We start from the raw sequence: 288,358 nt of genomic DNA, 5'->3' as shown, positions 1-288,358 counted from the left end.
GGTGTTGTGTGCTCTTTACATTACACGTGAACCAAACCTTATAATTGTACCTTTTATTTGAAATTTGAATCAGATTTAATTCCAGGGAATAAAAAAAAAAAAAGAGCAAATTAAACAATCGTTTTAGAAATTTCTAGAGAGAGGGACAGAGAGTATCACAAAGGTGTTGTGACGTCATGTCCAGGTTTGGGGAGGTTGGTTTATCTTGCCTGTGGAAGCAAAATCGAAGAAAAGGCAAGAAAGTTCAAATGATCTCATCTGTGACCAGGCCCTTGAATCTAAGAAGCAGGAAGCAGATTTGCATAGAGACGCTTTTCTTCCCCTTAGGCAGGGCTGGGGATAAGAGACATCTGGGGGAGCCAGGCCCAGGTTGAGGCATCAGAAGACGGAGACCTTGGCTTGTCTCCACCATGGCCTGGACTGTGCTTCTCCTCACCCTCCTCGCTCAGGTCATAGGTGAGACCTCCAGGGAAGGGACACTGAACACATCATGGCTGACCCTTATCTGCTCAGCTCACCTGGGCTCAGACTGAACTCACTTGGGTGTGTTTTTCCTCTTTGCAGGTTCCTGGGCCCAGTCAGCTCTGACTCAGCCTTCCTCAGTGTCTGGGGCTCTGGGACAGTCAGTCACCATCTCCTGTGCTGGGACCAGCAACGACATTGGGGGTTATAACCTTGTGTCCTGGTACCAGCAGCTCCCTGGGAAGACACCCAAGCTCCTGATTTATGGTGTCAGTTCCCGGCCCTCAGGGATCCCTGATCGCTTCTCTGGCTCCAAGTCAGGCAACACGGCCACCTTGACCATCTCTGGTCTCAAGCCTGAGGATGAGGCTGAGTATTACTGTGGCTCATACAGGAGTGGTTATACTTACCACAGTGGTGCAAGTTCATGGGGAAGTGAGACAAGAACCTGCACTGTGCTCACGGCCTCCCTGTTACACAGAAGTTGCTTCACCCACCCCGTGCAGATGGGGCTTCTTGCACATGGTCTTGACAATTCATTTCTGTCTTACCTCCTCTTTTCTCCTTAGAGTAATCCCCAATGACGCTTTCTTATTTTCAAAATGATTTTTTTCTGTACATTAATGACTGATCCTGGAATGTACTACAGTTTTCATTTCTTCAATGATGGGAGAATCATGGCATAGAGCTCAGACTGTTCTCCTCTGTGGAGCCTGTTTTCTGCTGCTGGGGACGCTGGAATATGTCCCTTGTCCCAGCCACGTGTCAGTGTGGTGTTGCGGCCGGTCGGTTCTGCCAACAGGATGTGAGTCTTTGTAGACAAAGAATATCATTTTCTGCAACCCTGTCCAGTAACTACACATGACTGTTCTAGGATGTCTGGGAATCTGTCCAAGTATCTTAATTTTTCAAAGAGCTTGGAGAGTGCAAAACCTCTCATGTGTCTCTGCCTTGAAAAGGGTCCAGTTTTTCTTAAAGGTGACTAGTATGGTTCTTAACAGTGAGCAGTGGGAAGGAAACTGTAGCTGGAGCATGAGTGAGCCGGATCCTCCACAGTCTTTGTTCCTGTTGACTGTGGAGCCTTCAGCTTCGCACAGGGAGGTGCAGGTCCAGTATTGGCAGCGAGATTAACATATGACACTTCAGGGTGGAACATCTGTGGAGTTGAGATGGGACTTCCTTTTTTAAATTTTTAAAGTATTTTTATTAATTTATGCATACAAGAACTGGGGTGTAGGCCAGATGTGCGTGTGGGGAGTAAGAGGGTTGACCAGAGAAAGTATGCAGGGCAGAACAGGTGGATCTACTGAAATACACTGCTGAGAGGAGTAGCAGGTGAGAAAGCAGAGGTCTGCTGTGCCATGTGTGTTAGCTCCCTGGCTGGGGATTGAACTAGTGCTGGAGTGTCTGGCAATAGCTTGATAGCACTGGTACTTTAAACCTGTACCATCAGGGAGGCCCAGGAATGGACTTCTTCAGGCCAAAGGCAGCTGACACTTACCATGTTTCATTCTAACTAAAAATTTGTGTTTTTCTCTATTTTCCATTCATTGCTGTATTTAATATAATACAACACAGGAATACACACAGTATAACTTGTTTGGAGTTAATATGCAAAAAACCTGATTATATTTTCATTCAATTTCACCCACAATGTCCAGAGTGAGTCTACTCCTACTACTGAGATTTGTGATTTGGGGACTGAGGAGTGTAGAGAAATGTGATGAATATTCAGGGAACAATGTTCTTCAGCTGACATTTTGGTAACAAATATTACGGCATAAAAGAGAAAGATGGTCTTGAAAATGTCCACAAACATAACAATTACTTGCAGTCAGCACACAAAATGTCCCATTTGACAGACAGACTTGAAATGAGGGTCCCCAGGACTGGCGCTAGGACAGCACCACCTCACTCCAGCCCCTCCCTCCACGTCCTCCAAACCTGGAGTTCACCTCTTGCTCCCCATTGGGTCATTTAAATCCAAGCTCCCTCTTATCTTGCAGTATATATTATTTTAACAATTAAGGAAATAGTCCTTTTTGGTCTCCTCTTCATAACTTTATTTTTTTTTTTTAATGGAACATTGCAACTTCATTTTATTCCCCATCCATTGTCTCTTCATTACTGACTTGAGAAACCCGAGGGTGACACACTAGGAAGAAACACCTCCTGGGACAGGTGGAATGATCATGAAGTGCCATAATGAAACCCCAGTCTGGCAGGATGCATTTCAGTCAGGAAAAGATAAAGGGAAAAGGATTCGAGAGAAACAACATTCTGTATTGAACAGGAAGGAGAAAAGTGATGGAGGAGAAAGGAGAAAACTGATTTCAACTCCACTCAACTTTTTCCCTGCTGATTGTGTTACACAACCTGGGCCACTGGGGCATGTAAAAGCCTGAGTTGGGTGAGATTATTGGTTTGGTCAATGGACCAGATTCAGTTTAGGAGCTGCTTCTCTCAGCAGCTCCCGATTATCATTCAGATATAGGGTCACAATTCTTTTGTACCCCAACAGTTCTTTCTCTATGAAACAATCAATGAACCAGGTCTCAGTCTCAGGTCACAGTGTCAGCCCACTGCACACACATGGGACATAGAGGCTTTTGAGAAGAAAGAGGGAGAGGTGAAGAGAAGTGAGAAGTAATCACCCTTGGGTTTCAGCATCAGAAAATGAGTGATTGGAGCTCCTCGATAGCCTTGAACCCTGTCTTTTCTACACTCTTCAGAGCATGAAATTTTCCCAGATCCTCTGTCAGGAGCTGCCATGAGTCTGTGGTGGAAGCACAGGGACACCCCCATGATGTCTGGCACTGCCACAGGCTCAGTCTGTCCTGACTCAGAAAGTACAGCTCAGAGAGCCAGCACTTCAGTTGAGCTCTACCATCCTTAGATGAAGGACTAGGGTATAGGAACAAGCCTTTCTGTTATGAGCAGAGTGAGTACTCCCCACTGAGATGGGGTAGTTGAAAAGAGGGTTTGGGGAAGTCAGGCCCATGTTCTGAGTTATATGCATCATGATCTGTGCTCCTCTTTACACTCCCTCTTCACTCAGGGGACAAGTGAGGCCCCCAGGTAGTGACCCCAAGGACATGAGTGCTGACAATTTCTCTTCCACCCCAGGCTCAACTGGTCCCAGCACTGAGCATCCCTGAGTTTGTTTCCCTCTTTCCAGTTTCCCAGGTCCAGACTCTCTTTTTGGAGCCTCCCGCAATGTCTAGTCACTGGGACACTCAGTGACCATCTCCCTTGTTCAAGTGACATGGGGTATCACACCGCGGTGTACAGTGCCTGGGTTGAGCCCAGTCTCCTTATATCTGCTGTCAGGACTCTGCCCCCAGGGATCCCTGATCACTTCTCTGGTAACGATTATCCCTGACTCTCAGTGGCTCCACCTGAGGAAGAGGTTGTTCATCACTGTCCCTCATTTACGAGCCCTGGCACCTTCCACAGGATGCAAGCTCATGGGAAGGTAAGAACAGAACGTGCGCTTGCTCTTAGGCTCTCTCCTTGTTGTGAAGTTGCTTCAGCAGCTCTGCAGAGGGGACATCACACAAGGGCCTTGAGAACATTGTTCCCACAGCAGCTGCATTGTCCTCCCCAGCGTTCAAAGCAAACATCCTCTGGTCTATTGTTTCACAATAAAAGCAGCTTTTTCTTCTTTCTCTGGGTCCAAGTCCCAGAATATGCAACTTTTCCCAATAACTAAACAAAAGAGACAGGGAGACACATGTTGGGGCCAGTTTTCCCAGTTTTCAAGCATATCCTCACTTTACATGTTCTGGTCTCTTATGCCTGTGCAGCCCAGCCTGGACTCAGTTGACCAGCACGACATCTCCTTCTTCACTCGGGTCTGCGCTCCTGTCAGTGTGGCCTTCTTGGTGCTTACTCTTCTGCACATTGCTGCTGAGAGAAGAGAATCTGAGGAAGGGGAAAATGTTGCTGAGACCTGAGGATTAACTACATGGACCTTTTCTTTTCATATCCCTCTAGGTGACCCCATATCCAGAGAAAATGAACAGGGGGAGGTTTAGTTGCATCTGCGGTGTGTGGAATCTTCCCTCTCCTTGCTGGATTCCTTCCCTATTAGGAAGGGCTGTTTCCCAAAAGGATCCTTTTTCCTCCAAGGGACGAGATAGCTGGTGGGTATGCCCCCTTCCTCAGGAATCCCCAACATTTTTTTTGCTCATCCTGAGCCAATTCCAGTTCTTGCTGGAGCACCTGTTACAATTCATCATAATGACACGTTCACATGTAGACATGCAGTTTGACCAAGAAGAGTCAAACATCTGAATGAAGGTAGGTTTCAGCCCCAGAGGCACCGTGCCATGATAACTCTGTCCATTCCACCAGAACTTTCCCACTTTTAGTTCTGAACGTGACATGTTCTGGCCAGGACCCAGCCCCGGCGCCTCAGGAGGAAGAGTCACTGTGATGTCAGCGAGAGTGGGCCTGCAGAGCCTGGACTCGCCAGGATTGTTCTGCGTCTGTGCCAATGTCTTGCCCGAGACTCGCGTTTGTACTGGTGGACTCAGTAAAGTCAACTGCGAGGACAACTTCCAGCCTGGGAGCGTTTGATTGGACAAGGTAGGGCAAGGAGATATTTATCGTTTCTCCTAGTGTCACTGCTGGGGCTTGGTTATTTGACCTCCTTCTCTTCCCAATGCTGAAATTCACATCACATGTGTGCTGGTTCTCAGGCACTTGGACTGGAAGTGAATGAAAACACCTCTGTCCAGGCTCCCTAGCTTGCAAATGGATTTCCTACATCAGGAACCAAGGATCTGATGGGAGGCAATTCCCGATGAGAAGTCATTCTCCTCCTAACCTACCATTTGTTATTTTTTGTAATCTTTTGTAGCCAACCTTCTTAATTTCCCCAGTCACACTGACGTCCCCAGCTGTTCGTTGTCACACATCAGTGGCTCATCAGTAGCCAGGTCACAGCCCATGGGGCCAGGCTGTTGCGCCCAGACACAGGATACCTTCTGGGCCCTCCCTCTTGTGTATGTGAGGCTGGCAGAGGCTGCCCCTGTCTGTAGTGGGTGTGTCTCCATGGAGACTAGCAAGGTGGCCAAGGGCTTCTGTCTGGTTGTCCTTGCACATCTTACACAATGCTCCTTGACTGTGTGGCAATCAGTGGGACATTGACAAGTGTCTTCGTGTGTCACATGAGACAGATGTCACATTGTCTGCTCTGGGTGAGACATCAACACAAGATTTATAATCCTACCTCCTGGTACCACAATGTGAGCACAAGGGTGCGGGATGCGATTTTCTGATGCTGCTGTCAGTTCCGTACCCTCAAGAGTCCCAGTTCGAGTCCCAGACTCAGGTATGCAGCAGGGGTCCTCGACCACCTCTGGACTTGCCTGAGGTCAAGCTGATGAGCACTGTTCATCCTGACTAGCCAGAGCTTTTACCTGCAGTGCTCTACGTTCACAGGACATAGATCTGCAACCTAAGATTTGCTCTTAGCACTGGCCTATGCACCTGCAGCGAGTCACTGTGGTTTGTACTGTCCTTTCTGCTCCTGAATAAGATGGAATCTCATATCACGTAATGTCATCCTAGGAACCCATCCTGTCACCTGGGCCATTTAATGTCACCTAATCAACGGGGAAATGTTTGCTCACCTTTGCCATATTGTTGGTTAGAAAAAAATTAAACCTTCTTCTCAAATTCGAGGTGTAAGTATTTTCTAGGGTCAACCTGGGGTGGGTCTTAAAAATTATATCAAAAGCAGATTTTCAATCCATGGTCAAAACCACTTGTGAAAAAGCTCTGCAAATGTTGCTGAGGGAACAGCATGAAACAGAATTGAGTCCTACCTTTCAGTGTCCACCTTCTCGTACCACTTGGTTTGTTGATGCTCATCTGAACCAGCATAACATTATGTGATATTATCTAACTGGTGTGGTTTTGCCAAACTCACCCTCCCCATTTCTCTCTGTCCTGAGATCACATCCCATACCCTCATGGTCTTCTGTGTGTTCGAGAAGCTTCACTCCAATGGCGTGTTTGCTCATCCATCGAAGGTGCTCTGGGAGGGCTGTTTTCTTCAGACATTTTAGCCAAAGCAACATATTGCAACTGACTGAATGATGACACTGATGTGTAGCCTGGTTTGGGAACTGCAATGTCAGCAGCTACCATAGAGATACCTGGCTTGTAGTAGGTTCTAAGAGCTTCTTTCTCCTTAGTCATGCAAATGGGGAAAGCTGTCAAGTCCATTCTCTCCACTCAGTGCCTTCTCTGCAGATATGTAAGCACCCCAGGCTCATCTCAGCCCACTGCAGAGACTGGAACAGATTGTGGGGGCCCACTCTAAGGGGAGATTGAGAGGTCCCATCCCTGTCTTCTGTCCCTGGGAATGGAGGGATTAGCTTTTCTCTGCTAGGTTGGGATCTCCTCTTCGCCTTGTCATTCAGATGCAGGGAGGGTAACTCCTCTGTCTTCTTGGCATCAGGAATCTTTTTCCAGGAAGGGATACTTGGGGGAAGATCAGACTCTGTTCCCCTCCTCTGCTCTAAGGTGGGGTGAGTGGAGTCAGGGGTGTGGTAGAGAAAAAGAAGGATGGAGTGAAGATGGAGAGAGAGAGAGAGAGAGAGAAAGAGAGAGTGAGAAAGAGAGAGTGAGACAGACAGAGATAGAGAGAGACAGAGAGAGAAGGATCACAAATACAACATTAACAGCTGGGGTGGGAGAAGACTCAGGGATAATTATTTGAAAAATTATTTTGATTTTAATGTACTCTCCTCAGAAACTGAGTCAGGGTGGTCCTGCCGTGTCACCCAATCTGTTACAGGACAGGGAGAGGGGCACTGCAGAACACCCAAATTTGCCTGCTCTAAATAGGTCCTGCCACCCACCACATTAAAAAAAACTTATAAAACCTTTGTTGAAAAGGAACTTTAATGCAATTAGTGTGCAATACAGAAAAGATAAAGAATATAGTTTCCAAATCAATCACCCGAAGTTATCCTACCCCTCGTGGGTAAAAGTCTAGCCAAACAGCAGGCGCTTTATTCTTTTTTTTTTTTTAAGATTTAAAATTTTTATTTATACAAGCACTGGGTACAGTCAGAAGCATGAGAGGGTGAGAGAATTCACCAGAGCCAGAGCAGGGAACAGAACAGGCAGACTGACGAAATACACTGCTGAGGCGAGCAGCAGGTGGCAGGAGAGGTCTGCAAGCTCCACGTGGGAACCTGGTCTGGCAGCTGTAGATCGAACTGGCATTGTAGAGGCTGCGGGCAGCTTCACAACCCAGTGCTCAACAGCTGTGCCACCGGGGAGGCCTAGTAGTTTGATTTTTTAAATATGATTGTTACATCATAGCTTTCTTTTGTTTACTGGTTTTCTGGAATACTGTGTCCTTTCTATAGATATCTCCTGTGTGCTTATTTCAAAGTGGGCTAATTTCAGAAGTCATGTAATTGGTTCTCTTTTCCACTTTTTGTTTAGTTGTTTGTTTCAAAAGCTGAAGGAAAAGGGAGAACTACGTGGAGGGCACTAGGAGGCAGATTTCTCTTACAAATGTGTGGAAAGAGCAGGAGCTGAGAGAGGACAGGTCAGGGATGTCCTGCTAAAGCTCTGCTGCATCCACAGGACTTGGGATGCACACTCAGTGTTCACCAGGGCGTAGCAAGGGACTGGGTTTTGGGAACCTTAATTGCTCTGATTTATCCTGAAGTGGATGAAGTCCCATGAATGTTTACCTCTGAGATTTTCCTAGGACGAAGCAGGACTCAGATGTCTTAAAACAGCTGTGTTATTTCAAACTCAGACCATGGAATACAAAAGGAAAAACAGGAAACTGTTTCTGGTTTGCTGTCCCTTTATTTTATTTCATTTATTTTATTTTTTTTAAGATTTATTTGTTTGTTTGTTTATTTATTTATTTATTTATACAAGCACTGGGTATAGTCAGAAGTGCTGGAGGGTGAGAGTTTCACCAGAGACAGAGCGGGGAGCAGAGCAGGCAGAAGGACCGAAGTACACTGCTGAGGGGAGCAGCAGGCGGCAGGAGAGGTCTGTGCACCATGTGGCACCCTCCTCCTGTGGCCATGGAGCAGCTGGGGACTGAACCAGCGCTGCAGAGGCTGCAGGCATCTTCGCAACCCAGCGCTCAACCGCTGCGCCATCGGGGAGGCCCTTTGCTGTCCCTTTAAATGCAGGTTTCTTTTTCCAGTGACTTTTCTGATTCCCTTTATAATAGCCTCTCCCTACATGTTCTAGGCTTATAGCTGCATTCAGAGGAGAAATGACGTTGCATGCTCTCTACATCCCAGATGGAACCTGAACCATAAATTGGTACTTTTCATTTGAAAAATAAATCAGTTTTAAACCCACACAGTAAAAAAAAAGAGCGAATTAAAGAATAGTCTCACAAATTTTAGAGAGAGAAGGAGACAAATATGTGAAAGTTTCTGTGATTTCACGTCCAGGTTTGGGGAGGTCGGTTTATTTTAACTGTGGAAGTGGTGACATGGAAGAAAATGCAAGAATTTGAAATGAACACATCTGTGACCTAGGACTTGAATCTAGCACTAAGGAAGCAGATTTGCATAGAGGCCCCTCCCTCATCTTAGGCAGGAGGAGGGGATAAGAGACATCTGGGGGAGCCAGGCCCAGGTTGGGGCATCAGAAGGCAGAGACCTTGGCTTGTCTCCAGCATGGCTTGGATTGTGCTGCTCCTCACCCTCCTCGCTCAGGCCACAGGTGAGGCCTCCAGGGAAGGGACACTGAACACATCACAGCTGACCCTTTATCTCCTGCTAAGGCTCACCTGGGCCCAGACTGAATTCACCTGAGTGAGTTTTTCCTCTTTTCAGGTTCCTGGGCCCAGTCTGCTCTGACTCAGCCTTCCTCAGTGTCTGGGACTCTGGGACAGTCAGTCACCATCTCCTGTGCTGGGACCAGCAATGACATTGGGGGTTATAATCATGTGTCCTGGCTCCAGCAGCTCCCTGGGAAGACACCCAAGGTCCTGATTTTTGATATCAGGTCCCGGCCCTCAGGGATCCCTGATCGCTTCTCTGGCTCCAAGTCAGGCAACATGGCCACCTTGACCATCTATGGTCTCAAGCCTGAGGATGAGGCTGAGTACTATTGTGGCTCATACAGGAGTAGTTTTTATTACCACAGTGGTGCAAATTCATGGGGAAGTGAGACAAGAAACTGCCCTGTGCTCACAGCCTCCACATTGCACAGATGATGCTTCCCCCACCCTGTGCAGATGGGGCATCACCCATGTGTGTCACCTCATGGGGCATCAATCTTGGGAGCTGCAGGGGACAGAGGAACAATAACTCAAAGTCCAAGTAGTGAGACAGAGAGAGAGAAAGGCCTAGAGAGCTACATATCTGGAGATACAGTGCCAATATCCTGGCTAGTCACTCATTTATTTGGTATCAGATTCAGGGAAGGTGGGCAAGTATGTGGAGTAATGTCCTTGGCGGGGATGTGGATTGGGGCTGCATAATAGTCTGGCACAAGCTTCGGAGTGTGAGTAGGGGCTGTTGCTTGGGCTTTCCATTGCTGTTGCTGATCAAAACATCCTATCTCGGGGCCTCCCCGGTGGCGCAGCGGTTGAGCGCTGGGTTGCGAAGCTGCCCGTGGCCTCTGCGGCACCGGTTCTATCCCCGGCTGCTCCCCGGCCACCGGAGGAGGGTCCCACATGGCGCGCAGACCTCTCCTGCTGCCCGCTGCTCCCCTCAGCAGTGTACTTCGGTCCTTCTGCCTGCTCTGTTCCCCGCTCTGGCTCTGGTGAATTCTCTCACCCTCCCGCGCTTCTGACTGTACCCAGTGCATGTATAAACAAACAAACATATAAATAAATAAAAAAAAAACATGCCTCTATTAAAAAAAAAAAAAAAAGGTAGAAAAAAAAAAAAAAAAACAAAACATCCTATCTCTAGTCCCTGTTCACACTTAACTTCCTGTCAAGGTGGTCTAGCTGCTTATGATAATGTGGCCATAGTGTCTGCCTGAGGTTTTCAGCAGATACTAATTTCCCAGTATGTTCCTCATACCAAGGCTTTTGTCCAGATGAGAGGCCCCAGCCTCACTCTACATTTAGCTTAACCAGAAGCATCTTTGGGTGCCAAACACAATCCCAAGAACAAGGGGGCTTGATGGATCCACACAGACAGCCTTGAGGCAAAAGTTGTATTTGCTTCCTTGCTTTACATAACACAATCCACAAAGATCCTGTCTTATTTTAAGGCTGCAACGATAGCTCTTTTCCATTATGATGATTAATCTTAGAACATACTAAACTTTCCATTTCTGCAGTGACAAGAGACACTTGGCATGGAACTGGAGTTGTTCTCCTGAGTCGAGCTGGGTCTCTACTGCCTGATGCTGGAACATGTCCTGTGTCCCAGCCACGTGTCAGTGTGATGGAGGACAAGAATAGAAAGCTTGGAATGGAGGTTTCCCAAGAAGAGAACCTGACCTACAAGGAGGTGTGGGTAGAGGATAATAACATGACCATTAACCCAGCCATAGATGTCAGCCCCTCAGTCACCAGTGCCTTATCCTAAGGCATAAGAACCAAGCAGGATCAGACTGCTCTAGGGAGTGTAGTGCAGACTTGAGGGTAAAGATATGGAGATTGGGCCCATTTTGGAATATCTGATCCTTTCTAGTTTTGCCCAGTTATCCAAAATCAACAACTAACAGGCCACTCCAAGGAGGAGTGAGCCCCTCCCAAAGAGAAAAGGACTATATCAGTGCAGTTTCTGCACAGGCTCAGGGTAGCTTTCCTACTCCCCACCTGTGACTCTGCAGGTTTCTCTCTTCACCAACTCTCTCCTCTATAGGGCAGCAGCTTTCTGGCTGTCCATGACCTGTATCATGCTGGGACTTCTCTTCACTGACCTCCTTCTGGGGAGGCCATTCTCCTCAACACTGCCCACCTGCAACCATGCAGGACCCTCTCAGCAAAACTGTCCCTTCTGGGGTAGCTGTTCCTGCCGCTTGTGTCTGTGCAAATGTCTTTAGCTGTTTATCCCTTCTCTAATAAACCTTCCCTTTAAATATAACTAACATCTCTGTCTCATGGAGAAACTCGCCTGGGAAACTTGCTGTGTGTTGCAGAAACAGGAGCTCTGGTGAAACTGTTATAGGGCAGCCCCGATATTGAATGGGTTGCCTGGCTCTGGGTGCTCACCCGTGTGTTTAAAAGGGAATTGTTAATACTCTACTACAGGCATACACAAGGTTAATAAAAGGTTTATTTACAAGGGAAAAAGGAAATAAGGAAAATGTACAACTTAGGGAGAAAATTGGGAAATAAAGTTTTTAATGCGTCCTACCCAATTCGAAGACCTGGAAACCCACAAAGCACTCTCAGAGTTGGCCGGATTCTGTGAGCTGGCGGAAAGCCAAAATGGGGGAATGCCTCCAAATCCCATGTGTCTGGCTTTATACCAACCTGGCTGCTTAACCCCACCCTCAGGTCCCAGCCACCTTCCCTTTTGTGATGATGGGATTTTGAGTTCCCAGTGTCATTGGCTTTGGCCTGGGGTGGGGTGGAATCCACAAAGCCAGGTGTGGGTGGAGTCCACAAAGCCTTATGGAATTAGCTTTAGGACATCCTTTTCTCCCTAACAAAACCTTTCCCAGAGTGAACCCAAGGACCCCGCACTCCAAACCCACTGACTCCAAAAACAACAACAAGTGTAACGCTGTTCCCGGTGTGTTCTGCCCACAGGATGTTCTGCCTACGGGATGTGAGTCTCTGTTTGGAAAGTCTAGCATTTTCTGTTCCCTGTTGCAGAAAACCCCATGTGTTCTCATATTTCCAGGAATCTGTCCAAGATTCTTGATGTTTTCAAGAGAGTGGGGAGAGAATAGGGCCTCTCCTGGGTCTCTACCTTGCATGCTGTCCACAAATTCCTTTAAGAGACAATGGGAAATATTTTAAAATATGTATGCTCAAACACAGTAGCTAGAGGATGAGTGAATAGGATCATTCAGTCATTGATCTTGTTTATTGTGGAAACTGGAGCATGGCATGGGGGCCTGCTGGTCCAGTAGTGGTAGTGAGATTAAAAGGTGATAATTCAGGGCCACCCTGGTGGCTCTACAGGTTAAGTCTCAGCGCTATCAAGCTATGGGCAAACACTGCAGCATGAGTCCATCCCCAGGGAGGGAGCTAACCCACATGGAGAGCAGAACTCTACTGCCCCACCCACTGTTCCCGTCAGCAACATATTTCAGTAGATCCACCTGTTTTGCTCCCCACTCTGCCTCTGGTGCATCCTCTCCCTCCCCACATCTCTGGTCTACAGCCCAGTTGTATGCATAAATAAATAAAAATAAATCGTATTTGTTCCTTAAAAAAGTGGTACTTCAGACTGAAAAAAATCTCGGGACTTGGGGTTGGACTTGCTCAGGACAAAGGCAGTTAATACTTGTGATAATTCATTCTTGATTCCAGTTTTGTGGTTTTCTCTATGCCCCATTCCCTGATATATTGCATACAGTTATGATACAACTGCACCTGCAATGTAACTTGTTGGGAGTTAATATGCAGCAGACACGATTATATTTTCATTCAATTTCATCCACATTGACCAGAATGAGTCTACTCCTACTTCTGGGTTTGTGTGGTGGGGACAGGACCAAGGATGAAATGTGAACTAAGCTCTGGGAACAGTGTTCTTCAGGTGACATTTGGTAACAAATCACAAGGCAAAGAAAACAAAGAGGGATCTTTAAAGTGTCCAAACATAACATTTGGTTGCATTAGCACATCAAATGTCGCATGTGACAGTCTTGAAATGAGGGCCCCAGGGCTGGTGTGTTAGAACTACCCCGCCTCTCTCCAGCCCCTCCCTCCATAGCCTCCAAAACAGGATTTTACCTGCTGCTCCCCACTGGGTCATTCAAACCTACTGAGCTCCCTCTCCTCCTGCCAAATATTTTATTTCATCATTTTGAAAAACAGACTTCTTTAGTCTGCATCTCACAATTTTATTAATGAATCTTGTTACATGACATGCTTTCATTTCCATCCAATGTGTCTTTCTGGCTGACTAGAGAATCCCTCCTCTACACACTAAAGTGGAAACACCTTCTGGGGCAGGTTGAAGGGCTGAGTCTTAGCTCAACGTGTGGCAGGACACATTTCATTCAGGAGGAGACCCCGGGAAAAGGGACAGAGGACTATAGGGATGAAAAGGAAATGGGGGAACCTTGTATTGATCTAGAAGAGAGAAATAGGAATGAAAAAGAAGCAACAAAGCTGAGATTTTCAACTACACTCAGCAGCCTTATCTGGCACTTGAGTCATACCATATGCTGCCCAGCAGTGGCCAGCAGGGCCTGGATGGGGGAAACTTCCTGGTGTGGTTCAACCTGGCCTGATACAGTTCTAGGAGCTGCTTCCCTCTGATCTCCCCTAGTGTAATTCACAAACAGAGTCACACATCTGTTGTACCCCAATAGTTCTTTTTATCAGGACCGGGAAATGAACCAGATCACAGTCTCAGGTCACAGTGTCAGCCACTGCACACACGAGGGACATAGAGGCTTTTGAGAAGAAAGAGTGCGAGGTGAAGGGAAGTGAGAAGTAACCACCTTTGGGTTTCATCATCGGAAAATGAGTAATTGGAGCTTCTCGGACAGCCTTGAACCCTGTCTTTTCTACACTCTTCAGAGCATGAAATTGTCCCAGATCCTCTGTCAGGAGCTGCCATGAGTCTGTGGTGGGAGCACAGGGACACCCCCCGTGGGCTCTGGCACTGCCACAGGCTCAGTCTGTCCTGACTCAGAAAGTGCATCTCAGGGGACAGCACTTCAGTGCAGCACTGCCATCTAGGGTGCAGAGGAATCTAGAGTGCAGGAATAAGTCAGAGTAGGGTAAGCACAAACAGATACAGACAGATATTTTTGGAGGATCCTCTTTGTGAGACAAGAGTTGAGGACAAGAGAGTTTTGGGGAAGTCAAACGCAGAGATTTTAGGGTATTCCATCATGATCTTACATTCTCCACTCTCTAGTCACTCGGGGCACAAGCAAGGCCCCCAAGAAACGGACCCCAGGGACATCTGTCTTACCACTCCGTATCTTCCACTCCAGGCTCACCTGGGCCAGCACTGAAATCACCAGGATTTTTTTCCCCTTTCCAGCTTTCTGAGTCTCCCTCAGTTTCCAGGTTCTGGGACACTGGATCACCATTTCCCCTGCTGGAGTGACATCAGGTATCACACCTGCGGTGTATCCTGGTGCCCACAATACTGGGTTGAGCTTGGTCTCCTTATCTCTGTCCTCAGGACTCTGGCCCAGGGGTCTCTGATCACTTCCCTGCTGTTGAGTCTCCTTGACCCTCAGTGGCTTCACCTGAGGAGGAGGCTGCTCATCACTGTTCTTTATTTAGGAGGCCTGGCACTTTCCACAGTGTGCAAGTTCATAGGGAAGGGAGGTCAGAACCTGCCCTGTGCTCACTGGCTCCCTCCCTTTTCTAAAGATGCTTCACCAGCCTGTGCAGAGGGAATTTAACATATATGGCCTTGTCAATGTGGTTCCCACAGCAGCTCCATTGTCATTACCTGATACCAAAATGAAAACAGCCACTCTTTTATTGTTTTGGGAAAAAACAGTATTTTTTTGGGTCTCTTATCCCAATTCTTCAAATGCCCTAATGGAGACAGGGAGGTACATGTTGGGGCCAGTTTTCCCAGTTGTCATGTATATCCACACTTTACATGTTCTCCCACGCCTGTGCAGCCCAGTCTGGACTCAGTTGTTTAGCACCACGTCTCCTTGTTCACTCAGGTCTGCCCTGCAGAGTCAGTGTGGCCTTTTTGGTGCCTCCTCTTCCGCACATTGTTGCTGATAGGAGAGAGGCTGTTGCTGCAAATCTACGATGAGCTTGCAAATTGTGTCTTCTCTTGACCTTTTGGGCAGTGTCCCTCATTTCCACATATAAATGAAATGAATCGATGTTTCTCTTTTTTCTTCTTTTTCACTTATCATAGTCCCTTACAGCTCCATCCATGTTGCCACAAATGACATGAGTTCACTTTTTTTAATCACTGAGTAGTATTCTATTGTGTATATATATCACAACATTTTGTTTTATTTTTTTTTTACTTTTTATTTTATATAATTCTTCCATCATTTTTCATTTTTGCACAATGTATTCATTTTCATTTTGGTTATATTCCCCACACAATTGCACCCCACCTTATGTTGACCCTAGTCCTTCCTCTCCCCACCTCCCTCCCTGCAGTGTATCTCTGGTTTATAGTTGCTTGTTGATTTTGATTTTTACTTTGTATTAATTGGTCTTTTTCTTGGTCCCTTATTTAGGTTTTCTAAATTCCTGCTATGTGTAAGACCATCTGGAATTTACTTTTTCTTTCTGACTTATTTTGCTGAGCATGATCCCTTCCAGCTCCATTCATGTTGCTGCAAACTGCATGTGTTTGTCTTTTTTGATTGCTGAGTAATATTCCATTGTGTATATGTACCACATCTTCTTGATCCAGTTAGCTGGATCAAGATTTTGAGCTTTTGGGTTGTTTCCATATCTTAGCTATTGTAAATAGTGCTGCTATAAACATAGGGATGCAGGTGCCCTTTGGAATTAACGTTTCTGAGTCATTTGGGTAAATACCTAGGAGTGGAACTGCTGGATCATATGGAAGCTCTATGTTTAGTAGGTCAAGAAATCTCCACACAGCTCTTCATAGTGGTTGGACCAGTTTGCACTCCCACCAACAGTGCAGAAGAGTTCCTTTTTCTCCACACCCTCACCAACATTTGTTGTTGCTAGATTTTTTAATATGTGCCATTCTCACTGGTGTAAGATGGTATCTCATGGTAGTTTTGATTTGCATTTCCCCAATGACAAGTGATGTTGAACATTTTTTCATATGCCTGTTGGCCATTTGCATTTCCTCTTTGGAGAAGTTTCTTTTTAGCTCTTCTGCCCATTTTTTGACTGGATTATTTTCTTGTTTTTGTTGAGTCTCATCAGCTCTTTGTAGATTTTTGTGATCTGTCCTTTATCATTAGTGTTGTGTGCAAAAATGTTCTCCCAGTTGGTGGGGTTTCTCTTTGTTTTGGTTATTGTCTCTTTTGTTGTGCAAAAGCACTTTAATTTGATGTAGTCCCAGCTGTTTATCTTTGCCTTCACTATCACTGCTTTGGGTGATGTGTCTGTAAGATGTCTTTGAGGTGCATGTTGTGTAGTGTATCACCTATATTTCCTTTTTATATTTTATGGTTTCAGGTTTTATGTCTTGTTCTTTAATCCATTATGAGTTGGTTTTTGTGCATGGTGTTAGGTAGTAGTCAAGCTTCATTCTTTTGCATGTAGTGACCCAGTTTTCCCAGCAGCATTTATTGAACAAACTTTCTTTGCTCCCATGCATATTCTTTGCTCCTTTGTCAAAGATTAGTTGACCATAAATCTGTGGGTTTATTTTTGGATTTTCCATTCAGTTCCATTGGTCTGTGTGTCTGTTCTTGTTCCAATATATATCACAACATTTTGATCCATCAGTCTGTGTGGGGCATCTGTCAAAATAGGTGGGGGAAGAGTAAAAGGGACTATGGTGATGGCCACAGTCAGTTGTTGTAGGAGAACTTCAGGGAGAACACCTGAGCAGAGAAACCAGTGCTGTGCCAACACAAGCAATGATGCATGAAAATAATAAATACAAATAAATATGCAAATATAGTAAATATGTAATAAATAAAAAAAGAGGAGCAGCTGAGGAAGGAGAAAATGTTGCTAAGGACTGAGGAAAAAGTACATGGACCTTTTCTTTTAATATCTCTCTAGGTGACCCCATTTCAAAGAAACTGAACATGAAAGAATTTTAGTTTCACCTGGGATGTGTGGGATCCTCCAATTCCATCCATGGATTCCTTTCCTGAATTATCCCGCAGCGTGCTCACTCCTTACTCATGAAGGCTGTTTCACATAAGGCTCCTTTTTCCTCCAAGGGAAGATTCCTGGTGGGCATGTCCCCTTCCTCAGGAATCCCCAACATTTCTGGGGAGGCATGAGGCAGGAGGCCTCATTTGCATGAGGCAATTCCAGTTACTGCTGGAGCGCCTGTTACAAATCTTCATAAAGACTCGTTCAGACGTAGACATGATTTGACTTGGAATGTTCAAGTGTTTAAATGAAGGTAGGTTTCGGCCCAGAGGCCCTGCATGAGAGCAATCTTTCCACCTCACCAGAACTTTCTCGGTTTTAGAGAACCAGAACATGACTGTTCTGGCCAGGACCTAGCCCCAGCGCCTCAGGAGGAAGAGTCACTGTGATGTCAGCTAGAGTGGGCCTGCAGTGCCCAGACTCACCATAATTGTTCTGCCTCTGTGCCAGTGTCCTGTCTGACACTAGTGTTTCTAACAGTGGACTCCGTAAAGTCAACATCGTGGACAATGTCCAGCGTGGGAGGGTCTGAGTTAGACAAGGCAGGGGAAGGATAAATTCATCTCTTTCCCTTGTCTCACTGCTGGAGCTGGATCATTTTACCTCATTCTCTGTCCAGTGCTGAAATTCACATCACATGTGCCCTTGTCCTCAGGCATTTGGACTGGAAATGAATGAAAATGCCCACTGTCCAGTCTCCCTAGCTTGCACATGCAGCTGATGGGATTTCCCACCTCATATCCTCAGTGGGATCTGGTGAGAGCCAATTCCTGAAGAGAAGTTAATCTCCTCATATTCCACCAGTAATTATTTTTTCAAACCTTGTGCTGCCCTCTTCTAATTTCCCCAGTCAACAACCAGTACCGTCACTGAACTCCCACAGGCTGGGTTGGTGTCACACATCATGGCCATCAGTGTCCGGGTCACAGCACAGTGAGGATGGGCCTCCGCTCCCGGACACAGAATAGCATGCTGGGTCCTTGTCTTCTGTCCCTGGGAAAGGAGGGATTAGCTATTTCTCTGCTCTGCTGGGATCCCCTCCTCTCCTTGTCACTCAGATGCAGGCAGGGTAAATCCTCTCCTGTCTTGGCATCAGGAATCTTGAGCTTCAGCAAAGGATACTTGAGGGAACATCAAACTCTGATTGCCTTCTCTGCTGTAAAGTGGGGTGAGTGGACTGAGGGGTTTTGGGAGAGAGAGAGGGAAGAATGGAGGGCAGATTGAAAAGGGAGAGAGAGAGAGATGGAGATAACAAAACTCTGTTATTTACAGGTGTTGGAGGAGGAACTCAGGCTGAAACTCCATGAAAGCTTATTTCAATTTAAATGAACTCACCTCAGAAACAAAGGTGACAACTGTCTCTAACATCCCTGAATGTGGTTTGGAGTCTTTGAGACAAATGCAGTGGCTCAGCTCCCCAATCAGAGCTTGCCCCTTGATTCGCTCAACAAGCAAACGTCAGAGAGTGGGATTTTAGGGTCCACTACTGGGTCTTCAACAGACCAGACATACAACGTTGGAGAAAAATGAGAATTTCATCGGGAGCAAAAGCTTGCACAAAGGCACTGTGGTAGAGAAAATATGGATGATATAAGGAACAGAGCGACTGGGGAATTCTCTGCTGGGGCAGTGAGGAAGTAGAGTGGGTAGTTGGGGCTGCAGAGAGACGACGTCATGCCTGAAAAGTCCAGATAAGGAATTTCAATTTTACCGATGAGTGCTCTTATTTTTATTATTTGTAGGATTTTCTTCTTCGTTTGCTTTATGCCTATGTTTTTCCTTTGCTTCCTACGTTTTTTTACGGAATTTTAAGTTATAAATTTCCCTGTCAATACTGAGTTTGCAGAACTCAGTTTTAATATGCTGTGTTTTCACTTTCTTTCCACTCATTAAAATTCTGAAGCCATTTGGCCATCCTGCTTTAACGTGGAATGCATGTTTAAATGCACTTCATTTAATTCCTAAGGTGCATTAGTGTCTTTGATGTCATATCAAATGACGCAAACTGTCAAAAATAATAGAAATTTATTGTCTCAATTCTGCAGGTTAACGAGTGAAATATCAACCTAACTGTAGAGTTATACCCCCTCTGATAAAAAGGGGGAAGAATCCTTGGTCCGTCCTAATCAGGTGATGTGGGCAATCCTTACAAAGTTCTTGATTTAAAACACTGACTGGTTAATTTCTGTCTTGGACTCCGGGTGGCATCATCTCTCCTGCTTGCTTGTGTTTCATCTATTCTCCTTATAGGACACAGGCCATAGTGGATTAGGGTCCACTCTAATGAAGTGTTACATCATCTTAATTTGATTACACTGCAAACACACATTTCCAAACAGGGTCTCTTGTCCTGTTTGGGGGTTTAGAATTATGCCTCTTTTGTTAGTGTTTTTGAGATGCAATTGAACTAAAAACATTTGGAATGCAGAAAAATTCCAGATATTTTTTCCATTGACTTCCAGATTAATTTCTTAATGGCCTGAGAGTATATTTTGTAAGATTATCATGGTTATAAATTATCATTCATTTTATTATACAAGATATTTCTTAATTTGATGACTATTCTTGTGAAACAGTAACAGCATGTACTTTGCTCTGATTTTTAATGGCATATTTTATAAGTGTCAATTTGGTTCACTTTGGGTCATGATGGTGCTGAATACTTTCATGTCATATTAATTTCTGTAGAATTGTACTTTTAAAAACTGAGACTGGAATAATGAAATCTTGTTATGTGTTTGTAGATTTTTCCATCTCTCATTTCAGTGTATCAGTTTTATCTTCATATGACATGAAGTTGTGTCTTAGGTATGATGATTTGAACCTTGATAGCTATATTATGTGTTTCTATTACCTTGGTAATTTTCCAACCAGATTGAGTTATTTTTAAAATATGATTATTTACACTTTGACTTTCTTTCTCTCTTTCTCTCTCTCTTTCTCTCTTTCTCTCTTTCTCTCTTTCTCTCTTTCTCTCTTTCTTTCTTTCTTTCTTATTTATACAAGCACCGGGTACAGTCAGAAGCGTGGGAGGGTGAGAGAATTCACCAGAGCCAGAGCAGGGAACAGAACAGGCAGACTGACGAAACACGCTGCTGAGGGGAGCAGATGGCGGCAGGAGAGGTCTGTGTGCCATGTGGGACCCTCGCCAGGCAGCAGGGAATTGAACCAGTGCAACCCAGGGGTCAACCACTGTGCCACCTGGAATGCGCGCTCTCTCTCTTTCTCTCTCTCCCTCCCTCCCTCCCTCCAGCCCTCTTTCTCTCTCCAGTTTTCTAGTATACTTTATCCTTTCCATAGATATTTACTGTGTGCTTCTTTTTAAGGTGGGCTTATTGCAGAAATCAAACTTTCCTTTCTACTTTTTGTTTAGTTGTTTGTTTCAAAATCAAACAATCTAACGAAAAAGAGAGAATAACTTGGAGCACTCTAGGACATAGAGTCTGTTACAATTGTAGGGAAGGGCCAGGAGCTGAGAGAGGACAGGGCAGGAATTTCCAGCTCCCAGGCTCTGCATCCATGGGTCTTGGGCTGCACCATCTGCGGCCACCAGGGGGCAGCAAGGGCCTGTGTGGAAGAACCTTCATTGCTGTGATTTCTCCAGAACTGCATGAAGTCCCAGGAACTCTTTACCTCTGAGCTTTTCCTAGGAAGAAGCAGACTCAGATGTCCCAAATCTGCAGAGTTATTTTGATCTCAGACCATGGAATGCAACAAGAAAAGGGTGAAACTAATTGCTGGTTGGCTATAATTTCAAATGCAGGTCTCTCTCCCTAGAGCCTTCTATGATTCCCTTTACAAGGGACTCAAATAACTGCTCCCTTCAAGCTCTAATGCTTTTAGCTGCATTCAGAGGAGAAATGGTGTTGCATGTTGTTCACATTCCACATGAACCAAACCTTATAATTGTACTTTTTATTTGAAATTTGTATCAGATTTAATCCCAGGGAATAAAAAAAAGAGCAAATAAAACAATAGTCTTAGAAATTTTGAAGAGAGGGGGAGAGAGAGTGTCACAATGGTGTTGTGAGCTCAGGTCCAGGTTTGGGGAGGTTGGTTTATCTTGCCTGTGAAAGTGAAATGGAAGAAAAGGCAAGAAAGTTCAAATGATCTCATCTGTGACCTGGCACTTGAATGTAAGAAGCAGGAAGCAGATTTGCATAGAGACCATTTCCTCCTCTTATGCAGGGCTGGGGATAAGAGACATCTGGGGGAGCCAGGCCCAGGTTGGGGCATCAGAAGACAGAGACCTTGATTGTCTCCAGCATGGCCTGGACTGTGCTTCTCCTCACCCTCCTCACTCAGGCCACAGGTGAGGCTTCCAGAGAAGGGACACTGAACACATCATGGCTGACCCTTATCTCTGCTCAGCTCCCAGGGGCTCAGACTGAACTCACTTGTTTGTGTTTTTCCTCTTTTCAGGTTCCTGGGCCCAGTCTGCTCTGACTCAGCCTTCCTCAGTGTCTGGGACTCTGGGACAGTCAGTCACCATCTCCTGTGCTGGGACCAGCAACGACATTGGGGGTTATAACCTTGTGTCCTGGTACCAGCAGCTCCCTGGCAAGACACCCAAGCTCCTGATTTATGGTGTCAGTTCCCGGCCCTCAGGGATCCCTGATCGCTTCTCTGGCTCCAAGTCAGGCAACACGGCCACCTTGACCATCTCTGGTCTCAAGCCTGAGGATGAGGCTGAGTATTACTGTGGCTCATACAGGAGTGGTGGTGCTTACCACAGTGGTGCAAGTTCATGGGGAAGTGAGACAAGAACCTGCACTGTGCTCCCGACCTCCCTGTTGCACAGAAGATGCTTCCCCCACCCCGTGCAGATGGGGCTTCATGCACGTGGCCTTGACAATTCTGTTGTATCTTAGCTCCTCTCTTCTCCTAGTTCAATCCACAATGATGCTGTCTTATTTTCAGGGTGCAATGATTTTTTTTTCTATGCATTTATAACTGATCCTAGAATGTACTCCACTTTCCATTTCTTCAGTGACGGGAGAATCATGGCATAGAGCTCAGGCTGTTCTCCTCCGTGGAGCCAGTTCTCTGCTGCTGGGGACGCTGGCACATGTCCCCGTCCCAGCCACATGTCAGTGTGGTGCTGCTCCAGTCTTTTCTGCCGACAGGATGTGAGTCTTTGTGGAGAAAGAATATCATTTTCTGCAACCCTGTTCCAGTAACTACACATGACTGTTCTAGAATGTCTGGGAATCTGTCCAAGTATCTTAATTTTTCACAGAACTTGGAGAATGTAAAGCCTCTCATGTGTCTCTGCCTTGAAAAGATTCCACTTTTTCTTACAGGTGACTAGTATGGTTCTCAAAAGTGAGCAGTGGGAAGGAAACTGTAGCTAGAGCATGAGTGAGCCGGATCCTCCACAGTCTTTGTTCCTGTTGACTGTGGAGCCTTCAGCTTGGCACAGGGAGGTGCAGGTCCAGTATTGGTAGCGAGATTAACATATGACACTTCAGGGTGGAACATCTGTGGAGTTGAGATGGGACTTCAATTTTTTAATTTTTAAAATATTTTTATTAATTTATGCATACAAGAACTGGGGTGTAGGCCAGACGTGTTTGTGGGGAGTAAGAGGATTCACCAGAGAAAGTATGGGAGCAGAACAGGTGGATCTACTGAAATACACTGCTGAGAGGAGCAGCGGGTGAGAAAGCAGAGGTCTGCTGTGCCATGTGTGTTAGCTCCCTGGCTGGGGATTGAACTAGTGCTGGAGTGTCTGGCAATAGCTTGATAGCACTGGGACTTTAACCCCTGTACCACCAGGGAGGCCCAGGATTGGACTTCTTCAGGCCAAAGGCAGCTAACACTTACCGTGTTTCATTCTTGCTAAAAATTTGTGTTTTTCTATATTTCCCATTCATTGGTATATTACATATAATACAACACAGGAATACACACGGTATAACTTGTTTGGAGTTAATATACAACAAAGAATTATATTTTCATTCAATTTCACCCACAATGTCCAGAGTGAGTCTACTCCTACCACTGAGATTTGTGATTTGGGGACTGAGGAGTGTAAAGAAATGTGACGAATATTCAGGGAACAATGTTCTTCAGCTGACATTTTGGTAGCAAATATTATGGCATAAAAGAGAAAGAGGGTCTTGAAAATGTCCACAAACATAATAATTACTTGCAGTCAGCACACCAAATGTCCCCTTTGACAGACAGACTTGAAATGAGCGTCCCCAGGACTGGTGCTAGGACAGCACCGCCTCACTCCAGCCCCTCCCTCCACATCCTCCAAACCTGGAGTTCACCTCTTGCTCCCCATTCGGTCATTTAAATCCAACCTCCCTCTTATCTTGCAGTATATATTCTTTTACCATTTAATGAAATAGTCTTCTTTGGTCTCCTCTTCATATCTATATATTTTTTTAATGAAACATTGCAACTTCATTTTATTTTCCATCCATTGTCTCTTCGTTACTGACTTGAGAAACCTTCAGGGCCACACATCAGGAAGAAACAACTCCTGGGACAGGTAGAATGATCATGAAGTGCCGTATTGAAACCCCAGTATGGCAGGACGCATTTCAGTTAGGAAAAGATAAAGGGGAAAAGGATTCGAGAGAAACAGCATTCTGCATTGAACAGGAAGTAGAAAAGTGACAGATTGACAAAGGACAAAACTGATTTCAAATCCACTCAACTGTCTTCCCTGCTCATTGTGTTACACCTCCTGGGCCACTGGAGCATGCAAAAGCCTGAGTTGGGGGAGATTATTGGTTTGGTCAATGGACCAGATTCAGTTTAGGAGCTCCTTCTCTCAGCAGCCCCCCATTATCATTCAGAAATAGGGTCACAATTCTTTTGTACCCCAACAGTTCTTTCTTTATGAAACAATCAGTGAACCAGGTCTCGGACTCAGGTCACAATGTCAGCCCACTGCACACACATGGGACATAGAGGCTTTTGAGAAGAACGAGGGAGAGGTTAAGAGAAATGAGAAGTAATCACCCTTGGGTTTCAGCATCAGAAAATGAATGATTGGAGCTCCTCGGACAGCTGTGAACCCTGTCTCTTCTACACACTTCAGAACATGAAATTGTCCCAGATCCTCTGTCAGGAGCTGCCATGAGTCTGTGGTGGAAGCACAGGGACACCCCCATGGTGTCTGGCACTGCCACAGACTCAGTCTGTCCTGACTCATAAAGTACAACTCTGAGGGCCAGCACTTCAGTTGAGCTCTACCATCCTTAGATGAAGGACTAGGGTGTAGGAACAAGTCATTTTGTGATGAGCAGAAGTGAGTACTCCCATCTGAGATGGGGTAAGTTGAGAAGAATTTTGGGGAAGTCAGGCCTATGTCCTGGGTTATATCCATCATGATCCGTGCTCCTTTCTCCACTCCCTCTTCACTCAGGGGACAAGTGAGGCCCCCAGGAAGTGACCCCAAGGGCATGAGTGCTGACAATTTCTCTTCCACCTCAGGCTCAACCGGTCCCAGTACTGAGCATCCCTGAGTTTGTTTCCCTCTTTCCTGTTTCCTGGGCCCAGACTCTCCTGTTGGAGCCTCCCACAAAGTCCAGGCTCTGGGACTCTCAGTAACCATCTCCCTTGTTGGAAGTGACATCGGGTATCACACTTGTGGTGTACAGTGTTTGGGTTGAGCCCAGGCTCTTTATCTCTGCTGTCAGGACTCTGCCCCCAGGATCCCTGATCACTTCTCTGGTAATGATCATCCCTGACTCTCAGTGGCTCCACCTGAGGAAGAGGCTGATCATACTGTCCCTCATTTAGGAGGCCTGGCACCTTCCACAGGGTGCAGGCTCATGGGGAGGTGAGACTAGAACGTGCCCCTGCTCATAGGCTCCCTCCTTGTTGTGAAGGTGCTTCCGCAGCCTGTGCAGAGGGGACATCACACAAGGGTCTTGAGAACATGGTTCCCACAGCAGCTCCATTGTCCTCCCCAGCATTCAAAGCAAACATCCTCTGGTCTATTGTTTCACAATAAAAGCAGCTTTTTCTTCTTCTCTGGGCCCAAGTCCCAGAATATGCAACTTTTCCCAATAACTAAACTAGAAGAGACAGGGAGACACATGTTGGAGCCAGTTTTCCCTGTTTTCAAGTATCCTCACTTTACATGCTCTGCTCTCTTATGCCTGTGCAGCCCAGCCTGGACTCAGTTGTCCAGCACGACATCTCCTTCTTCACTCGGGTCTGCGCTGGGGTCAGTGCGGCCTTTCTTGGTGCTTACTCTTCTGCACATGCTGCTGAGAGAAGAGTAGCTGAGGAAGGGGAAAATGTTGCTGAGACCCGAGGATTAACTACCTGGACCTTTTCTTTTAATATCCCTCTAGGTGACCCCATATCCAGAGAAACTGAACAGAGGGAGGTTTATTTGCATCTGTGCTGTGTGGAATCTTCCCTCTCCATGCTGGATTCCTTTCCCACTAGCAAGGGCTGTTTCCCAAAAGGATCCATTTTCCTCCGAGGGACGAGATAGCTGGTGGGCATGTCCCCTTCCGTAGGAATCCGCAATATATTTTTTGCTCATCCTGAGCCAATTCCAGCTCTTGCTGGAGTGCCTGTTACAATTCATCATAATGACACGTGCACATGTAGACATGCAGTTTGACAAGGAATAGTCAAACATCTGAATGAAGGTGGGTTTCAGCCGCAGAGCTCCGGGTCATGACTAACTCTGTCCATTCCACCAGAACTTTCCCACTTTCAGTACTGAACGTGACATGTTCTGGCCAAGACTGAGCCCCAGTGCCTCAGTAGGAAGAGTCACTGTGATGTGAGCGAGAGTGGGCCTTCAGCGCTCGGACTCCCCAGGATTGCTCTACATCTGTGCCAGTGTCCTGCCCGAGACTAGCGTTTGTACCGGTGGACTCAGTAAAGTCAACTGCAAGGACAACAACCAGCCTGGGAGCGTTTGATTGGACAAGGTAAGGGAAGGAGAAATTTATCTTTTCTCCTAGTCTCACTGCTGGGGCTTGGTTATTTCACCTCATTCTCTTGCCAATGCTGAAATTCACATCACATGTGTGCTGGTTCTCAGGCACTTGGACTGGAAGTGAATGAAAGCACCTCTGTCCAGGCTCCCTAGCTTGCAGATGGATTTCCTACATCAGGAAACAAGGATCTGATGGGAGGCAATTCCTCATGAGAAGTCATTCTCCTCCTAATCTACCATTCATTATTTTTTTCTATTCTTTTGTAGCCAACCTTCTTAATTTCCCCAGTCACACTGACGTCCTCAGCTGCTCGGTGTCACACATCAGTGGCTCATCAGTAGTCGGGTCACAGCACATGGGGACAGGCTGTTGCTCCCGGACACAGAATACCTTCTGGGCCCTCCCCCTTCTGTATGTAAGGCTGGCAGAGGCTGCCCCTGTCTGTAGTGGGTGTGTCTCTATGGAGACTTGACAGGTGGACATGGGCTTCTGTCCGGTTGTCCTTGCACATCTTTCACAATGCTCCTTGACTGTATGGCCATCAGTGGGACATTGACAAAGTGTCTACGTGTGTCACATGAGACAGATATCACATTGTCTGCTCTGGGTGAGACATCAACACAAGATTTATAATCCTACCTCCTGGTCCCACAATGTCAGCACAAGTGTGCGGGATGTGATTTTCTGATGGTGCGGTCAGTTCTGTGTGCTCAGGAGTCCCAGCTCGAGTCCTGGAGCTCAGGTGTGCAGTAGGGTTCCTCGATCACCTCTGGACTTTCTGAGGTCAAACTGATGAACACTGTTCCTCCTGGAACAGCCAGAGCATTTACCTGCAACACTCCATGTTCACGGGACTTAGGTCCACAACCTAAGATGTTCTCAGCACTGGGCTATGCACCTGCAGCAAGTCACTGTGGTTTCTACTGTCCTTTCTCTCCTGGCGAAGAGGGTGTCTCATATCACATAATGTCACCCTAGGACACATCCTGTAACCTGGGCCATTTAAGTCACCTAATCAACGGGGAGTGGTTTGCTCACCTTTGCCATATTTGTTGGTTAAAAAAAAATTACCTTTATCTCAAATTCAATGGGTAAGTATTTTCTAGGGTCAACATGGGGTTGAAACCACTTGTGATAAAAGCTCTGCAAATGTTGCTGAGGGAACAGCATGAAACAGAAGTGAGTCCTACCTTTCAGTGTCCACCCTCTTGTACCACTTGGTTTGTTGATGCTCATCTGAACCAGCACAACATTATGTGATATTATGTAACTGATGTGGTTTTGCCAAACTCACCCTCCCCATCTCTCTCTGTCCTGACATCACATCCCACACCCTCATGCTCTCTGTGTGTTCGAGAAGCTTCACTCCAATGGCGTGTTTGCTCATCCATCGAGGGTGCTCTGGGAGGGCTGTTTTCTTCAGACATTTTTGCCAAAGCAACATATTGCAGCTGACTGAATGGTGAAACGGATGTGTAGCCTGGTTTGGGGACTGCAAAGGCCGCAGGCTACCGTCAAGATTCCTGGCTTGTAGTTGGTTCTAAGAGCTTCTTTCTCCTTAGTCATGCCAATGGGGAAATCTGTGAAGCCCACTGCCCACTGTCTCCACTTAGTCTCTTTTCTGCAGATATGTAAGCACCCCAGGCACATCTCAGCCCATTGCAGAGACTGGATCAGATTGTGGGTGCCCACACTAAGGGGAGATTGAGAGGTCCCATCCCTGTCTTCTGTCCCTGGGAATGGAGGGATTAGCTTTTCTCTGCTAGGTTGGGATCTCCTCTTCGCCTTGTCATTCAGATGCAGGAAGGGTAACTCCACTGTCTTCTTGGCATTAGGAATCTTTTTCCAGGAAGGGATACTTGGGGGAAGATCAGACTCTGTTCCCCTCCTCTGCTCTAAAGTGGGGTGAGTCAGTGAGTGGTGTTGGTAGAGAAAACGAAGGTTGGAGTGAAGATCGAGAGAGAGAGAGAGAGACAGAGAAAGAGAGAGACAGAGAGAGAGAAAGAGAGAGAGACAGAGAGTGAAGGAACACAAATACAACATTAACAGCTGGGGTAGGAGAAGATCAGGGAGAAATTATTTGAAAAATTATTTTGATTTTAATGTACTCTCCTCAGAAATCTAATTAGGGTGGTCCTGTTGTGTCACCCAATCTGTTATAGGACAGGGAGAGGGGCAATGCAGAACACCCAAATCTGCCTGCTCTAAATAGGTCCTGCCATCACCACATTAAAAAAAAAAAACATATAAAACCTTTGTTGAACTTCAATGCAATTAGTGTGCAATACATAAAAGACAAAGAATATAGTTCCCAAATAAATCACCCTAAGTTATCCTACCCCTCGTGGGTAAAAGTCTAGACGAACAGCAGGTGTTTTATTCTTTTTATTTTTTTTAAGATTTTTAAATATGTATTTATACAAGCACTGGGTACAGTCAGAAGCGCAAGAGGGTGAGAGAATTCACCAGAGCCAGAGCGGGGAACAGAACAGGCAGACTGAGGAAATACACTGCTGAGGGGAGCAGCGGGCATGGCAGGAGAGGTCTGCAGCGCCATGTGGGACCTGGCCTGGTGGCTGGGGATCGGAGCAGTGTTGCAGAGGCTGCGGGCAGCTTTGAAATCCAGTGCAAAACTGCTGCGCTACCGGGGAGGCCTAATAGTTTGATTTTTAAATATGATTGTATACATCATAGCTTTCTTTTGTTTACTGGTTTTCTGGAATACTGGATCCTTTCTATAGATATCTCCCGTGTGTTTATTTCAAAATGGGCTAATTTCAGAAGTCATGTAATTGGTTCTCTTTTCCACTTTTTGTTTAGTTGTTTGTTTCAAAAGCTGAAGGAAAAGGGAGAACTACGTGGAGGGCACTAGGAGGCAGATTTCTCTTACAAATGTGAGGAAAGAAGCAGGACCTGAGAGAGGACAGTTCAGGGATGTCCTGCTAAAGCTCTGCTGCACCCACAGGACTTGGGATGCACCCTCAGTGGCCACCAGGGGGCAGCAAGGGACTCGGTTTTGAGGACCTTCATTGCTGTGGTTGATCCTGAAGTAGATGAAGTCCCATGAATGTTTACCTCTGAGATTTTCCTAGGAAGAAGCAGGACTCAGGTGTCCTAAAACAGCTGTGTTATTGCAAACTCAGACCATGGAATGCAAAACGAAAAACAGGAAATTGTTTCAGGTTTGCTGTCCCTTTAAATGCAGGTTTCTTTTTCCAGTGACTTTTTTGATTCCCTTTATAATAGCCTCTCCCTGCATTTTTTAGGTTAATAGCAGCACTCAGAGGAGAAATGGCGTTGCATGCTCTCTGCATCCCAGCTGGAACATGAACCATAAATTGGTACTTTCATTTGAAAAATAAATGAGTTTTAAACCCACACAATAAAAAAAAATAGGGAATTAAAGAATAGTCTCACAAATTTTAAAGAGAGAAGGAGACACATTTGTGAAAGATTCTGTGATTTCATGTCCAGGTTTGGGGAGGTTGGTTTATTTTAACTGTGGAAGTGGTGACATGGAAGAAAATGCAAGAAAGTTGAAAAGAACACATCTGTGACCTAGGACTTGAATCTAGGACTAAGGAAGCAGATTTGCATAGAGGCCCCTCCCTCATCTTAGGCAGGGGGAGGGGATAAGAGACATCTGGGGGAGCCAGCCCCAGGTTGGGGCATCAGAAGGCAGAGACCTTGGCTTGTGTCCAGCATGGCCTGGACTGTCCTCCTCCTCACCCTCCTCACTCAGGCCACAGGTGAGGCCTCCAGGGAAGGGACACTGAACACATCACAGCTGACCCTTTATCTCCTGCTCAGGCTCACCTGGGCCCAGACTGAACTCACTTGTGTGTGTTTTTCCTCTTTTCAGGTTCCTGGGCCCAGTCTGCTCTGACTCAGCCTTCCTCAGTGTCTGGGGCTCTGGGACAGTCAGTCACCATCTCCTGTGCTGGGACCAGCAATGACATTGGTGGTTAAAATCGTGTGTTCTGGTACCAGCAGAACCCTGACGAGACAACCAAGCTCCCGATTTATGATGTCAGTTTCCTGATCGCAACTCTGGGTCCAAGTCCGGCAACACGCCCACCTTGACCATCTCTGGTTTCAAGTCTGAGGATGAAGCTGAATATTATTGTGGCTCATACAGTAGTTTTTTTTGTTTTGTTTTGTTTTTTTTTTTACCACAGTGGTGCAAAATCATGGGGAAGTGAGACAAGAACCTGCCCTGTGCCCACAGCCTCCACATTGCACTGAAGATGTTTCCCCCACCCTGTGCAGATGGGGCATCACCCATGTGTGTCGCCTCATGGGGCATCAATCTTGGGAGCTGCAGGGGACAGAGGAACAATAACTCAAAGTCCAAGTAGTGAGACAGTGAGAGAGAAATGACCAGAGGGTTACATGTCTGGAGATACTGTGCCAATATCCTGGCCAGTCACACATTTATTTGGTATCAGATTCAGGGAAGTTGTGCAAGTATGTGGAGTAATGTCCTTGGTGGGGATGTGGATTGGGGCTGCATAATAGTCTGGCACAAGCTTGGGAGAGTGAATAGGGGCTGTTGCTTAGGGGTTCCAATGTTGTTTCTGATCAAAACATCCTATCTGTATCCCTGTTCACATTAACTTCCTGTCAAGGTGGTCTAGCTGCTTATTGTAACTTGGCCATAGTGTCTGCCTGATGTTTTCAGCACATACGGTTTCCCAGTACTTTCCTCATACCAAGACTTTTGTCCAAGTGAGACGCCGCAGCCTGACTCTACATTTAGCTTAACCAGCAGTAACTTTGGGTGCCAAACACAATCCCAAGAACAAGGGGGATTTGTGGATCCACACAGATGGCCTCAAGACAAAAGTTGTATTTGCTTCCTTCTTTTCCATAACACAATCCACAAAGATCCTGTCTTATTTTATAGCTGCAACAATAGCTTTTCTCCATAATGATGATTAATCTTAGAAATATTACACTTTCCATTTCTGCAGTGACAAGAGACACTTGGCATGGAGCTGGGGCTGTTCTCCTGATTCGAGCTGGGTCTCTACTGCCTGAGATGCTGGAACATGTCCTGTGTCCAGCCACGTGTCAGTGTGATGGAGGCCAAGAATAGAAAGCCTGGAATGGAGGTATCCCAAGATCAGAACCTGACCTAAAAGGAGGTAGAGTAGAGGAAAATAACCTGACCATTAACCCAGCTGTAGATGTCAGCCCCTCAGTCACCAGTGCCTTATCATAGGGCATAAGAACCAAGCAGGATCAGACTGCTCTAGGGAATGTAGCACAGACTTGAGGGTAAAGATATGAAGATTGGAACCATCTTGGAATCTCTGATCCCTTTCTAGTTTTGCCCAGTTATCCAAAATCAACAACTAACAGGCCACTCCAAAGAGGAGTGAGCCCCTCCCAAAGAGAAAAGGACTATATCAGTGCAGTTTCTGCACAGGCTCAGGGTAGCTTTCCTACTCCCCACCTGTGACTCTGCAGGTTTCTCTCTTCACCAACTCTCTCCTCTGTAGGGCAGCAGCTTTCTGGCTGTCCATGACCTGAATCATGCCGGGACTTCTCTTCACTGACCTCCATCAGGGCAGGCCGTTCTCCTCAACGCTTCCCACCTGCAACCATGCAGGCCCCTCTCAGCAAACCTGTCCCTTCTGGGGCAGCTTTTCCTGCCTGCTTGTGTCTGTGCAAATGTCTTTAGCTGTTTTATCCCTTCCCTAATAAACTTATCCTTTAAATGTAACTAACATCTCTGTCTCGTGGAGAAACTCGCCTGGGAAACTTCTGTGTGCTGCGGAAAACAGGAGCTCTGGTGAAACCTTTCCTAGAGTGAACCCAAGGACCTCACACTCCAAACTCACTGACTCCAAAAATGACAACAAGTTTAAGGCTGCTCCCAGTGTGTTCTGCCCACAGGATGTTCTGCTCACAGGATGTGAGTCTCTGTTCAGTCTAGCATTTTCTGTAACCCCTGTTGCAGAAAACCCCATGGCTGTTCTCACATTTCCAGGAATCTGTCCAAGATTCTTGATGTTTTCAAGAGAGTGGGGAAAGAATAGGGCCTCTCCTGGGTCTCTGCCTTGCATGCCAGTCTACAAATTCCTTTAAGAGGCAATGGGAAATATTTTAAAATATGTATGCTCAAACACAGTAGTTAGAGGATGAGTGAATAGGATCCTTCAGTCAATGATCTTGTTGACTGTGGAAACTTGAGTGTGGCATGGGGGCCTGCTGGTCCAGTACTGGTAGTGAGATTAAAAGGTGATAATTCAGGGCCACCCTAGTGGCTCTAGAGGTTAAGTCTCAGCACTATCAAGCTATGGGCAACCACTGCAGCATGAGTCCATCCCCAGGGAGGGAGCTCAACCACATGGAGAGCAGAACTCTACTGCCACACCCACTGTTCCTGTCAGCAACATATTTCAGTAGATCCACCTGTTTTGCTCCCCACTCTGCCTCTGGTGCATCCTCTCCCTCCCCACATCTCTGGTCCACAGCCCAGTTGTTTGCATAAATAAATAAACATAAATCTTATTTTTTCCTTAAAAAATTGGTACTTCAGACTGAAAAAATCTCGGGACTTGGGGTTGGACTTGTTCAGGGCAAAGGTAGTTAATACTTGTCATAATTCATTCCTGATTCCAATTTTGTGGTTTTCTCTATCCCCCATTCCCTGATATCTTGCGTAAGTTATGACACAACTGCACCTGCAATGTAACTGTTGGGAGTTAATATGCAGCAGACACGATTATATTTTCATTCAGTTTCATCCACATTGACCAGAGTGAGTCTACTCCTTCTTCTGGGTTTGTGTGGTGGGGACTGAGGACCGAGAATGAAATGTGAACTAAGCTCAGGGAACAGTGTTCTTCAGCTGACATTTGGTAACAAATCACAAGGCAAAGAAAACAAAGAGGGATCTTCAAAGTGTCCACAAATATAGCAATTGGTTGCATGAGCACATCAAATGTCACATGTGACAGACAGTCTTGAAATGAGGGCCCCAGGGCTGCTGTGTTAGAACTACCCCACCTCACTCCAGCCCCTCCCTCCAGCCTCCAAAACAGGATTTTACCTGCTGCTCCCCACTGGGTCATTCAAACCTACTGAGCTCCCTCTCCTTCTGCCAAATATTTTATTTTACCATTTTGAAAAACAGACTTCTTTAGTCTGCATCTCACAATTTTTTTAATGAAACTTGTTATATGACTTTAATTTCCATCCGGTGTGTCTTCCTGGCTGAGTAGAGAATCCCTCATCTACACACTAAAGAGGAAACACCTACTGGGGCAGGTTGAAGGGCAGAGTCTTAGCTCACTGTGTGGCAGGACACATTTCATTCAGGAGGAGACCCAGGGAAAAGCAAATGGGACTATAGGGATGAAAAGGAAATGAGGGAACCTTGTATTGATCTAGAAGAGAAAAAATAGGAAGGAAAAAGAAGCATAAAGCTGAGATTTTCAACTACACTCAGCAGCCTTATCTGGCATTGTGTCATACCATATGCTGCCCGCAGGGGGCAGCAGGGCCTGGATGGGGGAAACTTCCTGGTGTGGTTCAACCTGGCCTGATTCAGTTCTTGGAGCTACTTCCATCTGATCTCCCCTAGTGTAATTCACAAACAGAGTCACACATTTGTTGTACCCCAATAGTTCTTTTTATCAGGACCGAAAATGAACCAGATCTCAGTCTCAGGTCACAGTGTCAGCCCACTGCACACACGTGGGACATAGAGGCTTTTGAGAAGAAAGAGTGCGAGGTGAAGGGAAGTGAGAAGTAACCACCTTTGGGTTTCATCATCGGAAAATGAGTGATTGGAGCTCCTCGGACAGCCTTGAACCCTGTCTTTCCCACACTCCTCAGAGCATGAAATTGCCCCAGATTCTCAGTCAATGAGCAGTCATGAGTCTGTGGTGGAAGGACAGGGACACCCCCGTGGGCTCTGGCACTGCCACAGGCTCAGTCTGTCCTGACTCAGAAAGTGCAGCTCAGGGGGCAGCACTTCAGTGCAGTGCTGCCATGCTAGGGTGCAGAGGAATCTAGAGTGCAGGAACAAGTCAGAGTCGGGTAAGCAGAAACAGATACAGAACAGATATTTTTGGAGGATCCTCTCTTGTGAGACAGGAGTAGAGGACAAGAGAGTTTTGGGGAAGTCAAACCCAGAAATTTTAGGGTATGTCCATCATGATCTTACATTCTCCACTCTCTAGTCACTTGGGGCACAAGCAAGGCACCCAGGAAACGGACCCCAGGTACATCTGTCTTACCACTCCGTATCTTCCACCCCAAGATCACCTGGGCCAGCACTGAACTCACCAGAATTTGTTTTCCTCTTTCCAGCTTTCTGAGTCTCCCTCAGTTTCCAGGTTCTGGGACACTGGATCACCATTTCCCCTGCTGGAGCGTCATCAGGTATCACACCTGCAGTGTATCCTGGTGCCCACAATACTTGGTTGAGCCTGGTCTCCTTATCTCTGTCCTTGGACTCTGGCCCAGGGGTCTCTGATCACTTCTCTGGTGTTGAGTCTCCCTGACCCGCAGTGGCTCCACCTGAGGAGGAGGCTGCTCATCATTGTCCCTCATTTAGGAGGCCTGGCACTTTCCACAGTGTGCAAGTTCATAGGGAAGGGAGGCCAAAACTTACCCTGTGCTCACAGGCTCCCTCCCTGTTCTGAGGACGCTTCACCAGCCTGTGCAGAGGGAACTTAACACACATGGTTTGGCAATGTGGTTTCCATAGCAGCTCCATTGTCATCCCCTGACACCAAAATGAAAACAGCCACTATTTTATTGTTTTGGAAAAAAACAGCATTTTTTTGGGTCTCTTTATCCCCATTCTTCAAATGCCCTAATGGAGACAGGGAGGTACATGTTGGGGCCAGTTTTCCCAGTTGTCATGTATATCCGCACTTTACATGCTCTGGTCTCCCACGCCTGTGCAGCCCAGCCTGGACTCAGTTCTTCAGCACGACATCTCCTTGTTCACTCAGGTCTGCTCTGGAGAGTCAGTGCGGCCTTTTTGGTGCCTCCTCTTCCGCACATTGTTGCTGATAGGAGAGAGGCTGTTGCTGCAAATCTACGATGAGCTTGCAAATTGTGTCTTCTCTTGACCTTTTGGGCAGTGTCTCTCATTTCCACTTATAAATGAAATGAATCGATGTTTCTCTTTTTTCTTCTTTTTCACTTGTCATAGTCCCTTACAGCTCCATCCATGTTGCCACAAATGGCCAGAGTTCACTTTTTTTAATCACAGAGTAGTATTCTATTGTGTATATATATATCACAAAAAAAAATTTACTTTTTTATTTTATATAATTCTTACATCATTTTTCATTTTTGCCCAATGTATGCACTTTCATTTTGGATATACTCCCCATACAATTGCACCCCCCCCCCTTATTTTGACCCTAGTCCTTCCTCTCCTCACCTCCCTCCCTGTAGCATGTCTCTGGTTTATAGTTGCTTGTTGATTTTGATTTTTACTTTGTATTAATTGGTCTTTTTCCTGGTCCCTTATTTAGGTTTTCTAAATTCCTGCTATGAGTGAGATCATCCAGTATTTTACTTTTTCTTTCTGACTTATTTCGCTGAGCATGATCCCTTTGAGCTCCATCCATGTTGCTGCAAACTGCATGTGTTTATCCTTTTTGATTGTTGAGTAATATTCCATTGTGTATAAGTACCACATCTTCTTGATTCAGTCATCTGGATCAAGGTTTTGGCATTTGGGTTGTTTCCATAGCTTAACTATTATAAATAGTGCTGCTATAAACATAGGGTGTAGGTGTCCTTTGGAATTAATGTTTCTGAGTCATTTGGGTAAATACCTATGAGTGGAACTTCTGGATCATATGGAAGCTATATGTTTAGTAGGTCACGAAATCTCCACACAGCTCTCCATAGTGCATGGACCATTTTGCACTTCCACCAGCAGAGCAGGAGAGTTCCTTTTTCTCCACACCCTCACCAACATTTGTTGTTGCTAGTTTTTTTAATATGTGCCATTCCCACTGGTGTGAGATGGTATCTCATTGTAGTTTTGATTTGCATTTCCCTGATTACAAGTGATGCTGAACATTTTTTCATATGCCTGTTGGCCATTTGCATTTCCTCTTTGGAGAAGTTTCTTTTTAACTCTTTTGCCCATTTTTTGACTGGATTATTTTCTTTGTTTTTGTTGAGTCTCATCAGCTCTTTGTAGATTTTTGTGATCAGTCCTTGATCAGTCCTTTAGTGTTGTGTGCAAAAATATTCTCCCAGTCGGTGGGGTTTCTCTTTGTTTTGGTTATTGTCTCTTTTGCTGTGGAAAAGCTCTTTAATTAGATGTAGTCCCAGCTGTTTATCTTTGCCTTCACTATCAGTGCTTTGGGTGATGTGTCTGTAAAGATGTCTTTGAGGTGCATGTTGTGTAGTGTTTCAGCTATATTTCCTTCTATATATTTTATGGTTACAGGTATTATGTCTAGTTCCTTAATCCATTTTGAGTTGATATTTGTGCATGGTGTTTGGTAGTAGTCAAGCTTCATTCTTTTGCATGTAGTGACCCGGTTTTCTCAGCAGCATTTATTGAACAAACTTTCTTTGCTCCCATGCATATTCTTTGCTCCTTTGTCAAAGATTAGTTGGGTTTATTTCTGGATTTTCTGTTCAGTTCCATTGGTCTGTGTGTCTATTCTTGTTCCAATATATATTACAACTTTTTGATCCATCAGTCTGTTTGGGGCATCTGTCAAAATAGGTGGGGAAGAGTAAAAGGGACTATGGTGATGGCCACAGTCAGATGTTGTAGCAGAACTTCAGGGAGAACACCTGAGCAGAGAAACCAATGCTGTGCAAACACGAGCAATGATGCATGAAAATAATAAATAGAAATAAATATGCAAATATAGTAAATATGTAATAAATAAAAAAAGAGGAGCAGCTGAGGAAGGAGAAAATGTTGCTGAGGACTGAGGAAAAAGTACATGGACCTTTTCCTATAATATCTCTCTAGGTGACCCCATTTCCAAATATAATGAACAGGAAAGAATTTTAGTTGCATTGGGGATGTTTGGGATACCCCCTTCCATCCATGGATTCCTTTCCTGAAGTATCCCTCAGCATGCTCACTCCTTACTCATGAAGGCTGTTTCACAACAGGTTCCTTTTTCCTCCAAGGGAAGATTCCTGGTGGGAATCCTCAGGAATCCCTTCCTCAGGAATCCCCAACATTTCTGGGGAGGCATGAGGCAGGAGGCTTCATTAACATGAGGCAATTCCAGTTCTTGCTGGAGCGCCTGTTACAAATCTTCATAAAGACACGCTCAGAAGTAGACATGATTTGACTTGGAATGTTCAAGTATATAAATGAAGGTAGGTTTCGGCCCAGAGGCCCTGCATGAGACCAATCTTTCCACCTCACCGGAACTTTCTCATTTTAGATCTGAACATAGTTCTGGCCAGGACCTAGCCCCAGCGCCTCAGGAGGAAGAGTCACTGTGATGTCAGCGAGAGTGGGCCTGCAGAGCCCAGACTCAACATAATTGTTCTGTGTCTGTGCCAGTGTCCTGTCCGAGACTCGCGTTTCTAACAGTGGACTCCGTAAAGTCAACTGTGTGGACAATGTCCAGCTTGGAATGGTGTGAGTTAGACAAGGCAGGGGAAGGAGAAATTCATCCCTTTCCCTTGTCTCACTGCTGGAGCTGGATCATTTTACCTCATTCCCTGTCCAGTGCTGAAATTCACATCACATGTGCCCTTGTCCTCAGGCATTGGGACTGGAAATGAATGAAAATGCCCACTGTCCAGGCTCCCTAGCTTGCACATGGCAGGTGATGGGATTTTCCACCTCGTATCCTCTGATGGGATCTGGTGAGAGCCAATTCCTGACGAGAAGTTAATATCCACATATTCCACCAGTAATTATTTTTTCAAACCATGTGCTGCCGTTTTCTAATTTCCCCAGTCAACAACCAGTACTGTCACTGAACTCCCACAGACTGGGTTGGTGTCACACATCATGGCCATCAGTATCCGGCTCACAACACAGTGAGGATGGGCCACTGCTCCCGGACACAGAATAGCATGCTGAGTCCTGGCCCTTGTCTTCTGTCCCTGGGAAAGGGGATATTAGCTATTTCTCTGCCCTGCTGGGATCCCCTCCTCTCCTTGTTACTCAGATGCAGGCAGGGTAAATCCTCTCCTGTCTTGGCATCAGGAATCTTGTGCTTCAGCAAAGGATACTTGAGGGAACATCAAACTCTGATTGCCTTCTCTGCTGTAAAGTGGGGTGAGTGGAGTGAAGGGTGTTGGGAGAGAGAGAGGTTAGGATTGAGGGCATATTGAAAAGATAGAGAGAGAGACAAAGAGGGAGAGAGAGAAGTAAAACAAATGTGGCATTTTCAGGGTTGGGAGAGGAAGATTCAGGTGGAAACTGCATGAAAGTTATTTCAATTTAAATGTACTCACCTCAGAAACAAACGTGACAACTATCTCTAACATCCCTGAATGTGGTTTGGAGTCTTTGAGACAAATGCAGTGGCTCAGCTCCCCAACCTGAGCTTGCCCCTTGATTCGCTCAACAAGCAAACGTCAGAGAGTGGGATATTGGGGTCCACTACTGAGTCTTCAACAGACCAGACATACAACGTTGGAGAAAAATGAGAATTTCATCGGGAGCAAAAGCTTGCATAAAGGCACTGTGGTAGAGAAAATATGGACGATATAAGGAACAGAGCGGCTGGGGAATGCTCTACTGAGGCAGTGAGGAAGTAGAGTGGGCAGTTGCGACTGCAGAGAGACCACATCATGCCTGAAAAGTCCAAATACGGAGACCTCGCCAGTGGTGCAGCAGGTTGAACTCTGCACTGTGAAGATGTGAAGCTGCGAAGCTCTGAAGCTGTGATGCTCTGAAGCTGTCCATAGCCTCTTCAGCCTGGGTTCGATTCCCAGCAAGTCAGGGAGAAACCCACATGTAGTATCAGACCTCTCCTGTCTAGCCCACTGCTCCTCTCAGCAGTGTCTTTGGTCCAACTGCCTGCTCTGCTCCCCACTGGTGAATTCTGTTGAATTCTCTCACCTTTCCACGCCTCTGACCTGTACCCCAGCTCTTACAAAAATAAATAAATCCTTAAAAAAAAAAGTCCAGATAAGGAGTTTCAATTTCATTGATGAGTAGTCTTATTTTTATTATTTGTAGGATTTTCTTCCTTCTGTTTGCTTTGTGCTTGTCTTTGTCCTTTCCTTCCTATGTTGTTGATATGTAATTCAGCTGTAAATTTCCATGTCAATACTGAGTTTACAGAACCCAAACATTTTATTTTTTTTCAAGATTTATTTATTTATTTATACAAGCACTGGGTACAGTCAAAAGCGCGGGAGGGTGAGAGAATTCACCAGAGCCAGAGCGGGGAGCAGAGCAGGCAGAAGGACCGAAGTACACTGCTGAGGGGAGCAGAGGGCGGCAGGAGAGGTCTGTGCACCATGTGGGACCCTCCTCCGGAGGCCAGGGAGGGCGGGGGATGGAACCTGCACTGCTAGAGGCTGTGGGCAGCTTCACAACCCAGTGCTCAACACTGAGCCACCAGGGAGGCCCAGAACCCACACATTTTAATATGTTGTGTTTTCACTTTCCTTCCACCAAAACAATTTCCAAAGCCATTTGGCCATCCTGCTTTAACGTGGAATGCGTGTTTAAATGCACTTAATTTATTATTTTTTTTAAAGATTTCTTTATTTATTTATACAAGCACTGGGTACAGTGAGAGGCACGGGAGGGTGGAGAGAATTCACCAGAGCCAGAGCATGGAGCAGAGCAGGCAGACCGAAGTACACTGCTGAGGGGAGCAGCGGGAGTGGCAGGAGAGGTCTGCAGCACCATGTGGGACCCTAGCCCGGTGGCTGGGGATCGAACTGGAGTTGCAGAGGCTGCAGGCAACTTCACAACCCAGTGCTCCATGGCTGCGCCACCGGGGAGGGCTGATAGTTTGATTTTTTAAATATGATTCTATACATCATAGCTTTCTTTTGTTTACTGGTTTTCTGGAATACTGTGTCCTTTCTATAGATATCTCCTGTGTGCTTATTTCAAAATGGGCTAATTTCAGAAATCATGTAATTGGTTCTCTTTTCCACTTTTTGTTTAGTTGTTTGTTTCAAAAGCTGAAAGAAAAAGGAGAACTACGTGGAGGGCACTAGGAGGCAGATTTCTCTTACAAATGTGAGAAAGAAGCAGGAGCTGAGAGAGGACAGGTCAGGGATGTCCTGCTAAAGCTCTGCTGCTTCACAGGACTTGGGCTGCACCCTCAGTGGCCACCAGGGGGCAGCAAGGGACTGGGTTTTGGGGACCTTCATTGCTGTGGTTTATCCTGAAGTGGATGAAGTCCCATGAATGTTTACCACTGAGATTTTCCTAGGACGAAGCAGGACTCAGATGTCCTAAAACAGCTGTGTTGTTTCAAACTCAGACCATGGAATACAAAGGGAAAAACAGGAAACTGTTTCTGGTTTGCTGTCCCTTTAAATGCAAGTTTCTTTTTCCAGTGACTTTTCAGATTCCCTTTATAATTGCCTCTCCTGCATGTTCTAGGTTTACAGCTGCATTCAGAGGAGAAATGGCGTTGCATGCTCTCTACATCCCAGATGGAACCTGAACCATAAATTGGTACTTTTCATTTGAAAAATAAATGAATTTTAAACCCACACAATAAAAAAAATAGAGAATTAAAGAATAGTCTCACAAATTTTAAAGAGAGAAGGAGACACATTTGTGAAAGGTTCTGTGATTTCACGTCCAGATTGGGTGAGGTTGGTTTAATTTAACTGTGGAAGTGGTGAAATGGAAAAAAATGCAAGTTGAAAAGAACATATCTGTGACCTAGGACTTGAATCTAGCACTAAGGAATCAGATTTGCATAGAGGCCCCTCCCTAGCCTTAGGCAGGGGGAGGGGATAAGAGACATCTGGGGGAGCCAGGCCCAGGTTGGGGCATCAGAAGGCAGAGAACTTGGCTTGTCTCCACCATGGCCTGGACTGTGCTTCTCCTCACCCTCCTCACTCAGGCCGCAGGTGAGGTCTCCAGGGCAGGGACACTGAACACATCACAGCTGACCCTTTATCTCCTGCTCAGGCTCACCTGGGCCCAGACTGAATTCACCTGAGTGTGTTTTTCCTCTTTTCAGGTTCCTGGGCCCAGTCTGTTCTGACTCAGCCTTCCTCAGTGTCTGGGACTCTGGGACAGTCAATCACCATCTCCTGTGCTGGGACCAACAATGACATTGGGGGTTATAACTATGTCTCCTGGTACCAGCAGCTCCCTGGCAAGGCAACCAAGCTCCTGATTTATAGAGTCAGTTCCCGGCCCTCAGGGATCCCTGATCGCTTCTCTGGCTCCAAATCAGACAACACGGCCACCTTGACCATCTCTGGTCTCAAGCCTGAGGATGAGGCTGAGTATTACTGTAGCTCATTCAGGAGTGATGGTGCTTACCACAGTGGTGCAAGTTCATGGGGAAGTGAGACAAGAACCTGCCCTGTGCCCACAGCCTCCACATTGCACTGAAGATGTTTCCCCCACCCTGTGCAGATGGGGCATCACCCATGTGTGTCGCCTCATGGGGCATCAATCTTGGGAGCTGCAGGGGACAGAGGAACAATAACTCAAAGTCCAAGTAGTGAGACAGAGAGAGAAAGGACCAGGGGGTTACATATCTGGAGATACTGTGCCAAAATCCTGGCCAGTCACACATTTATTGGGTATCAGATTCAGGGAAGGTGTGCAAGTATGTGGAGTAATGTCCTTGGTGGGGATGTGGATTGGGGCTGCATAATAGTCTGGCACAAGCTTGGGAGAGTGAGTAGGGGCTGTTGCTTGGGCATTCCATTGTCATTGCTGATCAAAACATCCTATCTCTATTCCCTGTTCACACTTAACTTCCTGTCAAGGTGGTCTAGCTGCTTATGGTAATGTGGCCATAGTGTCTGCCCAATGTTTTCAGCAGGTACTGGTTTCCCAGTATGTTCCTCATACCAAACTTTAGTCCATGTGAGAGGCCCCAGCCTCACTCTACATTTAGCTTAACCAGCAGCAACTTTGGGTGCCAGACACAATCCCAAGAAAAAGGGGCCTTGGTGGATCAACACAGATGGCCTCAAGACAAAAGTTGTATTAGCTTCCTTCCTTTCCATAACACAATCCACAAAGATCCTGTCCAATTTTATGGCTGCAATGATAGCTTTTCTCCATAATGATGATTAATCTTAGAAATATTACACTTTCCATTTCTGCAGTGACAAGAGACACTTGGCATAGAGCGGGGGTGTTCTCCCAAGTGGAGCTGGGACTCTACTGCCAGAGATGCTGGAACATGTCCTGTGTCCCAGCCACGTGTCAGTGTGATGGAGGCCCAGAATAGAAAGCCTGGAAAGGAGGTATCCCAAGACCAGAACCTGACCTACAAGGAGGTGGGGTAGAGGAAAATAACATGACCATTAACCCAGCCGTAGATGTCAGCCCCTCAGTCACCAGTGCCTTATCCTAAGGCATAAGAAACAAGCAGGATCAGACTGCTCTAGGGAGTGTAGCACAGACTTGAGGGTAAAGATATGGAGATTGGGCCCATCTTGGAATCTCTGATCCCTTTCTAGTATTGCCCAGTTATCCAAAATCAACAACTAACAGGCCACTCCAAGGAGGAGTGAGCCCCTCCCAAAGAGAAAAGGACTATATCAGTGCAATTTCTGCACAGGCAGCTTTCTGCACAGGTAGCTTTCCTACTCCCCACCTGTGACTCTGCAAGTTTCTCTCTTCACCAACTCTCTCCTCTGTAGGGCAGCAGCTTTCTGGCTGTCCATGACATGAATCATGCCGGGACTTCTCTTCACTGACCTCCTTCAGGGCAGGCCATTCTCCTCAACGCTGCCCACCTACAACCATGTAGGCCCCTCTCAGCAAACCTGTCCCTTCTGGGGCAGCTTTTCTGCCTGCTTGTGTCTGTTCAAATGTCTTTAGCTGTTTTATCCCTTCCCTAATAAACCTGCTTTTTAAATATAACTAACATCTCTGTCTCATGGAGAAACTCGCCTGCGAAAATTGCTGTGTGCTGCAGAAAACAGGTGCTCTGGTGAAACCTTTCCCAGAGTGAACCCAAGGACCCCGCACTCCAAACCCACAAACTCCAAAAATGACAAGTGTAATGCTGCTCCCAGTGTGTTCTGCCCACAGGATGATCTGCTCATGGATGTGAGTCTCTGTTCAGAAAGTCTAGCATTTTCTGTAACCCCTGTTGCAGAAAAACCCATGGCTGTTCTCACATTTCCAGGAATCTGTCCAAGATTCTTGATGTTTTCAAAAGAGTGGGGAGAAAATAGGGCCTCTCCTTGGTCTCTGCCTTGCATACCAGTCCACAAATTCCTTTAAGAGGCAATGGGAATTATTTTAAAATATGTATGCTCAAACACAGTAGCTAGAGGATGAGTGAATAGGATCCTTCAGTCATTGATCTTGTTGATTGTGGAAACTTGAGTGTGGCATGGGGGCCTGCTGGTCCAGTACTGGTAGTGAGATTAAAAGGTGATAATTCAGGGCCACCCTGGTGGCTCTAGAGGTTAAGTCTCAGCACTATCAAGCTATGGACAACCACTGCAGCATGAGTCCATCCCCAGGCAGGGAGCTCAAGCACATGGAGAGCAGAACTCTACTGCCACACCCACTGTTCCTGTCAGCAACATATTTCAGTAGATTCACCTGTTTTGCTCCCCACTCTGCCTCTGGTGCATCCTCTCCCTCCCCACATCTCTGGTCTACTGCCCAGTTATATGCATAAATAACTAAAAATAAATCTTATTTGTTCCTTAAAAAAGTGGTACTTCAGACTGAAAAAAATCTCGGGCTTTGGGACTGGACTTGTTCAGGGCAAAGGAAGTTAATACTTGTCATAATTCATTGTTGTTTCCAATTTTGTGGTTTTCTCTATCCCCCATTCCCTGATATCTTGCGTACAGTTACGACACAACTGTACCTGCAATGTAGCTTGTTGGGAGTTAATATGCAGCAGACACGATTATATTTTCATTCAGTTTCATCCACATTGACCAGAGTGAGTCTACTCCTACTTCTGGGTTTGTGTGGTGGGGACAAGGACCAAGGATGAAATGTGAACTAAGCTCAGGGAACAGTGTTCTTCAGCTGACATTTGGTAACAAATCACAAGGCAAAGAAAATAAAGAGGGATCTTGAAAGTGTCCACAAACATAACAATTGGTTGCATGAGCACATCAAATGTCGCATGTGACAGACAGTCTTGAAATGAGGGCCCCAGGGCTGGGGTGTTAGAACTACCCCACCTCACTCCAGCCCCTCCCTCCATAGCCTGCAAAACAGGATTTTACCTGCTGCTCCCCACTGGGTCATTCAAACCTACTGAGCTCCCTCTCCTTCTGCCAAATATTTTATTTCACCATTTTGAAAAACAGACTTCTTTAGTCTGCATCTCACAATTTTTTTTAATGAAACTTGTTACATGACATGCTTTCATTTCCATCCACTGTGTCTTCCTGGCTGACTAGAGAATCCCTCCTCTACACACTAAAGAGGAAACACCTACTGGGGTAGGTTGAAGGGCAGAGTCTTAGCTCACCGTGTGTCAGGACACATTTCATTCAGGAGGAGACCCAGGGAAAAGGGACAGAAGACTATAGGGATTAAAAGGAAATGGGGGAACCTTGTATTGATCTAGAAGAGAAAAATAGGAATGAAAAAGAATCAACAAAGCTGAGATTTTCAACTACACTCAGTAGCCTTACCTGGCACTTGTGTCATACCATATGCTGCCCAGCAGGGGGCAGCAAGGGCCTGGATGGGGGAAGGTTACTTGTGTGGTTCAACCTGGCCTGATTCAGTTCTAGGAGCTGCTTCCCTCTGATCTCCCCTAGTGTAATTCACAAACAGAGTCACACTTCTGTTGTTCCCCAATAGTTCTTTTTATCAGGACCGGGAAATGAACCAGATCTCAGTCTCAGGTCACAGTGTCAGCCCACTGCACACACGTGGGACATAGAGGCTGTTGAGAAGAACGAGGGAGAGACGAAGGGAAATGAGAAGTAACCACCTTTGGGTTTCATCATGGTATAATGAGTGATTGTGTTAGGGGGAAAAGGATGTCCTGAGCTAATTCCATACAGGCTTTGTGGACTCTACCCCCACTCAAGACCAAAGCCAAAGACACTGGGAACTCCAAATCCCATCACCACCAAAGGGAAGGTGGCTGGGACCTGAGGGTGGGGTTAAGCAGCCAGGTTTGGTATAAAGACAGACATGTGGGTTTTGGAGGGGTCCCCCATTTTGGCTCTGCCAGCTTGCAGGGTCCAGCCAGCTCTGAGAGTGCCTTTGGGTTTCCAGGTCGGCGGATCGGGTAGGACGCATTAAAGAATTTATTTCCCTATTTTCTCCCTAAGTTGTACATTTTCCTTATTTCCTTTTCCCTTGTAAATAAACCTTTTATTAACATTTTGTGTGTGCCTGTGGTGCAGTATTAATAAGTCCCTTTTAAGCTCTCAGGTGAGGACCCACAGCCTGGCAACCCGTTTTATATTCGGGTTGCCCTATAACTATTGGAGCTCCTCGGACAGCCTTGAACTCTGTCTTTTCCACACTCCTCAGAGCATGGAATTGTCCCAGATTCTCAGTCAAGGAGCACTCATGAATCTGTGGTGGAAGCACAGGGACACCCTGGGGGGCTCTAGCACTGCCACAGGCTCAGTCTGTCCTGACTCAGAAAGTGCAGCACAGGGGGCAGCACTTCAATGCAGTGCTGCCATGCTAGGGTGCAGAGGAATCTAGAGTGCAGGAACAAGTCAGAGTCCGGTAAGCAGAAACAGAAACAGAACAGATATTTTTGGAGGATCCTCTCTTGTGAGACAGGAGTAGAGGATAAGAGAGTTTTTGGGAAGTCAATCCCAGCGATCTTAGGGTATGTCCATCATGATCTTACATTCTCCACTCCCTAGTCACTTGAGGCACAAGCAAGGCACCCAGGGAACGGACCCCAGGGACATCTGTCTTGACCCTCTGTGTCTTCCACCCCAGGATCACCTGGGCCAGCACTGAACTCACCAGGATTTGTTTTCCTCTTTCCAGCTTTCTGAGTCTCCCTCAGTTTCCAGGTTCTGGGACACTGGATCACCATATCCCTTGCTAGAGTGTCATCAGGTGTCACATCTGTGGTGTATCCTGGTGCCAACAATACTGGGTTGAGCCCAGTATCCTTATCTCTACCCTCAGGACTCTGGCCCAGGGGTCTCTGATCACTTCTCTGGTGTTGAGTCTCCCTGACCCTCAGTGGCTCCACCTGAGGAGGAGGCTGCTCATCACTGTCCCTCATTTAGGAGGCCTGGCACTTTTTCCACAGTGTGCAAGTTCATAGGGAAGGGAGGCCAAAACCTGCCCTGTGCTCACAGGCTCCCTCCCTGTTCTGAAGATGCTTCACCAGCCTGTGCAGAGGGAACTTAACACACATGGCCTTGGCCATGTGGTTCCCACAGCAGCTCCATTGTCATCCCCTGACACCAAAATGAAAACAGCCACTATTTTATTATTTTGGAAAAAAACAGCATTTTTTTGGGTCTCTTTATCCCCATTCTTCAAATGCCCTAATGGAGACAGGGAGGTACATGTTGGGGCCAGTTTTCCCAGTTGTCATGTATATCCGCACTTTACATGCTCTGGTCTCCCACGCCTGTGCAGCCCAGTCTGGACTCAGTTGTTCAGCACCACGTCTCCTTGTTCACTCAGGTCTGCCCTGCAGAGTCAGTGCGGCCTTTTTGGTGCCTCCTCTTCCGCACATTGTTGCTGATAGGAGAGAGGCTGTTGCTGCAAATCTACGATGAGCTTGCAAATTGTGTCTTCTCTTGACCTTTTGGGCAGTGTCTCTCATTTCCACTTATAAATGAAATGAATCGTTGTTTCTCTTTTTTCTTCTTTTTCGCTTATCATAGTCCCTTACAGCTCCATCTATGTTGCCACAAATGGCATGAGTTCACTTTTTTTTAATCACAGAGTAGTATTCTATTGTGTATATATATCACAACATTTTTTTTAGTTTTTTATTTTACATAATTCTTACATCATTTTTCATATTTGCACAATGTATTCATTTTTGTTTTAGTTATATTCCCCATACAATTGCACCCCACCTTATTTTGATCCTAGTCCTTCCTCTCCCCACCTCCCTCCCTGTACTGTGTCTCTGGTTTACAGTTGCTTGTTGATTTTGATTTTTACTTTGTATTAACTGGTCTTTTTCCTGGTCCCTTATTTAGGTTTTCTAAATTCCTGCTATGAGTTAGACTAGCCGTTATTTTACTTTTTCTTTCTGACTTATTTTGTTGAGCATGATCCCTTCCAGCTCCATCCATGTTGGTGCAAACTGCATGTGTTATATTTTTTGATTGCTGAGTAATATTCCATTGTGTTTATGTACCACATCTTCTTGATCCAGTCAGCTGAGGGGAGCAGCGGGCGGCAGGAGCGGTCTGCTCGCCATGTGAGACCCTCCTCCGGTGGCCGGGGAGCTGCCAGGGATGGAACCTTTACCGCAGAGGCCATGGGCAGTTTTGCAACCCAGCGCTCAACCCTTGCGCCACCAGGGGGGCCCCAGTGTTGCTAGTTTTTTTTAATATGTGCCATTCTCACTGGTGTAAGATCATATCTCATGGTAGTTTTGATTTGCATTTCCCTGATGACAAGTGATGTTGAACATTTTTTCATATGCCTCTTGGCCATTTGCATTTCCTCTTCAGAGAAGTTTCTTTTTAGCTCTTCTGCCCATTTTTTGACTGGATTATTTTCTTTGTTTTTGTTGAGTCTCATCAACTCTTTGTAGATTTTTGTGATCAGTCCTTTATCATTAGTGTTGTGTGCTTAAATGTTCTCCCAGTCGGTGGGGTTTCTCTTTGTTTTTGTTATTGTCTCTTTTGCTGTGCAGAATCTGATGTAGTATCAGCTGTTTATCTTTGCCTTCACTATCAGTGCTTTGGGTGATGTGTCTGTAAAGATGTCTTTGATGTGCATACCACGTACTGTTTCACATATATTTCCTTCTATATATTTTATGGTTTCAGGTCTTATGTCTAGTTCTTTAATCCAATTTGAGTTGGTTTTTGTGCATGGTGTGAGGTAGTAGTCAAGCTTCATTCTTTTGCATGTAGTCACCCAGTTTTCCCAGCAGCATTTATTGAACAAATTTTCTTTGCCCCCAGGCATATTCTTTGCTCCTTTGTCAAAGATTAGTTGACCATAAATCAGTGGGTTTATTTCTGGATTTTCTATTCAGTTCCATTGGTCCATGTGTCTGTTCTTGTTCCAATATATATTGCAAATTTTTGATCCATCAGTCTGTTTGGGGCATCTGTCAAAATAGGTGGGGAAGAGTAACAGGGACTATGGTGATGGCCACAGTCAGATGTTGTAGCAGAACTTCAGGGAGAACACCTGAGCAGAGAAACCAATGCTGTGCCAACACGAGCAATGATGCATGAAAATAATAAATAGAAATAAATATGCAAATATAGTAAATATGTAATAAATAAAAAAGAGGAGCAGCTAACGAAGATGGAAATGTTGCTGAGGGCTGAGGATAAAGTACATGGACCTTTTCCTTTAATATCTCTCTAAGTGACCCCATTTCCAAAGAAACTGTACAGGAAAGAACTTTAGTTGCATCTGCGATTTGTGGGATACTCCCCTTCCATCCATGGATTCCTTTCCTGACGTATCCTGCAGTGTGCTGACTCCTTACTCATGAAGGCTGTTTCACGAAAGGCTCCTTTTTCCACCAAGGGAAGATTCCTGGTGGGTATGTCCCCTTCCTCAGAAATCCCCAACATTTCTGGGGAGGCATGAGGCATGAGGCATGAGGCTTCATTTGCATGAGGCAATTCCAGTTATTGCTGGAGCGCCTGTTACAAATCTTCATAAAGACACGTTCAAACATAGACATGATTTGACTTGGAATGTTCAAGTATATAAATGAAGGTAGGTTTCGGCCCAGAGTCCCTGATGAGACCAATCTTTCCACCTCACCAGAACTTTCTCTGTTTTAGATCTGAACATGACTGTTCTGATCTGAACATGACTGTTCAGGACCCAGCCCCAGCGCCTCAGGAGGAAGAGTCACTGTGATGTCAGCTAGAGTGGGCCGGCAGCGCCCAGACTCACCATAATTGTTCTGCGTCTGTGCCAGTGTCCTGTCCAAGTCTTGCGTTTCTAACAGTGGACTCCATAAGTCAACTGTGTGGACAATGTCCAGCTTGGAATGGTCTGAGTTAGACAAGGTAGGGGAAGGAGAAATTCTTCTCTTTCCTTGTCTCACTGATGGAGCTGGATATTTTTACCTCATTCTATGCCCAGTGCTGAAATTCACATCACATGTGCCCTTGTCCTCTGGCATTTGGACTGGAAATGAATGAAAATGCCCACTGTCCAGGCTCCCTAGCTTGCACATGCAGCTGATGGGATTTCCCACCTCATATCCTCAGATGGGATCTGGTGAGAGCCAATTCCTGATGAGAAGTCAATCTCCTCATATTCCACCAGTAATTATTATTTCAAACCTTGTGCTGCCCTTTTCTAATTTCCCCAGTCAACTACCAGTACCTTAACTGAACTCTCACAGGCTGGGTTGGTGTCACACATCATGGCCATCAGAGTCCGGGTCACAGCACAGTGAGGATGGGCCACTGCTCCCGGACACAGAATAGCATGCTGGATCCTTGTCTTCTGTCCCTGGGAAAGGAGATATTAGCTATTTCGATGCTCTGCTGGCATCCCCTCCTCTCCTTGTTACTCAGATGCAGGCAGGGTAAATCCTCTCCTCTCTTGGCATCATGAATCTTGTGCTTCAGCAAAGGATACTTGAGGGAACATCAAACTCTGATTGCCTTCTCTGCTGTAAAGTGTGGTGAGTGGAGTGAGGGGTGTTGGGAGAGAGAGAGGTTAGGACGGAGGGCAGATTGAAAAGGGAGAGAGAGAGAGAGACAAAGAGGGAGAGAGAGAAGTAAACCAAATGTGACATTTTCAGGGTTGGGAGAGGAAGACTCAGGTGGAAACTGCATGAAAGCTTATTTCAATTTAAATGTACTCACCTCTGAAACAAACGTGACAACTATCTCTAACATCCCTGAATGTGCTTTGGAGTCTTTGAGACAAATGCAGTGGCTCAGCTCCCCAACCTGAGCTTGCCCCTTGATTCGCTCAACAAGCAAACATCAGAGAGTGGGATATTGGGGTCCACTACTGAGTCTTCAACAGACCAGACATACAATGTTGGAGGAAAATGAGAATTTCATCGGGAGCAAAAGCTTGCATAAAGGCACTGTGGTAGAGAAAATATGAACGATATAACGAACAGAGCAGCTGGGGAATGCTCTACTGAGGCCGTGAGGAAGTAGAGTGGGCAGTTGCGACTGCAGAGAGACCACATCATGCTTGAAAAGTCCAAATACAGAGACCTCGCCGGTGGTGCAGCGGGTTGAACACAGCACTGTGAACTGTGAAGCTGTGAAGCTCTGAAGCTGTGAAGCTCTGAAGCTGTCCGTAGCCTCTTTAGCGTGGGTTCGATTCCCGGCAAGCCAGGGAGAAACCGACATGGAGTTGCAGACCTCTCCTGTCGCGCCCACTGCTCCTCTCAGCAGTGTCTTCGGTCCAACTGCCTGCTCTGCTCCCCACTCTGTCTCTGGTGAATTCTCTCACCTTTCCACGCCTCTGACCTGTACCCCAGCTCTTATAAAAATAAATAAATCCTTAAAAAAAAAAAAAGTCCAGATAAGGAGTTTCAATTTCATTGATGAGTGGTCTTATTTTTATTATTTGTAGGATTTTCTTCCTTCTGTTTGCTTTGTGCTTGTCTTTGTCCTTTCCTTCCTATGTTTTTGATAAGGAATTCAGCTATAAATTTCCCTGTCAATACTGAGATTACAGAACCCATACATTGTTTTTTTGTTCAAGATTTATTTATTTATTTATACAAGCACTGGGTACAGTCAGAAGCACGGGAGAGTGAGAGAATTCACCAGAGCCAGAGTGGGGAGCAGAGCAGGCAGAAGGACCGAAGTACACTGCTGAGGGGAGCAGCCGGTGGCAGGAGAGGTCTGCGCGCCATGTGGGACCCTCCTCCAGAGGCCTGGGAGTAGCCTGGGATCGAACTGGTGCCGCAGAGGCCATGGGCAGTTTCCCAAACCAGCGCTCAACCGCTGCGCCACCGGGGAGGCCCTAAATGCACTTCATTTAATTCTTAAGTTGCATTAGTGTCCTAGATGTCATATCAAATGACCCAAACTGTCCTAAAAGTAATAGAAATGTATTATCTCCCAATTCTGCAGGTTAACAAGGCAAATATGAACCTAACTGTAGAGTTATACTCCCTCTGTTTAAAAGGGGGAAGGATCCTTGCTCCTTCCTAACCAGGTGACTGTGGGCAATTCTTACAAAGTCCTTGATTTAAAACACTCACCTGTCAATCTCTGTAGTGGACTCTCGGTGGCATTCTCTCTCCTACTTGTTTGTGTTTCATCTTTTCTCCTTATTAGGACACTGGTGTTGTTAGGGGAAAGGATGTCCTGAGCTAATTCCATGCAGGCTTTGTGGACTCCACCCCACTCCAGACCAAAGCCCTCAGGACACTGGGAAAGACAAATCCTGTCACCACCAAAGGGAAGGTGGCTGGGACCTGAGGGTGGAGTTAAGCAGCCAGGTTTGGTATAAAACCAGACAGTGGGCCTTGGGCGCTCTCTTGGCTTCAAGGCTCTTGGCTCACCGCCAGCTCTCAGAGTGCCATTTGGGATTCCATGTTGGCGGAACGGGTAGGACACAGTGAGGACTTTATCTCCCTCTTTTCTCCCTGAGTTGTACATTTCCTCATTTCCCCTTCCCTTGTCAACAAACCTTTTATTCACCTTAGGTGTGTGCCTGCAGTTAAGTATTAGTAAGGCCCTTTTAAGTGTGTGGGTGAGGACCCAAAGTCAGACAACGTGTTTTTATATCAGGGTTGCCCTGTAACAGTTATAGTGGATTAGGGTCCACCCTAATGAAGTGTTACATCATCTTAATTTGATTACACATTTCCCAACAAGGTCTCATTACTTGTTTGGAGGTTTGCCTATTTTGTTAATGTTTTTGAGATGCAATTGAACTAAAAACACTAGGAAATATAGAAAAATTCCAGATATTTTTTTTTCCATTGACACTCAGATTAACTTCATAATGGTCTGAGAGTATATTTTGTAAGATTACCATGGTTACAAAAAATAGAATTCATTTTATTATTCAAGATATTTCTTACTTGGATGACTATTCTTGTGAAACAGTAACAACATGAATTTTGCTATGATTTTTAATGACATTTTATTAATGTCAATTTTGCTAACTTGGATCATGATAGTGCTGAATACTCTCATGTCATATTAATTTCTGTATAATTGTGTTTCAAAGACTCGAGTAATGAAATGAAATAATGAAATCTCATTATGGATTTGTAGATTTTTCCATTTCTCATTTCAGCGTATCAGTTTTATCATCATATGACAAGAAGTTTTGTTCTTAGGTGTGATGATTTGAAACTTGATAGCTATATTATATGCTTGATATAATAACTTGATAGCTATACTTTCTATTAACCTGGTAATTTTCTAACCAGGTTGGTTGATTTGATTTTTAAAGTATGATTATTTACATCATAGTTTTTTTTTTTTTTTACCTGTTTTCTAGTATACTTTTTCCTTTCCATAGATATTTCCTGTGTGCTTCTTTTTAAGGTTGGCTAATTGCAGAAACCAAACTTTCCTTTGTACCTTTTGTTTACTTGTTTGTTTCAAAAGCTAGTGAAAAAGAGAGAATGACTTGGAGCTCTCTAGCAAGTAGAGTCTGTTACAACTGCAGGGAAGGGCCAGGAGCTGAGAGAGGACAGGGCAGGAATTTCCAGCTCCCAGGCTCTGCATCCATGGGTTCCGGCTGCACCATCTGTGGCCACCAGGGGGCAGCAAGGGCCTGCGTGGACGAACCATCATTGCTGTGATTTATCCAGATTGCATGTAATTTATCCAGACATGGGGCAGTATAATGGAACTCTTTACCACTGAGCTTTTCCTAGGAAGAAGCAGACTCAGATGTCCCAAATCTGCAGTGCTATTTTGAGCTTAGACCCTGGAATACAAAAGGAAAAGGGTGAAACTGTTGCTGGTTGGCTATAATGTCAAACACAGGTCTTTCTCCCTAGAGCCTTTATGATTCCCTTTACAAGGGACCCGAATAACTGCTCCCTGCATGCTCTAATGATTTTAGCTGCATTCAGCGGAGAAATGGTGTCTGCTGTTTACATTCCACATGAATCAGTACCTTATAACTGTACATTTTATTTGAAATTTGAATCAGATTTAATCCAAGGAAATACAAAAAAAAGAGAATGAACCATAGTCTTAGAATTTTTTTTAACTTTTAAAAAACTTTATTTTTTAAAGATTTATTTATTCATGCGTAGAAGAACTGGTGTACAGGAGATGTGGGGAGGGTGAGAGTTATCACCAGAGACAGAGCGGGGAACAGAACAGGCCGACTGACGAAAACACACTGCTGAGAAAAGCAGCACTGTGAGACAGGAGAAGTCTGCCACGCCATGTGGGTATCTCTCTGGCTGGCTGGGCTCGAACCCACGTGGCAGAGGTTGTGGACAGGTTCATAGTGCTGCGCTCAACCACCTATGCCACCAAGGAGGCCCAGTCTTAGAAATTTTAAAAAGAGAGGGAGATATATTATCACAAAGGTGTTTTGACGTCAAGTCCAGGTTTGGGGAGGTTGGTTTATATTGGTTGTGGAAGTGAAATAGAAGAAAAGGCAAGAAAGTTCAAATGATCTCATCTGTGACCTGGCACTTGAATCTAAGAAGCAGGAAGAAGATTTGCATAGAGACCCTCTTCCTCCTCTTAGGCAGGGGGAGGGGATAAGAGACATGTGGGGGAGCCAGGCCCAGGTTGGGGCATCAGAAGGCAGAGACCTTGGCTTGTCTCCAGCATGGCTTGGATTGTGCTGCTCCTCACCCTCCTCGCTCAGGCCACAGGTGAGGCCTCCAGGGAAGGGGTAATGAACACATCACGACTGACCCTTTATCTCTCTTAGCTCACCTGGACCCAGACTGAACTCACCTGTGTGTGTTTATCCTCTTTTCAGTTTCCTGGGCCCAGTCTGCTCTGACTCAGCCTTCCTCAGTGTCTGGGGCTCTGGGACAGTCAGTCACCATCTCCTGTGCTGGGACCAGCAACGACATTGGGGGTTATAACGATGTGTCCTGGTACCAGCAGCTCCCTGGGAAGACACCCAAGCTCCTGATTTATAGAGTCAGTTCCCGGCCCTCAGGGATCCCTGATCGCTTCTCTGGCTCCAAGTCAGGCAACACGGCCACCTTGACCATCTCTGTTCTCAAGCCTGAGGATGAGGCTGAATATTACTGTGGCTCATACAGGAGTGGTGGTACTTACCACAGTGGTGCAAGTTCATGGGGAAGTGAGACAAGAACCTGCCCTGTGCTCACGGCCTCCCTGTTGTATAGAAGATGCTTCCCCCACCCCGTGTAGATGGGGCTTCATGTATGTGGCCTTGACAATTCAGTTCACTCTTAGCTCCTCTCTTCTCCTTAGTGCAATCCACAATGATGCTGTCTTATTTTCAGGGTGCAATGATTTTTTTTTTCTCTGCATTTATGACTGATCCTAGAATGTACTGCATTTCCATTTCTTCAATGTTCTCCTCCGTGGAGCCGGTTCTCGGCTGCTGGGGATGCTGGAACATGTACCTTGTCCCAGCCACGTGTCAGTGTGGTGCTGCTCCGGTCTTTTCTGCCGACAGGATGTGAGTCTTTGTGGAGAAAGATCATTTTCTGCAACCCTGTTCCAGTAACCACACATGACTGTTCTAGAATGTCTGGGAATCTGTCCAAGTATCTTAATTTTTCAAAGAGCTTGGAGAATGTGAAGCCTCTCATGTGTCTCTGCCTTGAAAAGAGTCCAGTTTTTCTTAAAGGTGACTAGTATGGTTCTTAACAGTGAGCAGTGGGAAGGAAACTGTAGCTGGAGCATGAGTGAGCCGGATCCCCCACAGTCTTTGCTCCTGTTGACTGTGGAGCCTTCAGCTTGGCACAGGGAGGTGCAGGTCCAGTATTGGCAGCGAGATTAACATATGACACTTCAGGGTGGAACATCTGTGGAGTTGAGATGGGACTTCCTTTTTTAATTTAAAAATATTTTTATTAATTTATGCATACAAGAATGGGGTATAGACCAGAGGTGCGTGTGGGGAGTAAGAGGATTCACCAGAGAAAGTATGCGGAGCAGAACAGGTGGATCTACTGAAATACACTGCTGAGAGGAGCAGCGGGTGAGAAAGCAGAGCTCAGCTGTGCCATGTGTGTTAGCTCCCTGGCTGGGGATTGAACTAGTGCTGGAGTGGCTGGCAATAGCATAATAGCACTGGGACTTTAACTGTGTACCACCAGGGAGGCCCAGGAATGGACTTCTTCAGGCCAAAGGCAGCTAACACTTACCATGTTTCATTCTTGCTAAAAATTTGTGTTTTTCTCTATTTCCCATTGCTATATTATATATATATATATATATATATATATTATATGTTATATATAATACAACACAGGAATACACACAGTATAACTTGTTTGGAGTTACTATGCAATAAACATCATTATATTTTCATTCCATTTCACCCACAATGTCCAGAGTGAGTCTACTCCTACTACTGAGATTTGTGATTTGGGGACTGAGGAGTGTAAAGAAATGTGACGAATATTCAGTGTAGGGTAAAGAAAATATCAGGCTTTTCTGCCCTTCCACCATCAGGATAGATGACGGATCCTTGAGGTCCTGAATGCATGCCTGATGGCGGGCACCTGGAGTAGGGTGTGGGCATAGGTAGATGGGATTCAGCTGAGCTAAGACTGTGCTTTTAAGGGCAGCGTCACGGCGACGCCAGCAGCAGCACCAGTAGCAGCAGTAGAAGCCAAAGCCGAAGCCGAAAGAGAAGCCGAGATCACCTGAGAGCCCAGATAGAGTGAAGACTTGCTGGGGGCTGGGAGGCTGGAAGGCCTTCCAGCCTCCCAGCCCCCCAGCCAGCACCCCTGCCTGCCATATGCCTGGTGAACCCCAATAAAAGACCTGCAAAACCACTGAGGACTCTGACTCCTCCTTTACCCAGTCTGCATGGGATCAGAGAACCTGCACTGTGCCCAGTCCTGCCCCTACAGGGAACAATGTTCTTCAGCTGACATTTTGGTAACAAATATTAAGGCATGAAAGAGAAAGAGGGTCTAGAAAATGTCCACAAACAATAATTACTTGAAGTCAGCACACCAAATGTCTCATTTGACAGACAGACTTGAAATGAGGGTCCCCAGGACTGGTGATAGGACAGCACCGCCTCACTCCAGCCCCTCCCTCCACATCCTCCAAACCTGGAGTTCAACTCTTGCTCCACATTGGGTCATTTAAATCCAAGCTCCCTCTTATCTTGCAGTGTATATTCTTTTACCATTTAAGGAAATAGTCTTCTTTGGTCTCCTCTTTTTTTTTAAAGATTGCAACTTCATTTTATTTCCCAACCATTGTCTCATCATTACTGACTTGAGAAACCCTCAGGGCCACACACTCAGGAAGAAACACCTCCTGGGAAGGTAGAATGATCATGAAGTGCCATAATGAAACCCCAGTATGGCAGGACGCATTTCAGTCAGGAAAAGATAAAGGGGAAAAGGATTCAAGAGAAACAGCATTCTGCATTGAACAGGAAAGAGAAAAGTGATGGAAGGAGAAAGGACAAAACTGATTTCAACTCCACTCAACTGTCTTCCCTGCTGATTGTGTTACACCTCCTGGGCCACTGGGGCACGCAAAAGCCTGAGTTGGGGGAGATTATTGGTTTGGTCAATGGACCAGATTCAGTTTAGGAGCTCTTTCTCTCAGCAGCCCCCTATTATCATTCAGAAATAGGGTCACAATTCTTTTGTACCCAACAGTTCTTTCTTTATGAAACAATCAATGAACCAGGTGTCAGTCTCAGGTCACAGTGTCAGCCCACTGCACACACATGGGGCATAGAGGCTTTTGAGAAGAAGGAGGGAGAGGTTAAGAGAAATGAGAAGTAATCACCCTTGGGTTTCAGCATCAGAAAATGACTGATTGGAGCTCCTCAGACAGCCTTGAACCCTGTGTTTTCTACACTCTTCAGAGCATGAAATTGTTCCAGATCGTCAGTCAGGAGCTGCCATGACTGTGGTGGAAGAAAAGGGACACACCCATGGTGTCTGGCACTGCCACAGACTCAGTCTGTCCTGACTCAGAAAGTACAGCTCAGAGGGCCAGCACTTCAGTTGAGCTCTACCATCCTTAGATGAAGGACTAGGGTGTAGGAACAATTCATTTTGGGATGAGCAGAAGTGAGTATTCCCATCTGTGACGTGGTAAGTTGAGAAGTTTGGGGAAGTCAGGCCCATGTCCTGGGTTATATCCATCATGATCTGTGCTCCTCTCTCCACTCCCTCTTCACTCAGGGGACAAGTGAGGCCCCCAGGAAGTGACCCCAAGGACATGAGTGCTGACAATTTCTCTTCCACACCAGGCTCAACTGGTCCCAGCACTGAGCATCCCTGAGTTTGTTTCCCTCTTTCCGGTTTCCTGGGCCCAGACTCTCCTGTTGGAGCCTCCCACAAAGTCCAGGCTCTGGGACACTCAGTGACCATCTCCCTTGTTGGAAGTGACATCGTGTAGCACACCTGTGGTGTACAGTGCCTGGGTTGAGCCCAGTCTCCTTATCTCTGCTGTCAGGACTCTGCCCCCAGGGATCACTGATCACTTTTCTGGTAACGATCATCTCTGACTCTCAGTGGCTCCACCTGAGGAAGAGGCTGATCATCACTGTCCCTCATTTAGGAGGCCTGGCACCTTCCACAGGGTGCAAGCTCATGGGGAAGTGAGACCAGAACGTACCCTTGCTCACAGGCTCCCTCCTTGTTGTGAAGGTGCTTCAGCAGCCTGTGCAGAGGGGACATCACACAAGGGTCTTGAGAACATGATTCCCACAGCAGCTCCATTATCCTCCCCAGCATTCAAAGCAAACATCCTCTGGTCTGTTGTTTCACCATAAAACAGCTTTTTCTTCTTCTCTGGGTCCAAGTCCCAGAATATGCAACTTTTCCCAGTAACTAAACAGAAGAGACAGGGAGACACATGTTGGGGCCAGTTTTCCCCGTTTTCAAGTATATCCCCACTTTACATGCTCTGGTCTCTTACGCCTGTGCAGCCCAGCCTGGACTCAGTTGTCCAGCACGACATCTCATTCTTCACTCGGGTCTGCACTATGGTCAGTGTGGCCTTTCTTGGTGCTTACTCTTCTGCACATTGCTGCTGAGAGAAGAGGAGCTGAGGAAGGGGAAAATGTTGCTGAGACCTGAGGATTAACTACCTGGACCTTTTCTTTTAATATCCCTCTAGGTGACCCCATATCCAGAGAAACTGAACAGGAGGAGGTTTAGTTGAATCTGCGCTGTGTGGAATCTTCCCTCTCCATGCTGGATTCCTTTCCCACTAGGAAGGGCTGTTTCCCAAAAGGATCCTTTTTCTTCCAAGGGACGAGATAGCTGGTGGGCATGCCCCCTTCCTCAGGAATCCCCAACATTCTTTTTACTCATCCTGAGCCAATTCCCGTTCTTGCTGGAGCACCTGTTACAATTCATCATAATGACACGTTCACATGTAGACATGTAGTTTGACCAAGAACAGTCAAACATCTGAATGAAGGTAGGTTTCAGCCCCAGAGGCACCGTGCCATGACTATCTCTGCCCATTCCACCAGAACTTTCCCCCTTTTAGTTTTGAACGTGACATGTTCTGGCCTGGACCCAGCCCCAGCGCCTCAGGAGGAAGAGTCACTGTGATGTCAGCTAGAGTGGGCCTGCAGATCCCAGGCTCACCATTGTTCTGCGTCTGTGCCAGTGTCCTGTCCGAGACTCACGTTTCTAACAGTGGACTCCGTAAAGTCAACTGTGTGGACAAAGTCCAGCTTGGAATGGTCTGAGTTAGACAGGCAGCGGAAGGAGAAATTCATCTCTTTCCCTTGTCTCACTGCTGGAGCTGGATCATTTTACCTCATTCTCTGTCCAGTGCTGAAATTCACAACACATGTGCCCTTGTCCTCAGGCATTTGCACTGGAAATGAATGAAAATGCCCACTGTCCAGGTTCCCTAGCTTGCACATGCAGGTGATGGGATTTCCCACCTCATATGCTCAGATGGGATCTGGTGAGAGCCAATTCCTGACGAGAAGTTAATCTCCTCATATTCCACCAGTAATTATTTTTTCAAACCTTGTGCTGCCCTTTTCTAATTTCCCCAGTCAACAACCAGTACCTTCACTGAACTCCTACAGACTGGGTTGGTGTCACACATCATGGCCATCAGTGTCCAGGTCACAGCACAGTGAGGTTGGGCCGCTGCTCCCGGACACAGAATAGCATGCTGGGTCCTTGTCTTCTGTCCCTGGGAAAGGAGATATTAGCTATTTCTCTGCTCTGCTGGGATCCCCTCCTCTCCTTGTCACTCAGATGCAGGCAGGGTAAATCGTCTCCTGTCTTGGCAACAGGAATCTTGTGCTCCATCAAAGGATATTTGAGGGAACATCAAACACTGATTGTCTTCTCTGCTGTAAAGTGTGGTGAGTGGAGTGAGGGGTGTTGGGAGAGAGAGAGGTTAGGACGGAGGGCAGATTGAAAAGGGAGAGAGAGAGAGACAAAGAGGGAGAGAGAGAAGTAAACCAAATGTGACATTTTCAGGGTTGGGAGAGGAAGACTCAGGTGGAAACTGCATGAAAGCTTATTTCAATTTAAATGTACTCACCTCAGAAACAAAGGTGACAACTGTCTCTAACATACCTGAATGTGCTTTGGAGTCTTTGAGACAAATTCAGTGGCTCAGCTCCCCAACCTGAGCTTGCCCCTTGATTCGCTCAACAAGCAAACATCAGAGAGTGGGATATTGGGGTCCACTACTGAGGCTTCAACAGACCAGACATACAATGTTGGAGAAATATGAGAATTTCATCGGGAGCAAAAGCTTGCACAAAGTCACTGTGTTAGAGAAAATATGGAAGATATAAGGAACAGAGCGGCTGGGGAATGCTCTACTGAGGCAGTGAGGAAGTAGAGTGGGCAGTTGCGGCTGCAGAGAGACCACATCATGCTTGAACAGTCCAAATACGGAGACCTCGCCGGTGGTGCATCGGGTTGAACGCTGCATTGTGAAGCTGTGAAGCTGCGAAGCTCTGAAGCTCTGAAGCTCTGAAGCTGTCTGTAGCCTCTTTAGCGTGGGTTCGATTCCCGGCAGGCCAGGGAGAAACCCACATGTAGCACCAGACCTCTCCTGTCTCGCCCACTACTCCTGTCAGCAGATTCTTCGGTCCAACTGCCTGCTCTGCTCCCCACTCTGTCTCTGGTGAATTCTCTCACCTTTCCACGCCTCTGACCTGTACCCCAGCTCTTATAAAAATAAATAAATCCTTAAAAAAAAAAGTTCAGATAAAGAGTTTTAGTTTCATTGATGAGTGGTCTTATTTTTATTATTTGTAGGATTTTCTTCTCTCTGTTTGCTTTGTGCTTGTCTTTGTCCTTTCCTTCCTATATTTTTGATATGGAATTCAGCTATAAATTTCCCTGTCAATACTGAGTTTACAGAACCCATACTTTTTTTTTTTTTTTCAAGATTTATTTATTTATTTATACAAGCACTGGGTACAGTGAGAAGTGCGGGAGGGTGAGAGAATTCACCAGAGCCAGAGTGGGGAGCAGAGCAGGAAGAAGGAATGAAGTACACTGCTGAGGGAAGCAGCGGGCGGCAGGAGAGGTCTGCGGGCCATGTGGGACCCTCCTCCGGTGGCCGGGGAGGAGCCGGGGATCGAACTGGTCCCCCAGAGGCTGCGGGCAGCTTCACAACCCAGCTCTCAATGCTGCGCCACTGGGGAGGCCCAGAACCCATACATTTTAATATGTTGTATTTTCACTTTCCTTCCACCAAAACAATTTCCAAAGCCATTTGGCCATCCTGCTTTAACATGGAATGCATGTTTAAATGCACTTCATTTATTATTATTTTTTAAAGATTTATTTATTTATTTATACAAGCACTAGGTACAGTTAGAGGCTTGGGATGGTGAAAGAATTCACCAGAGCCAGAGCGGGGAGCAGAGCAGGTAGAAGGACCGAAGTACACTGCTGAGGGGAGCAGCGGGCAGCAGGAGAGGTCTGCGCCATGTGGGACCCTCCTCCAGTGGCCCGGGAGTAGCTGGGGATCGAACTGGCGCCGCAGAGGCCTGGGCAGTTTCCCAACCCAGCGCTCAACCGCCACCGGGGAGGCCCTAAATGCACTTCATTTAATTCTTAAGTTGCATTAGTGTCCTAGATGTCATATCAAATGACCCAAACTGTCCTAAAAATAATAGAAATGTATTATCTCCCAATTCTGCAGGTTAACAAGGCAAATATGAACCTAACTGTAGAGTTATACTCCCTCTGTTTAAAAGGGGAAAGGATCCTTGCTCCTTCCTAACCAGGTGACTGTGGGCAATTCTTGCAAAGTCCTTGATTTGAAACACTCACTGGTCAATCTCTGTTGTGGACTCTCGGTGGCATTATCTCTCCTGCTTGTTTGTGTTTCATCTTTTCTCCTTATTAGGACACTGGTGTTGTTAGGGGGAAAGGATGTCCTGAGATAATTCCATGCAGGCTTTGTGGACTCCACCCCCACTCCAGACCAAAGCCATCAAGACATTGGGAAAGACAAATCCTGTCACCACCAAAGGGAAGGTGGCTGGGACCTGAGGGTGGAGTTAAGCAGCCAGGTTTGGTATAAAACCAGACCTGTGGGCCTTGGGGTCTCTTTCTTGGCTTCAAGGCTCTTGGCTCACCGCCAGCTCTCAGAGTGCCATTTGGGACTCGATGTTGGCGGATTGGGTAGGACGCAGTGAGGACTTTATCTCCCTCTTTTCTCCCTGAGTTGTATATTTCCTCATTTCCCCTTCCCTTGTCAACAAACCTTTTATTAACCTTTGGTGTGTGCCTGCAGTTAAGTATTAGTAAGGCCCTTTTAAGCGCGCGGGTGAGGACCCACAGTCAGACAACCCGTTTTTATATCAGGGTTGCCCTGTAACAGTTATAGTGGATTAGGGTCCACCCTAATGAAGTGTTACATCACCTTAATTTGATTACACATTTCCCAACAAGGTCTCATTACCTGTTCGGGCAGTTTGCCTATTTTGTTAGTGTTTTTTTTTTTTTTTTTTTTTTTTTCTCAAAGGGAGGGAAAGTTTATTGCGCCCAGGGCGGACCTCAGAAACCCAAGGCACGGGTCAGTGGAGTCGGGCCTTTGTTACTGTTTTGAGATGCAATTGAACTAAAAACACTAGGAGTAAAGAAAATTTCCAGATATTTTTTTCCATTGACACGCAGATTAACTTCATAATGGTCTCAGTGTATATTTTGTAAGATTGTCATGGTTACAAAAAATAGAATTCATTTTATTATTCAAGATATTTCTTACTTGGATGACTATTCTTGTGAAACAGTAACAGCATGAATTTTGCTATGATTTTTAATGACATTTTATTAATGTCAATTTTGCTAACTTGGATCATGATAGTACTGAATACTCTCATGTCATATTAATTTCTGTATAATTGTGCTTCAAAGACTGCGAGTAATGAAATGAAATAATGAAATCTCATTATGGATTTGTAGATTTTTCCATTTCTCATTTCAGCATATCAGTTTTATCTTCATATGACAAGAAGTTGTGTTCTTAGGTGTGATGATTTGAAACTTGATAGATATATTATATGCTTGATATAATAACTTGATAGCTATACTTTCTATTAACCTGGTGTAAGGGCAGGACAGGACACAGTGCAGGTTTTCTGATCCCATGCAGACCGGGTAAAGGAGGAGTCAGAGTCCTTAGTGGGTTTTTGCAGGTCTTTTATTGGGGTTCACCAGGCATATGGCATGCCGGGGTGCTGGCTGGGCTGGGAGGCTGGGAGGCTGGCAGGCCTCCCAGCCCCCAGCAAATCTTCACTCTATCTAGGCTCTCTAGCGTTCATTCTGCTGTTTCTCGGCTTCTCTTTCAGCTGCGGCTTCGGCATCTGTTGCTGCTGCTGGCGTCCCTGTGACGCTGCCCTTAAAAAGCACAGTCTTAGCTCAGCTGAATCCCATGTACCTTGCCCACACCCTATTCCAGGTGCCCGCCATCAGGCATGCATTCAGGACAGGGATCCATCATCTATCCTGATGGCGGAAGGGCAGAAAAGCCTGACATTTTCTTTACCTTACACCAGGTAATTTTCCAACCGGGTTGGTTGATTTTTAAAGTATGATTATTTACATTATAGCTTTTTTTTTTTTTAAACCTGTTTTCTAGTATACTTTGCCCTTTCCATAGACATTTCCTGTGTGTTTCTTTTTAAGGTGGGCTGATTGCAGAAATCAAACTTTCTTTTGTACTTTTTGTTTACTTGTTTGTTTCAAAAGCTAGTGGAGGGCCTTCCCGGTGGCGCAGCAGTTGAGCATTGGGTTGCGAAGCTGCCGGCGACCTCTGCGGGGCAGGTTCCATCCCCGGCTGCTCCCAGGCCACCGGAGGAGGGCCCCACATGGCGCGCAGACCTCTCCTGCCACCGGCTGCTCCCCTCAAGCAGTGTACTTTGGTCCTTCTGCCTGCTCTGCTCCCTGCTCTGGCTCTGGTGAATTCTCTCACCCTCCCGCGCTTCTGACTGTACCCAGTGCATGTATAAACAAAGAAACAAATAAATAAATAAAACATGCCTCTATAAAAAAAATTAAAAATAAAAGCTAGTGGAAAAGAGAGAATGACTTGGAGCGCTCTAGCAAGTAGAGTCTGTTACAACTGTAGGGAAGGGCCAGGAGCTGAGAGAGGACAGGGCAGGAATTTCCAGCTCCCAGGTTCTGCATCCATGGGTCTTGGGCTGCACCATCTGTGACCACCAGGGGGCAGCAAGGGCCTGTGTGGAGGAACCTTCATTGCTGTGATTTCTCCAGAACTGCATGAAGTCCCAGGAACTCTTTACCTCTGAGCTTTTCCTAGGAAGAAGCACACTCAGATGTCCCAAATCTTCTGAGTTATTTTGAGCTCAGACCATGGAATGCAACAAGAAAAGGGTGAAACTAATTGCTGGTTGGCTATAACTTCAAATGCAGGTCTCTCTTCCTAGAACCTTCTATGATTCCCTTTACAAGGGACTCAAATAACTGCTCCCTGCATGCTCTAATGTTTTAGCTGCATTCAGAGGAGAAATGGTGTTGCATGCTGTTTACATTCCACATGAACCAAACCTTATAATTGTACCTTTTATTTGAAATTTGAATCAGATTTAATCCCAGGGAATAAAAAAAAAAAAAGAGCGAATTAAACAATAGTCTTAGAAATTTTAAGAGAGAGGGAGAGAGTATCACAATGGTGTTGTGACATCATGTCCAGGTTTTGGGATGTTGGTTTATCTTGCCTGTGGAAGCGAAATGGAAGAAAAGTCAAGAAAGTTCAAATGATCTCATCTGTGCCCTGGCCCTTGAATCTAAGCAGCAGGAAGCAGATTTGCATAGAGACCCTCTTCCTCCTCTTAGGGAGGGGGAGGGGATAAGAGACATCTGGGGGAGCCAGGCCCAGGTTGTGGCATCAGAAGGTAGAGACCTTGGCTCGTCTCCAGCATGGCCTGGACTGTGCTTCTCCTCACCCTCCTCGCTCAGGCCACAGGTGAGGCCTCCAGGGAAGGGACACTGAACACATCATGGCTGACACTTATCTCTGCTCAGCTCCCATGGGCTCAGACTGAACTCACTTTCGTGTGTTTTTCCTCTTTTCAGGTTCCTGGGCCCAGTCTGCTCTGACTCAGCCTTCCTCAGTGTCTGGGGCTCTGGGACAGTCAGTCACCATCTCCTGTGCTGGGACCAGCAACGACATTGGGGGTTATAATGATGTGTCCTGGTACCAGCAGCTCCCTGGCAAGACACCCAAGCTCCTGATTTATGTTGTCAGTACTGGCCCTCAGGGATCCCTGATCGCTTCTCTGGCTCCAAGTCAGGCAACACGGCCACCTTAACCATCTCTTGTCTCAAGCCTGAGTATGAGGCTGAGTATTACTGTAGCTCATTCAGGAGTGGTAATACTTACCACAGTGGTGCAAGTTCATGGGGAAGTGAGACAAGAAACTGCTCTGTGCTCATGGCCTCCCTGTTGCACAGAAGATGCTTCCCCCACCTCGTGCAGATGGGGCTTCATTCACGTGGCCTTGACAATTCAGTTCTCTCTTCTCCTTAGTGCAATCCACAATGATGCTGTCTTATTTTCAGGGTGCAATGATTTTTTTTCTCCACATTTATGACTGATCCTAGAATGTACTACACTTTCCATTTCTTCAGTGACAGGAGAATCATGGCATAGAGCTCAGGCTGTTCTCCTCCGTGGAGCTGGTTCTCTGCTGCTGGGAACGCTGGAACATGTCCCTTGTCCCAGCCACGTGTCAGTGTGGTGCTGCTGTCCGTCTTTTTGCTGACAGGATGTGAGTCTTTGTGGAGAAAGATCATTTTCTGCAACCCTGTTCCAGTAACTACACATGACTGTTCTAGAATGTCTGGGAATCTGTCCAAGTATCTTAATTTTTCAAAGAGCTTGGAGAATGTGAAGCCTCTCATGTGTCTTTGCCTCGAAAAGGGTCCAGTTTTTCTTAAAGGTGACTAGTATGGTTCTTAACAGTGAGCAGTGGGAAGGAAACTGTAGCTAGAGCATGAGTGAGCCGGATCCCCCACAGTCTTTGTTCCTGGTGACTGTGGAGCCTTCAGCTTGGCACAGGGAGGTGCAGGTCCAGTATTGGCAGCGAGATTAACATATGACACTTCAGGGTGGAACATCTGTGGAGTTGAGATGGGACTTCCTTTTTTAATTTAAAAATACTTTTATTAATTTATGCATACAAGAACTGGAGTGTAGGCCAGAGGTGCGGGGGTGGGCGGTTGAGAGGATTCACTAGAGAAAGTATAGGGAGCATAACAGATGGATCTACTGAAATACACTGATGAAGCGAGTAGAGGGTGAGACAAGCAGAGATCTGCTGTGCTGTGGGTTAGTTCCCTGGCTGGGTATTGAACTGTTGGGGGAGTGGCTGGCAATAGCTTGACAGCACTGATACTTTAACCCCTGAGTCACCAGGGAGGCCCAGAATTGGACTTCTTCAGGCCAAAAGCAGCTGACACTTACCATGTTTCATTCTTGCTAAAAATTTGTGTTTTTCTCAATTTCCCATTCATTGGTATATTACATATAATTATAACAGGAATATACCACAGTATAACTTGTTGGGGTTAAAATGCAACAGACATGTTTATATTTTCATTCATTTTCAACCACAATGATCAGAGTGAGTCTACTCCTACTTGGGATTTGTGAGGTGGGGGCTGAAGAGTGAGAAATAATTGTGACGAATATTCAGGGAACAATGTTCTTCAGCTGACATTTTGGTAACTAATATTAAGGCAAGGGTTTTGAACAAGGGTTTTGAAAATGTCCACAAACAAGGGTTTTGAAAATGTCCACAAACATAACAATTGGGTGCATCAGCACATCAAATATCCCATGTGACAGACAGACTTGAAATGAGGGTTCCTAGGGCTGGTGTTGTTAGGACAGCCCCCCCTCACTCCAGCCCCTCCCTCCACATCCTCCCACCTGGAGTTCACCTCCTGCTCCCCATTGTGTCATTTAAATCTGAGCGAGCTCCCTCTTATTTGGCAGTATATATTCTTTTACCATTTAAGGATTCAATCTTCCTAGGTCTCCTCTTCATAACTTTATTTATTTATTTATTTTTTTAATGGAACATTCCAACTTCATTTTATTTCCCATCCATTGTTTCTTCATTACTGACTTGAGAAACCCTCAGGGCCACACACTCGGGAAGAAACACCTACTGGGACAGGTAGAATGATCATGAAGTTGTATCGAAACCCCCAGTATGGCAGGACACATTTCAATCAGGAAAAGATAAAGGGAAAAGGGATTCGATGGAAACAGGAACTGGAAAGCAAAAAGTGATGAAAGAAGAAAGAATAAAACATATTTCAACTCCACTAGTCTGTCTTCCCTGGTGATTGTGTTATACCCCCTGGTTACTGGGGGAAGCAAAGGCCTGGATTTGGGGACATTATTGGTTTTGTCAATGGGCCTGATTCAGTTTTGGAGCTGCTTCACTCAGAGCACCCTTGCATTATTCAGAAATAGGGTCACAATTCTTCTGTACCCCAGCAGTTCTTTCTTTATGATAAATGAACCAGGTCTCAGTCTCTGGACACAGTGTCTGTCACTGTTCCTGCTTAGGACACAGAGGCTTTTGAGAAGAATGAGGGAAAGCTGAAGAGAAATGAAAAGTAGCCACCTTTGGGTTTCATCATCGGAAAACGAGTGATTGGAGCTCCTTAGACAGCCTTGAACCCTGTCTTTTCCACACTCCTCAGAGCAAGGAATAGTCCCAGATCCTCAGTCAGGAGCCGCCATGAGTCTGTGGTGGAAGGACAGGGACAGCCCCAGGGGCTTTAACACTGCCACAGGCTCAGTCTGTCCTGACTCAGTAGTACAGCTCAGAGGGACAGCACTTCAGTTGAGCTCTGCCATTCTCGGATGCAGAAGAACTAGCGTATAGGAACAAGTTAGAGTGGGATGAGCAGAAACAGGTACAGGAAGCAATTTGTGTGAAGGCCCCTCCCCTCTGAGACAAGGGTAGGTGATAGGAAAGTTTGGGGAAGTCAGGCCCATCTCCTGGGTTATATCCATCATGATCTGTGCTCCTCTCTCCACTCCCTCTTCACTCAGGGGACAAGCGAGGCCCCCAGGAAGTGACCCCAGGGGCATGAGTGCTGACAATTTCTCTTCCACCCCAGGATCAACTGGTCCCAGCACTGAGCATCCCTGAGTTTGTTTCCCTCTTTCCAGCTTCCCGGTCCCAGTCGCTCCTATTGGAATCCCTTGGGCAGTGTCCATGCTCTGGAACACTCAGTGACCATTCCCTTGTTGGAAGTGACATGGGGTATCACACCTGTGGTGTATCAGGGCCTGGGTTGAGCCCAGTGTCCTTATCTCTGCTGTTGGGACTCTTCCCCCAGGGATCCCTGATCACTTCTCTGGTAATGATCATCCCTGACCCTCAGTGGCTCCACCTGAGGAAGAGACTGATCATCACTGTCCCTCATTTAGAAGCCTGGCACTTCCACAGTGTGCAAGTTCGGGGGAAGTGAGGCCAGAATCTTCCCTTGCTCACAGGCTCCCTGAAGATACTTCAGAGCCTGTGCAGAGGGGACATCACACAAAGGTCTTGAGAACATGGTTCCCAAAGCAGGTCCATCATTCTCCCCTAACACCCCAAAGCAAAACATCCTCTGTTCTATTGCTTTGCAATAAAAGAGCTTTTCTTGTTCTCTGTGTCCAAGTTACAGAATATGTAACTTTTCCCAACTCAACTACACTAGAACAGACAGGGAGACAAGTTGGGGCCATTTTCCTAAGCTTTCAAGTATATCCTCACTTTACATGTTCTAGTCTCCTGTGCCTGTGCAGCCCAGCCTGGACTCAGTTGTCCAGAACAATGTCTCCTTCTTCACTCAAGTCTGCCCTGCTGAGTCAGTGCGGCCTTTCTTGGTGCTTACTCTTCTTCACATTGCTGCTAAGAGAAGAGATGCTGAGGAAGGTGAAATTGTTGCTGAGATCTGAGGATTAACTACATGGACATTTTATGTTAATATCCCTCTAGGTGACTCCATATCCAGAGATACTGAACAGGAAAGAATTTTAGTTGCATCTGCGGTGTGTGGAATCTTCCCTTTCCATCCTGTATTCCTTTCCCACTAGGAAGGGATGTTTCCCAAAAGGATCCCTTTTTCTCCAAGGGATGAGATAGCTGGTGGACATGCCCCCCTTCCTCAGGAATCCCCAACATTTTTGTTACTCATCATGAGCCAATTCTAGTTCTTGCTGGAGCACCTGTTACAATTCATCATAATGACACGTTCACATGTAGACATGCAGTTTGACCAAGAAGAGTCAAACATCTGAATGAAGGTAGGTTTCAGCCCCAGAGGCACCAGGCCAAGACCAACTCTTTCCATTCCACCAGAACTTTCCCAGTTTTATATCTGAACATAATGTGATCTGGCCCGGAACCATCCCCAGTGCCTCAGGAGGAATGGTCACTGTGATGTCAGCTAGAGTGGGCCTGCAGTGTCCGGACTCACCATGATTGTTCTGCGTCTGTGCCAGTGTCCCGCCCGAGACTCGCGTTTGTACCAGTGGACTCAGTAAAGTCAACTGCATGGATGGCATCCAGCCTGGGAGGGTCTGACTTAGACAAGGCAGGGGAAGGAGAAATCCATTGTTTCTCCTTGTCTCACTGCAGTAGCTGGGTCATTTCACCTCATTCTTGCCCAGTGCTGAAATTCACATCACATGTCCCCTGATTCTCAGGAACTCGGACTGGAAATTAATGAAAACGGCCTCTGTCCAGGCTCCCTAGCTTGCAGATGGCAGATGATGGGATTTCCTAACTCAGGAAACAAGGATCTGGTGGGAGCCATTTCCTGATGAGGAGTCAATCTCCTCATAATTTAACATTAATTATTTTTTCAAATCTTTTACTAGCCACCTTCTTAAATTCCCAAGTCAACTGCCATTACCTTTTCACTGTGTCCCCCAGCTGGTCGGTGTCACACATCAGTGCCTCAACAATAGCCGTGTCATAGCACATGGGGATGGGCTGTGGCTCCTGGACACAGAATAACAACTTGGGCCCTGCCCCTTGTTTTTGTGAGGCTGGCAGCAGCTGCCCCTGCTTGTAGGGTGGATGTCTATATGTAAATTAACCAGGTGACCAAGGGGCTTCTGTCTGGTAGTCCCTGCACATTTTACATAAGGCTGCTTGACTGTACGGCCATCAGTGGGACCTTTACAAAGTATCTACATGTGTCACCTGAGACATGAGACAGATGTCACATTGTCTGCACTGGGAGCAACAGCCACACAAGATTTATAATCCTACCTCCTGGTCCCCCAATGTCAGCACAAAAGTGTGGGATGTGATTTTCTGATGGTGTTGTCTTCCTTCTGTTTGCTTTGTGCTTGTCTTTGTCCTTTGCTTCCTATGTTTTTGATATGGAATTCAGCTATAAATTTCCCTGTCAATACTGAGTTTACAGAATCCATACTTTTTTTTTTTTTTTCAAGATTTATTTATTTATTTATACAAGCACTGGGTACAGTAGAAGCACGGGAGCGTGAGAGAATTCACCAGAGCCAGAGCAGGGAGCAGAACAGGCAGAAGGACCGAAGTACACTGCTGAGGGGAGCAGCAGGCAGCAGGAGAGGTCTGCGCACCATGCGGGACCCTCCTCCGGTGGCCGAAGAGGAGCCGGGGATCGAACTGGCACCGCAGAGGCTGCGGGCAGCTTCACAACCCAGCGCTCAACACTGCGCCACCGGGGAGGCCCAGAACCCATACATTTTAATATGTTGTTTTCACTTTCCTTCCACCCAAAACAATTTCGAAAGCCATTTGGCCATCCTGCTTTAACATGGAATGCATGTTTAAATGCACTTCATTTATTATTATTTTTTAAAGATTTATTTATTTATTTATTTACACAAGCACTGGGTACAGTCAGAGGCTTGGGACGGTGAAAGAATTCACCAGAGCCAGAGGGGGGAGCAGAATAGGCAGAAGGACCGAGGTACACTGCTGAGGGGAGCAGCAGGCAGAAGGAGAGGTCTGTGCGCCATGTGGGACCCTCCTCCAGTGGCCCTGGAGTAGCCGGGGATCGAACTGGCGCTGCAGAGGCCACCGGCAGCTTCACAACCCAGCGCTCAACCGCTGCGCCACCGGAGAGGCCCTAAATGCCCTTCATTTAATTCTTAAGTTGCATTAGTGTCCTAGATGTCATATCAAGTGACCCAAACTGTCCTAAAAATAATAGAAATGTATTGTCTCCCGATCCTGCAGGTTAACAAGTCAAATATGAACCTAACTGTAGAGTTATACACCCTCTGTTTAAAAGGGGGAAGGGTCCTTGCTCCTTCCTAACCAGGTGACTGTGGGCAATTCCTACAAAGTCCTTGATTTAAAACACTCCCTGGCCAATCTCTGTCGTGGACTCTCGGTGGCATTATCTCTCCTACTGGTTTGTGTTTCATCTTTTCTCTTATTAGGACACTGGTGTTGTTAGGGGGAAGGTTGTCCTGAGCTAATTCCATGCAGGCTTTGTGGACTCCACCCCCACTCCAGACCAAAGCCCTCAGGACAATGGGAAAGACAAATCCTGTCACCACCAAAGGGAAGGTGGCTGGGACCTGAGGGTGGAGTTAAGCAGCCAGGTTTGATATAAAACCGGACCCATGGGTCTTGGGGTCTCTCTCTTGGCTTCAAGGCTCTTGGCTCACCGCCAGCTCTCAGAGTGCCATTTGGGATTCCATGTTGGCGGAACGGGGAGGACACAGTGAGGACTTTATCTCCCTCTTTTCTCCCTGAGTTGTATATTTCCTCATTTCCCCTTCCCTTGTCAACAAACCTTTTATTCACCTTAGGTGTGTGCCTGCAGTTACGTATTAGTAAGGCCCTTTTAAGCGCGCGGGTGAGGACCCACAGTCAGACAACCGTTTTTATATCAGGGTTGCCCTGTAACAGTTATAGTGGATTCGGGTCCACCCTAATGAAGTGTTACATCACCTTAATTTGATTACACATTTCCCAACAAGATCTCATTACCTGTTTGGTGGTTTGCCTATTTTGTTAGTGTTTTTGAGATGCAATTGAACTAAAAACACTAGGAGTGTAGAAAAATTCCAGATATTTTCTTCCATTGACACTCAGATTAATTTCATAATGGTCTGAGAATATATTTTGTAAGATTGTCATGGTTACAAAAAATAGAATTCATTTTATTATTCAAGATATTTCTTACTTGGATGACTATTCTTATGAAACAGTAACAGCATGGATTTTGCTATGATTTTTAATGACACTTCATTCATTAATGTCCATTTTGTTAACTGGGATCATGATGGTGCTGAATACTTTCATGTCATATTAATTTCTGTATAATTGCGCTTCAATGACTGAGAGTAATGGAATGAAATAATGAAATCTCATTATGGATTTGTAGATTTTTCCATGTCTCATTTCAGCGAATCAGTTTTATCATCATATGACAAGAAGTTGTGTTCTTAGGTGTGATGATTTGAAACTTGATAGCTATATTATATGCTTGATATAATAACTTGATAGTTATACTTTCTATTAACCTGGTAATTTTCCAACCAGGTTGGTTGATTTTTAAAGTATGATTATTTACATTATAGCTTTTTTTTTTTTTTTTTACCAGTTTTCTAGTATACTTTGCCCTTTCCTAGATATTTCCTGTGTGCTTATTTTTCAGGTGGGCTAATTGCAGAAATCAAACATTCTTTTGTACTTTTTGTTTACTTTTTGTTTCAAAAGCTAGTGGAAAAGAGAGAATAACTTGGAGCGCTCTAAGAAGTAGAGTCTGTTACAACTGTAGGGAAGGGCCAGGAGCTGAGAGGAAAGGGCAGGAATTTCCAGCTCCCAGGCTCTGCATCCATGGGTCTTGGGCTGCACCATCTGTGGCCACCAGGGGGCAGCAATGGGCCTGCGTGGAGGAACCTTCATTGCTGTGATTTATCCGTATTGCATGTAATTTATCCAGACAGGGGGCAGTATAATGGAACTCTTTACAGCTGAGTTTTTCCTAGGAAGAAGCCGACTCAGATGTCCCAAATATGCTGTGCTATTTTGAGCTCAGACCCTGGAATACAAAAGGAAAACGGTGAAACTGTTACTGGTTGGCTATAACTTCAAATGCAGGTCTCTCTCCCTAGAACCTTCCAGGATTCCCTTTACAAGGGACTCAAATAACTGCTCCCTGCATGCTCTATGCTTTTAGCTGCATTCAGAGGAGAAATGGTGTTGCATGCTGTTCACATTCCACATGAATCAGAACTTTATAACTGTACTTTTTATTTGAAATTTCAATCAGATTTAATCCAAGGAAATAAAAAAAAGAGAATTGAAACATAGTCTTAGAATTTTTTAACGTTTTTAAAATTTTATTTTTTAAAGATTGATTTATTCATGCATAGAAGAACTGGAGTACAGGAGATGTGGGGAGGGTGAGCGGTATCACCAGAGACAGAACGGGGAATAGAACAGGTGGACTGACGGAAACACACTGCTGAGAAAAGCAGCATTGTGAGACAGGAGAAGTCTGCCACGCCATGTGGGTATCTCTCTGGTGGGCCGGGCTCGAACCCATGCGGCAGAGGTTGTGGACAGGTTCACAGCACTGCACTCAACCACCTGTGCCACCAAGGAGGCCCAGTCTTAGAAATTTTAAAAAGAGAGGGAGATATATTATCATAAAGGTGTTGTAACGGCATGTACAGGTTTGGGAAGGTCGGTTTATCTCGGCTGTGGAAGTGAAATAGAAGAAAAGGCAAGAAAGTTCAAAAGATATCATCTGTGACCAGGCACTTGAATCTAAGAAGCAGGAAGCAGATTTGCATAGAGACCCTCCTCCTCCTCTTAGGCAGGGGGAGGGGATAAGAGACATCTGAGTGATCCAGGCCTAGGTTGGGGCATCAGAAGACAGAGACCTTGGCTTGTCTCCACCATGGCCTGGACTGTGCTCCTCCTCACCCTCCTCACTCAGGCCACAGGTGAGTCCTCCAGGGAAGGGGTGATGAACACATCACGGCTGACCCTTATCTCTGCTCAGGCTCACCTGGGCCCAGACTGAACTCACCTGTGTGTGTTTTTCCTCTTTTCAGGTTCCTGGGGCCAGTCTGCTCTGACTCAGCCTTCCTCAGTGTCTGGGGCTCTGGGACAGTCAGTCACCATCTCCTGCGCTGGGACCAGCAATGACATTGGGCGTTATAATGCTGTCTCCTGGCTCCAGCAGCTCTCTGGCAAGACACCCACGCTCCTGATTTATGGTGTCAGTTCCCGGCCCTCAGGAATCCCTGATCGCTTCTCTGGGTCCAAGTCAGGCAACACAGCCACCTTGACCATCTCTGGTCTCAAGCCTGAGGATGAGGCTGAGTATTACTGTAGCTCATACAGGAGTGGTGGTGCTTACCACAGTGGTGCAAGTTCATGGGGAAGTGAGACAAGAACCTGCACTGTGCTCACGGCCTCCCTGTTGCACAGAAGATGCTTCCCCCACCCTATGCAGATGGGGCTTCATGCACGTGGCCTTGACAATTCAGTTCACTCTTAGCTCCTCTCTTCTCCTTAGTGCAATCCACAATGATGCTGTCTTATTTTCAGGGTGCTATGATTTTTTTTTCTCTGCATTTATGACTGATCCTAGAATGTACTACAGTTTACATTTCTTCTAGTGACAGGAGAATCATGGCATAGAGCTCAGGCTATTCTCCTCCGTGGAGCCGGTTCTCTGCTGCTTGGGATGCTGGAACATGTCCCTTGTCCCAGCCACGTGTCAGTGTGGTGCTGCTGCCAGTCTTTTAGCCGACAGGATGTGAGTCTTTGTGGAGGAAGAATATCATTTTCTGCAACCCTGTTCCAGTAACTACACATGACTGTTCTAGAATGTCTGGGAATCTGTCCAAGTATCTTAATTTTTCAAAGAGCTTGGAGAGTACAAAACCTCTCAGTTGTCTCTGCCTTGAAAAGTTTCCAGTTTTTCTTAAAGGTGACTAGTATGGTTCTTAACAGTGAGCAGTGGGAAGGAAACTGTAGCTAGAGCATGAGTGAGCCGGATCCTCCACAGTCTTTGTTCCTGTTGACTGTGGAACCTTCAGCTTGGCACAGGGATGTGCAGGTCAAGTATTGGCAGCGAGATTAACATATGATACTTTAGGGTGGAACATCTGTGGAGTTGAGATTGGACTTCCTTTTATAATTTTTAAAATATTTTTATTAATTTATGAATACAAGAACGGGGTATAGACCAGAGGTGCGTGTGGGGAGTAAGAGGATTCACCAGGGAAAGGATGCGGAGCAGAACAGGTGGATCTACTGAAATACACTGCTGAGGGGAGCAGCGGGTGAGAAAGTAGAGGTCTGGTGTGCCATGTATGTTAGCTCCCTGGCTGGGGATTGAACTAGTGCTGGAGTGGCTGGCAATAGCTTGTTAGCACTGGGACTTTAACCCCTGTACCACCAGGGAGACCCAGGACTGGACTTCTTCAGGCCAAAGGCAGCTAACACTTACCATGTTTCATTCTTGCTAAAAATTTGTGTTTTTCTCTATTTCCCATTCATTGGTGTATTACATATAATACACCACAGGAATACACATAGTATAACTTGTTTGGAGTTAATATGCAACAAACATGATTATATTTTCATTCCATTTCACCCACAATGTCCAGAGTGAGTCTACTCCTACTACTGAGATTTGTGATTTGGGGACTGAGGAGTGTAAAGAAATGTGATGAGTATTCAGGGAACAATGTTCTTCAGCTGACATTTCGGTAACAAATATTAAGGCATAAAAGAGAAAGAGGGTCTTGAAAATATCCATAAACATAATAATTACTTTCAGTCTGCACATCAAATATCCCATTGACAGACTGACTTGAAATGAAGGTCCCCAGGACTGGTGCTAGGACAGCACAGCCTCACCACAGCCCCTCCATGCACATCCTCCAAACCTGGAGTTCATCTCTTGCTCCCCATTGGGTCATTTAAATCCAAGCTCTCTCTTATCTTGCACTATATATTCCTTTACCATTTAAGGAAATAGTCCTCTTTGGTCTCGTCTTCATAACTTTATTTTTTCTTTTAATGGAACATTGCAACTTCATTTTATTTCCCAACCTTTGTCTCTTCATTACTGACTTGAGTAACCCTCAGGGCCACACACTCAGGAAGAAACACCTCCTGGGACAGGTAGAATGATCATGAAGTGCTGTATTGAAACCCCAGTATGGCAGGACACATTTCAGTCAGGAAAAGATAAAGGGAAAAGGATTCGAGAGAAACAGCATTCTGTATTGAACAGGAAAGAGAAAAGTGATGAAAAGAGAAAGGAGAAAACTGATTTCAACTCCACTCAACTGTCTTCCCTGCTGATTGTGTCACACCTCCTGGGCCACTGGGGCACGCAAAAGCCTGAGTTGGGGGAGATTATTGGTTTGGTCAATGGACCAGATTCAGTTTAGGAGCTGATTCTCTCAGCAGCCCCCTATTATCATTCAGAAATAGGGTCACAATTCTTTTGTACCCCAACAGTTCTCTCTTTATGAAACAATCAATTAACCGGGTCTCAGTCTCAGGTCACAGAGTCAGCCCACTGCATACACATGGGACATAGAGGCTTTTGAGAAGAACGAGGGAGAGCTGAAGAGAAACAAGAAGTAATCACCTTTGGGTTTCAGCATCAGAAAATGAGTGATTGGAGCTCCTGGGAGAGCCTTGAACCCTGTGTTTTCTACACTCTTCAGAGCATGAAATTGTCCCAGATCTTCAGTCAGGAGCTGCCATGAGTCTGTGGTGGAAGCACAGGGACACCCCCATGGTGTCTGGCACTGCCATAGATTCAGTCTGTCCTGACTCAGAAAGTACAACGAAGAGGGCCAGCACTTCACTTGAACTCTACCATCCTTAGATGAAGGACTAGGGTGTAGGAACAAGTCATTTTGGGATGAGCAGAGTGAGTTTTCCCCTCTGAGACGGGGTAAGTTGAGAAGAACTTTGGGGAAGTCAGGCCCATGTCCTGGGTTATATCCATCATGATCTGTGCTCCTCTCTCCACTCCCTCTTCACTCAGGGGACAAGTGAGGCCCCCAGGAAGTGACCCTAAGGACATGAGTGCTGATAATTTCTCTTCCACGCCAGGCTCAACTGGTCCCAGCACTGAGCATCCCTTAGTTTGTTTCGCTCTTTCCAGTTTCCTGGGCCCAGACTCTCCTGTTGGAGCCTCCCACAAAGTCCAGGCTCTTGGACACTCAGTGACCATCTCCCTTGTTGGAAGTGACATCAGGTATCACACCTGTGGTGTACAGTGCCAGGGTTGAGCCCAGTCTCCTTATCTCTGCTGTCAGGACTCTGCCTCCAGGGATCACTGATCACTTTTCTGGTAACGATCATCCCTGACTCTCAGTGGCTCCACCTGAGGAAGAGGCTGATCATCACTGTCCCTCATTTAGGAGGCCTGGCACCTTCCACAGGGTGCAAGCTCACGGGGAAGGGAGACCAGAACGTGGCCTTGCTCACAGGTTCCCTCCTTGTTCTGAAGGTGCTTCAGCAGCCTGTGCAGAGGGGACATCACACAAGGGTCTTGAGAACATGGTTCCCACAGCAGCTCCATTGTCCTCCCCAGCATTCAAAGCAAACATCCTGTGGTCTATTATTTCACAATAAAAGCAGCTTTTTCTTCTTCTCTGGGTCCAAGTCCCAGAATATGCAACTTTTCCCAGTAACTAAACTAGAAGAGACAGGGAGACACATGTTGGGGCCAGTTTTCCCAGTTTTCAAGTATATCCTCACTTTACATGCTCTGGTGTCTTATGCCTGTGCAGCCCAGCCTGGACTCAGTTGTCCAGCACGACATCTCCTTCTTCACTCGGGTCTGCGCTGCGGTCAGTGTGGCCTTTCTTGGTGCTTACTCTTCTGCACATTGCTGCTGAGAGAAGAGGAGCTGAGGAAGGGGAAAATGTTGCTGAGCCTGAGGATTAACCACATGGACCTTTTCTTTTAATATCCCTCTAGGTGACCCCATATCCAGAGAAACTGAACAGGGGGAGGTTTAGTTGCATCTGCGGTTTGTGGAATCTTCCCTCTCCATGATGGATTCCTTTCCCGCTAGGAAGGGTTGTTTCCCAAAAGGATCCCTTTTCCCTCCAAGGGGCGAGATAGCTGGTGGGTATGGCCCCTTCTTCAGGGATCCCCAACATTTTTTTTGCTCATCCTGAGCCAATTCCAGTTCTTGCTGGAGCGCCTGTTACAAATCATCATAATGACACGTTCATATGTAGACAAGCAGTTTGACCAAGAACAGTCAAACATCTGAATGAAGGTAGATTTCAGCCCCAGAGGCACCGGGCCATGACTAACTCTGTCCATTCCACCAGAACTTTCCCCCTTTTAGTTCTGAATGTGACATGTTCTGGCCTGGACCCAGCCCCAGCGCCTCAGAAGGAAGAGTCACTGTGATGTGAGCGAGAGTGGGCCTGCAGCGCCTGGACTCACCAGGATTGTTCTGCGTCTGTGCCAGTAAAGCTACCTGCGAGGACAACCTCCAGCCTGGGAGCGTTTGATTGGACAAGGTAGGGGAAGGAGAAATTTATCATTTCTCCTAGTCTCACTGCTGGCTCTTGGTTATTTCACCTCATTCTCTTGCCAATGCTGAAATTCACATCACATGTGTCCTGGTTCTCAGGCACTTGGACTGGAAGTGAATGAAAACACCTCTGTCCAGGCTCCCTAGCTTGCAGATGGATTTCCTACATCAGGAAACAAGGATCTGATGGGAGGCAATTCCCGATGAGAAGTCATTCTCCTCCTAATCTACCATTCGTTATTTTTTCTATTCTTTTGTAGCCAACCTTCTTAATTTCCCCAGTCACACTGGAGTCCCCCATTGGTTGGTGTCACACATCAGTGGCTCATCAGTAGCCAGGTCACAGCGCATGGGGACAGGCTGTTGCGCCCAGACACAGAATACCTTCTGGGCCCTCCACCTTTTGTATGTGAGGCTGGCAGAGGCTGCCCCTGTCTGTAGTGGGTGTGTCTCCATGGAGACTTGACAGGTGGCCAAGGGGCTTCTGTCTGGTTGTCCTTGCACATCTTACACAATGCTCCTTGACTGTGTGGCCATCAGTGGGACATTTACAAAGTGTCTACGTGTGTCACATGAAACAGATGTCACATTGTCTGCTCTGGGTGAGGCATCCACACTAGGATTTATAATCCTACCTCCTGGTCCCACAATGTCAGCACAAGGGTGTGGGATGTGATTTTCTGATGGTGCTGTCAGTTCTGTGCCCTCAGGAATCCCAGCCCGAGTCCTGGAACTCAGGTATGTGGCAGGGATCCTCGACCACCTCTGGACTTGCCTGAGGTCAAGACTGGTGAGCACTGTTTGTCCTGGAACAGCCACAGCCTTTACCTGTAATGCTCCATGTTCACTGGACATAGGTCCACAACCTAAGATTTGCTCTTAGCACTGGGCTGTGCACCTGCAGCGAGTCACTGTGGTTTCTACTGTCCTTTATCTCCTGGCTAAGAGGGTGTCTCATATCACATAATGTCACCTTAGGAACCCATCCTGTCACCTGGGCCATTTAAGTCACCTAATCAACGGGGAGAGGTTTGCTCACCTTTGCCATATTTGTCGATTAGAAAAAAAAATTACCTTTTTCTCAAATTCAGGGGGTAAGTATATTCTAGAGTCAACGTGGGGTTGAAAACACTTGTGAAAAAAGGTCTGCAAATGTTGCTGTGGGAACAGCATGAAACAGAAGTGAGTCCTACCTTTCAGTGTCCACCCTTTTGTACACTTGGTTTGTTGATGCTCATCTGAACCAGCATAACATTATGTGATATTATGTAACTGGTGTGGTATTGCCAAACTCACCCTCCCCATCTCTCTCTGTCCTGACATCACATGCCACACCCTCATGCTCTCTGTGTGTTTGAGAAGCTTTACTCCAATGGGGTGTTTTCTCATCCACAGAAGGTGCTCTGGGAGGGCTGTTTTCTTCAGACATTTTAGCGAAAGCAACATATTGAAGCTGACTGAATGGTGACACGGATGTGTAGCCTGATTTGGGGACTGCAATGTCAGCAGGCTACTGTCGAGATACCTGGCTTGTAGTTGGTTCTGAGAGTTTCTTTCTCCTTAGTCATGCCAGTGGGGAAAGCCATAAAGCCCATGGTCTCCAGTTAGTGCCTTCTCTGCAGATATGTAAGCACCCCAGGCTCATCTCAGCCCACTGAAGAGACTGGAACAGATAGTGTGTGCCCACCCTAAGGGGAGTTTGATAGGTCCCATCCCTGTCTTCTGTCCCTGGGAATGGAGGGATTAGCTTTTCTCTGCTAGGTTGGGATCCCCTCCTATCCTTGTCATTCAGATGCAGGAAGGGTAACTCCTCTGTCTTCTTGGCATCAGGAATCTTTTTCCAGGAAGGGATACTTGGGGGAAGATCAGACTCTGTTCCCCTCCTCTGCTCTAAAGTGGGGTGAGTGGAGTGATGGTGTTGGTAGAGAAAACGAAGGATGGAGTGAAGATCGAAAGAGAGAGAGAGAGAGACAGAGAGACAGAGAGAGACAGAGAGAGAAGGAACACAAATACAACATTAATAGCAGGGGTGGGAGAAGACTCAGGGATAATTATTTGAAAAATTATTTTGATTTTAATGTACTCTCCTCAGAAACCGAGTCAGGGTGGCCCTGACGTGTCACCCAATCTATTACAGGACAGGGAGAGGGGCACTGCAGAACACCCAAATCTGCCTGCTCTAAATAGGTCCTGCCATCCACCACATTAAAAAAACATATAAAACCTTTGTGGAAAAGGAACTTCAATGCAATTAGTGTGCAATAAAAAAAAGACAAAGAATATAGTTCCCAAATCAATCACCCGAAGTTATCCTACCCCTTGTGGGTAAAAGTCTAGCCAAACAGCAGGCGCTTTATTATTTTTTTTTTTTTAAGATTTTTTAAATTTTTATTTATACAAGCACTAGGTACAGTCAGAAGCGCAAGAGGGTGAGAGAATTCACCAGAGCCAGGGCGGGAAGAGAACAGGCAGGCTGATGAAATACACTGCTCAGGGGAGCTTCGGGTGTGGCAGGAGAGGTCTGTAGCGACATGTGGGACCCTTGCCCAGCGGCTGGGGATCGGACCAGCATTGCAGAGGCTGCGGGCAGCTTTGCAACCCAGTGCAAAACCGCTGCACCACCGGGGAGGCCTAATAGTTTGATTTTTAAAATATGATTGTTTACATCATAGCTTTCTTTCGTTTACTGTATTTCTGGAATACTGTGTCCTTTCTATAGATATCTCCTGTGTGCTTATTTCAAAATGGGCTAATTTCAGAAGTCATGTAATTGGTTCTCTTTTCCACTTTTTGTTTAGTTGTTTGTTTCAAAAGCTGAAGGAAAAGGGAGAACTACTTGGAAGGCACTAGGAGGCAGATTTCTCTTACAAATGTGAGGGAAGAGCAGGAGCTGAGAGAGGACAGGGCAGGGATGTCCTGCTAAAGCTCTGTGGCATCCACAGGACTTGGGCTGCACCCTCAGTGGCCACCAGGGTGGCAGCAAAGGCCTGGGTTTTGGGGACCTTCATTGCTGTGGTTCATCCTGAAGTAGATTAAGTCCCATGAGTGTTTACCTCTGGATTTTCCTAGGACGAAGCAGGACTCAATGTCCTAAAACAGCTGTGTTATTTCAAACTGAGACCATGGAATACAAAAGGAAAAACAGGAAACTGTTTCTGGTTTGCTGTCTCTTGAAATGCAGGTTTCTTTTTCCAGTGACTTTTCTGATTCCCTTTATAATAGCCTCTCCTGCATGTTCTAGGTTTATAGCTGCATTCAGAGGAGAAATGGCGTTGCATGCTCTCTACATCCCAACTGGAAGATGAACCATAAAATGGTACTTTTCATTTGAAAAATAAATCAGTTTTAAACCCACACAATAAAAAAAAAAAGACAGAATTAAAGATTAGTCTCACAAATTTTAAAGAGAGAAGGAGACACATTTGTGAAAGTTTCTGTGATTTCACGTCTAGGTTTGGGGAGCTCGGTTTATTTTAACTGTGAAAGTGGTGACATGGAAGAAAATGTAAGAAAGTTGAAAAGAACACATCTGTGACCTAGACTTGAATCTAGCACTAAGGAAGCAGATTTGCATAGAGGCCCTCCCTAGGCTCAGGCAGGGGGAGGGGATAAGAAACACCTGGGGAGCCAGGCCCAGGTTGGGGCATCAGAAGCTAGAGACCTTGGCTTGTTTCCACCATGACCTGGACTGTGCTCCTCCTCACCCTCCTCACTCAGGCCACAGGTGAGGCCTCCAGGGAAGGGACACTGAACACATCACAGCTGACCCTTTATCTCCTGCTCAGGCTCACCTGGGCCCAGACTGAATTCACCTGTGTGTGTTTTTCCTCTTTTCAGGTTCCTGGGCCCAGTCTGCTCTGACTCAACCTTCCTCAGTGTCTGGGACTCTGGGACAGTCAGTCACCATCTCTTGTGCTGGGACCAGCAATGACTTTGGGGGTTATAACTATGTGTCCTGGTACCAGCAGCTCCCTGGCAAGGCAACCAAGCTCCAGATTTATGATGTCAGTTCCCGGCCCTCAGGGATCCCTGAAGGCATCTCTGGCTCCAGGTCAGGCAACAGGGCCACCTTGACCATCTCTGGTCTCAAGCCTGAGGATGAGGCTGAGTATTATTGTGGCTCATACAGGAGTAGTTTTTATGCCACAGTGGTGCAGATTCATGGGGAAGTGAGACAAGAACCTTCCCTGTCTCATAGCCTCCACATTGCACTGAAGAGGCTTCCCCCACCCTGTGCAGATGTGGCATCACCCATGTGTGTCACCTCATGGGGCATCAATCTTGGGAGCTGCAGGGGACAGAGGAACAATAACTCAAAGTCCAAGTAGTGAGACAGAGAGAGAGAAAGGACCAGGGGGATACATGTCTGGAGATACTGTGCCAATATCCTGGCCAGTCACTCATTTATTGGGTATCAGATTCAGGGACGGTGTGCAAGTATGTGGAGTAATGTCCTTGGCAGGGATGTGGATTGGGGCTGCATAATAGTCTGGCACAAGCTTGGGAGAGTGAGTAGGGGCTGTTGCTTGGGCATTCCATTGTTGGTGGTGATCAAAAATCCTATCTCTAGTCCCTGTTCACACTTAACTTCCTGTCAAGGTGGTCCTGCTGCTTATGATAACGTGGCCATAGTGTCTGCCTGATGTTTTCAGTAGATACTGGTTTCCCAGTATGTTCCTCATAGGAAGGCTTTTGTCCAGGTGTGAGGCCCCAGCCTCACTCTACATTTAGCTTAACCAGCAGCAACTTTGGGTGCCAGACACAATCCCAAGAACAAGGGGCCTTGGTGGATCCACACAGATGGCTTCGAGACATAAGTTGTACTAGCTTCCTTGCTTTACATAACACAATCCACAAAGATCCTGTCTTATTTTATGACTGCAACGATAGCTTTTCTCCATAATGAAGATTAATCTTAGAACATACTTCACTTTCCATTTCTTCAGTGACAAGAGACACTTGGCATGGAGCTGGGGCTGTTCTCTTGAGTCTAGCTGGGTCTCTACTGCCTGAGATGCTGGAACATGTCCTGTGTCCCAGCCAGTGTCAGTGTGATGGAGGACAAGAATAGAAAGCCTGGAAAGGAGGTATCCCAAGACCAGAACCTGATCTACAGGAGGTGGGGGTAGAGGAAAATAACATGAACATTAACCCAGCCGTAGATGTCAGCCCCTAGTCACCAGTGCCTTATCCTAAGGCATAAGAACCAAGAAGGATCAGACTGCTCTAGGTTGTGTAGCACATACTTGAGGGTAAAGATATATAGATTGGGCCCATCTTGGAATCTCTGATCCCTTTCTAGCTTTGCCCAGTTATCCAAATCAACTAACATGCCACTCCAAGGAGGAGTTAGCCCCTCCCAAAGAGAAAAGGACTATATCAGTGTAGTTTCTGCACAGGCTCAGGGTAGCTTTTCTACTCCCCACCTGTGACTCTGCAGGTTTCTCTCTTCACCAACTCTCTCCTCTGTAGGGCAGCAGCTTTCTGGCTGTCCATGACCTGAATCATGCCGGGACTTCTCTTCACTGACCTCCTTCAGGGCAGGCCGTTCTTCTAAATGCTGCCCACCTGCAACCATGCAGGCCCCTCTCAGCAAACCTGTCCCTTCTGGGGCAGCTTTTCTGCCCGCTTGTGTCTGTGCAAATGTCTTTAGCTGTTTTATCCATTCCCTAATAAACCTGCTTTTTAAATATAACTAACATCTCTGTCTCATGGAGTAACTCGCCTGGGAAAATGGCTGTGTCTGCAGAAAACAGGAGCTCTGGTGAAACCTTTCCCAGAGTGAACCCAAGGACCCCGCACTCCAAACCCACTGACTCCAAAAATGACAAGTGTAATGCTGCTCCCAGTGTGTTCTGCCCACAGGATGATCTGCTCATAGGATGTGAGTCTCTGTTCAGAAAGTCTAGCAATTTCTGTAACCCCTGTTGCAGAAAACCCCATGGCTGTTCTCACATTTCCAGGAATCTGTCCAAGATTCTTGATGTTTTCAAAAGAGTGGGGAGAGAATAGGGTCTCTCCTTGGTCTCTGCCTTGCATACCAGTCCACAAATTCCTTTAAGAGGCAATGGGAATTATTTTAAAATATGTATGCTCAAACACAGTAGCTAGAGGATGAGTGAATAGGATCCTTCAATCATTGATCTTGTTGATTGTGGAAACTTGAGTGTGGCATGGGGGCCTGCTGGTCCAGTACTGGTAGTGAGATTAAAAGGTGATAATTCAGGGCCACCATGGTGGCTCTAGAGGTTAAGTCTCAGCACTATCAAGCTATGGGCAACCACTGCAGCATGAGTCCATCCCCAGGCAGGGAGCTAAACCACATGGAGAGCAGAACTCTACTGGCCCACCCACGTTCCCGTCAGCAACATATTTGAGTAGATCCTCCTGTTTTGCTCCCCACTCTGCCTCTGGTGCATCCTCTCTCTCCCCATATCTCTGGTCTATAGCCCAGTTGTATGCATAAATAAATAAAAATAAATCTTATTTTTCCTTAAAAAACTGGTGCTTCAGACTGAAAAAAATCTCGGGACTTGGGGTTGGACTTGCTCAGGACAAAGGCAGTTAATACTTGTCATAATTCATTTTTGTTTCCAATTTTGTGGTTTTCTCTATCCCCCATTCCCTTATATATTGCGTACAGTTATGACACAACTGCTCCTGCAATATAACTGTTGGGAGTTAATATGCAGCAGACATGATTATATTTTCATTCAGTTTCATCCACATTGACCAGAGTGAGTCTACTCCTACTTCTGGGTTTGTGTGGTGGGGACTGAGGACCGAGAATGAAATATGAACTAAGCTCAGGGAACAATGTTCTTCAGTTGACATTTGGTAACAAATCACAAGGCAAAGAAAACAAAAGGGATCTTGAAATGTCCACAAATATAACAATTGGTTGCATCAGCACATCAAATGTCGCATGTGACAGACAGTCTTGAAATGAGGGCCCCAGGGCTGGTGTGTTAGAAATACCCCACCTCACTCCAGCCCCTCCCTCCATAGCCTGCAAAACAGGATTTTACCTGCTGCTCCCCACTGGGTCATTCAAACCTACTGAGCTCCCTCTCCTTCTGCCAAATATTTCATTTCACCATTTTAAAAACAAACTTCTTTAGTCTGCATCTCACAATTTTTTTTAATGAAACTTGTTACATGACATGCTTTCATTTCCATCCAATGTGTCTTCCTGGCTGACTAGAGAATCCCTCCTCTACACACTAAAGAGGAAACACCTACTGGGGCAGGTGGAAGGGCAGAGTCTCAGCTCACCGTGTGGCAGGACATATTTCATTCAGGAGGAGACCCAGGGAAAAGGGACAGAGGACTATAGGGATGAAAAGGAAATGGGGGAACCTTGTATTGATCTAGTAGAGAGAAATAGGAATGAGAAAGAAGCAACAAAGCTGAGATTTTCAACTACACTCAGCAGCCTTATCTGGCATGTGTGTCATACCATATGCTGCCCAGCAGGGGGCAGCAAGGGCCTGGATGGGGGAAGGTTACTGGTGTGGTTCAACCTGGCCTGATTCAGTTCTAGGAGCTGCTTCCCTCTGATTGCCCCTAGTGTAATTCACAAATAGACTCACACTTCTGTTGTACCCCAATAGTTCTTTTTATCAGGCCCATCTTCTACCCATTTTTTGACTGGATTATATTTTTCTTTTTGTTGAGTCTCATCAGCTCTTTGTAGATTTTTGTGATCAGTCCTTTATCATGAGTGTTGTGTGCAAAAATTTTCTTTCAGTCGGAATTTCTCCTTGTTGTTGTTATTGTCTCTTTTGCTGTGCAGAAGCTCTTTAATTTGATATAGTCCCAGGTGTTTGTCTTTGCCTTCACTATCACTGCTTTGGGTGATGTGTCTGTAAAGATGTCTCTGAGGTTCATGTCATGAAGTGTTTTGCTTATATTTACTTCTATATATTTTATGGTTTCAGGTCTTATGTTTAGTTTTTTAATCCATTTTGAGTTGGTTATTGTCCATGCTGTGAGGTAGTGGTCAAGCTTCATTCTTTTGCATGTAGTCACCCAGTTTTCCCAGCAACATTTATTGAAAAAACTTTCTTTGCTCCCATGCATATTCTTTGCTCCTTTGTCAAAGATTAGTTGACCATAAATCTGTGGGTTTATTTCTTGATTTTCTATTCAGTTCCATTGGTCCATGTGTCTGTTCTTGTTCCAATATATATCACAACTTTTTGATCCATCAGTCTGTTTGGGGCATCTGTCAAAATAGGTGGGGGAAGAGTAAAAGGGACTATGGTGATGGCCACAGTCAGATGTTGTAGGAGAACTTCAGGGAGAACACCTGAGCAGAGAAACCAATGCTGTGCAAACACAAGCAATGATGCATGAAAATAATAAATAGAAATAAATATGCAAATATAGTAAATATGTAATAAATAAAAAAGAAGAGTAGCTGAGGAAGGTGAAAATATTGCTGAGGACTGAGGATAAAGTACATGGACTTTTCCTTTAGTATCTCTCAGGTGACCCCTTATCCAAAGAAAATGAACAGGAAAGAATTTTAGTTGCATCTGGGATGTGTGGGATCCTCCCCTTCCATCCATGGATTCCTTTCCTGAAGTATCCCGCAGCGTGCTGACTCCTTACTCGTGAAGGCTGTTTCACAAAAGGCTCCTTTCTCCTCCAAGGGAAGATTCCTGGTGGGCATGTCCCCTTCCTCAGGAATCCCCAACACATCTGGGGAGGCATGAGGCAGGAGGCTTCATTTGTATGAGGCAATTCCAGTTATTGCTGGAGCGCCTGTTACAAATCTTCATAAAGACACGTTCAGACGTAGACATGAATTGACTTGGAATGTTCAAGTATATAAATGAAGGTAGGTTTCGGCCCAGAGGCCCTGCATGAGACCAATGTTTCCACCTCACCAGAACTTTCTCGGTTTTAGATATGAACATGACTGTTCTGGCCAGAACCTAGCCCCAGAGACTCAGGAGGAAGAGTCACTGTGATGTCAGCGAGAGTGGGCCTGCAGTCCCCAGACTCACAATAATTGTTCTGCATCTGTGCCAATATCTGTCCTACACTCGCGTTTCTAACAGTGGGCTCTGTAAAGTCAACTGTGTGGACAATTGTAGCTTGGGAAGGTCTGAGTAAGACAAGGCAGGGGAAGGATAAATTCATCTCTTTCCCTTGTCTCACTGCTGGAGCTGGATCATTTTACCTCATTCTCTGCCCAGTGCTGAAATTCACATCACATGTGCCCTTGTCCTCAGGCATTTGTACTAGAAATGAATGAAAATGCCCACTGTCCAGTCTCCCTAGCTTGCACATGGCAGTTGATGGGATTTCCCACCTCATATCCTCAGATGGGATCTGGTGAGATCCAATTCCTGACAAGAAGTTAATCTCCTCATATTCCACCAGTAATTATTTTTTCAAACCTTGTGCTGCCCTTTTCTTATTTCCCTAGTCAACAACCAGTACCTTCACTGAACTCCCACAGGCTGGGTTGGTGTCACACATCATGGCCATCATATCCGTGTCACAGCACAGTGAGGATGGACCGCTGCTCCAGGACACAGAATTGCATGCTGGGTCTTGTCTTCTGTCCCTGGGAAAGGAGATATTAGCTATTTCTCCAGGTTTGGGGAGGTTGGTTTATCTTGCCTGTGGAAGTGAAATGGAAGAAAAGTCTAGAAAGTTCAAATGATCTCATCTGTGATCTGGCCCTTGAATCTAAGAAGCAGGAAGCAGATTTGCATAGAGACCCTCTTCCTCCTCTTAGGCAGGGCTGGGGATAAGAGACATCTGGGGGAGGCAGGCCCAGGTTGGGGCATCGAAAGACAGAGACCTTGCCTTGTCTCCAGCATGGCCTGGACTGTGCTTCTCCTCACCCTCCTTGCTCAGGCCATAGGTGAGGCCTCCAGGGAAGGGACACTGAACACTTCATGGCTGACCCTTATCTGCTCAGTTCACCTGGGCTCAAACTGAACTCACTTGGGTGTGTTTTTCCTCTTTTCAGGTTCCTGGGCCCAGTCAGCTCTGACTCAGCCTTCCTCAGTGTCTGGGGCTCTGGGACAGTCAGTCACCATCTCCTGTGCTGGGACTAGCAACGACATTGGGGGTTATAAATTTATCTCCTGGCTCCAGCAGCTCCCTGGCAAGACACCCAAGCTCCTGATTTATGATGTCAGTTCCCGGCCCTCAGGGATCCCTGATCGCTTCTCTGGCTCCAGGTCAGGCAACACGGCCACCTTGACCATCTCTGGTCTCAAGCCTGAGGATGAGGCTGAGTATTACTGTGGCTCAATCAGGACTGGTTATACTTACCACAGTGGTGCAAGTACATGGGGAAGTAAGACAAGAACCTACCCTGTGCTCACGGCCTCCCTGTTAAACAGAAGTTGCTTCCCCACCCCGTGCAGATGGGGCTTCATGCACATGGCCTTGACAATTCATTTCTCTCTTACCTCCTCTCTGCTCCTTAGTGCAATCCTCAATGACGCTTTCTTATTTTCAAAATGATTTTTTTTTTCTGTACATTAATGACTGATCCTAGATGTACTACAGTTTCCATTTCTTCAGTGATGGGTGAATCATGGCATAGAGCTCAGGCTGTTCTCCTCTGTGGAGCCTGTTCTCTGCTGCTGGGGATGCTGGAACATGTCCCTTGTCCCAGCCATGTTTCAGAGTGGTGCTGCTGCCGGTCTTTTCTGCCAACAGGATGTGAGTCTTTAGACAAAGTATATCATTTTCTGCAACCCTGTTCCAGTAACTACACATAACTGTTCTAGGATGTCTGGGAATCTGTTCAAGTATCTTAATTTTTCAAAGAGCTTGGAGAGTGCAAAACCTCTCATGTGTCTCTGCCTTGAAAAGGGTCCAGTTTTTCTTAAAGGTGACTAGTACGGTTCTTAAAAGTGAGCAGTGGGAAGGAAACTGTAGCTGGAGCATGAGTGAGCCGGATCCCCCACAGTCTTTGTTCCTGTTGACTGTGGAGCCTTCAGCTTGGCACAGGGAGGTGCAGGTCCAGTATTGGCAGCGAGATTAACATATGACACTTCAGGGTGGAGCATCTGTGGAGTTGAGATGGGACTTCCTTTTTTAAATTTTTAAAATATTTTTATTAATTTATGCATACAAGCACTGGGGTATAGGCCAGAAGTGCGTGTGGGGAGTAAGAGGGTTGACCAGAGAAAGTATGCAGGGCAGACCAGGTGGATCTACTGAAATACACTGCTGAGAGGAGCAGCATGTGAGAAAGCAGAGGTCTGCTGTGCCTTGTGTGTTAGACCTTGGCTGGGGATTGAACTAGTGCTGGAGTGGCTGGCAATGCTTGATAGCACTGGGACATTAACACCTGTACCACCAGGGAGGCCCAGGATTGGACTTCTTCAGGCCAAAGGCAGCTGACACTTACCATGTTTCATTCTAACTAAAAATTTGTGTTTTTCTCTATTTCCCATTCATTGGTGTATTTAATATAATACAACACAGGAATACACACAGTATAATTTGTTTGGAGTTAATACGCAACAAACATGATTATATTTTCATTCCATTTCACCCACAATGTCCAGAGTGAGTCTACTCCTACTACTGAGATTTGTGATTTGGGGTCTGAAGAGTGTAGAGAAATGTGACGAATATTCAGGGAACAATGTTCTTCAGCTGACATTGTGGTAACAAATATTAAGGCATAAAAGAGAAAGAGGGTCTTGAAAATGTCCACAAATATAACAATTACTTGCAGTCAGCACACCCAATGTCCCATTTGACAGACAGACTTGAAACGAGGGTCCCCAGGACTGGTGCTAGGACAGCACTGCCTCTCTCCAGACCCTCCCTCCACATCCTCCAAACCTGGAGTTCACCTCCTGCTCCCCATTGGGTCATTTAAATCCAACTCCCTCTTACCTTGCAGTATATATTCTTTTACCATTTAAGGAAATAGTTCTCTTTGGTCTCCTCTTCATAACTTTGGTTTATTTTTTGATGGAACATTGCAACTTCATATTATTTCCCATCCATTGTCTCTTCATTACTGACTTGAGAAACCCTCAGGGCCACACACTCAGGAAGAAACACCTCCTGGGACAGGTGGAATTATCATAAAGTTCTGTATTGCAACCCCTGTATGGTAGGACACATTTCAGTCAGGAAATGATAAAGGGAAAAAGGATTCGAGAGAAACAGCATTCTGTATTGAACAGGAAGGAGAAAAGTGATGGAGGAGAAAGGACAAAACTGATTTCAACTCTACTCAACTGTCTTCCCTGCTCATTGTTATACCGCCTGGGCCACCGGGGCACGCAAAAGCCTGAGTTGGGGGAGATTATTGGTTTGGTCAATGGACCAGATTCAGTTTAGGAGCTGCTTCTCTCAGAGCCCCCTATTATCATCCAGAAATAGGGTCAAAATTCTTTTGTACCCCACCAGTTCTTTCTTTATGAAACAATCAATGAACTAGGTCTCAGTCTCAGGTCACAGTGTCAGCCCACGCACACATATAGGGCATAGAGGCTTTTGAGAAGAACGAGGAAGAGGTGAAGAAAAGTGAGAAGTAATCACCTTTGGGTTTCAGCATCAGAAAATGAGTGATTGGAGCACCTCGGACAGCCTTGAACCCCGTGTTTTCTACACTCTTCAGAGCATGAAATTGTCCCAGATCCTCAGTCAGGAGCTGCCATGAGTCTGTGGTGGAAGCACAGGGACACCCCCATGGTGTCTGGCACTGCCACAGGCTCAGTCTGTCCTGACTCAGAAAGTACAGCTCAGAGGGCCAGCACTTCACTTGAGCTCTACCATCCTTAGATGAAGGACTAGGGTGTAGGAACAAGCCATTCTGGGATTAGCAGAGTGAGTACTCCCCTCTGAGATGGGGTAGTTGAGAAGAGGGTTTGGGGAAGTCAGGCCCATGTTCTGGGTTATATCCATCATGATCTGTGCTCCTCTCTCCACTCCCTCTTCACTCAGGGGACAAGGGAGACCCCAGGTAGTGACCACCAAGGATATGTGTGCTGACAATTTCTCTTCCACCCCAGGTTCAAATGGTCCCAGCACTGAGCATCCCTGAGTTTGTTTCCCTCTTTCCAGTTTCCCAGGTACAGACTCTCTTTTTGGAGCCTCCCGCAATGTCTAGTCTCTGGGACACTCAGTGACCATCTTCCCTTGTTGGAAGTGACATCGGGTATCATACCTGTGGTGTACAGTGCCAGGGTTGAGCCCAGTCTCCTTATCATTGCTATCAGGACTCTGCCCCAAGGGATCCCTGATCACTTCTCTGGTAACTATCATCCCTGACTCTCAGTGGCTCCACCTGAGGAAGAGGCTGATCATCACTGTCCCTCATTTAGGAAGCCTGGCACCTTCCACAGGGTGCAAGCTCATGGGAAGGTGAGACCAGAACGTGCCCTTGCTCATAGGTTCTTTCCTTGTTGTGAAGGTGCTTGAGCCCTGTGCAGAGGGGACATCACACAAGGGTCTTGAGAACATGGTTCCCACATCAGCCACATTGTCCTCCCCAGCGTTCAAAGCAAACATCCTCTGGTCTATTGTTTCACAATAAAAGCAGCTTTTTCTTCTTTCTCTGGGTCCAAGTCCAGAATATGCAACTTTTCCCAATAACTAAACTAGAAGAGACAGGGAGACACATGTTGGGCCAGTTTTCCCAGTTTTCAAGCATATCCTCACTTTTCAGGCTCTGGTGTCTTATGCCTGTGCAGCCCAGCCTGGACTCAGTTGTCCAGCATGACATCTCCTTCTTCACTCGGGTCTGCGCTGCTGTCAGTGTGGCCTTTCTTGGTGCTTACTCTTCTGCACATGCTGCTGAGAGAAGAGGAGCTGAGGAAGGGGAAAATGTTGCTGAGCCTGAGGATTAACTACATGGACCTTTTCTTTTCATATCCCTCTAGGTGACCCCATATCCAGAGAAACTGAACAGGGGGAGGTTTAGTTGCATCTGCGGTGTGTGGAATCTTCCCTCTCCATGCTGGATTCCTTCCCTATTAGGAAGGGCTGTTTCCCAAAAGGATCCTTTTCCCTCCAAGGGACGAGATAGCTGGTGGGCATGCCCCCTTCCTCAGGAATCCCCAAGATTTTTTTGCTCATCCTGAGCCAATTCCAGTTCTTGCTGGAGCACCTGTTACAATTCATCATAATGACATGTTCACATGTAGACAAGCAGTTTGACCAAGAAGAGTCAAACATCTGAATGAAGGAAGTTTTCAGCCCCAGAGGCACCGGGCCATGACTAACTCTGTCCATTCCACCAGAACTTTCCCACTTTTACTTCTGAACGTGACATGTACTGGCCTGGATCTAGCCCTAGCGCATCAGGAAGAAGAGTCACTGTGATGTCAGCGAGAGTGGGCCTGCAGCACCTGGACTCGCGTGGATATTTCTGCGTCTGTGCCAGTGTCCTCTCCAAGACTCGCGTTTGTACTGGTGGACTCAGTAAAGTCAACTGCGTGGACAACTTCCAGCCTGGGAGCGTTTGATTGGACAACGTAGGGGAAGGAGAAATTTATCATTTCCCCTAGTCTCACTGCTGGGGCTTGGTTATTTCACCTCATTCTCTTCCCAATGCTGAAATTCACATCACATGTGTGCTGGTTCTCAGGCACTTGGACTGGAAATGAATGAAAACACCTCTGTCCAGGCTCCCTAACTTGCAATAGGATTTCCTACATCAGGAAACAAGGATCTAATGAGAGGCAATTCCCGATGAGAAGTCATTCTCCTCCTAACCTACCATTTGTTATTTTTTCTAATCTTTTGTAGGCAACCTTCTTAATTTCCCCAGTCACACTGACGTCCCCAGCTGGTCGGTGTCACACATCAGTGGCTCATCAGTAGCCAGGTCACAGCACATGGGGACAGGCTGATGCGCCCGGACACAGGATACCTTCTGGGCCCTCCCCCTTGTGTATGTGAGGCTGGCAGAGGCTGCCGCTGTCTGTAGTGGGTGCGTCTCCATGGAGACTAGCCATGTGGTCAAGGGGCTTTTGTCTGGTTGTCCTGCACATCTTACACAATGCTTCTTGACTGTGTGGCCATCAGTGGGACATTTACAAAGTGTCTACGTGTGTCACATGAGACAGATGTCACATTGTCTGCTCTGGGTGAGGCATCCACACAAGATTTATAATCCTATCTCCTGATCCCACAATGTTAGCACAAGGGTATGGGATGCGATTTTCTGATGGTGCTGTCAGTTCTGTGCCCTCAGGAGTCCCAGTTCGAGTCCCAGACTCAGGTATGCAGCAGGGGTCCTCGACCACCTCTGGACTTGCCTGAGGTCAAGCTGATGAGCACTGTTCGTCCTGAGACAGCCAGAGCTTTTACCTGCAGTGCTCTACGTTCACAGGACATAGATCCGCAACCTAAGATTTGCTCTCAGCACTGGCCTATGCACCTGCAGCGAGTCACTGTGGTTTGTACTGTCTTTTCTGTTCCTGGCTAAGACGGAGTCTCATATCATGTAATGTCATACTAGGAACCCATCCTGTCACCTGGGCCATTTAATGTCACCTAATCAACGGGGAAATGTTTGCTCACCTTTGCCATATTGTTGGTTAGAAAAAAATCACACCTTCTTCTCAAATTCGAGGTGTAAGTATTTTCTAGGGTCAACTTGGGGTCGGTCTTAAAAATTATATCAAAAGCAGATTTTCAATCCATGGTCGAAACCACTTGTGAAAAAGCTCTGCAAATGTTGCCGAGGGAACAGCATGAAACAGAATTGAGTCCTACCTTTCAGTGTCCACCTTCTCGTACCACTTGGTTTGTTGATGCTCATCTGAACCAGCATAACATTATGTAATATTATGTAACTGGTGTGGTTTTGCCAAACTCACCCTCCCCATTTCTCTCTGTCCTGACATCACATCCCATACCTTCATGCTCTTCTGTGTTTCAAGAAGCTTCACTCCAATGGCGTGCTTGCTCATCCATCGAAGGTGCTCTGGGAGGGCTGTTTTCTTCAGACATTTTAGCCAAAGCAACATATTGTAACTGACTGAATGATGACACTGATGTGTAGCCTGGTTTGGGAACTACAATGTCTGCAGCTACCATAGAGATACCTGGCTTGTAGTAGGTTCTAAGAGCTTCTTTCTCCTTAGTTATGCAAATGGGGAAAGCCATCAAGCCCATTGTCTCCACTCAGTGCCTTCTCTGAGATATGTAAGCACCCCAGGCTCATCTCAGGCCAAAGCAGAGACTGGAACAGATTGTGGGGGCTCACCTTAACAGGAGATTGAGAAGTCCCATCCCTGTCTTCTGTCCCTGGGAATGGAGGGATTAGCTTTTCTCTGCTAGGTTGGGATCCCCTCTTCGCTTTGTCATTGAGATGCAGGGAGGGTAACTCCTCTGTCTTCTTGGCATCAGGAATTTTTCCAGAAAGGGATACTTGGGGGAAGATCAGACTCTGTTCCCCTCCTCTGCTCTAAGGTGGGGAGAGTGGAGTCAGGGGTGTGGTAGAGAAAACAAAGGATGGAGTGAAGATCGAGAGAGAGAGAGAGAGAGAGAGAGAGAGAGAGAGAGAGAGAGAAGGAACATAAATACAACATTAACAGCTGCGGTGGGAGAAGACTCAGGGAGAAATTATTTGAAAAAATATTTTGATTTTAATGTACTCTCCTCAGAAACTGAACATGGTGTTGCCGTGTCACCCAAATGTTTCAGGACAGGGAGAGGGGCACTGCAGAACACCCAAATCTGCCTGTTTTAAATAGGTCCTGCCATCCACCATATTAAAAAAAAACATATAAAACCTTTGTTGAAAAGAAACTTCAATGCAATTAGTGTGCAATACAGAAAAGACAAAGAATATAGTTCCCAAATTAATCACCCGAAGTTATCCAACCCCTTGTGGGTAAAAGTCTAGCCAAACAGCAGGTGCTCTATTTTTTTTTTTTTTAAGATTTAAAATTTTTTATTTATACAAGCACTGGATACAGTCAGAAGCGTGAGAGGGTGAGAGAATTCACCAGATCCAGAGTGGGGAACAGAACAGGCAGAGTGATGAAATACACTGCTGAGGCGAGCAGCAGGCGGCAGGAGAGGTCTGCAGAGCCATGTGGGACCCTGGCCTGGTGGCTGGGGATCGAACCGGCATTGTAGAAGCTGTGGGCAGCCTCGCAACACAGTGCTCAACAGCCTTGCCACCGGGGAGGCCTAGTAGCTTGATTTTTTTAAATATGATTGTTTACATCATAGCTTTCTTTTGTTTACTGTTTTTCTGGAATACTGTGTCCTTTCTATAGATATCTCCTGTGTGCTTATTTCAAAATGGGCTAATTTCAGAAGTCATGTAATTGGTTCTCTTTTCCACTTTTTGTTTAGTTGTTTGTTTCAAAAGCTGAAGGAAAAGGGAGAACTACTTGGAAGGCACTAGGAGGCAGATTTCTCTTACAAATGTGAGGGAAGAGCAGCAGCTGAGAGATAACAGGGCAGGGATGTCCTGCTAAAGCTCTGCTGCATCCACAGGACTTGGGATGCACCCTCAGTGGCCACCAGGGGGTAGCAAGGGACTGGGTTTTGGGAACCTTAATTGCTCTGATTTATCCTGAAGTGGATGAAGTCCCATGAATGTTTACCTCTGAGATTTTCCTAGGACGAAGCAGGACTCAGGTGTCCTAAAACAGCAGTGTTATTTCAAACTCAGATCATGGAATTCAAAAGGAAAAACAGGAAACTCTTTCTGGCTTGCTGTCCCTTTATTTTATTTTATGTATTTTATTTTATTTTTTAAGATTTATTTGTTTGTTTGTTTGCTTATTTATTTATACAAGCACTGGGTACAGTCAGAAGTGAGGGAGGGTGTGAGAATTCACCAGAGCCAAAGCGGGGAGCAGAGCAGGCAGAAAGACCAAAGTACACTGCTGAGGGGAGCAACGGGCTGCAGGAGAGGTCTGGCCGCCATGTGGGGCCCTCCTCCTGTGGCCTTGGAGCAGCTGGGGATTGAACAAGTGCTGCAGAGGCTGCAAGCATCTTCGCAACCCAGTGCTCAATCGCTGTGCCATCGGGGAAGCCCTTAGCTGTCCCTTTAAATGCAGGTTTCTTTTTCCAGTGACTTTTCAGATTCCCTTTATAATAGCCTCTCCCTGCATGTTCTAGGTTAATAGCTGCATTCAGAGAAGAAATGGCGTTGCATGCTCTCTACATCCCAGATGGAACCTGAACCATAAATTGGTACTTTTCATTTGAAAAATAAATCAATTTTAAACCCACACAGTAAAATAAAGAGAGAATTAAAGATTAGTCTCACAAATTTTAAAGAGAGAAGGAGACACATTTGTGAAAGTTTCTGTGATTTCACGTCCAGGTTTGGGGAGCTCGGTTTATTTTAACTGTGAAAGTGGTGACATGAAAGAAAATGTAAGAAAGTTGAAAAGAACACATCTGTGACCTAGACTTGAATCTAGCACTAAGGAAGCAGATTTGCATAGAGGCCCTCCCTAGGCTCAGGCAGGGGGAGGGGATGAGAAACATCTGGGGAGCCAGGCCCAGGTTGGGGCATCAGAAGGCAGAGACCTTGGCTTGTCTCCACCATGGCCTGGACTGTGCTCCTCCTCTCCCTCCTCGCTCAGGCCACAGGTGAGGCCTCCAGGGAAGGGACACTGAACACATCACAGCTGACCCTTTATCTCCTGCTCAGGCTCACCTGGGCCCAGACTGAATTCACCTGAGTGAGTTTTTCCTCTTTTCAGGTTCCTGGGCCCAGTCTGCTCTGACTCAGCCTTCCTCAGTGTCTGGGATTCTGGGACAGTCAGTCACCATCTCCTGTGCTGGGACCAGGAATGACATTGGGGGTTATAACCATGTGTCCTGGTACCAGCAGCTCCCTGGCAAGACACCCAACGTCCTGTTTATGATGTCAGTTCCCGGCCCTCAGGGATCCCTGAAGGCATCTCTGGCTCCAGGTCTGGCAACACGGCCACCTTGACCATCTCTTGTCTCAAGCCTGAGGATGAGGTTGAGTATTATTGTGGCTAATACAGGAGTAGTTTTTATTACCACAGTGGTGCAAATTCATGGGGAAGTGAGACAAGAACCTTCCCTGTCTCACAGCCTCCACATTGCACAGAAGAGGCTTCCCCCACCCTGTGCAGATGGAGCATCACCCATGTGTGTCACCTCATGGGGCATCAATCTTGGGAGCTGCAGGGGACAGAGGAACAATAACTCAAAGTCGAAGTAGTAAGACAGAGAGAGAGAAAGGCCTAGGGGGCTTCATGTCTGTAGATACTGTGCCAATATCTGGCCAGTCACTCATATATTGGTATCAGATTCAGGGAAGGTGTGCAAGTATGTGGAGTAATGTCCTTGGCGGGGATGTGGATTGGAGCTGCATAATAGTCTGTCACAAGCTTGGGGATTTAATAGGGGCTGTTGCTTTGGTATTCCATTGTTGTTGCTGATCAAAACATACTATCTCTAGTCCCTGTTCACACTTAACTTCCTGTCAAGGTGGTCTAGCTGCTTATGGTGTTGTGGCCATAGTGTCTGCCTGAGGTTTTCAGCAGATAATAATTTCCCAGTGTGTTCCTCATACCAAGACTTTTGTCCAGGTGTGAGGCCCCCGCCTCAATCTACATTTAGCTTAACCAGCAGCAACTTTGGTTGCCAGACACAATCCCAAGAACAAGGGGGCTTGGTGGATCCACACAGATGGCCTCGAGATGAAAGTTGTATTTGCTTCCTTCCTTTCCATAACACAATCCCCAAAGATCCTGTCTTATTTTATGGCTTCAATGATAACTTTTCTCCATAATGATGATAAATCTTAGAAAATACTAAACTTTCCATTTCTGCAGTGACATGAGTCATTTGGCATGGAGCTGGGGCTGTTCTCCTGAGCCGAGCTGGTTCTCTACTTCCTGAGATGCTGGAACATGTCCTGTGTCCCAGCCACGTGTCAGTGTGATGAAGGACAAGAATAGAAAGCCTGGAATGGAGGCATCCCAAGACCAGAACCTGACCTACAAGGAGGTGGGGTAGAGGAAAATAACGTGACCATTAACCCAGCTGTAGATGTCAGCCCCTCAGTCACCAGTGCCTTATCCTAAGGCATAAGAGCCAAGCAGGATCAGACTGCTCTAGGGAGTGTAGTGCAGACTGGAGGGTAAAGATATGGAGATTGGGCCCATCCTGGAATCTCTGATCCTTTCTTGTTTTGCCCAGTTATCCAAAATCAACAACTAACAGGCCACTCCAAGGAGGAGTGAGCCCCTCCCAAAGAGAAAAGGACTATATCAGTGCAGTTTCTGCACAGGCTCAGGGTAGCTTTCCTACTCCCCACCTGTGACTCTGCAGGTTTCTCTCTTCACCAACTCTCTCCTCTGTAGGGCAGCAGCTTTCTGGCTGTCCATGACCTGAATCATGCTGGGACTTCTCTTCACTGACCTCCTTCAGGGGAGGCCGTTCTCCTCAACGCTGCCCACCTGCAACCATGCAGGACCCTCTCAGCAAAACTGTCCCTTCTGGGGCAGCTGTTCCTGCCCGCTTGTGTCTGTGCAAATGTCTTTAGCTGTTTTATCCATTCCCTAATAAACCTTCCTTTTAAATATAACTAACATCTCTGTCTCGTGGAGAAACTTTCCTGGGAAACTTGCTGTGTGTTGCAGAAACAGGAGCTCTGGTGAAACAGTTTCAGGGCAGCCCCGATATTGGACGGGTTGCCTGGCTGTGGGTGCTCACCCGTGCGTTTAAAAGGGACTTATTAATACTCTACTACAGGCAACACAAAAGGTTAATAAAAAGTTTATTTACAGGGCCTCCCTGGTGGCGCAGCGGTTGAGCGCTGGGTTGCGAAGCTGCCCGCGGCCTCTGCAGCGCCGGTTCGATCCCCAGCTGCTCCCCGGCCACCGGAGGAGGGTCCCACATGGCACGCAGACCTCTCCTGCCGCCCGCTGCTCCCCTCAGCAGTGTACTTCTGTCCTTCTGCCTGCTCTGCTCCCCGCTCTGGCTCTGGTGAATTCTCTCACCCTCCCGCGCTTCTGACTGTACCCAGTGCATGTATAAACAAAACAAACAAACAACCCAGCAAACAAATAAATAAAGCATGCCTCTATAAAAAAAAAAAAAAAAAAAAAAAAAAGTTTATTTACAAGGGAAAAAGGAAATAAGTAAAATGTACAACTTAGGGAGAAAATAGGGAAATAAAGTTTTTAATGCGTCCTACCCAATCCGACTACTTGGAAACCCACAAAGCACTCTCAGAGCTGGCCGGATGCTGTGAGCTGGCAGTGAGCCAAAATGGGGGAGCCCCTCAAAAGCCCACGTGTCTGGCTTTATACCACCCTGGCTGCTTAACCCCACCCTCAGGTCCAGCCACATCCCCTTTGGTGGTGATGGGATTTGGAATTCCCAGTGTCTTTGGTTTGGCCTGGGGTGGTGGTGGAGTCCACAAAGCCTATATGGAATTAGCTTTAGGACATCCTTTTCTCCCTAACAAAACCTTTCAAAGAGTGAACCCAAGGGCCCCGCACTCCAAACCCACTGATTCCAAAACCGACAACAAATGTAATGTTGTTCCAGTGTGTTCTGCCCACAGGATGTTCTGCTCACAGGATGTGAGTCTCTGTTCAGAAAGTCTAGCATTTTCTGTAACCCCTGTTGCAGAAAACCCCATGTGTTCTCACATTTCCAGGAATCTGTCCAAGATTCTTGATGTTTTCAAGAGAGTGGGGAGAGAATAGGGCCTCTCCTGGGTCTCTGCCTTGCATGCCAGTCCACAAATTCCTCTAAGAGGCAATGGGAATTTTTTTCATATATGTGTGTTCAAACACAGTAGCTAGAGGATGAGTCAATAGGAGCCTCCAGTCATTGATCTTGTTGATTGTGGAAACTTGAGCATGGCATGGGGGCCTGCTGGTCCAGTACTGGTAGTGAGATTAAAAGGTGATAATTCAGGGCCACCCTGGTGGCTCTAGAGGTTAAGTCTCAGCACTATCAAGCTATGGGCAACCACTGCAGCATGAGTCCATCCCCAGGCAGGGAGCTAACCCACATGGAGAGCAGAACTCTACTGGCCCACCCACGTTCCCGTCAGCAACATATTTGAGTAGATCCACCTGTTTTGCTCCCCACTCTGCCTCTGGTGCATCTTCTCCCTCCCCACATCTCTGGTCTACAGCCCAGATGTATGCATAAATAAATAAAAATAAATCTTATTTGTTCCTTAAAAAAGTGGTACTTCAGACTGAAAAAAATCTCGGGACTTGGGGTTGGACTTGCTCAGGACAAAGACAGTTAATACTTGTCATAATTCATTCTTGTTTCCAGTTTTGTGGTTTTCTCTATCCCCCATTCCCTGATCTATTGCGTACAGTTACGACACAACTGCACCTGCAATGTAACTTGTTGGGAGTTAATATGCGGCAGCTATGATTATATTTTCATTCAATTTCATCCACATTGACCAGATTGAGTCTACTCCTACTTCTGGGTTTGTGTGGTGGGGACTGAGGACCAAGAATGAAATGTGAACTTTTTTAGTCTGCATCTCACAATTTTTTTAATGAAACTTGTTACATGACATGCTTTAATTTCCATCCAAGGTTTCTTCATGGCTGACTAGCGAATCTCTCATCTACACACTAAAGAGGAAACAGCTTCTGGGGTGGGTTCACGGTTCAGAGTCTTAGCTCACTGTGTGGCAGGACACATTTCATTCAGGAGGAGACCCAGGGAAAAGGGACAGAGAACTATAGGGATGAAAAGGAAATGGGGGAACCTTGTATTGATCTAGAAGAGAGAAATAGGAATGAAAAAGAAGCAACAAAGCTGAGATTTTCAACCACACTCAGCAGCCTTATCTGGCACTTGTGTCATACCATATGCTGCCCAGCAGTGGCCAGCAGGGCCTGGATGGGGGAAACTTCCTGGTGTGGTTCAACCTGGCCTGATTCAGTTCTAGGAGCTGCTTCCCTCTGATCTCCCCTAGTGTAATTCACAAACAGAGTCACACATCTGTTGTACCCCAATAGTTCTTTTTATCAGGACCGGGAAATGAACCAGATCTCAGTCTCAGGTCACAATGTCAGCCCACTGCACACACGCGGTACATAGAGGCTTTTGAGAAGAAAGAGTGCGAGGTGAAGGGAAGTGAGAAGTAACCACCTTTGGGTTTCATCATCGGAAAATGAGTGATTGGAGCTCCTCGGACAGCCTTGAACCCTGTCTTTTCCACACTCCTCAGAGCATGAAATTGCCCCAGATTCTCAGTCAACGAGCAGTCATGAGTCTGTGGTGGAAACACAGGGACACCCCCGTGGGCTCTGGCACTGCCACAGGCTCAGTCTGTCCTGACTCAGAAAGTGCAGCTCAGGGGGCAGCACTTCAGTGCAGTGCTGCCATGCTATGGTGCAGAGGAATCTAGAGTGCAGGAACAAGTCAGAGTCGGGTAAGCAGAAAACAGATACAGAACAGATATTTTTGGAGGATCCTCTCTTGTGAGACAGGAGTAGAGGACAAGAGAGTTTTGGGGAAGTCAAACCCAGATTTTAGGGTATGTCTACCATGATCTTACATTCTCCACCCTCTAGTCACTTGGGGCACAAGCAAGGCCCCCAGGGCACGGACCCCAGGGACATGTCTTGACCTTCCGCGTCTTCCACCCCAGGCTCACCTGGGCCAGCACTGAACTCACCAGAATTTGTTTTCCTCTTTCCAGCTCTCTGAGTCTCCCTCAGTTTCAAGGTTCTGGGACACTGGATCACCATTTCCCCTGCTGAAGTGACATCAGGTATCAACCTGCGGTGTATCCTGGTGCTGACAATACTGGGTTGAGCCTGGTCTCCTTATTTCTGCCCTCAGGACTCTGGCCCAGGGGTCTCTGATCACTTCTCTGGTGTTGAGTCTCCCTGACCCGTAGTGGCTCCACCTGAGGAGGAGGCTGCTCATTACTGTCCTTTATTTAGGAGGCCTGGCACTTTCCACAGTGTGCAAGTTCATAGGGAAGGGAGGCCAAAACCTACCCTGTGCTCACAGGCTCCCTCCCTGTTCTGAAGATGCTGCCCCAGCCTGTGCAGAGGGAATTTAACACACATGGCCTTGGAAATGTGGTTCCCACAGCAGCTCCATTGTCATCCCCTGACACCAAAATGAAAACAGCCACTATTTTATTGTTTTGGGAAAAAACTGCATTATTTTGGTCTCTTTATCCTAGTCACTGAATATGCAACCTTTCCCAATTCTTCAAATGCCCTTATGGAGACATGTTGGGGCCAGTTTTCCCAGTTGTCCGCCCTTTACATGTATATCCGCCCTTTACATGCTCTGGTCTCCCACGCCTGTGCAGCCCAGTCTGGACTCAGTTGTTCAGCACCACGTCTCCTTATTCACTCTGGTTTGCCCTGCAGAGTCAGTGTGGCCTTTAGGTGCCTCCTCTTCCGCACATTGTTGCTCATAGGAGAGAGGCTGTTGCTGCAAATCTACGATGAGCTTGCAAATTGTGTCTTCTCTTGACCTTTTGGGCATTGTCTCTCATTTCCACACATAAATGAAATCAATCGATGTTTCTCTTTTTTCTTCTTTTTCGCTTGTCATAGCCCCTTACAGCTCCATCCATGTTGCCACAAATGGCCTGAGTTCACTTTTTTTTTAATCACAGAGTAATATTCTATTGTGTATATATATCTTACCACTTTTTGTTTTATTTTTTTTTACTTTTTTTTACTATTTTATTTTATATAATTCTTACCTCATTTTTCATTTTTGCACAATGTATGCATTTTCATTTTGGTTATATTCCCCAAACAATTGCACCCCCCCTTATTTTGACCCTAGTCCTTCCTCTCCCCTCCCCCCTCCCCGTAGTGTGTCTCTGGTTTATAGCTGCTTGTTGACTTTGATTTTCACTTTGTGTTAATTGGTCTTCTTCCTGGTCCCTCATTTAGGTTTTCTAAATTCTTGCTATGAGTGAGACCATCAGGTATTTTTCTTTTTCTTTCTGACTTATTTCACTGAGCATGATCCCTTCCAGCTCCATCCATGTTGCTGCAATATGCACGGGTTTATCTTCTTTGATTGCTGAGTAATATTCCATTGTGTATATGTACCACATATTCTTGATTCAGTCATCTGGATCAAGATTTTGGGCATTTGGGTTGTTTCCATAACTTAGCTTTTGTAAATAGTGCTGCTATAAACATAGGGGTGCAGGTGCCCCTTTCAATTAATGTTTCTGTGCCATTTGGGTAAATACCTAGGAGTGGAATTTCTGGATCACATGGAAGCTCTATGTTTAGTAGGTCCAGAAATCTCCACACAGCTCTCCATAGTGGTTGGACCAGTTTGCACTCCCACCAGCAGTGCAGGAGAGTTTCTTTTTCTCCTCAACCTCGCAACATTTGTTGTTGATAGTTTTTTTAGTATGTGCCACTCTCACCATTCACTGGTGTAAGATGGTATCACATGGTAGTTTTGATTTGCATTTCCCTGATGACAAGTGATGTTGAACATTTTTTTCATATGCCTGTTGGCCATTTGCATTTCCACTTTGGAGAAGTTTCTTTTTAGCTCTTCTGCCCAAATTTTTTTTTTTTTTTTTTCTGGTGGGACCCTCTCCGGTGGCCAGGGAACAAACTGGCGCTGCAGAGGCTGAGGGCATCCTAGCCACCCAATGCTCAACTGCTACGCCATCAGGGGAGGCCCCTCTTCTGCCCATTTTTTTTTTTTAAGATGCTTTATTTATTTATTTGTTTGTTTGTTTGTTTGTTTAACATGCACTGGGTACAGTCAGAAGCGCTGGAGGGTGAGAGAATTCACCAGAGCCAGAGAGGGGAGCAGAACAGGCAGAAGGACCGAAGTACACTGCTGAGGGGAGCAGCGGGCGGCAGGAGAGGTCTGTGCACCATGCGAGACCCTCCTCTGGTGGCCAGGGAGCAGCTGGGATCAAACCGGCACTGCAGAGGCTGTGGCCAGCTTTGCAACCCAGCGCTCAACCACTGCACCACCGGGGAGGCCCAATTTTTTGACTGGATTATTTTCTTTGTTTTTGTTGAGTCTCATCAGCTCTTTGCAGATTTTTGTGATCGGTCCTTTATCATTAGTGTTGTGTGCAAAAATTTTCTTCCAGTCGGTGGAGTTTTTCTATGTTGTTGTTATTGTCTCTTTTGCTGTGCAAAAGCTCTTTAATTTGATGTAGTCCCAGCTGTTTGTCTTTGTTTCACTATCAGTGCTTTGGGTGATGTGTCTGTAAGATGTCTTTGAGGTGCATGTCATGTAGTGTTTCGCCTATATTTACTTCTATATATTTATGGTTTCAGGTCTTATGTCTAATTCTTTAATCCATTTTGAGTTGGTTTTTGTGCATGGTGTGAGGTAGTAGTCAAGCTTCATTCTTTTGCATGTAGTCACCCAGTTTTCCCAGCAGCATTTATTGAACAAACTTTCTTTGCTCCAATGAATATTCTTTGCTCCTTTGTCAAAGATTAGTTGACCATAAATCTGTGGGTTTATTTCTGGATTTTCTATTCAGTTCCATTGGTCCATGTGTCTGTTCTTGTTTCAATATATATCACAACTTTTTGATCCATCAGTCTGTTTGGGGCATCTGTCAAAATAGGTGGGGGAAGAGTAAAAGGGACTATGGTGATGGCCACAGTCAGATGTTGTAGGAGAACTTCAGGGAGAACACCTGAGCAGAGAAACCAATGCTGTGCCAACACGAGCAATGATGCATGAAAATAATAAATAGAAATAAATATGCAAATATAGTAAATATGTAATAAATAAAAAAGAGGAGCAGCTGATGACTGAGGATAAAGTACATGGACTTTTCCTTTAATATATCTCTAGGTGACCCCTTATCCAAAGAAACCGAACAGGAAAGAAATTTAGTTGCATCTGCGATGTGTGGGATACTCCCCTTCCATCCATGGATTCCTTTCCTGAGTATCCCGCAGCGTGTTGACTCCTTACTCGTGAAGGCTGTTTCACAAAAGGCTCCTTTCTCCTCCAAGGGAAGATTCCTGGTGGGCATGTCCCCTTCCTCAGGAATCCCCAACATTTCTGGGGAGGCATGAGGCAGGAGGCTTCATTTGCATGAGGCAATTCCAGTTACTGCTGGAGCACCTGTTACAAATCTTCATAAAGACACGTTCAGACGTAGACATGATTTGACTTGGAATGTTCAAGTATATAAATGAAGGTAGGTTTCGGCCCAGAGGCCCTGTATGAGAGCAATATTTCCACCTCACCAGAACTTTCTCGGTTTTAGATCTGAACATGACTGTTCTGGCCAGGAGCTAGCCCCAGAGACTCAGGAGGAAGAGTGACTGTGATGTCAGCGAGAGTGGGCCTGCAGCGCCCAGACTCGCCATAATTGTTCTGCGTGTGTGCCAGTGTCCTCTCCGACACTCGCATTTCTAACAATTCATCTCTTTCCCTTGTCTCACTGCTGGAGCTGGATCATTTTACCTCATTCTCTGCCCAGTGCTGAAATTCACATCACATGTGCCCTTGTCCTCAGGCATTAGGACTGGAAATGAATGAAAATGCCGACCGTCCAGGCTCCCTAGCTTGCACATGGCAGCTGATGGGATTTCCCAGCTCATATCCTCAGATGGGATCTGGTGAGAGCCAATTCCTGAGGAGAAGTCAATCTCCTCATTTTCCACCAGCAATTATTTTTCAAATCTTGTGTTGCCCTCTTCTTATTTCCCCAGTCAACAAGCAGTACCGTCACTGAACTCCCACAGGCTGGCTTGATGTCGCACATCATGGCCATCAGTATCCGGGTCACAGCACAGTGAGGATCGGCCACTGCTCCCGGACACAGAATAGCATGCTGGGTCCTGGCCCTTGTCTTCTGTCCCTGGGAAAGGAGGTATTAGCTATTTCTCTGCTCTGCTGGGATCCCCTCCTCTCCTTGTCACTCAGATGCAGGCAGGGTATATCCTATACCTTCTTGGCATCAGGAATCTTGTGCTCCAGCAAAGGATACTTGAGGGAACATCAAACACTGATTGCCTTCTCTGCTGTAAAGTGGGGTGATTGGAGTGAGGGCTGTTGGGAGAGAGAGAGTTTAGGATGGAGGGCAGATTGAAAAGGGAGAGAGAGAGAGAGACAAAGAGGGAGAGAGAGAAGTAAAAAAATGTGACATTTAGGGTTGGGAGAGGAAGACTCAGGTGGAAACTGCATGAAAGCTTATTTCAATTTAAATGTACTCACCTCAGAAACAAAGGTGACAACTGTCTCTAACATCCCTGAATGTGCTTTGGAGTCTTTGAGACAAATGCAGTGGCTCAGCTCCCCAACCTGAGCTTGCCCCTTGATTCGCTCAACAAGCAAACATCAGAGAGTGGAATATTGGGGTCCACTACTGAGTCTTCAACAGACCAGACATGCAACATTGGAGAAAAATGAGAATTTCATCGGGAGTAAAAGCTTGCACAAAGGCACTGTAACACAGAAAATATGGACGATATAAGGAACAGAGCGGCTGGGGAATGCTCTACTAAGGCAGTGAGGTTGTATAGTGGGCAGTTGTGGCTGCAGAGAGACCACATCATGCCTGAAAAGTCCAAATACAGAGACATCGCAGGTGGTGCAGCAGGTTGAACGCTGCACTGTGAAGCTGTGAAGCTCTGAAGCTTTGAAGCTCTGAAGCTGTCCATAGCCTCTAGCATGGGTTTGATTCCCAGCAGGCCTGGGAGAAACCCACATGGAGCAGCAGACCTCTCCTGTCTCGCCCACTGCTCCTCTCAGCAGTGTCTTCGTTCCAACTGCCTGCTCTGCTCCCCACTCTGTCTCTGGTGATTCTCTCACCTTCCCACGCCTCTGACCTGTACCACAGCTCTTATAAAAATAAATAAAAATTAAAAAAAAAGTCCAGATAAGGAATTTCAATTTCCTTGATGAGTGGTTTTATTTTTATTATTTGTGGGATTTTCTTCCTTCTGTTTGCTTTGTGCTTGTCTTTGTCCTTTGCTTCCTATGTTTTTGATATGGAATTCAGCTATCAATTTCCCTGTCAAACTGAGTTTATAGAACCCATACTTTTTTTTTTTTTAAGATATATTTATTTATTTATACAAGCACTGGGTACAGTCAGAAGGGCGGGAGGGTAAGAGAATTCACCAGAGCCAGAGCGGGGAGCAGAGCAGGCAGAAGGACCGAAGTACACTGCTGAGGGGAGCAGCGGGCAGCAGGAGAGGTCTTTGCGCCATGTGGGACCCTACTCTGGTGGCCTGGAGTAGCCAGGGATTCAGCCTGCACCGCATAGGCTGCGGGAAGCTTCGCAACCCAGCGCTAAACTTTAGCACCACCGGGGAGGCCCTAAATGCACTTTATTTAATTTTTAAGTTGCATTAGTGTCCTAGATGTTATATCAAATGACCTAAACTGTCCTAAAAATAATAGAAATATATTGTCTCCCAATCCTGCAGGTTAACAAGGCAAATATGAACCTAACTGTAGAGTTATACTCCCTCTGTTTAAAAGGGGGAAGGATCCTTGCTCCTTCCTAACCAGGTGACTGTGGGCAATTCCTACAAAGTCCTTGATTTAAAACACTCCCTGGTCAATCTCTGTCGTGGACTCTCGGTGGCATTATCTCTCCTACTTGTTTGTGTTTCATCTTTTCTCCTTATTAGGACACTGGTGTTGTTAGGGGGAAAGTTTGTCCTGAGCTAATTCCATGCAGGCTTTGTGGACTCCACTCCCACTCCAGATCAAAGCCATAAGGACACTGGGAAAGACAAATCCCATCACCACCAAAGGGAAGGTGGCTGGGACCTGAGGGTGGAGTTAAGCAGCCAGGTTTGGTATAAAACCGGACCCATGGGCCTTGGGGTCTCTTTCTTGGCTTCAAGGCTCTTGGCTCACCGCCAGCTCTCAGAGTGCCATTTGGGATTCCATGTTGGTGGAACGGGTAGGACGCAGTGAGGACTTTATCTCCCTCTTTTCTCCCTGAGTTGTATATTTCCTCATTTCCCCTTCCCTTGTCAACAAACCTTTTATTAACCTTAGGTGTGTGCCTGCAGTTAAGTATTAGTAAGGCCCTTTTAAGCGCGCGGGTGAGGACCCACAGTCAGACAACCCGTTTTTATATCAGGGTTGCCCTGTAACAGTTATAGTGGATTCGGGTCCACCCTAATGAAGTGTTACATCACCTTAATTTGATTACACATTTCCCAACAAGGTCTCATTACCTGTTTGGTGGTTTGCCTATTTTGTTTGTGTTTTTGAGATGCAATTGAACTAAAAACACTAGGAGTATAGAAAAATTCCAGATATTTTCTTCCATTGACACTCAGATTAATTTCATAATGGTCTGAGAATATATTTTGTAAGATTATCATGGTTCCAAAAAATAGAATTCATTTTATTATTGAAGATATTTCTTACTTTGATGACTATTCTTGTGAAACAGTAACAGCATGGATTTTGCCCTGATTTTTAATGACACTTCATTCATGTCAATTTTCTTAACTTGGATCATGATAGTGCTGAATACTTTCATGTCATATTAATTTCTGTATAATTGAGCTTCAATGACTGAGAGTAATGGAATGAAATAATGAAATCTCATTATGGATTTGTAGATTTTTCCATGTCTCATTTCAGCGTATCAGTTTTATTTTCATATGACAAGAAGTTGTATTCTTAGGTGTGATGATTTGAAACTTGATAGCTATATTATATGCTTGATATAATAACTTGATAGTTATACTTTTTATTAACCTGGTAATTTTCCAGGAAGGGAAAAACTTCTTTAGTCTGCATCTCACAATTTTTTTTAATGAAACTTCCCCTCCTCTGCTCTAAAGTGGGGTGAGTGGAGTTAGGGGTGTTGGTAGAGAAAACGAAGGATGGAGTGAAGATCGAGAGAGAAAGAGAGACAGAGAAAGAGAGAGAGAGGTAGACAGAGAGAGAGAAAGAGGGAGAGACAGAGAGAGAAGAAACACAAATATAACATTAACAGCTGGGGTGGGAGAAGACTCAGGGAGTAAGTATTTGAAAATTTATTTTGATTTTAATGTACTCTCCTCAGAATCCGAATAAGGGTGGTCCTGCCGTGTCACACAATCTGTTACAGGACATGGAGAGGGGCACTGCAGAACACCCAAATCTGCCTGCTCTAAATAGGTCCTACCATTCACCACATTAAAAAAAACATGTAAATCATTTGTTGAAAAGGAACTTTAATGCAATTATTGTGCAATACAGAAAAGACAAAGACTATAGTTTCCAAATCAATCACCCAAAGTTATCCTACCTCTCGTGGGTAAAAGGCTAGCCAAACAGCAGGCGCTTTATTCTACTTTTTTTTTTTTTTAAGATTTTTTAATTTTTACTTATACAAGCACTGGATACAGTCAGAAGCTCGGGAGGGTGAGAGGATTCACCAGAGCGAGAGCAGGGAACAGAACAGGCCGACTGACAAAATATGCTGCTGAGGGGAGCAGCAGGCATGGCAGGAGAGGTTTGTGCACCTTGTTGCTGCAGGAGGCCTTGATGCCCCAGCCAGATAAGACACTGGCAAGCAGCGAAGCTCAAAGGGCCTCACACTGTGGGTCAGAAGCTCAAAGGGCCTCACACCGTGGGACCGAAGGTAAAGGGCCTGACACTGTGGGGCCGAAGATTCCTTGTGCCTCACACCGTGGGGCTGAAGATCTAACATTCCTTCACTTTTTGTTCTTGGTCATAAAAGGAGAAAAATTTCCCAAAAAGTACATTAGGCACTACATTACATGCATCAGTATACTGCAAATAAACGGCATGGAAAATTATCTGTTAGAAACTAATTTTTAAACAATTTGGCCCCCTTGACAATGGGAGACATCTTATTGAGCATGCCTGACAAGCATTACAATACACCGATTATAGTAGGTCCTTCTTTTTTGTTTTCTCTTGAAGTTTCTTGGGAAAGTTTTTAAATGAAGCTATTTGAGTTAAGGAATTTCTAGGTAGAAAAAGTTCCGATAGCTGAGCAGCAGCTGGTCTCTGGCTGAAGGCCATATGAATAAAATAGTCTTTTGATGCTGAGGCTTTAGCTGATAGGGGTGCACTGGCGGCTATCCACTGTCTTAGATAATTGTTTAGCTGAAATAATAAGTTTTAGTGTTAGGTTTGGTTTTTTATCTATTAACCTCGAAGGCTACCGTCTTGCTGGGACCCGTAGGAGGCAGTAGTCCATGGGAATAAAATACACTAATTGTTTCTGCTTTACACATGACAATGTATTTTTTTTCTGCTTACTAAAAATGAATAAATAAAGACCTGCTGAGTTTCTCCGCAGAAGATACTTGCACCTCATCAAGTGTCAGTGTCTCCTCACTACCTCATCCCCTTCCCCTCAGCCCTTCCGTTTTCGCCGAGGCAGTCTCATCCTTTCAGGAACCCAGACACGACATTTTGCTGGAGGCTGGTCCCCGGCACCATGTGGGACCCTTGCAGGTGGCCGGAGATTGAACTGGCACTGCAGAGGCTGCATGCAATTTCGCAGCCCAGCGTTCAACTGCTGTGCCATCAGAGGAGGCCCGACGTTTTTTTCTTAAGTTGCATTAGTGTCTTAGACCTTTCATATCAAATGGCCACAACTGTTCTAAAGTAACAGTGATGTATTGTCTCCCAATTCTGCAGGGTAACAAGTCAAATATCAACCTATTTGTAGAGTTATACTCCTGCCGTTAAAAAGGGGCAAGAATCCTTGCTTATTCTTATTCAGGTGATTGCTGGCAAGTCTTACAAAGATCTTGACTTAAAACGGTCACTCTTCAATCTCTGCCTTGGACTCCCCGTGGCATCTCTCTCCTGCTTGTTTGCATTTTTTTTTTTAAGATTTATTTTATTCATATAAGAACTGAGGTACAGGCCAGAGGCATGTGGGGGTGAGAGGATTCACCAGAGACAGAGTGGGGAGCAGAACAGGCAGATGGACTGAAAACACTGCTGAGGGGAGCAACAGGTGGGAATCTCCCTGGACGGCTGGGAATTGAACCCACGCTGCAGAGGCTGTGGACAGCTTCACAGAGCTGCGCTCAACACACTGCACCACCGGGGAGCCCAGCCCCTGTTTGTATTTCTTCCTTTCTTCTCTTAAGACACTGGTCATAGTGGATTTGGGTCCAACCTAATGAAGTCTTACATCATCTTGATTTGATTGCACTGCAAAGACCCTTTTTCCAAACAAGGTCTCATTTCTTGATTGGGATTTAGAATTATACCTATTTTGTTTGTTTGTTTGTTTGTTTGTTTGAGATACAATTCAACTAAAAATACCAGGAGTAGGGTAAAATTCCAGATATTTCCCCCATTGACTGCCAGCTTAATTTTGTAAGAGCATCACGGTTATAAAAAAGAATTCATGTTATTATTCAAGATCCATCTTAATTTGATGATTATTTTTGTGAAATCATAAAAGCATGCATTTTGCCATGATTTTTCATGGCATTTTCTATCAACATCACTTAAGTTAGCTTGGATCATGGTGGTGCTGAGTACTTACATTTCATATTAATTTCTGTATAATTGTACTATCAATGAGTAATGAGTGATAGCGTAATGATGAAATTTTATCATGTATTTGTAGATTTTTCCGTCTCTCATTTCAGTCTATCAGTTTTATCTTCATAACGTGAAGTTGTATTCTTAGGTGTGATGATTGAACCTTGATAACTATATTATCTGTCTCTAGTACACTGGTAAATTTACGATCCAGTAGTTTGATTTTTTAAATATGATTGTATACATCATAGCTTTCTTTTGTTCACTACTTTTCTGGAATACTGTGTCCTTTCTATAGATATCTTCTGTGTGCTTATTTTCAAAATGGGCTAACTTCAGAAGTCATGTAATTGTTTCTCTTTTCCACTTTTTGTTTAGTTGTCTGTTTCAAAAGCTGAAGGAAAAGGGAGAACTACGTGGAGGACACTAGGAGGCAGATTTCTCTTACAAATGTGAGGGAAGAAGCAGGAGCTGAGAGAGGACAGGTCAGGGATGTCCTGCTAAAGCTCTGCTGCATCCACAGGACTTGGGATGCACCCTCAGTGGCCATCAGGGGACAGCAAGGGACTGGGTTTGAGGACCTTCATTGCTGTGGTTGATCCTGAAGTAGATGAAGTCCCATGAATGTTTACCTCTGAGATTTTCTTAGGAAGAAGCAGGATTCAGATGTGCTAAAACAGCTGTGTTGTTTCAAACTCAGACCATGGAATACAAAGGGAAAAACAGGAAACTGTTTCTGGTTTGCTGTCCCTTTAAATGCAAGTTTCTTTTTCCAGTGACTTTTCAGATTCCCTTTATAATTGCCTCTCCTGCATGTTCTAGGTTTACAGCTGCATTCAGAGGAGAAATGGCGTTGCATGCTCTCTACATCCCAGATGGAACCTGAACCATAAATTGGTACTTTTCATTTGAAAAATAAATCAGTTTTAAACCCAGAAAATAAAAAAAAAAGAGAGCGAATTAAAGAATAGTCTTACAAATTTTAAAGAGAGAAGGAGATATATTTTCAAAAGTTTCTGTGATTTCACGTCCAGGTTTGGGGAGGTCGGTTTATTTTAACTGTGGAAGTGGTGACAAGGAAGAAAATGCAAGAAAGTTGAAAAGAACACATCTGTGACCTAGGACTTGAATCTAGCACTAAGGAAGCCGATTTGCATAGAGGCCCCTCCCTTGTCTTAGGCAGGGGAGGGGATAAGAGACATCTGGGGGAGCCAGGCCCAGGTTGGGGCATCAGAAGGCAGAGACCTTGGCTTGTCTCCAGCATGGCCTGGACTGTGCTCCTCCTCACCCTCCTCACTCAGGCCACAGGTGAGGCCTCCAGGGAAGGGACAATGACTACATCACAGCTGACCCTTTATCTCCTACTCAGGTTCACCTGGGCCCAACTGAACTCACCTGGTGTGTTTTTCCTCTTTTCAGGTACCTGGGCCCAGTCAGCTCTGACTCAGCCTTCCTCAGTGTCTGGGGCTCTGGGACAGTCAGTCACCATCTCCTGTGCTGGGACAAGCAATGACGTTGGGGGTTATAACAATGTGTCCTGGTACCAGCGGCTCCCAGACCCACCATACAAGCTCCTGATTTATGATGTCAGTTCTCGGCCCTCAGGGATCCCTGATCACTTCTCTGGCTCCAAGTCAGGCAACACGGCTACCTTGAATATCTCTGGTCTCAAGCCTGAGGATGAGGCTGAGTATTACTGTAGCTCATATAGGAGTGGTAGTGCTTACCACAGTGGTATAAGTTCACAGGGAAGTGAGACAAGAACCTCCCCTGTGCTCACAGCCTCCCAACACACTGAAGAGGCTTCCCCCACCCTGTGCAGATGGGGCATCACCCATGTGTGTCACCTCATGGGGCATCAATCTTGGGAGCTGCAGGGGACAGAGGAACAATAACTCAAAGTCCAAGTAGTGAGACAGAGAGAGAAAGGCCTAGGGAGCTACATGTCTGGAGATACTGTGCCAATATCCTGGGCAGTTATACATTTATTTGGTATCAGATTCAGGGAAGGTGGGCAAGTATGTGGAGTAATGTCCTTGGTGGAGATGTGGATTGGGGCTGCATAATAGTCTGGCACAAGCTTGGGAGAGTGAATAGGGGCTATTGCTTGGGTATTCCACTGTTGCTGCTGATCTAAACATCCTATCTCTAGTCCCTGCTCACACTTAACTTCCTGTCAAGGTGGTCTAGCAGCTGATGGTAATGTGGCCATAGTGTCTGCCTGATGTTTTCAGCAAGTACTGGTTTCCCAGTATGTTCCTCATTCCAAGACTTTTGTCAAGGTGAGAGGCCCCAGCCTCACTCTACATTTAGCTTAACCAGCAGCAACTTTGGGTGCCAGACACAATCCCAAGAACACGGGGGCTTGGTGGATCCACACAGACAGCCTTGAGACAAAAGTTCTATTTGCTCCCTTCCTTTCCATTATGCAATCCACAGAGATTCTATTTTTTCTGACTGCAATGATAGCTTTTCTCCACAATTGTGATTAATCTTAGAATATACTACACTTTTCATTTCTTCAGTGACAAGAGACACTAGGCATGGAGCTCGGGCTGTTCTCCTGGTGGAGCTGGGTCAGTGGTGGTGGAGATGCCAGAACATGTCCTGTGTCCCAGCCACGTGTCAGTGTGATGATGCTCCTGGTCTATTCTGCCCACAGGATGTGAGATTCTGTTCAGAATGTCTAGCATTTTCTGTAACCCCTGTTATAGAAATCCTCAGAGCTGTTCTTACATTTCAAGGAATCAGTCCAAGAATTTTCTTTTTAAAAGATGTATTTATTTATGGATACAAGAACTGAGGTACAGGCCAGAGGTGTGGGGGGTGAGAGGATTCACCAGAGACAGTAGGGAAGAGAACAGGCAGATCTACTGAAATCCACTGCTGAAGGGAGTAGTGGGTGAATCAGGAGAGGTCTGCTGCACCATGTGGGTCACCTCCCAGACCAGGTATCAAACTCGTGCTTCAGTGGCTGCGGATAGCTTCAGTGTGCTGCGCTTTAACCACTTGTGCCACCAGGGAGGCCCCTGTCCAAGAATATCGATGTTTTCAAGAGAGTGAGGGAAGAGCAGGGCCTTTCTTTGATCTCTGCCTTAGAGGCAGATTCTCAAATTCCTTTAGGAGGTAATGAGAATTATTTTTAAATATGTATGATCAAACACAGTAGCTAGAGGATGAATGAACAGGATCCTCCAGTCACTGATTTTGTTGATTGTGGAACTTCGAGCTTGGCATGGGGGGCTCTGGTTCAGTACTGGCAGTGAGATTAAAAAGTGGTATTTCAGGATCTCCCTTTTGGTGCAAGAGGTTAAGTCTCTGCACTATCAAGCTATTGGCAACCATTGCAGCATGAGTTCGATGCCAGACTAGGGAGCAAACCCACATGGTTCAGATCTCTCCTGTCCCACCCACTGCTCCTCTTAGCAGTGTATTTCAGTAGATCTGTCTGTTCTGCTCTGACTCTGGTGAATCCTCTTCCATTCCCCTGCCCCCACATCTCTGGTCTACATCAAAGTTCTCGTATGCATAAATAAAAATAAATATATTTTTTTTTCAAAGTGGTACTTCAGGCTGGCAATATCTGTGGACTTGAGATTGGACTTCTTTAGGCCAAAGGCAGTTAATAATTGTCCTGATTCATTCTTGCTTCCACATTTGTGGTTTTCTCTATTCCCCATTCTTTGGTAAATTGCATACAATAATGACACAACTTCACCTGCAATATAACAGGCTGGGAGTTAATATGCAACAGACATGATTATATTTTCACTCAATTTCATCCACATTGACCAGAGTGAGTCTACTCCTTCTTCTGGGTTTGTGTGGTGGGGACTGAGGACCGAGAATGAAATGTGAACTAAGCTCTGGTAACAATGTTTTTCAGCTGACATTTGGTAACAAATCACAAGGCAAAGAAACACAGAGGGATCTTGAAATTGTCCAAACATAACAATTGGTTGCATGAGCACATCAAATGTTGCATGTGACAGACAGTCTTGAAATGAGGGCCCCAGGGCTGGGGTGTTTGAACTACCCCTCCCTCCATAGCCTCCAAAACAGGATTTTACCTGCTGCTCCCCTCTGGGTCATTCAAACCTACTGAGCTCCCTCTCCTTCTGCCAAATAGTTTAATTCACCATTTTGAAAAACAGACTTCTTTAGTCTGCATCTCACAATTTTTTTAATGAAACTTGTTACACGACATGCTTTAATTTCCATCCAGTTTGTCTTCATGGCTGACTAGAGAATCCCTCCTCTACACACTAAAGAGGAAACACCTACTGGGGCAGGTTGGTGGAAGGGCAGAGTCTTAGCTCACCGTGTGGCAGGACACATGTCATTCAGGAGGAGACCCAGTGAAAAGGGAAAAGGAATAGAGGACTACAGGGATTGGGAGGAAACAGTGGATCTCCTATTGATCTGGCAGAGAAAAATGGGGATGAAATATTAGGAACAAAGCTGAGATTTTCAACTACACTCAGCAGCCTTATCTGGCACTTGAGTCATACCACATGGTGCCAGCAGGGGGCAGCAGGGCCTGGATTGGGGGAAGGTTACTGGTGTGGTTCAACCTGGCCTGATTCAGTTCTAGGAGCTGCTTCCCTCTGATCGCCCCTAGTGTAAATCAGAAATAGAGTCACAGTTGTGTTGTACTCCAGTAGCTCATTTTATAAGACTAGGAAGTGACAAGGTCTCAGTCTCAGGTTATGGTGTCAGCCCACTGCACATGCATGGGACATAGAGGCTTTTGAGAAGAACAAGGGAGAGTTGTAGGGCGGGAAGACCACAGTGCAGGTTTTCTAATATCCAGCAGACCGGGTAAAGGAGGAGTCAGAGTCCTCAGTGGTTTTTGCAGGTCTTTTATTGGGATTACCCGGTACACAGCAGAAAGGGTGCTGGGGGCCGGGAGGCTGGCAGTCCCCCCAGTCCCCAGCAAATCCTCACTCTATCTGGGCTCTCGGGTGATCTCTGCTTCTCCTTCTGCTTCTTTGCTTCTCTCTCGGCTACTCTTTCAGCTTCTCCTGGCATCCCTGTGACACCACCCTTAAAAGCCCAGTCTCAGCCCAGGTGAATCCCATCTACCTCTGCCCACATCCTATTCCAGGTGCCCGCCATCAGGCATGCATTCAGGACCGCAAGTATCCATCATCTGTCCGGATAGCGGGAGGGCAGAAAAGCCTGACATGTTTCCTTACCCTACAATAGGTAAAGAGAAATGAGAAGTAATCATCTTTGGGTTTCAGCATCAGAAAATGATTAATTGGAGCTCCTCAGACAGCCTTGAACCCTGTTGTAAGGTCAGGAAGACCACTGAGCAAGTTTTCTGAACCCATGCAGACCGGGTAAAGGAGGAGTCAGAGTCCTTAGTAGTTTTTGCAGGTCTTTTATTGGGATTTACCAGGTAAAGCAGGAAAGGGTGCTGGGGTCCGGGAGGCTGGCAGGCCTCCCAGTCCCTAGCAAGTCTTCACTCTATCTGGGCTCTCCGGCGTTCTCTCTGCTTCTCTGCTCTTCCATTCGTTCTACTGCTTTTCTGCTGCTCTGTTGGCTTCTGTTCATTTTCGACTTCTTGGCTTCTGATGGCGTCCCGTTGACGCCGCCCATAAAAGCATAGTCTTAGTCCAGGTGAATCCCATCTACCTTTGCCCACACCCTACTCCAGCTGCCCGCCATCAGGCATGCATTCAGGACAAGGATCCATCATCTATCCTGATGGCGAGAGGGCAGAAAAGCCTGACATTTTTCCTTAGCCTACACCTGTCTTTTCCACACTCCTTAGTGCATGGAATTGTTCCACATCCTCAGTCAAGGAGTGGCCATGAGTCTGTGGTGGAAGCACAGGGACACCCCCATGGGCTCTGGCACTGCCAAAGGCTCAGTCTTTCCTGACTCAGAAAGTTCAGCTCAGGGGGCCAGCACTTCAGTTGAGCTCAGCCATGCTAGGGTGCAGAGAAACTAGAGTGCAGGACTGACTCAGAGTGGGGTACGCAGAAACAGATAGAGGAACAGCTATTTTTGGAGGATCCTCTCTTGTGAGACAGGAGTAGAGGATGAGAAGTCAAACCCAGAGATCTTAGGTTATGTCCATCATGACCTTACATTCTCCACTCCCTAGTCACTCGGGGCACAAGCAAGGCCCCCAGGGAACGGACCCCAGGGACATCTGTCTTGTCCCTCTGCATCTTCCACCCCAGGCTCACCTGGGCCAGCACTGAACTCACCAGAATTTGCTTTCCTCTTTCCAGATCTCTGAGTCTCCCTCAGTTTCCAGGTTCTGGGACACTGAATTACCATTTCCCTGCTGGAATGTAAACGGGTATCACACCTGCGGTGTATCCTGGTGCCGACAATACTGGGTTGAGCCCAGTCTCCTTATCTCTGTTTTCAGGACTCTGGCCCAGGGGTCTCTGATCACTTCTCTGGTGTTGAGTCTCCCTGACCCTCAGTGGCTCCACCTGAGGAGGAGGCTGCTCATCACTGTCCTTTATTTAGGAGGCCTGGCACTTTTCACAGTGTGCAAGTTCAAGGGGAAGTGAGGTCAGAACCTGCCCTAGCTCACAGGCTCCTTTCTTGTTCCAGGATGATTCCCCAGCCTGTGCAGAGGCGTCTTCATGCAAGTGACCTTGAGTATGTGGATCCCACAGCAGCTCCATTGTCCTCCCCCAACCCCCAAAAGCAAATCATCCATGGTTTATTTTATTTATTTTTTTAAAAAAGATTTATTTATTTATTTATGCACACACTGGGTACAGTCAGAAGTGCGGGAGGGTGAGGGAATTTACCAGAGCCAGAGTGGGGAGCAGAACAGGAAGACTGACGAAGTACACTGCTGAGGGGAGCAGCGGGCATGACAGAAGAGCTCCATTTACAGGTGAGGCGCTGGGGCTGGGTCCTGGCCAGAACATGTCATGTTCAGAGCTAAAACAGGGAACGTTCTGGTGAGACAAAGAGTTGGCAGCCTGGGATCCAACTGGTGCTGCAGAGGCTGCGGGCAGCTTTGCAGCCCAGCGCTCAATCCCTGTGTCACCAGGGGAGGCCCATGGTTTATTGTTTTGGGAAAAAACAGCTTTTTCTTTTCTGTCTCTTTATCCTACTCACAGAATATGCAACTTTTCCTAATTCTTCAACTACATTAGCAGAGACCGGAAGATGAATGTTGGGGCCAGTTTTCCCAGTTTTCAGGTATATCCTCACTTTACATGCTCTGGTCTCCCACACCCGTGCAGCCCAGCCTGGACTCAGTTGTCCAGCATGATGTCTCCTTCTTCACTCAGGTCTGCCCTGCAGAGTCAGTGCGGCCTTTCTTGGTGCTTACTCTTCCGTACCAATGAAGAGAGGCTGTTTGCTGCAGATCTATGATGAGTTTGCAAATTTGTCTTCTCTTGACCTTTTGTTCAGTGTCTCTAAATTCCACATATAAATGAAATCAATGGATGTTTCTCTGTTTTCTTCTGACTTAGTACACTTATCATAGTTCCTTGTAGCTCCATCCACGTTGCCACAAATGGCATGATTTCACTTTTTGTAATCATAGAGTAGTATTCTATTGTGTAAAGATATATATAATGTATAGATATATATTATATTGTGTATATATATTACTATATATAGAGTAGCATTTTACTGTGTAAATATATATATATATATATATATATATATATTGTTTATCTATACCACAACTTTTTGATCCATCAGTCTGTTTGGGGTATCTGTCAAAATAGGTGAGGGAAGAGTTAAAGGGACTGCGGTGATGAGCCACAGTGAGCTGTTGTAGTAGATCTTCAGGGAGATCACCTGACCGGAGAAGCCAATACTGTGCACAGCAAGCACTGATGAAAGAAAATAAATAAATAAAAATAAATACGTAACCATAGTGAATAAAAAATAAATAAAAAAGAGGAGCAGCTGAGAAGCTGAAAATGTTGCTGAGGACTGAGGATAAAGTACATGGACATTTTCCTTTAACATCCCTCCAGGGTGACCCCATATCCAGAGAAACTGAACAGGAAAGAATTTTAGCTACATGTGTGGAATCCTCCCTTTCCATCCATGATCCCTTTCCTGGAGTCATCCCCCACTGCGCTGACTCCTTACTAGTCCAGGCTATTTCCCAAAAGTTTCCTTGTTCCTGTAAGGGAAGATTCCTGGTGGACATGTCCCCTTCCTCAGGAATCCCCAATATTTCTGTTTTTTTGCATGAGGCAATTCCAGTTCTAGCTGGAGCGCCTGTTACAAATCATCATAAAGACACGTTCAGATGTAGACATGGAGATTTAACATGCAATGTTAAAGTGTATAAATAAAGGTAGTTTTTAGCCTCAGAGGCAGAGGGGGTAACCAACTCTTTGCATCTCACCAGAACGTTCCCTGTTTTACTTCTGAACATGACATGTTCTGGCCAGGACCCAGCCCCAGCGCCTCAGGAGGAATGGTCACTGTGATGTCAGCTGGAGTGGGCCTGCAGGACCCGAATTCACCAGGATTGTTCTGGGTCTGTGCTAGTGTCCTGCATGCCCGAGACGGGAGTTTGTACCAGTGGACTCAGTAAAGACAACTGCGTGGACAACATCCAGTCTGGGAGGGTCTGACGTAGACAGGGCAGAGGAATCACTTTTCCTTGTCTCACTGCTGGAGCTGAGTCACTTCATATCATTCAATGACCAATGCTGAAATTCACATCACATGTCCCCTGGTTCTCAGGCATGTGCACTGGAAATGAATGAAAACGCCCACTGTCTAAGCTCCCTAGCTTGCACATGGAATCTGATGGGATTTCCCACCTCAGGAAACACGGATCTGGTGAGAGCTAATACCCGACAAAAAGTCAGTCTCCTCATATTCCACCAGTAATTATTTTCTCAAAACTTGTGCTGCCCTCTTCTTATTTCCCCAGTCAACAACCAGCACCTTCACACTGAACTCCCACAGGCTGAGTGGTGTCACACATCATGGCCATCAGCATCCGGGTCACATCTCAGTGAGGATGGGCCTCTGCTCCCGCTGCTCCTGGACACAGAATAGCATGCTGCATCCTGACCCTTGTCTTCTCTCCCTGGAAAAGGAGGGATTAGCTATTTCTCTCTCTGCTGGGATCCCCTCCTCTCCTTGTCACTCAGATGCAGGTAGGGTAAATCCTCTTTTGTCTTGGCATCAGGAATCTTGTGCTCCAGCAAAGGATACCTGAGGGAATTTCAAACTCTGATTGCCTTCTCTGTTGTAAAGTGGGGGGAGTGGAGTGAGGGTTTTTGGGAGAGAGAGAGGTTAGGATGGAGGCCAGATTGAAAATGGAGAGAGAGAGAGAGATGGAGATAACAAAACTCTGTTATTTACAGGTGTTGGAGGAGGAAGACTCAGGTGGAAACTGCATGAAAGCTTATTTCAATTTAAATGTACTCACCTCAGAAACAAAGGTGACAACTGTCTCTAACATCCCTGAATGTGGTTTGGAGTATTTGAGACAAATGCAGTGGCTCAGCTCCCCAATCGGAGCTTTCCCCTTGATTCGCTCAACAAGCAAACATCAGAGAGTGGGATATTAGGGTACATTACTGGGTCTTCAACAGACCAGACATACAACGTTGGAGAAAAATGAGAATTTCATCGGGAGCTAAAGCTTGCAAGAAGGCACTGTAGAAAAAATATGGACAGTATAAGGAACAGAGTGGCTGTGGAATGCTCTACTGAGGCAGTGAGGAAGTAGAGTGGCAGTTGTGGCTGCAGAGAGAAGACGTCATGCCTGAAAAGTCCAGATAAGGAATTTCAGTTTTACTGATGAGTGCTCTTATTTTTATTATTTGTAGGTTTTTCTTCTTTGTTTGCTTTGTGCTTATGTTTTTCCTTTGCTTCCTATGTTTTTCATACGGAATTTGAAGCTATAAATTTCCCTGTCAATACTGAGTTTATAGAACTCAGTTTTAATATATTGTGTTTTCAATTTCCTTCCACTCATTAAAATTCTGAAGCCATTTGACCATCCTGCTTTAACATGGAATGCATGTTTAAATCCACTTCATTTAATTCCTAAGTTGCATTAGTGTCTTTGATGTCATATCAAAAGACCCAAACTCTCCTAAAAATAATAGAAATTTATTGTCTCAATTCTGCAGGTTAACAGGTGAAATATCAGCCTAAATGTAGAGTTATACCCCCTCTGATAAAAAGGGGGAAGAATCCTTGCTCCATCCTAATCAGGTGATGTGGGCAATCCTTACAAATTTCTTAATTTAAAACCCTGACTGGTTAATTTCTGTCTTGGACTCCTGGTGGCATGATCTCTCCTGCTTGCTTGTGTTTCATCTCTTCTCCTTATAGGACACTGGCCATAGTGGATTAGGGTCCACTCTAATGAAGTGTTACATCATCTTAATTTGATTACACTGCAAACACACATTTCCAAACAGGGTCTCATGTCCTGTTTGGGGATTTAGAATTATGGCTATTTTGTTAGTGCTTTTGAGATGCAATTGAACTAAAAACATTCGGAATGCAGAAAAATTCCAGATATTTTTTCCATTGACTTTAGATTAATTTCATAATGGCCTGTGAGTTTGTTTTGTAGATTATCATGGTTATAAATATATCATTCATTTTATTATACAAGATATTTCTTAATTTGATGACTATTCTTGTGAAACAGTAACAGCATGTACTTTGCTCTGATTTTTAATGGCATATTTTATAAGTGTCAATTTGGTTAACTTAGATCATGATGGTGCTGAATACTTTCATGTCATATTAATTTCTGTATAATTATACTTTTAAAAACTGAGACTGGAATAATGAGATCTTTTTATGTGTTTGTAGATTTTTCCATGTCTCATTTCAGTGTATCTGTTTTATCTTAATGTGACATGAAGTTGTGTCTTAGGTGTGATGATTTGAACCTTGATAGCTATATTATATGTTTCTATTACCCTGGTCATTTTCCAACCAGATTGATTTATTTTTAAAATATGATTATTTACATTTTGGCTTATTTTCTTTCTTTCTTTCTTTCTTTCTTTCTTTCTTTCTTTCTTTCTTTCTTTCTTTCTTTCTTTCTTTCTTTCTTTCTTTCTTTCTTTCTTTCTTTCTTTCTTTCTTTCTTTCTTTCTTTCTTTCTTTCTTTCTTTCTTTCTTTCTTTCTTTCTTTCTTATTTATTTACACAAGCAGTGGGTACAGTCAGAAGCTTGGGAGGATGAGAGAATTCACCAGAGCCCGAGCAGGGAACAGAACAGGCAGACTGACAAAATACACTGATGAGGGGAGCTGAGGGCAGCAGGAGAGTTCTGTTGCACTATGTGGGACCCTGGCCAGGCAGCAGGGAATTGAACCAGTGCAGCCCAGGGGTCAACCACTATGCCACCTGGAATGTGCTCTGTCTCTCTCTCTCTCCCTCCCTCCCTCCCCCCCTCCCTCTCTCTCTCCCCAGCTTTTAGTATACTTTGTCCTTTCCATAGATATTTCCGGTGTGCTTCTTTTTAGGTGGGCTCATTGCAGAAATCAAACTTTCCTTTCTACTTTTTGTTTAGTTGTTTGTTTCAAAATCTAACGGAAAAGAGAGAATAACTTGGAGCACTCTAGCAAGTAGAGTCTGTTAGAACTGTAGGGAAGGGCCAGGAGCTGAGAGAGGACAGGGCAGGAATTTCCAGCTCCCAGGCTCTGCATCCATGGGTCTTGGGCTGCACCATCTGCGGCCACCAGGGGGCAGCAAGGGCCTGTGTGGAGGAACCTTCATTGCTGTGATTTCTCCAGAACTGCATGAAGTCCCAGGAACTCTTTACCTCTGAGCTTTCCTAGGAAGAAGCAGACTCAGATGTCCCAAATCTGCTGAGTTATTTTGAGCTTAGACCCTGGAATGCAAATGGAAAAGGGTGAAACTAATTGCTGGTTGGCTATAAATTCAAATGCACTTCTCTCTCCCTAGAGCCTTCTAGGATTCCCTTTACAAGGGACTCAAATAACTGCTCCATGCATGCTCTAATGCTTTTAGCTGCATTCAGAGGAGAAATGGTGTAGCATGATGTTTACATTCCACATGAACCAAACCTTATAATTATACTTTTTATTTGAAATTTGAATCAGATTTAATCCCAGGGAATTAAAAAAAAGAGCAAATTAAACAATAGTCTTAGAAATTTTGAAGAGAGGGGGAGAGAGAGTATCACAAAGGTGTTGTGACATCATGTCCAGGTTTGGGCAGGTTGGTTTATCTTGCCTGTCGAAGTGAAATGGAAGGAAAGGCGAGAAAGTTCAAATGATCTCATCTGTGACCAGGCCCTTGAATCTAAGAAACAGGAAGCAGATTTGCATGGAGACCCTCTTCTTCCTTTTAGGCAGGGCTGGGGATAAGAGACATCTGGGGGAGCCAGGCCCAGGTTGGGGCATCAGAAGACAGAGACCTTGATTGACTCCAGCATGGCCTGGACTGTGCTTCTCCTCACTCTCCTCACTCAGGCCACAGGTGAGGCCTCCAGGGAAGGGACACTGAACGCATCATGGCTGACCCTTATATCTGCTCAGCTCCCCTGGGCTCAGACTGAACTCACTTGCATGTGTTTTTCCTCTTTTCAGGTTCCTGGGCCCAGTCTGCTCTGACTCAGCCTTCCTCAGTGTCTGGGACTCTGGGACAGTCAGTCACCATCTCCTGTGCTGGGAGCAGCAATGACATTGGGGGTAATAACTATGTGTCCTGGTACCAGCAGCTCCCTGGCAAGACACCCAAGCTCCTGATATATAGCGTCAGTTCCCGGCCCTCAGGGATCCCTGATCGCTTCTCTGGCTCCAAGTCAGGCAACACGGCCACCTTGACCATCTCTGGTCTCAAGCCTGAGGATGAGGCTGAGTATTACTGTGGCTCATACAGGAGTGGTTATACTTACCACAGTGGTGCAAGTTCACGGGGAAGTGAGACAAGAACCTGCACTGTGCTCCCAGACTCCCCGTAACACAGAAGAGGCTTCCCCCACCCCGTGCAGATGGGGCTTCATGCATGTGGCCTTGACAATTCAGTTCTCTCTTAGCTCCTCTCTTCTCCTTAGTGCAATCCACAATGATGCTGTCTTATTTTCAGGGTGCAATGATTTTTTTTCTCTACATTTATGACTGATCCTAGAATGTCCTCCACTTTCCATTTCTTCAGTGACAGGAGAATCATGGCATAGAGCTCAGGCTGTTCTCCTCCATGGAGCCGGTGCTTTGCTGCTGGGAACGCTGGAACATGTCCCTTGTCCCAGCCACGTGTCAGTGTGGTGCTGTTGCTGGTCGTTTCTGCCAACAGGATGTGAGAGTTTGTGGAGAAAGAATATCATTTTCTGCAACCCTGTTCCAGTAACTAACTACACATGACTGTTCTAGAATGTCTGGGAATCTGTTCCAGTATCTTAATTTTTCAAAAAGCTTGGAGAGGTGCAAAACCTCTCATGTGTCTCTGCCTTGAAAAGGGTCCAGTTTTTCTTAAAGGTGACTAGTATGGTTCTTAACAGTGAGCAGTGGGAAGGAAACTGTAGCTAGAGCATGAGTGACCCGGATCCTCCACAGTCTTTGCTCCTGTTGACTGTGGAGCCTTTAGCTTGGCACAGGGAGGTGCAGGTCAAGTATTGGCAGCGAGATTAACATATGACACTTCAGGGTGGAACATTTGTGGGGTTGAGATTGGACTTCCTTTATTAATTTTTAAAATATTTTTATTAATTTATGCATACAAGAACTGGGGTATAGACCAGAGGTGCGTGTGGGGAGTAAGAGGATTCACCAGAGAAAGTATGCGGAGCAGAACAGGTGGATCTATTGAAATACACTGCTGAGAGGAGCAGCAGGTGAGAAAGCAGAGGTCTGCTGTGCCATGTGTGTTAGCTCCCTGGCTGGGGATTGAACTAGGGCTGGAGTGGCTGGCAATAGCTTGATAGCACTGAGACTTTAACCCCTGTACCACCAGGGAGGCCCAGGATTGGACTTCTTCAGGCCAAAGGCAGCTGACACTTACCATGTATCATTCTTACTAAAAATTTGTGTTTTTCTCTATTCCCCATTCATTGGTGTATTTAATATAATACAACACAGGAATACACACAGTATAACTTGTTTGGAGTTCATATGCAACAAACATGATTATATTTTCATTCCATTTCACCCACAATGTCCAGAGCGAGTCTACTCCTACTACTGAGATTTGTGATTTGGGGACTGAGGAGTGTAGAGAAATGTGACGAATATTCAGGGAACAATGTTCTTCAGCTGACATTTCGGTAACAAATATTAAGGCATAAAAGAGAAAGAGGGTCTTGAAAATGTCCACAAAGATAATAACTACTTGCAGTCAGCACACCAAATGTTCCATTTGAAAGACAGACTTGAAACGAGGGTCCCCAGGACTGGTGCTAGGACAGCACCGCCTCACTCCAACCCCCCCCTCCACATCCTCCAAACCTGGAGTTCATCTCTTGCTCCCCATTGGGTCATTTAAATCCAAGCTCCCACTTATCTTGCAGTATATATTCTTTTACCATTTAAGGAAATAGTCCTCTTTGGTCTCTCCTCTTCATAACTTTATTTTATTTTTGATGGAACATTGCCACTTCATTTTATTTCCCATCCATTGTCTCTTCATTACTGACTTGAGAAACCCTCAGGGCCACACACTCAAGAAGAAACACCTCCTGGGACAGGTAGAATGATCAAGAAGTGTTGTCTTGAAAACCCCAGTATGGCAGGACACATTTCAGTCAGGAAAAGATAAAGGGAAAAGGATTAGAGAGAAACAGCATTCTGTATTGAACAGGAAGGAGAAAAGTGATGGAGGAGAAAGGACAAAACTGATTTCAACTCCACTCAACTGTCTTCCCTGCTGATGGTTTTACACATCCTGGGCCACTGGGGCATGCGAAAGCCTGATTTGGGGGAGATTATTGGTTTGGTCAATGGACCAGATTCAGATTAGGAGCTGCTTCTCTCAGTAGCCCCCTATTATCATTCAGAAATGGGGTCACAGTTCTTTTGTAACCCAACAGTTCTTTATGAAACAATCAATGAACCAGGTCTCAGTCTCAGGTCACAGTGTCAGCCCACTGCACACACATGGGGCATAGAGGCTTTGAGAAGAACGAGGTAGAGCTGAAGAGAAATGAGAAGTAATCACCTTTGGGTTTCAGCATCAGAAAATGAGTGATTGGAGCTCCTAGGACAGCCTTGAACCCTGTGTTTTCTACACTCTTCAGAGCATGAAATTGTCCCAGATCCTCAGTCAGGAGCTGCCATGAGTCTGTGGTGGAAGCACAGGGACACCCCCATGGGCTCTGGCACTGCCACAGGCTCATTCTGTCCTGACTCAGAAAGTACAGCTCAGAGGGCCAGCACTTCACTTGAGCTCTACCATCCTTAGATGAAGGACAAAGGTGTAGGAACAAGCCATTCTGGGATGAGCAGAAGTGAGTACTCCCCTTTGAGATGGGGTAGTTGAGAAGATGTTTGGGGAAGTCACACCCATGTCCTGGGTTAATCCATCATGATCTGTGCTCCTCTCTCCACTCTCTCTTCACTCAGGGGACAAGTGAGGCCCCCAGAAAGTGACCCTAGGACATGAGTGCTGACAATTTCTCTTCCACCCCAGGCTCAACTGGTCCCAGCACAGAGCATCCCTGAGTTTGTTTCACTCTTTCCAGTATCCCGGGGCTTGACTCTCCTGTTGGAGCCTCCCGCAATTTCCAGGCTCTTGAACACTCAGTGACCATCTCCTTGTTGGAAGTGACATTGGTATCACACATATGGTGTACAGTGTTTGGGTTGAGCCCAGTCTCCTTATCTCTGCTGTCAGGACTCTGCCCCCAGGGATCCCTGATCACTTCTCTGGTAATGATCATCCCTGAGTCTCAGTGGCTCCACCTGAGGAAGAGGCTGATCATCACTGTCCCTCATTTAGGAGGCCTGGCACCTTCTAGAGGTTGCAATCTCACGGGGAGGTGAGACCAGAACGTGCCCTTGCTCACAGGCTCCCTCCTTGTTGTGAAGGTGCTTCAGCAGCCTGTGCAGAGCGGACATCACACAAGGGTCTTGAGAACATGGTTCCCACAGTAGCTCAATTGTCCTCCCCAGCATTCAAAGCAAACATCCTCTGGTCTATTATTTCACAATGAAAGCAGCTTTTTCTTCTTCTCTGGGCCCAAGTCCCAGAATATGCAACTTTTCCTACTAACTAAACTAGAAGAAACAGGGACACACATGTTGGGGTCAGTTTTCCCAGTTTTCAAGCATATCCTCACTTTTCATGATCTGGTCTCTCATGCCTGTGCAGCCCAGCCTGGACTTAGTTGTCCAGCACAACATCTTCTTCACTCAGGTCTGCGCTGCTCTCAGTTTGGCCTTTCTTGGTGCTTACTCTTCTGCACATTGCTGCTGAGAGAAGAGGAGCAGAGGAAGGGGAAAATGTTGCTGAGACTGAGGATTAACTACATGGACCTTTTCTTTTAATATCCCTCTAGGTGACCCCATATCCAGAGAAACTGAACCGGGGGAGGTTTAGTTGCATCTGCGGTGTGTGGAATCTTCCGTCCCCATGCTGGATTCCTTTCCCACTAGGAAGGGCTTTTTCCCAAAAGGATCCCTTTTCCTCCAAGGGACGAGATAGCTGGTGGGCATGTCCCCTTCCTCAGGAATCCCCAACATTTTTTTTACACATCCTGAGCCAATCCATTTCTTGCGGAGCGCCTGTTACAATTCATCATAATGACACGTTCACATGTAGACATGCAGCTTGACCAAGAATAGTCAAACATCTGAATGAAAGTAGGTTTCAGCCGCAGAGGCACCAGGCCATGACTAACTCTGTCCATTCCACCAAAACTTTCACCCTTTTAGTTCTGAACGTGACATGTTCTGGGAAGGAACCAGCCCCAGCGCCTTAGGAGGAAGAGTCACGGTGATGTCAGCTAGAGTGGGTCTGCAGTGCCCGACATGCCAGGAATTTTCTGTGTCTGTGCCAGTGTCCTGTACTACATTCGCGTTTCTAACAGTGGGCTCCGTAAAGTCAATTGTGTGGACAATGTCCAGCTTGGAATGGTCTGAGTTAGACAAGGCAGGGGAAGGAGAAATTCATCTCTTTCCCTTGTCTCACTGCTGGAGCTGGATCATTTTACCTCATTCTCTGCCCAGTGCTGAAATTCAAATCACATGTGCCCTTGTCCTCAGGCATTTGGACTGGAAATGAATGAAAATGCCCACTGTCCAGGGTCCCTAGCTTGCATGTGGCAGCTGATGGGATTTCCCACCTCATATCCTCAGATGGGACCTAGTGATAGCCAATTCCTGACAAGAAGTTAATCTCCTCATATTCCACCAGTAATTATTTTTTCAAACCTTGTGCTGCCCTCTTCTTATATCCCCAGTCAACAACCAGTACCGTCACTGAACTCCCACAGGCTGGGTTGGTGTCACACATCATGGCCATCAATATCCGGGTCACAGCACAGTGAGGATGGGCCGCTGCTCCCGGACACAGAATAGCATGCTGGGTCCTTGTCTTCTGTCCCTGGGAAAGGAGGGATTACATATTTCTCTGCTCTGCTGGGATCCCCTCCTCTCCTTGTCTCTCAGATGCAGGCAGGGTAAATCCTCTCCTTTCTTGGCATCAGGAATCTTGTGCTTCAGCAAAGGATACTTGAGGGAACATCAAACTCTGATTGCCTTCTCTGCTGTAAAGTGGGGTGAGTGGAGTGAAGGGTGTTGGGAGAGAGAGAGGTTAGGACGGAGGGCAGACTGAAAAGGGAGAGAGAGAGAGAGACAAAGAGGGAGAGAGAGAAGTAAACCAAATGTGACATTTTCAGGGTTGGGAGAGGAAGACTCAGGTGGAAACTGCATGAAAGCTTATTTCAATTTAAATGTACTCACCTCAGAAACAAAGGTGGCAACTGTCTCTAACATCCCTGAATGTGGTTTGGAGTCTTTGAGACAAATGCAGTGGCTCAGCTCCCCAACCTGAGCTTTCCCCTTGATTCGCTCAACAAGCAAACATCAGAGAGTTGGATATTGGGGTCCAATACTGAGTCTTCAACAGAGCAGACATACAATGTTGGAGAAAAATGAGAATTTCATCGGGAGCAAAAGCTTGCACAAAGGCACTGTGGTAGAGAAAATATGGACGATATAAGGAACAGAGCGGCTGGGGAATGCTCTACTGAGGCAGTGAGGAAGTAGAGTGGGTAGTTGTGGTTGCAGAGAGACCACATCATGCTTGAAAAGTCCAAATACAGAGACCTCGCCGGTGGTGCAGCAGGTTGAACGCTGCACTGTGATGCTGTGAAGCTGGGAAACTCTGAAGCTCTGAAGCTCTGAAGCTGTCCTTAGCCTCTTTAGAGTGGGTTCGATTCCCGGCAGGCCAGGGAGAAACCCACATGGAGCAGCAGACCTCTCCTGTCTCGCCCACTACTCCTCTCAGCCGACTCCTTGGTCCAACTGCCTGCTCTGCTCCCCACTCTGTCTCTGGTGAATTCTCTCACCTTTCCACGCCTCTGACCTGTACCCCAGCTCTTATAAAAATAAATAAATCCTTAAAAAAAAAGTCCAGATAAGGAGTTTCAATTTCATTGATGAGTAGTCTTATTTTCATTATTTTTAGGATTTTCTTCCTTCTGTTTGCTTTGTGCTTGTCTTTGTCCTTTGCTTCCTATGTTTTTGATATGGAATTCAGCTATCAATTTCCCTGTCAATACTGAGTTTACAGAATCCATGCTTTTTTTTTTTTTTTCAAGATTTATTTATTTATTTACACAAGCACTAGGTACAGTGAGAAGCACGGGATGGTGAGAGAATTCACCAGAGTCAGAGCGGGGAGCAGAGCAGGCCGAAGGACCGAAGTACACTGCTGAGGGGAGCAGCGGGCAGCAGGAGAGGTCTGCGCACCATGCGGGACCCTCCTCCGGTGGCCTAAGAGGAGCCGGGGATCGAACTGGCACCGCAGAGGCTGCGGGCAGCTTCACAACCCAGCGCTCAACGCTGTGCCACCAGAGAGGACCAGAACCCATACATTTTAATATGTTGTGTTTTCACTTTCCTTCCACCCAAAACAATTTCGAAAGCCATTTGGCCATCCTGCTTTAACATGGAATGCATGTTTAAATGCACTTCATTTATTATTATTTTTTAAAGATTTATTTATTTATTTATACAAGCACTGGGTACAGTCAGAGGCTTGGGACGGTGAAAGAATTCACCAGAGCCAGAGCAGGGAGCAGAACAGGCAGAAGGACCGAGGTACACTGCTGAGGGGAGCAGCAGGCTGCAGGAGAGGTCTGTGCGACATGCGGGACCATCTTCCAGTGGCCAGGGAGTAGCCGGGCATCGAACTGACGCTGCAGAGGCCGCGGGCAGCTTCACAACCCAGCGCTCAACCGCTGCGCCAACGGAGAGGCCCTAAATGCACTTCATTTAATTCTTAAGTTGCATTAGTGTCCTAGATGTCATATCAAGTGACCCAAACTGTCCTAAAAATTATAGAAATGTATTATCTCCAATCCTGCAGGTTAACAAGGCAAATATGAACCTAACTGTAGAGTTATACTCCCTCTGTTTAAAAGGGGGAAGGATCCTTGCTCCTTCCTAACCAGATGACTGTGGGCAATTCCTACAAAGTCCTTGATTTAAAACACTCCCTGGTCAATCTCTGTTGTGGACTCTCCGTGGCATTATCTCTCCTGCTTGTTTGTGTTTCATCTTTTCTCCTTATTAGGATACTGGTGTTGTTAGGGGGAAGGTTGTCCTGAGCTAATTACATGCAGGCTTTGTGGACTCCACCCCCACTCCAGACCAAAGCCATCAGGACACTGGGAAAGACAAATCCCATCACCACAAAAGGGAAGGTGGCTGGGACCTGAGGGTGGAGTTAAGCAGCCAGGTTTGGTATAAATCCGGACCCGTGGGCCTTGGGGTCTCTTTCTTGGCTTCAAGGCTCTTGGCTCACCGCCAGCTCTCAGAGTGCCATTTGGGATTCCATGTTGGTGGAACGGGTAGGACGCAGTGAGGACTTTATCTCCCTCTTTTCTCCCTGAGTTGTACATTTCCTCATTTCCCCTTCCCTTGTCAACAAACCTTAGGTGTGTGCCTGCAGTTAAGTATTAGTAAGGCCCTTTTAAGCGCGCGGGTGAGGACCCACAGTCAGACAACCCGTTTTGATATCAGGGTTGCCCTGTAACAGTTATAGTGGATTAGGGTCCACCTAATAAAGTGTTACATCACCTTAATTTGATTACACATTTCCCAACAAGATCTCATTACCTGTTTGGGGGTTTGCCTATTTTGTTAGTGTTTTGAGATGCAATTGAACTGAAAACTCTACGAGTATAGAAAAATTGCAGATATTTTTTCCATTGACACTCAGATTAATTTCATAATGATCTGAGAATATATTTTGTAAGATTGCCATGGTTACAAAATATAGAATTCATTTTATTATTCAAGATATTTCTTACTTTGATGACTATTCTTGTGAAACAGTAACAGCATGGATTTTGCTATGATTTTTAATGACATTTTATTAATGTCAATTTTGTTACCTTGGATCATGATAGTGCTGAATACTTTCATGTCATATTAATTTCTGTATAATTGCGCTTCAATGACTGAGAGTAATGGAATGAAATAATGAAATCTCATTATGGATTTGGAGATTTTTCCATGTCTCATTTCAGCGTATCAGTTTTATCTTCATATGACAAGAAGTTGTGTTCTTAGGTGTGATGATTTGAAACTTGATAGCTATATTATATGCTTGATATAATAACTTGATGGCTATACTTTCTATTAACCTGATAATTTTTCAACCAGGTGGGTTGATTTTAAAGTATGATTATTTACATTATAGGTTTTTTTTTTTTTTTTTACCAGTTTTCTAGTATACTTTGCCCTTTCCATAGATATTTCATGTGTGCTTCTTTTTCAGGTGGGCTAATTGCAGAAACCAAACTTTCCTTTGTACTTTTTGTTTACTTGTTTGTTTCAAAGCTAGTGGAAAAGAGAGAATAACTTGGAGCGCTCTAGCAAGTAGAGTCAATTACAACTGTAGGGAAGGGCCAGAGCCCAGAGGACAGGGCAGGAATTTCCAGCTCCCAGTCTCTGCATCCATGGGTCTTGGGCGGCACCATCTGGGCCACCAGGGGGCAGCAAGGGCCTGCGTGGACGAACCATCATTGCTGTGATTTCTCCAGAACTGCATGAAGTCCCAGGAACTCTTTACCTCTGAGCTTTTCCTAGGAAGAAGCAGACTCAGATGTCCCAAATCTGCTGAGTTATTTTGAGCTCAGACTATGGAATGCAACAAGAAAAGGGTGAAACTAATTGCTGGTTGGCTATAACTTCAAATGCAGGTCTCTCTCCCTAGAACCTTCTATGATTCCCTTTACAAGGGACTCAAATAACTGCTCCCTGCATGTTCTAATGCTTTGAGCTGCATTCAGAGGAGAAATGGTGTTGCATGCAGTTTACATTCCACATGAACCAAACCTTGTAATTGTACCTTTTATTTGAAATTTGAATCAGATTTAATCCCAGGGAATAAAAAAGAAAAAAGAGCGAATTAAACAATAGTTTTAGAAATTTCTAGAGCGAGGGACAGAGAGTATCACAATGGTGTTGTCACGTCATGTCCAGGTTTGGGGAGATTGGTTTATCTTGCCTGTGGAAGCGAAATGGAAGAAAAGTCAAGAAAGTTCAAATGATCTCATCTGTGACCTGGCCCTTGAATCTAAAAAGCAGGAAGCAGATTTGCATAGAGACCCTCCTCCTCCTCTTAGCAGGGCTGGGGATAAGAGACATCTGGGGGAGCCAGGCCCAGGTTGGGGCATCAGAAGACGGAGACCTTGGCTTGTCTCCACCATGGCCTGGACTGTGCTTCTCCTCACCCTCCTCGCTCAGGCCGTAGGTGAGACCTCCAGGGAAGGGACACTGAACACATCACAGCTGACCCTTTATCTCCTGCTCAGGCTCACCTGGGCCCAGACTGAACTCACTTGGGTGTGTTTTTCCTCTTTTCAGGTTCCTGGGCCCAGTCTGCTCTGACTCAGCCTTCCTCAGTGTCTGGGGCTCTGGGACAGTCAGTCACCATCTCCTGTGCTGGGACCAGCAACGACATTGGGGGTTATAACTCTGTCTCCTGGCTCCAGCAGCTCCCTGGCAAGACACCCACACTCCTGATTTATGGTGTCAGTTCCCGGCCCTCAGGGATCCCTGATCGCTTCTCTGGCTCCAAGTCAGGCAACACGGCCACCTTGACCATCTCTGGTCTCAAGCCTGAGGATGAGGCTGAGTATTACTGTGGCTCATACAGGAGTGGTTATACTTACCACAGTGGTGCAAGTTCATGGGGAAGTGAGACAAGAACCTGCCCTGTGCTCCCAGACTCCCCGTAACACAGAAGAGGCTTCCCCCACCCCGTGCAGATGGGGCTTCATGCACATGGCCTTGACAATTCATTTCTCTCTTACCTCCTCTCTTCTCCTTAGTGCAATCCCCAATGACGCTGTATTATTTGCATAATGATTTTTTTTTCTCTACATTAATTACTGATCCTAGAATGTACTACAGTTTCCATTTCTTCAATGATGGGAGAATCATGGCATAGAGCTCATTCTGTTCTCTTCTATGGAGCCTGTTCTCTGCTGCTGGGGACGCTGGAACATGTCCCTTGTCCCAGCCATGTTTCAGAGTGGTGCTGCTGCCGGTCTTTTCTGCCAACAGGATGTGAGTCTTTAGACAAAGTATATCATTTTCTGCAACCATGTTCCAGTAACTACACATAACTGTTCTAGGATGTCTGGGAATCTGTTCAAGTATCTTAATTTTTCAAAGAGCTTGGAGAGTGCAAAACCTCTCATGTGTCTCTGCCTTGAAAAGGGTCCACTTTTTCTTAAAGGTGACTAGTATGGTTCTTAAAAGTGAGCAGTGGGACGGAAACTGTAGCTAGAGCATGAGTGAGCCGGATCCTCCACAGTCTTTGTTCCTGTTGACTGTGGAGCCTTCAGCTTGGCACAGGGAGGTGCAGGTCCAGTATTGGCAGCGAGATTAACATATGACACTTCAGGGTGGAACATCTGTGGAGTTGAGATGGGACTTCCTTTTTTAAATTTTTAAAATATTTTTATTAATTTATGCATACAAGAACAGGGGTATAGGCCAGATGTGCGTGTGGGGAGTAAGAGGGTTGACCAGAGAAAGTATGCGGAGCAGAACAGGTGGATCTACTGAAATACACTGCTGAGAGGAGCAGCGGGTGAGAAAGGAGAGGTCCTCTGTGCCATGTGTGTTAGCTCCCTGGCTGGGGATTGAACTAGGGCTGGAGTGGCTGGCAATAGTTTGATAGCACTGGGACTTTAACCCCTGTACCATAAGGGAGGCCCAGGAATGGACTTGTTCAGGCCAAAGGCAGCTGACACTTACCATGTTTCATTCTAACTAAAAATTTGTGTTTTTCTCTATTTCCCATTCATTGGTGTATTACATATAATACACCACAGGAATACACACAGTATAACTTGTTTGGAGTTCATATGCAACAAACATGATTATATTTTCATTCCATTTCACCCACAATGTCCAGAGCGAGTCTACTCCTACTACTGAGATTTGTGATTTGGGGACTGAGGAGTGTAGAGAAATGTGTCGAATAGTCAGGGAACAATGTTCTTCAGCTGACATTTTGGTAACAAATATTAAGGCATAAAAGAGAAAGAGGGTCTTGAAAATGTCCACAAAGATAACAATTACTTGCAGTCAGCACACCCAATGTCCCATTTGACAGACAGACTTGAAACGAGGGTCCCCAGGACTGGTGCTAGGACAGCACTGCCTCTCTCCAGACCCTCCCTCCACATCCTCCAAACCTGGAGTTCATCTCCTGCTCCCCATTGGGTCATTTAAATCCAAGCTCCCTCTTATCTTGAAGTACATATTCTTTTACCATTTAAGGAAATAGTCCTCTTTTGTCTCCTCTTCATAAATTTATTTATTTATTTTTGATGGAACATTGCAACTTCATTTTATTTCCCACCAATTGTCTCTTCATTACTGACTTGAGAAACCCGAGGGCCTCACACTCAGGAAGAAACACCTCCTGGGACAGGTGGAATGATCATAAAGTTCTGTATTGAAACCCCCATATGGCAGGACGCATTTCAGTCAGGAAAAGATAAAGGGAAAAGGATTCGAGAGAAACAGCATTCTGTATTGAACAGGAAGGAGAAAAGTGATGGAGGAGAAAGGACAAAACTGATTTCAACTCCACTCAACTTTCTCCCTGCTGATTGTGTTACACAACCTGGGCCACTGGGACACGCAAAAGCCTGAGTTGGGGGAGATTATTGGTTTGGTCAATGGACCAGATTCAGTTTAGGAGCTGCTTCACTCAGCAGCCCCCTATTATCATTCAGAAATAGGGTCACAGTTCTTTTGTACCCCAACAGTTCTTTCTTTATGAAACAATCAATGAACCAGGTCTCAGTCTCAGGTCACAGTGTCAGCCCACTGCACACACATGGGGCATAGAAGCTTTTGAGAAGAACGAGGGAGAGCTGAAGAGAAATGAGAAGTAATCACCGTAGGGTTTCAGCATCAGAAAACGAGTGATTGGAGCTCCTCGGACAGCCTTGAACCCTGTCTTTTCTACACTCTTCAGAGCATGAAATTGTCCCAGATCCTCAGTCAGGAGCTGCCATGAGTCTGTGGTGGAAGCACAGGGACACCCCCATGGTGTCTGGCACTGCCACAGGCTCAGTCAGTCCTGACTCAGAAAGTACAGCTCAGAGGGCCAGCTCTTCATTTGAGCTCTACCATCCTTAGATGAAGGACTAGGGTGTAGGAACAAGCCATTCTAGGATTAGCAGAGTGAGTACTCCCCTCTGAGATGGGATAGTTGAGAAGAGGGTTTGGGGAAGTCAGGCCCATGTTCTGGGTTATATCCATCATGATCTGTGCTCCTCTCTCCACTCCCTCTTCACTCAGGGGACAAGGGAGACCCCAGGTAGTGACCCCCAAGGACATGAGTGCTGACAATTTCTCTTCCACCCGAGGCTCAACTGGTACCAGCACTGAGCATCCCTGAGTTTGTTTCCCTCTTTCCAGTTTCCCAGGTCCAGACTCTCTTTTTGGAGCCTCCCGCAATGTCTAGACTCTGGGACACTCAGTGACCATCTCCCTTGTTGGAAGTGACATCGGTTATCACACCTGTGGTGTACAGTGCCTGGGTTGAGCCCAGTCTCCTTATCTCTGCTGTCAGGACTCTGCCCCCAGGGATCCCTGATCACTTCTCTGGTAACAATGATCCCTGACTCTCAGTGGCTCCACCTGAGGAGGAGGATGATCATCACTGTCCCTCATTTAGGAGGCCTGGCACCTTCCACAGGGTGCAAGCTCATGGGAAGGTGAGACCAGAACGTGCCGTTGCTCACAGGCTCTCTCCTTGTTGTGAAGGTGCTTCAGCAGCCTGTGCAGAGGGGACATCACACAAGGGTCTTGAGAACATGGTTCCCACATCGGCTGCATTGTCCTCCCCAGCGTTCAAAGCAAACATCCTCTGGTCTATTGTTTCACAATAAAAGCAGCTTTTTCTTCTTCTCTGGTTCCAAGTCCCAGAATATGCAACTTTTCCCAATAACTAAACTAGAAGAGACAGGGAGACACATGTTGGGGCCAGTTTTCCCAGTTTTCAAGCATATCCTCACTTTACATGCTCTAGTTTCTTATGCCTGTGCAGCCCAGCCTGGACTCAGTTGTCCAGCACGTCATCTCCTTCTTCACTCGGGGCTGCGCTGCTGTCAGTGTGGCCTTTCTTGGTGCTTACTCTTCTGCACATTGCTGCTGAGAGAAGAGGAGCTGAGGAAGGGGAAAATGTTGCTGAGACCTGAGGATTAACTACATGGACCTTTTCTTTTAATATCCCTCTAGGTGACCCCATATCCAGAGAAACTGAACAGGGGGAGGTTTAGTTGGATCTGCGGTGTGTGGAATCTTCCCTCTCCATGCTGGATTCCTTTCCCACTAGGAAGGGCTGATTCCCAAAACAGCCTTTTTCCTCCATCCCTTTTCCTCCAAGGGACGAGATAGCTGGTGGGCATGCCCCCTTCCTCAGGAATCCCCAACATTCTTTTTACTCATCCTGAGCCAATTCCAGTTCTTGCTGGAGCACCTGTTACAATTCATCATAATGACACGTGCACATGTAGACATGCCAGTTTGACCAAGAAGAATCAAACATCTGAATGAAGGTAGGTTTCAGCCCCAGCGGCACCGGGCCATGACTAACTCTGTCCCTTCCACCAGAACTTTCCCCCTTTTAGTTTTGAACGTGACATGTTCTGGCCAGGACCCAGCCCCAGCGCCTCAGGAGGAAGAGTCACCGTGATGTGAGCGAGAGTGGGCCTGCAGGGCCTGGACTCACCAGGATTGTTCTGCGTCTGTGCCAGTGTCCTGCCTGAGACTCGCGTTTGTACCAGTGGACTCAGTAAAGTCAACTGCGTGGACAACTTCCAGCCTGGGAGCGTTTGATTGGACTAGGTAGGGAAGGAGAAATTTATCGTTTCTCCTAGTCTCACTGCTGGGGCTTGGTTATTTCACCTCATTCTCTTCCCAATGCTGAAATTCACATCACATGTGTCTTGGTTCTCAGGCACTTGGACTGGAAATGAATGAAAACACCTCTGTCCAGGCTCCCTAGCTTGCAGATGGATTTCCTACATCAGGAAACATGGATCTGATGGGAGGCAATTCCCGATGAGAAGTCATTCTCCTCCTAATCTACCATTTGTTATTTCTTCTACTCTTTTGTAGGCAACCTTCTTAATTTCCCCAGTCACACTGACGTCCCCCAGCTGGTCAGTGTCACACATCAGTGGCTCATCAGTAGCCAGGTCACAGCACATGGGGACAGGCTGTTGCTTCCAGACACAGAATACCTGCTGGGCCCTCCCCCTTTTGTATGTGAGGCTGGCAGAGGCTGCCCCTGTCTGTAGTGGGTGTGTCTCCATGGAGACTAGCCAGGTGGCCAAGGGGCTTCTGTCTGGTTGTCCTTGCACATCTTACACAATGCTCCTTGATTGTGTGGCCATCAGTGGGACATTTACAAAGTTTCTACGTGTGTCACATGAGACAGATATCACATTGTCTGCACTGGGTGAGGCATCCACACAAGATTTATAATCCTACCTCCTGGTCCCACAATGAAAGCACAAGGGTATGGGATGCGATTTTCTATTGGTGCTGTCAGTTCTGTGCCCTCAGGATTCCCAGCTGGAGTCCCAGAGCTCAGGTATGCAGCAGGGGTCCTCGACCACCTCTGGACTTGCCTGAGGTCAAGCTGATGAGCACTGTTCGTCCTGGCACAGTCGGAGCATTTACCTGCAGAGCTCTGTTCACAGGACATAGATCCACCACCTACGATTTGCTCTTAGCACTTGGTTATGCACCTGAATCGAGTCACTGTGGTTTCTACTGTCCTTTCTGCTCCTGGCTAAGAGGGAGTCTCATATCACATAATGTCATCCTCGGAACCCAACCTGTCACCGGGGCCATTTAATGTCACCTAATCAACGGGGAGAGGTTTGCTCACCTTTGCCATATTTCTGGTTAGAAAAAAATTACACCTTCTTCTCAAATTCGAGGGATAAGTATTTTCTATGGTCAACAGGGGGTGAGTCTTAAAAATTATATCAAAAGCAGATTTTCAAACCATGGTGGAAATCACTTGTGAAAAAGCTCTGCAAATGTTGCTGAGGGAACAGCATGTAACAGAAATGATTCCTACATTTCAGTGTCCACCTTCTCGTACCACTTGGTTTGTTGATGCTCATCTGAACCAGCATAACATTATGTGATATTATGTAACTGGCGTGGTTTTGCCAAACTCACCCTCCCCATCTGTCTCTGTCCTGACATCACATCCCACACCCTCATGCTCTTCTGTGTGTTCCAGAAGCTTCACTCCAATGGCGTGTTTGCTCATCCATCGAAGGTGGTCTGGGAGGGCTGTTTTCTTCAGACATTTTAGCCAAAGCAACATATTGCAACTGACTGAATGATGACAATGATGTGTATCCTGGTTTGGGAACTGCCATATCCGCAGGCTACCACGAGATACCTGGCTTGTAGTAGGTTCTAAAAGCTTCTTTCTCCTTAGTCATGCCAATGGAGAAACCTGCCAAGCCCATTGTCTCCACCCAGTGACATCTCTGTAGATATGTAACCACCCCAGACTCATCTTAGGCCAAAGCAGAGACTGGAACAGATTGTGGGGGCCCACCTTAAGGGGAGATTGAGAGGTCCCATCCCTGTCTTCTGTCCCTGGGAATGGAGGGATTAGCTTTTCTCTGCTAGGTTGGGATTCCCTCCTCTCTTTGTCATTCAGATGCAGGGAGGGTAACTCCTTTGTCTTCCTGGCATCAGGAATCTTTTTCAGGAAGGGATACTTGGGGGAAGATCAGACTCTGTTCCCTCCTCTGCTCTAAAGTGGGGTGAGTGGAGTGAGGGGTGTTGGTAGAGAAAACGAAGGATGGAGTGAAGATCGAGAGAGAAAAAGAAGAGAGACAGAGAGAGAGAAAGAGAGAGAGACAGAGAGAGAAGGAACACAAATACAACATTAACAGCTGGGGTGGGAGAAGACTCAGGGAGAAATTATTTGAAAAATTATTTTGATTTTAATGTACTCTCCTCAGAATCCGAATCAGGGTGGTCCTGCCATTACCCAGTCTGTTACAGGACAGGGAGAGGGGCACTGCAGAACACCCAAATCTGCCTGCTCTAAATAGGTCCTGCCATCCACCACTTTAAAACAACCTATAAAACCTTTGTTGAAAAGGAACTTCAATGCAATTAGTGTGCAATAAAGAAAAGACAAATAATATAGTTTCCAAATCAATCACCTGAAGTTATTCTACCTCTCGCGGGTAAAAGTCTAGCCAAACAGCAGGCACTTTGATTGTTTTTTTTTTTTTTTTAAGATTTTTAAATTTTTTTTATACAAGTACTGGGTGCAGTTAGAAGCGCGGGAGGGTGAGAGAATTCACCAGAGCCAGAGATGGGAGCAGAGCAGGCAGAAGGACCGAAGTACACTGCTGAGGGGAGCAGCGGGCGGCAGGAGAGGTCTGCGTGCCATGTGGGACACTGCTCTGGTGGCCGGGGAGCAGCCGGGATCGAACCAGCACTGCAGAGGCTGCGGACAGCTTTGCAACCCAGCGCTCAACTGCTGCGACACCAGGGAGGCCCCAACTTTCTTTTGTTTACTGGTTTTCTGGAATACTGCGTCCTTTCTATAGATATCTCCTGTGTGCTTATTTCAAAATGGGTTAATTTCAGAAGTCATGTAATTGATTCTCTTTTCCACCTTTTGTTTAGTTGTTTGTTTCAAAAGATGAAGGAAAAGGGAGAACTACTTGGAGGGCACTAGGAGGCAGATTTCTCTTGCAGATGTGAGGGAAGAAGCAGGACCTGAGAGAGGACAGGTCAGGGATGTCCTGCTAAAGCTCTGCTGCATCCACAGGACTTGGGATGCACCCTCAGTGGCCACCAGGGGACAGCAAGGGACTGGGTTTTGGGGACCTTCATTGCTGTGGTTTATCCTGAAGTAGATGAAGTACCATGAATGTTTACCTCTGAGATTTAACTAGGAAGAAGCAGGACTCAATGTCCTAAAACAGCAGTGTTATTTCAAACTCAGACCATGGAATTCAAAAGGAAAAACAGGAAACTGTTTCTGGTTTGCTGTCCCTTTAAATGCAGGTTTCTATAACCAGTGACTTTTCTGATTCCCTTTTTTAATAGCCTCTCTCTGCATTTTCTAGGTTAATAGCTGCATTCAGAGGAGAAATGGTGTTGCATGCTCTCTACATCCCACCTGGAACATGAACCATAAATTGGTACTTTTCATTTGAAAAATAAATCAGTTTTAAACCCACACAGTAAAATAAAGAGAGAATTAAAGATTAGTCTCACAAATTTTAAAGAGAGAAGGAGACACATTTGTGAAAGTTTCTGTGATTTCACGTCCAGGTTTGGGGGGGTTGGTTTATTTTAACTGTGGAAGTGGTGACATGGAAGAAAATGCAAGAAAGTTGAAAAGAACACATCTTTGACCTAGGACTTGAATCTAGCTCTATGGAAGCAGATTTGCATAGAGGCCCCTCCCTCATCTTTGGCAGGGGGAGGGGATAAGAGACATCTGGTGGAGCCAGGCCCAGGTTGGGGCATCAAACCTTGGCTTTTCTCCAGCATGGCCTGAACTGTGCTTCTTCTCACCCTCCTCACTCAGGCCACAGGTGAGGTCTCCAGGGAAGGGATGCCGAACACATCACAGCTGACCCTTTATCTCCTGCTCAGGCTTACCAGGGCCCACACTGAATTCACCTGAGTCTGTTTTTCCACTTTTCAGGTTCCTGGGCCCAGTCTGCTCTGACTCAGCCTTCCTCGGTGTCTGGGACTCTGGGACAGTCAGTCACCATCTCCTGTGCTGGGACCAGAAATGACATCGGAGGTTATAATCCTGTCTCCTGGTACCAGCAGCTCCCTGGCAAGACACCAAAGCTCCTAATTTTTGGTGTCAGTTCCCGGCCCTCAGGGATCCCTGATCGCTTCTCTGGCTCCAAGTCAGGCAACACGGCCACCTTGACCATCTCTGGACTCAAGCCTGAGGATGAGGCTGAGTATTACTGTAGCTCATACAGGAGTGGTGGTGCTTACCACAGTGGTGCAAGTTCATGGGGAAGTGAGACAAGAACCTGCCCTGTGCTCACAGCCTCCACATTGCACTGAAGATGTTTCCCCCACCCTGAGCAGATGGGGCATCAACCATGTGTGTCACCTCATGGGGCATCAATCTTGGGAGCTGCAGGGGACAGAGGAACAATAACTCAAAATCCAAGTAGTGAGACAGAGAGAGAGAAAGGCCTAGGGAGCTACATGTCTGGAGACACTGTGCCAATATCCTGGCCAGTCACTCATTTATTTGGTATCAGATTCAGGGAAGGTGTGCAAGTATGTGGAGTAATGTCCTTGGTGGGGATGTGAATTGGGGCTGCATAATAGTCTGGCACAAGCTTGGGAGAGTGAATAGGGGCTATTGCTAGTGTATTCCATTGTTGTTGCTGATCAAAACATCCTATCTCTAGTCCCTGTTCACACTTAATTCCTGTCAAGGTGGTCTAGCTGCTTATGGTAACTTGGCCTTAGTGTCTGCCTGATGTTTTCAGCAGATACTGGTTTCTCAGTATGTTCCTCATACCAAGACTTTTATCCAGGTGTGAGGCTCCAGCCTCACTCTACATATAGCTTCACCAGCAGCAACTTTGGGTACCAGACACAATCCCAAGAACATGGGGGCTTGGTGGATCCACATAGACAGCCTTGAGGCAAAAGTTGTATTCACTTCCTTCCTTTCCATGACACAGTCCACGAAGATCCTGACTTATTTTATGGCTGTAACGATAGATTTTCTCCACAATGATGATTAATCTTAGAATATACTACAATTTCCATTTCTGCAGTGACAAGAGACACTTGGCATGGAGCTGGGACTGTTCTCCCGAGTGGAGCTGGGTCTCTACTGCCTGAGATGCTGGAACATGTCCTGTGTCCCAGCTACGTGTCAGTGTGATGAAGGACAAGAATAGAAAGCCTGGAAAGGAGGTATCCCAAGACCAGAACCTGACCTACAAGGAGGTGGGGGTAGAGGAAAATAACATGACTATTAACCCAGCTGTATATGTCAGCCCCTCAGTCACCAGTGCCTTATCCTAAGGCATAAGAGCCAAGCAGGATCAGACTGCTCTAGGGAGTGTAGCACAGAATTGAGGGTAAAGATATGGAGATTGGGCCCATCTTGGAATCTCTGATCCCTTTCTAGTTTTGCCCAGTTATCCAAAATCAACTATCAGGCCACTCCAAGGAGGAGTGAGCCCCTCCCAAAGAGAAAAGGACTATATCGGTGCATTTTCTCCACAGGCTCATGGTAGCTTTCCTACTCCCCACCTGTGACTCTGCAGGTTTCTCTCTTCACCAATCCTCTCCTCTGTCGGGCAGCAGGTTTCTGGCTGTCCATGACCTGAATCATGCCAGGACTTCTCTTCACTGACCTCCTTCAGGGGATGCTGTTCTCCTCAACACTGCCCACCTGCAACCATGCAGGACCCTCTCAGCAAAACTGTCCCTTCTGGGCAGCTGTTCCTGCCTGCTTGTGTCTGTGCAAATGTCTCTAGCTGTTTTATCCCTTCCCTCTTAAACCTGTCTTTTAAATATAACTAACAATAGTGTCTCGTGGAGAAATTCACCTGGGAAACTTGCTGTGTGCTGTGGAAAACAGGAGCTCTGGTGAAACCTTTCCCAGAGTGAACCCAAGGACCCCGCACTCCAAACTCACTGACACCAAAAATGACAAGTGTAATGCTGCTCCCAGTGTGTTCTGCCCACAGGATGATCTGCTCACAGGATGTGAGTCTCTGTTCAGAAAGTCTAGCATTTTCTGTAACCCCTGTTGCAGAAAACCCCATGGTTGTTCTCACATTTTCAGGAATCTGTCCAAGATTCTTGATGTTTTCAAGAGAATGGGGAGAAAATAGGGTCTTTCCTTGGTCTCTGCCTTGCATGCCAGTCCACAAATTCCTTTAAGAGGCAATGGGAATTATTTTAAAATATGTATGCTCAAACACATTAGCTAGAGGATGAGTGAATAGGATCCTCCAGTCATTGATCTTGTTGATTGTGGAAACTTGAGCATGGCATGGGGGCCTGCTGGTCCAGTAGTGGTAGTGAGATTAAAAGGTGATAATTCAGGGCCACCTGAGGTTAAGTCTAGAGATTAAGTCTCAGTGCTATCAAGCTATGGGCAACCACTGCAACATGAGTCCATCCCCATGCAGGGAGCTAACCCACATGGAGAGCAGAACTCTACTGGCCCACCCTCGTTCCCGTCAGCAACATATTTCAGTAGATCCACCTGTTTTGCTCCCCACTCTGCCTCTGGTGCATCTTCTCCCTCCCCACATCTCTGGTCTACAGCCCAGATGTATGCATAAATAAATAAAAATAAATCTTAATTTTTCTTAAAAAGTGGTACTTCCGACTTAAAAAAAATCTCGGGATTTGGGGTTGGAGTTGCTCAGGACAAAGACACTTAATACTTGTCATAATTCATTCTTGTTTCCAATTTTGTGGTTTTCTCTATCCCCCATTCCCTGATATATTGTGTACAGTTACAACACAACTGCACCTGCAATATAACTTCTTGGGCTTAATATGCACAGACATGATTATATTTTCATTCAATTTCATCCACATTGACCAGAGTGAGTCTACTCCTACTTCTGGGTTTGTGTGGTGGGGACTGAGGACCGAGAATGAAATGTGAACTAAGCTCAGGGAACAATGTTCTTCAGCTGACATTTGGTAACAAATCACAAGGCAAAGAAAACAAAGAGGGATCTTGAAAGTGTCCACAAACATCACAATTTGTTGCATCAGCACATCAAATGTCGCATGTGATAGACAGTCTTGAAATGAGGGCCCCAGGGCTGGTGTGTTTGAACTACCCCTCCTCCCTCCAGCCCCTCCCTCCATAGCCTCCAAAACATGATTTTACCTGCTGCTCCCCACTGGGTCATTCAAACCTACTGAGCTCCCTCTCCTTCTGTCAAATAGTTTATTTCACCATTTTGAAAAACAGACTTCTTTAGTCTGCATCTCACAATGAATTTTTAATGAAACTTGTTACATGACATGCTTTCATTTCCATCCAAGGTGTCTTCCTGGCTGACTAGAGAATCCCTCCTCTACACACTAAAGAGGAAACACCTACTGGGGTAGGTTGAAGGGCAGAGTCTTAGCTCACTGTGTGTCAGGACACATTTCATTCAGGAGGAGACCCAGGGAAAAGGGACAGAGGACTATAGGGATGAAAAGGAAATGGGGGAACCTTGTATTGATCTAGAAGAGAAAAACAGGAATGAAAAAGAAACGACAAAGCTGAGATTTTCAACTACACTCAGCAGCCTTATCTGGCACTTGTGTCATACCATATGCTGCCCAGCAGGGGGCAGCAGGGCCTGGACTGGGGAAACTTCCTGGTGTGGTTCAACCTGGCCTGATTCAGTTCTAGGAGCTGCTTCCCTCTGATCTCCCCTAGTGTAATTCACAAACAGAGTCACACATCTGTTGTACCCCAATAGTTCTTTTTATCAGGACCGGGAAATGAACCAGATCTCAGTCTCAGGTCACAGTGTCAGCCCACTGCACACACGCGGGACATAGAGGCTTTTGAGAAGAAAGAGTGCGAGGTGAAGGGAAGAGAGAAGTAACCACCTTTGGGTTTCATCATCGGAAAATGAGTGATTGGAGCTCCTCGGACAGCCTTGAACCCTGTCTTTCCTACACTCCTCAGAGCATGGAATTGTCCCAGATTCTCAGTCAACGAGCAGTCATGAGTCTGTGGTGGAAGCACAGGGACACCCGCGGGGGCTCTGGCACTGCCACAGGCTCAGTCTGTCCTGACTCAGAAAGTGCAGCTCAGGGGGCAGCACTTCAGTGCAGTGCTGCCATGCTAGGGTGCAGAGGAATCTAGAGTGCAGGAACAAGTCAGAGTCGGGTAAGCAGAAACAGATACAGAACAGATATTTTTGGAGGATCCTCTCTTGTGAGACAGGAGTAGAGGACAAGAGAGTTTTGGGGAAGTCAAACCCAGATATCTTAGGGTATGTCCATCATGACCTTACATTCTCCACTCTATAGTCACTGGGGCACAAGTAAGGCCCCCAGGGCATGGACCCCAGGGACATCTGTCTTAACCCTCCATGTCTTCCACCCCAGCTCACCTGGGCCAGCACTGAACTCACCAGGATTTGTTTTCCTCTTTCCAGCTTTCTGAGTCTCCCTCAGTTTCCAGGTTCTGGGACACTGGATCACCATTTCTCCTGCTAGAGTGTCATCAGGTGTCACATTTGTCGTGTATCTTGGTGCCAGCAATACTGGTTGAGCCCAGTCTCCTTATCTCTGTCCTCAGGACTCTGGCCCAGGGGTCTCTGATCCCTTCTCTGGTGTTGAGTCTCCATGACCCTCAGTGGCTCCACCTGAGAAGGAGGCTGCTCATCACTGTCCCTCATTTAGGAGGCCTGGCACTTTCCACAGTGTGCAAGTTCAAGGGGAAGGGAGGCCAGAACCTGCCCTGTGCTCACAGGCTCCCTCCCTGTTCTGAAGATGCTGCCCCAGCCTGTGCAGTGGGACCTTAGCACACATGGCCTTGGCCATGTGGTTCCCACAGCAGCTCCATTGTCATCCCCTGACACCAAAATGAAAACAGCCACTCTTTTATTGCTTTGGGAAAAAACAGCATTTTTTTGGGTCTCTTTATCCCAATTCTTCAAATGCCCTAATGGAGAGAGGGAGGTACATGTTGGGGCCAGTTTTCCCGGTTGTCATGTATGTCTGCACTTTACATGCTCTGGTCTCCCACGCCTGTGCAGCCCAGTCTGGACTCAGTTGTTCAGCACCACGTCTCCTTGTTCACTCAGGTCTGCCCTGCAGAGTCAGTGCGGCCTTTCTTGGTGCCTCCTCTTCCGCACATTGTTGCTGATAGGAGAGAGGCTGTTGCTGCAAATCTATGATGAGATTGCAAATTGTGTCTTCTCTTGACCTTTTGGGCAGTGTCTCTCATTTCCACACATAAATGAAATCAATCGATGTTTCTCTTTTTCTTCTTTTTTGCTTATCATAGTCCCTTACAGCTCCATCCATGTTGCCACAAATGGCATGAGTTCACTTTTTTTTTAATCACAGAGTAGTATTCTATTGTGTATATATATCACAACTTTTTGTTTTACTTTTTTTTTTTTACTATTTTATTTTATATAATTGATTACCTCATTTTTCATTTTTGCGCAATGTATGCATTTTCATTTTGGTTATATTCCCCATACAATTGCACCTCCCCCTCTTATTTGACCCTAGTCCTTCCTCTCCCCCTTCCCTCCAGTAGTGTGTCTCTGGTTTATAGTTGCTTGTTGATTTTGATTTTCACTTTGTATTAATTGGTCTTTTTCTTGGTTCCTTATTTGGGATTTCTAAATTGCTGCTATGAGTGAGACGATGTGGTATTTTTTCTTTTTCTTTCTGACTTATTTTGCTGAGCATGATCCCTTCCAGCTCCATCCATGTTGCTGCAAATTGCATGTGTTTATCTGTTTTGATTGCTGAGTAATATTCCATTGTGTATATGTACCACATCTTTTTGATCCAGTCATCTGGATCAATATTTTGGGCATTTGCGTTGTTTCCGTAGCTTAGCTGCTGTAAATAGTGCTGCAATAAACACAGGAGTGCAGGTGTTATTTGAAATTAATGTTTCTGTGCCATTTGGGTAAATACCTAGGAGTGGAATTGCTGGATCATATGGAAGCTCTATGTTTAGTAGGTCCAGAAATCTCCACACAGCTCTCCATAGTGGTTGGACCAGTTTGCACTCACACCAACAGTGCAGAAGAGTTCCTTTTTCTCCACACCCTCGCCAACATTTGTTGTTGCTAGTTTTTTTAATATGTGCCATTCTCACTGGTGTAAGATGTTATCTCATGGTAGTTTTGATTTCCATTTCCCTGATGACAAGTGATGTTGAACATTTTTTTTCATATGCCTGTTGGTCATTTGCATTTTCTCTTTGGAGAACTTTCTTTTTAGCTCTTCTGCCCTTTTTTTTTTTTTTTTGGTGGGACCCTCTCCTTAAGCCTGGGAAAGAACCGACGCTGCAGAGGCTGCGGGCATGCTAGCAACCCAACGCTCAACTGCTACGCCAACAGGGGAGGCCCATCTTCTGCCCATTTTTTGACTGGATTATATTTTTCTTTTTGTTGAGTCTCATCAGCTCTTTGTAGATTTTTGTGATCAGTCCTTTATCATTAGTGTTGTGTGCAAAAATTTTCTTTCAGTCGGTGGAATTTCTCCTTGTTGTTGTTATTGTCTCTTTTGCTGTGCAGAAGCTCTTTAATTTGATGTAGTCCCAGCTGTTTGTCTTTGCCTTCACTATCACTGCTTTGGGTGATGTGTCTGTAAAGATGTCTCTGAGGTTCATGTCATGAAGTGTTTTGCTTATATTTACCTCTATATATTTTATGGTTTCAGGTCTTATGCCTAGTTTTTTAATCCATTTTGAGTTGGTTATTTTCCATGCTGTGAGGTAGTGGTCAAGCTTCATTCTTTTGCATGTAGTCACCCAGTTTTCCCAGCAACATTTATTGAACAAACTTTCTTTGCTCCCATGCATATTCTTTGCTCCTTTGTCAAAGATTAGTTGACCATAAATCTGTGGGTTTATTTCTTGATTTTCTATTCAGTTCCATTGGTCCGTGTGTCTGTTCTTGTTCCAATATATATCACAACTTTTTGATCCATCAGTCTGTTTGGGGCATCTGTCAAAATAGGTGGGGGAAGAGTAAAAGGGACTATGGTGATGGCCACAGTCAGACGTTGTAGGAGAACTTCAGGGAGAACACCTGAGCAGAAAAACCAATGCTGTGCAAACACGAGCAATGATGCATGAAAATAAAAATAGAAATAAATATGCAACTATAGTAAATATGTAATAAATAAAAAAGAGGAGTAGCTGAGGAAGGTGAAAATATTGCTGAGGACTGAGGATAAAGTACATGGACTTTTCCTTTAGTATCTCTCAGGTGACCCCTTATCCAAAGAAAATGAACAGGAAAGAATTTTAGTTGCATCTGGGATGTGTGGGATCCTCCCCTTCCATCCATGGATTCCTTTCCTGAAGTATCCCGTAGCGTGCTGACTCCTTACTCGTGAAGGCTGTTTCACAAAAGGCTCCTTTTTCCTCCAAGGGAAGATTCCTGGTGGGCATGTCCCCTTCCTCAGGAATCCCCAACATTTCTGGGGAGGCATGAGGCAGGAGGCTTCATTTGCATGAGGCAATTCCAGTTATTGCTGGAGCGCCTGTTACAAATCTTCATAAAGACACGTTCAGACGTAGACATGATTTGACTTGGAATGTTCAAGTATATAAATGAAGGTAGGTTTCGGCCCAGAGGCCCTGCATGAGAACAATCATTCCACCTCACCAGAACTCTCTCGGTTTTAGATATGAACATGACTGTTCTGGCCAGAACCTAGCCCCAGAGACTCAGGAGGAAGAGTCACTGTGATGTCAGCGAGAGTGGGCCTGCAATGCCCCGTCTCACGGTAATTGTTCTGCATCTGTGCCAATATCTGTCCTACACTCGCGTTTCTAACAGTGGACTCCCTAAAGTCAACTGCGTGGACAATTGTAGCTTAGGATGGTCTGAGTAAGACAAGGCAGGGGAAGGATAAATTCATCTCTTTCCCTTGTCTCACTGCTGGAGCTGGATCATTTTACCTCATTCTCTGCCCAGTGCTGAAATTCACATCACATGTGCCCTTGTCCTCAGGCATTTGGACTAGAAATGAATGAAAATGCCCACTGTCCAGTCTCCCTAGCTTGCACATGGCAGCTGATGGGATTTCCTACCTCATAACCTCAGATGGAATCTGGTGAGATCCAATTCCTGACAAGAAGTTAATCTCCTCATATTCCACCAGTAATTATTTTTTCAAACCTTGTGCTGCCCTCTTCTTATTTCCCTAGTCAACAACCAGTACCTTCACTGAACTCCCACAGGCTGGGTTGGTGTCACACATCATGGCCATCCGGGTCACAGCACAGTGAGGATGGTCCGCTGCTCCAGGACACAGAATAGCATGCTGGGTCCTTGTCTTCTGTCCCTGGGAAAGGAGGGATTAGCTATTTCTCTGCTCTGCTGGGATCCCTTCCTCTCCTTATCACTCAGATGCAGGCAGGGTAAATCCTCTCCTGTCTTGGCATCAGGAATCTTGTACTTCAGCAAAGGATACTTGAGGGAACATCAAACTCTGATTGCCTTCTCTGCTGTAAAGTGGGGTGAGTGGAGTGAGGGGTTTTGGGAGAGGGAGAGGATAGGATGGAGAGCAGATTAAAAATGGAGAGAGAGAGAGATGGAGATAAAAAAACTGTTATTTATACGTCTTGGAGGAAGAAGGCTCAGGTGGAAACTCCATGAAAGCTTATTTCAATTTAAATGTACTCACCTGAGAAACAAACGTGACAGCTGTCTCTAACATCCCTGAATGTGGTTTGGAGTCTTTGAGACAAATGCAGTGGCTCAGCTCCCCAACCTGAGCTTGCCCCTTGATTCGCTCAACAAGCAAACATCAGAGAGTGGGATATTGGGGTCCACTACTGAGTCTTCAACAGAGCAGACATACAACGTTGGAGAAAAATGAGAATTTCATCGGGAGCAAAACCTTGCACAAAGGCACTGTGGTGGAGAAAATATGGACAATATAAAGAACAGAGCGGCTGGGGAATGCTCTACTGAGCCAGTGAGAATGTAGAGTGGGCAGTTGTGGCTGTAGACAGACGACATCATGCCTGAAAAGTCCAGGTAAGGAATTTCAATTTTACGGATGAGTGCTCTTATTTTTATTATTTGTAGGATTTTCTTCTTTGTTTGCTTTGTGCTTATGATTTTCCTTTGTTTCCTATTATTTTCATACGGAATTTGAGGCTATAAATTTGCCTGTCAATACTGAGTTTACAGAACTCAGTTTTAATATGTTGTGTTTTCAGTTTCCTTCCACTCAGTTAAAATTCTGAAGCCATTTGTCCATCCTGCTTTAACATGGAATGCATGTTTAAATCCACTTCATTTAATTCCTAAGTTGCATTAGTGTCTTTGATGTCATATCAAATGACCCAAACTGTCCTAATGATAATAGAAATTTATTGTCTCAATTCTGCAGGTTAACAAGTGAAATATCAACCTAACTGTAGAGTTATACCCCCTCTGTTAAAAAGGGGGAAGAATCCTTGGTCCATCCTAATCAGGTGATGTGGGCAATCCTTACAAAGTTCTTGATTTAAAACCCTGACTGGTTAATTTCTGTCTTGGACTCCTGGTGGCATGATCTCTCCTGCTTGCTTGTGTTTCATCTCTTCTCCTTATAGGACACTGGTCATAGTGGATTAGGGTCCACTCTAATGAAGTGTTACATCATCTTAATTTGATTACACTGCAAACACACATTTCCAAACAGGGTCTCATGTCCTGTCTGGGGATTTAGAATTATGCCTCTTTTGTTAGTGTCTTTGAGATGCAATTGAACTAAAAACAATTGGAATGCAGAAAAATTCCAGATATTTTTTCCATTGACTTCCAGATTAATTTCATAATGGCCTGAGAGTATATTTTGTAAGATTATCATGGTTATAAAAATATCATTCATTTTATTATACAAGATATTTCTTTATTTGATGACTATTCTTGTGAAACAATAACAGCATGTACTTTGCTCTGATTTTTAATGGCATATTTTATAAGTGTCAATTTGGTTCACTTGGATCATGACGGTGCTGAATACTTTCATGTCATATTAATTTCTGTAGAATTGTACTTTTAAAAACTGAGACTGGAATAATGAGATCTTGTTATGTATTTGTAGATTTTTCCATGACTCATTTCAGTGTATCAGTTTTATCTTCATATGAAACGAAGTTGTGTCTTAGGTGTGATGATTTGAACCTTGATAGCTAGATTATATGTTTCTATTACCCTGGTAATTTTCCAACCAGGAAAATTTCTTTCTTTCTTTCTTTCTTTCTTTCTTTCTTTCTTTCTTTCTTTCTTTCTTTCTTTCTTTCTTTCTTTCTTTCTTTCTTTCTTTCTTTCTTTCTTTCTTTCTTTCTTTCTTTCTTTCTTTCTTTCTTTCTTTCTTTCTTTCTTTCTTTCTTTCTTTCTTTCTTTCTTTCTTTCTTTCTTTCTTTCTTTCTTTCTTTCTTTCTTTCTTTCTTTCTTTCTTTCTTTCTTTCCTTCCTTCTTTCCTTCTTTCTTTCTTTCTTTCTTTCTTTCTTTCTTTCTTTCTTTCTTTCTTTCTTTCTTTCTTTCTTTCTTTCTTTCTTTCTTTCTTTCTTTCTTTCTTTCTTTCTTTCTTTCTTTCTTTCTTTCTTTCTTTCTTTCTTTCTTTCTTTCTTTCTTTCTTGTTTATTTATTTATTTATACAAGCAGTGGGTACAGTCAGAAGCTTGGGAGGGTGAGAGAATTCAACAGAGCCAGAGCAGGGAACAAAACAGGCAGACTGACAAAATACACTGATGAGGGGAGCAGCAGGCGACAGGAGTGGTCTGAGCACCATGTGGGAACCACGCCAGGCAGCAGGGGATTAAACCAGTGCAGCCCAGCAGTCAACCACTGTGCCACCTGGATTGCACTCCCTCCCTCTCTCTCTCTATCTCCAGGTTTCTAGTATACTTTGTCCTTTCCATAGATATTTCCTGTGTGCTTATTTTTAAGGTGGGCTAACTGCAGAAATCAAACTTTCCTTTCTACTTTTTGTTTAGTTGTTTGTTTCAAAATCTAACGGAAAAGAGAGAATGACTTGGAGCAGTCTAGCAAGTAGAGTCTGTTACAACTGCAGGGAAGGGCCAGGAGCTAGAGAGGACAGGGCAGAAATTTCCAGCTCCCAGGCTCTGCATCCATGGGTCTTGGGCTGCACCATCTGTGGCCACCAGGGGGCAGCAAGGGCCTGTGTGGACGAACCTTCATTGCTGTGATTTATCCAGAACTGCATGAAGTCCCAGGAACTCTTTACCTCTGAGCTTTTCCTAGGAAGAAGCAGACTCAGATGTCCCAAATCTGCTGAGTTATTTTGAGCTCAGACCATGCAATGCAACAAGAAAAGGGTGAAAATAATTGCTGGTTGGCTATAACTTCAAATGCAGGTCTCTCTCCCTAGAACCTTCTATGATTCACTTTATAAGGGACTCAAATAACTGCTCCCTGCATGAGCTAATGCTTTTAGCTGCATTCAGAGGAGAAAAGGTGTTGCATGCTGTTTACATTACACATGAACCAAACTTTATAATTGTAATTTTTATTAAGAAAATTGAATCAGATTTAATCCCTGGAAATAAAAAAAAAAAAAGAGCGAATTAAACAATAGACTTAGAAATTTTAAATAGAGAGGGAGAGTATCACAAAGGTGTTGTGACGTCATGTCCAGGCTTGGGGAGGTTGGTTTATCTTGCCTGTGGAAACAAAATGGAAGAAAAGGCAAGAAAGTTCAAATGATCTCATCTGTGACCTGGCCCTTGAATCTAAGAAGCAGGAAGCAGATTTGCATAGAGACCCTCTTCCTCCTCTTAGGCAGGGCTGGGGATAAGAGACATCTGTGGGAGCCAGGCCCAGGTTGGGGCATCAGAAGACAGAGACCTTGCCTTGTCTCCACCATGGTCTGGACTGTGCTTCTCCTCACCCTCCTCACTCAGGCCGTAGGTGAGGCCTCCAGGGAAGGGACACTGAACACATCACAGCTGACCCTTATCTGCTCAGCTCACCTGGGCTCAGACTGAACTCACTTGGGTGTGTTTTTCCTCTTTTCAGGTTCCTGGGCCCAGTCAGCTCTGACTCAGCCTTCCTCAGTGTCTGCGACTCTGGGACAGTCAGTCACCATCTCCTGTGCTGGGACCAGCAATGACATTGGGCTGTATAACTATGTGTCCTGGTACCAGCAGCTCCCTGGCAAGACACTCAAGGTCCTGATTTATGATGTCAGTTCCCGGCCCTCAGGGATCCCTGATCGCTTCTCTGGCTCCAAGTCAGGCAACACGGCCACCTTGACCATCTCTGGTCTCAAGCCTGAGGATGAGGCTGAGTATTACTGTGGCTCATACAGGAGTGGTGGTACTTATCACAGTTGTGCAAGTTCATGGGGAAGTGAGACAAGAACCTACCCTGTGCTCACGGCCTCCCTGTTTCACAGAAGTTGCTTCCCCACCCGTTCAGATGGGGCTTCATGCACGTGGCCTTGACAATTCATTTTTCTCTTAGCTCCTCTCTTCTCCGTAGTGCAATCCACAATGATGCTGTCTTATTTTCAGAGTGCAATTATTTTTTTTTTCTCTACATTTATGACTGATCCTAGAATGTCCTCCACTTTCCATTTCTTCAGTGACAGGAGAATCATGGCATAGAGCTCAGGCTGTTCTCCTCCATGGAGCCGGTTCTCTGCTGCTGGGGACGCTGGTACATGTCCCTTGTCCCAGCCACGTGTCAGTGTGGTGCTGCTGCCAGTCTTTTCTGCCGACAGGATGTGAGTGATTGTGGAGAAAGAATATGATTTTCTGCAACCCTGTTCCAGTAACTACACATGACTGTTCTAGAATGTCTGGGAATCTGTCCAAGTATCTTAATTTTTCAAAGAACTTGGAGAGGTACAAAACCACTCATGTGTCTCTGCCTTGAAAAGGGTCCAGTTTTTCTTAAAGGTGACTAGTATGGTTCTTAACAGTGAGCAGTGGGAAGGAAACTGTAGCTGGAGCATGAGTGAGCCGGATCCTCCACAGTCTTTGTTCCTGTTGACTGTGGAGCCTTCAGCTTGGCACAGGGAGGTGCAGGTCAAGTACTGGCAGTGAGATTAACATATGACACTTCAGGGTGGAACATCTGTGGAGTTGAGATTGGACTTCCTTTTTTTAATTTTTAAAATATTTTTCTTAATTTATGCATACAAGAATTGGGGTGTAGGCCAGAGTTGCGTGTGCGGAGTAAGAGGGTTGACCAGAGAAAGTATGCGGAGAAGAACAGGTGGATCTACTGAAATACACTGCTGAGAGGAGCAGCGTGTGAGAAAGCAGAGGTCTGCTGTGCCATGTGTGTTAGCTCCTTGGCTGGGGATTGAACTAGTGCTGGAGTGGCTGGCAATAGCAAGATAGCACTGGAACTTTAACCCCTGTACCACCAGGGAGGCCCAGGATTGGACTTCTTCAGGCCAAAGGCAGCTAACACTTACCATGTTTCATTCTTACTAAAAATTTGTGTTTTTCTCTATTTCCCATTCATTGGTGTATTACATATAACACAGGAATACACACAGTATAACTTGTTTGGAGTTAATGTGCAACAAACATGATTATATTTTCATTCTATTTCACCCACAATGTCCAGAGTGAGTCTACTCCTACTACTAAGATTTGTGATTTGGGGACTGAAGAGTGTAAAGAAATGTGATGAATATTCAGGGAACAATGTTCTTCAGCTGACATTTTGGTAACAAATATTAAGGCATAAAAGAGAAAGAGGGTCTTGAAAATGTCCCCAAACATAATAATACTTGCAGTCAGCACACCAAATGTTCCATTTGACAGACAGACTTGAAACGAGGGACCCCAGGAATGGTGCTAGGACAGCACCGCCTCACTCCAGCCCCTCCCTCCACATCCTCCAAACCTGGAGTTCACCTCCTCCTCCCCATTGGGTCATTTAAATCCAAGCTCCCTCTTACCTTGCAGTATATATTCTTTTACCATTTAAGGAAATAGTCCTCTTTGGTCTCCTCTACATAACTTTATTTTTTTTGATGGAACATTGCAACTTCATTTTATTTCCCATCCATTGTCTCTTCATTACTGACTTGAAAAACCCTCAGGGCCACACACTCAGGAAGAAACACCTCCTGGGACAGGTAGAATGATCATGAGTGCTGTATTGAAACCCCAGTATGGCAGGACACATTTCAGTCAGGAAAAGATAAAGGGAAAAGGATTCGAGAGAAACAGCATTCTGTATTGAACAGGAAGGAGAAAAGTGATGAAAGGAGAAAGGACAAAACTGATTTCAACTCCACTCAACTGTCTTCCCTGCTGATTGTGTTACAGAACCTGGGCCACTGGGGCACGCAAAAGCCTGAGTTGGGGGAGATTACTGGTTTGCTCAATGGACCAGATTCAGTTTAGGAGCTGCTTATCTCAGAGCCCCCTATTATCATTCAGAAATAGGGTCACAATTCTTTTGTACCCCAACAGTTCTTTCTTTATGAAACAATCAATGAACCAGGTCTCAGTCTCAGGTCATGGTGTCAGCCCACTGCACACACATGGGGCATAGAGTCTTTTGAGAAGAAGGAGGGAGAGGTGAAGAGAAATGAGAAATAATCACCTTTGGGATTCAGCATCAGAAAATGAGTGATTGGAGCTCCTCGGACAGCCTTGAGCCCTGTCTTTTCTACACTCTACAGAGCATGAAATTGTCCCAGATCCTCAGTCAGGAGCTGCCATGAGTCTGTGGTGGAAGCACAGGGACACCCCCATGGTGTCTGGCACTGCCACAGCTCAGTCTGTCCTGACTCAGAAAGTACAGCTCAGTGGGCCAGCACTTCAGTTGAGCTCTACCATGCTTAGATGAAGGACTAGGGTGTAGGAACAAGCCATTTTGGGATGAGCAGAAGTGAGTACTCCCCTCTGAGATGGGGTAGTTGAGAATTGAGAAGAGGGTTTGGGGAAGTCAGGCCCGTCTTGGGTTATATCCATCATGATCTGTGCTCCTCTCTCCACTCCCTCTTCACTCAGGGGACAAGTGAGGGCCCCAGGAAGTGACCCCAAGGACATGAGTGCTGACAATTTCTCTTCCACCCCAGGCTCAACTTGTCCCACCACTGAGCATCCCTGAGTATGTTTCCCTCTTTCCAGTTTCCCAGGCCCAGACTCTCTTTTTGGAGCCTCCCGCAATGTCCAGACTCTGGGACACTCATTGACCATCTCCCTTGTTGGAAGTGACATCGGGTATCACACCTGTGGTGTACAGTGCCTGGGTTGAGCCCAGTCTCCTTATCTCTGCTGTCAGGACTCTGGCCCCAGGGATCCCTGATCACTTCTCTGGTAATGATCATCCCTGACTCTCAGTGGCTCCACCTAAGGAAGAGGCTGATCATCACTGTCCCTCATTTAGGAGGCCTGGCACCTTCCACAGGATGCAAGCTCATGGGGAGGTGAGACCAGAACGTGCCCCTGCTCATAGGCTCCCTCCTTGTTGTGAAGGTGCTTCAGCAGCCTGTGCAGAGGGGACATCACACAAGGGTCTTGAGAACATGGTTCCCACAGCAGCTCCATTTTCCTCCCCAGTGTTGAAAGCAAACATCCTATGGTCTATTGTTTCACAATAAAAGGAGCTTTTTCTTCTTCCTTGGGCCCACGTCCCAGAATATGCAACTTTTCCCAATAACTCAACAGAAGAGACAGGGAGACACATGTTGGGGCCAGCTTTCCCCGTTTTCAAGTATATCCTCACTTTACATGCTCTGGTCTCTTATGCCTGTGCAGCCCAGCCTGGACTCAGTTGTCCAGCACGACATCTCCTTCTTCACTCGGGTCTTTGCTCTTGTCAGTGCGGCCTTTCTTGGTGCTTACTCTTCTGCACATTGCTGCTGAGAGAAGAGGAGCTGAGGAAGTGGAAAATATTGCTGAGACCTGAGGATTAACCACATGGACCTTTTCTTTTAATATCCCTCTAGGTGACCCCATATCCAGAGAAACTGAACAGGGGGAGGTTTAGTTGCATCTGCGGTGTGGAATCTTCCCTCTCCATGCTGGATTCCTTTCCCGCTAGGAAGGGGTGTTTCCCAAAAGGATCCTTTTTCCTCCAAGGCCGAGATCGCTGGTGGGTATGCCCCCTTCTTCAGGGATCCCCAACATTTTTTTTAATCATCCTGAGCCAATTCCAGTTCTTGCTGGAGCGCCTGTTACAAAAAATCATAATGACACGTTCACAAGTAGACATGCAGTTTGACCAAGAACAGTCAAACATCTGAATGAAGGTAGGCTTCAGCCCCAGAGGCTTTGGGCCATGACTAACTCTGTCCATTCCACCAGAACTTTCCCCCTTTTAGTCCAGCGCCTCAGAAGGAAGAGTCACTGTGATGTGAGCGAGAGTGGGCCTGCAGCGCCTGGACTCACCAGGATTGTTCTGTGTCTGTGCAAATGTCCTGCCTGAGACTAGCATTTGTACCGGTGGACTCAGTAAAGCTAACTGCGAGGACAACATCCAGCCTGGGAGCGTTTGATTGGACAAGGAAGGGGAAGGAGAAATTTATATTTTCTCCTAGTCTCACTGCTGGGGCTTGGTTATTTCACCTCATTCTCTTCCCAATGTTGAAATTCACATCACATGTGTGCTGGTTCTCAGGCACTTGGACTGGAAGTGAATGAAAACTCCTCTGTCCAGGCTCCCTAGCTTGCAGATGGATTTCCTACATCAGGAAACAAGGATCTGATGGGAGGCAATTCCCGATGAGAATTCATTCTCCTCCTAACCTACCATTTGTTATTTTTTCTAATCTTTTGTAGCCAACCTTCTTAATTTCCCCAGTCACACTGACGTCTCCCAGCTGGTCGGTGTCACACATCAGTGGCTCATCAGTAGCCAGGTCACAGCACATGGGGACAGGCTGTTGCTCCCGGACACAGAATACCTTCTGGGCCCTCCCCCTTGTTTATGTGAGGCTGGCAGAGCTGCCCCTGTCTGTAGTGGGTGTGTCTCCATGGAGACTAGCCTGGTGGCCAAGGGGCTTTTGTCTGGTTGTCCTTGCACATCTTACACAATGCTCCTTGACTGTGTGGCCATCAGTGGGACATTTACAAAGTGTCTACGTGTGTCACATGAGACAGATGTCACATTGTCTGCTCTGGGTGAGGCATCCACACAAGATTTATAATCCTACCTCCTGGTCCCACAATGTCAGCACAAGGGTGTGGGATGTGATTTTCTGATGGTGCTGTCAGTTCTGTGCCCTCAGGAGTCCCAGCTCGAATCCTGGAGCTCAGGTATGCGGCAGGGGTCCTTGACCACCTCTGGAATTGCCTGAGGTCAAGGCTGGTGAGCACTGTTTGTCCTGGAACAGCCAGAGCATTTACCTGCAATGCTCCATGTTCACGGGACATAGGTCCACAACCTAAGATTTGCTCTCAGCACTGGGCTGTGCACCTGCAGCAAGTCACTGTGGTTTCTACTGTCCTTTCTCTCCTGGCTAAGAGGGTGTCTCATATCACATAACATCACCCTAGGAACCCATCCTGTCACCTGGGCAATTTAAGTCACCTAATCAACGGGGAGCGGTTTGCCTACCTTTGCCATATTTGTTGATTAGAAAAAAAAATTACCTTTTTCTCAAATTCAAGGGGTAAGTATTTTCTAGGGTCAACATGGGGTTGAAACCACATGTGAAAAAAGGTCTGCAAATGTTGCTGAGGGAACAGCAAGAAACAGAAGTGAGTCCTACCTTTCACTGTCCACCCTCTTGTACCACTTGGTTTGTTGATGCTCATCTGAACCAGCATAATATTATGTGATATTATGTAACTGGTGTGGTTTTGCCAAACTCACCCTCCCCATCTCTCTCTGTCCTGACATCACATGCCACACCCTCATGCTCTCTGTGTGTTCGAGAAGCTTCACTCCAATGGGGTGTTTTCTCATCCACAGAAGGTGCTCTGGGAGGGCTGTTTTCTTCAGACATTTTAGCGAAAGCAACATATTGAAGCTGACTGAATGGTGACACGGATGTGTAGCCTGTTTTGGGGACTGCCATGTCCGCAGGCTACTGTCGAGATACCTGGCTTGTAGTTGGTTCTAAGAGTTTCTTTCTCCTTAGTCATGCCAATGGGGAAAGCTGTCAAGCCCATGGTCTCCACTTAGTGCCTTCTCTGCAGATATGTAAGCACCCCAGGCTCATCTCAGCCCACTGAAGAGACTGGAACAGATAGTGGGTGCCCACCCTAAGGGGAGTTTGAGAGGTCCCATCCCTGTCTTCTGTCGCTGGGAATGGAGGGATTAGCTTTTCTCTGCTAGGTTGGGATCCCCTCCTATCCTTGTCATTCAGATGCAGGGAGGGTAACTCCTCTGTCTTCTTGGCATCAGGAATCTTTTTCCAGGAAGGGATACTTGGGGGAAGATCAGACTCTGTTCCCCTCCTCTGCTCTAAAGTGGTGTGAGTGGAGTGAGGCGTGTTGGTAGAGAAAACGAAGGATGGAGTGAAGATCGAGAGAGAAAGAGAGACAGAAAGAGAGAGAGAGACAGAGAGAAAGAGACAGAGAGAGAGATAGAGAGAGAAGTAACACAAATACAACATTAACAGCTGGGGTGGGAGGAGACTCAGGGAGAAATTATTTGAAAAATTATTTTGATTTTAATGTCCTCTCCTCAGAAACCGAGTCAGGGTGGCCCTGCCGTGTCACCCAATCTGTTACAGGACAGGGAGAGGGGCACTGCAGAACACCCAAATCTGCCTGCTCTAAATAGGTCCTGCCATCCACCACATTAAAAAAACATATAAAACCTTTGTGGAAAAGGAACTTCAATGCAATTAGTGTGCAATAAAAAAAAGACAAAGAATATAGTTCCCAAATCAATCACCTGAAGTTATCCTACCCCTTGTGGGTAAAAGTCTAGCCAAACAGCAGGCGCTGTATTCTTTTTTTTTTTTTTTTTAAGATTTTTTAAATTTTTATTTTTAAAAGCACTGGGTACAGTCAGAAGCGCAAGAGGGTGAGAGAATTCACCAGAGCCAGGGCGGGAACAGAACAGGCAGGCTGATGAAATACACTGCTCAGGGGAGCTTCAGTGTGGCAGGAGAGGTCTGTAGCACCATGTGGGACCCTTCCCCGGCGGCTGGGGTTCGGACCAGCATTGCAGAGGCTGCGGGCAGCTTTGCAACCCAGTGCAAAACCGCTGCACCCTGGGGAGGCCTAATAGTTTGATTTTTAATATATGATTGTATACATCATAGCTTTCTTTTGTTTACTGGTTTTCTGGAATACTGTGTCCTTTCTATAGATATCTCCTGTGTGCTTATTTCAAAATGGGCTAATTTCAGAAGTCATGTAATTGATTCTCTTTTCCACCTTTTGTTTAGTTGTTTGTTTCAAAAGATGAAGGAAAAGGGAGAACTACTTGGAGGGCACTAGGAGGCAGATTTCTCTTGCAGATGTGAGGGAAGAAGCAGGACCTGAGAGAGGACAGGTCAGGGATGTCCTGCTAAAGCTCTGCTGCATCCACAGGACTTGGGATGCACCCTCAGTGGCCACCAGGGGACAGCAAGGGACTGGGTTTTGGGGACCTTCATTGCTGTGGTTTATCCTGAAGTAGATGAAGTACCATGAATGTTTACCTCTGAGATTTAACTAGGAAGAAGCAGGACTCAATGTCCTAAAACAGCAGTGTTATTTCAAACTCAGACCATGGAATTCAAAAGGAAAAACAGGAAACTGTTTCTGGTTTGCTGTCCCTTTAAATGCAGGTTTCTATAACCAGTGACTTTTCTGATTCCCTTTTTTAATAGCCTCTCTCTGCATTTTCTAGGTTAATAGCTGCATTCAGAGGAGAAATGGTGTTGCATGCTCTCTACATCCCAGATGGAACCTGAACCATAAATTGGTACTTTTCATTTGAAAAATAAATCAGTTTTAAACCCACACAGTAAAATAAAGAGAGAATTAAAGATTAGTCTCACAAATTTTAAAGAGAGAAGGAGACACATTTGTGAAAGTTTCTGTGATTTCACGTCCAGGTTTGGGGAGGTTGGTTTATTTTAACTGTGGAAGTGGTGACATGGAAGAAATGTAAGAAAGTTGAAAAGAACACATCTGTGACCTAGGACTTGAATCTCAGACTAAGAAAGCAGATTTGCATAGAGGCCCCTCCCTCATCTTTGGCAGGGGGAGGGGATAAGGGACATCTGGGGGAGCCAGGCCCAGGATGGGGCATCAGAAGGCAGAGACCTTGGCTTGTTTCCACCATGGCCTGGACTGTGCTCCTCCTCACCCTCCTCACTCAGGCCACAGGTGAGGCCTCCAGGGAAGGGACACTGAACACATCACGGCTGACCCTTTATCTCCTGCTCAGGCTCACCTGGGCCCAGACTGAATTCACCTGCATGTGTTTTTCCTCTTTACAGGTTCCTGAGCCCAGTCTGCTCTGACTTAGCTTTCCTCAGTGTCTGGGGCTCTGAGACAGTCAGTCACCATCTCCTGTGCTGGGACCAGCAATGACTTTGGGGGTTATAACTATATCTTCTGGTACCAGCAGCTCCCTGGCAAGGCAACCAAGCTCCTGATTTATGATGTCAGTTCCCGGCCCTCAGGGATCCCTGATAGCTTCTCTGGCTCCAAGTCAGGCAACACAGCCACCTTGACCATCTCTGGTCTCAAGTCTGAGGATTAGGCTGAGTATTATTGTGGCTCATACAGGAGTAGTTTTTTTATGCCATAGTGGTGCAAATTCATGGGGAAGTGAGACAAGAACCTTCCCTGTCTCACAGCTTCCACATTGCACTGAAGATGTTTCCCCCACCCTGAGCAGATGGGACATCAACCATGTGTGTCACCTCATGGGGCATCAATCTTGGGAGCTGCAGGGGACAGTGGAACAATAACTCAAAATCCAAGTAGTGAGACAGAGAGAGAGAAAGGACCAGGAGGATACATGTCTGGAGATACTGTGCCAATATCCTGTCCAGTCACTCATTTATTGGGTATCAGATTCCGGGAAGGTGTGCAAGTACGTGGAGTAATGTCCTTGGCAGGGATGTGGATTGGGGCTACATAATAGCCTGGCACAAGCTTGGGGGAGTGAGAAAGGGCTGTTGCTTGTGCATTCCATTGTTGCTGGTGATCAAAAATCCTATCTCTAGTCCCTGTTCACACTTAACTTCCTGTCAAGGTGGTCCTGCTGCTTATGATAACGTGGCCATAGTGTCTGCCTGATGTTTTCAGTAGATACTGGTTTCCCAGTATGTTCCTCATACCAAGGCTTTTGCCCAGATGAGAGGCCCCAGCCTCACTCTACATTTAGCTTAACCAGAAGCATCTTTGGGTGCCAAACACAATCCCAAGAACAAGGGGGCTTGATGGATCCACACAGACAGCCTTGAGGCAAAAGTTGTATTAGCTTCCTTGCTTTACATAACACAATCCACAAAGATCCTGTCTTATTTTATGGCTGCAACGGTAGCTTTTCTCCATAATGAAGATTAATCTTAGAACATACTACACTTTCCATTTCTTCAGTGACAAGAGACACTTGGCATGGAGCTGGGGCTGTTCTCTTGAGTCTAGCAGGGTCTCTATTGCCTGAGATGCTGGAACATGTCCTGTGTCCCAGCCAGTGTCAGCGTGATGGAGGACAAGAATAGAAAGCCTGGAAAGGAGGTATCCCAAGACCAGAACCTGACCTACAAGGTGTTGGGGGTATAGGAAAATAACATGAACATTAACCCAGCCGTAAATGTCAGCCCCTCAGTCACCAGTGCCTTATCATAAGGCATAAGAACCAAGCAGGATCAGACTGCTCTAGGTTGTGTAGCACAGACTTGAGGGTAAAGATATGGACCTTGGGCTCATTCTGGAATCTCTGATCCCTTTCTACCTTTGCCCAGTTATCCAAATCAACTAACAGGCCACTCCAAAGAGGAGTTAGCCCCTCCTAAAGAGAAAAGGACTATATCAGTGTAGTTTCTGAACAGGCTCAGGGTAGCTTTCCTACTCCCCACCTGTGACTCTGCAGGTTTCTTTCTTCACCAACTCTCTCCTCTGTAGGGCAGCAGCTTTCTGGCTGTCCATGACCTGTATCATGCCGGGTCTTCTCTTCACTGGCCTCCTTCAGGGGAGGCCGTTCTCCTCAACGCTGCCCACCTGCAACCATGCAGGCCCCTCTCAGCAAACCTGTCCCTTCTGGGGCAGCTGTTCCTGCCCACTTGTGTCTGTGCAACTGTCTTTAGCTGTTTTATCCCTTCCCTAATAAACCTGCTTTTTAAATATAACTAACATCTCTGTCTCATGGAGAACCTCGCCTGGGAAAATTGCTGTGTCTGCAGAAAACAGGAGCTCTGGTGAAACCTTTCCCAGAGTGAACCCAAGGACCCTGCACTCCAAACCCACTGACTCCAAAAATGACAAGTGTAATGCTGCTCCCAGTGTGTTCTGCCCACAGGATGTTCTGCTCACAGGATGTGAGTCTCTGTTCAGAAAGTCTAGCATTTTCTGTAACCCCTGTTGTAGAAAAACCCATGGCTGTTCTCACATTTCCAGGAATCTGTCCAAGATTCTTGATGTTTTCAAGAGAGTGGGGAGAGAATAGGGCCTCTCCTGGGTCTCTGCCTTGCATGCCAGTCCATAAATTCCTTTAAGAGGCAATGGGAATGATTTTAAAATATGTGTGTTCAAACACAGTAGCTAGAGGATGAGTGAATAGGATCCTTCAGTCATTGATCTTGTTGATTGTGGAAACTTGAGCGTGGCATGGGGGCCTGCTGGTCCAGTAGTGAGATTAAAAGGTGATAATTCAGGGCCACCCTGGTGGCTCTAGAGGTTAAGTCTCAGCACTATCAAGCTATGGGCAACCACTGCAGCATGAGTCCATCCCCAGGGAGGGAGCTAACCCACATGGAGAGCAGAACTCTACTGCCCCACCCACTGTTCCTGTCAGCAACATATTTGAGTAGATCCACCTGTTTTGCTCCCCACTCTGCCTCTGGTGCATCCTCTCTCTCACCATATCTCTGGTCTACAGCCCAGTTGTATGCATAAATAAATAAAAATAAATCTTATTTTTCCTTAAAAAACTGGTACTTCAGACTGAGAAAATCTCAGGACTTGGGGTTGGACTTGCTCAGGACAAAGGCAGTTAATACTTGTCATAATTCATTTTTGTTTCCAATCTTGTGGTTTACTCTATCCCCCATTCCCTGATATATTGCGTACAGTTACGACACAACTGCTCCTGCATATAACTGTTGGGAGTTAATATGCAGCAGACATGATTATATTTTCATTCAGTTTCATCCACATTGACCAGAGTGAGTCTATTCATTCTTCTCAGTTTTTGTGGTGGGGACTGAGGACTGAGAATGAAATGTGAACTAAGCTCAGGGAACAATGTTCTTCAGCTGACATTTGGTAACAAATCACAAGGCAGGAAAACAAAGAGGGATCTTGAAAGTGTCCACAAACATAACAATTGGTTGTATCAGCACATCAAATGTCCATGTGACAGACAGTCTTGAAATGAGGGCCCCAGGGCTGGTGTGTTAGAAATACCCCACCTGGCTCCAGCCCCTCCCTCCATAGCCTCCAAAACAGGATTTTACCTGCTGCTCCCCACTGGGTCATTCAAACCTACTCCCTCTCCTTCTGCCAAATGTTTTAATTCACCATTTTGAAAAACAGACTTCTTTAGTCTGCATCTCACAATTTTTTTAATGAAACTTGTTACATGACATGCTTTCATTTCCATCCAAGGTGTCTTCCTGGCTGACTAGGGAATCCCTCCTCTACACACTAAAGAGGAAACACCTACTGGGGGGGGGGGGTTGAAGGGCAGAGTCTTAGCTCACCGTGTGGCAGGACACATTTCATTCAGGCGGAGACCCAGGGAACAGGGACAGAGGACTCTAGGGAAGAAAAGGAAATGGGTGAACCTTGTATTGATCTAGAAGAGGAAAACAGGAATGAAAAAGAAGCAACAAAGGTGAGATTTTCAGCTACACTCAGCAGCCTTACCTGGCACTTGTGTCATACCATATGCTGCCCTGCAGGGGGCATCAAGGGCCTGGATGGGGGAAGGTTACTGGTGTGGTTCAACCTGGCCTGATTTAGATCTAGGAGCTGCTTCCCTCTGATCGCCCCTAGTGTAAATCAGAAATAGAGTCACAGTTGTGTTGTACTCCAGTAGCTCATTTTATAAGACTAGGAAGTGACAAGGTCTCAGTCTCAGGTTATGGTGTCAGCCCACTGCACGTGCATGGGACATAGAGGCTTTTGAGAAGAACAAGGGAGAGGTGTAGGGCGGGAAGACCACAGTGCAGGTTTTCTAATATCCAGCAGACCGGGTAAAGGAGGAGTCAGAGTCCTCAGTGGTTTTTGCAGGTATTTTATTGGGATTACCCGGTACACAGCAGAAAGGGTGCTGGGGGGCCGGGAGTCTGGCAGTCCCCCCAGTCCCCAGTAAATCCTCACTCTATCTGGGCTCTCCGGTGATCTCTACTTCTGCTTCTTTGCTTCTCTCTCGGCTTCTCTTTCAGCTTCTCCTGGCATCCCCGTGACGCCGCACTTAAAAGCCCAGTCTCAGCCCAGGTAAATCCCATCTACCTCTGCCCACACCCTACTCCAGGTGCCCGCCATCAGGTATGCATTCAGGACCACAAGGATCCATCATCTATCCTGATGGCGGGAGGACAGAAAAGCCTGACATTTTTCCTTACCCTACACCTGTCTTTTCCACACTCCTCAGTGCATGGAATTGTCCCAGATCCTCAGTCAAGGAGCAATCATGAGTCTGTGGTGGAAGCACAGGGACACCCTGTAGGGTAAAGAAAATATCAGGCTTTTCTGCCCTTCCGCCATCAGGATAGATGATGGATCCTTGTCCTGAATGCATGCCTGATGGCGGGCACCTGGAATAGGGTGCGGGCATAGGTAGATGGGATTCAGCTGAGCTAAGACTGTGCTTTTTAAGGGAGGTGTCACGGAGACGCCAGCAGCAGCAGTAGAAGCCGAAGCCGTAGCCGAAAGAGAAGCCAAGAAGCAGCAGAACGAACTCCAGAGAGCCCAGATAGAGTGAAGACTTGCTGGGGGTGGGAGGCCTGCCAGCCTCCCAGCCCCCCAGCTAGCACCCTGCCTGCCATATGCCTGGTGAACCCCAATAAAAAACCTGCAAAACCACTGAGGACTCTGACTCCTCCTTTACCCGGTCTGCATGGGATCAGAAAACCTGCACTGTGGCCAGTCTGGCCTTTACAAACCCCATGGGCTCTGGCACTGCCACAGGCTCAGTCTGTCCTGACTCAGAAAGTGCAGCTCAGGGGGCCAGCACTTCAGTTGAGCTCAGCCATGCTAGGGTGCAGAGAAACTAGAGTGCAGGACTGACTCAGAGTGGGGTACGCAGAAACAGATAGAGGAACAGCTATTTTTGGAGGATCCTCTCTTGTGAGATAGGAGCACAGGTAAGAGAGGTTTGGGGAAGTCAAACCCAGAGATCTTAGGGTATGTCCATCATGACCTTACATTCTCCACTCCCTAGTCACTCGGGGCACAAGCAAAGCCCCCAGGGAACGGACCCCAGGGACATCTGTCTTGACCCTCCATGTCTTCCACCCCAGGCTCACCTGGGCCAGCACTGAATTCACCAGAAGTTGCTTTCCTCTTCCCAGCTTTCTGAGTCTCCCTCAGTTTCCAGGTTCTGGGACACTGAATTACCATTTCCCTGCTGGAGTGTCATCGGGTATCACACCTGCGGTGTATCCTGATGCCGACAATAAAGGGTTGAGCCCAGTCTCCTTATCCCTGTTCTCAGGACTTTGGCCCAGGGGTCTCTGATCACTTCTCTGCTGTTGAGTCTCCCTGACCCTCAGTGGCTCCACCTGAAGAGGAGGCTGCTCATCACTGTCCTTTATTTAGGAGGACTGGCGCTTTCCACAGTGTGCAAGTTCAAGGGGAAGTGAGGTCAGAACCTGCCCTTCCTCACAGGCTCCTTTCTTGTTCCAAGATGATTCCCCAGTCTGTGCAGAGGCTCCTTCATGCAAGTGGCCTTGAGCATGTGGATCCCACAGCAGCTCCATTGTCCTCCCCTAACCCCCAAAAGCAAATCATCCATGGTTTATTTTATTTATTTATTTTTTAAAGCTTAATTTATTTATTTATACACACACTGGGTACAGTCAGAAGTGTGAGAGGGTGAGAGAATTCACCAGAGCCAGAGCAGGGAGCAGAACAGGAAGACTGACGAAGTACACTTGCTGAGGGGAGCAGATGCATAACAGGAGAGGTCCATTTACAGGTGAGGCGCTGGGGCTGGTTCCTGTCCAGAACATGCCATGTTCAGAGCTAAAACAGGGAACGTTCTGGTGAGATGCAAAGAGTTGGCAGCCTGGGATCCAACTGGTGCTGCAGAGGCTGCGGGCAGCTTTGCAGCCCAGTGCTCAACCCCTGTGCCTCCAGGGGAGGCCCATGGTTTATTGTTTTGGGAAAAACAGCTTTTTCTTTTCTGTCTCTTTATCTTAGTCACAGAATATGCAACTTTTCCTAATTCTTCAACTACATTAGCAGAGACCGGAAGATGAATGTTGGGGCCAGTTTTCCCAGTTTTCAGGTATATCCTCACTTTACATGCTCTGGTCTCCCACACCCGTGCAGCCCAGCCTGGACTCAGTTGTCCAGCATGATGTCTCCTTCTTCACTCAGGTCTACCCTGCAGAGTCAGTGCGGCCTTTCTTGGTGCTTACTCTTCCGTACCAATGAAGAGAGGCTGTTTGCTGCAGATCTATGATGAGCTTACAAATTTGTCTTCTCTTGACCTTTTGTTCAGTGTCTCTAATTTCCACATATAAATGAAATCAATTGATGTTTCTCTTTTTTCTTCTGCCTTAGTACACTTATCATAGTTCCTTGCAGCTCCATCCATGTTGCCACAAATGGCATGATTTCACTTTTTGTAAGCATAGAGTAGTATTCTATTGTGTAAAGATATATTTATATAATGTATAGATATATATTGTATTGTGTATATATGTATTTTACTATATATAGAGTAGCATTTTACTGTGTAAATATATATATATATATATATATATATATATATATATATATATAGTTTATCTATACCACAACTTTTTGATCCATCAGGCTGTTTGGGACATCTGTCAAAATAGGTGAGGGAAGAGTTAAAGGGACTATGGTGATGAGCCACAGTGAGCTGTTGTAGTAGATCTTCAGGGAGATCACCTGACCGGAGAAGCCAATACTGCGCACAGCAAGCACTGATGAAAGAAAATAAATAAATAAAAATAAATACGTAACCATAGTGAATAAAAAATAAATAAAAAAGAGGAGCAGCTGAGAAGTTGAAAATGTTGCTGAGGACTGAGGATAAAGTACATGGACATTTTCCTTTAACATCCCTCCAGGGTGACCCCATATCCAGAGTAACTGAACAGGAAAGTATTTTAGCTGCATGTGTGGAATCCTCCCTTTCCATCCATGATCCCTTTCCTTAAGTTGTCCCCCACTGCGCTGACTCCTTACTAGTCCAGGCTATTTCCCAAAAGTTTCCTTGTTACTGTAAGGGAAGATTCCTGGTGGGCATGTCCCCTTCCTCAGGAATCCCCAATATTTCTGTTTTTTTGCATGAGGTAATTCCAGTTCTAGCTGGAGCGCCTGTTACAAATCATCATAAAGACACGTTCAGATGTAGACATGAAGACATAACATGGAATGTTCAAGTGTATATATAAAGGTACGTTTTAGCCTCAGAGGCACAGGATGTAACCAACTCTTTGCATCTCACCAGACATTCCCAGTTTTAGCTCTGAACATGACATGTTCTGGCCAGGACCCAGCCCCAGCGCCTCAGGAGGAATGGTCACTGTGATGTCAGCTAGAGTGGGCCTGCAGGACTGAATTCACCAGGATTGTTCTGGGTCTGTGCTAGTGTCCTGCCTGCCCGAGACTGGCGTTTGTACCAGTGGACTCAGTAAAGACAACTGCGTGGACAACATCCAGTCTGGGAGGGTCTGACTTAGACAGGGAAGAGCAATCACGTTTCCTTGTCTCACTGCTGGAGCTGAGTCACTTCATATCATTCAATGACCAATGCTGAAATTCACATCACATGTCCCCTGGTTCTCAGGCATTTGCACTGGAAATGAATGAAAATGCCCACTGTCTAAGCTCCCTAGCTTGCACATGGAAGCTGATGGGATTTCCAACCTCAGGAAACAAGGATCTGGTGAGAGCTAATACCCGACAAAAAGTCAGTCTCCTCATATTCCACCAGTAATTATTTTCTCAAACCTTGTGCTGCCCTCTTCTTATTTCCCCAGTCAACAACCAGTACCTTCACTGAACTCCCACAGGCTGGGTTGGTGTCACACATTGCCGCAGACCAGCACAGCAGTAGACGATGAGGCCACCTCAGGGTTGAGAGAAGCGTGCAGGGTGGTCAGGGAGTCGGCGAAAGAAATGACAAACAGACACACTTCAAGAGTGAAAATCTGAGTGTGATTTTCTTTAAGTTTGTGACTAGTATATATATGTTTTCTAAAAGCACAGGAATGAATATCAAAGAAATTAGCTTGCTCTCTGGCTCAGTCTATCACTATCAGGGAGGTGATCTACATAACAAGCTATGACCATTATAGAAGAAAGGAGGAAGTTTAGAAAGACAGATAAGGGATTAAAGTTTGTAGTTCTAGGAAGACTGGATAAGATTTTTAGCATTTTTGTAGTGGTTCTTGGTGGTCGTTGTCTTTTGACAAGCTTCTGCCTTTTCAGGGAACTTCCGCTGCACTTTCTCTGCTTCAGGCTGTTCTCCCACCGCGCTGGTTGCCCAGCCGGACCTAGGGCCGGTTAGCCCTAAAGGTCACTGCAGGGGAAGGTGCAGCAGGTCCCCCTTTGTTTTTAGAATGGAGCTGGAAGGCGTACATATCTCGTTGAAGATGATGAATGGACCTGTGAAGTAAGCGGACACAGAGGGGAAGGAGTAAACAAAGGAACAGGACGAGTAGGGAAAAAACATTAAAAGAGAGAATGAGATGATACCAGTGAGTAGGAGTCAAACTGGAGAGTGGAAGCTAGAGAATGAGCAAAGGAAGAGAGTGAAGTGTGCAGATGAGACTTAGTGACAGCAGAAATTTCAGCTTGGAGAGACGAAAGGTCATGAGAAAGGTCATTGTCTTGCCAGATGCCTAATAGGTGATGTTTGGTAAGATTCCAATGTAAGGAAGAGTTATAATGTAAAGGCGTAACACAAATGAAACGAAACTGAACATGGCAACGAGTAGACAGTTGTTTGAGAAGTTGAACCTCATTGCCAATAGCAATAACAATTTCTTCCAGAGCATTTAACTTTCTTTCTAACTTATAATCAATGTCCCGCTGTATTGCGAGCGCCATGGACACGTTTTTGGTAAGGTCATTTACAAAAGAAGCTGTCTTAGCTTCCTGAATTAAAGCAACAGAGGAAGCAGTTAAAGAGGTAACTAAGGAAATCAGAGCGGCAATGCCTAGAATAAGGGTAACAATAAAACGTTTAGGACGAAGAAGAGCATGTACCTCATCTAAAACTGGCATGGCAATATTATCATACCAAGGCATATCATGTAAATCAACAGGTAACATAACATAGGAGGGTCTTTTGAGCAAGACCACCACAGGATATAGACGAACAAGAGAGGGGAATAATACAATTAGTAACAATACAACTGGAACAATGAATGGAGTAAGAAGTCCCATGCGATTGAATGCGTGTAGCTGAGGCATTCCCCAGAAGTATAGCGAAGGGGTATCCAACGTAGGCACGCACTGGGATCTTAGTGGTGTCCTGTCCAGGTTGTTTGAAGTGTACATCAAAGGCAGCGAAAAGACGAAAGAGTTCAGGATTTATGACAGAGCTTTCTGTTCAGGGAACCGGGTTATTCAGTCCTGCCAATGGAGGCAAGCTTTCTCATCATTTTCAGAGGTGTCTGGAACCCTACGAACAAAGCAGCAGTTTCTCCACATTTTAGTTTAGCACTATGTCAACTCCTTGGAAGAATTGTACTCAAAGCTGCACAAAAGGTTAGCTCTGCTAGAAAAAGAAAAATATACATATATATATATATATAACATTGCTGTAGAGTGTGGTCAGTCAAAACAAGAAAACTTTGTTGAATTAAGGCAAAATGTAAAAACATTTTCAATGTTATGCCAAACAAAACAGTAAAAATCAGGTTTATATCCAACAGACTATACAGTCCTTTGTAGAAAGATTTTTACTCTCAAAATTTTATCATTTTGAATCAATTGAGGCCTTTTCTTCTTATATTGTGTAGAAACAAGTGCTGCAGACATTAAATCATTGAAGTATATAATATTGCAAGGCAACAATAATCATTGACAATTTACATATATCAGGTATTGAAAGATTTTGTTTTAGAAAACCAATGTTAACATTTTTGTACATATTAGAGTTTCACCATTTTTTGAAGTGACAGTGGTTTCCTTGTAGTGTAACTTTACCAGGTAAACCAGATAGGATAAATTTATCTAATGTCCTTCCCAGGAGGAAAAGGAGAAAGTTTGTGGAGTATCTCTAAAGCTCTGCTGAGGTTTCACAAAATTTCCTTTAATTGATTAAATGACAGGCTACCAAATTTTACTTTAATTTAGATTTTTGGGAAGCTGTGTCATAAATACTTAGAAAACAGCAAAAACAACCATATTTAATTTTTATAAAAATTCTAGCCCTGAGTATAATATTGACAATCAAATCATAACCTTTAATTGTCATCTCAAAAATCTTAGTTTTTCAGACACTAAAAGACATTATGTACCCGAAATCATTAACCTGGATAAGAGCCAAGATTATACCCAATGTTAGTGTATAAGTACATGTTTTGAAACAACCCATTAGATTAAAACTCAGTTATTATTAACCAAAAATTATTTTAGCTAATGTGTTCCCAAAATACTAAAATAATATAAATCATTTGAGTATACAAAATTTGTTTTTTTGTAAAATTTCTTTGAGATTTTTAACACTTTCCTTAGCCTTGTTACTTTTTAATTATTTTAGACCTTCAATATTTGCTTTAACACTTATCACTTTACTTTTAGGACCATTAAAATATCTATTTTTAATACATGTTTTTCTTTGTAAACACACATTTTACATTACATCCATTTAGGATTGTCACATCTTTCACTAACAGTAAGGCATTATAATACTGTTATTTGTTTGTACTAGATGACTTAAATGTGAACACACAAGGTAATATGACATTAGAATTTTTAGGCTTCACAAATAGGTTCAAAAAGTAAACCTGAAAGTTTAGTTGTAGTTTTAGTTTCTGTTATGACTGGAATTCCATTTTGCATGGCTGTTAATAACATAATGGCACATACCTAGGTTTTTCTAGGCTAGCTAATAAAGAAGCAATTAGGCAAATTAATAAAAACAAACAAACAAACAAAAAAAAATTCAGAGCACCATATAGATACTATGTACATTTTTCACATACATGTGACTCAGTAGGAAGGAGAAAAGTACTTTTTATACCAGAAATTTCTTTTTGAAACACATTTAAACAAAGTATTTATAACTTTAAGGCATATATGGTTTGAATTATATTATAAAATTTAAACTAGTTTTTGTTTATTAAAAAATTGTTTGATTAAGATCTTAAGATTTGTTTTATGATAATTTAAAGGCGCCATTTATAATTAGTCCTCCGGAGGTAAAAAACAAAACAAACACAAAGACAGACAAACAGATACAGAGATCTCTTGATAACATTTAAAATTTTGGCCATGTGTATATATTTTGAAACAGTTATTTTAGCAATGTGTGAAGATATTGAGGTTTTTAATGAGTTAACAGATAAAATCTGTACACAGAATAAGTGTCTAATCTTAATTATTACCAAAGACCTTGGGCTCGAGACCACAGTAGTCACGGCAGTTTTTACTAATAATTTTTTTTTTTGATAAGAAAATATTTTTGGAGTTTACATTTTTAAGAAATGATTATATGGCTTTAGGTTGTTAACATATTATCTCACTGGGAACGGACATATTTTAAAACATAAAAGTACACTGTTATCTTGAGAACAGAAGAGGTAAATTTTTACAGTCTGCCTGTAAAATTTGAGGTTTAGAATTTAGCTCAAAAATGTCTGTATCATCACTTTATGTTTTACCAGGTTAGTTTGTTTTAACAAGAAACTTAATCTTTTACAGGTCCAATAAGTAAAATTAAAAGCTTTTATTCAACCAATAAGCATTTTGTGTAGGTTGTTAGCAGGTCAAAAGTAACTCAACAGTTTTTGCCTAAGACAGTTTAGACTTTAAAATCAGAGAAACACAGGGAAATGGATTTTTTTTTTTTTTTGGTAGAATGAACCAAAATAGTTATTTAAGGTGGATAATAGAAAGGTTCAGTCCTCCACAGCAGTTAGGTAGCAGAGACCTGTCAGTGATCCCAACACTGGAGAAAAAGTCCAGGCAGCTGCTTGTTGAGATCAAGGGCAGCCTCCACCAGCCCACTGCAGTGGGTTTATACTATTTTAATAAAAACCTTTTATTTAGATTATAGTCATATAGTCTCATACATTCATATTTAACCATTTTTTTAATTACTTTAACAATTGTGAATGAACTTTGAATACTATTATTTATAAATGCCTTATTTATTTATTTATTTATTTATTTATTTTTAAAGAAACAAATGGTAAAACTTCATGGGGGGGAACCTAGCCTCCTCCCAAATAATTAACAGGAAAAGATTGGAGCATTTTTGTTTTGTTTTGTTTTATTTAAGATTATGGCACATTATCTTTTATTTGTTTTTGAGTTTTTATTTTTATCTCAACAATGTTAGCCAAGTCCGAGCTGGAAATTTGGGCTGGATTTTGGAATGGTCTCATAATTGGGAACCGATGCCTCTGCAAAGAGGTCAGCATTGGCTCTAGAATCAACTTTTGGCTTTTGAAAAAGAATTGTACTATCCCAAGAATCCTGATCACTTTCTGTAATACTGCAGGCTATTTTTTATTTTACCTTTTGTTTTGCATATTTCATTTTGCCTCCAGCCAGGCAAAAACGACCTATATGTTTAGGCAATTGTTTTATTAACACAGGGCTGTCAGCTGAGTCCTCTTTGATGTTATTTAGGGATACAGACAGCCATAAGTTTTTTGAGTTTTTTATTTATTTATTTGTTTATTTATTTATTTATTTTTTACAGACCCTTGATCTAGTGCTGCGGGGGAAGCATTTAAGCAAACTTTAATGTAATGTTGAAGCATACCAGTTTTTCTTATAGGTCTAATTAGTTCTTTACAGAGGGAATTAGCATTTTCCCATGCAAGTTGTTTAAACAATAAATCTCGTGCTCTGGAGGATGGAAGAACCTTATCCAGAGCAGTTTCTAATCTAGCCACAAAATCCTGGTACATTTCATCCTGGCGTTGGTGTATCAGTGAGATTAGTGGGTTTGTACTCAGGTGAAGGAAGATTTTTCCATGAGGCAACTGCTAGTTTATTAATTTCAACTAGGACTTCTTTTGGAAGGGCAGCTTGTCTGTATACCTCATCATTGAAAGGTTCGGCGCGGTAAAGACAAGGAGAGCCAGGCTACATTTCTCAAGGGGGGGGGAAGTTTATTGCACCCCAGGCGGACCTCACAGACCCAAGGTGGGGGTCAGTGAAGCCGCGCCCGTTGTTAGGGGGAAGCAGGGTTTTATAGGGTGAGGAGAGGTCAGGTGGGTAGTTGGGCTCGTATGGCGGGAAAAGTTTGTAGGGCAGGTAGAGGTTCTAGTTTGTAGGGCAGGTAGAGGTTCTTTGTCTGAGATGAGACTCATGGTGGGAGGGGGGAGGCGCATTGTCTGAGTCCTCCAGGCAGGTATCTGCATTCCTGCCCCCCAGGTGGGCTTCCTGGTTGGCTCCTGCATTCCGGCCTGCTGCATGGACCTTTCAAGCATATTTGTCTGTTCCCATGAACATAGAAAGGGAAATTTTCTCAGCCCTAACCTCATCATGATTTTTAAGGAAGGCATGTACTTGGTCCTCATATTCCATGTGAAATAATACATACATTGCTGAAGGAAGAACAGCCTTGGCAAGATTATGCCAGTCATAAGGGGTCATCCAGGTGGCTGATAACATGTCAATAATTTGATAAATATAAGGGGAGTTATGACCTGTTGTCTGAACAGCTAACTGTAATTTTTTAAGAGTTTTTATGGGGATGGCCTCCCATGCAGGGCCTTAATCAGCGTGAGACAAAGCCAGAGGTCCGGCAACGGGAAAAGTAAATGAAAAATCTCCTTACTGGCCTTTTTTGCTAATCCTAAAATGCCACCTAGGGGCCCTTGATGGGCTTTGATATGATTAGGATTATTATGTAATGCAATTTTAGGTTTGGTAACAACTGGAAAAAGGTTAGCGGGTGGGCGGGAGGGTTTATTATTTTTGAAAGTTAATTTATCTAGCATTTCAGTATATTCATGATCATTAAACTCATCCTCTGACTGGGAAAGGGATTCTTTTGATATGGGAGCAGAGGCTTGAGTAGATCATTATTGTTTTTAGGAATATCCTGAACTTCATCCTGTTGGCCTTCCCACAATTCTGCCTCAGTGGCATCAACCAACAAATCTCTAATTTGTACCTACAAGGACAGAGCCTGTCTCGGAACCTGAGATGGTCCATGAAGGGCATAAAACTCTTTTACTTCTTTACCTACTTTCTTCCAAGTTTCCAGTGACAAACTACCTTCTTCTGGAAACCACGGGCATACCCGTAATATAAATTTATAAATTTACAGTAGAGCTTTCTTATTTACTTTAATACCTCGTGTTTCAATCATATTTTTTAATATAGATAGAGAAAGATTTTTGTTTTTGGTCTCGTGGTGATTTTGTTCACTCAAGCAAAGATTTCTTTCAACTGTGCTGTCTGGCCCGTGTCCCTCGCGGGAACTTGCGGAGGCGTCTTAGCTAAGGTCTGTCCGTATAAGTCCCGGACCAGGCTACTCCGAAGAGCAGATGACCGTTATGCCGTTTGACGTTCCTCCACGGGAATCGCGGGTGCAGCCCACTCAGACTCCGTAGCCACGAGGCCGTGGAGCCGTATTCATACACTCGCACACACACACAGCACCACGAGCATTCACTCTTAGAAAAACTTCTCACTATTTCGAACTGATCACCCTTTATCAGCGAGCTCCGGACGCTCCAGTGAGGATCCTATCCCTGACTGTTTAAAAGAGGGTATTTTAAGGGAATCACATTCACACTCACACACAAGAAGGGAGATAGCTTACTCAACACGATCTCTTCGTTACTCACCTCTTCTTTGGGTGGAAGACACAATGAAATGAAATGAAATGTCGGGGCCCCACGTTCGGGCGCCACCTGCCACAGACCAGCACAGCAGTAGACGATGAGGCCACCTCAGGGTTGAGAGAAGCGTGCAGGGTGGTCAGGGAGTCGGCGAAAGAAATGACAAACAGACACACTTCAAGAGTGAAAATCTGAGTGTGATTTTCTTTAAGTTTGTGACTAGTATATATATGTTTTCTAAAAGCACAGGAATGAATATCAAAGAAATTAGCTTGCTCTCTGGCTCAGTTTATCACTATCAGGGAGGTGATCTACATAACAAGCAATGACCATTATAGAAGAAAGGAGGAAGTTTAGAAAGACAGATAAGGGATTAAAGTTTGTAGTTCTAGGAAGACTGGATAAGATTTTTAGCATTTTTGTAGTGGTTCTTGGTGGTCATTGTCTTTTGATAAGCTTCTGCCTTTTCAGGGAACATCCCCTGCACTTTCTCTGCTTCAGGCTATTCTCCCACCACGCTCTGGTTGCCCAGCCGGATCTAGGGACCATGGCAAAAGCCATTCCTAAAGATCACTGCAGTGGGAGGTGCAGCAGGTATGTAGGGTTTTGCTGTTCTTCCCCTGCGCTGGTTGCCCAGCCAGACCTAGGGCCGGTTAGCCCTAAAGGTCACTGCAGGGGAAGGTGCAGCAACACATCATGGCCATGAGTATCTGGGTCACATCTCAGTGAGGATGGGCCTCTGCTCCCGCTGCTCCTGGACACAGAATAGCATGCTGCGTCCTGGCCCTTGTCTTCTGTCCCTGGAAAAAGAGGGATTAGCTATTTCTCTGCTCTGCTGGGATCCCCAAACTTCCTTGTCACTCAGATGCAGGCAGGGTAAATCCTCTTTTGTCTTGGCATCAGGAATCTTGTGCTCCAGCAAAGGATACCTGAGGGAACATCAAACTATGATTGCCTTCTCTGCTGTAAAGTGGGGTGAGTGGAATGAGGGTTTTGGGAGAGAGAGAGGTTAGGATGGAGGGCAGATTGCAAAGGGAGAGAGAGAGAGAGATGGAGATAGCAAAACTCTGTTATTTACAGGTGTTGGGAGAGGAAGACTCTGGTGGAAACTCCATGAAAGCTCATTTCAATTTAAATGTACTCACCTCAGAAACAAAGGTGACAACTGTCTCTAACATCCCTGAATGTGGTTTGGAGTCTTTGAGACAAATGCAGTGGCTCAGCTCCCCAACCTGAGCTTGCCCCTTGATTCGCTCAACAAGCAAACGTCAGAGAGTGGGATATTAGGGTACATTACTGGGTCTTCAACGACCAGACATACAACGTTGGAGAAAAATGAGAATTTCATCGGAGCAAAAGCTTGCAAGAAGGCACTGTGGTAGAGAAAATATGGACGATATAAGGAACAGAGCAGCTGGGGAATGCTCTACTGAGGCAGTGAGGAAGTAGAGTGGGCAGTTGCGGCTGCAGAGAGACCACATCATGCTTGAAAAGTCCAAATACGGAGACCTCGCCGTGGTGCATCGGGTTGAACGCTGCACTGTGATGCTGTGAAGCTGCGAAACTCTGAAGCTGTGAAGCTCTGAAGTTGTCCTTAGCCTCTTTAGAGTGGGTTCGATTCCCGGCAGGCCTGGGAGAAACCCACATGGAGCAGCAGACCTCTCCTGTATCGCCCACTGCTCCTCTCAGCACATTCCTCGGTCCAACTGCCTACTCTGCTCCCCACTCTGTCTCTGGTGAATTCTCTCACCTCTACACGCCTCTGACCTGTACCCCAGCTCTTATAAAAATATAAAAAACCTTAAAAACTAAGTCCAGATAAGGAGTTTCAATTTCATTGATGAGTGGTCTTATTTTTATTATTTGTAGGATTTTCTTCCTTCTGTTTGCTTTGTGCTTGTCTTTGTCCTTTGCTTCCTATGTTTTTGATATGGAATTCAGCTATCAATTTCCCTGTCAATCTGAGTTTACAGAATCCATACTTTTTTTTTTTTTCAAGATTTATTTATTTATTTATACAAGCACTGGGTACAGTGAGAAGCACGGGAGGGTGAGAGAATTCACCAGAGCCAGAGCAGGGAGCAGAGCAGGCAGAAGGACCGAAGTACACTGCTGAGGGGAGCAGCGGGCAGCAGGAGAGGTCTGTGCACCATGCGGGACCCTCCTCCGGTGGCAGAAGAGGAGCCGGGGATCGAACTGGCACCGCAGAGGCTGCGGGCAGCTTCACAACCCAGCGTTCAACACTGCGCCACCGGGGAGGCCCAGAACCCATACATTTTAATATGTTATGTTTTCACTTTCCTTCCACCCAAAACAATTTCCAAAGCCATTTCGCCATCCTGCTTTAACATGGAATGCATGTTTAAATGCACTTCATTTATTATTATTTTTTAAAGATTTATTTATTTATTTATACAAGCACTGGGTACAGTCAGAGGCTTGGGACGGTGAAAGAATTCACCAGAGCCAGAGCGGGGAGCAGAATAGGCAGAAGGACCGAGGTACACTGCTGAGGGGAGCAGCAGGCAGCAGGAGAGGTCTGCGCGACATGCGGGACCCTCCTCCAGTGGCCCGGGAGTAGCCGGGGATCGAACTGGCGTTGCAGAGGCATGGGCAGCTTCACAACCCAGGGCTCAACCGCTGCGCCACCTGGGAGGCCCTAAATGCACTTCATTTAATTCTTAAGTTGCATTAGTGTCCTAGATGTCATATCAAATGACCCAAACTGTCCTAAAAATAATAGAAATGTATTGTCTCCCAATTCTGCAGGTTAACAAGGCAAATATGAACCTAACTGTAGAGTTATACTCCCTCTGTTTAAAAGGGGGAAGGGTCCTTGCTCCTTCCTAACCAGGTGACTGTGGGCAATTCTTACAAAGTCCTTGATTTAAAACACTCCCTGGTCAATCTCTGTCATGGACTCTCGGTGGCATTATCTCTCCTGCTTGTTTGTGTTTCATCTTTTCTCCTTATTAGGACACTGGTGTTGTTAGGGGGAAGGTTGTCCTGAGCTAATTCCATGCAGGCTTTGTTGACTCCACCCCCACTCCAGACCAAAGCCCTCAGGACACTGGGAAAGACAAATCCCATCACCACCAAAGAGAAGGTGGCTGGGACCTGAGGGTGGAGTTAAGCAGCCAGGTTTGGTATAAAACCAAATCTTGGGTCTTGGGGTCTCTTTCTTGGCTTCAAGGCTCTTGGCTCACCGCCAGCTCTCAGAGTGCCATTTGGGATTCCATGTTGGCGGAACGGGTAGGACACAGTGAGGACTTAATCTCCCTCTTTTCTCCCTGAGTTGTACATTTCCTCATTTCCTCTTCCCTTGTCAACAAACCTTTTATTCACCTTAGGTGTGTGCCTGCAGTTAAGTATTAGTAAGGCCCTTTTAAGCGCGCGGGTGAGGACCCACAGTCAGACAACCCGTTTTGATATCAGGGTTGCCCTGTAACAGTTATAGTGGATTAGGGTCCACCCTAATGAAGTGTTACATCACCTTAATTTGATTACACATTTCCCAACAAGATCTCATTACCTGTTTGGCGGTTTGCCTATTTTGTTAGTGTTTTGAGATGCAATTGAACTAAAAACACTAGGAGTATAGAAAAATTCCAGATATTTTTTTCCATTGACATGCAGATTAATTTCATAATGGTCTGAGAATATATTTTGTAAGATTGTCATGGTTACAAAAAATAGAATTCATTTTATTATTCAAGATATTTCTTACTTGGATGACTATTCTTGTGAAACAGTAACAGCATGAGTTTTGCTGTGATTTTTAATGACATTTTATTAATGTCAATTTTGTTAACTTGGATCATGATAGTGCTGAATACTTTCATGTCATATTAATTTCTGTGTATTTCGTTTCAATGACTGAGCGTAATGAAATGAAATAATGAAATCTCATTATGGATTTGTAGATTTTTCCATTTCTCATTTCAGCATATCAATTTTATCTTCATATGACAAGAAGTTGTGTTCTTATGTGTGATGATTTGAAACTTGATAGCTATATTATATGCTTGATATAATAACTTGATGGCTATACTTTCTATTAACCTGATAATTTTCCAACCAGGTGGGTTTATTTTTAAAGTATGATTATTTACATTATAGCTTTTTTTTTTTTTTACCAGTTTTCTAGTATACTTTTCCCTTTCCATAGATATTTCCTTTGTATTTCTTTTTCAGGTGGGCTAATTGCAGAAACCGAACTTTCCTTTGTACTTTCTGTTTACTTGTTTGTTTCAAAAGCTAGTGGAAAAGAGAGAATGACTTGGAGCGCTCTAGCAAGTAGAGTCTGTTACAACTGTAGAGAAGGGCCAGAGCTGAGAGGACAGGGCAGGAATTTCCAGCTCCCAGGCTCTGCATCCATGGGTCTTGGGCTGTACCATCTGGGTCACCAGGGGGCAGCAAGGGCCTGTGTGGACAAACCTTCATTGCTGTGATTTATCCAGAACTGCATGAAGTCCCAGGAACTCTACCTCGGAGCTATTCCTAGGAAGAAGCAGACTCAGATGTCCCAAATCTGCTGAGTTATTTTGAGCTCGGACTATGGAATGCAACAAGAAAAGGGTGAAACTAATTGCTGGTTGGCTATAACTTCAAATGCAGGTCTCTCTCCCTAGAATATTCTATGATTCCCTTTACAAGGGACTCAAATAACTGCTCCCTGCATGCTCTAATGTTTTAGGTGCATTCAGAGGAGAAATGATGTTGCATGCTGTTTACATTCCACATGAACCAAACCTTATAATTGTACCTTTTTTTTGAAATTTGAATCAGATTTAATCCCAGGGAATAAAAAAAAAAGCGAATTAAACAATAGTCTTAGAAATTTCTAGAGCGGGGGACAGAGAGTATCACAATGGTGTTGTGAGGTCATGTCCAGGTTTGGGGAGGTTGGTTTATCTTGCCTGTGGAAGCGAAATGGAAGAAAAGTCAAGAAAGTTCAAATGATCTCATCTGTGACCTGGCCCTTGAATCTAAAAAGCAGGAAGCAGATTTGCATAGAGACCCTCCTCCTCCTCTTAGCAGTGCTGGGGATAAGAGACATCTGGGGGAGCCAGGCCTAGGTTGAGGCATCAGAAGACGGAGACCTTGGCTTGTCTCCACCATGGCCTGGACTGTGCTCCTCCTCACCCTCCTCGCTGAGGCTGTAGGTGAGACCTCCAGGGAAGGGACATTTAACACATCATGGCTGACCCTTATCTGCTCAGCTCACCTGGGCTCAGACTGAACTCACTTGGGTGTGTTTTTCCTCTTTTCAGGTTCCTGGGCCCAGTCACCTCTGACTCAGCCTTCCTCAGTGTCTGGGGCTCTGGGACAGTCAGTCACCATCTCCTGTGCTGGGACCAGCAACGACATTGGGGGTTATAACTCTGTCTCCTGGCTCCTGCAGCTCCCTGGCAAGACACCCACGCTCCTGATTTATGGTGTCAGTTCCCGGCCCTCAGGGATCCCTGATCGCTTCTCTGGCTCCAAGTCAGGCAACATGGCCACCTTGACCATCTCTGGTCTGAAGCCTGAGGATGAGGCTGAGTATTACTGTGGCTCATACAGGAGTGGTAGTGCTTACCACAGTGGTGCAAGTTCATGGGGAAGTGATACAAGAACCTACCCTGTGCTCACGGCCTCCCTGTTACACAGAAGTTGCTTCCCCCACCCCGTGCAGATGGGGCTTCATGCACATGGCCTTGACAATTCATTTCTCTCTTACCTCCTCTCTTCTCCTTAGTGCAATCCCCAATGACGCTGTATTATTTGCATAATGATTTTTTTTTCTCTACATTAATTACTGATCCTAGAATGTACTACAGTTTCCATTTCTTCAATGATGGGAGAATCATGGCATAGAGCTCAGTCTGTTCTCCTCTGTGGAGCCTGTTCTCTGCTGCTAGGGACGCTGGAACATGTCCCTTGTCCCAGCCACGTGTCAGTGTGGTGCTGCTGCCGGTCTTTTCTGCCAACAGGATGTGAGTTTTTGTAGACAAAGAATATCATTTTCTGCAACCCTGTCCAAAACCACACATGACTGTTCTAGAATGTTTGGAATTGTCCAAGTATCTTAATTTTTCAAAGAGCTTGGAGAGTGCACAACCTCTCAGGTGTCTCTGCCTTGAAAAGGGTCCAGTTTTTCTTAAAGGCGACTAGTATGGTTCTTAAAAGTGAGCAGTGGGAAGGAAACTGTATCTAGAGCATGAGTGACCCGGATCCTCCACAGTCTTTGTTCCTGTTGACTGTGGATCCTTCAGCTTGGCACAGGGAGGTGCAGGTCCAGTATTGGCAGCGAGATTAACATATGACACTTCAGGGTGGAGCATCTGTGGAGTTGAGATTGGACTTCCTTTTTTAAATTTTTAGAATATTTTTATTAATTTATGTATACAAGAACTGGGGTATAGGGCAGACGTGCGTGTGGGGAGTAAGAGGGTTGACCAGAGAAAGTATGCGGAGCAGAACAGGTGGATCTACTGAAATACACTGCTGAGAGGAGCAGCGGGTGAGAAAGCAGAGGTCTGCTGTGCCTTGTGTGTTAGCTCCCTGGCTGCTTTCCTCTTTCCAGCTTTCTGAGCCTCCCTCAGTTTCCAGTTTCTGGGACACTGAATTACCATTTCCCTGCTGGAGTGTCATTGGGTATCACACCTGCAGAGTATCCTGGTGCCGACAATACTGGGTTGAGCCCAGTCTCCTTATCTCTGTTTTCAGGACTCTGACCCAGGGGTCTCTGATCACTTCTCTGGTGTTGAGTCTCCCTCACCCTCAGTGGCTCCACCTGAGGAGGAGGCTGCTCATCACTGTCCTTTATTTAGGAGGCCTGGCACTTTTCACAGTGTGCAAGTTCAAGGGGAAGTGAGGTCAGAACCTGCCCTTTCTCACAGGCTCCTTTCTTGTTCCAAGATGATTCCCCAGCCTGTGCAGAGGCGCCTTCATGCAAGTGACCTTGAGTATGTGGATCCCACAGCAGCTCCATTGTCCTCCCCCAACCCCCAAAAGCAAATCATCCATGGTTTATTTTATTTATTTTTTTTAGATTTATTTATTTATTTATACACACACTGGGTACAGTCAGAAGTGCGGGAGGGTGAGAGAATTCACCAGAGCCAGATCGGGGAGCAGAAAAGGAAGAATGACGAAGTACACTGCTGAGGGGAGCAGCGGGCATGACAGGAGGGCTCCATTTACAGGTGAGGTGCTGGGGCTGGGTCCTGGCCAGAACATGTCATGTTCAGAGCTAAAACAGGGAACGTTCTGGAGAGATATAAAGAGTTGGCAGCCTGGGATCCAACCGGCGCTGCAGAGGCTGCGGGCAGCTTTGCAACCCAGCGCTCAATCCCTGTGCCACCAGGGGAGGCCCATGGTTTATTATTTTGGGAAAAAACAGCTTTTTCTTTTCTGTCTCTTTATCCTACTCACAGAATATGCAACTTTTCCTAATTCTTCAACTACATTAGCAGAGACCGGAAGATGAATGTTGGGGCCAGTTTTCCCAGTTTTCAGGTATATCCTCAATTTACATGCTCTGGTCTTCCACACCTGTGCAGCCCAGCCTGGACTCAGTTGTCCAGCATGATGTCTCCTTCTTCACTCAGGTCTACCCTGCAGAGTCAGTGCGGCCTTTCTTGGTGCTTACTCTTCCGTACCAATGAAGAGAGGCTGTTTGCTGCAGATCTATGATGAGCTTGCAAATTTGTCTTCTCTTGACCTTTTGTTCAGTGTCTCCAATTTCCACATATAAATGAAATCAATGGATGTTTCTCTTTTTTCTTCTGCCTTAGTACACTTATCATAGTTCCTTGCAGCTCCATCCATGTTGCCACAAATGGCATGATTGCACTTTTTTTTAATCATAGAGTAGTATTCTATTGTGTAAAGATATATATATATATAATGTACAGATATATATTGTATTGTGTATATATATATTAGTATATATATATAGTAGCATTCTACTGTGTAAATACATACATATATATATATATATATATATAGTGTATCTATACCACAACTTTTTGATCCATCGGTCTGTTTGGGGCATCTGTCAAAATAGGTGAGGGAAGAGTTAAAAGGACTGTGGTGATGAGCCACAGTGAGCTGTTGTAGTAGAACTTCAGGGAGATCACCTGACTGGAGAAGCCAATATTGTGCACCGCGAGCACTGATGAAAGAAAATAAAATATAAAAATAAATACGTAACCATAGTGAATAAAAAATAAATAAAAAAAGAGGAACAGCTGAGAAGTTGAAAATGTTGCTGAGGGCTGAGGATAAAGTACATGGACATTTTCCTTTAACATCCCTCTAGGTGACCCCATATCCAGAGAAACTGAACAGGAAAAAATTTTAGCTGCATGTGTGGAATCCTCCCTTTCCATCCATGATCCCTTTCCTGAAGTTGTCCCCCAGTGTGCTGACTCCTTACTAGTCCAGGCTATTTCCCAAAAGTTTCCTTGCTACTGTAAGGGAAGATTCCTGGTGGGCATGTCCTCTTCCTTAGGAATCCCCAGTATTTCTGTTTTTTGCATGAGGCAATTCCAGTTCTTGCTGGAGCGCCTGTTACAAATCATCATAAAGACACATTCAGATGTAGACATGAAGACATAACATGGAATGTTCAAGTGTATATATAAAGGTACGTTTTAGCCTCAGAGGCACAGGATGTAACCAACTCTTTGCATCTCACCAGACGTTCCCTGTTTTAGCTCTGAACATGACATGTTCTGGCCAGGACCCAGCCCCAGCGCCTTAGGAGGAATGGTCACTGTGATGTCAGCTGGAGTGGGCCTGCAGGACCCGGATTCACCAGGATTGTTCTGGGTCTGTGCTAGCGTCCTGCCTGCCCGAGACTGGCGTTTGTACCAGTGGACTCAGTAAAGACAACTGCATGGACAACATCCAGTCTGGGAGGGTCTGACTTAGACAGGGAAGAGCAATCACTTTTCCTTGTCTCACTGCTGGAGCTGAGTCACTTCATATCATTCAATGACCAATGCTGAAATTCACATCACATGTCCCCTGGTTCTCAGGCATTTGCAGTGGAAATGAATGAAAACGCCCACTGTCTAAGCTCCCTATCTTGCACATGGCAGCTGATGGGATTTCCCACCTCAGGAAACAAGGATCTGGTGAGAGCTAATACCCGACAAAAATTCAGTCTCCTCATATTCCACCAGTAATTATTTTTTCAAATCTTGTGCTGCCCTCTTCTTATTTCCCCAGTCAACAACCAGTATGTTCACACTGAACTCCCACAGTCTGAGTGGTGTCACACATCATGGCCATCATCATCCGGGTCAATCTCAGTGAGGATGGGCCTCTGCTCCCCCTGCTCCTGGACACAGAATAGCATGCTGCGTCCTGGCCCTTGTCTTCTGTCCCTGGAAAAGGAGTTATTAGCTATTTCTCTGCTCTGCTGGGATCCCCTCCTCTCCTTGTCACTCAGATGCAGGCAGGGTAAATCCCCTCCTGTCTTGGCATCAGGAATCTTGTGCTCCAGCAAGGACACTTGAGGGAACATCAAACTCTGATTGCCATCTCTGCTGTAAAGTGGGGTGAGTGGAATGAGGGGTTTGGGAGAGAGAGAGGTTAGGATGTAGGGCAGATTGCAAAGGGAGAGAGAGAGAGAGATGGAGATAACAAAACTCTGTTATTTACAGGTTTTGGAGGAGAAAGACTCAGGTGGAAACTCCATGAAAGCTTATTTCAATTTAAATGTACTCACCTCAGAAACAAATGTGACAACTGTCTCTAACATCCCTGAATGTGGTTTGGAGTCTTTGAGACAAATGCAGTGGCTCAGCTCCCCAACCTGAGCTTGCCCCTTGATTCGCTCAACAAGCAAACGTCAGAGAGTGGGATATTAGGGTACATTACTGGGTCTTCAACGACCAGACATACAACGTTGGAGAAAAATGAGGTTTTCATCGGGAGCAAATCTTGCACAAAGGCACTGTGGTAGAGAAAATATGGACGATGTAAGGAACAGAGCGACTGGGGAATTCTCTGCTGGGGCAGTGAGGAAGTAGAGTGGGCAGTTGTGGCTGCAGAGAGACGACGTCATGCCTGAAAAGTCCAGATAAGGAATTTCAGTTTTATAGATTCGTGCTCTTATTTTTATTATTTGTAGGTTTTTCTTCTTTGTTTGCTTTGTGCTTATGTTTTTCCTTTGCTTCCTACATTTTTCACATGGAATTTGAAGCTATAAATTTCCCTGTCAATACTGAGTTTACAGAACTCAGTTTTAATATGTTGTGTTTTCAGTTTCCTTCCACTCAGTTAAAATTCTGAAGCCTTTGGCCATCCTGCTTTAACATGGAATGCATGTTTAAATCCACTTCATTTAATTCCTAAGTTGCATTAGTGTCTTTGATGTCATATCAAATGACCCAAACTGTCCTAAAGATAATAGAAATTTATTGTCTCAATTCTGCAGTTTCACAAGTGAAATATCAACCTAACTGTAGAGTTATACCCCCTCTGATAAAAAGGGGGAAGTATCCTTTCTCCGTCCTAATCAGGTGATGTGGGCAGTACTTACAAAGTTCTTGATTTAAAACACTGACTGGTTAATTTCTGTCTTGGACTCCTGGTGGCATGATCTCTCCTGCTTGCTTGTGTTTCATCTCTTCTCCTTATAGGACACTGGCCATAGTGGATTAGGGTCCACTCTAATTAAGTGTTACATCATCTTAATTTGATTACACTGCAAACACACATTTCTAAACAGGGTCTGATGTCCTGTCTGGGGGTTTAGAATTATGCCTCTTTTGTTAGTGTTTTTGAGATGCAATTGAACTAAAAACATTCGGAATGCAGAAAAATTCCAGATATTTTTTTCATTGACTTCCAGATTAATTTCATAATGGCCTGAGAGTATATTTTGTAAGATTATCATGGTTATAAAATATCATTCATTTTATTATACAAGATATTTCTTAATTTGATGACTATTCTTGTGAAACAGTAACAGCATGTACTTTGCTCTGATTTTTAATGGCATATTTTATAAGTGTCAATTTGGTTCACTTGGATCATGATGGTGCTGAATACTTTCATGTCATATTAATTTCTGTAGTATTGTACTTTTAAAAACTGAGACTGGAATAATGAGATCTTGTTATGTATTTGTAGATTTTTCCATGTCTCATTTCAGAGTTTCAGTTTTATCTTCATATGACATGAAGTTGTGTGTTAGGTGTGATGATTTGAACCTTGATAGCTAGATTATATGTTTCTATTACCCTGGTAATTTTCCAACCAGGAAAATTTCTTTCTTTCTTTCTTTCTTTTCTTTCTTTCTTTTCTTTCTTTCTTTCTTTCTTTCTTTCTTTCTTTCTTTCTTTCTTTCTTTCTTTCTTTCTTTCTTTCTTTCTTTCTTTCTTTCTTTCTTTCTTTCTTTCTTTCTTTCTTTCTTTCTTTCTTTCTTTCTTTCTTTCTTTCTTTCTTTCTTTCTTTCTTTCTTTCTTTCTTTCTTTCTTTCTTTCTTTCTTTCTTTCTTTCTTTCTTTCTTTCTTTCTTTCTTTCTTTCTTTCTTTCTTTCTTTCTTTCTTTCTTTCTTTCTTTCTTTCTTTCTTTCTTTCTTTCTTTCTTTCTTTCTTTCTTTCTTTCTTTCTTTCTTTCTTTCTTTCTTTCTTTCTTTCTTTCTTTCTTTCTTGTTTATTTATTTATTTATACAAGCAGTGGGTACAGTCAGAAGCTTTGGAGGGTGAGAGAATTCAACAGAGCCAGAGCAGGGAACAGAACAGGCAGACTGACAAAATACACTGATGAGGGGAGCAGCGGGCTGTAGGAGAGGTCTGAGCACCATGTGGGACCCTCGCCAGGCAGCATGGGATTGAACCAGTGCAGCCCAGCAGTCAACCACTGTGCCATCTGGATTGCACTCCCTCCCTCTCTCTCTCTCTCTCCAGCTTTCTAGTACACATTGTCCTTTCCATAGATATTTCCTGTGTGCTTCTTTTTAAGGTGGGCCAACTGCAGACATCAAACTTTCCTTTCTACTTTTTGTTTAGTTGTTTGTTTCAAAATTTAATGGAAAAGAGAGAATGACTTGGAGCACTCTAGCAAGTAGAGTCTGTTACAACAGCAGGGAAGGGCCAGGAGCTGAGAGAGGACATGGCAGGAATTTCCAGCTCCCAGGCTCTGCATCCATGGGTCTTGGGCTGCACCATCTGTGGCCACCAGGGGGCAGCAAGGGCCTGTGTGGACAAACCTTCATTGCTGTGATTTCTCCAGAACTGCATGAAATCCCAGGAACTCTTTACCTCTGAGGTTTTCCTAGGAAGAAGCAGACTCAGATGTCCCAAATCTGCTGAGTTATTTTGAGCTCAGACCATGCAATGCAACAAGAAAAAGGTGAAACTAATAGCTGGTTGGCTATAACTTCAAATGCAGGTCTCTCTCCCTAGAGCCTTCTATGATTCCCTTTACAAGGGACTCAAATAACTGCTCCCTGCATGCTCTAATGCTTTTAGCTGCATTCAGAGGAGAAAAGGTGTTGCATGCTGTTTACATTACACGTGAACCAAACCTTATAATTGTACTTTTTATTTGAAATTTAAATCAGATTTAATCCCAGGGAATAAAAAAAAAAGAGCGAATTAAACAATAGTCTTAGAAATTTCTAGAGAGAGGGACAGAGAGTATCACAATGGTGTTGTCACGTCATGTCCAGGTTTGGCGAGGTTGGTTTATCTTGCCTGTGGAAGCGAAATGGAAGAAAAGTCAAGAAAGTTCAAATGATCTCATCTGTGACCTGGCCCTTGAATCTAAGAAGCAGGAAGCCGATTTGCATAGAGACACTCTTCCTCCTCTTAGGCAGGGCTGGGGATAAGAGACATCTGGAGGAGCCAGGCCTAGGTTGGGGCATCAGAAGACAGAGACCTTGCCTTGTCTCCAGCATGGCCTGGACTGTGCTTCTCTTCACACTCCTCGCTCAGGCCGTAGGTGAGGCCTCCAGGGAAGGGACACTGAACACATCATGGCTGACCCTTATCTGCTCAGTTCACCTGGGTTCAGACTGAACTCACTTGTGTGTGTTTTTCCTCTTTTCAGGTTCCTGGGCCCAGTCAGCTCTGACTCAGCCTTCCTCAGTGTCTGGGGCTCTGGGACAGTCAGTCACCATCTCCTGTGCTGGGACCAGCAACGACATTGGGAGTTATAACGATGTGTCCTGGTACCAGCAGCTCCCTGGCAGGACACCCAAGCTCCTGATTTATAGAGTCAGTTCCCGGCCCTCAGGGATCCCTGATCGCTTCTCTGGCTCCAAGTCAGGCAACACGGCCACCTTGACCATCTCTGGTCTCAAGCCTGAGGATGAGGCTGAGTATTACTGTAGCTCATACAGGAGTGGTTATACTTACCACAGTGGTGCAAGTTCATGGGGAAGTGAGGCAAGAACCTGCCCTGTCCTCACAGCCTCCCTGTTTCACAGAAGTTGCTTCCCCATCCGTGCAGATGGGTCTTCATGCACGTGGCCTTGGCAATTCAGTTCTCTGTTAGCTTCTCTCTTCTCCGTAGTGCAATCCACAATGATGCTGTCTTATTTTCAGAGTGCAATTATTTTTTTTTTCTCTACATTTATGACTGATCCTAGAATGTCCTCCACTTTCCATTTCTTCAGTGACAGGAGAATCATGGCATAGAGCTCAGGCTGTTCTCCTCCGTGGAGCCGGTTCTCTGCTGCTGGGGACGCTGGAACATGTCCCTTGTCCCAGCCACGTGTCAGTGTGGTGCTGCTGCCGGTCGCTTCTGCCGACAGGATGTGAGTGTTTGTGGAGAAAGAATATCATTTTCTGCAACCCTGTTCCAGTAACTACACATGACTGTTCTAGGATGTCTGGGAATCTGTCCAAGTATCTTAATTTTTCAAAGAGCTTGGAGAGTGCAAAACCTCTCAGGTGTCTCTGCCTTGAAAAGTTTCCAGTTTTTCTTAAAGGTGACTAGTATGGTTCTTAAAAGTGAGCAGTGGGAAGGAAACTGTAGCTAGAGCATGAGTGAGCCGGATCCTCCACAGTCTTTGTTCCTGTTGACTGTGGAGCCTTCAGCTTGGCACAGGGAGGTGCAGGTCCAGTATTGGCAGTGAGATTAACATATGACACTTCAGGGTGGAACATCAGTGGAGTTGAGATTGGACTTCGTTTTTTTAATTTTTAAAATATTTTTATTAATTTATGCATACAAGAACTGGGGTGTAGGCCAGAGTTGCGTGTGGGGAGTAAGAGGTTTTCACCAGAGAAATTATGCAGAACAGAACAGGTGGATCTACTGAAATACACTGCTGAGAGGAGCAGCAGGTGAGAAAGCAGAGGTCTGCTGTGCCATGTGTGTTAGCTCCTTGGCTGGGGATTGAACTAGTGCTGGATTGGCTGGCAGTAGCTTGATAGCACTGGGACTTTAACCCCTGTACCACCAGGGAGGCGAGGGATTGGACTTCTTCAGGCCAAAGGCAGCGAACACTCCTTCTTCACTCGGGTCTGCGCTGCTGTCAGTGCAGCCTTTCTTTGTGCTTACTCTTCTGCACATTGCTGCTGAGAGAAGAGTTGCTGAGGAAGGGGGAAATGTTGCTGAGACCTGAGGATTAACCAAATGGACCTTTTATTTTCATATCCCTCTAGCTGACCCCATATCCAGAGAAACTGAACAGGAGGAGGTTTAGTTGCATCTGCGGTGTGTGGAATCTTCCCTCTCCATGCTGGAATCCTTCCCTACTAGGAAGGGCTGTTTCCCAAAAGGATCATTTTTCCTCCAAGGGACGAGATATCTGGTGGGCATGCCCTCTTCCTCAGGAATCCCCAACATTTTTTTTGCTCATCCTGAGCCAATTCCAGTTCTTGCTGGAGCACCTGTTACAATTCATCATAATGACACGTTCACAAGTAGACAATCAGTTTGACCAAGAAGAGTCAAACATCTGAATGAAGGTAGGTTTCAGCCCCAGAGGCACTGGGCCATGACTAACTCTGTCCATTCCACCAGAACTTTCCCCCTTTTAGTTCTGAACGTGACATGTTCTGGCCTGGACCCAGCCCCAGTGCCTCAGGAGGAAGAGTCACTGTGATGTCAGGGAGAGTGGGCCTGTAGCGCCTGGACTCGCCTGGATTGTTCTGCGTCTGTGCCAGTGTCCTGTCCGAGACTCACGTTTGTACTGGTGGACTCAGTAAAGTCAACTGCGTGGACAACTTCCAGCCTGGGAGCGTTTTGGACAAGGTAGGGGAAGGAGAAATTTATCGTTTCTCCTAGTCTCACTGCTGGGACTTGGTTATTTCACCTCCTTCTCTTCCCAATGCTGAAATTCACATCACATGTGTGCTGGTTCTCAGGCACTTGGACTGGAAGTGAATGAAAACACCTCTGTCCAGACTCCTTAGCTTGCAGATGGATTTCCTACATCAGGAAATAAGGATCTGATGGGAGGCAATTCCCGATGAGAAGTCATTCTCCTCCTAACCTACCATTTGTTATTTTTTCTAATCTTTTGTAGCCAACCTTCTTAATTTCCCGTCACACTGACGTCCCCAGCTGGTCGGTGTCACACATCATTGGCTCATCAGTAGCCAGGTCACAGCCCATAGGGACAGGCTGTTGCGCCCGGACACAGGATACCTTCTGGGCCCTCCCCCTTGTGTATGTGAGGCTGGCAGATGCTGCCCCCGTCTGTAGTGGGTGTGTCTCCATGGAGACTAGCCATGTGGTCAAGGGGCTTTTGTCTGGTTGTCCTTGCACATCTTACACAATGCTCCTTGACTGTGTGGCCATCAGTGGGACATTTACAAAGTGTCTACGTGTGTCACATGAGACAGATGTCACATTGTCTGCTCTGGGTGAGGCATCCACACAAGATTTATAATCCTACCTCCTGGTCCCACAATGTTATCACAATGGTATGGGATGCGATTTTCTGATGGTGCTGTCAGTTCTGTGCCCTCAGGAGTCCCAGTTTGAGTCCCAGACTCAGGTATGCAGCAGGGGTCCTCGACCACCTCTGGACTTGCCTGAGGTCAAGCTGACGAGCACTGTTCGTCCTGACACAGCCAGAGCTTTTACCTGCAGCGCTCTACGTTCACAAGACATAGATCCGCAACCTAAGATTTGCTCTCAGCACTGGCCTATCCACCTGCAGTGAGTCACTGTGGTTTGTACTGTCTTTTCTGTTCCTGGCTAAGACGGAGTCTCATATCATGGAATGTCATCCTAGGAACCCATCCTGTCACCAAGGCCATTTAATGTCACCTAATCAACAGGGAAATGTTTGCTCACCTTTGCCATATTGTTGGTTAGAAAAAAATTACACCTTCTTCTCAAATTCGAGGTGTAAGTATTTTCTAGGGTCAAGTTGGGGTGGGTCTTAAAAATTATATCAAAAGCAGATTTTCAATCCATGGTCGAAAACACTTGTGAAAAAGCTCTGCAAATGTTGTGAGGGAACAGCATGAAACAGAATTGAGTCCTACCTTTCAGTGTCCACCTTCTCGTACCACTTGGTTTGTTGATGCTCATCTGAACCATCATAACATTATGTGATATTATGTAACTGGTGTGGTTTTGCCAAACTCACCCTCCCCATTTCTCTCTGTCCTGACATCACATCCCATACCTTCATGCTCTTCTGTGTGTTCAAGAAGCTTCACTCCAATGGCGTGCTTGCTCATCCATCGAAGGTGCTCTGGGAGGGCTGTTTTCTTCAGACATTTTAGCCAAAGCAACATATTGTAACTGACTGAATGATGACACTGATGTGTAGCCTGGTTTGGGAACTGCAATGTCTGCAGCTACCATAGAGATACCTGGCTTGTAGTAGGTTCTAAGAGCTACTTTCTCCTTAGTTATGCAAATGGGGAAAGCCATCAAGCCCATTGTCTCCACTCAGTGTCTTCTCTGCAGATATGTAAGCACCCCAGGCTCATATCAGGCCAAAGCAGAGACTGGAACAGATTGTGGGGGCCCACCTTAATGGGAGATTGAGAGGTCCCATCCCTGTCTTCTGTCCCTGGGAATGGAGGGATTAGCTTTTCTCTGCTAGGTTGGGATCCCCTCTTCGCTTTGTCATTGAGATGCAGGGAGGATAACTCCTCTGTCTTCTTGGCATCAGGAATCTTTTTCCAGGAAGGGATACTTGGGGGAAGATCAGACTCTGTTCCCCTCCTCTGCTCTAAGGTGGGGTGAGTGGAGTCAGGGGTGTGGTAGAGAAAACAAAGGATGGAGTAAAGATCGAGAGAGAGAGAGAGAGAGAGAGAGAGAGAGAGAGAGAGAGAGAGAGAGAGAGAAGGAACACAAATACAACATTAACAGCTGCGGTGGGAGAAGACTCAGGGAGAAATTATTTGAAAAATTATTTTGATTTTAATGTACTCTCCTCAGAATCCGAATCAGGGGGGTCCTGCCGTGTCACCCAGTCTGTTACAGGACAGGGAGAGGGGCACTGCAGAACACCCAAATCTGCCTGTTTTAAATAGGTCCTGCCATCCACCATATTAAAAAAAACATATAAAACCTTTGTTGAAAAGAAACTTCAATGCAATTAGTGTGCAATACAGAAAAGACAAAGAATATAGTTCCCAAATTAATCACCCGAAGTTATCCAAACCCTTGTGGGTAAAAGTCTAGCCAAACAGCAGGGGCGTTATTCTTTTTTTTTTTTTTTTAAGATTTAAAAATTTTTATTTATATAAGCACTGGGTACAGTCAGAAGCGTGAGAGGGTGAGAGAATTCACCAGAGCCAGAGTGGGGAACAGAACAGGCAGACTGATGAAATACCCTGCTGAGGCGAGCAGCAGGTGGCAGGAGAGGTCTACAGAGCCATGTGGGACCCTGGCCTGGCGGCTGGGGATCGAACCGGCATTGTAGAAGCTGTGGGCAGCTTCGCAACCCAGTGCTCAACAGCTGTGCCACCAGGGAGGCCTAGTAGTTTGATTTTTTGAAATATGATTGTTTACATCATAGCTTTCTTTTGTTTACTGGTTTTCTGGAATACTGTGTCCTTTCTATAGATATCTCCTGTGTGCTTATTTCAAAATGGGCTAATTTCAGAAGTCATGTAATTGGTTCTCTTTTCCACTTTTTGTTTAGTTGTTTGTTTCAAAAGCTGAAGGAAAAGGGAGAACTACTTGGAGGGCACTAGGAGGCAGATTTCTCTTACAAATGTGAGGGAAGAGCAGCAGCTGAGAGATAACAGGGCAGGGATTTCCTGCTAAAGCTCTGCTGCATCCACAGGACTTGGGATGCACCCTCAGTGGCCACCAGGGGGTAGAAAGGAACTGGGTTTTGGGAACTTTAATTGCTCTGATTTATCCTGAAGTGGATGAAGTCCCATGAATATTTACCTCTAAGATTTTCCTAGGACGAAGCAAGACTCAGGTGACCTAAAACAGCAGTGTTATTTCAAACTCAGACCATGGAATACAAAAGGAAAAACAGGAAACTCTTTCTGGTTTGCTGTCCCTTTATTTTATTTTATGTATTTTATTTTATTTTTTAAGATTTATTTGTTTATTTATTTATACAAGCACTGGGTACAGTCAGAAGTGAGGGAGGGTGAGAGAATTCACCAGAGCCAAAGCAAGGAGCAGAGCAGGCAGAAGGACCAAATTACACTGCTGAGGGGAGCAGCGGGCGGCAGGAGAGGTCTGCGCGCCATGTGGGACCCTCCTCCTGTGGCCATGGAGCAGCTGAGGATTGAACCAGCGCTGCAGAGGCTGCAGGCATCTTCACAACCCAGTGCTCAATTGCTGCGCCATCGGGGAGGCCCTTAGCTGTCCCTTTAAATGCAGGTTTCTTTTTCCAGTGACTTTTCTGATTCCCTTTATAATAGCCTCTCCCTACATGTTCTAGGCTTATAGCTGCATTCAGAGGAGAAATGACGTTGCATGCTCTCTACATCCCAGATGGAACCTGAACCATAAATTGGTACTTTTCATTTGAAAAATAAATCAGTTTTAAACCCACACAGTAAAATAAAGAGAGAATTAAAAATTAGTCTCACAAATTTTAAAGAGAGAAGGAGACACATTTGTGAAAGTTTCTGTGATTTCACGTCCAGGTTTGGGGAGGTTGGTTTATTTTAACTGTGAAAGTGGTGACATGGAAGAAAATGCAAGAAAGTTGAAAAGAACACATCTGTGACCTAGGACTTGAATCTGGCACTAAGGAAGCCGATTTGCATTGAGGCCCTCCATAGGCTCAGGCAGGGGGAGGGGATAAGAAACATCTGGGGGAGCCAGGCCCAGGTTGGGGCATCAGAAGGCAGAGACCTTGGCTTGTCTCCACCATGGCCTGGACTGTGCTCCTCCTCTCCCTCCTCGCTCAGGCCACAGGTGAGGCCTCCAGGGAAGGGACACTGAACACATCACAGCTGACCCTTTATCTCCTGCTCAGGCTCACCTGGGCCCAGACTGAATTCACCTGAGTGAGTTTTTCCTCTTTTCAGGTTCCTGGGCCCAGTCTGCTCTGACTCAGCCTTCCTCAGTGTCTGGGATTCTGGGACAGTCAGTCACCATCTCCTGTGCTGGGACCAGGAATGACATTGGGGGTTATAACCATGTGTCCTGGTACCAGCAGCTCCCTGGCAAGACACCCAACGTCCTGTTTATGATGTCAGTTCCCGGCCCTCAGGGATCCCTGAAGGCATCTCTGGCTCCAGGTCTGGCAACACGGCCACCTTGACCATCTCTGGTCTCAAGCCTGAGGATGAGGTTGAGTATTATTGTGGCTAATACAGGAGTAGTTTTTATTACCACAGTGGTGCAAATTCATGGGGAAGTGAGACAAGAACCTTCCCTGTCTCACAGCCTCCACATTGCACAGAAGAGGCTTCCCCCACCCTGTGCAGATGGGGCATCACCCATGTGTGTCGCCTCATGGGGCATGAATCTTGGGAGCTGCAGGGGACAGAGGAACAATAACTCAAAGTCGAAGTAGTAAGACAGAGAGAGAGAAAGGCCTAGAGTGCTACATGTCTGGAGATACTGTGCCAATATCCTGGCCAGTCACTCATATATTTGGTATCAGATTCAGGGAAGTTGTGCAAGTATGTGGAGTAATGTCCTTGGCGGGGATGTGGATTGGAGCTGCATAATAGCCTGTCACAAGCTTGGGGAGTTAATAGGGGCTGTTGCTTGGGTATTCCATTGTTGTTGCTGATCAAAACATCCTATCTCTAGTCCCTGTTCACACTTAACTTCCTGTCAAGGTGGTCTAGCTGCTTATGGTAATGTGGCCATAGTGTCTGCCTGAGGTTTTCAGCAGATACTAATTTCCCAGTATGTTCCTCATACCAAGACTTTTGTCCAGGTGTGAGGCCCCAGCCTCACTCTACATTTAGCTTAACCAGCAGCAACTTTGGTTGCCAGACACAATCCCAAGAACAAGGGGGCTTGGTGGATCCACACAGATGGCCTCGAGATGAAAGTTGTATTTGCTTCCTTCCTTTCCATAACACAATCCACAAAGATCCTGTCTTGTTTTATGGCTTCAACGATAACTTTTCTCCATAATGATGATTAATCTTAGAAAATACTAAACTTTCCATTTCTGCAGTGACATGAGTCATTTGGCATGGAGCTGGGTCTGTTCTCCTGAGTCGAGCTGGTTCTCTACTGCCTGAGATGCTGGCAGCCAGTGTCAGTGTGATGGAGGACAAGAATAGAAAGCCTGGTATGGAGGCATCCCAAGACCAGAACCTGACCTACAAGGAGGTGGGGGTAGAGGAAAATAACGTGACCATTAACCCAGATGTATATGTCAGCCCCTCAGTCACCAGTGCCTTAGCCTAAGGCATACGAGCCAAGCAGGATCAGACTGCTCTAGGGAGTGTAGTGCAGACTTGAGGGTAAAGATATGGAGATTGGGCCCATCCTGGAATCTCTGATCCTTTCTAGTTTTGCCCAGTTATCCAAAATCAGCAACTAACAGGCCACTCCAAGGAGGAGTGAGCCCCTCCCAAAGAGAAAAGGACTATATCAGTGCAGTTTCTGCACAGGCTCAGGGTAGCTTTCCTACTCCCCACCTGTGACTCTGCAGGTTTCTCTCTTCACCAACTCTCTCCTCTGTAGGGCAGCAGCTTTCTGGCTGTCCATGACCTGAATCATGCCGGGACTTCTCTTCACTGACCTCCTTCGGGGAGACCGATCTCCTCAACGCTGCCCACCTGCAACCATGCAGGACCCTCTCAGCAAAACTGTCCCTTCTGGGCAGCTGTTCCTGCCCGCTTGGGTCTGTGCAAATGTCTTTAGCTGTTTTATCCCTTCCCTAATAAACCTTCCCTTTAAATATAACTAACATCTCTGTCTCGTGGAGAAACTTTCCTGGGAAACTTGCTGTGTGTTGCAGAAACAGGAGCTCTGGTGAAACTGTTTCAGGGCAGCCCCGATATTGGACGGGTTGCCTGGCTGTGGGTGCTCACGCGTGCGTTTAAAAGGGAATTATTAATACTCTACTACAGGCAACACAAAAGGTTAATGAAAGGTTTATTTACAAGGGAAAAAGGAAATAAGTAAAATGTACAACTTAGGGAGAAAATAGGGAAATAAAGTTTTTAATGCGTCCTACCCAATCTGAGGACCTGGAAACCCACGAAGCACTCTCAGAGCTGGCCGGATGCTGTGAGCTGGCAATGAGCCAAAATGGGGGAGCCCCCTCAAAAGCCCATGTGTCTGGCTTTATACCAACCTGGCTGCTTAACCCCACCCTCAGGTCCAGCCACATTCCCTTTGGTGGTGATGGGATTTGGAGTTCCCAGTGTCTTTGGCTTTGGCCTGGGGTGGGTTGGAGTCCACAAAGCCTATATGGAATTAGCTTTAGGACATCCTTTTCCCCCTAACAAAACCTTTCCCAGAGTGAACCCAAGGGCCCCGCACTCCAAACCCACTGATTCCAAAACCGACAACAAATGTAATGCTGTTCCATTGTGTTCTGCCCATAGGATGTTCTGCTCACAGGATGTGAGTCTCTGTTCAGAAAGTCTAGCATTTTCTGTAACCCGTGTTGTAAAAAACCCCATGTGTTCTCACATTTCCAGGAATCTGTCCAAGATTCTTGATGTTTTCAAGAGAGTGGAGAGAGAATAGGGCCTCTCCTGGGTCTCTCTGCCTTGCATGCTAGTATACAAATTCCTCTAAGAGGCAATGGGAATTATTTTCAAATATGTGTGTTCAAACACAGTAGCTAGAGGATGAGTGAATAGGATCCTCCAGTCATTGATCTTGTTGATTGTGGAAACTTGAGCATGGCATGGGGGCCTGCTGGTCCAGTACTGGTAGTGAGATTAAAAGGTGATAATTCAGGGCCACCCTGGTGGCTCTAGAGGTTAAGTCTCAGTGCTATCAAGCTATGGGCAACCACTGCAACATGAGTCCATCCCCAGGCAGGGAGCTAACCCACATGGAGAGCAGAACTCTACTGGCCCACCCACGTTCCCGTCAGCAACATATTTGAGTAGATCCACCTGTTTTGCTCCCCACTCTGCCTCTGGTGCATCTTCTCCCTCCCCACATCTCTGGTCTACAGCCCAGATGTATGCATAAATAAATAAAAATAAATCTTATTTGTTCCTTAAAAAAGTGGTACTTCAGACTGAAAAAAATCTCGGGATTTGGGGTTGGACTTGCTCAGGACAAAGACAGTTAACACTTGTCATAATTCATTCTTGTTTCCAGTTTTGTGGTTTTCTCTATCCCCCATTCCCTGATATATTGCGTACATTTACGACGCAACTGCTCCTGCAATGTAACTTGTTGGGAGTTAATATGCGGCAGCCATGATTATATTTTCATTCAATTTCATCCACATTGACCAGAATGAGTCTACTCCTACTTCTGGGTTTGTGTTGTGGGGACTGAGGACTGAGAATGAAATGTGAACTAAGCTCAGGGGACAATGTTCTTCAGCTGACATTTGGTAACAAATCACAAGGCAAAGAAAACAAAGAGGGATCTTGAAAGTGTCCACAAATATAACAATTGGTTGCATCAGCACATCAAAGGTCGCATGTGGCAGACAGTCTTGAAATGAGGGCCCCAGGGCTGGTGTGTTAGAACTACCCTGCCTCCCTCCAGCCCCTCCCCCCATAGCCTCCAAAACAGGATTTTACCTGCTGCTCCCCACTGGGTCATTCAAACCTACTGAGCTCCCTCTCTCTCTGCCAAATATTTCATTTCACCATTTTGAAAAACAGACTTCTTTAGTCTGCATCTCACAATTTTTTTTTAATGAAACTTGTTACATGACATGCTTTCATTTCCATCCAAGGTGTCTTCCTGGCTGACTAGAGAATCCCTCCTCTACACACTAAAGAGGAAACACCTACTGGGGCAGGTGGAAGGGCAGAGTCTTAGCTCACCCTGTGGCAGGACACATTTCATTCAGGAGAAGACCCAGGGAAAAGGGACAGAGGACTATAGGGATGAAAAGGAAATGGGGGAACCTTGTATATTCTAGAAGAGAGAAATAGGAATGTAAAAGAAGCAACAAAGCTGAGATTTTCAACTACACTCAGCAGCCTTATCTGGCACTTGAGTCATACCATATGCTGCCCAGCAGGGACCAGCAAGGGCCTGGACTGGGGGAAACTTCCTGGTGTGGTTCAACCTGGCCTGATTCAGATCTAAGAGCTGCTTCCCTCTGATCAACCCTAGTGTAATTCACAAACAGAGTCACACTTCTGTTGTACCCCAATAGTTCTTTTTATCAGGACCGGGAAATGAACCAGATCTCAGTCTCAGGTCACAGTGTCAGCCCACTGCACACACGTGGACATAGAGGCTTTTGAGAAGAAAGAGTGCGAGGTGAAGGGAAGAGAGAAGTAACCACCTTTGGGTTTCATCATCGGAAAATGAGTGATTGGAGCTCCTCGGACAGACTTGAACCCTGTCTTTCCCACACTCCTCAGAGCATGGAATTGCCCCAGATTCTCAGTCAACGAGCAGTCATGAGTCTGTGCTGGAAGCACAGGGACACCTGCGGGGGCTCTGGCACTGCCACAGGCTCAGTCTGTCCTGACTCAGAAAGTGCAGCTCAGGGGGGCAGCACTTCAGTGCAGTGCTGACATGCTAGGGTGCAGAGGAATCTAGAGTGCAGGAACAAGTCAGAGTCGGGTAAGCAGAAAACAGATACAGAACAGATATTTTTGGAGGATCCTCTCTTGTGAGACAGGAGTAGAGGACAAGAGAGTTTTGGGGAAGTCAAACCCAGATTTTAGGGTATGTCCATAATGATCTTACATTCTCCACCCTCTAGTCACTTGGGGCACAAGCAAGGCCCCCAGGGCACGGACCCCAGGGACATGTCTTGACCTTCCGAGTCTTCCACCCCAGGCTCACCTGGGCCAGCACTCAACTTACCAGAATTTGTTTTCCTCTTTCCAGCTCTCTGAGTCTCCCTCAGTTTCCAGGTTCTGGGACACTGGATCACCATTTCCCCTGCTGGAGTGACATCAGATATCACACCTGCGGTGTATCCTGGTGCTGACAATACTGGGTTGATCCAGGTCTCCTTATCTCTGCCCTCAGGACTCTGGGCCAGGGGTCTCTGATCACTTCTCTGGTGTTGAGTCTCCCTGACCCTCAGTGGCTCCACCTGAAGAGGAGGCTGTCCCTCATTTAGGAGGCCTGGCACTTTCCACAGTGTGCAAGTTCATAGGGAAGGGAGGCCAGAACCTGCCCTGTGCTCACCGGCTCCCTCCCTGTTTCTGAGGGTGCTTCACCAGCCTGTGCAGAGGAAACTTAACACACATGGCCTTGGCCATGTGGTTCCCACAGCAGCTCCATTGTCATCCCCTGACACCAAAATGAAAACAGCCACTCTTTTATTGTTTTGGGAAAAAACAGCATTTTTTTGGGTCTCTTTATCCCAATTCTTCAAATGCCCTAATGGAGACAGGGAGGTACATGTCGGGGCCAGTTTTCCCAGTTGTCATGTATATCCGCACTTTATATGCTCTGGTCTCCCACGCCTGTGCAGCCCAGTCTGGACTCAGTTGTTCAGCACCACGTCTCCTTGTTCACTCAGGTCTGCCCTGCAGAGTCAGTGCGGCCTTTCTTGGTGCCTCCTCTTCTGCACATTGTTGCTGATAGGAGTGAGGATGTTGTTGCAAATCTATGATGAGCTTGCAAATTGTGTCTTCTCTTGACCTTTTGGGCAGTGTCTCTCATTTCCACATATAAATGAAATCAATCTATGTTTCTCTTTTTCTTCTTTTTCGCTTGTCGTAGTCCCTTACAGCTCCATCCATGTTGCCACAAATGGCATGAGTTCACATTTTTTTTAATCACAGAGTAGTATTCTATTGTGTATATATATCACAACTTTTTGTTTTACTTTTTTTTACTTTTTTTTTTTACTATTTTATTTTATATAATTCTTACCTCATTTTTCATTTTTGCGCAATGTATGCATTTTCATTTTGGTTATATACCCCATACAATTGCACCCCCCCCTTATTTTGACCCTAGTCCTTCCTCTCCCCCTTCCCTCCCCAGTGTTTCTCTGGTTTATAGTTGCTTGTTGATTTTGATTTTCACTTTGTATTAATGGGTCTTTTTCTTGGTTCCTTATTTAGGATTTCTAAATCCCTGCTATGAGTGAGACGATGTGGTATTTTTTCTTTTTCTTTCTGACTTATTTCGCTGAGCATGATCCCTTCCAGCTCCATCCATGTTGCTGCAAATTGCATGTGTTTATCTGTTTTGATTGCTGAGTAATATTCCATTGTATATGTGTACCACATCTTCTTGATCCAGTCATCTGGATCAATATTTTGGACATTTGCGTCTTTTCCGTAGCTTAGCTGCTGTAAATAGTGCTGCTATAAACATAGGTGTGCAGGTGCCCTTTGGAATTAATGTTTCTGTGCCATTTGGGTAAATACCTAGGAGTGGAATTGCTGGATCATATGGAAGCTCTATGTTCAGTAGGTCAAGAAATCTCCTCACAGCTCTCCATAGTGGTTGGACCAGTTTGCACTCCCACCAACAGTGCAGGAGAGTTCCTTTTTCTCCACACCCTCACCAACATTTGTTGTTGCTAGTTTTTTTTAATATGTGCCATTCTCACTGGTGTAAGATGGTATCACATGGCAGTTTTGATTTGCATTTCCCTGATGACAAGTGATGTTGAACATTTTTTTTTCATATGCCTGTTGGCCATTTGCATTTTCTCTTTGGAGAAATTTCTTTTTAGCTCTTCTGCCCTTTTTTTTTTTTTTTTTTTTTTTTTTTTTTTTTTTGGTGGAACCCTCTCCTTAAGCCTGGGAAAGAACCGACGCTGCAGAGGCTGCGGGCATGCTAGCAACCCAACGCTCAACTGATACACCAACAGGGGAGGCCCATCTTCTGCCCATTTTTTGACTGGATTATATTTTTCTTTTTGTTGAGTCTCATCAGCTCTTTGTAGATTTTTGTGATCAGTCCTATATCATTAGTGTTGTGTGCAAAAATTTTCTTTCAGTCGGTGGAATTTCTCCTTGTTGTTGTTATTGTCTCTTTTGCTGTGCAGAAGCTCTTTAATTTGATGTAGTCCCAGCTGTATGTCTTTGCCTTCACTATCACTGCTTTGGGTGATGTGTCTGTAAAGATGTCTCTGAGGTTCATGTCATGAAGTGTTTTGCTTATATTTACTTCTATATATTTTATGGTTTCAGGTCTTATGTCTCGTTTTTTAATCCATTTTGAGTTGGTTGTTGTCCATGCAGTGGTAGTGGTCAAGCTTCATTCTTTTGCATGTAGTCACCCAGTTTTCCCAGCAACATTTATTGAACAAACTTTCTTTGCTCCCATGCATATTCTTTGCTCCTTTGTCAAAGATTAGTTGACCATAAATCTGTGGGTTTATTTCTTGATTTTCTATTCAGTTCCATTGGTCTGTGTGTCTGTTCTTGTTCCAATATATATCACAACTTTTTGATCCATCAGTCTGTTTGGGGCATCTGTCAAAATAGGTGGGGGAAGAGTAAAAGGGACTATGGTGATGGCCACGGTCAGATGTTGTAGGAAAACTTCAGGGAGAACACCTGAGCAGAGAAACCAATGCTGTGCAAACACAAGCAATGGTGCATGAAAATAATAAATAGAAATAAATATGCAACTATAGTAAATATGTAATAAATAAAAAAGAGGAGTAGCTGAGGAAGGTGAAAATATTGCTGAGGACTGAGGATAAAGTACATGGACTTTTCCTTTAGTATCTCTCAGGTGACCCTTTATCCAAAGAAAATGAACAGGAAAGAATTTTAGTTGCATCTGGGATGTGTGGGATCCTCCCTTCCATCCATGGATTCCTTTCCTGAAGTATCCCGCAGCGTGCTGACTCCTTACTCGTGAAGGCTGTTTCACAAAAGGCTCCTTTTTCCTCCAAGGGAAGATTCCTGGTGGGCATGTCCCCTTCCTCAGGAATCCCCAACATTTCTGGGGAGGCATGAGGCTTCATTTGCATGAGGCAATTCCAGTTATTGCTAGAGCGCCTGTTACAAATCTTCATAAAGACACGTTCAGACATAGACATGATTTGACTTGGAATGTTCAAGTATATAAATGAAGGTAGGTTTTGGCGCAGAGGCCCTGCATGAGAACAATCATTCCACCTCACCAGAACTTTCTCGGTTTTATATATGAACATGACTGTTCTGGCCAGAACCTAGCCCCAGAGACTCAGGAGGAAGAGTCACTGTGATGTCAGCGAGAGTGGGCCTGCAGTGCCCAGACTCACAATAATTGTTCTGCATCTGTGCCAATTTCTGTCCTACACTCGCGTTTTTAACAGTGGACTCTGTAAAGTCAACTGCGTGGACAATTGTAGCTTGGGATGGTCTGAGTAAGACAAGGCAGGGGAAGGATAAATTCATCTCTTTCCCTTGTCTCACTGCTGGAGCTGGATCATTTTACCTCATTCTCTGCCCAGTGCTGAAATTCACATCACATGTGCCCTTGTCCTCAGGCATTTGGACTGGAAATGAATGAAAATACCCACTATCCAGTCTCCCTAGCTTGCACATGGCAGCTGATGGGATTTCCTACGTCATATCCTCAGATGGGATCTGGTGAGATCCAATTCCTGACAAGAAGTTAATCTCCTCATATTCCACCAGTAAGTATTTTTTCAAACCTTGTGCTGCCCTCCTCTTATTTCCCCAGTCAACAACCAGTACCTTCACTGAACTCCCACAGGCTGGGTTGGTGTCACACTTCATGGTCATCATATCCGGGTCACAGCACAGTGAGGATGGGCCGCTGCTCCCGGACACAGAATAGCATGCTGGGTCCTTGTCTTCTGTCCCTGGGATAGGCAGGATTAGCTATTTCTTTGCTCTGCTGGGATCCCTTCCTCTTGTCACTCAGATGCAGGCAGGGTAAATCCTCTCCTGTCTTGGCATCAGGAATCTTGTGCTTCAGCAAAGGATACTTGAGGGAACATCAAACTCTGATTGCCTTCTCTGCTGTAAAGTGGGGTGAGTGGAGTGAGGTTATTTGGGAGAGAGAGAGGTTAGGATGGAGGGCAGATTGAAAATGGAGAGAGAGAGAGATGAAGATAAAAAAACTGTTATTTATAGGTGTTGGAGGAGGAAGACTCAGGTGGAAGCTCCATGAAAGCTTATTTCAATTTAAATATACTCACCTGAGAAACAAACGTGACAACTGTCTCTAACATCCCTGAATGTGGTTTGGAGTCTTTGAGACAAATGCAGTGGCTCAGCAACCCAACCTGAGTTTGCCCCTTGATTCGCTCAACAAGCAAACATCAGAGAGTGGGATATTGGGGTCCACTACTGAGTCTTCAACAGAGCAGACATACAATGTTGGAGAAAAATGAGAATTTCATCAGGAGCAAAAGCTTGCACAAAGGCACTGTGGTGGAGAAAATATGGACGATATAAGGAACAGAGCAGCTGGGGGAATGCTCTACTGAGCCAGTGAGAATGTAGAGTGGGCAGTTGTGGCTGTAGAGAGACGACATCATGCCTGAAAAGTCCAGATAAGGAATTTCAATTTTACCGATGAGTGCTCTTATTTTTATTATTTGTAGGATTTTCTTCTTTGTTTGCTTTGTGCTTATGTTTTTCCTTTGCTTCCTATTTTTTTCATATGGAATTTGAGGCTATAAATTTCCCTGTCAATACTGAGTTTACAGAACTCAGTTTTAATATGTTGTTTTCAGTTTCCTTCCACTCAGTTAAAATTCTGAAGCCATTTGGCCATCCTGCTTTAACATGGAATGCATGTTTAAATCCACTTCATTTAATTCCTAAGTTGCATTAGTGTCTTTGATGTCATATCAAATGACCCAAACTGTCCTAAAGATAATAGAAATTTATTGTCTCAATTCTGCAGGTTAACAAGTGAAATATCAACCTAACTGTAGAGTTATCCCCCCTCTGATAAAAAGGGGGAAGAATCCTTGGTCCATCCTAATCAGGTGATGTGGGCTATCCTTACAAAGTTCTTGATTTAAAACACTGACTGGTTAATTTCTGTCTTGGACTCCTGGTGGCATGATCTCTCCTGCTTGCTTGTGTTTCATCTCTTGTCCTTATAGGACGCTGGTCACAGTGGATTAGGGTCCACTCTAATGAAGTGTTACATCATCTTAATTTGATTACAGTGCAAATAACCATTTCCAAACAGGGTCTCATGTCCTGTTTGGGGGTTTAGAATTATGCCTATTTTGTTAGTGTCTTTGAGATGCAATTGAACTGAAAACATTTGGAATGCAGAAAAATTCCAGATATTTTTTTCCATTGACTTCCAGATTAATTTCATAATGGCCTGAGAGTATATTTTGTAAGATTATCATGGTTATAAAAATATAATTCATTTTATTATACAGGATATTTCTTAATTTGATGATTATTCTTGTGAAACAGTAACAGCATGTACTTTGCTCTGATTTTTAATGGCATATTTTATAAGTGTCAATTTGGTTCACTTGGATCATGATGGTGCTGAATACTTTCATGTCATATTAATTTCTGTAGAATTGTACTTTTAAAAACTAAGACTGGAATAATGAATCTTGTTATGTTTTTGTAGATTTTTCCATGTCTCAGTTCAGTGTATCAGTTTTATCTTCATATGACATGAAGTTGTGTCTTAGGTGTGATGATTTGAACCTTGATAGCTATAGTATATGTTTCTGTTACCCTGGTAATTTTCCAACCAGGTTGATTTATTTTTAAAATATGATTATTTACATTGTGTCTTCCTTCCTTCCTTCCTTCCTTCCTTCCTTCCTTCCTTCCTTCCTTCCTTCCTTCCTTCCTTCCTTCCTTCCTTCCTTCCTTCCTTTCTTTCTTTTTTTTTCATTTATACAAGCAGTGGGTACAGTCAGAAGCTTGGGAGGGTGAAATAATTTATCAGAGCCAGATTAGGGAACAAAACAGGCAGACTGACAGAATACACAGATGAGGGGAGCAGCAGGCTGTAGGAGAGGTCTGAGCACCATGTGGGACCCACACAAGGCAGCAGGGGATCTAACCAGTGCAGCCCAGCAGTCAACCACTGTGCCACCTGGATTGCACTCTCTCTCTCTTTCTCTTTCTTTCTCTCTCTCCCTCTCTCCCTTGCTCCCTCCCTCTCTTGCTCTCTCTCTCTCTCTCTCTCTCTCTCTCTCTCTCTCTCTCTCTCTCTCCAGTTTTCTAGTATACTTTGCCCTTTCCATAGATATTTCCTGTGTGCTTCTTTTTAAGGTGGGCTAATGGCAGAAATCAAACTTTCCTTTCTACTTTTTGTTTACTTGTTTGTTTAAAAATCTAAGGGAAAAGAGAGAATGACTTGGAACTCTCTAGGAAGTAGAGTCTGTTACAACTGTAGGGAAGGGCCAGGAGCTGAGTGGACAGGGCAGGAATTTCCAGCTCCCAGGCTCTGCATCCATGGGTCTTGGGCTGCACCATCTGTGCCCACCAAAGGGGCAGCAAGAGCCTGTGTGGAAGAACCTTCATTGCTGTGATTTATCCAGAACTGCATGAAGTCCCAGGAACTCTTTACCTCTGAGGTTTTCCTAGGAAGAAGCAGACTCAGATGTCCCAAATCTGCAGAGTTATTTTGATCTCAGACCATGGAATGCAACAAGAAAAGGGTGAAACTAATTGCAGGTTGGCTATAACTTCAAATGCAGGTCTTTCTCCCTAGAAACTTCTAGGATTCCCTTTACAAGGGACTCAAATAACTGCTCCCTGCATGCTCTAATGCTTTTAGCTACATTGAGAGGAGAAATGGTGTTGCATGCTGTTTACATTCCACATGAACCAAACCTTATAATTGTACATTTTATTTGAAATTTGAATCATATTTAATCCCAGGGAATTAAAAAAAAGAGCGAATTAAACAATAGTCTTAGAAATTTTAAAGAGAGAGGGAGAGTATCACAAAGGTGTTGTGACTTCATGTCCAGGTTTGGGGAGGTTGGTGAATCTTGCCTGTGAAGCGAAATGGAAGAAAAGTCAAGAAAGTTCAAATGATCTCATCTGTGACCTGGCCCTTGAATCTAACAAGCAGGAAGCAGATTTGCATAGAGACCCTCTTCCTCCTCTTAGGCAGGGCTGGGGATAAGAGACATCTGGGGGAGCCAGGCCCAGGTTGGCGCATCAGAAGGCAGAGACCTTGGCTTGTCTCCACCATGGCCTGGACTGTGCTTCTCCTCACCCTCTTCACTCAGGCCACAGGTGAGGCCTTCAGGGAAGGGACACTGAACACATCATGGCTGACCCTGATTTCTGCCAGCTCCCCTGGCTCAGACTGAAATCACTTGTGTGTGTTTTTCCACTTTTCAGGATCCTGGGCCCAGTCTGCTCTGACTCAGCCTTCCTCAGTGTCTGGGACTCTGGGACAGTCAGTCACCATCTCCTGTGCTGGGACCAGCAACGGCATTGGGAGTTATGTGTCCTGGTACCAGCAGCAACCTGGCAAGACACCCAAGCTCCTGATTTATAGAGTCAGTTCCCGGCCCTCAGGGATCCCTGATCGCTTCTCTGGCTCCAAGTCAGGCAACACGGCCACCTTGACCATCTCTGGTCTCAAGCCTGAGGATGAGGCTGAGTATTACTGTGGCTCATACAGGAGTGGTGGTACTTATCACAGTTGTGCAAGTTCATGGGGAAGTGAGACAAGAACCTGCCCTGTGCCTCATGGCCTCCCTGTTGTATAGAAGATGCTTCCCCCAACCCGTGCAGATGAAGCTTCCTTCACGTGGCCTTGACAATTCAATTCTCTCTTAGCTCCGCTATTCTCCTTAGTGAAATCCACAATGATGCTGTCTTATTTTCAGGGTGCAATGATTTTTTTTTTCTCTACATTTATGACTTATCCTAGAATGTACTACATTTTCCATTTCTTCAGTGATGGGAGAATCATGGCCTAGAGCTCAGGCTGTTTTCCTCTGTGGAGCTGGTTCTCTCTGCTGGGGACGCTGGAATATTTCGCTTGTCCCAGCCACGTGTCAGTGTGGTGCTGCTGCCGGTCTTTTCTGCCGACAGGATGTGAGTCTTTGTGGAGAAAGAATGTCATTTTATGCAACCCTGTTCCAGTAACGACACATGACTGTTCTAGAATGTCTTGGAATCTGTTCCAGTATCTTAATTTTTCAAAGCGCTTGGAGAGGTACAAAACCTCTCATGTGTCTTTGACTTGAAAAGTTTCCAGTTTTTCTTAAAGGTGACTAGTATGGTTCTTAAAAGTGAGCAGTGGGAAGGAAACTGTAGCTAGAGCATGAGTGAGCCGGATCCTCCACAGTCTTTGCTCCTGGTGACTGTGGAGCCTTCAGCTTGGCACAGGGAGGTGCAGGTCCCGTATTGGCAGCGAGATTAACATAAGACACTTCAGGATGGAACATCTGTGGAGTTGAGATGGGACTTCCTTTTTTAATTTTTAAAATATTTTTATTAATTTATGCATACAAGAATGGGGTATAGACCAGAGGTGGGTGTGGGGAGTAAGGATTCACCAGAGAAAGTGGGCGGAGCAGAACAGGTGGATCTACTGAAATACACTGCTGAGAGGAGCAGCGGGTGAGAAAGCAGAGGTCTGCTGTGCCTTGTGTGTTAGCTCCCTGGCTGGGGATTGAACTAGTGCTGGAGTGGCTGGCAATGCTTGATAGCACTGGGACTTTAACCATGTACCACCAGGGAGGCCCAGGGCTGGACTTCTTCAGGCCAAAGGCAGCTGACACTTACCATGTTTCATTCTTGCTAAAAATTTGTGTTTTTCTCTATTTCCCATTCATTGCTATATTACATATAACACAGGAATACACACAGTATAACTTGTTTGGAGTTAATATGCAACAAACATGATTATATTTTCATTCCATTTCACACACAATGTCCAGAGTGAGTCTACTCCTACTACTGAGATTTGTGATTTGGGGACTGAAGAGTGTAAAAAAATGTGACGAATATTCAGGGAGCAATATTCTTCAGCTGACATTTTGGTAATAAATATTAAGGCATAAAAGAGAAAGAGGGTCTAGAAAATGTCCACAAACATAACAATTACTTGCAGTCAGCACACCAAATGTTCTATTTGACAGACAGACTTGAAATGAGGGTCCCCAGGACTGGAGCTAGGACACTACAGCCTCACTCCAGCCCCTCCCTCCACATTCTCCAAACCTGGAGTTCATCTCTTGCTCCCCATTGGGTCATTTAAATCCAAGCTCCCTCTTATCTTGCAGTATATATTCTTTTACCATTTAAAGAAATAATCTTCTTTGGTCTCCTCTTCGTAACTTTATTTTTTTTTAATGGAACATTGCAACTTCATTTTATTTCCCAACCTTTGTCTCTTCATTACTGACTTGAGAAACCCTCAGGGCCACACACTCAGGAACAAACACCTCCTGGGTCAGGTAGAATGATCATGAAGTGCCTTATTAAAACCCCAGTATGGCAGGATGAATTTCAGTCAGGAAAAGATAAAGGTAAAAAGGATTCGAGAGAAACAGCATTCTATATTGAACAGGAAAGAGAATAGTGACAGAAGGAGAAAGGACAAAACTGATTTCAACTCCACTCAACTGTCTTCCCTGCTCATTTTGTTACACCTCCTGGGCCACTGGGGCACGCAAAAGCCTGAGTTGGGGGAGATTATTGGTTTGGTCAATGGACCAGATTCAGTTTAGGAGCTGCTTCTCTCAGCAACCCCCTATTATCATTCAGAAATAGGGTCACAATTCTTTTGTACCCCAACAGTTTTTTCTTTATGAAACAATCAATGAACTAGGTCTCAGTCTCAGGTCACAGTGTCAGCCCACTGCACACACATGGGGCATAGAGGCTTTTGAGAAGAAGGAGGGAAAGCTGAAGAGAAATAAGTAAGAAGTAATCACCCTTGGGTTTCAGCATCAGAAAATGAGTGATTGGAGCTCCTCAGACAGCCTTGAACCCTATCTTTTATACACTCTTCAGAGCATGAAATTGTCCCAGATCCTCAGTCAGGAGCTGCCATGAGTCTGTGGTGGAAGCACAGGGACACCCCCATGGTGTCTGGCACTGCCACAGGCTCAGTCTGTCCTGACTCAGAAAGTACAGCTCAGAGGGCCAGCTCTTCATTTGAGCTCTACCATCCTTAGATGAAGGACTAGGGTGTAGGAACAAGCCATTCTGGGATTAGCAGAGTGAGTACTCCCCTCTGAGATGGGATAGTTGAGAAGAGGGTTTGGGGAAGTCAGGCCCATGTTCTGGGTTATATCCATCATGATCTGTGCTCCTCTCTGCACTCCCTCTTCACTCAGGGGACAAGGGAGACCCCAGGTAGTGACCCCCAAGGACATGAGTGCTGACAATTTCTCTTCCACCCGAGGCTCAACTGGTACTAGCACTGAGCATCCCTGAGTTTGTTTCCCTCTTTCCAGTTTCCCAGGTCCAGACTCTCTTTTTGGAGCCTCCCGCAATGTCTAGACTCTGGGACACTCAGTGACCATCTCCCTTGTTGGAAGTGACATCGGTTATCACACCTGTGGTGTACAGTGCCTGGGCTGCGCCCAGTCTCCTTATCTCTGCTGTCAGGACTCTGCCCCTAGGGATCCCTGATCACTTCTCTGGTAACAATGATCCCTGACTCTCAGTGGCTCCACCTGAGGAGGAGGATGATCATCACTGTCCCTCATTTAGGAGGCCTGGCACCTTCCACAGGGTGCAAGCTCATGGGAAGGTGAGACCAGAACGTGCCGTTGCTCACAGGCTCTCTCCTTGTTGTGAAGGTGCTTCAGCAGCCTGTGCAGAGGGGACATCACACAAGGGTCTTGAGAACATGGTTCCCACATCGGCTGCATTGTCCTCCCCAGCGTTCAAAGCAAGCATCCTCTGGTCTATTGTTTCACAATAAAAGCAGCTTTTTCTTCTTCTCTGGGTCCAAGTCCCAGAATATGCAACTTTTCCCAGTAACTAAACTAGAAGAGACAGGGAGACACATGTTGGGGCCAGTTTTCCCAGTTTTCAAGTATATCCTCACTTTACATGCTCTGGTGTCTTATGCCTGTGCAGCCCAGCCTGGACTCAGTTGTCCAGCACGACATCTCATTCTTCACTCGGGTTAGCGCTGCTGTCAGTGCGGCCTTTCTTTGTGCTTACTCTTCTGCACATTGCTGCTGAGAGAAGAGTTGCTGAGGAAGTGGAAAATGTTACTGAGACCTGAGGATTAACCACATGGACCTTTTCTTTTAATATCCCTCTAGGTGACCCTATATCCAGAGAAACTTTATAGGGGGAGGTTTAGTTGCATCTGCGGTGTGTGGAATCTTCCCTCTCCATGCTGGATTCCTTTCCCTCTAGGAATCAGTGTTTCCCAAAAGGATCCTTTTTCCTCCAAGGGACGAGATAGCTGGTGGGCATGCCCCATTCCTCAGGAATCCCCAACATTTTTTTTACTCATACTGAGCAAATTCCAGTTTTGCTGGAGCACCTGTTACAATTCATCATAATGACACGTTCACATGTAGATAAGCAGTTTGACCAAGAACAGTCAAACATCTGAATGAAGGTAGGTTTCAGCCCCAGAGCACCGGGCCATGATAACTATGTCCATTCCACCAGAACTTTCCCACTTTTAGTTCTGAACGTGACATTTTCTGGCCAGGACACAGCCCCAGCACCTCAGGAGGAAGAGTCACTGTGATGTGAGCGAGAGTGGGCCTGCAGCGCCTGGACTCACCAGGATTGTTCAGCGTCTGTGCCAGTGTCCTGCCCAAGACTAGCGTTTGTACCAGTGGACTCAGTAAAGTCAACTGGGAGGACAACCTCCAGCCTGGGAGCCTTTGATTGGACAAGGTAGGGGAAGGAGAAATTTATCATTTCTCCTAGTCTCACTGCTGGGGCTTGGTTATTTCACCTCATTCTCTTCCCAATGCTGAAATTCACATCACATGTGTCCTGGTTCTCAGGTACTTGGACTGGAAGTGAATGAAAACACCTCTGTCCAGACTCCTTAGCTTGCAGATGGATTTCCTAAATCAGGAAACAAGGATCTGATGGGAGGCAATTCCCGATGAGAAGTCATTGTCCTCCTAACCTACCCTTCATTATTTTTTCTAATCTTTTGTAGCCAACCTTCTTAATTTCCCCAGTCACACTGACGTCCCCAGCTGGTCAGTGTCACACATCAGTGGCTCATCAGTAGCCAGGTCACACACATGGGGACAGGCTGTTGCTCCCGGACACAGAATATCTTCTGGGCCCTCCCCCTTGTGTATGTGAGGCTGGCAGAGGCTGCCCCTGTCTGTAGTGGGTGTGTCTCCATGGAGACTAGCCAGATGGCCAAGGGGCTTCTGTCTGGTTGTCCTTGTGCATATTACAATGCTCCTTGACTGTGTGGCCATCAGTGGGACATTTACAAAGTGTCTACGTGTGTCGCATGAGACAGATATCACATCGTCTGCTCTGGGTGAGGCTTCCACACAAGATTTATAATCCTACCTCCTGGTCCCACAATGTCAGCACAAGGGTGTGGGTTGTGATTTTCTGATGGTGCTGTCAGTTCTGTGCACTCAGGAGTCCCAGCTTGAGTCCTGGAGCTCAGGTATGCAGCAGCGTCCTCGACCACCTCTGGACTTGCCTGAGGTCAAAACTGATGAGCACTGTTTTTCCTGGAACAGCCAAAGCATTTACCTGCAACGCTCCATGTTCACAGGACATAGGTCCACAGCCTAAGATTTGCTCTCAGCACTGGTCTATGCACCTGCAGCAAGTCACTGTGGTTTCTACTGTCCTTTCTGCTCCTGGCTAAGAGGGAATCTCATATCACATAATATCATCCTAGGAACCCATCCTGTCACCTGGGCCATTTAAGTCACCTAATCAACGGGGAGAGGTTTGCTTCCCTTTGCCGTATTTGTTGGTTAGAAAAAAAAAAAATTTACCATCTTCTCAAATTCAAGGAGTAGATGTGAGGGCGATCTGGCTGCAACATCTGTCACCCCATTGATCGCCAGGGTTGATTCCGCTGATCTGGCTGGCTAGGCGGGTGTCCCCTTCCTCCCTCAACGCTCCATGTGCGTCCCTCCCAAAGCTGCGCGCTCGGTCGAAGAGGACGGCCTTCTCCGAATAGAGACAGACCGGTCTCTTCGGTCGAGGGTATACGAGTAGTGGCGCTCCCCTGCTAGAACCTCCAAACAAGCTCTCAAATTCAAGGAGTAAGTATTTTCTAGGGTCAACATGGGGTTGAAACCACTTGTGAAAAAAGGTCTGCAAATGTTGCTGAGGGAACAGCAAGAAACAGAAGTGAGTCCTACCTTTCAGTGTCCACCCTCTTGTACCACTTGGTTTGTTGATGCTCATCTGAACCAGCACAACATTATGTGATATTATGTAACTGGTGTGGTTTTGCCAAACTCACCCTCCCCATCTCTCTTTGTCCTGACATCACATGCCACACCCTCATGCTCTCTGTGTGTTCGAGAAGCTTCACTCCAAAGGGATGTTTTCTCATCCACAGAAGGTGCTCTGGGAGGGCTGTTTTCTTCAGATAGTATAGCCAAAGCAACATATTGCAACAATGTCCGCACGCTACCATCTAGATACCTGGCTTGAAGTAGGTTCCAAGAGCTTTCTCCTTAGTCATGCCAATGGGGAAAGCCTTGGTCAAGCCCATGGTCTCCACTCAGTGCCTTCTCTGCAGATATGTGAGCACCACAGGCTCATCTCAGCCCACTGCAGAGACTGGAACAGATTGTGGGGGCCCAATCTAAGGGGAGATTGAGAGGTCCCATTCCTGTCTTCTGTCCCTGGGAATGGAGGGATTAGCTTCTCTCTGCTAGGTTGGGATCCCCTCCTCTCCTTGTCATTGAGATGCAGGGAGGGTAACTCCTCTGTCTTCTTGGCATCAGGAATCTTTTTCCAGGAAGGGATACTTGGGGGAAGATCAGACTCTGTTCCCCTCCTCTGCTCTAAGGTGGGGTGAGTGGAGTCAGGGGTGTGGTAGAGAAAATGAAGGATGGAGTGAAAATCGAGAGAGAAAGAGAGACAGAGAGAGATAGATAGATAGAGAGAGAGAGAGAGAGAGAGACAGAGACAGAGACAGAGAGAGAGACAGAGAGAGAGAAGGAACACAAATACAACATTAACAGCTGGGGTGGGAGGAGACTCAGGGAGAAATTATTTGAAAATTATTTTGATTTTAATGTACTCTCCTCAGAAACCGAGTCAGGGTGGTCCTGCCGTGTCACCCAATCTCTTACAGGACAGGGAGAGGGGCACTGCAGAACACCCAAATCTGCCTGCTCTAAATAGGTCCTGCCATCCACCACATTAAAAAAAACATATAAAACCTTTGTTGAAAAGGAACTTTAATGCAATTAGTGTGCAATACAGAAAAGACAAAGAATATAGTTTCAAATCAATCACCCGAAGTTATCCTACACCTCGTGGGTAAAAGTCTAGCCAAACAGCAGGCACTTTATTCTTTTTTTTTTTTTTAAGATTTTTAAATTTTCACTTATACAAGCACTGGGTACAGTCAGAAGCACGGGAGGATGAAAGGATTCACTAGAGCCAGAGCGGGGAAAAGAACAGGCAGACTGACAAAATACACTGCTGAGGGGAGCAGCGGGCGTGGCAGGAGAGGTTTGTGCACCATGTGGGACCCTTGCAGGTGGCCAGGGATCGAACTGGCACTGCAGAGGCTGCATGCAATTTTGCAGCCCAGTGTTCAACTGCTGTGCCATTAGAGGAGTCCCGGCGCTTTTTTCTTAAGTTGCATTAGTGTCTTAGACCTTTCATACCGAATGGCCACACTGTTCTTAAAATAACAGCAATGTATTGTCTCCCAATTCTGCAGGGTAACAGGTGAAATATCAACCTATTTGTAGAGTTATACTCCCGCCATTAAAAAGGGGCAAGAATCCTTGCTTATTCTTATTCAGGTGATTGCTCACAAGTCTTACAAAGTTCTTGACTTAAAACGGTCACTCTTCAATCTCTGCCTTGGACTCCCTGTGGCATCTCTCTCCTGCTTGTTTGCGTTTTTTATTTTTTTTTAAGATTTATTTTATTCATACAAGATCTGGGGTATAGGCCAGAGGCGTGTGGGGGTGAGAGGATTCACCAGAGACAGAGTGGGGAGCAGAACAGGCAGATGGACTGAAAACACTGCTGAGGGGAGCAACGGGTGGGAATCTCCCGGCCGGCTCGGAATTGAACCCACGCTGCAGAGGCTGTGGACAGCTTCACAGAGCTGCGCTCAACCCGCTGCACCACCGGGGAGCCCCTGTTTGTATTTCTTCTTTTCTTCTTTTAAGACACTGGTCATGGATACAAAATCAACACGCAAAAGTCAGTAGCCTTCCTATACACAAACAATAAATCTGAAGAAGAAGAAATCAAAAAGACCATCCCTTTTGTTATTGAAACAAAAAAAATCAAATATTTGGGAATAAATCTAACAAAAGAGGTAAAGGACCTATACAAAGAAAACTATAAAACACTGTTAAAAGAAATAGAAGAAGATACAAAGAAATGGAGAGACATCCCCTGCTCATGGATTGGAAGAATAAACATTATTAAAATGGCCATCCTTCCAAAAGCAATATACAGATTCAATGCTATTCCAATCAAAATTTCAATGGCATTCTTCAAAGAAATAGAACAATTATTGATGAAATTCATATGGAATCACAAAAAACCCCGAATAGCCAAAGCTCTCCTGAAAAAAAAAGAAGGGAATGGAGGCATCAGACTCCCAGACTTCAAACTATACTACAAAGCCATAATCATCAAAACTGCATGGTATTGGAACAAGAACAGACATACAGACCAATGGAATCGAATAGAAAATCCAGAAATAAACCCACAGATTTATGGTCAACTAATCTTTGACAAAGGAGCAAAGCATATGCATTGGAGCAAAGAAAGTTTGTTCAATAAATGGTGCTGGGAAAACTGGGTCGCTACATGCAAAAGAATGAAGCTTGACCACCACCTCACACCATACACAAAAATCAACTCAAAATGGATTAAAGAACTAGACATAAGACCTGAAACCATAAAATATATAGAAGGAAATATAGGCGAAACACTACGTGATTTGCACATCAAAGACATCTTTACAGAAACATCACCCAAAGCAGCGATAGTGAAGGCAAAGATAAACAGCTGGGATTATATCAAATTAAAGAGCTTTTGCACAGCAAAAGAGACAATAACAAAAACAAAGAGAAACCCCACCAACTGGGAGAACATTTTTGCACCCAACACTAATGATAAAGGACTGATCACAAAAATCTGCAAAGAGCTGATGAGACTCAACAACAACAAAGAAAATAATCCAGTCAAAAAATGGGCAGAAGAGCTTAAAAGAAACTTCTCTGAAGAGGAAATGCAAATGGCCAACAGGCATATGAAAAAATGTTCAACATCACTTGTCATCAGGGAAATGCAAATCAAAACTACCATGAGATACCATCTTACACCAGTGAGAATGGCACATATTAAAAAAACTAGCAACAACAAATGTTGGCGAGGGTGTGGAGAAAAAGGAACTCTTCTGCACTGTTGGTGGGAGTGCAAACTGGTCCAACCACTGTGGAAAGCTGTGTGGAGATTTCTGGACCTACTAAACATAGAGCTTCCATATGATCCAGCAATTCCACTCCTAGGTATTTACCCAAAGGACACAGAAACATCAATTCCAAAGAACACCTGCACCCCTATGTTTAAAGCAGCACTGTTTACAATAGCTAAGCTTTGGAAACAACCCAAATGCCCAAAAATAGATGACTGGATCAAGAAGATGTGGTACATATATACCATGGAATATTACTCAGCATTTAAAAAAGATAAACACATGCAATTTGCTGCAACATGGATGGCGCTGGAAGGGATCATGCTCAGCGAAATAAGCCAAAAAGAAAAAGAAAAATACCGGATGGTCTCACTCATAGCAGGAATCTAGAAAACTTAAATAAGGGACCAGGAAAATGAATAACTATAAGAAAGTGAAAATCAAAATCAACAAAAAACTATGATCCAGAGACACTTTTAGGGGGGCGGGGGCGGGAGGGGAGGGATTGGGGTCAGAATGGGGGGCTGCAATTGTATGGGGAATATAACAATAAAATTTATAAAAAAAAAAAAAAAGACACTGGTCATAGTGGATTAGGGTCCAACCTAATGAAGTCTTACATCATCTTGATTTGATTGCACTGGAAAGACCCTTTTTCCAAACAAGGTCTCATTTCTTGATTGGGATTTAGATTTAAACCTATTTTTTTGAGATACAATTCAACTAAAAATACCAGGAGTAGGGTAAAATTCCAGATATTTTTTCCCATTGACTGCCAGCTTAATTTTGTAAGAGTATCACAGTTACAAAAAACAGAATTCAAGTTATTATTCAAGATCCATCTTAGTTTGATGATTATTTTTGTGAAATCATAAAAGCATGCATTTTGCCATGATTTTTCATGGCATTTTCTATCAATGTCACTTAAGTTAGCTTGGATCATGGTGGTGCTGAGTACTTTCATTTCATATTAATTTCTGTATAATTGTACTATCAATGAGTAATGAGTGATAGCGTAATGATGAAATTTTCTCATGTATTTGTAGATTTTTCTGTCTCTCATTTCAGTCGATCAGTTTTATCTTCATAACGTGAAGTTGTGTTCTTAGGTGTGATGATTTGAACCTTGATAACTATATTATCTGTCTCTAGTACACTGGTAAATTTATGATCCAGTAGTTTGATTTTTTAAATATGATTGTATACATCATAGCTTTCTTTTGTTCACTAGTTTTCTGGAATACTGTGTCCTTTCTATAGATATCTCCTGTGTGCTTATTTCAAAATGGGCTAATTTCAGAAGTCATGTAATTGGTTCTCTTTTCCACTTTTTGTTTAGTTGTTTGTTGCAAAAGCTGAAAGAAAAGGGAGAACTACTTGGAGGGCACTAGGAGGCAGATTTCTCTTACAACTGTGAGGAAAGAAGCAGGTGCTGAGAGAGGACAGGTCAGGGATGTCCAGCTAAGCTCTGCTGCATCCACAGGACTTGGGATGCACCCTGAGTGGCCACCAGGGGGCAGCAAGGGACTGGGTTTTGGGGACCTTCATTGCTGTGGTTGATCCTGAAGTAGATGAAGTCCCATGAATGTTTACCTGTGAGATTTTCCTAGGACGAAGCAGGACTCAGGTGTCCTAAAACAGCAGTGTTATTTCAAACTCAGACCATGGAATACAAAAGGAAAAACAGGAAACTATTTCTGGATTGCTGTCCCTTTAAGCCAACTCTTTTTTTTTTTTTTCCTTTAATTTTTCTTTTTTTTTTTTCTTTTCTTTTTTTTTGCAAAGCAGCACTGCAGAGGCTGCCCTCAGCCTTGCAGCCCAGTGCTCAACCGCTGTGCCACCAGGGGAGGCCCTGGTTTGCTGTCCCTTGAAATCATTTTTCTCTTTCAAGTGACTTCTCTGATTCCCTTTATAATAGCTGCTCCCTGCATGTTCTAGGTTTACAGCTGCATTCAGAGGAGAAATGGCGTTGCATGCTCTCTACATCCCAGATGGAACCTGAACCATAAATTGGTACTTTTCATTTGAAAAATAAATCAGTTTTAAACCCAGACAATAAAAAAAAGAGAGCGAATTAAAGAATAGTCTTAAAATTTTAAAGAAAGAAGGAGATATATTTTCAAAAGGTTCTGTTACTTCACGTCCAGGTTTGGGGAGGTTGGTTTATTTTAACTGTGCAAGTGGTGACATGGAGGAAAATGCAAGAAAGGTGAAAAAACATATCTGTGACCTAGGACCTGAATCTAGCACTAAGGAAGCAGATTTGCACAGAGGCCCCTCCCTAGTCTTAGGCAGGGGGAGGGGATAAGAGACATCTGGGGGAGCCAGCCCCAGGCTGGGGCATCAGAAGGCAGAGACCTTGGCTTGTTTCTACCATGGCCTGGACTGTGCTTCTCCTCACCCTCCTCACTCAGGCCACAGGTGAGGCATCCAGGGACGGGACACTGAACACATCACAGCTGACCCTTTATCTCCTGCTCAGGCTCACCTGGGCCCAGACTGAATTTACCTGCGTGTGTTTTTCCTCTTTTCAGGTTCATGGGCCCAGTCTGCTCTGACTCAGCCTTCCTCAGTGTCTGGGACTCTGGGACAGTCAGTCACCATCTCCTGTGCTGGGACCAGCAATGACATTGGGCGGTATAACCTTGTGTCCTGGTACCAGTGGCTCCCAGACTCACCATACAAGTTCCTAATTTATGATGTCAGTTCCCGGCCCTCAGGGATCCCTGATCGCTTCTCTGGGTCCAAGTCAGGCAACACGGCCACCTTGACCATCTCTGGTCTCAAGCCTGAGGATGAGGCTGAGTATTACTGTGGCTCATACAGGAGTGGTAGTGCTTACCACAGTGGTGTAAGTTCACGGGGAAGTGAGACAAGAGCCTACCCTGTGCTCACAGCCTCCACATTGCACTGAAGATTCTTCCCCCACCCTGTGCAGATGGGGCATCACCCATGTGTGTCGCCTCATGGGGCATCAATCTTGGGAGCTGCAGGGGACAAAGGAACAATAACTCAAAGTCCAAGTAGTGAGAAAGAGAGAGAGAAAGTCCTAGGGGGCTACATGTCTGGAGATACTGTGCCAATATCCTGGCCTGTCATACATTTATTTGGTATCAGATTCCGGGAAGGTGTACATGTATGTGGAGTAATGTCCTTGGCGGGGATGTGGATTGGGCTGCATAATAGTCTGGCACAAGCTTGGGAGAGTAAATAGGGGCTGTTGCTTGGGCATCCATTGTCTTTGCTGATCAAAAATCCTATCTCTAGTCCCTGTTCACACTTAACTTCCTGTCAAGGTGGTCTAGCTGTTTATGGTAATGTGGCCATAGTGTCTGCCTGATGTTTGCAGCAGGTACTGGTTTCCCAGTATGTTCCTCATACTAAGACTTTTGTCCAGGTGAGAGGCCCCAGCCTCACTCTACATTTAGCTTAACCAGCAGCAACTTTGGGTGCCAGACACAATCCCAAGAACAAGGGGGCTTGGTGGATCCACACAGATGGCCTCGAGACAAAAGTTCTATCCGCTCCCTTCCTTTCCATTATGCAATCCACAGAGATTCTATTTTTTCTGACTGCAATGATAGCTTTTCTCCACAATTGTGATTAATCTTAGAATATACTACACTTTTCATTTCTTCAGTGACAAGAGACACTTGGCATGGAGCTCAGGCTGTTCTCCTGAGTGGAGCTGGGTCTGTGGTGGTGGAGATGCCGAACATGTCCTGTGTCCCAGCCACATGTCAGTGTGATGCTGCTCCCGGTCTATTCTGCCCACAGGATGTGAGATTCTGTTCAGAATGTCTAGCATTTTCTGTAACCCCTGTTACAGAAAACCCCATGGCTGTTCTTACATTTTGAGGAATCAGTCCAAGAATTTTCTTTTTAGAAGATGTATTTATTTATGGATACAATAACTGAGGTGCAGGCCAGAGGTATGGGGGGTGAGAGGATTCACCAGCGACAGTAGGGAAGAGAACAGGCAGATCTACTGAAATACACTGCTGAGGGGAGCAGTGGGTGAATCAGGAGAGGTCTGCTGCACCATGTGGGTCACCTCCCAGACCAGGTATCAAACTCGTGCTTCAGTGGCTGCGGATAGCTTCAGAGTGCTGTGCCTTAACCCCTTGTGCCACCAGGGAGGCCCCTGTCCAAGAATATTGATGTTTTCAAGAGAGTGAGGAAAGAGCAGTTTCCTTGATCTCTGACTTAGAGGCAGATTCTCAAATTCCTTTAGGAGGTAATGAGAATTATTTTAAAATATGTATGATCAAACACAGTAGCTAGAGGATGAATGAACAGGATCCTCCAGTCACTGATTTTGTTGATTGTGGAACTTCGAGCTTGGCATGGGGGGCTCTGGTTCAGTACTGGCAGTGAGATTAAAAAGTGGTATTTCAGGATCTCCCTTTTGGTGCAAGAGGTTAAGTCTCTGCACTATCAAGCTATTGGCAACCATTGCAGCATGAGTTTGATGCCACACTAGGGAGCTAACCCACATGTTTCAGATCTCTCCTGTCCCACCCACTGTTCCTTTCAGTGTTAGGGGGAAAAGGATGTCCTAAAGCTAATTCCATACAGGCTTTGTGGACTCCACCCCCACCCCAGGCCAAAGCCAAAGACACTGGGAACTCCAAATCCCATCACCACCAAAGGGAAGGTAGCTGGGACCTGAGGGTGGGGTTAAGCAGCCAGGTTGATATAAAAGGCAGACACGTGGGCTTTGGGGGTCCCCCATTTTGGCTCTCCACCAGCTAGCAGTGTCTGGCCAGCTCTAAGAGTGACTTTGGGTTTCCAGGTCGTCGGATCGGGTAGGACGCATTAAAGATTTTATTTCCCTATTTTCTCCCTGAGTTGTATATTTCCTCATTTCCCTTCCCCTTGTAAATAAACCTTTTATTAACCTTTTGTGTGTGTCTGTAGTGGAGTATTAATAAGTCCCTTTTAAGCACGCGGGTGAGGACCCACAGCCAGGAACCCGTTCAATATCGGGGCTGCTCTATAACGTTAGCAGTGTATTTCAGTAGATCTGTTTGTTCTGCTCTGTCTCTGGTGAATCCTCTTCCCTTCCCCTGCCCCCACATCACTGGTCTACATCAAACCTCTCTTATGCATAAATAAAAATAAATCTTTTTTTTTTTCAAAGTGGTACTTCAGGCTGGCAATATCTGTGGACTTGAGATTGGACTTCTTTAGGCCATAGGCAGTTAATAATTGTCCTGATTCATTCCTGCTTCCACATTTGTGGTTTTCTCTATTCCCCATTCTTTGGTATATTGCATACAATTATGACACAACTTCACCTGCAATATAACAGGCTGGGAGTTAATATGCAACAGACATGATTATATTTTCATTCAATTTCATCCACATTGACCAGAGTGAGTCTACTCCTTCTTCTGGGTTTGTGTGGTGGGGACTGAGGACCGAGAATGAAATGTGAACTAAGCTCTGGGAACAATGTTTTTCAGCTGACATTTGGTAACAAATCACAAGGCAAAGAAAACAAAGAGGGATCTCAAAAGTGTCCACAAACATAGCAATTGGTTGCATCAGCACATCAAATGTCGCATGGACAGACAGTCTTGAAATGAGGGCCCCAGGGCTGGGGTGTTATAACTACCCCACCTCACTCCAGCCCCTCCCTCCATAGCCTGCAAAACAGGATTTTACCTGCTGCTCCCCACTGGGTCATTCAAACCTACTGAGCTCCCTCTCCTTCTGCCAAATATTTCATTTCACCATTTTGAAAAACAGACTTCTTTAGTCTGCATCTCACAATTTTTTTTTAATGAAACTTGTTACATGACATGCTTTCATTTCCATCCAATGTGTCTTACTGGCTGACTAGAGAATCCCTCCTCTAAACACTAAAGAGGAAACACCTACTGGGGCAGGTTGGTTGAAGTGCAGAGTCTTAGCTCACCGTGTGGCAGGACACATTTCATTCAGGAGATCCAGGGAAAAGGGAAAAGGGAAAAGGGATAGAGGACTACAGGGATTGGGAGGAAACAGTGGATCTCGTATTGATCTGGCAGAGAAAAATGGGGATGAAATATTAGGAACAAAGCTGAGATTTTCAACTACACTCAGCAGCCTTATCTGGCAGTTGAGTCATACCATATGGTGCCAGCAGGGGGCAGCAAGGGCCTGGATTGGGGAAAACTTAAGGGTGTGAAACTTACTGGCCTGATTCAGTTCTAGGAGCTGCTTCCCTCTGATTGCCCCTAGTGTAAATCAGAAATAGAGTCACAGTTGTGTTATGCTCCAATAGCTCATTTTATAAGACCAGGAAGTGACAAGGTCTCAGTCTCAGGTTATGGTGTCAGCCCACTGCACGTGCATGGGGCATAGAGGCTTTTGAGAAGAACAAGGGAGAGGTGTAGGGTGGGAAGACCACATTGCAGGTTTTCTAATATCCAGCAGACCGGGTAAAGGAGGAGTCAGAGTCCTCAGTGGTTTTTGCAGGTCTTTTATTGGGATTACCTGGTACACAGCAGAAAGGGTGCTGGGGGGCCGGGAGGCTGGCAGTCCCCCCAGCCCCCAGCAAATCCTCACTCTATCTGGGCTCTCTGGTGATCTCTGCTTCTGCTTCTTTGCTTCTCTCTCGGCCTCTCTTTCAGCTTCTCCTGGCATCCCGTGACACCGCCCTTAAAAGCCCAGTCTCAGCCCAGGTGAATCCCATCTACCTCTGCCCACACCCTACTCCAGGTGCCCGCCATCAGGCATGCTTTCAGGGCCACAAGGATCCATCATCTATCCTGATGGCGGGAAGGCAGAAAAGCCTGACATTTTTCCTTACCCTACACCTGTCTTTTCCACACTCCTCAGTGCATGGAATTGTCCCAAATCCTCAGTCAAGGAGTGGCCATGAGTCTGTGGTGGAAGCACAGGGACACCCCCATGGGCTCTGGCACTGCCATAGGCTCAGTCTGTCCTGACTCAGAAAGTTCAGCTCAGGGGGCCACTTCAGTTGAGCTCTGCCATGCTAGGTTGCAGAGGAGCTAGAGTGCAGGACTGACTCAGAGTGGGTATAGGGTAAGGTAAAAGGTATCAGGCTTTACTGCCCTTCCGCCATCAGGATAGGTGAGGGAGCCCTGTGATCCTGGGTGCATGCCTGATGGCAGGCACCTGAAGTGGGTCCACCTGAGCTAAGAGACTGATTTATAATGATGGTGGTAGTGCGGTGTTAAAGGTGGAGGAGTGGAGTGTACGGAGGAGTGCGGCGACTACAAACCATGGCGAAGAGCATGTGGCTGCTAGAACCGTTCATAAACCTGCTTGGAATGGGTTGGTTGCTTTACCACTTGTGTAGTCGGCAGGATGGTTTGAGGCAGGACAGCTCTACGCAGACGAAACCCTTTGAAATCTGGAGAGGGATCCCCAGATGGCCGGCCACGAGCAGATGGTACCCGGTGGCCGACCTCCTCACCCAGTGGGCACCTCCCCAGGAATGGCCAGAGGTAGATGGATCCCCGGGGCAGTTGGAACAGGCCCTGTATGAAATAGAAGAAACCCTGAGTGGATGCAGTGCCCGCAAGGCGGCAGGAGCCGTGGGATGGGTGTTTCTCACAGCTCTGCGAGAGTCCAGGCGGAAAGAGCAATCTAGGATCCAGCAAGTACTGGATGAGATGCGAGAAGAGATGCATCGGCCATTGTGGGGCCAGGCCCTATGGAAAGATCTATGGGTTCTGGGGCATCAGAAGCAGGTGACTATTTATCATGTCACAGGACATGCCCCATTAGCCTCACCAGGCAACGATGAGGCAGATACCCTAGCCCGGGTTCGATGGCTTGAAATTGCTCCAGGGCGGGATGTTGCACAGTGGCTACACAGACACTTGCTCCACGCAGGGCAGAAGACAATGTGGGCCACTGTGCGTGCCTGGGGTCTACCTGTAACTTTAAAAGAAATCCAGACTGCATGTGAAACATGTGTAGTGTGTTCTAGGACTTACCCCCGGAGACCTTTTGCATCTACAGGCCAGGTGTTGCGGGAGCACGTACCCCTGACACGCTGGCAGATTGACATCATTGGACCACTACCTCGCTCCGATGGACGACAATATGCTGTCACCTGTGTGGACACTGCTACCGGGTTATTGGCAGCTTACCCTGCTCCACATGCGGACCAAAAGGCAGTTTTGGCAGCACTGGCATGCCTATGTGCTGCATATGGACGTCCGCTGGTAGTGGAGATCGATCAAGGGACTCATTTTACAGGAGCCCGGGTGCAGCAGTGGGCCAAGAACATGAGTGTTGAATGGAAGTTTCACACTCCCTATAATACCAAAGCTGCAGGGATTATAGAGAGGTATAATGGCCTACTGAAGCAAGGACTAAGAGCCACTGCCCCCACTTAGACGCTGGCTGGGTGGAGCCGACGTCTATGGGAGGTGTTGCAGACATTGAATGAGAGGAGCAGGAGAGACGGCCTGGCTCCAGTGGAGGCATTGCTGCATCGTGCCACTGCTCCCATCCAATTACAAATAAAGACGTCAGACATCTTATTAAAACCGGGACTTGGACAGCAGGGCACATCCTATTGCCAGCCCCAACTGAAGTGCACCCAGGGCAGACTGTGGACTGGGAATGGCCCTGGACAGTGAAGTCTCCCCACATGCGGTGGGTGGCTCTGATAGCCCCTTGGGGTCGTGGACTGGAGGCTGATTTACAGATAAAACCATGGGTGAGTGTGCAGTGGCCACCACAGTTGTGTGTTACCCACCCTGGAGTGGCAGATCAGCGGGCAATCCTCAAGGGGACATTTGTAATAACTCTGTGGCCCATTATGAGCTCTCCACTCCTGCTGCATGTAGAACCCACTGATGCCTCTTCACTGGCAAAGCGAGTGTGGTATTCACGCCCTGGAAGGCCACTGATGCCAGCGAGAATATTATCTTCGGATGCCAAATTGGCATGTATATTGCCCGATGGGAGGGATCTCCCATTGCTGGTACCGGTAACTTCTCTGTCTTTCTGCCCCTAGGAAAATTAAGTTTAGTCATTTTGTGATGTATTTGCTTTTGTGGTCCATGTCTGCACTGTTTATGTTTGCTGAAAACATTGTATATACGTGGACTATATGGCAGAAAACCCTGAGGGGGTGGACTGTAGGGTAAGGTAAAAGGTATCAGGCTTTTCTGCCCTTCCGCCATCAGGATAGATGACGGAGCCCTGTGATCCTGGGTGCATGCCTGATGGCGGGCACCTGAAGTGGGTCCACCTGAGCTAAGAGACTGATTTATAATGATGGTGGTAGTGCGGTGTTAAAGGTGGAGGAGTGGAGTGTACGGAGGAGTGAGGCGACTACAAACCATGGCGAAGAGCATGTGGCTGCTAGAACCGTTCATAAACCTGCTCGGAATGGGTTGGTTGCTTTAGAGTGGGATACGCAGAAACAGATAGAGGAACTGCTATTTTTGGAGGATCCAATCTTGTGACAGGAATAGAGGATAAGAGAGTTTCGGGGAAGTCAAACCCAGAGATCTTAGGGTATGTCCATCATGACCTTACATTCTCCACTCTCTAGTCACTCGGGGCATAAGCAAGGCCCCCAGGGAATGGACCCCAGGGACATCTGTCTTGACCCTCTGCATCTTCCACCCCAGGCTCACCTGGGCCAGCACTGAACTCACCAGAATTTGCTTTCCTCTTTCCAGCTTTCTGAGTCTCCCTCAGTTTCCAGGTTCTGGGACACTGAATTACCATTTCCCTGCTGGAGTGTCATTTTGCATCACACCTGCAGTGTATCCTGGTGCCAACAATACTGGGTTGAGCCTGGTCTCCTTATCTCTGTTTTCAGGACTCTGACCCAGGGGTCTCTGATCACTTCTCTGGTGTTGAGTTTCCCTGACACTCAGTGGCTCCACCTGAGGAGGAGGCTGCTCATCACTGTCCTTTATTTAGGAGGCCTGGCACTTTCCACAGTGTGCAAGTTCAAGGGGAAGTGAGGTCAGAACCTGCCCTAACTCACAGGCTCCTTTCTTGTTCCAGGATGATTCCCCAGCCTGTGCAGAGGCGCCTTCATGCAAGTGACCTTGAGTATGTGGATCCCACAGCAGCTCCATTGTCCTCCCCCAACCCCCAAAAGCAAATCATCCATGGTTTATTTTATTTATTTTAAAGATTTATTTATTTATTTATGCACACACTGGGTACAGTCAGAAGTGCAGGAGGGTGAGGGAATTCACCAGAGCCAGAGCGGGGAGCAGAACAGGAAGACTGACGAAGTACACTTGCTGAGGGGAGCAGATGCATAACAGGAGAGGTCCATTTACAGGTGAGGTGCTGGGGCTGGGTCCTGGCCAGAACATGTCATGTTCAGAGCTAAAACAGGGAACGTTCTGGTGAGATGCAAAGAGTTGGCAGCCTGGGATCCAACTGGCGCTGCAGAGGCTGTGGGGAGCTTTGCAGCCCAGCGCTCAATCCCTGTGCCACCAGGGGAGGCCCATGGTTTATTGTTTTGGGAAAAAACAGCTTTTTCTTTTCTGTCTCTTTATCCTAGTCACAGAATATGCAACTTTTTCTAATTCTTCAACTACATTAGCACAGACCGGAAGATGAATGTTGGGGCCAGTTTTCCCAGTTTTCAGGTATATCCTCACTTTACATGCTCTGGTCTCCCACACCCGTGCAGCCCAGCCTGGACTCAGTTGTCCAGCATGATGTCTCCTTCTTCACTCAGGTCTGCCCTGCAGAGTCAGTGCGGCCTTTCTTGGTGCTTACTCTTCCGTACCAATGAAGAGAGGCTGTTTGCTGCAGATCTATGATGAGCTTGCAAATTTGTCTTCTCTTGACCTTTTGTTCAGTGTCTCTAATTTCCACATATAAATGAAATCAATGGATGTTTCTCTTTTTTCTTCTTGCAGCTCCATCCATGTTGCCACAAAAGGCATGATTTCACTTTTTTTAATCATAGAGTAGTATTCTATTGTGTAAAGATATATATATATATATATAATGTATAGATATATATTGTATTGTGTGTATATATATTAGTATATATATATAGTAGCATTCTACTGTGTAAATACATATATATATATATGTATATATAGTGTATCTATACCACAACTTTTTGATCCATCGGTCTGTTTGGGGTATCTGTCAGAATATGTGAGGGAAGAGTTAAAGGGACTATGGTGATGAGCCACAGTGAGCTGTTGTAGTAGATCTTCAGGGAGATCACCTGACTGGAGAAGCCAATACTGTGCACCGCGAGCACTGATGAAAGAAAATAAATAAATAAAAATAAATACGTAACCATAGTGAATAAAAAATAAATAAAAAGGAGCAGCTGAGAAGTTGAAAATGTTGCTGAGGGCTGAGGATAAAGTACATGAACATTTTCCTTTAACATCCCTCTAGGTGACCCCATATCCAGAGAAACTGAACAGGAAAAAATTTTAGCTGCATGTGTGGAATCCTCCCTTTCCATCCATGATCCCTTTCCTGAAGTCGTCCCCCAGTGCGCTGACTCCTTACTAGTCCAGGCTATTTCCCAAAAGGTTCCTTGTTACTGTAAGGGAAGATTCCTGGTGGGCATGTCCCCTTCCTTAGGAATCCCCAGTATTTCTGTTTTTTGCATGAGGCAATTCCAGTTCTTGCTGGATCGCCTGTTACAAATCATCATAAAGACACGTTCGGATGTAGACATGAAGACTTAACATGGAATGTTCAAGTGTATAAATAAAGGTAGGTTTTAGCCTCAGAGGCACAGGATGTAACCAACTCTTTGCATCTCACCAGACGTTCCCTGTTTTAGCTCTGAACATGACATGTTCTGGCCAGGACCCAGCCCCAGCGCCTCAGGAGGAATGGTCACTGTGATGTCAGCTAGAGTGGGCCTGCAGGACCCGGATTCACCAGGATTGTTCTGGCTCAGTGCTAGTGTCCTGCCTGCCCGAGACTGGCGTTTGTACCAGTGGACTCAGTAAAGACAACTGCATGGACAACATCCAGTCTGGGAGGGTCTGACTTAGACAGGGCAGAGCAATCACTTTTCCTTATCTCACTGCTGGAGCTGAGTCACTTCATATCATTCAATGACCAATGCTGAAATTCACATCACATGTCCCCTGGTTCTCAGGCATTTGCACTGTAAATGAATGAAAACGCCCACTGTCTAAGCTCCCTAGATTGCACATGGCAGCAATGGGATTTCCCACCTCAGGAAACAAGGATCTGGTGAGAGCTAATACCCGACAAGAAGTCAGTCTCCTCATATTCCACCAGTAATTATTTTTTCAAATCTTGTGCTGCCCTCTTCTTATTTCCCCAGTCAACAACCAGCACCTTCACACTGAACTCCCACAGTCTGAGTGGTGTCACACATCATGGCCATCATCATCCGGGTCACATCTCAGTGAGGATGGGCCTCTGCTCCCGCTGCTCCTGGACACAGAATAGCATGCTGCGTCCTGGCCCTTGTCTTCTGTCCCTGGGAAAGGCATTAGATATTTCTCTGCTCTGCTGGGATCCCCTCCTCTCCTTGTCACTCAGATGCAGGCAGGGTAAATCCTCTCCTGTCTTGGCATCAGGAATCTTGTGCTCCAGCAAAGGATACTTGAGGGAACATCAAACTCTGATTGCCCTCTCTGCTGGGGTGAGTGGAGTGAGGGGTTTGGGAGAGAGAGAGGGAAGAATGGAGGGTAGATTTAAAAGGGAGAGAGAGAGAGAGAGATGGAGATAACAAAACTCTGTTATTTACAGGTGTTGGAGGAGGAAGACTCAGGTGGAAACTGCATGAAAGCTTATTTCAATTTAAATGTACTCACCTCAGAAACAAACGTGACAACTGTCTCTAACATCCCTGAATGTGGTTTGGAGTCTTTGAGACAAATGCAGTGGCTCAGCTCCCCAACCTGAGCTTGCCCCTTGATTCGCTCAACAAGCAAACGTCAGAGAGTGGGATATTGGGGTACATTACTGGGTCTTCAACAGATCAGACATACAACATTGGAGAAAAATGAGGTTTTCATCGGGAGCAAAAGCTTGCACAAAGGCACTGTGGTAGAAAAAAATATGGACGATATAAGGAACAGAGCAGCTGAGGAATTCTCTGCTGGGGCAGTGAGGAAGTAGAGTGGCAGTTGCGGCTGCAGAGAGACGACGTCATGCCTGAAAAGTCCAGATAAGGAATTTCAGTTTTATAGATTCGTGCTCTTATTTTTATTATTTGTAGGTTTTTCTTCTTTGTGCTTATGTTTTTCCTTTGCTGCCTACATTTTTCATATGGAATTTGAAGCTATAAATTTCCCTGTCAATACTGAGTTTACAGAACTCAGTTTTAATATGTTGTGTTTTCAGTTTCCTTCCACTCAGTTAAAATTCTGAAGCCATTTGTCCATCCTGCTTTAACATGGAATGCATGTTTAAATCCACTTCATTTAATTCCTAAGGTGCATTAGTGTCTTTGATGTCATATCAAATGACCTAAACTGTCCTAAAGATAATAGAAATTTATTGTCTCAATTCTGCAGGTTAACAAGTGAAATATCAACCTAAATGTAGAGTTATACCCCCTCTGATAAAAAGGGGGAAGTATCCTTTCTCCGTCCTAATCAGGTGATGTGGGCAATCCCTACAAATTTCTTGATTTAAAACACTGACTGGTTAATTTCTGTCTTGGACTCCTGGTGGCATGATCTCTCCTGCTTGCTTGTGTTTCATCTCTTCTCCTTATAGGACACTGTCATAGTGGATTAGGTTCCACTCTAATGAAGTGTTACATCATCTTAATTTGATTACACTGCAAACACACATTTCCAAACAGGGTCTCATTTCCTGTCTGGGGGTTTAGAATTATGCCTCTTTTGTTAGTGTTTTTGAGATGCAATTGAACTAAAAACATTCGGAATGCAGAAAAATTCCAGATATTTTTTCCATTGACTTCCAGATTAATTTCATAATGGCCTGAGAGTATATTTTGTAAGATTATCATGGTTATAAAAATATCATTCATTTTATTATACAAGATATTTCTTAATTTGATGACTATTCTTGTGAAACAGTAACAGCATGTACTTTGCTCTGATTTTTAATGGCATATTTTATAAGTGTCAATTTGGTTCACTTGGATCATGATGGTGCTGAATACTTTCATGTCATATTAATTTCTGTAGAATTGTACTTTTAAAAACTGAGACTGGAATAATGAGATCTTGTTATGTATTTGTAGATTTTTCCATGTCTCATTTCAGTGTATCAGTTTTATCTTCATATGACATGAAGTTGTGTCTTAGGTGTGATGATTTGAACCTTGATAGCTATATTACATGTTTCTATTACCCTGGTCATTTTCCAACCAGGAAAATTTCTTTCTTTCTTTCTTTCTTTCTTTCTTTCTTTCTTTCTTTCTTTCTTTCTTTCTTTCTTTCTTTCTTTCTTTCTTTCTTTCTTTCTTTCTTTCTTTCTTTCTTTCTTTCTTTCTTTCTTTCTTTCTTTCTTTCTTTCTTTCTTTCTTTCTTTCTTTCTTTCTTCCTTCCTTCCTTCCTTCCTTCCTTCCTTCCTTCCTTCCTTCCTTCCTTCCTTCCTTCCTTCCTTCCTTCCTTCCTTCCTTCCTTCCTTCCGTCCTTCCTTCCGTCCTTCCTTCCGTCCTTCCTTCCTTCCTTCCTTCTGTCCTTCCTTTCTTTTTCATTTATACAAGCAGTGGGTACAGTCAGAAGCTTGGGAGGGTGAAAGAATTTATCAGAGTCAGATTAGGGAACAAAACAGGCAGACTGACAAAATACACTGATGAGGGGAGCAGGGGGCTGTAGGAGAGCTCTGTGCACCATGTGGGACCCAAGCAAGGCAGCAGGGGATCGAACCAGTACAGCCCAGCAGTCAACCACTGTGCCACCTGGATTGCACTCCCTCCCTCTCTCTCTCTCTCTCTCTCTCTCTCTCTCTCCCTCACTCCCTCCCTCAGTCCCTCTCTCTCTCTCTCTAAATTTCTAGTATACTTTGCCCTTTCCATAGATATTTCCCGTGTGCTTCTTTTTAAGGTGGGCTAACTGCAGAAATCAAACTTTCCTTTCTACTTTTTGTTTAGTTGTTTGTTTCAAAATGTAACGGAAAAGAGAGAATGACTTGGAGCGCTCTAGGAAGTAGTCTATTACAACTGTAGAGAAGGGCCAGGAGCTGAGAGGACAGGGCAGGAATTTCCAGCTCCCAGGCTCTGCATCCATGGGTCTTGGGCTGCACCATCTGCGGCCACCAGGGGGCAGCAAGGGCCTGTGTGGAAGAACCTTCATTGCTGTGATTTATCCAGAACTGCATGAAGTCCCAGGAACTCTTTACCTCTGAGCTTTTCCTAGGAAGAAACAGACTCAGATGTCCCAAATCTGCAGAGTTATTTTGAGCTCAGACCATGTAATGCAACAAGAAAAGGGTGAAACTAATTACTGGTTGGCTATAACTTCAAATGCAGGTCTCTCTCCCTAGAACCTTCTATGATTCACTTTATAAGGGACTCAAATAACTGCTCCCTGCATGAGCTAATGCTTTTAGCTGCATTCAGAGGAGAAAAGGTGTTGCATGCTGTTTACATTACACGTGAACCAAACTTTATAATTGTACCATTTATTTGAAATTTGAATCAGATTTAATCCCTGGGAATAAAAAAAAAAGAGCGAATTAAATAATAGTCTTAGAAATTTTAAAGAGAGAGGGAGAGTATCACAAAGGTTTTGTGATGTCATGTCCAGGCTTGGGGAGGTTGGTTTATCTTGCCTGTGGAAGCAAAATGGAAGAAAAGTCAAGAAAGTTCAAATGATCTCATCTGTGACCTGGCACTTGAATCTAAGAAGCAGGAAGCAGATTTGCATAGAGACCCTCTTCCTCCTCTTAGGCAGGGCTGGGGATAAGAGACATCTGGGGGAGCCAGGCCCAGGTTGGGGCATCAGAAGACAGAGACCTTGGCTTGTCTCCACCATGGCCTGGACTGTGCTTCTTCTCACCCTCCTCACTCAGGCCACAGGTGAGGTTTCCAGGGAAGGGACACTGAACACATCACGGCTGACCCTTATCTGCTCAGCTCACCTGGGCTCAGACTGAACTCACTTGGGTGTGTTTTTCCTCTTTTCAGGTTCCTGGGCCCAGTCAGCTCTGACTCAGCCTTCCTCAGTGTCTGGGGCTCTGGGACAGTCAGTCAGCATCTCCTGTGCTGGGACCAGCAACGACATTGGGAGATATAACTATGTGTCCTGGTACCAGCAGCTCCCTGGCAAGACACCCAAGCTCCTGATTTATGATGTCAGTTCCCGGCCCTCAGGGATCCCTGATCGCTTCTCTGGCTCCAAGTCAGGCAACACAGCCACCTTGACCGTCTCTGGTCTCAAGCCTGAGGATGAGGCTGAGTATTACTGTGGCTCATACAGGAGTGGTTATACTTACCACAGTGGTGCAAGTTCATGGGGAAGTGAGGCAAGAACCTGCCCTGTCCTCACGACCTCCCTGTTTCACAGAAGTTGCTTCCCCAACCAGTGCAGATGGGTCTTCATGCACGTGGCCTTGGCAATTCAGTTCTCTCTTAGCTCCTCTCTTCTCCTTAGTGCAATCCACAATGATGCTGTCTTATTTTCAGTGCAATGATTTTTTTTTCTCTACATTAATGACCGATCTAGAATGTACTGCACTTTCCATTCCTTCAGTGACGGGAGAATCATGGCATAGAGCTCAGGCTGTTCTCCTCCGTGGAGCCGGTTCTCTGCTGCTGGGGACGCTGGAACATGTCCCTTGTCCCAGCCAGGTGTCAGTGTGGTGCTGCTGCCGGTCGTTTCTGCCGACAGGATGTGAGTGTTTGTGGAGAAAGAATATCATTTTCTGCAACCCTGTTCCAGTAACGACACATGACTGTTCTAGAATGTCTGGGAATCTGTCCAAGTCTCTTAATTTTTCAAAGAGCTTGGAGAGTGCAAAACCTCTCATGTGTCTCTGCCTTGAAAAGTTTCCAATTTTTCTTAAAGTTGACGAGTATGGTTCTTAACGTGAGCAGTGGGAAGGAAACTGTAGCTAGAGCATGAGTGAGCCGGATCCTCCACAGTCTTTGTTCCTGTTGACTGTGGAGCCTTCAGCTTGGCACAGGGAGGTGCAGGTCCAGTATTGGCAGCGAGATTAACATATGACACTTCAGGTTGGAGCATCTGTGGAGTTGAGATTGGACTTCGTTTTTTTAATTTTTAAAATATTTTTATTAATTTATGCATACAAGAACTGGGGTGTAGGCCAGAGTTGCGTGTGGGGAGTAAGAGGGTTGACCAGAGAAAGTATGCAGAACAGAAGAGGTGGATCTACTGAAATACACTGCTGAGAGGAGCAGCGGGTGAGAAAGCAGAGGTCTGCTGTGCCTTGTGTGTTAGCTCCCTGACTGGGGATTGAACTAGTGCTGGAGTGTCTGGCAATAGCTTGATAGCACTGGGACTTTAACCCCTGTACCACCAGGGAGGCCAAGGATTGGTCTTCTTCAGGCCAAAGGCAGCTGACACTTACCATGTTTCATTCTTACTAAAAATTTGTGTTTTTCTCTATTTCCCGTTCATTGCTATATTACATATAACCCAGGATACACACAGTATAACTTCTTTGGAGTTAATATGGAAAAACATGATTATTTTTTCATTCAATTTCACCCACAATGTCCAGAGTGAGTCTACTCCTACTACTGAGATTTGTTATATGGGGACTGAAGAGTGTAAAGAAATGTGACGAATAGTCAGGGAACAATGTTCTTCAGCTGACATTTTGGTAACAAATATTAAGGCATAAAAGAGAAAGAGGGTCTTGAAAATGTCCCCAAACATAACAATTACTTGCAGTCAGCACACCCAATGTCCCATTTGACAGACAGACTTGAAACGAGGGACCCCAGGACTGGTGCTAGGACAGCACCGCCTCACTCCAGCCCCTCCCTCCACATCCTCCAATCCTGGAGTTCACCTCCTTCTCCCCATTGGGTCACTTAAATCCAACTCCCTCTTATTTTGCAGCATATATTCTTTTACCATTTAAGGAAATAGTCCTCTTTGGTCTCCTCTTCATAATTTATTTATTTTTTTTGATGGAACATTGCAACTTCATTTTATTTCCCACCCATTGTCTCTTCATTACTGACTTGAGAAACCCTCAGGGCCACACACTCAGGAAGAAACACCTCCTGGGTCAGGTAGAATGATCATGAGTGCTGTATTGAAACACCAGTATGGCAGGACACATTTCACTCAGGAAAAGATAAAGGGAAAAGGATTTGAGAGAAACAGCATTCTGTAATGAACAGGAAAGAGAATAGTGACAGAAGGAGAAAGGACAAAACTGATTTCAACTCCACTCAACTGTCTTCCCTGCTGATTGTGTTACAGAACCTGGGCCACAGGGGCAAGCAAAAGCCTGAGTTGGGGGAGATTATTGGTTTGGTCAACGGACCAGATTCAATTTAGGAGCTGCTTCTCTCAGCAACCCCCTATTATCATTCAGAAATACGGTCACAATTCTTTTGTACCCCAACAGTTTTTTCTTTATGAAACAATCAATGAACCAGGTCTCAGTCTCAGGTCACAGTGTCAGCTCACTGCACACACATGGGGCATAGAGTCTTTTGAGAAGAAGGAGGGAAAGCTGAAGAGAAATAAGTAAGAAGTAATCACCCTTGGGTTTCAGCATCAGAAAATGAGTGATTGGAGCTCCTCAGACAGCCTTGAACCATATCTTATCTACACTCTTCAGAGCATGAAATTGTCCCAGATCCTCAGTCAGGAGCTGTCATGAGTCTGTGCTGGAAGCACAGGGACACCCCCATGGTGTCTGGCACTGCCACAGACTCAGTCTGTCCTGACTCAGAAAGTATAACTCTGAGAGCCAGCACTTCAGTTGAGCTGTACCATCCTTAGATGAAGGACTAGGGTGTAGGAAAAAGCCATTCTGGGATAATAGAGTGAGTACTCCCCTCTTAGATGGGGTAGTTGAGAAGAGGGTTTGGGGAATTCAGGCCCATGTCCTGGGTTATATCCATCATGATCTGTGCTCCTCTCTCCACTCCCTCCTCACTCAGGGGACAAGTGAGTCCCCCAGGAAGTGACCGCAAGGACATGATTGCTGACAATTTCTCTTCCATCCCAGGCTCAACTTGTCCCACCACTGAGGATCCCTGAGTGTGTTTCCCTCTTTCCAGTTTCCCAGGCCCAGACTCTCTTTTTGGAGCCTCTCGCAATGTCCAGACTCTGGGACACTCAGTCACCATCTCCCTTGTTGGAAGTGACATCGGTTATCACACATGTGGTGTACAGTGCCTGGGTTGAGCCCAGTCTCCTTATCTCTGCTGTCAGGACTCTGCCTCCAGGGATCACTGATCACTTTTCTGTTAAGATCATCCCTGACTCTCACTGGCTCCACCTGAGGAAGAGGTTGATCATCACTGTCCCTCATTTAGGAGGCCTGGCACCTTCCACAGGATGCAAGCTCATAGGGATGTGAGACCAGAACGTGCCCCTGCTCATAGGCTCCCTCCTTGTTGTGAAGTTGTTTCAGCAGCCTGTGCAGAGGGGACATCACACAAGGGTCTTGAGAACATGGTTCCCACAGCAGCACTATTGTCCTCCCCAGTGTTCAAAGCAAACATCCTCTGGTCTATTGTTTCACAATAAAAGCAGCTTTTTCTTCTTCCTTGGGTCCAAGTCCCAGAATATGCAACTTTTCCCAGTAACTAAACTAGAAGAGACATGGAGACACATGTTGGGGCCAGTTTTCCCAGTTTTCAAGTATATCCTCACTTTACGTGCTCTGGTCTCTTATGCCTGTGCAGCCCAGCCTGGACTCAGTTGTCCAGCACAACATCTCCTTCTTTACTTAGGTCTGCGCTGCTGAGTGAGTGTGGCCTTTGTTGGTGCTTACTCTTCTGCACATTGCTGCTGAGAGAAGAGGAGCTGAGGAAGGGGAAAATGTTGCTCAGATGTGAGGATTAACTACATGGACCTTTTCTTTTAATATCCTTCTAGGAGACCCCATATCCAGAGAAACTGAACAGGAGGAGGTTTAGTTGCATCTGCGGTGTGTGGAATCTTCCCTCTTCATGCTGGATTCCTTTCCCACTTGGAAGGGCTGTTTCCCAAAAGGATCCTTTTTCCTCCAAGGGACGAGATAGCTGGTGGGTATGCCCCCTTCCTCAGGAATCCCCAACAATTTTTTTGCTCATCCTGAGCCAATCCCACTTCTTGCTGGAGCGTCTGTTACAATTCATCATAATGAAGCGTTCATATATAGACGTGTAGTTTGACCAAGAACAGTCAAACAGCTGAATGAAGGTAGGTTTCAGCACCAGAGGAACCGGGCCATGACTAACTCTGTCCATTCCACCAGAACTTTCCCACTTTTAGTTCTGAACCTGACATGTTCTGGCCAGGACCCAGCCCCAGCGCCTCAGGAGGAAGAGTCATTGTGATGTGAGCGAGAGTGGGCCTGTAGCGCCTGGACTCACCAGGATTGTTCTGGGTCTGTGCCAGTGTCCTGCTTGAGACTAGCGTTTGTACTGGTGGACGCAGTAAAGTGAACTGCGTGGACAAATTCCAGCCTGGGAGCGTTTGATTGGACAAGGTAGGGGAAGGAGCAATTTATCGTTTCTCCTAGTCTCACTGCTGGGGCTTGGTTATTTCCCCTCATTCTCTTCCCAATGCTGAAATTCACATCACATGTGTGCTGGTTCTCAGGCACTTGGACTGGAAGTGAATGAAAATACCGCTGTCCAGGCTCCCTAGCTTGCAGATGGATTTCCTACATCAGGAAACATGGATCTGATGGGAGGCGATTCCCGATGAGAAGTCATTCTCCTCCTAATCTACCCTTCATTATTTTTTCTAATCTTTTGTAGCCAACCTTCTTAATTTCCCCAGTCACACTGACATCCCCAGCTGGTCGGTGTCACACATCAGTGGCTCATCAGTAGCCAGGTCACAGCACATGGGGACAGGCTGTTGCTCCTGGACACAGAATACCTTCTGGGCCCTCCCCCTTGTGTATATGAGGCTGGCAGAGGCTGCCCCTGTCTGTAGTGGGTGTGTCTCCATGGAGACTAGCCATGTGGCCAAGGGGCTTTTGTCTGGTTGTCCTTGCACATCTTACACAATGCTCCTTGACTGTGTGGCCATCAGTGGGACATTTACAAAGTGTCTACGTGTATCACATGAGACAGATGTCACATTGTCTGCTCTGGGTGAGGCATCCACACAAGATTTCTAATCCTACCTCCTGGTCCCACAATGTCAGGACAAGGGTGCGGGATGTGATTTTCTGATGGTTCTGTCAGTTCTGTGCCCTCAGGAGTCCCAGTTCGAGTCCCAGACTCAGGTATGCAGCAGGGATCCTCGACCACCTATGGACTTGCCTGAGGTCAAGCTGATGAGCACTGTTCGTCTTGGCACAGCCAGAGCTTTTACCTGCAGTGCTCTACGTTCACAGGACATAGATCCACAACCTAAGATTTGCTCTCAGCACTGGCCTATGTACCTGCAGCGAGTCACTGTGGTTTCTACTGTCCTTTGTGCTCCTGGCTAAGACGGAGTCTCATATCACGTAATGTCATCCTAGGAACCCATCCAGTCACCTGGGCCATTTAATGCCACCTAATCAATGGGAATGTTTTGCTCACCTTTGCCATATTGTTGGTTAGAAAAAAATTACACCTTCTTCTCAAATTCGAGGTGTAAGTGTTTTCTAGGGTCAACTTGGGGTGGGTCTTAAAAACCATATCAAAAGCAGATTTTCAATCCATCTTCGAAACCAATTGTGAAAAAGCTCTGCAAATGTTGCTGAGGGAACAGCATGAAACAGAATTGAGTCCTACCTTTCAGTGTCCACCTTCTCGTACCACTTGGTTTGTTGATGCTCATCTGAACCAGCATAACATTATGTGATATTATGTAACTGGTGTGGTTTTGCCAAACTCACCCTCCCCATTTCTCTCTGTCCTGATATCACATCCCATACCCTCAAGCTCTTCTGTGTGTTTGAGAAGCTTCACTCCAATGGCATGTTTGCTCATCCATCGAAGGTGCTCTGGGAGGGCTGTTTTCTTCAGACATTTTAGCCATAGCAACATATTGTGACTGACTGAATGATGACACTGATGTGTAGCGTGGTTTGGGGACTGCAATATCCGCAGCTAACATAGAGATACCTGGCTTGTAGCAGGTTCTAAGAGCTTCTTTCTCCTTAGTCAACAATTGGGGAAAGCTGTCAACTCCATTGTCTCTACTCAGTGCCTTCTCTGCATATATGTAAGCACCCCAGGCTCATCTCAGGCCAAAGCAGAGACTGGAACAGATTGTGGGTGCCCACCCTATGGGGAGATTGAGAGGTCCCATCTCTGTCTTCTGTCCCTGGGAATGGAGGGATTAGCTTTTCTCTGCTAGGTTGGGATCTCCTCTTCGCCTTATCATTGAGATGCAGGGAGGGTAACTCCTCTCTCTTCTTGGCATCAGGAATCTTTTTCCAGGAAGGGATACTTGGGGGAAGATCAGACTCTGTTCCCCTCCTCTGCTCTAAGGTGGGGTGAGTGGAGTCAGGGGTGTTTTAGAGACAACAAAGGATGGAGTGAAGATCGAGATAGAGAGAGAGAGAGACAGACAGACAGACAGACAGAGAGAAAGAGAGAGAGACAGAGAGAGAAAGAACACAAATACAACATTAACTCTGGGGTGGGAGGAGACTCAGGGAGAAATTATTTGAAAAATTATTTTGATTTTAATGTACTCTCCTCAGACACTGAATCAGGGTTGTCCTGCTGTGTCACCCAATCTGTTACAGGACAGGGAGAGGGGCACTGCAGAACACCCAAATCTGCCTGCTCTAAATAGGTCCTGCCATCCACCACATTAAAAAATGTATAAAACCTTGGTTGAAAAGAAACTTCAATGTAATTAGTGTGCAATACAGAAAAGACAAAGACTATAGTTCCCAAATCAATCACCCGAAGTTATCCTACCCCTCGTGGAAAAAGTCTAGCCAAACAGCAGGCACTGTATTCTTTTTTTTTTTTTTAAGATTTAAAATTTTTATTTATACACGCACTGGGTACAGTCAGAATCGTGAGAGGGTGAGAGAATTCACCAGAGCCAGAGCGGGGAACACAACAGGCAGACTGACAAAAAATGCACTGCTGAGGCGAGCAGCAGGAGGCAGCAGAGGTCTGCAAGCACCATGTGGGACCCTGGCCCGGCAGCGGGGGATCGAACCGGCATTGTAGAGGCTGCGGGCAGCTTCGCAACCCAGTGTTCAACCTCTGTGCCACCGGGGAGGCCTAGTAGTTCGATTTTTTAAATATGATTGTTTACATCATAGCTTTCTTTTGTTTACTGGTTTTCTGGAATACTGTGTCCTTTCTATAGATATCTCCTGTGTGCTTATTTCAAAATGGGCTAATTTCAGAAGTCATGTAATTGGTTCTCTTTTCCACTTTTTGTTTAGTTGTTTGTTTCAAAAGCTGAAGGAAAAGTGAGAACTACTTGGAGGGCACTAGGAGGCAGGTTTCTCTTACAAATGTGAGGGAAGAGCAGGAGCTGAGAGAGGACAGGGCAGGGATTTCCTGCTAAAGCTCTGCTGCATCCACAGGACTTGGGCTGCACCCTCAGTGGTCACCAGGGGACAGCAAGGGACTGGGTTTTGGGGACCTTCATTGCTGTGGTTGATCCTGAAGTGGATGAAGTCCCATGAATGTTTACCTCTGAGATTTTCCTAGGACGAAGCAGGACTCAGATATCCTAAAACAGCAGTGTTATTTCAAACTCAGACCATGGAACAAAAGGAAAAACAGGAAACTGTTTCTGGTTTGCTGTCCCTTTATTTTATTTTTTTTTAAGATCTATTTGTTTGTTTGTTTATTTATTTATTTAAACAAGCACTGGGTTCAGTCAGAAACGTGGGAGGGTGAGAGAATTCACCAGAGACAGAGCAGGGAGCAGAGCAGGCAGAAGGACCAAAGTACACTGCTAAGGGGAGCAGTGGGCGGCAGGAGAGGTCTGCACGCCATGTGGGACCCTCCTCCTGTGGCCATGGAGCAGCCGGGGATCGAACCGGCACTTCAAAGGCTGCAGGCATCTTCGCAACCCAGCGCTCAACTGCTGCGCCATCGGGGAGGCCCTTTGCTGTCCCTTTAAATGCAGGTTTCTTTTTCCAGTGACATTTCTGATTCCCTTTATAATAGCCTCTCCCTGTGTGTTCTAGGTTTATAGCTGCATTCAGAGAAGAAATGACGTTGCATGCTCTCTACATCCCAGATGGAACCTGAACCATAAATTGGTAATTTTCATTTGAAAAATAAATCAGTTTTAAACCCACACAGTAAAAAAAAAGAGCGAAATAAAGAATAGTCTTACAAATTTTAAAGAGAGAAGGAGACAAATATGTGAAAGTTTCTGTGATTTCATGTCCAGGATTGGGGAGGTTGGTTTATTTTAACTGTGGAAGTGGTGACATGGAAGAAAATGCAAGAAAGTTGAAATGAACAAATCTGTGACCTAGGACTTGAATCTAGCACTAAGGAAGCAGATTTGCATAGAGGCCCCTCCCTCATCTTAGGCAGGGGGAGGGGATAAGAGACATCTGGGGGAGCCAGCCCCAGGTTGGGGCATCAGAAGGCAGAGACCTTGGCTTGTCTCCAGCATGGCCTGGACTGTGCTCCTCCTCACCCTCCTCACTCAGGCCACAGGTGAGGCCTCCAGGGAAGGGACACTGAACACATCACGGCTGACCCTTTATCTCCAACTCAGGCTCACCTGGGCCCAGACTGAATTCACCTGAGTGTGTTTTTCCTCTTTTCAGGTTCCTGGGCCCAGTCTGCTCTGACTCAGCCTTCCTCAGTGTCTGGGACTCTGGGACAGTCAGTCACCATCTCCTGTGCTGGGACCAGCAATGACATTGGGGGTTATAATCATGTGTCCTGGTACTAGCAGCTCCATGGCAAGACACCCAAGTTCCTGATTTATGATATCAGTTCCCAGCCCTCAGGGATTTCTGATTGCTTCTCTGGCTCCAGGTCAGGCAACACGGCCACCTTGACCATCTCTGGTCTCAAGCCTGAGGATGAGGCTGAGTATTATTGTGGCTCATACAGTAGTAGTTTTTATTATCACAGTGGTGCAAATTCATGGGGAAGTGAGACAAGAACCTGCCCTGTGCTCACAGCCTCCACATTGCACAGATGATGCTTCCCCCACCCTGTGCAGATGGGGCATCACCCATGTGTGTCACCTCATGGGGCATCAATCTTGGGAGCTGCAGGGGACAGAGGGACAATAACTCAAAGTCTAACTAGTGAGACAGAGAGAGAGAAAGGCCCAGGGGGCTACATGTCTGGAGATACTGTACCAATATCCTGGCCTGTCATACATTTATTTGGTATCAGATTCAGGGAAGGTGGGCAAGTATGTGGAGTAATGTCCTTGGCGGGGATGTGGATTGGGGCTGCATAATAGTCTGGCACAAGCTTGGGAGAGTGAATAAGGGTTGTTGCTTGTGCTTTCCATTGTTGTTGCTGATCAAAACTTCCTATCTCTAGTCCCTGTTCACACTTAACTTCCTGTCAAGGTGGTCTAGCTGCTTATGGTAATGTGGCCATAGTGTCTGCCTGATGTTTTCAGCAGGTACTGGTTTCCCAGTATGTTCCTCATACCAAACTTTTGTCTAGGTGAGAGGCCCCAGCCTCACACTACATTTAGCTTAACCAGCAGCAACTTTGGGTGCCAGACACTATCCCAAGAACAAGGGGGCTTGGTGGATCCACACAGATGGCTTCGAGACATAAGTTGTATTTGCTTCCTTCCTTTCCATAACACAATCCACAAAGATCCTGTCTTATTTTATGACTGCAATGATAGCTTTTCTCCATAATGATGATTAATCTTAGAACATACTACACTTTCCATTTCTGCAGTGACAAGAAACACTTGGTATGGAGCTGGAGCTGTTCTCCCGAGTGGAGCTGGGTCTCTACTGCCTGAGATGCTGGAACAATTCCTGTGTCCCAGCTACGTGTCAGTGTGATGGAGGACAAGAATAGAAAGCCTGGAATGGAGGCATTCCAAGACCAGAACCTGACCTACAATGAGGTGGGGGTAGAGGAAAAAAACATGACCATTAACCCAGCTGTAGATGTCAGCCCCTCAGTCACCAGTGCCTTATCCTAAGGCATAAGAACCAAGCAGGATCAGACTGCTCTAGGGAGTGTAGTGCAGACTTGAGGGTAAAGAAATGGAGATTGGGCCCATTTTGGAATCTCTGATCCCTTTGTAGTTTAGCCCAGATTTCCAACATCAACAAGTAACAGGCCACTCCAAGGAGGAGTGAGCCCCTCCCAAAGAGAACAGGACTATATCAGTGCCGTTTCTGCACAGGCTCAGGGTCGCTTTCCTACTCCCCGCCTGTGACAATGCAGGTTTCTCTCTTCACCAACTCTCTCCTCTGTAGGGCAGCAGCTTTCTGGCTGTCCATGACCTGTATCATGCCGGGTCTTCTCTTCACTGGCCTCCTTCAGGGGAGGCCGTTCTCCTCAACGCTGCCCACCTGCAACCATGCAGGCCCCTCTCAGCAAAACTGACCCTTCTGGGCAGCTGTTCCTGCCCGCTTGTGTCTGTGCAAATGTCTTTAGCTGTTTTATCCCTTCCCTAATAAACCTTTCCTTTAAATATAACTAACATCTCTGTCTCGTGGAGAAACTCACCTGGGAAACTTGCTGTGTGTTGCAGAAACAGGAGCTCTGGTGAAACTGTTTCAGGGCAGCCCTACATTGAACGGGTTGCCTGGCTGTGGGTGCTCACCGTGCTTTTTAAAGGAATTGTTAATACTCTACTACAGGCATACAAAAAAGGTTAATAAAAGGTTTATTTACAAGGGAAAAAGGAAGTAAGGAAAATGTACAACTTATGGAGAAAATAGGGAAATAAAGTTTTTAATGCGTCCTACCAAATCCGATAACCTGGGAACCCAAAAAGCACTCTCAGAGCTGGCCGGATGCTGTAAGCTGGCTGAGAGCCAAAATGGGGGAACTCCTCCAAAGCCCACGTGTTGTGTCTGGCTTTATACCAAGCTGGCTGCTTAACCCCACCCTCAGGTCCCAGCCACCTTCCCTTTGGTGGTGATGGGATTTGGAGTTCCCAGTGTCTTTGGCTTTGACCTGGGGTGGGGTTGGACTCCACAAAGCCTTATGGAATTAGCTTTAGGACATCCTTTTCCCCCTAACAAAACCTTTCCCAGAGTGAACCCAAGGGCCCCGCACTCCAAACCCACTGACTCCAAAAACGACAAGTGTAACGCTGTTCCCGGTGTGTTTTGACCACAGGATGTTCTGCATACTGGATGTGAGTCTCTGTTCAGAAAGTCTAGCATTTTCTGTAATCCCTGTTGTGGAAAACCCCATGTGTTCTCACATTTCCAGGAATCTGTCCGAGATTCTTGATGTTTTCAAGAGAGTGGTGAGAGAATAGGGCCTCTCCTGGGTCTCGGCCTTGCATGCCAGTCCACAAATTCCTTTAAGAGGCAATGGGATTTATTTTCAAATATGTGTGTTCAAACACAGTAGCTAGAGGATGAATGAATAGGATCCTCCAGTCATTGATCTTGTTGATTGTGGAAACTTGAGCATGGCATGGGGGCCTGCTGGTCCAGTACTGGTAGTGAGATTAAAAGGTGATAATTCAGGGCCACCCTGGTGGCTCTAGAGGTTAAGTCTCAGCACTATCAAGCTATGGGCAACCACTGCAACATGAGTCCATCCCCAGGCAGGGAGCTAACCCACATGGAGAGCAGAACTCTACTGGCCCACCCACCTTCCCGTCAGCAACATATTGAGTAGATCCACATGTTTTGCTCCCCACTCTGCCTCTGGTGCATCCTCTCCCTCCCCATATCTCTGGTCTACAGCCCAGATGTATGCATAAATAAATAAAAATAAATCTTATTTGTTCCTTAAAAAAGTGGTACTTCAGACTGAAAAAAATCTCGGGTCTTGGGGTTGGACTTGCTCAGGACAAAGAGAGTTAATACTTGTCATAATTCATTCTTGTTTCCAGTTTTGTGGTTTTCTCTATTCCCCATTCCCTGATATATTGCGTACAGTTACGACACAACTGCACCTGCAATGTAACTTGTTGGGAGTTAATATGCAGCAGCCATGATTATATTTTCATTCAATTTCATCCACATTGACCAGAGTGAGTCTACTCCTACTTCTGGGCTTGTGTGGTGGGGACTGAGGACCCAGAATGGAATGTAAACTAAGCTCAGGGAACAATGTTCTTCAGTTGACATTTGGTAACAAATCACAAGGTAGGAAAATAAAGAGGGATCTTGAAATTGTCCACAAACATAACAATTGGTTGCATCAGCACATCAAATGTTGCATGTGACAGACAGTCTTGAAATGAGGGCCCCAGGCCTGGTGTGTTAGAACTACCCCACCTTGCTCCAGCCCCTCCCTCCATAGCCTCCAAAACAGCATTTTACCTGCTGCTCCCCACTGGGTCATTCAAACCTACTGAGCTCCCTCTCCTTCTGCCAAATATTTCATTTCACCATTTTGAAAAACAGACTTCTTTAGTCTGCATCTCACAATTTTTTTTTAATGAAACTTGTTACATGACATGCTTTCATTTCCATCCAAGGTGTCTTCCTGGCTGACTAGAGAATCCCTCCTCTACACACTAAAGTGGAAACACCTACTGGGGCAGGTGGAAGGGCAGAGTCTTAGCTCACCTTGTGGCAGGACATATTTCATTCAGGAGGAGACCCAGGGAAAAGGGACAGAGGAGTATAGGGATGAAAAGGAAATGGGGTAACCTTGTATTGATCTAGAAGAGAGAAATAGGAATGAAAAAGAAGCAACAAAGCTGAGATTTTCAACTACACTCAGCAGCCTTATCTGGCACTTGAGTCATACCATATGCTGCCCAGCAGGGTGCAGCAAGGGCCTGGATGGGGGAAACTTCCTGGTGTGGTTCAGCCTGGCCTTACTCAGTTCTAGGAGCTGCTTCCCTCTGATCGCTCCTAGTGTAATTCACAAACAGAGTCACACTTCTGTTGTACCCCAATAGTTCTTTTTATCAGGACCGGGAAATGAACCAGATCTCAGTCTCAGGTCACAGTGTCAGCCACTGCACACACGTGGGACATAGAGGCTTTTGAGAAGAAAGAGTGCGAGGTGAAGGGAAGTGAGAAGTAACCACCTTTGGTTTTCATCATCGGAAAAAGAGTGATTGGGGCTTTCGGACAGCCTTGAACTCTGTCTTTTCCACACTCCTCAGAGCATGGAATTGTCCCAGATTCTCAGTCAAAGAGCAGTCATGAGTCTGTGCTGGAAGCACAGGGACACCCCCGGGGGCTCTGGCACTGCCACAGGCTCAGTCTGTCCTGACTCAGTGTAGTGTTGCCATGCTAGGGTGCAGAGGTATCTAGAGTGCAGGAACAAGTCAGAGTCGGGTAAGCAGAAACAGATACAGAACAGATATTTTTGGAGGATCCTCTCTTGTGAGACAGGAGTAGAGGACAAGAGAGTTTTGGGGAAGTCAAACCCAGAGATCTTAGGGTATGTCCATCATGATCTGACATTCTCCACTCTCTAGTCACTCAGGGCACAAGCAAGGACCCCAGGGAATGGACCCCAGGGACATCTGTCTTGACCCTCCATGTCTTCCACCCTAGGCTTACCTGGGCCAGCACTGAACTCACCAGGATTTGTTTTCCTCTTTCCAGCTTTCTGAGTCTCCCTCAGTTTCCAGGTTCTGGGACACTGGATCACCATTTCCCTTGCTGGAGTGTCATCAGGTGTCACATTTGTGTTGTATCCTGGGGCCTACAATACTGGGTTGAGCCCATTCTCCTTATCTCTGTCCTCAGGACTCTGGCCCAGGGGTCTCTGATCACTTCCCTGGTGTTGAGTCTCCATGACCCACAGTGGCTCCACCTGAAGAGGAGGCTTCTCATCACTGTCCTTTATTTAGGAGGCCTGGCACTTTCCACGGTGTGCAAGTGCAAGGGGAAGGGAGGCCAGAACCTGCCCTGTGCTCACAGGCTCCCTCCCTGTTCTGAAGATGCTGCCCCAGCCTGTGCAGAGGGACCTTAGCACACATGGCCTTGGCCATGTGGTTCCCACAGCAGCTCCATTGTCATCCCCTGACACCAAAATGAAAACAGCCACTCTTTTATTGCTTTGGGAAAAAACAGCATTTTTTTGGGTCTCTTTATCCCAATTCTTCAAATGTCCTAATGGAGACAGGGAAATACATGTTGGGGCCAGTTTTCCCAGTTGTCATGTATATCCGCACTTTACATGCTCTGGTCTCCCATGCCTGTGCAGCCCAGTCTGGACTCAGTTGTTCAGCACCACGTCTCCTTGTTCACTCAGGTCTGCCCTGCAGAGTCAGTGTGGCCTTTCTTGGTGCCTCCTCTTCTGCACATTGTTGCTGATAGGAGAGAGGCTGTTGCTGCAAATCTATGATGAGCTTGCAAATTTTGTCTTCTCTTGACCTTTTGGGCAGTGTCTCTCATTTCCACATATAAATGAAATCAATCTATGTTTCTATTTTTTCTTCTTTTTCGCTTGTCATAGCCCCTTACAGCTCCATCCATGTTGCCACAAATGGCCTGAGTTCACTTTTTTTTAAATCACAGAGTAGTATTCTATTTTGTATATGTATCACCAATTTCTGTTTTATTTTTTTTTTACTTTTTTATTTTATATAATTCTTACATCATTTTTCATTTTTGCACAATGTATTCATTTTCATTTTGGTTATATTCCCCATGGAATTGAACCCTTCCCTTATTTTGACCCTAGTCCTTCCTCTCCCCACCTTCCTCCCCGTAGTGTATCTCTGGTTTATAGTTTCTTCTTGACTTTTTTTTACTTTGTATTAATTGGTCTTTTTCCTGTTCCCTTATTTATGTTTTCTAAATTCCTGCTATGAGTTAGACCACCCAGTATTTTACTTTTTCTTTCTGGGTTATTTCGCTGAGCATGATCCCTTCCAGCTCCATCCATGTTGCTGCAAACTGCATGTGTTTATCTTTTTTGATTGCCGAGTAATAATCCATTGTGTATATGTACCACATCTTCTTGATTCAGTCATCTGGATCAAGATTTTGGGCATTTGGGTTGTTTCCATAGCTTAGCTGTTGTAAATAGTGCTGCTCTAAACATAGGGGTGCAGGTGTCCTTTGGAATTAATGTTTCTGTGTTTTGTGTAAATACCTAGGAGTGGAACTGCTGGATCACAGGGATGCTCTATGTTTAGTAGGTCAAGAAATCTCCACACAGCTCTTCATAGTGGTTGGACCAGTTTGCACTCCCACCAACAGTGCAGGAGAGTTCCTTTTTCTCCACAACCTCGCCAACATTTGTTGTTGCTAGTTTTTTTAATATGTGCCATTCTCACTGGTGTGGTAGTTTTGATTTGCATTTCCCTGATGACAAGTGATGTTGAACATTTTGTCATATGCCTGTTGGCCATTTGCATTTCCTCTTTGGAGAAGTTTCTTTTTAGCTCTTCTGCCCATTTTTTGATTGGATTATTTTCTTTGTTTTTGTTGAGTCTCATCAGCTCTTTGTAGATTTTTGTGATCAGTCCTTTATCATTAGTGTTGTGTGCAAAAATTTTCTCCAAGTCAGTGGGGTTTCTCTTTGTTTTGGTTATTGTCTCTTTTGCTGTGCAGAAGCTCTTTAATTTGATGTAGTCCCAGCTTTTTATCTTTGCCTTCACTATCAGTGCTTTGGGTGATGCGTCTGTAAAGATGTCTTTGAGGTGCATGTTGTGTAGTGTTTCACCTATATTTCCTTCTATATATTTTATGGTTTCAGGTCTTATGTCTAGTTCTTTAATCTATTTTGAGTTGGTTTTTGTGCATGGTGTGAGGTAGTAGTCAAGCTTCATTCTTTTGCATGTAGTGACCCAGTTTTCCCAGCAGCATTTATTGAACAAACTTTCTTTGCTCCCATGCATATTCTTTGCTCCTTTGTCAAAGATTAGTTGACCATAAATCTGTGGGTTTATTTCAGGATTTTTTATTCAGTGCCATTGGTCCATGTGTCTGTTCTTGTTCCAACATATATCACAACTTTTTAATCCATCAGTCTGTTTGGGGCATCTGTCAAAATAGGTGGGGGAAGAGTAAAAGGGACTATGGTGATGGCCACAGTCAGGTTTTGTAATAGAACTTCAGGGAGAACACCTGAGCAGAGAAACCAATGCTGTGCCAACACGAGCAATGATGCACAAAAATAATAAATAGAAATAAATATGCAAATATAGTAAATATGTAATAAATAAAACAGAGGAGCAGCTAAAGAAGGTGAAAATGTTGCTGAGGACTCAGGATAAAGTACATGGACCTTTTCCTTTAATATCTCACTAGGTGACCCCATATCCAAAGAAACCAAACAGGAAAGAATTTTAGTTGCATCTGCGATGTGTGGGATCCTCCCCTTCCATCCATGGATTCCTTTCCTGAAGTATCCCGCAGCGTGCTGACTCCTTACTCGTGAAGGCTGTTTCACAAAAGGCTCCTTTTCCTCCAAGGAAAGATTTCTGGTGGGCATGTCCCCTTCCTCAGGAATCCCCAACATTTCTGGGGAGGCAGGAGGCATGAGTCCTCATTTGCATGAGGCAATTCCAGTTCTTGCTGGAGCGCCTGTTAAAAATCTTCATAAAGACACGTTTAGATGTAGACATGATTTGACTTGGAATGTTCAAGTGTATAAATGAAGGTAGGTTTCAGCCCAGAGGCCCTCATGAGACAAATATTTCCACCTCACCAGAACTTTCTCAGTTTTAGATCTGAACATGATTGTTCTGGCCAGGACCTAGCCCCAGCGCCTCAGGAGGAAGAGTCACTGTGATGTCAGCGAGAGTGGGCCTGCAGCGCCCAGAGTCGCCGTAATTGTTCTGCGTGTGTGCCAGTGATCTGTCCGACACTCGCGTTTCTAACAATTCATCTCTTTCCCTTGTCTCACTGCTGGAGCTGGATCATTTTACCTCATTTTCTGCCCGGTGCTGAAATTCACATCACATGTGCCATTGTCCTCAGGCATTTGGACTGGAAATGAATGAAAATGCCCACTGTCCAGGTTCCCTAGCTTGCTCATGGCAGCTGATGGGTTTTCCCACCTCATATCCTCAGATGGGATCTGGTGAGAGCCAATTCCTGAAGAGAAGTTAATCTCCTCATATTCCACCAGTAATTATTTTTTCAAACCTTGTGCTGCCCTCTTCTTATTTCCCCAGTCAACAAGCAGTACCATCACTGAACTCCCACAGGCTGGGTTGGTGTCACACATCATGGCCATCAGTGTCCAGGTCACAGCACAGTGAGGATGGGCCGATGCTCCTGGACACGGAATAGCATGCTGGGTCCTTGTCTTCTGTCCCTGGGAAAGGAGGGATTAGCTATTTCTCTGCTCTGCTGGGATCCCCTCCTCTCCTTGTCTCTCAGATGCAGGCAGGGTAAATCCTATACCTTCTTGGCATCAGGAATCTTGTGCTCCAGCAAAGGATACTTGAGGGAACATCAAACTCTGATTGCCTTCTCTGCTGTAAAGTGGGGTGAAAGGAGTGAGGTGTGTTGGGATAGAGAGAGGTTAGGACAGAGGGCAGATTGAAAAGGGAGAGATTGAGAGACAAAGAGGGAGAAAGAGAAGTAAAAAAAAATGTGACATTTGTAGGGTTGGGAGAGGAAGACTCAGGTGGAAACTATATGAAAGATTATTTCAATTTAAATGTACTCACCTCAGAAACAAAGGTGACAACTGTCTCTAACATCCCTGAATGTGGTTTGGAGTCTTTGCAGTGGCTCAGCTCCCCAACCTGAGCTTGCCCCTTGATTCGCTCAACAATTAAACATTAGAAAGTGGAATATTAGGGTCCACTACTGAGTCTTCAACAGATCAGACAATGTTGGAGAAAAATGAGAATTTCATCGGGAGTAAAAGCTTGCACAAAGGCACTGTGGTAGAGAAAATATGGACGATATAAGGAACAGAGCGGCTGGGGAATGCTCTACTGAGGCAGTGAGGAAGTAGAGTGGGCAGTTGTGGCTGCAGAGAGACCACATCATGCCTGAAAAGTCTAAATATGGAGACCTCGCCGGTGGTGCAGCGGGTTGAACACTATACTCTGAAGCTGTGAAGCTGCGAAGCTCTGAAGCTCTGAAGCTCTGAAGCTGTCCGTAGCCTCTTTAGCGTGAGTTCGATTCCCGGCAGGCCAGGGAGAAACCCACATGGAGCAGCAGACCTCTCCTGTCTCGCCCACTGCTCCTCTCAGCAGTGTCTTCGTTCCAACTGCCTGCTCTGCTCTCCACTCTGTCTCTGGTGATTCTCTCACCTTCCCACGCCTCTGACCTGTACCCCAGCTCTTATAAAAATAAATAAATCCTTAAAAAAAAAGTCCAGATAAGGAATTTCAATTTCATTGATGAGTGGTTTTATTTTTATTATTTGTGGGATTTTCTTCCTTCTGTTTGCTTTGTGCTTGTCTTTGTCCTTTGCTTCCTATGTTTTTGATATGGAATTCAGCTATCAATTTCCCTGTCAAACTGAGTTTACAGAACCCATACTTTTTTTTTTTTTTAAGATATTTTTATTTATTTATACTAGCACTGGGTACAGTCAGAAGCGCGGGAGGGTGAGAGAATTCACCAGAGCCAGAGCGGGGAGCAGAGCAGGCACAAGGACCGAAGTACACTGCTGAGGGGAGCAGCGGGCGGCAGGAGAGGTCTGCGCGCCGTGCGGGACCCTCCTCTGGTGGCCTGGAGAAGCCAGGGATTGAGTCCGCGCCACATAGGCTGTGGGGAGCTTTGCAACCCAGAGCTCAACTGCTGCACCACCAGGGAGGCCCTAAATGCACTTCATTTAATTCTTAAGTTGCATTAGTGTCCTAGATGTCATATCAAATGACCTAAACTGTCCTAAAAATAACAGAAATGTATTGTCTCCCAATTCTGCAGGTTAACAAGGCAAATATGGACCTAACTGTAGAGTTATACTCCCTCTGTTTAAAAGGGGGAAGGATCCTTGCTCCTTCCTAACCAGGTGACTGTGGGCAATTCCTACAAAGTCCTTGATTTAAAACACTCCCTGGTCAATCTCTGTCGTGGACTCCCGGTGGCATTATCTCTCCTGCTTGTTTGTGTTTCATCTTTTCTCCTTATTAGGACACTGGTGTTGTTAGGGGAAAGGATGTCCTGAGCTAATTCCATGCAGGCTTTGTGGACTCCACCCCACTCCAGACCAAAGCCCTCAGGACACTGGGAAAGACAAATCCCGTCACCACCAAAGGGAAGGTGGCTGGGACCTGAGGGTGGAGTTAAGCAGCCAGGTTTGGTATAAAACCAGACCCGTGGGCCTTGGGGTCTCTTTCTTGGCTTCAAGGCTCTTGGCTCACCGCCAGCTCTCAGAGTGCCATTTGGGATTCCATGTTGGTGGAACGGGTAGGACACAGTGAGGACATTATCTCCCTCTTTTCTCCCTGAGTTGTACATTTCCTCATTTCCCCTTCCCTTGTCAACAAACCTTAGGTGTGTGCCTGCAGTTAAGTATTAGTAAGGTCCTTTTAAGCGCGCGGGTGAAGACCCACAGTCAGACAACCCGTTTTGATATCAGGGTTGCCCTGTAACAGTTATAGTGGATTCGGGTCCACCTAATGAAGTGTTACATCATCTTAATTTGATTACATATTTCCCAACAAGGTCTCATTACCTGTTTGGCGTTTTGCCTATATTTTAGTGTTTTGAGATGCAATTGAACTAAAAACACTAGGAGTATAGAAAAATTCCAGACATTTTTTCCATTGACACTCAGATTAATTTCATAATGGTCTGAGAATATATTTTGTAAGATTGTCGTGGTTGCAAAAATAGAATTAATTTTATTATTGAAGATATTTCTTACTTTGATGACTATTCTTGTGAAACAGTAACAGCATGAGTTTTGCTGTGATTTTTAATGACATTTTATTAATGTCAATTTTGTTACCTTGGATCATGATAGTGCTGAATACTTTCATGTCATATTAATTTCTGTATAATTGCGCTTCAATGACTGAGAGTAATGAAATGAAATAATGAAATCTCATTATGGATTTGGAGATTTTTCCATGTCTCATTTCAGCGTATCAGTTTTATCTTCATATGACAAGAAGTTGTGTTCTTAGGTGTGATGATTTGAAACTTGATAGCTATCTAATATGCTTGATATAATAACTTGATGGCTATACTTTCTATTAATCTGGTAATTTTCCAACCAGGTTGGTTGATTTTTAAAGTATGATTGTTTACATTATAACTTTTTTTTTTTTTTACCAGTTTTCTAGTATACTTTGCCCTTTCCATAGATATTTCCTGTGTGCTTCTTTTTCAGGTGGGCTAATTGCAGAACCAAACTTTCCTTTGTACTTTTTGTTTACTTGTTTGTTTCAAAAGCTACTGGAAAAGAGAGAATGACTTGGAGCGCTCTAGGAAGTAGAGTCTGTTACAACTGTAGAGAAGGGCCAGGAGCTGAGAGGACTGGGCAGGAATTTCCAGCTCCCAGGCTCTGCATCCATGGGTCTTGGGCTGCACCATCTGTGGCCACCAGCGGGCAGCAAGGGCCTGTGTGGACGAACCTTCATTGCTGTGATTTATCCAGAACTGCATGAAGCCCCAGGAACTCTTTACCTCTGAGCTTTTTCTAGGAAGAAGCAGACTCAGATGTCCCAAATCTGCTGAGTTATTTTGAGCTCAGACCATGGAATGCAACAAGAAAAGGGTGAAACTAATTTCTGCTTGGCTATAACTTCAAATGCAGGTCTCTCTCCTTAGAACTTTCTATGATTCCCTTTACAAGGGACTCAAATAACTGCTCCCTGCATGCTCTATGCTTTTAGCTGCATTCAGAGGAGAAATGGTGTTGCATGCTGTTTACATTCCACATGAACCAAACCTTATATTGTACTTTTTTTTGAAATTTGCATCAGATTTAATCCCAGAGAATAAAAAAAAAAGAGCAAATTAAACAATAGTCTTAGAAATTTCTAGAGAGAGGGAGAGAGAGTATCACAAAGGTGCTGTGACGTCTTGTCCAGGTTTGGGGAGGTTGGTTTATCTTGCCTGTGGAAGCAAAATGGAAGAAAAGGCAAGAAAGTTCAAATGATCTCATCTGTGACCTGGCCCTTGAATCTAAGAATCAGGAAGCAGATTTGCATAGAGACCCTCTTCCTCCTCTTATCAGGGCTGGGAATAAGAGACATCTGGGGGAGCCAGGCCCAGGTTGGGGCATCAGAAGACAGAGACCTTGCCTTGTCTCCAGCATGGCCTGGACTGTGCTTCTCCTCACCCTCCTTGCTCAGGCCATAGGTGAGTCCTACAGGGAAGGGACACTGAACACATCATGGCTGACCCTTATCTCTGCTCAGCTCACCTGGGCTCAGACTGAACTCACTTGTGTGTGTTTTTCCTCTTTTCAGGTTCCTGGGCCCAGTCAGCTCTGACTCAGCCTTCCTCAGTGTCTGGGGCTCTGGGACAGTCAGTCACCATCTCCTGTGCTGGGACCAGCAATGACATTGGGCAGTATAACGATGTATCCTGGTACCAGCAGCTCCCTGGCAAGACATCCAAGCTCCTGATTTATGTTGTCAGTTACCGGCCCTCAGGGATCCCTGATCGCTTCTCTGGCTCCAAGTCAGGCAACATGGCCACTTTGACCATCTCTGGTCTCAAGCCTGAGGATGAGGCTGAGTATTACTGTAGCTCATTTAGGAGTGGTTATACTTACCACACGGTGTAAGTTCACGGGGAATTGAGACAGGAACCTGCCCTGTGCTCCCAGTGTCCCTGTTGCACAGAAGAGGCTTCCCCCACCCTGTGCAGATGGGGCTTCATGCACGTGGCCTTGACAATTCAGTTCACTCTTAGCTCTTCTCTTCTCCTTAGTGCAATCCACAATGATGCTGTCTTATTTTCAGGGTGCAATGATTTTTTTTCTCTACATTTATGATTGATCCTAGAATGTCCTCCACTTTCCTTTTCTTCAGTGACAGGAGTTCATGGCATAGAGCTCAGGCTGTTCTCCTCCGTGGAGTCGGTTCTCTGCTGCTGGAGACTCTGGAACATGTCCCTTGTCCCAGCCACGTGTCAGTGTGGTGCTGCTGTCGGTCTTTTGTGACAACAGGATGTGAGTCTTTGTGGAGAGAGAATATCATTTTCTGCAACCCTGTTTCTGTAACTACACATGACTGTTCTAGAATGTCTGGGAATCTGTCCAAGTATCTTTATTTTTCAGAGAGCTTGGAGAGTGCAAAACCTCTCATGTGTCTCTGCCTTGAAAAGGTTCCAGTTTTTCTTAAAGGTGACTAGTATGGTTCTTAACAGTGAGCAGTGGGAAGAAAATTATAGCTAGAGCATGAGTGAGTGGGATCCTCCACAGTCTTTGTTCCTGTTGACTGTGGAGCCTTCAGCTTGGCGCAGGGAGGTGCAGGTCAAGTATTGGCAGTGAAATTAACATATGACACCTCAGGGTGGAGCATCTGTGGAGTTGAGATTGGACTTCCTTTTTTAATTTTTAAAATATTTTTATTAATTTATGCATACAAGGACTGGAGTGTAGGCCAGAGGTGCGGGGGTGGGCGGTTGAGAGGATTCACTAGAGAAAGTATAGGGAGCATAACAGGTGGATCTACTGAAATACACTGATGAAGTGAGTAGAGGGCGAGACAAGCAGAGGTCTGCTGTGCTGTGGGTTAGTATGGGAGTGGCTGGCAATAGCTTGACAGCACTGTGACTTTAACCCCTGAGCCACCAGGGAGGGCCAGTATTGGACTTCTTCAGGCCAAAAGCAGCTAACACTTACCATGTTTCATTCTTGCTAAAAATTTGTGTTTTTCTCTATTTCCCATTCATTGGTATATTACATATAATTATAACAGGAATATACCGCAGTATAACTTGTTGGGTGCATCAGCACATCAAATGTCCCATGTGACAGACAGACTTGAAATGAGGGTTCCTAGGGCTGGTGTAGTTAGGACAGCCCCCCTCACTCCAGCCCCTCCCTCCACATCCTCCAAACCTGGAGTTCACCTCCTGCTCCCCATTGGGTCATTTAAATCTGAGCGAGCTCCCTCTTATTTGGCAGTATATATTCTTTTACCATTTAAGGATTCAATCTTCCTAGGTCTCCTCTTCATAACTTTATTTATTTATTTATTTTTTTAATGGAACATTCCAACTTCATTTTATTTCCCATCCATTGTTTCTTCATTACTGACTTGAGAAACCCTCAGGGCCACACACTCGGGAAGAAACACCTACTGGGACAGGTAGAATGATCATGAAGTTGTATCGAAACCCCCAGTATGGCAGGACACATTTCAATCAGGAAAAGATAAAGGGAAAAGGGATTCGATGGAAACAGGAACTGGAAAGAAAAAAGTGATGAAAGAAGAAAGAATAAAACAGATTTCAACTCCACTAGACTGTCTTCCCTGGTGATTGTGTTATACCCCCTGGTTACTGGGGGAAGCAAAGGCCTGGATTTGGGGACATTATTGGTTTTGTCAATGGGCCTGATTCAGTTTTGGAGCTGCTTCTCTCAGAGCACCCTTGCATTATTCAGAAATAGGGTCACAATTCTTCTGTACCCCAACAGTTCTTTCTTTATGATAAATGAACCAGATTTCAGTCTCTGGACACAGTGTCTGTCACTGCTCCTGCTTAGGACACAGAGGCTTTTGAGAAGAATGAGGGAAAGCTGAAGAGAAATGAAAAGTAGCCACCTTTGGGTTTCATCATCGGAAAACGAGTGATTGGAGCTCCTTAGACAGCCTTGAACCCTGTCTTTTCCACACTCCTCAAAGCAAGGAATAGTCCCAGATCCTCAGTCAGGAGCCGCCATGAGTCTGTGGTGGAAGGACAGGGACAGCCCCAGGGGCTTTAACACTGCCACAGGCTCAGTCTGTCCTGACTCAGTAGTACAGCTCAGAGGGACAGCACTTCAGTTGAGCTCTGCCATTCTCGGATGCAGAAGAACTAGCGTATAGGAACAAGTTAGAGTGGGATGAGCAGAAACAGGTACAGGAAGCAATTTGTGTGAAGGCCCCTCCCCTCTGAGACAGGGGTAGGTGATAGGAAAGTTTGGGGAAGTCAGGCCCATCTCCTGGGTTATATCCATCATGATCTGTGCTCCTCTCTCCACTCCCTCTTCACTCAGGGGACAAGCGAGGCCCCCAGGAAGTGACCCCAGGGGCATGAGTGCTGACAATTTCTCTTCCACCCCAGGATCAACTGGTCCCAGCACTGAGCATCCCTGAGTTTGTTTCCCTCTTTCCAGCTTCCCGGTCCCAGTCGCTCCTGTTGGAATCCCTTGGGCAGTGTCCATGCTCTGGAACACTCAGTGACCATTTCCCTTGTTGGAAGTGACATGGGGTATCACACCTGTGGTGTATCAGGGCCTGGGTTGAGCCCAGTCTCCTTATCTCTGCTGTCGGGACTCTTCCCCCAGGGATCCCTGATCACTTCTCTGGTAATGATCATCCCTGACCCTCAGTGGCTACACATAAGGAGGAGAATGATCATCACTGTCCCTCATTTAGAAGCCTGGCACTTCCACAGTGTGCAAGTTCGGGGGAAGTGAGGCCAGAATCTTCCCTTGCTCACAGGCTCCCTGAAGATACTTCAGAGCCTGTGCAGAGGGGACATCACACAAAGGTCTTGAGAACATGGTTCCCAAAGCAGGTCCATCATTCTCCCCTAACACCCCAAAGCAAAACATCCTCTGTTCTATTGCTTTGCAATAAAAGAGCTTTTCTTGTTCTCTGTGTCCAAGTTACAGAATATGTAACTTTTCCCAACTCAACTACACTAGAACGGACAGGGAGACAAGTTGGGGCCATTTTCCTCAGTTTTCAAGTATATCCTCACTTTACATGTTCTAGTCTCCTGTGCCTGTGCAGCCCAGCCTGGACTCAGTTGTCCAGAACAATGTCTCCTTCTTCACTCAAGTCTGCCCTGCTGAGTCAGTGCGGCCTTTCTTGGTGCTTACTCTTCTGCACATTGCTGCTAAGAGAAGAGATGCTGAGGAAGGTGAAATTGTTGCTGAGATCTGAGGATTAACTACATGGACATTTTATGTTAATATCCCTCTAGGTGACCCCATATCCAGAGATACTGAACAGGAAAGAATTTTAGTTGCATCTGCGGTGTGTGGAATCTTCCCTTTCCATCCTGTATTCCTTTCCCACTAGGAAGGGCTGTTTCCCAAAAGGATCCCTTTTTCTCCAAGGGATGAGATAGCTGGTGGACATGCCCTCCTTCCTCAGGAATCCCCAACATTTTTGTTACTCATCCTGAGCCAATTCCAGTTCTTGCTGGAGCACCTGTTACAATTCATCATAATGACACGTTCACATGTAGACATGCAGTTTGACCAAGAAGAGTCAAACATCTGAATGAAGGTAGGTTTCAGCCCCAGAGGCACCAGGCCATGACCAACTCTTTCCATTCCACCAGAACTTTCCCAGTTTTATATCTGAACATAATGTGATCTGGCCCAGAACCATCCCCAGTGCCTCAGGAGGAATGGTTACTGTGACGTCAGCTAGAGTGGGGCTGCAGTGTCCGGACTCACCATGATTGTTCTGCGTCTGTGCCAGTGTCCTGCCCAAGACTCACGTTTGTACCAGTGGACTCAGTAAAGTCAACTGCATGGATGGCATCCAGCCTGGGAGGGTCTGACTTAGACAAGGCAGGGGAAGGAGAAATTCATTGTTTCTCCTTGTCTCACTGCAGTAGCTGGGTCATTTCACCTCATTCTTGCCCAGTGCTGAAATTCACATCACATGTCCCCTGATTCTCAGGAACTTGGACTGGAAATTAATGAAAATGCCCTCTGTCCAGGCTCCCTAGCTTGCAGATGGCAGATGATGGGATTTCCTAACTCCGGAAACAAGGATCTGGTGGGAGCCATTTCCTGATGAGGAGTCAATCTCCTCATAATTTAACATTAATTATTTTTTCAAATCTTTTACTAGCCACCTTCTTAATTTCCCAAGTCAACTGCCATTACCTTCTCACTGTGTCCCCCAGCTGGTCAGTGTCACACATCAGTGGCTCATCAATAGCTGCGTCATAGCACATGGGGATGGGCCGCGGCTCCTGGACACAGAATAACAACTTGGGTCCTGCCCCTTGTTTTTGTGAGGCTGGCAGCAGCTGCCCCTGCTTGTAGGGTGGATGTCTATATGTAAATTAACCAGGTGACCAAGGGGCTGCTGTCTGGTTGTCCCTGCACATTTTACATAAGGCTGTTTGACTGTACGGCCATCAGTGAGACCTTTACAAAGTATCTACATGTGTCACCTGAGACATGAGACAGATGTCACATTGTCTGCACTGGGAGCAACAGCCACACAAGATTTATAATCCTACCTCCTGGTCCCACAATGTCAGCACAAGAATGTGGGATGTGATTTTCTGATGGTGTTGTCAGTTCTGTGCCCTCAGGAGTCCCAGCTCAAGTCCCAGGGTCCAGGTATGCAGCGGGACCTCTTTGACCACCTCTGGACTTGCTTGAGATAAAGACTGATGAACACTGTCCTGGGACAGCCAGAGCATTTACCCATAGCACTCCACATTCACGGGACACTGGGGCCACAGCCTGAGATTTGCTCTCAGCACTGGGCTATGTACTCGCAGTGAGTCACTGTGGTTTCTACTGTCCTTTCTGCTCCTGTGCTGAGAGGGAGTCTCATATCACATAATGTCATCTTAGGAAACCACCCTGTCACCTGGGCCATTTAATGTCACCTAATCATGGGGGAGAGGTTTGCTCACCTTTGCCATATTTGTTGGTTAGAAACAAATTACACCTAGTTCTCAAATTGAAGGCCATATTTTGAAGGGTCACCATGGGGTGGCCCTACACAGTCTATTAAAAACAGATTTTTAATCCATAGTTGAAACCTCTTGTGAAAAGCCCTGCAAATGTTGCTGAGGGAACAGCAAGAAACAGAAGTGAGTCCTACCTTTCAGTGTCCACCCTCTTGTACCACTTGGTTAGCTCATGCTTATCTGAACCCAAAGAGCATTTATGTGATATTATGTGACCAGCCGTGGTTTTGCCATACTCGCTTTCCTCTCCTGACTCTGTACTGAAATCACATCCCACACCCTCATGCTCTTCTGTGTTCAAGAAGCTGCACTCCAATGGTGAGTTTACTCATCCATCTAGGGAGCTCTGTGAGGGCTGTTTTCTTCAGACACTTAGGCCAAGGCAACATATTGCAACTGACTGAATGATGACACTGACGTGTAAGCCTGGTGGGGGGACTGCAATGTCTGCAGGCTACCATAAAGATGCTTGGCTTGCAGTAGGTTCTAAGAGCTTTTCTCCTTAGTCACTCCAATGGGGAAAGCTGTCAAGCCCATTGTCTCCACTCAGTGTCTTCTGTGCATGTATATAAGCACCCCAGGCTCATCTCAGGCCAAAGCAGAGACTAGAGCAGATTGTGGGGGCCCACCCTAAGGGGAGATTGAGAGGTCCCATCCCTGTCTTCTGTCCCTGGGAATGGAGGGATTAGCTTTTCTCTGCTAGATTGGGATCCCCTCCTCTCCTTGTCATTGAGATGCAGGGAGGGTAACTCCTCTGTCTTCTTGGCATCAGGAATCTTTTTCCAGGAAGGGATACTTGGGGAAGATCAGACTCTTTCCCCTCCTCTGCTCTAAAGTGGGGTGAGTGAAGTGAGGGGTGTTGGTAGAGAAAATGAAGGGTGGAGTGAAGATCGAGAGAGAGAGAGAAATAACACAAATATGACATTTACAGGTGGGGTGGGAGAAGACTCAGGGAGAAACTGCATGAAAGCTTATTTTGATTTTAATGTACTCCACTCAGAAACTGAATCAGGGTGGTCCTGCCTTGTTACCCTATCTGTTACAGGACAGGGAGAGGTCACTGCAGAAACCCAAATCTGCCTGGTCTAAATAGGTCCCGACATCTACAGATAAATAAAACATACAAAAATCTTTGATGAAAAGGAACTTTAATACACTTACTGTGAAATACAGAAAAGACAAAGATAGTTTCCAAATCAACCACCTGAAGTTATCTATTCCCTTGTGGGTAAAAGTTCTGCCAAACAAGGTTGGACCATGCAAGACCAAAAGCCTGCCACAAGTCTAAAGCATCTCCCAGCAGAATCCATAGAAAAGGGTCAGAAACAGCCAGACAAGTCTGGGAGCAAAAAAGCAAAATCAAAATCAAGATAAACACTGCTATTTTTAACCTCCACATGGAACTGTCACCCACATCTGTTTCAACCAGTCCAGGTCCATGAAGCAAGTGCAGCTTCTTCACGTGCCTCTCTGTGCCATGTGCCTCCTCCAGGTCTCCTTCTGATTCTCTATCCTTTTTCCTTCCTTCTTCAGTCTGTTCTCCAGCTTCTTCTTCTCCCAGTTTAGCTCCATCATCCCTTGCATGGGCTAGGGATCCTGGGACTCCCCTTTTTTGGGGACCACCCTGTTATAAAACCAATGTGAAAATTACTCTTTAACATCACTGAATGTTGTTTGGAGTCTTTGGGACAAATGCCATAGCTCAGCTCTCCAACCTAAGCTTGCCCTTTGATTCCCTTAACAAGCAAACATTGCCGCGTGCAATATTAGGGTATATACTGAGTATCAACAGACCATACATACAATGGAGGAAAACCAGAAATTCATCGAGCACATGTGCAAAGGCACTGTGGTAGAGAACATATGGATGATTTAAGGAACAGAGTGACTTGGGAATGCTCTACCTGGGCAGTGAGGAAGTAGAGTGGGGATTGTGGGCCACAGACAGATCACATGATGACTGAAAAGTCCAGATAAGGAGATTAGATGAATGAAAATAAGTTCCTTAAATGTAAAGAGAATTTATTTGAGGATGTTCCATCGGTATTTGATGCTTTAAAAACTCTCTGAATATTTTTTGGTGAACAAGCTGTTTGAAAGAAACAGATGCACATTGAGTGGTTAGGTGGTGTGCTTCTTGTCTGGGGACAACATCAAGGGTCTTGCACTGATAGAAGCTGTGGAGTAGTGCCGCAGACCAGCCTAGTCATTCAGAATCTGAGAGCGGACAGTAGGAGATTAAGGACAGGCAGATGCATTAGTGAAAGCTGGGACCAGGTGGGCTGTGGCAAAGCAGACAGAAACTTCAATCCTAGTGCAGTGCATTTATTTATACAATCTTGAGCACAGAGGAGGGGAGGACAAAGTTGAGGCATTCCTAACAGCATCTTGGAGGTATCAGGAAGTGCCGACAATTGCAACACTATCAAGAAGCTGCAAGCCTGTGCTGAGTGCAATGTTCCAGCTTGATGGACACAGTGGGGAGAAATCCTTTTTCTATGCCTCATGACTGAGCGACTGTTGCTGTCTCAGTTCATTTGGGGTGGTGGTGGTGTGGCTCAGGACTGTTGCCCCAAGAACACATGCCCTTGCACCCAACAGAGAAGGAAGAGATGGTTTCATGATTGAGTTGACTGCTTATGCATTGGACTAGCTGTGGGAGACAGAGAAAGAATAAAGATAATGCCCATTTTCACTTGGGCATTAATATGGTTGGAACTGTCATTGAAATGGAGTCAGATTGGATAGCAATAGATATGAGGGAGAAAATGATTTGTGGGGGACCATTCATCTTTTTTTTTTTATTTCTGAGAAATCACAGAAAACATCACAACAATGTCTGTAATATTTATGTGCAAAATGCAATTCACAGGCTTGGATATATATTTTGATCCTAACTCTATAATCACATGTTTATTTAGTTTCTCATCAATTGATTCATCAGTCATTATTTTTTTTTAAATAAATTTTATTGTTATATTCCCCATACAATTGCAGCCCCCCATTCTGACCCCAATCCCTCCCCTCCCGCCCCCGCCCCCCTAAAAGTGTCTCTGGATCATAGTTTTTTGTTGATTTTGATTTTCACTTTCTTATAGTTATTCATTTTCCTGGTCCCTTATTTAAGTTTTCTAGATTCCTGCTATGAGTGAGACCATCCGGTATTTTTCTTTTTCTTTTTGGCTTATTTTGCTGAGCATGATCCCTTCCAGCGCCATCCATGTTGCAGCAAATTGCATGTGTTTATCTTTTTTGAATGCTGAGTAATATTCCATGGTATATATGTACCACATCTTCTTGATCCAGTCATCTATTTTTGGGCATTTGGGTTGTTTCCAAAGCTTAGCTATTGTAAACAGTGCTGCTATAAACATAGGGGTGCAGGTGTTCTTTGGAATTGATGTTTCTGTGTCCTTTGGGTAAATACCTAGGAGTGGAATTGCTGGATCATATGGAAGCTCTATGTTTAGTAGGTCCAGAAATCTCCACACAGCTTTCCACAGTGGTTGGACCAGTTTGCACTCCCACCAACAGTGCAGAAGAGAACCCATCAGTCATTATTTTAAGTAATAGTAACCAAAATCTTCAAATGCCATCCATTCAGTTAGGATTGGACATTGAACAATAAACATTATTTTCATGGCTTACACCCTTGCTGGATACATGACCGACACGCCAACCATTTCTCAGAATGATCTCAAATAGACCAGATGTTATAAGTTGGTGAGAATTTGGCAGATTTTCCCCTGAAAAGTTTTGTATATTTTTAATTTTTCTTCCATTTTGGAGTTTTATTCTTAGGGTTCAGTGGGTAGACATATTCAATTTCAAAAAGCATGAGTCAACCTGAATTGGATGATACTGAGAGTTTTATAATCTTCCTGGAGTGGAAAAAAAGGGGGGGGGATATATTTAGCATCTTAATGTTCATGGAACAGAGGAAATGTCCTGCCCTTCATTTCCTAGATGATAATTTGTTTCTCCCCCTTTTTCTCATTGTCAATCTGACTAGGGTTTTCACAATTTTATTGATATGTTGAAAAGCAGTTTTAGTTTTTACTGACTACTTGTTTCTGGTTTCAGTTTCATTGATGAGTGCTCTTATTTTTATTATTTGTAGGATTTTCTTCCTTCTGTTTGCTTTGTGCTTATCATTGTCATTAGCTTCCTACCTTGTTGCTATGGAATCGTCAATGCTATAAATTTGTTATGGAACTTTCAATGCTATCAATTTCAGCACTGAATTTATGGAATCCAATAAATTTTAATATGTTGTGTTTTTGCTTCCTCCCATTAAAAACAATTTCTGAAGTCCCTTGGCCATCCCATTTAATAATGATATATTTAAATGTACCTCATTTAATTCCTAAGTTGCATTAGTGTCTTAGAACTTTCATGTCAAATGCACAACTGTCCTTACAGTAATAGCAATGTATTGTCTCCCAATTCTGCAGGTACAAGTCAAATATCAACCTATCTGCAGTGTTATGCTCCCTCTATTAAAAAGGGGGAAGAATCCTTGCTTCTTCTTAATCAGGTGATTGCTGGCAAGTCTTACAAATTTCTTAACTTATAGCTGTCACTGTTCAATCTCTTCCTTGGACTCCTGTGGTATCTCTTTCCTGATTGGTTGTGTTTCGTCTTTTCTTCTTTTAGGACACTGGTCATGGTGGATTAAGGTCCACCCTAATGAAGTCTTACATCATCTTGATTTGATTTCATTGCAAAGACACTTTTTCCAAATAAGGTCTCATTTCCTAATTGGGGTTTAGAATTATGCCTATTTTGCTCATTTTTTGAGATACAATTCAACTAAAAACACCAGAAGTAGGGAAAATTTTCAGGTATTTTTTCCATTGACTGCCAGCTTAATTTCGTAAGATTATCATGGTTACAAAAAATAGAATTCATGTTATTATTCAAGATACATCTCAATGTGATTATTATTCTTGTGAAACCATGAAAACATGCATTTTGCTATGATTTTTAATGGCATTTTCTATCAATGTCACTTAAGATAGCTTGGATCATGGTGGTGCTGAGTACTTTCATTTCATATTAATTTTTGTATAATTGTGCTTCAGTGACTGAGTGTAATTGATGGCGTTTTTTGTTTTTGTTTTTGTTTTTAAAGATTTATTTATTTATTTATACAAGCACTGGATACAATCAGAAGTACAGGAGGGTGAGAGAATTCACCAGAGCCAGAGCGGGGAGCAGAACAGACAGACTAACGAAGTACACTGCTGAGGGGAGCAGCGGGCACGGCAGGAGAGGTCTGTGCACCATGTGGGACCCTCGCCGGCCGGGGACTGAACTGGCGCTGCAGAGGCCCAGGCAGCTTCACAGCCCAATGTTCAACCACTGCGCCACCGGGGAGGCCCCTGGTAGAGTTTTTTTGGAGTTAGTGCGGGGTCCTTGGGTTCACTCTGGGAAAGGTTTCACCAGAGCTTCCCTTTCAGCAGCACGCAGTGAGTTTCTTCAGGAGAGTTTCTCCATGAGACAGAGACGTTAGTTATATTTAAAGAGCAGGTTTATTAGGGAAAGAATAAAAGAATAAAATAGAAGAATAAAAAACACTTGCACAAATACAAGCGGGCAGAGAGAACTGCCCCGAAAGGGACAGGTTTGCTGAGAGAGGCCTGTGTGGTTGCAGGCGGGCAGCCTTGAGGACAGTGGCCTCCACTGAGGGAGGTCAGTGAGGAGAAGTCCCAGCATGGTACAGGTCATGGGCAGGCAGGAAGGCTGCTGCCCTGCAGAGGGAGAGAGTTGGTGAAAGGAAGCACCTGCATAGTCACAGGTGGGCAGACAGAGTGCTGCCCCGTTATGAGGGCTGCGTTAGGTTTTTATCACTCTTAGGGAGGGGCTAATCTTTGTGGGTGGATGGTTTGTGCCTCTATGGCAGTCTGATAGTTTCTGGGTGTTGCACCTCCTGATCTGGGTGTTGATGACTAAGAGTCTTGGTTTCTGTAACTGGGTTAATGGATTACGCTAATCCCTTCTACCCTTACCTCCTTGTATGAGTTTCTTGACCTGCATCTCCTTTCCTCCATCATAATGATGATATTTTATCATGTATTTGTAGATTTTTCCATCTCTCATTTTGTCTATCAGTTTTATCTTCATAGCTTGAAGTTGTCTTCTTAGGTATGATGATTTGAACCTTGAAAACAATATTATATGTCTCTATTACTCTGGTAATTTTATGACACAGTAGTTTGATTTTTACAATATTTTGAAAACATTATAGCTTTCTTTAGTTTACTAGTTTCTGGTATACTGTGTGGTTTCTGTAGATATTTCCCGTGTTCTTATTTTCAAGATGGGCTAATAGCAGCAATCATATAATTGGTTTTCTTTTCCACTTTTTGTTTAGTTGTTTCAAAAGCTGAAGTAAAAGGGAGAACTACGTGGAGGTCACTAGGAGGCAGATTTCTAATACAAATGTGAGGGAAGAAGCAGGAGCTGAGAGAGGACAGGGCAGGGATTTCCTGCTAAAATTCTGCTGCATCCACGGGACTTGGGATGCACCCTCAGTGGCCACCAGGGGGCAGCAAGGGACTGGGTTTCTGGGGCCTTCGTTGCTGTGGTTTATCCTGAAGTGGATGATGTCCCATGAATGTTTACCTCTGAGATTTTCCTAGGAAGAAGAAGGAATCAGATGCTCCAGATCAGCTGTGTTATTTCGAATTCAGACGATGGAATACAAAAGGGAAAACAGGAAACTGTTTGCTGGTTTGTTGTCCCTTTAAATGCAGGTTTCTCTTTCAAGTGCCTTTTCAGATTTCCTTTGTAATAGCTGCTCCCTGTAGGCTCTCTGCTTATAGCTGCTTTCAAAGGGTAAATGGCTTTGCATGCTCTCTACATCCCAGATGGAACCCGAACCATAAGGTAGTACTTTTCATTTGAAAAATAAATCAGTTTTAACCCCAGGCAATAGAAAAAAGAGAGAATTAAAGAATAGTCTTACAAATTTTAAAAAGAGGAGGAGATATATTTGTGAAAGGTTCTGTGACTGTTACGGAGCAACCCCGATATAAAACGGGTTGCCTGGCTGCGGGTCCTCACCCTCGTGCTTAAAAGGGACTTATTAATACTACACTACAGGCACAAACAAAATGTTAATAATAGGTTTATTCACAAGGGAAAGGGAAATGAGGAAATATACAACTCAGGGAGAAAATAGGGAAATAAAGTCTTTAATGCATCCTACCCGATCCGCCGCCCTGGAAACCCAAAGGCACTCTCTGAGCTGGCTGGCCTGAGCTGGCGGGGAGCCAAAATGGGGGATCTTCTTCAAAGCCCACGTGTCCGGTTTTACCAAACCTGGCTGCTTAACCCCACCCTCAGGTTCCAGCCACCTTCCCTTTGGTGGTGATGGGATTTGGAGTTCCCAGTGTCTTTGGCTTTGGTCTGGAGTGGGGGTGGAGTCCACAAAGCCTGTATGGAATTAGCTTTAGGACATCCTTTTCCCCCTAACACCTTCATATCCAGGTTTGGGGAGGTTGGTTTATTTTAACTGTGGAAGTGGTGACATGGAAGAAAATGCAAGAAAGTTGAAAAGAACACATCTGTGACCTAGGACTTGAATCTAGCACTAAGGAAGTAGATTTGCATAGAGGCCCCTCCCTCGTCTTAGGCAAGGGGAGGGGATAAGAGACATCTGGGGGAGCCAGGCCCAGGTTGGGGCATCAGAAGGCAGAGACCTTGGCTTGTCTCCACCATGGCCTGGACTGTGTTCCTCCTCACCCTCCTCACTCAGGCCACAGGTGAGGCCTCCAGGGACGGGATGCGGAACACATCACAGCTGACCCTTTATCTCCAACTCAGGCTCACCTGGGCTCAGACTGAACTCGCCTGAGTGTGATTTTCCTCTTTTCAGGTTCCTGGGCCCAGTCTGCTCTGACTCAGCCTTCCTCAGTGTCTGGGACTCTGGGACAGCCAGTCACCATCTCCTGTGCTGGTACCAGCAATGACATTGGGGGTTATAACCTTGTGTCCTGGTACCAGTGGCTCCCAGACTCACCATACAAGCTCCTGATTTATGATGTCAGTTCCCGGCCCTCAGGGATCCCTGATCGCTTCTCTGGCTCCAAGTCAGGCAACACAGCCACCTTGACCATCTCTGGTCTCAAGCCTGAGGATGAGGCTGAGTATTACTGTGGCTCACGCAGGAGTGGTGGTGCTTACCACAGTGGTGCAAGTTCATGCGGAAGTGAGACAAGAACCTACCCTTTGCTCACAGCCTCCCTGTTGCACAGAAGATGCTTCCCCCACCCTGTGCAGATGGGGCATCACCCATGTGTGTCGCCTCATGGGGGCAGCAACCTTGGCAGCTGCTGGAATGAAGAAAAATAACTCACAGTCCAAGTAGTATGAGAGAGAGAGGCTGAGAGGGGCTACATGTCTGGAGATACAGTGCCAATATCCAGACCAGTCTCTCATTTATTCCCTATCAGATTCAGGGAAGGTGGGCAATTATGTGGAGTAATGTCATTGGCAGGGATGTGGATTGGGGCTACATAATAGTCTGGCACATGCTTGGGAGAGTGAGTAGGAGCTCTTGCTTGTGGGGGGGGGGGTCCATTGTTGCTGCTGATCTAAACATCCTATCTCTAGTCCCTGTTTACACTTAACTTCCTGTCAAGGTGGTCTAGCTGGTTATGCTAATCTGGCCATAGTGTCTACCTGCTGTTTTCAGCAGATACTGGTTTCCCAGTATGTTCCTCATACCAAGACTTTTGTCCTGGTGAGAGGCCCCAGCCTGACTCTACATTTAGCTTAAACAGCAGCAACTTTGGGTGCCAAGCACAATCCCATGAACAAGGGGGCTTGAGACAAAAGTTCTATTTTCTCCCTTAATTTCCATAATGCAATCCACAGAGATTCTGTCTTATTTTCTGACTGCAACGATAATTTTTCTCCACAATAGTGATTAATCTTAGAATATACTACACTTTCGGGCCTCCCCGGTGGCACAGCGGTTGAGCGCTGTGTTGCAAAGCTGTCCACAGCCTCTGCAGCACTGGTTCGATCCCCAGCCACCGGGTGAGGGTCCCTCATGGTGCACAGGCCTCTCCTGCCACCCGCAGCTCCCCTCAGCAGTGTACTTCATCAGTCTGCCTGTTCTGCTCTCCGCTCTGGCTCTGGTGAATTCTCTTACCCTCCTGCACTTCTGACTGTACCCAGTGTTTGTATAAATAAATAAATGAATCTTAAGGGAAAAAAAAAGAATATACTACACTTTCCATTTCTTCAGTGGCAGGAGACACGTGGCATGGAACTTGAGCTATTCTCCTGAGTGGAGCTGCGTCTCTGCTGCTGAGACGCTGGAACATGTCCTGCGTCTCAGCCACGTGTCAGTGTAATGCTGCTCCCAGTCTGTTCTGCCCATAGGATGTGAGTATCTGTTCAGAAAGCCTAACATTTTCTGAAACCCCTTTTGCTGTAACTATCCATGGCTATCCTTACATTTCCAGGAATCTTTTCAAGAATCTTGAAGTTTTCAAGAAAGTGGGGAGAGATCAGGGCCTCTCCTTAGTCTCTGCCTTGAAGGCTGGTCCACAGATTCCTTTAAGAGGTAATGAGAATTATTTTAAAATATGTATGATGAAACACAGTAGCTAGAGGATGAGTGAACATGATCCTCCAGTCATTGATCTTATTGGTCAAATACTGGCAGTGAGATTAAAAAGCAGTGCTTCAGGGCCTCCATGATGGCACATGAGATTAAGTCTCAGCATTAACAAGCGATGGGCAACCACTGCAGCATGAGTCAATCCCTGGGTAGGGAGCTAACTCACATGGAGAGCAGACCTCTCTTTTCCCACCCACTGCACCCCACTCTGTCTCTGGTGAATCCTCTCCCCACCCCACATCTCTGGTTTACACCCTTGTATGCGTAAATAAATAAAAATATTTTTTTTTTCTAAGTGTTACTTCAGGCTGGAACATTTGTGGACTTGGGATTGGACTTTCAGGCCAAAGGCAGTTAATACTTGTCATGATTCATTCTTGCTTCCACATTTATGGTTTTCTCTATCAACCATTCTTTGGTATATTGTATACAATTATGACACAGGAATTCACCAGCAATATAACTGGTTGGGAGTTAATATGCAGCAGACATGATTATATTTTCATTCAATTTCATCCACATTGACCAAAGTGAGTTTATTCCTACTTCTGGGATTTGTGTGGTGGGGAAAAGGACCAAGAATGAAATGTGAACTAAGCTCTGGGAACAATGTTCTTCAGCTGACATTTGGTAACAAATCGTAAGGTAAAGAAACCAAAGAGGGATCTTGAAAGTGTCCACAAACATCACAATTGGTTGCATGAGCACATCAAATGTCGCATGTGACAGACAGTCTTGAAATGAGGGCCCCAGGGCTGGTGTGTTAGAACCACCCGGCCTGCTCCAGCCCCTCCTGCCATAGCCTCCAAAACAGGATTTTACCTGCTGCTCCCCACTGGGTCATTCAAACCTACTGAGCTCCCTCTCCTTCTGCCAAATATTTTATTTCACCATTTTGAAAAACAGACTTCTTTAGTCTCACAACTTTTTTTTTTTTTTAACGATTTATTTATTTATTTATACAAGCACTGGGTACAGTCAGAAGCATGGGAGGGTTAGTGAATTCACCAGAGCTAGAGCAGGGAACAGAACAGGCAGACTGACAAAGTACACTGTTGAGGGGAGCAGCGGGCAGCAGGAGAGGTCTGTCGTGCCATGTGGGACACTTGCTGGCGGCCAGGGATCGAAATGGCGCTACAGAGGCTGCGGGCAGCTTCGCAGCCCAGTGCTCAACTGCTGCGCCACCAGGGGAGGCCCAGTCTCACAACTTTTTTTAATGAAACTTTTTACTTTTTACTTGACATGATTTAATTTCCATTTAATGTTTCTTTATGGCTGACTAGAGAATCCCTCATCTATAAACTAAAGAGGAAACACCTACTGGGACAGGTTGATTGAAGGGCAGAGTCATAGCTCACCATGTGGCAGGACACATTCACTCAGGAGAGACCTAGGGAAAAGGGATAGAGGACTATAGGGATTGGAAGGAAACAGGGGACCTTGTATTGAACTGGAGGAGAAATGGGAATGAAAAAGAATGAACAAAGTTGAGATTTTCAACTACACTCAGCAGCCTTGTCTGGCACTTTGTGTCATACCATATGCTGCCCGCAGGGGGCAGCAAGGGCCTCGATTGGGGGAAGGTTACTGGTGTGGTTCAGCTTGGCCTGATTCAGTTCTAGGAGCTACTTCCCTCTGATCGCCCCTAGTGTAATTCAGAAATAGAGACACTTATGTTGTACCCCAATAGTTCTTTTTTATTAGGACCAGGAAATGAACCAGATCTCAGTCTCAGGTCACAGTGTCAGCCCACTCCACACACATGGGACATAGAGGCTTTTGAGAAGAAAGAGGGAGAGGTGAAGGGAAATGAGAAGTAATCACCTTTGGGTTTCAGCATCAAAAATGAGTGATTGGAGCTCATCGGACAGCCTTGAGCCCTGTCTTTTCCACACTCCTCAGTGCATGGAATTGTCCCAGATCCTCAGTCAGGAGCTGCCATGAGTCTGTGGTGGAAGGACAGGGACACCCCCATGGGCTCTGGCACTGCCACAGGCTCAGTCTGTCTTGACTCAGAAAATGCAGCTCAGGGGCCAGCACTTCAGTGCAGCACTGCCATCTAGGGTGCAGAGGAACTAGAGTGCAGGAACAATTCAGAGTGGGGTGAGAAGAGACAAATACAGGAACAGATTTTTGTGGAGGATCCTCTCTTGTGAGATAGGAGCACAGGTAAGAGAGGTTTGGGGAAGTCAAACCCAGAGATCTTAGGGTATGTTCATCATGATCTTGCATTCTCCACTCCCCAGTCACTCGGGGCACAAGCAAGGCCCCCAGGGAAGGGACCCCAGGGACATCTGTCCTGACCCTCCATGTCTTCCACCGCTGGCTCACCTGGGCCCAGCACAAACCCACAAGAATTTGTTTTCCTCTTTCCAGCTTTCTGAGTCTCCCTCAGTTTCCAGGTTCTGGGACACTGGATCACCATTTCCCTGCTGGAGTGTCATCGGGCATCACACCTGCGGCGTATCCTGGTGCCGACAATACTGGGTTGAGCCCAGTCTCCTTATCTCTGTTTTCAGGACTCTGGCCCAGGGGTCTCTGATCACTTCTCTGATGTCGAGTCTCTCTGACCCTCATTGGCTCCACCTAAGGAGGAGGCTGCTCATCACTGTCCTTTATTTAGGAGGCCTGGCACTTTCCACAGTGTGCAGGTTCATGGGGAAGAGAGGCCAGAACCTGCCCTGTGCTCACAGGCTCCCTCCCTGTTCTGAAGATGCTGCCCCAGCCTGTGCAGAGGGACCTTAACACACATGGCCTTGGCAATGTGGTTCCCACAGCAGCTCCATTGTCATCCCCTGACACCCCAAAGCAAAACATCCAAGGTTTATTGATTTGGAAAAAAACAACTTTTTTTTGGTCTCATTATCCTAGTTACAGAATATGCATATTTCCTAATTCTTCAACTACACTAATAGAGACAAGATGTTGGGGCCAGTTTTCCCAGTTTTCAGTATATCCTCACTTTACATGCTCTGGTCTCCCACTCTGTGCAGCCCAGCCTGGACTCAGTTGTCCAGCGTGATGTCTCCTTGTTCACTCAGCATCTGTGCTGCTGAGTCAGTGTGGCCTTTGTTGGTGCTTACTCTTCTGCACATTGTTTTTAGGAAAAGAGGCTGTTGCTGCAGATCTATGATGAGCTTGTATATTTGTCTTCTCTTGACCTTTTGTTCAGTGTCTCTCATTTCTACATATAAATGAAATCAATTGATGTTTCTTTTTTTTTTCTTTTTAGTTCACTTATCATATTTCCTTGTAGCTCCATTCATGTTGCCACAAATGGCAAGAGTTCCCCCCTTTTTTTTTAATCACAACATAGTATTCTATTGTGTATGTATCTCACAACTTTTTGATCCAGTGGTCTTTTTGGGGCATCTGTCAAACTAGGTGGGGGAAGAGTATAAGGGACTGTGGTGATGGCCACAGTGAGATGTTGTAGTAGAACTTCAGGGAGAACGCCTTGCCAGAGAAACCAATGCTGTGTAAACATGAGCAATGATGCATGAAAACAAATAAATAAATAGAAATAAATACATAAATATAATAAATAAATAATAAATAGAAAAGAGGAGCAGCTTCAGAAGGTGAAAATCTTGCTGAGGGATGAAGATAAAGTATATGGACCTTTTCCTTTATCATCCCTCCAGGTGATCCCATCTCCAGAGAAGCTGAGCAGGAAATAATTTTAGTTGCATCTGTGGTGTGTGGGATCCTCCCTTTCCATCCATGATCCCTTTCATGAAGTACTCCCCACAGCTTTCTGACTCCTTCCTAGTAAAGGCTGTTTTCCAAAAGGCTCATTTTTCTTCCACCTTAATTCCATAATGGTCTGAGAGTATATTTTGTTAGATTATCATGGTTATAAAAAATAGAATTCATTTGTTATTCAAGATACATCTTAATTTGATGATTATTCTTGTGAAACAGTAAACACTTTAATTTTGCTGTGATTAAGAGGTAGAAAGAGGGCCTCCCCGGTGGCGCAGCGGTTGAGCGCTGGGTTGCGAAGCTGCCCGCGGCCTCTGTGGCGCTGGTTCGATCCCCGGCTGCTCCCCGGCCACCGGCGGCGGATCCCACATGGTGCGCAGACCTCTCCTGCCTCCCGCTGCTCCCCTCAGCAGTGTACTTCAGTCCCTCTGCCTGCTCTGCTTCCCACTCTGGCTCTGGTGAATTCTCTCACCCTCCCGCACTTCTGATTGTACCCAGTGCATGTATAAACAAAACAAACAAACAAATAAAATAAATAAATAAAACATGCCTCTAAAAAAAAAAAAAAAAGAGGTAGAAAGAAGTTCTGTTGCAAGTGGTAGGGAAGGACAAGGAGCTGAGAGAGGACGGTGAGGGATTTCCAGCTTCCACTGAACTGCATCCAGGGGTCTTGGGGTTCACCATCTGTGGCCACCAGGGGGGCAGCAAAGGCCTGTGTTTAGGGACCTTAGTTACTGTGATTTATCCAGAACTGCATGAAGTCCTAGGAACTGTTTTCCTCTGAACTATTCATAGGAAGAAGTAGAACTCAGATATTCCATGGAATGCAAAAGGAAAAAGCTGAAATGAATTGCTGGTTTGCTGTAACTTCAAGGGCAGGTGTCTCTCCTCAGAGCCGTCTATGAGTCCCTTTACAAGGGACTCAAATAACTGCTCCCTTCATGCTCTAAGGCTTTTAGCTGCATTCAGAAGAGAAATGATGTTGCATATTCTCTACATTCCACATGGAACCTGAATCTTATAGCTGTACTTTTTATTTGAAATTTAAATCAGTTTTAATCCAAAGGAATAAAAAAAGAGAATTAAACAATGGTCTTAGAAATTTTAAAGAGAGAGGGAGATATATTATCATAAAGGTGTTGTGACATTGTGTCAGGTTTGGGGATAGTGGTTTATCTTGCCTGTGGAAGTGGTGACATGGAAGAAAATTCTGGAAAGTTCGAATGACCATATCTGTAAACTAGCACTTGAATGTAAGGAGCAGGAACCAGATTTGCAAAGAGGCCCCTCCCTCCTCTTAGGCAGAGGAGGGATAAGAGAGGTCTGGGGGAGACAGTCTCAGGGTTGGGTGTCAGATGCAAGAGATCTTGAGTTGTCTCCATCATGGCCTGGACTGTACTCCTCCTCACCCTCCTCACTCAAGCCACAGGTGAGGTCTCCAGGGAAGGGACGCTGAAGACATCACGGCTGACCCTTTATCTCTTGCTGAGGCTCACCTGGACACAGACAGAAATCACCTGAGTGTGTTTTTCCTCTTTTCAGGTTCCTGGGCCCAGTCTGCTCTGACTCAGCCTTCCTCAGTGTCTGGGGCTCTGGGACAGTCAGTCACCATCTCCTGTGCTGGGACCAGCAATGACATTGGGGGTTATAATCATGTGTCCTGGCTCCAGCAGCTCCCTGGCAAGACACCCAAGCTCCTGATTTATGGTGTCAGTTCCCGGCCCTCAGGGATCCCTGATCGCTTCTCTGGCTCCTAGTCAGGCAACATGGCCATCTTGACCATCTCTGGTCTCAAACCTGAGGATGAGGCTGAGTATTACTGTAGCTCATACAGGAGTGGTGGTACTTACCACAGTGGTGCGAGTTCACAGGGAAGTGAGACAAGAACCTGCCCTGTGCTCACAGCCTCCCTGTTGCACTGAAGATGCAACCACAAAACCCACCCTGTGCAGATGGGCTTCATGCACATGGCCTTGAGAATTCTGCTGTCTCTTAGCTCCTCTCCTCTCCACAGTGACATTTAATGGTGTCTTGGTTTGGAAGAAACTGCATTAAAATTTATTTTGATCTGAAGGTCCACTTCTCAGGAACAAATGTGAAAATTACTCTCTAATATACCTGGATGTGGTTTGGGGTCCTTCGGTCCCCAAACTGAGCTTGCCACCTGATTCATCCAACATCAAACATCACTGAATGGGATGTTAGGGCACATTACTGAGTCTTCAACAGACCAGACATACAACGTTTTAGGAAAACAAGAATTTCATCCAGAACAAAAGCTTGTGCAAAGGCACTGTGGTCGAGACAATATGAACAATTTACGGAACAGAGTGACTGGGGAATGGTCTCCTGGCACTGTGAGGAGGTAGACTGGAGAGTTGTGGGCCACAGACAGATCACATGATGACTGAAAGGTCTAGTTAAGGAGGTAAGATGAATGACAATAAGTTACTTACATGAAAAGAAAGTTAATTTGAATGAGGATGCTCCATAAGGTATTTGATACTTTAAAAACTCTCAGAATATTTTGTGGTACAAGCTGCTTGAATGAAATGGATGCACACAGAGTGCTTAGGCGCTGTGGTTCTTGTCTGGGCAGAACATCACAGGTCCTTCATCAGTAGAGCCATGGAGAAGGGCGAGGTGGTTCTGCAATTGAGCTGACTGATTATGTGTTGGACTAGTGGGAAGCAGGGACAGACGATTTAGTGAGGATTCGTGAAATTTGACTTGGTAATTAACAGGGTTGGTGCTGATGTCAGATAGAGACAGATGGGATAGCAGTGATGGGATAGCAGTGATGAGAGAAGATGTATTATTTGCAATCATAGGTCTTTTGTTTTGAACAGCCAAGAAATGCAACACAACAACATCTGTAATATTTATGTGCAAAATGCAATTCAAAGGCTTGCATATGGATTATGTCCCTACTTGTAGAATCACATATCTTTATTTAGTTTCTCATCAATTGACTCATCATTCATTATTTCAAATAATAGTAACCCAAATCTACCAAATGCCAGCTATTTTGTTAGGACTGAATAGAGAACAATGAACATCATTGCCAAGTTTTCCATCCATGATGGAAACCTGACAGACATATAAACCATGTGTTCATTTGGTGAGAATTTGGGAGATTTTTCCCTGCAAATTTTTGCATGTTTTTGAGTTTTCCTCCAAGCTGGGGTTTTATTCTTAAGGGACAACAGGTAGACACATTCAATATGAAAAAGCAGGAGTCAACCTGAATTGATGATGTTGAGAGAGCTTTATAATCTTCCCCAAGGGGAAAAAAGAGGGGGATATATTTAGCATCGTAATGTGTATGAAGCAGAGGAAATGTCCTGCCCTTCATTTTTTTTTTTTTATCCCATGATAATTTGTGTCTCCTCCCCTTTTCTCACAGTCACTCTGACTAGGGTTTTCACAATTTTAGGGATATGTTCAAGGAAGCAGCTTCAGACTTTTCTGACTTTACTTGTTTTCTGGTTTCTATTCCATGGGTGAGTGCTCTTGTTTGTATTATTTCCTTCCTTCTGTTTACTTTGCACTTATCAATGTCATTTGCTTCCTATCTTTTTGATATGGAAACTTCAGGGCAATAAATTTCCCTGTCAGCACTGATTTTACAGAACCCCATATATTTTAATATGTGTGTTTGCACTTTTCATTATTAAAAGCAATTTCTGATACCTCCTATCCATCCTCTTTGAATCACGAAATATTTAAATGTACTTCAGTTAATTCCTAACTTGAACTGTTGTCTTAGACCTGTTATATCAATGGAGGCAAACTGTGCTTAAAGTGTCAGAAATGCGTGGTCTCCCAATTCTGCAGGTTAAGAAATCAAATATCAAACTATCAGAGCTGTTCTACTCTCTCTGTTAAAAAGGGGAAAGAATCCTTGCTTCTTCCTAGTAAGGTGATTGTCAGGAAGCCTTTAAAGGTTTCTTGACTTTTAACTGTCACTGTTCAATCTCTGCCTTGCACTCCCTGTAGCATTCTGTCTCTGCTCGTTTGTTTACCTTCTCTTCTTCTTCTTAGGACACTGGTCTTATTGGATTAGGGTCCACCCTTATGAAATGTCACTCTATCTTAATTTGATTACACTGCAGACACTTTTCCAAGCAAGGTTTCATTTCCTGAATGGAGGGTTAGAATTAAGTCTTTTCAGCTTTTTTTTTTTTTTTTTTTTTGAGATGCACTTCTACTGAAAACACAAGGAATTTGGAAAATTCCAGGTATTTTTTCTATGTCTTCCAGCTGAATTTCATAGTGTTCTGAAGGGTATAGTTTGTCAGACTATGATCTTTATAAAATTTTTACATTAACTTTATTATTCAGGATTTATCCTAATTTGATGACTATTCAGGATTTATCCTAATTTGGTGACTATTCCTTATGAGCAATAAGATCATGTATTATGCTGTGATTTTTAATGGAATTTTCTGTAAATGTTAATTTGGTTCCCTTGGGTCATGGTGGTGTTCAATACTTTCCATTAATATTAATCTGTATAATTGTGCTATCAGTGCCTGAGAGCAGAATGAAGATCTCACATACTTGCAGATTTGACCACCTCTCGTTTCAGTCTATCAGTTTTATTTATTTATAACTTGAAGTTGTCTTCTAGGTGTATATGTGATCACCATATAATGTCTTTCTTTTACCATAGTAATTTTACAACCGAGTAGTTTAACACTTAAAATTTTATTGCATACAGTGTGCTTCTTTTGGTTAGGAGTTTTATATTATTGTCCATTTCAAAGAAATTTTCTTGTGCTTTGTTAAGGTGGGCTAATTGCAGGACTCATATAATTTGTCTTCTTTTCTGATTTGTCTTTAGTTGCTAGGAAAGCTAAAGAAAAAGTGAGAGTGCTTTGGAGGGCCCAGGAGGCCTGAGGACTGTTACACCAGGGAGGGAAGAAGAGGGAGCTGGAGAGAGGACAGGGCAGGGATTTCCAGCTACTACTCCACTCCATCCACGGAACTTGGGCTGCACCATCAGTGGCCACCAGAGGGCAGCAAGGGCCTGGGTTTGGGGACCATCATTGCTGTGGTTTATCCTGAACTGGATGAAATGCCAAGAGCTGCTTCTCTTTGAGCCCTTTCTAGGAAGAAACGGGACTGGCATATCCCCAATCTACTGTGATGTGTTGAGTAAGACCACGGGAGACAGAAGGAAACTGGAGAAACTCACTGTTGTTTTGCTATTACAAGAAACTCACTGCTATTATAAGAAACTCACTGTTGTTTTGCTGTTATCAAAGGCAGGTGCCTCTCCCAAGAGCCATCTATGATTCCCTTTTCTAGGGACTCAAATAACTGCTCCCTGCATGTTCTAAAGCTTGTAGCTACATTCAGAAGAGAAATGGTGTTGCATGCTCTCTACATTTCAAATAGAATTTGAACTTTATAATAGCATTTTCCATTTGAACTTTCAGTTTTTTTTAATAATAAATTTTATTTTTATATTCCCCATACAATTGCTACCCCCCATTCTGACCCCAATCCCTCCCCTCCCACCCCCACCCCCCAAAAAGTGTCTCTGGTTCATAGTTTTTTGTTGATTTTGATTTTCACTTTCTTATATTCATTTTCCTGGTCCCTTATTTAGGTTTTCTAGATTCCTGCTATGAGTGAGACCATCCGGTATTTTTCTTTTTCTTTCTGGCTTATTTCGCTGAGCATGATCCCTTCCAGGGCCATCCATGTTGCTGCAAATTGCATGTGATTATTTTTTTTGAATGCTGAGTAATATTCCATGGTGTATATGTACCACATCTTCTTGATCCAGTCATCTACAATCAGTTTTAACCCAAGGGTATAGAAAAAAGAGAGAAAGAATAGTTTTACAAATTTTAAAGAGAGAGGGAGATATATTTTCCAAAAGATTCTCTGACTTAAGTGTCCAGGTTTGGGGAGGTTTGTTTACCTTACCTGTGGATATGGTGACATGGAAGAAAACTCTGGAAAGTTGAAAATGTATCTGTGACCTAGGACTTGAATGGAAGAGGCAGGAAACAGATTTGCACAGAGGCCCCTCCCACATCTTAGGCAGGGGAAGAGGATAAGAGACATCTGTGGAGCCAGGCCCAGGGTTGGGGCATCAGAAGACAGAGACGTTGGCTTGTCTCCACCATGGCCTGGACTGTGCTTCTCCTCACCCTCCTCACTCAGGCCACAGGTGAGGCCTCCAGGGAAGGGACACTGAACACATCACGACTGACCCTTATCTGCTCAGCTCACCTGGGCTCAGACTGAACTCACTTGGGTGTGTTTTTCCTCTTTTCAGGTTCCTGGGCCCAGTCAGCTCTGACTCAGCCTTCCTCAGTGTCTGGGGCTCTGGGACAGTCAGTCAGCATCTCCTGTGCTGGAACCAGCAACGACATTGGGAGATATAACTATGTGTCCTGGTACCAGCAGCTCCCTGGCAAGACACCCAAGCTCCTGATTTATGATGTCAGTTCCCGGCCCTCAGGGATCCCTGATCGCTTCTCTGGCTCCAAGTCAGGCAACACGGCCACCTTGACCATCTCTGGTCTCAAGCCTGAGGATGAGGCTGAGTATCACTGTTGTTCACCTAGCACTAGTGTTGCTTACCACAGTGGTGCAAGTTCATGGGAAGTGAGACACAAACCTGCTCTCCACTCCAGGCTTCATCCCTGCTCTGAACAGACTTCTCCATCCTGTTCTTGGAGGCTTCTTGCAGTATGGACTTCATCATTCACATCATCCTTAATCCTCTCCTGTCCCACAGTGAAGAGCAGAAGTGAAGGGATCCTAGACCAGGCACTGGGCTTGCTGAATGTGAATCAGGAACCCAGTCTCTAGCATGAATGTTCACATTTAGGACTCCATTTGCTGCTTCCTAGCTCAGCCTGCTCTCCGGGAGCTGTCTTTGAACACTTCTCTGGGAGAACAAAGATGTTTATTGGTTGATCATGATGTTGGTGCGTGGGTCATATCAAGATAACCTAACACGGTGCAGCAAGTATGAGTAAGAATTCAGGACACACTCTCACAACTTTTCCAGGTTGGTCCACTGTCCTCAGACTCCTCAAAGATGAGCCCACAGTTTCTCTTGGAGGAGCCTTAGATGGAGGATCACCAGGGGCACATGGTCTCAGGATTCAACACTTCCAAAGCACACGGGACTTTCATAACACCTACAGTATCCGGAGACGCCCTCTCCAACTCCCCTGCTCCCAGAGATGTGATTTATGCTCTGCCTGGACACATGTGGTCAGAGGAGGGGCTGGAACATGGGCTGTTACCTCAGTCCCTACTGGGTGGTATAATGATAGGGGGGCATCTGGACATCCACCCTCTTATATAACAACTTCCACTTATTCTAAATTTCATTTCCCTCATTCCCTCATGTCCATAGTCAAATCAACAGAGGATTCTCAGTTAACACAATTTTTTGCTTGATATTTTGCCTATGAACTCAGAGTCACCGAAGCCAACAACAAGCCTGGAAAGGGATCCACACAACCATGAACTTGGTGAAATGGCCCCTGACATGATTTTCTTCATGCTTCTTTTGTTTAGGGGTTAGGATTTACTAAGTGCCTGGCTCTGTGGGGTTCTCTCTGTTCCTCTGTGGTCTCTGTTTCGGCATCTCTCACTTTATGTGAATGAGGTCACTTGAAGCGGTTCCACTCAAGGTAAAGGTCACTGATCCTTTTTGATTTTTGAATTTTCTTTTCTTCTTTTTTCCAAAGATTTATTTATTTATTTATACAAGCACCGGGTACAGCCAGAAGCGCGGGAGGGTGAGAGGATTCACCAGAGCCAGAGCGGGGAACAGAACAGGCAGACTGATGAAACACACTGCTGAGGGGAGCAGCGGGAGAGGCAGGAGAGGTCTGCATGCCATGTGGGACTCTCGCCGGTGGCCGGGGATCGAACCAGCACTGCAGAGGCTGTGGGCAGCTTAGCAGCCCAGCGCTCAACTGCTGCACCACCAGGGGAGGCCCTGAATTTTCTTTTTCTCTTTTTGCTATGACTGGAGGTCATGCTTCCTATCTCATTTTGTTATCAACAACATACAGTAGATTTATTTGAAATTCTTTGTATATTCTATTTCTAATTGAGATTTTTTTTTCTCCATTAAGTCAAGAAGGCTTCCCTTGCTTCTGGTCTGACTTTAAATTGCTGGTGTAAAGTCCTTGGGAGAAAAATGCCAACATGTCTGTCAGTATGGGGTTATCATCTCTGTCTCTTCCACATCCCTTTGGATTTTCCTGGCTCTTTTTCTATTGTAGGGTAAGTGAAAAGTCAGGCTTTTATGCCATTGGCTTCTGTGGCTATCTGCCGCGGACCAGCGCAGCGGTAGACTTGCAGGACTGTCTCAGGATTTGAGAAACTGTGAGGATGCTCAAGGAATCGGCGCATAAATAACAGACAGACACACAAATGACAAACAGACACACTTCAAGAGTGAAGATCTGAATGTAATTTGCTCAAAATCATCATACACTTTTATACCTATTTTAACAATGGATGATTTCATACAATTTAATTCTTTCTCAGCATAAAATACTTTGTAAGGCATAAGACATTTACTTTATTATTCACGTGCATGTGATCGCTGTTCCATGACATGGCACAGTAAACAATCTCCAGGTACTGAATCTACACAATCACTTTTGCCTACACCGAACAGCATTCTTTAAGCTAGCTTTTCTTGATTCGTGTCCCAAAACCACAATGATCAAAAGGCATTAATATTTACCTACTGGCACCTCCTACTTTTAGTAATCACGAGCAATATGTTTTCTACGTAAGCATTTTGATTGGTGTTGTCTCATGTGAGAAGTATTATGATTATAAAACTACCATTGCCACACACTATTTTCTTTATCATGCATTTCCTGAAACTGATTGTACACATATAAGGAAAAAGCAAAGTAAGTGAAAAAGTAGTATGATTATAGACAGGTTGCTAGGTTGCTACTTATTCTGAAACAATGGCTATCTGACTAATGGTAAAACTGCTTTGTCGGTAATTCCATCAGGCTTGTTTGCAGGTGACGTTCTTAGCAGCCTTGTTTCCGTCAAAGGAGGGGTTAATTACTGCGGGCTTGTTGCCTAAATTAGGCTTATAGGCATGTGGACCTTGTTTGATCTGAACGCCAAAGTTTATCATAATAAAGCCCCTCGGGGACTGCGCCTGTCTTAGGTCGTCAGGAGTCACAGACATGAGGCTGGCCAGTGCCTTCTTTAGTCTGCCCCCGATCTTACCCGTCATTGACTGTCCAGTCCAGCGCACAGGGGAAGGGGGTCTTACTCACTCTGATGTGTCTGAGTGAAAGCCTCCCTCTTTCCAGTAAGTTCACTGGCCTCCCTCTTTCCAGTCAGTTTACTGGCGTTCAGCGGCAGAGGCTGCCGCAGCTATCAGTGGTGGCCATGAGTGCAGAAGGTGCTTGGGAGCTTGGGCACGGGGCACGCATGCCTGGTGGTGGACACCTGGAGTAAGGCGTGAGCATGTGTAAGTGGGACCACCTGAGCTTGGAGGCTGAGGCTATCAGAGCAACATCACAGAGACGGCTATGGTGAGTGGCTACAATAGTATGAGCTGCATGACTGCAGAGAGGCAGGACCACAAAAGGACCAAGAGAAAAAGAAGCGTAAAGATCCCTGGCGGCTGGGGATCTTGACAACCCTCCAGCCACCCACACACACACACCACTGCCCTGTTTTGTCAGTCTGAGGGCTTGCCCCACAACAGTGGGGTAAAAAGAACATTAAGGCCTGAAAAATCCACCAAGGGCTCCAGGACTCTCCTTTATCCATTGCCCGAATCAATAGAGAATCTGCTCTGTGCATTGCTGGCAGCACATTCTTCATGTAATTTTGAAATCTTGCCTGAAAATGTCCAATGTTAAATTATGAAAGAATGTGTCTTGTTTTAAATGTGTGATGACTTATTATTTTAGCAGTCGATCTGCCCTGTTAGGGTCAGGCTGCCTGTTTTAAATGGTTTCCTCTGGAATGAGATTTCCATGTCAGTTTAATTTAGAAAACCTTTGTCTGATTGTTTGCTCCATCCTGGATGGGGCTATGCTATTGCCCCTCCCCTGCCATGTGGATGGAGTCTATTTCTTAACTCTTTCCCCAAATGTCTACTATGGTACCAGAAACCACCATTTGCATTCAGATATGAGTGCAAGAGTCATACAGAACTTGAAGGGTTGCTTTCCCAAACTTATTCCTCTTAACATGCTCACAGTATTCAGGGTTCCCTGGGGCTTCCGTTTTGCCCTCCTGCTGCAAACCCCAGCCTTGACTGTGCCCTGCCCACTTGCTGTGCCCTTCTTGTGGCATGTGTGCCCAGGTAACAGGGAGACAAAGAGCACAGATGCGATGGGGAGATGGTTGCCCTACAGGGAGCAAGAAGTAAGCGACACAGGACAGTCCCCATGGCTCACACGTCCATTTCTATCCCCAAGGCATAGTTTTGCTTTCTTGTGCTAGACTACTCAGAGGAAAAAATGAAAAGGAAAAGGCACTGTGGGTTCCAGTCTTTCTGTGAACACTGAGAATCACGCGCCTACCGTGCAGAATGAGGGGGTATTGCTGGCGCTCTTCCTGTCTCGGTGGTGTCCCTTGCTGGCCCCTTGCTGATTTGAATCCTTCATGAGACCATGAAGGAGAAAAAGGAAACTCACATTAGGTTGGATTGGATGTTCCCTCGCAGGCCATCTGAACACACTGTAATAGAACTGCGGTTGGGATCCTCCCTGCTCCAGTAAGCATTAGAACAAAGCCATTGGCCGAGGCTTGAGTGTGAAACAGCCTGCAAAATCTGCTGCCTGGGGCCAAGCCAGTGTTTTCAGGCCTGTTTAATGACTAAGAAGCCTGGTAAAGAAATAGAAGTAATGGGCTCCAGCCTTTGCCTCCGCCCAGTGCCTTCTTCAGAAAGGAAGAGCTTAGTCCCTGCACTGCCTTCCTCTGAGCGTAGACAACATATGAACCACTTAGCTATAGCCACCTCCCTGTCCACAATAATTACATTTTGAATGGCAGGGACTCATTATTCCAGCCTATAGATATTAAATTCAAACTGGTTTTTGTTGGAATAGGTGTCACACTGCAAAATCTTTTGACTTCTTCCTTCGTTTGATCCTCACTTGTCCAACTGTTGTTGAGATCGTATTTGGGGTGACACCAGCGATTTCCCAATGTGCCTTGTACAATTCACTCCAAAATCTGCTCCAGTATTCTGGTTCAGTTTCTCACTGGGTAAATGGGTGAAAGAGGCATGTGTGTTAACTCGCCTGAAATGGGACCTCAAATCAATCATACTAGTTTTAATTTGAAAATTTAATCAACTCAATCATGGATATTTGTAAAAAGGGAAGGTTAAAAAGTTTTACAAACTGTATAAGGAAAATAACTTGAAGAAATATATTCAGAACGAATCTGGATTTCAGTTACCAGTATTGGAAGGTCGGTTGCATCATGACCGGGGGAGAGGATGAGAAGGAGGAAAACCAAAGCAATAAAAGCATGTCTAACCACACTCACAAATCATCATGAATCCTGGGATCATGTAAAGTTCAGAGCAACATTCCCTTTTGTCAAAGCTGTGCTTCTGCCACTCCTCTTGCCACAGCCATGTGCCACGGGGTGTACCTGTCATTCTTCACTTCTCAGTTGAGGATCTGAGCTGAGAAAGGGCAAGTCGCTTGTTCAGCCACGGAAAATGCAGATGAGGGAGGCTGAGTCAGGGACAGAGCCGTGGCTGCTGGCTGGTGTCTTGTGGCCCCCACGTCTTCCCACATGAGCTCCTGACTCCTGGTGTGGTCTATGGGTGAATGACCTGGAGTGACCTATTTTCTGTGGGACCCATGCTACCGATACTTCAGAAAAATGTGGGGGAGGTGAGAAGTCTGTACCTGGTAGATCCCACCAGCAGGGATTAGTAACAGCAGGTCTCTAGTAGTCGGACAGCCTCCCTTCCTAGCAGGAGAGAAACCCCGAGGAAAGGGCAGCCCGCGGAGTTCCTGTGGGAAGTGGTCACACACACATGGCCTGATCCTGGCAGAGAGGCCTTGAGTGGACAGAACTCCACTAACATCAGACATCACATATGCAATCTTCTAATCCTGTGTAAATCATAGAAAAACAATTCAAATTCCACCCCTCACAATGGACATGTCAAAGAGTTTTAGTGTCTCTACTAAGCTGTGCTGTCCAGAGGCCCAGGAACCCCTGGAATCCAGGACCATTTAGAGGAACTGAGAAAAGGAAGCTATGGAAACAAATCCACATGGAAGCCCCACACCCATCTATAGGGCAGCAGGACAGGATAATAGTAAAAAATTTAAAACTGTGTCTTTCTCTTATAACTCTCCTCCTTCTATCCCAGAGATCAACTTAAGCTTCTCGCACCGCAGGCCAGGAAGGAAACTCTCTCATGGTGTTGGAAATGTCTGTCACAAAATATGACCAGTGACACCAAAATAGTTTCTCAGAACATTCACATGCCATTTCCTTAGAGGACATTTTTATTTGGGTCAGGATAAGTCAGCCAGGATTAAATAGTCTTTTTCACCAAACCAATCCCTGTCTACAAAACCTAGTAGGTCAAGCATCTCTCTGTAGTTGTAGAGATTTTACCACAGGGAGGCACACAGCTCAGAAGGGGTTCTTTCCATGTACAAAAGGGGCAAATTGAAGAGCATCAGTGGGGCAGTGGGGCAGGCAGACTTGTCCCAAGTAGAAGTTTCCAGAACTAGAGATTTTAGAACAATCCTGACACCAGCTTACTTTCCCCAAATCCTCCAACTCCTGCTCTCGTTGGTCCTTCTAGAGCCTGTTGAGCTCCATCTCCTTCAGGGAATATATCACCTTTTAACTTTTTTAGGACTCAACCTGTCTTCTCATCCTATTTTCCTCATATGACATTCCTGCTTGGTTTGATTTTATTTCTTATCCCAGGACGCTTAACTCTGAAAAGTGACATACCCAGGACAGGTATTGATAGGAATGTGAGTGTTCAGGCCCCTGGTGTGAAGGAGTTTCCTTTGTTTTGGGGAAGGTTAAGGGAGAGTGGAGCACGGTATGAAATGGACTCAAGGGGGCTGGTGTTAAGCTGGGAAGAGAGGAAAGGAAGCAGGAGCATGAGCACAGAGATTTCTAGCTCCACTCACCTGTCTCCTGGGACTCATGTCTCACCATCTAAGGTCGCAGAGGCCAGTGAGAGCCTGGATCTAGAGAAGGTCATAGGTGCAGTTTACCCCGGCCTGATGAAACTCCAGTAGCTACTTGACATACGGCCCCTAAAGAGCATCAGAGACAGGATCTCAAATCTGCTGATTCTAAGAAAGTCTGTAATAT

The sequence above is a fragment of the Talpa europaea genome (assembly GCF_964194135.1).
Source record: "Talpa europaea genome assembly, chromosome: 14".
Classification (NCBI taxonomy): Eukaryota; Metazoa; Chordata; class Mammalia; order Eulipotyphla; family Talpidae; genus Talpa; species Talpa europaea.
Note: the sequence above shows the minus strand (reverse complement) of the source record.